General features: G+C 42.8%; 2 protein-coding genes across 5 annotated transcripts in view; both read right to left on the bottom strand.

The window, feature by feature from the left end:
- Positions 1-12,470: 12,470 nt before the first annotated feature.
- On the bottom strand, positions 12,471-168,511 carry zbtb16a (zinc finger and BTB domain containing 16a; the record flags this gene model as incomplete). The annotated part of the gene is made up of 7 exons (XM_080436606.1): positions 168,424-168,511; positions 162,839-164,149; positions 113,553-113,650; positions 77,276-77,362; positions 33,200-33,370; positions 16,646-16,816; positions 12,471-12,700 (listed from the first exon to the last, which is right to left on the bottom strand). Exons 2-7 carry the CDS (start codon positions 164,056-164,058, stop codon positions 12,471-12,473), a joined length of 1,977 nt encoding a protein of 658 aa, XP_080292732.1. The 5' UTR covers positions 164,059-164,149; positions 168,424-168,511.
- A 40,340-nt stretch (positions 168,512-208,851) lies between these two features.
- ncam1a (neural cell adhesion molecule 1a) overlaps positions 208,852-243,793 on the bottom strand; it is a 510,009-nt gene continuing 475,067 nt past the window's right edge. For 2 of the 4 annotated variants that reach the window (XM_080436535.1, XM_080436536.1), the window contains 5 exons: positions 235,220-235,344; positions 234,197-234,377; positions 220,208-220,415; positions 218,704-218,823; positions 208,852-209,035 (listed from right to left, as the gene is read on the bottom strand). In XM_080436535.1, the coding sequence (XP_080292661.1) occupies positions 208,894-209,035; positions 218,704-218,823; positions 220,208-220,415; positions 234,197-234,377; positions 235,220-235,344 (776 nt within the window). In that variant the 3' untranslated portion in view covers positions 208,852-208,893. The remainder of the gene's footprint in view (positions 209,036-218,703; positions 218,824-220,207; positions 220,416-234,196; positions 234,378-235,219; positions 235,345-243,793) is intronic. The other 2 variants (XM_080436537.1, XM_080436540.1) reach the window with 1 other exon arrangement.

The raw sequence follows: 243,793 nt of genomic DNA, 5'->3' as shown, positions 1-243,793 counted from the left end.
ATATCTGGGTCAAAGAGCAACTGAAGATGGGACCCCCTGCTCCCACACAATGCTCATTCACCCCCCACCCATTCACTGGCCCCTGCCCTGCCTTGTCCAAAATATCCCACGGACACAGTCCATATGGGGGCCCAAAGTGGAGAACAAAACAATCCAAACTTTAAAAAGGAGCTTCTCTAATTTCTTCCAGTCTTTGAACCACACTCTGGTGTCCCTATTTTGTACCATTATATATATAATTACATATATATTTCCAAGGTTTTCCCACAGAAATTAAAAACCTTTTCAAAAAATGTGAACGTTTTCAAAATGTAAGAAAAAATGCAAGCTCGCAATGCACCACATGGTACTATGGAGTATCTTTTTTTACCAAAGTCATCAGCGCTTTAAAATCCAACGGCCTGCTCCGAGGAATTTGTTTTGTTGCATGAGATGAATGAAATTGGAGAGAGCCGCATCAGATTCCAGTCCAAAATCTTTCTGTTTTTATCATTATTTTCTTGTAGATCTGCTATTTTCCATAGTTCTACTTACACTCTTGAAGTAGGGCATTACTTTACACAAATAAATCATACAAAGTTGAAATGTGGAGATCATTATGAGCGTTCGGACTGACAGCAACGATATGTTGAACACATGGGAGAAGGGCCTTTTGGTGTCGTTTGTAGGAGGAGCGTAGCTTGTCTGTGTTTAAGGTCAGACATGGTGGGTTTGACTCAACCAGTGATACCGGATCACCACTGCCGTTTCTTCAGAACTTTCACTGTAACGCTACGACACTCTACTATCACGATCTGAACGGGAATTTTAATCCTCTTGGGTCTGCTGCAATTCTAGTGTAAATATTTAAGTAGGTTGGGTCAGCGGACGGGAAGGGAAGGTCTTGGGGGGGGGGGGCTCTGGGTGGTGGACTTGGATGTGTCGTCTGTCCTCTAACCCTAACCTCTGATTGCAACATGAATGTAATCACAGCAAGGGGAGAGGAGGAGAGAGAGAGATAGAGAGAGAGAGAGAGAGAGAGAGAGAGAGAGAGAGAGAGAGAGAGAGAGAGAGAGAGAGAGGGGAAGGGGTTGGCAGTAGGGAGATGGTGAGAAGTTTTTTGTAAAGAAGACGAAAAGTGGGACAAGCAAAGAGGGGAGAAGGAAAACAAAAGCGAGAGAGAGAGAAAGAGAGAGAGAGAGAGAGAGACAGACAGACTGTGTTTTGATGATCTTTTTTTTATATAAAAAATAATATTGAACTTAAAACCAATGATGAAACCTCGGAGTGAAAACAGCAACAAAGCGCGTTATTGCAGCTGAACCGGCCTTCTGCTTTTAGTCCGTCTTGTCCATCCTCCTCCTCCTCCTCCTCCTCCCGAGCGTGGAAACACAAAGCAGAAGCCTTTGTGTCTCGGCTCACTTCCCCTCTAATGACAATAAGGGACGAGGGCGATAGAGGCACGCACCCTGCATATCTAATGACGAGCCTTTACGACCTCCAGAACAAGAGAGGAACTGGCCTCGTTTATTGCTCCGCTGCACGGCGGTGTGTGTTGCGGGTTTCCGGAAAAACAGCAGATCTATGAGCTCACAACGCGTCGCGTCCGCGACGCGTTGTGAGCTCGTAGATCTGCTGCGTTTCCGGTGCGTGACACCGTCGTACGGCAAAGTATAAATTGGCCCTGATCCCAGTTGAGGCTTGAGTGAGTGTGCCAGCCATTAGCAACTGCCATCTTTGTGTGGTGCTAGAGAAGGCGTGGAAATAGCCCTGTACATTTTGTGAGGTCGAGGAGGCTGAACTTGTGCTCAAAATGTGTTTCTATATACAGCGCTGGCTCTCAAACATTGTCATGTTAAAGGGATAGTTCACCCCCAAAATGACTTTTTTTCCTATCGATTACTCACCCCATGGAGCCTTGAATTCACAGAGATTTCTTAGTTTTTGTCGCATTCCTAAGCCAATAATTAGATATCTGGCAGAGTTTCCGGTAGGAGACTCAAAGAGTCTCCTCCTCAAGACTCAAAGAGTCTTACCAACTCCTAAAATTCTCCTACAATTGCATTGAATTCAAGGCTTCATGGGGTGTTTAATTGATTGAAAATAAGTAATTTTTTGGGTGAACTATCCCTTTAAGAACCCCTAAATTGATATGCATTAGGCCACAGAGACCCATCTGAAGACATTTTGTGCCAGGGACCCTCATAAGATCAGATTTGTGTTCCAATTCTGCAACATTCTTCCAAAATGATCTACAAGGTCATAATGTAGATTGGCTATTTTCAAATAGACAAAGCATGCAATAGGGTAAGCGTGGTTAAACTCATTGTCATGCTGTATTAACTCATTGAGCTGGAACCCCCTCAAGGACCCCTGAGGGGGTCCCCGGCCGGACCCCACTTTGAGTACCACCGCTATATAGGTAACAAGGGAACGGGGAGGGTTGGGTGGCATTTGGTGGGTGGCTGGCAGGAGTTTTCTGCTTTGATAATGTTCCCTCTCTAATCAAAACGTGTTGAAACATGGGGTGCTGGAAGTGAAACACTGGTACACCGCTTGTACCCTCGGTGCAACGCTTTGACCTTCAAAATGAGCCCCCTCCTCGCTGCCGGGGGGATTGGCTGTAGCAGCAGTCTGCTCTGCCGCATGGCATCCAGCTCACATCACCTCCACATCAGGCTAAATGGGGCTTGTTTCCACACTCTCTGCTCACTGTTAGTCTGTCTGGTTAATGGCTGGAAGCATCCAGCGTGGAGAAAAACCAACCCCATTGTCCCCGGTCGTTCTGCTCTGGGCCCAGCAGGGGGTGCTGTACTACTCACCAACACATCTAAACAAGCCTTCTATTCCAGGACCCAAAGTGGATCCAAGATGATGGGCTTCAACATCAGGCCTGCTGCCTGGCCGTGCCTGCAGCGGTGGAAGGTTACGACATACAAGGACTGTACTGTAAGCTCAACTTTTATGTACTTTTTGCTTTACTTGAGTATTTCTGTTTCTCAATGCTTAAATAGGCTAAACTTCTACACTAAATCTCAGAGGCAAATATTTTACTTTTTAATGCCACTACACATATTGTTTGAAAACTTTAGTTTACTAGTTATTTTGCAGATTTGCATTAGTAAAAAAAAACTACTCTATACTTCAGCTATTTGAAAACAGCTGAAATACAAGCTCACAATGCGGCGCAATGCAATGCTTTGTGAACTTGTAGAACTGTTATACTCGAAAAGATTTGACAGATGTTGAAACATCTCCCCCAAAACAATTGTGTATGAGTTCTTTTACTTGTGACACTTAAAGTACATTTTGATGACAGTAGTTTTGTAGCTAGTAACATTTAGAATATAGCCTTTTGACTTGTAACAGAGTATTTTCATAATGTGGTGTTTTTACATTGACTTTAACCTCTTAAACCCCATATGGGTAACCAGAGTCCCTCAGGGCTCAATACTAGTGTCTTTTCTGTTTTCTGTTATTGTGGGGAAAGCTTTCGCTGAAAATAGCAGATCGACAAGCTCACAATGCGACCCAACGCGTTCCCCACAATACCGATGCTGGGGTTTAAGTGGTTAAATAAATAAAAATCTGAGTACTTCTTCCACCACTGCTTGGCTGTCACTTGACATCCCACTCACGCATCGTCCAACAGAGCTCCTCCGTATTAAACACTCAACACTCCCACAGGCTCTGGTGGAACTCAAAGGACAGTCATACAGCGAGAGAGAGTATTACTTCATATTGAACTTGATTTAATACCTAACTGCCTGGCAAGGCTTTAGTGGAATTATATGGCAACTTAAGTGACTAAAGACATTTAATATAGATGTAGCCTACTGAGTACAATATGGTTTTATAGCCCTCCACCACCCCCCATAGACCAATCCATTCACTTCACTCCTAGCATCAGCTAATGCTAGAACACACTGTCTGTCTGTCTGTCTGTCTGTGTCTGTCTCTCTATCCAGTATATCACTGTATGCACACACACACACAGACAGGGTTAAAAAGGCATGAGGACTCAGAAGTGTAGTGTTGTTTGCCAGGAAAAGTGGGACACAGAGAAAATCAAGTCGAGACACAGAGTTTGGGTGTGTGAGAGCGAGAGAGGAAGACAGAATAAAAAAGAGAACTAGGATAGAGAGAGAGAGAGAGAGAGAGAGAGAGAGAGAGAGAGAGAGAGAGAGAGAGAGACACTCGTGCTTGTTTACTTGTGTTCCTTACCTCTCACTTCTATCTGTAGCTGGAATGAAAAACGGTAGGAGGGAGCTGTGATCTCACACACACACACACACACACACACACACACACACACACACACACACACACACACACACACACACACACACACACACACACACACACACACACACACACACACACACACACACACACACACACAGAGGAAGGGGGGATGGCTGGATGGGCATTGTGTCTCATTCTCCAACCTTGTTGTGCCACCAAACCAGACAACCTGGCGTCTCAACTTCATCCATCACTTTAACTTTAATGGTGGTGTGTGTGTGTGTGTGTGTGTGTGATGTCTTAGAATACAAGTTTTTGTGTATTAAAGCAGCTACCTGTACGTGAAGAATGTTTAGGTTTTAGGTAGGAAATAAAAAGTTGTTGCTGTCAGGCAGAAACCATATATTTTATTTTTATATTTATTTTTGTGTTTTGTTGTAAATTAACGCCTTACTTTGTCTTACAAGAGTGTTGCACAAAAGTAGTGAAAAAATAGCAGATCTACAAGCTTGTACAGTAGCTTGTAGATAGGCTATTTTCACAAACCTTCCTTCCTTTTTATTTTAAATTTAAATTATGTTTAGCTACAATTAATTCATTCTCCAATGTTTAACTTATTTGTGTGATAATATGGTTGACTATTTTGACTGTCTTTCTTTTTTGTCTAGCTTTGTTGCTGTTATGTTACAGTTTGTGTTGTTTTGGTTTCAAAATATTTTATAACTAATGCAATGTCGCTATTGTTAATGTATGTGATGCTATATGATACTGCAACACATCAGAGTTTTTAAAAAAAAATTGTGAAAGAAATAAAGTAACGGTAATGGACATAATATGAGGTTTTCACCTGACATCGACTTATAGTTGTGTTGAATGTGTGTGCCAACTGTACTGTAACAGCAGTATGTGCCGATGAGTCACAGACGCAGTGCCAGCCATGCAGGTCAGGGACCAATATGAACAGCAGTGTAAACAACACATCCTGTGGACAGGCCGTCATGCCTGATTTGCACACTTGGCAAATAGCAGATCTGCAAGCTCACAACGCGTCACAGCAGTGAGCTTGTAGATCAGCTATTTGTATTTGGTGCACGACGCTCAGTATAAACCACCCCGTATAGCCTCACTTGAAGCTGAACAGTGACACTCCTTTAAGCCACAGTGGTTTTACACACTTATCCTTTTAGGTCGTCTTGCTTTGTCATTTGTAAGCAATGTGGATTTTGTGGTGTACATGTTGTTCCCAGAGGTGGATGCTCTGCCTCAATGAAGATGCATGCCAGTAACATCCACCTTTTTGTCTTGAAAAGGTTTTGCATTAACATTAGATAATATATAAATTATATGACAATATTTTCTGTGTGTGTGTGTGTGTGTGTGTGTGTGTGTGTGTGTACTGTATATATATATATATACATATAAACTGTATTTATTTGTGTCCCCTTTCTTACTAATTTCACAGCTTTCACTATATTATTTATACGTCATTTTGTATTTCCCTTTGTACTATAAAGTACAAACGTACATGAAATAGATAATTAACATCTTGTTTAATTTTATTTTTCATAAAATGAAATTGTTAATCTCAACAGTTTGTCATGTGGAAATTAAGCGAAGTGTGGCTGTATTCATTTATCTTACGGTACAGTTTTAACGTGCTTAACGGTGACAACCTTGTGAATTATGTTGTGAATAGGCGAGCTCTGGTGAATAAAATCAAATCAAAGAAAAACAACCCATCAGCGTTCTTCATTAATTCAAATATTTGTCATTTAAAACACTAGAGTCTTCCATAATTCTCTAGTCCGGTCTAAATTGCACAAAGGCTAATAAAATACTTAATATTTCACACACTAAAATTGTTCTTCTAATTACTGCTCCAGCAGTGTTTTTTGACAGTGCCATCTGCCATTCCATCACAACTTTCACACAGAGAATAACCCAGATCACAAACTAGGTCTGCTCTAGACGGATTTATGCTATACATATTTATTAGGGAGGTCCACAAGTTGATGTGATCCGCGGAACAAATCTTAAGCCTGATTTATACTTGTGCGCTTGTGTGTCGCACACCGAAAAGATCAGATCTACAAGCTCACAGCGGGTTTCCGGGGCGCAACACCAGTGTATAAGTATAGTATAAGTATAACTCAGGCTTTAGCTGTTCACAGGTATCACATCAATAATCTGGAAACCTGCAATTGTACTTTTCTGAATAGACAAATTGTGGTCAAACTTGCACATTTTCCGCCTAAAGGGCATGCACTGTTAACCGCCAAAATGTGTATATAATCCTACACATACGTATATACACGCGATGGAAGGACGCACTCTATACAGCAGGGCCTTGGTATATAAGTAGACAATTTTTCACCTTATAACTCGGCTAACATCTTCATCTGTATTTTATTTTTTGGAAGTTATATTAAAACAATTTGGAGAACAAATTGTGAGCAAGAAAGATGGGTTAAGACAGATGCACTGAAGTCCATTTTTATTTTTATTTGTTTTTCTAACTGCAGATTGAAAAGTATACAACTGAACATCATGACTTTCTTTTTTATTATGAGACTCATAAATAAAAATACAAAAAAAGTCCACTACAAAAACAATCTACTGTTAGTAGGATGTAAAAAAAAAAAGAAAAAACCTTTCTTTTCACTATCAAAGGCACAACATTGACTTTAGTGACAACATGGAGAGAGAACCTGCAGCATTTAAATCTTTTATTTTTACTTTTTATTTTTTTCACACTCCATCAGAGAACACTGAAATGTTACAAAGAGATGTGTCTGATTTCTACATGGAAAGAAAAAAAAAGAAAACAAAAGAAACAACCTCTATATCAACAGACAGTGGCTATAGATTGGTGGCACAGCTCAACAAGTAAAGGTACTGCCACGGAAATAGCACGTTGTCGCTGGAAAAGACGAAGGACCTTTGCAAAGCTCTAATGCAAAAAAAAATGTTTTATACAAATGACAACAAAAAGGTAAAGAAAATAAAAATAATAATAATAATAATAATTGGGCACCTTCTAAGATTAGGCTAAGATTAGGTGCTGAGGTAGACGAAAACTATAACAATTCAAATCATAATAAAAAACCCAAAAGAAAAACACTATTTTCTTAATACAGAGCAACTTGACTGGCACTTGTGCTGTCACAATGGAGGAGAGAAATATAGCACAGACAAGCCAGAGAGAGAGAGAGAAGGGGGGGAGAGAGAGACAGAGATAGAGAGAAAGAGGGAGAGAGGGGGGTAGAGGGAGAGGGAGAGACAGACAGACAGAGAAGACAGAGAATGAGACAGAAGAGAGAAAAGCTTCGTTACATAAAAAGCTTCGTTATGCTTGGTCCGACAGGGCAATTGGTCCTCAGTGCTAATATAAAAAATACAATGTCTTGGTGCTTTGTTACTCAAAACAGTTTTTAGTCTAGACCTCAATGGCACATGCATGGCACACTGCATGAAATGGCTACTTGTTCTAGAAACACCACATCAAAACACAGAGTGCCCACCCCAGGGATGTCATGAGTCCTCTGTCAAGACAACGTTTCAATGTCCCGTTGGAAATCTTTTTTTTTCTTTTTTCTTTTTTTTTGGGAAGTACTTTGAAGAATTAAAAAAATGAAATAAAATAAAGCATAAGGGGATAACTCTTAACCACTTTAAACCCTGGTGTCCCTATTTTGGGCACATTTAAAAAGAAATTCACAACCAAATGTCCCCCCAAAAAGCTAAAATATCCAATTTACAAGCTCACATCGTGACACAATGATGAATGTTTTGACCTTGTAAATCGGCTATTTTCCCTATTCGTCATACAAAGTATATAGAGGGCTTAAGTGGTTATCCCTTGTGCCAACCTTCCAAAAGTGGAGGTTTGAAGAGCAAAATGTTCTCATCAGCAAACCTGTTGCCGACAGAAAAAAAACGCTTAGCCTTTAATGAGCAGGTGAAGACAGATGCTCGGACAATTATATATATTTTTTCTTGAAAAACGCAGAGAGTTTGATGGCGGCTAGTTGATTTCATCAAGTCTTTCCATCTGTCAACAGTTATAGGCCGTTAACTCAATAATTTTTTTTGCCCCCGTTCTCGGTTTTGTACCGATAAATAAAAATGACACTGCTTCTCTGTGGCAATTTATAAGAGCACTCTGAATGTGGAATCACTATTGCCACTTCAGCAGCATTTAGGAGGCATTGAATTCTTCCAGAAAAGAAAGCCCCCCGTCCCCTGTCTCCAAAAACCAGGTAATCTTTAAGAGCATCATGACATCCCCAGAGAGTGGGATACACCATTTTTATTTTCTTCTGAAAATACAGAAACTAAGCAGATATAGATGGACATTTTTGTTGAACAATTTCCATTTTAGGCACAAAGATAGTACAGAAACATCCGAGGAACACTGAAGGGAAGAACTATATCGATGCCAATGTATTATATATATTCTTTTTTCCAACATAGAGAAAAAAAAGTGGCATAGAACATCGTTTTATTTTGTATCTGATCTGATTAGTGCATTTTTTCCACTAATACACACACACACACAGGTACAAGTCTTTCATACACACTCACGCACAGCCGCACAAAATAGTAGAAAACATTCAGAGAACAATGATAGGAATAACATGACTGCTCAGCGTTTTTGGGATGTGGTGGGTTTTTGACTCTGGTTCGTCTCGGCCTGTCAAGAGCCGCGACGACTTATTAAGCCGAATCTATGCTCCGCTGGTATGCGACATGCATCGCTTGCCAAAAAACAAAAGTCAGCTGTACAAGCCAACAAGCGTGTCGTGTTAACTTGTAGATCTGCTCTTTTCTGGCAAGGGCTGGAGCATAAATTGTGCTTCATAGTGGGTGGATATTATGTGAGGATCATGTAAAAAAGCCCCTCAGCTCACAGTGTTGGAGAATAAAATGGCAAGACACCACGGGACGTGCCATCCCTTCTTCTTTTTTTCAAGTACAAAAACAAATGTTTGACAATCAAAGTTTGATTGAAAAATTGTGAATGACAAGTACTAATTGGTCGGTTTGGCAGCGACCCCCCGTCCACCCCTACCCCCATCGTTTTTTTTTCTTCCTCCCGCCCACCCCCCAACCCAACCCACCCATCCACATACACAATGTACGCACAAATTGGTGGCAGATAAGATTTTGTCCTTCACCTACAATGCAATTGACATCCAGAAAGCAACACTTATAACTACAATATGTTCACACACGAGTTATGTTCAACAATATCAAAGAGGAGCAAGGCAAAAAACGATTCACACCCAGAGAGGAAAAACTAAAAACAAAACAAAATAAAGGTTAAAAAAAGAAATACAAATATTTGTGCCCTGCTGAAACCCTCGACAAATGGAAAAAGGACCGACACTGAATACAAAAATATCACAATTTTTATATATCAAATTGCCTTTGTTGGCTCTTGTTCAGGAATACACACATTTTTCAAAGGAACTCGTCGACCAAGAGAATCTCTCATTTTTAACCTTCCACTTTTTTTTCTTCTTTTGATTACCACTTGCAGTTCCAATTGTCCAACGCACTCTTGCATCACTGCAAATATGACCTGTCCTCGGAGGTTCAGCACTTGATGAACCTTCCTTTTTTTCACATTACAAAACTACAATTCTATTCACATATTTTCAAGTTTAATTCTTGTTTTTAACCCTCCTGAAAAGTACTAGTACATCTTATCCACACGTCCCTCTCTCGCTCCACACTTAAGGCTTCGAAATTGCTTCTCTGCTCTTTCCGCGGTCGGGGGGGGGCAGGGGGAGACTATAAGAGAAGAATAATAAACGCCCATTTGAATGACTTTTTTTTTTCTTGCTATCGGCCTCTCCTACTTTCTGTTACCCTTTATATATATATATTTATTTTTTTTGCTGACAAACACGAACAGGACAATCATAAATCAACATTTGAAAGCAATGAGATGAAGTTGCAATGATGAAATAATGCAAAACACAAACACACGAGACAAAATAATAATGTGCTTTTGCAAAACAAATGAAAACATACACAACTTAGAGGTAGCTTTTAAACCAAAATGACCAAACCCCCTGGCTCTTCAACAAGCAGGGTCAAAAATACCAAATTTGGTAAACAAAATAATGCACAAAGAAATACACAATAGAAAAAAAAATCTCTTCACCGTGGCACTTAGAATTTTTCCGCATATACATTGCTTTATCACGTCTTGCAATGCGCCTCTCCCTCTCTCTCTCTCACACACACACACTCTCACACTCACAAAATGTACAAATGAAACAAGGGAAGAATTAACCAAAAAAACACAAGCAACATGAGGTCACAAAAAAAAGAAAACGAGGTAATTCAAGTACAATATGCTGAGATCAAACTCAATAATAGGAGACGAGAGACAAAGCGCAGGGATAAAACCATATAAAGAGTTGATTTATGCTGTCATCTTACTAGTTGTCCCCTCAGCTGGGGGGTGGGCGGGGGGCGAGAGGCATGTCTCATCCAATCACTTAAGTCCCCCCCCCCCCCGTTCTGCCAGTCATTCAAGATATGGGATTATCCCCAGAAACCCTGTGACTTGCGATGATGCTTGTAATGCGTTTGGAAAAACTCCAACCTGTCATAAGCAGGCCTGAACCGCAACATGGATTTGTGCTGCGGCTGATCCTTAAACACAGCTTTCATATATTTCACTTGCAGGGTGTCAAATGTCTGTCTCTGCGACTTGCTATAACATCCGCTGGGGTCACCTTTTAACTAGCATCCAGGCTAAGGCATTACCAAGCACGCGTTCGGGGTGTTTCGCCACAGGTTGTCGTAGTCGCGGCGCACCCCACTCCGAAAGCAGCCATTTTAATTTATTTTTGTCCCTCCATCACAAAAAAAGAAAAGACATACGAGTCATGAGAGTTATTGTAAGAAGTGTTAATGTTTTATGTGTGAGTCATTCAGCGTATAGCTCATCTTTAGTGTGAAATGATTGATAGTCATCTGGTTAAATGTACATGAATAATACCGGTCCGGTCATCGATTGCAGAGAGAAAAGTGGATACGCTGGAGTTAATATGGTATAATAGAGACTTATGGTTTAAGAGATAACAGAGTCGCAATATGTTTTATTTTATTTTTTTCCTGCTGATCCTGCTGTGATCCTGCTGCTCTACAAAATATATAATCTGATAGCAACATCAAACAGAGACTGTTGTCGTAATATGTTTCACCTGTGCAATCAAGCTATGATAAACTAGGATGCGGAGCCAAAAGATAACGACATGGGGAAAAAAAGTGACATAAGTTAGGCTTCTATTCTCTGGGGAGAACCGCGGGTGTCCAACCTCGTCCAGCCCTTATCTGGCAGAGATATGAAACCACGGACAACTGCTGGGGAGATAGGAGAGATCTCCGACGGAAGCAGCACTAGTACCTTTTCTCCCTATCCCCCAATGAGTGTCTCGATTGGTGTCTATCAGTGTCCCCTAGCCAGCCCACCCACCCACCCATAAACACACACACACACACACACACACACACACACACACACCTTCCATCTACTTGCATCAGGTTCTTCAGCCGATTCTCAGGGGCTAACGCCACTGACACAACACCACCTGGGGGTCGATGTCGACAATGCATGCAGGTTTCATCTCGCTCTGTGAGAACCCCCCCTCTACACACACACACACACACACACACACACACACACACACACAGCGATGGCAGACATCACGCGACAACTAACAATGAAGTCGCATCCAACAACAACAACAACAACTCAACTCGTCTGGTGCTACAGAAAATGTGATGAGACATGATGTCATTATTGACCCCGGCGATTCCGAAAGGGATTGGCGATTATCTCTCTCTGTGTCCGGACTTCCTCTTCGACCTAGCACTTCCTTGCGCCCCCCCCACCCCCACCCCCACCCCCCCACCACCACTCTTATTTATTTATTTTAAACCCCAGCCGTTATCAGGTGAAAATAACAAAAAAAAAGTAAATAAAAAAACACCTCCATCGATGCCTTCAGGTCTCCGTTGTGACATTCGACATGTCCTTCCCATTCCTCAACATCTTCCCTCCCTCTGATCTCACCTCACCTCACCTCAACCCTCCCCCCCCCCATAAGGTCCCACCTTCTCCCTCTTGTTATCAACTCCCATCTCCCAGCTAACCCCCCTCCTCCATCCCCCACCCACCACCACCTTCATTTGCTGGCCTCTGGCCCGCCCGCTCTGACCTGGTCTCAGACATAGCAGAGATACAGGTAGGTCTTCTCTATGCGCCAGTCCGGGGGGACGTCCTCAGGCTTGTGACCCTTCATGTGCTTCTGCATGGACGACAGGCTGGGGCAGTACTCCAGGCAGATGGTGCACTGGTAGGGCGAGGCGCCGTTGTGGGTGCGCAGGTGCTTGATCATGGCAGAGTAGTCCCTGGATCGCTGGTGACACAGCTTGCACTCAAATGGCTTCTCACCTGCAGGGGATTGCGGGGGGAGAGAGAGGGAGGTGAGTGACTGCGTTAAGTTTGGAGTGGGCAACAACAACAACGACGCACTGATTCGTATACAGCAGGGGTCTTCCAAGGGTTTTCAGGCCAAGGACCCCCTTCGCTGAGAGAGAGATGAAGCAGGGACCCCCCCCCCCCCCCCACCACTACATATTGTATAAAATTGTGTTCCAGATTCAACTTTTTCATACATTTCATAGATGGCTTCATAGACTTGTTTGACAGCACTATCATCAGTGTTGTTTAAATTCTCAATACTTAGTAATAATGTGACCTTTGGCTCTGTACCTGGTCTGCTTTTTTCCCCCCTTTACAACAAACCTCTCTGCCGAAAATAGCCGAGCTTGTAGATCGGCTATTTTCGGCGAATGCTCCCCCCCAGAATAGGGATGCTTAGTGGTTGAAGTGGTTAATGTCACACAAAAATTTGGCGGCCGCCCTGCAGTAAATCTGAGGACCCCTAAGGGGTCCCGGACCCCCTGTTGAAGACCCATGGATTACAGTATTCAATACAGTATTGCTTAACCCTTTAAGACCTGAGGCGATTCTTTTAAAAAAATCTAAATCCTAACAGTTTTTGGAAAAAAATCTAAACATTTTTTTTTCATGATTTTTCAAAAATAGCAGATCTACAAGCTCATAGTGCCGCGCTATGAGCTTGTATATCTGCTATTTTTGAATAGCCAAAGACATCTAAAGTGACACAGATGCGTTCCAGGTATTAATGGGTTAACACACTTGCGGTGTGGTGTGCCTGGTTATCTGGGAATACAATCTAAAGAGTTAGATGCTTGAAGGACGGGCCTGATCTAACTGAATGCCCCTAATTACTCTCATGGTTAAAGGCATAGAAATCCTTTGTGTTCAGCCATTATCAATTCTCATTACTGTCTTTATTAAGAAGCCACCCACAGTAGGGGACTTTAGAACTGTGAATGTGACACGGTTATTGTTTCAGCTCATGTTGTGCAGGAGAACAAAAGGAGAAACAGATTCCTTTGCCATGCACCTGTCAAGACACTGATGTAGCATGGCTCAAGATTAAACATACTGTTACATATTGTTATTTAAATCTACTATAAAAATACATAATCAAATAAATAAACAGATGGATAATTCTTAGAAACACAACGATGGATTATAAAAAAAGAAAGTATTAGTATGTAGTTTTAGACTCAAATTACTCAATTAAGGAATTGGCAATATTTCAAGATATTTTGTGTTGTATTTGAGCAACGCCTACTGAAACACAGTTGTCCACTTTTCCATAATGACTTATTTGTTTATTTGACTTTACGCATTGTCTGGGCTGCCAATACATGGACTAATAGCTACATTGAAGATGTAAACATATGGTGCATGTATTTGAAATCTTTTCCAAGACTGAAAATATACTGATAATATTTCTCATGCTCAATGATAGCTCCAGCATGTTTTATACCCGCTCTGTTTTAACCAACCTACAAAAACGATGGCACGGTTTACTCTAGTGCAATGCCATTTCAATAAGAATCATGCAGGTCCCATAAATCAGACCATAACACTGGGGTGTTTGCTGTGGGGCCGTTCTATTCAAAAGGCACGCTTCCATTCAGCAGCAGCACACGTCCTAAATGCGCTCGTGATTAAAGCGATGGCAGGGAATAATCTGCCCGCGCTCAAACCGACAGACGCAAATTAGACATGTAAATGCCGACCTTTACCAATGGCATTTGAAACGAGCTGTCGGAAGTGATCTGGCTCAATGCACACTGTCACCTTCCCAGACTTGGATACCGATGGATGTGTGCCGAACCAAATGGGCCGCTGCATTCCCAGGCCCGTTTGTGATTTTTCTTTCCTTTTTTGTAAAAAAAAGAAGCTTAGAGGGAGCCTGACCTTGACCTGACTATACTGGGGTCGCGGTGGCATTTACCCAGCCTGCACAAACATAACATATGCAATGTGGCTCATTATGGCCCCGTGTTAACGCCACAAGCCTTCCACAGCAGTGTAAACAATAACCACACTGTAAACAGGGTCGCCTCAAATAACCGTTCTGATAATGAATTGCAAATGGGCCGGGGGTTATTGATCTGACGTAGGGATGTGCGAGGCTGGGTGGGGGGGGGGGGGTATTGATCAGAAGTATAGGGATGTGTGAGTCTGGAGGGGGGGGGGGGGGGGTGGTATTGATCCTACGTAGGGATGTGTGAGCCAGTGGGGGGAGGGTCAGTGTTGCCAACGTCGATGATTCATCAAGCAGCTCCCTTTTGTGCACGGTGGCCTTTGACTATGAGCTTGTCACTTGCTCTTGTTATCTGCTCGTGCTCCCAAGCTTACCGCAAAGCCCCCCAGCCCCCACAAAAGGGGAAAGGGTGGACGGGGGGGAGGCAATTATTTGACAGACTGCCTTGATAGTGTGGCTTAACAGCTGGCTTATTGAATGGGACATGGGAGGGAGTGTGGCGTGTGCGTGTGTGTGTGTGTGTGTGTGTGTGTGAGGCAGAGAAGTAGTTTGTGTGAGAGAGCTTAAAGCCATGGCTACCGTCCTAGATGCCCACTTATCCCTCACTCTCAGTAACTAGCGTTCATTCCAGAGGATATTTATTTCCTCATCAAAACACAGTCAAGCGCATAAAGATCAGCCATGTCACCATGTCAAGATCTTAATGGAGCTGGAAATGCATGTGGATCAATACGGATCCTTCTGAGCCCTTCATTTTGGGGGAATCATTTTCACATCTCTGCAGTTTGGTTTGTTACTATCTACAAGTGTTGGGGTCGTTCGCGAGTGATTCGTTCGAAGGAACTGGTGCTTTTTGGTGAACGGAATTAACTAGTTGACTTCCTCAAAAGTTACCGTTCCTCAGTTTCTTCCGTGTGGAAAGCCAGGTGAGGCGAGGTTCAGTCAGTCAGTTGCAAAATGCACCATTTTGATTGGCTGAAGAGAGACGTTCCCCTTTCTTTCATTGGACTGAACTACGCAAGGAGGGCGGAACGGGAAGTACTGAATGATGAACGAATTATTGGAACTCGTCTTTTCAGTGAACTGAACGAAATGACTCGAGTCACTGAAATGAACGGCAGCTCCCATCACTACTTCCTGCAGCAGAGATCTTCAACATCAATATTTTACACCAGGGTCACATCTTGACCGCTGTATTGTAAGTGGCTGAGGGCCATGGTGACAAAGAAGGGTTAGGAGGGCGACTTTGATTACCTGCTAACGATCAGCTAAGTGATCCACTGGAATGCCTACATTCAGTGACCTGATGTGATTACATTTACTTTTAGATGGGCTGGCAATTTATGCACAAATTATGCCTGCAAAAAATGTATCTCTCCCTCTCTCTTCAAAGCCTTAATGCCAACAAATGACAGACCACAATAATGCTGTATGCGAGCACAAACTCATACAATGGGACAAAACAAATAAAAAGATATGTGTAATAAAGTATAAATAAGCAACAATTAGTGAAGTTGAGAAATAATAATCAGCTATTTTGCGCAAAGATATTTGGTGTAGAGGGAAAATAGGAGCAAACCTAATATAGAGCCCCGAGTGGTTAATATGATTACAGTAATCCTGGTATGATGTTCCGCCCCTTGACTTGCACATCGTCTCTGTCGGGTGGAAACCTCATATGTCCAGAACTGTTACTTGTCAGGATTTAAATACAAAAATAGCAGATCTACAAGCTCAAAACGCGTCGCACCGTGCCGTGTTTTGAGCCGCCTTTCCAGCTTGCGGATCTGCTATTTTGGATACTTTTGAGTGACGCTCTAGCATGATCAAGTAAGGCGTTAGTTTACAGAAAGAAAATAATGGAGATAAGAGGTTTCTGCCTGACCGTCATCTTACTGCTTGTTATGGGGTTGACACAAAATACACAGGCGTGACAGAGGTGACGACGGCGGCGTGTGTCTTACCCGTGTGCACACGGTAGTGGGTCTCCAGCTGGTGCTTGAGGCTGAACTTCTTCCCACAGCCGTTACATTCATAGGGCTTCTCGCCAGTGTGGATGCGCTTGTGGCCCTTCAGCGTGCTCTCGTCACGGAAGCAGCTCCCGCAGAACTCGCACTCATACGGGTGGTCACCTGCTGAAATGCACGGGAGGAAGCACAGGTCATTTTGTGTGTCTTAACTGTACTTTGTTTTTGCCTTTATTAAACAGGGATATTGGAGAGATACAGGAAATGTGGAGAGAGAGTAGACGGATGAAATACAGCAAATGATCCGACCGGCTGGGAATTGAACCGGGGAGTCGCTGATCAGAGCATTGGGCCCATTATGCTCCCCGACCATTCAGCCATCTGCCCCCTGCCATGTACTTTTTGACCATATTCATAACCTTATTTGATCTTCTTTAGCTTTTCTCATTACAATCCAGTACTGCTGCAGGTATGAGTCGGTGATAAATAAAGCCCTCTTGATTCTCTTGATCTGTGTGTCTTATTACCTTAGATATCGTATTGCAGTTTGTTAGCACAGTCTTGTGGAACATTTATTTAACCATATGTTTATTTGGGAGGGACAGCACATATTAATGAACACCACACATACAATGCAAATACGCCGGATTTATCAAGAATGCAAATTTCCATCCGTAGTCCCCATACAGAAAACAAGCAAAATTACAGAAAGAGCACACATAAACATACTAAAAGGGTACAAACAGAAGAGAAAAAAGCAACAGTAAAAAAGGTCTAGTTTTAGATTTATCTAAAATACCAGAAAAAAAAAAAAACTACATTTAAGCCCATTTAAAAATGATCACATGTTTGATTGTCGATGATCCATCCTTTTAGTTGGACCTTAAAAGATGTAAAGGATGGACTCTCTCTTATGTTAGTGGGTAGATTGTTCCAAATTGCACTTCCTTGAACTGAAAATTAATTTTGCTGTGCGTCTAGACTGCACCTCACAATCCCCTCTGGTGACGGCCCTTGTACTGATGCCCATTTATAAATTCCTCCACAGGAGGCGGGTATGAACCATGTAAAGTTTTATACACGGCACATGCCTGTTTAAAGAGCTTCCAGTTACCAAAGGTAAAAAAACTATTATTTTAGGACGCTGCAGTGATGTTTTTTTTTTATATCAAATACCTTTATGGCTCTTTTATATAGCTGTTCTAGGGGCTTGAGTGTCGTCACACCTGTGCAAGACCAATTTGGGAAACAGTATTCGATGTGAGATAAGATCATACAGTGAAAGTACGTCCTGGTAGCTCCAACTGTTAGAAAAGGCCTGATTTGTTTGAAATTTTGCAAGTTTAAGTTGACAGTGTTGGAGACCTTCTTGATGTGACTTTTAAAGGCTAGGGTTGAGTCCAGGATGACTCCGAGGTACTTGAACTGTGTTACCAATTCAAGTACCCCCCCCCCCCCCCCCCCAACAAAAAACGCATTTGAAGAGAGTACTGTTCCAACTGTGAACATCATGCACACAGTCTTTTTGGTGTTCAAAAGAAGGCATGAATCAAGGAGCCAGTCTTGAACACTGGTCAGCACAGATGTCAGGACTAAGGAAGTCTCTGTCAAGTCCCTACCATATGACATGACTACATCATCTGCATACATCTGGGCATGGACATTTTGACACACATCTGTTAGATCAGTGTATATCAACCCTGGCAAACGTCCCAATTTTGGGCCGGGGCTACTGCTGAGGTGTGCCGCGCCGTTTGAAGGAGGTTTGAAAAAAAATCATTTTGAAAAAAAAAAAAAAAAGGTTTTTTTTTTTTTTTTAAACAATAATAATAATCAGGCATGCAAACAGCCCCGAGGTGAAAAGGGTGACAACATGCTGTTTTTTTTCGGGTCAGGTGTCACACTATTGCCCTATTTGGATTCAAAACGGCTAGTGGAAGCTGAAAAGCTACAAGTTTGCATGTCTGAATAATGCAAAAACAGAAATATTTGTTTGCATTTGCTTTTTTTCTCCCCCATATATTTTCATGATAAAAAAGTGCGTATCGTATCGAAATCGTATCGAAGTTGTGTGCCCAATATCGTATCGTATCGTTTCGTGAAATGTGAAAATCGGCACACCCCTAGTGTGTGTATATAGATATACCGTATATATATATACAATTATATATACCGTATATCTAGGTGTGCCCTGGGATTTTTTGGCTATCCCAGGTGTGCCTTGGCACAAAAAAGGTTGATAGACACTGTGTTAGATCATTGATGTACAAAGAAAACAAAATGGGACCCAGTATTGAACCCTGTGGGACCCTAACAGGGCAGGTGAGGTAGGGATATTTAACACCATCAATACGGACACATTGTCTCATTGTCACAGCAACATTTTGCTGCAGGTACGAGTCAGTGATAAATAAAGCCCTCCTGATTCTCTTGATTTGTGTGTCTGGATTCTGACAGCTGTCTGAAGCCCGTTCATTTCTTTCATGACATATTGTGATCGTTTCATGACATATTGTGATCGTACAATTAACCATGTGAACACTAGCATCCCTATCCTGGGTATGTCTTTATAGGCATAATAATAAACGTCTGCAAAAACAGGCGGACCTTCGGTGAAAACATTGAGTAAAGTAGCAGACCCACAAAAACACGATGCAAGCTTCTTGTATAACAGCCATTTACGTTATTTGATGTACAACGAAGTATAGGGTTTAAGTTGTCATGGAGGACACTTTTAGGTTATTCGGGAAGAAAGCAGTTTTTCTGCACATTCCAACCTTTGTGAACTTCCTGTTTGTAACTGTTTCCCTGGGAAACGACACACTATCAGCGAAACAGCTGTTAGTTAGCCAACCAGCTACAAAAAAAACATTGATGGCGGTGTAACCGCTATGGAATGAGCATTTCCATTCATGGCTACGACATGCTTCCCTTTCAAACACAAAAAAAGGAAGTAATCAATCTAGGGGTGCAACAGCAAACTAATTGATTTGATCAATTATAAAAGATAATCGATTATCGATCATGTAATAAAATAATCGATTAATAACCGATGCCTACTTTGGGCAAATCATTATAGTCGAAAAGTTTAAAACATTTTAAATTAAATAAATAGTGAAAATAGACGATCTACACATGTGACGCGTTGTGTGAAGTATCAAATAACACCAAGATTCATTGACAAATACTGTACACACACACGTATATATATATATGTATATATATATATATATATATGTTACAGTATGATTGGAGAACCAGTACGATTGAAGAAGGCTCGCTCGTTTTTACCACCCACCCAGCAATTCTGTAGAAGCAACACTAGAGGGAGCCACAAGCCAGGCTTGTGCACAAGCATATATTGCCGCGACCACACACACACGTGCGCGCGTGTGTGACCGGCTTCGAGTGCTATCAATGCATTGAATGGGGAAATAGGCGAGTTTATTAGACCTTTCAATGGGCGAAATAGGCTACTACCTACCCGCGATTTATCAGACCATTCATTCAGGAGCTACTGACCTACTTGGAGGCGGAGCAGTCCGCACAACAATATTTACGATTCTGTGCCTATCGGTACATAACTCAAACGGCGCTGAGTAGGCACAGGCGAACGTCACACCGTTCAGGACGGCAACTCGGTCGCCTTAGCTCCCTCTGTGGTCCTTCACGGGGTGACAGTTCGCCTGTGACTGCGCGCCTCCGTCAGGGTCCAAAACCAAAAGCGAAACCTAAACTGAACTATTAAGTCATGTCAGTTGGTAGGTTAGTATGTCTTGATAACACCCAATGAATGGTCTGATAAAACGTGGGTAGGTAAGTAGGTCGCCTATTTCGCCCATTCAAAGGTCTAATAAACTCGCCTATTTCCCCATTCAATGCAGATAGCATTCGAATCAGGTGGACTGTTAAGATACTTTTATTGTGTTCTGCTGGCTTTTGTTTTAGTTTCTCCCTGACACACACACACACACACACACACACACACACACACACACACACACACACACACACACACACACACACACACACACACACACACACACACACACACACACACACACACACACACACACACACACACACACACACACACACACACACACACACACACACACACACACACACACACACACACACGGAGGAGGAGAAGGAGAAGGAGGAGGAGCTCCTCCTCCTCGCGAGCCTCGCTAATAAACCCTGTCTCGAAAAGCCCCGCATCGCCCCGAAGCCCCGTGCCTAAAAACGAGCGCTCTGTCTTCAATCGTACTGGTTCTCCAAACGTACTGTGACATATATATACATATATACATACACACACACACACACACACACACACACACATATTCTTAAGCATGCTTCTCGATTACAGTATGCGATTAATCGAAAAAGTTATCAATAGAATAAACGGTCAGAAGATGATCGATAGATGGCCTAAATCAATCTGACGACTAATCTACTCTTGGCGCATTAGTTTGATATGGAGTACTGCAGGCCGTGCGGATCCCTGTATCCATAGCAATAACCATAATGGGTCCCCCAGCAACCTAGGTAGCTGTGAACATGGAAGTATAGGGCTATCTATGAATGTAAGCAGCTGACATGATGTAGACAAGGGATTTCACATCACCTAGAATCAATATGTTGGAAACCGTCGTGTAATGTAAGGGTTCCCAAACTTTTCAAGGCCCCCCCCCCCCCCCCAAAAAAAAAAGCACTTGGAATTGTAGGCATGACATTTAGTTTGATACATATTGTGAAAATAGTCAAACTACAAGCTCACAATGCCAGGCGATGTGAGCTTGTAGATCAGCTATTTTCACAATGTTTTCCTCTTTCTTACGTAATAGTTGACAATTTGGTATTAAACAGTCTTAAAAGTCATTACATTTTAACCTTAAAAAATTGCCGATACCCTGTATACACTTATACTGTATGTTGGTTTGTTTCCGGTTTGTTTCCAGAAAACAATGTTGCACATTAGGCTAATCATCTGGGGAACACCCAGTTTGGGAACCACTGGTGTAATGAAGGTATTTGTGTTGTATGATACTGTATCATGTGTCATCTTGTCCTTTGTGTCAACTTGCACAGTTTCATTATACTAAATGTGATTTTACTTAAATGGAAATCTCCCACCTCCCCCATCTGTGGCCCGCTGGCTACAAGACGTTGTCTTTTCTTAAACTAGTAAAAATAAAATTTACATCTAGAGGATCAATCAAAACAGTGGCAACCTTTTGTGACATACTTTTGGGGGTATTGCCTGATGGGTGAGGTTTGAGTTTTGCTTTTGTCATTTCATTTGTCTGGTTTTGTTTTATGTGACTATTTGGACAGCTGTTTAACCATGACGAGAACTGATAAGATAACCTGATGTCTGTGTGTTGGCACATGTATATGTGTTCTAATGTGTAAATCCTATTGTTTGGAGAAGTTAATATGATGGATCTGTTTTTTTATGTAGGGGTTAGGTAAGTGGGTGGGTGGGTGGATTGATGGATGGGTGGGTGGGAGTAATGTTAAGTGTTTTTCTTTGCGTTATTGTTTACTGTCATTTAATTTTTAGCTTGTAATAGTTTTATTTTGTTGTCAATGTCTTGTTTTTAAAAAAAAAATCTATGGAGAGCTGTATTCTTTAATGGCTGGATGTTAGAATTGTTATTCTCCAATAAAAAGATTTATAAAAAAAAGGGGAAAAAATTAAATAAATTATTTCACAGCTACTGTGATAAAACACATCTAAAGGTAACCTGCGGTATATCGTTGCCACTAATATCCCATCAATTATTCTACAAATGGTCACACCTGGCCACAGATCTTGATACTACTTAATCTCTTTAAGGAGGTTGTGTATAAATTTGACTATTTTATTTGAGCTCATTTTTCTCCATGGTTTTCACCCAAAACCAACATTTGCAGATACAGAACTGATTGCATAAAAATAATACCTTTACCCAAACCTAGAAGGATCCAAAGTATAATAGGGCATGAAAAATAACACTTTTCATGCCCTATTGAGAAACTTGATGTACAAATGTATGTGTCGACTGAATGAGTCTCAGAATTCTATTATTATGCTGCTGTCTAACCCCAGCCTCACTGTTACAAGATTTCAGTCTACTTTCTGGAAACACTGGAATGATTGTCTCTTGTAATAGCTGATGTTTTATGGTATAGGGGTATTCTTTATGTATGTATAGTGATTTTTTATGTTGTTTGTTTTTAATGGACCCCTGAGTCTACAACACAAATAAAGTTGATTGATTGATTGATATAATGTAAGGAGAGTTCTCATGGATCTGTTAGGTAGCGATGGGCACTTTCTTATGGTTTCTCAAAACTGCCTTAAAAAAAGAAATCCTCTTTAGAGATTCTGATATAATAAACAGCCACTGATACAGTATGAGGAACGCATCTAAAGATCGAGTAGAGATTTTGCAGCAGACAATTGTTGAGTCTATGCCAAAGCAGACTGAATCCTCCTCTCAGTTTAATATTTAAATCGGTATTTGTACTTGCTCGTTAACAGCAATTATTAGTAGTTTCTACTTTACAGCGTAATTACTCAGCCATACTACTACAGAGGCTTTAGGAAAATAGGAAATTAGGAGTAACTGTTATTCGCCGAGTCTTGAAGATAGACATGTCAAACCGGTTCAATACACTTGTAAGGCAGCTATTTTCCCCATTGTGCTCCATGACATATTACCTGCATGCTGGCTACTGTATGTTGTACATTCATTGTTGTGAAATTGGAGTAGCACATAGCTGGAGTAAGAGGGTTTAACCTTTTACTGTATGCCCTATTCTAGACTATTCTAGAAGGTGTTGTGCGAAAATAGCCCATCTGCAAGCTCAAATTTGTGTTTATTTATGTATTAATGTTTATTTTATGTAGGTTGCAAGGACAATGACTTTCATCTCAATAAATTGTGCTGTGTTAAGTATACTATACCCGCCGTTAGATTTGAGTAGTGGAAGATTTATTTAGCTCAGATCAAAGATAGCAAGTCTTTGCATATAAACCAGCAACATTAATTTACTTGATCATCCTGTGCTGACTGTAGCTTATCAGTCCATCATGAAGTATAGGCCATTTGGTGGACCTGAGAGGCAATACCGAGTCAATATTGAGTCAAGGGATGTACAATAACATTATTTAGTATGGATTTTATTTCTCCTTAGTTAACCCATTAATACCTGGAACGCGTCTGTGTCACTTTCGATTTCTTTGGCTATTCAAAAATAGCAGATATACAAGCTCATAGCGCGGCACCGAGTGCCGCGCTATGAGCTTGTAGATCTGCTATTTTTGAAAAATCGTGAAAATTATTTTCTTATATTTTTTTCCGAAAAACTATTAGGATTTAGATTTTTTTAGAAGCGGCCTCAGGTCTTAATGGGTTAAGCCGAGGCTCGGTGGTCCATCGGGTTCTAGTCTCGTTACGCGCTCTAAACAGATACATGCCTGCATACAGTGCCCATTGCATGTGATTTGGTACCAACTGTCTGGTGATATGTCAAGTAAATAGGCCACCAGATAAAGACTGTCAGCGGTAGTCATGGACAACCCTGACTGTGGCCGCTTCTTCAAATCATGTGGAGGCAAAAAAAGGAAATGGGCCTACTTCCAATGTCTTTATAGGAAAAACATTTCAAAACGTTTCAAAGATAGCGAAAAAGGTCCACAATCTCACAACGCAACGGAAAATAGGGTTTAAAGGGTCACGAAACCCCTGATTTTGTAGTTTGTTTTTTAGTTAAGGGTAATGGCAGGCTAATAAGCAACGCAGCTGCAGCTAATAAAATGAATAATGGGTGTGCTAGATTTAGGTGTGCCCCTGGTCAATGCTTGCACAAGTCACACAATTCAAACTAACACACCCGTTATGAATTCGATTAGCTGCAGGTTGTGTTGCTTACATCACAGTGTACAATAAGGTCCGCATTATGCAGCCAGTCATTCATGTTTTTAATCTTCTGCAGTAGGTTTTTTTTTTTTAACCACATAACGGAAAAGAACAAACTTCGAAATCAGCCAAGGGTTTCAATGCCCCTTTAAGTGGTTAAAAGAAAGAAATAAAAGAAAAAGAAAAATGTTCCAAAGTGAAATAAAGAGTCCAGAGGCATTCCATTCCATTCCATTCTTACACTCTCTGCTCCACAGCATCACAGATCTGAACCCCGGAGGGGGGGCAGAGTAATGGTATTCAGATGTCAATGATCAGGGCTATTATGATTTGCAGGGGTGCTCTCACCAGCAGCCCAATGACTAATTGTGTCCCTGCGTCTGAAGAGGCCCCACATCATTTACCCCCCCCCCCACACACACACACACACACACACACACACACACACACCCCCACACACACACACACACACACACACACACACACACACACACACACACACACACACACACACACACACACACACACACACACACACACACACACACACACACACACACACACACACACACACACACACACACGCACACACACTCCCTTACAGCTGTGCCAGCTATGTAATGTTCTGGATATTTAATGTATTTCACTCCACTGCTGAAGGTTTAAGTCACCGCTGATGACCTACGCGTTTCATTATCTGCCTGTCCAAGTGGCAACGTGCCGGGGAATAAATTGCATTTCTCGTTATGTGGTTGCCACCGCCAGGCCCCGGTTAAGAGACAATGTCAATTTCATCCTGCATGTTTTAGTGTTTTTTTTATTTATGTCCTTATGTATTTAAGCGCTTATTTATTCATTTCTTTATGTATTTAAGCTCTTATTCGTTCATTCATTTATGTTAAGAGAGGTGAGAATGAAGACGCCTTTATGCCAGACGTGTTGCGTTTTTTGTTTGTTTTTCCTTTTAGGAAGGCTTTTCCACGCCTTGTGATGTTTGAAGCTCCCCGATTAAGGGGACGCTTTGATGGGGGAGACGGGGATAAAACCGAGAGAGAGAGAGAGAGAGAGAGAGAGAGAGAGAGAGAGAGAGAAAGAGAGAGGGATGAGCAGGGAATGTGTGTGCGCGAGGGGGAGGGTTGTGGGGGTGAAAATCAATAAAAGTGACAGTCTTTATTTGTCTGCATGAAGTTATCAGTGGCTCCCGCTGTAAGACATTGTGCTCTTTCTAGCGTTTCAGCCACAGCAGAGATCACAATCCATCACCGAGCGCGGCTGGCTTGCACAACGCCGCAGGAATAATAATTGAGCTCAGATTCACCTGCCTTTAATTAGGGGGCCCCAATCAGACAGGCGAGCGGGATGCTAATGCTCACTGGGAGCCACACGGAGGGCTATTTACGCTAATGTCCTGTTGCTCTACCGACGCCTCCGTTAGCCAACACCTTAACCCATTAAAACCTGAGGCGATTCTTTAAAAAATCTAAATCTCAACAGTTTTTTGAAAAAAATCTGGAAAATATTTTTTCAATATTTTTCAAAAATAGCAGATCTACAAGCTCGTAGCGCGGCACTCGGTGCCGCGCTATGAGCTTGTATATCTGCTATTTTTGAATAGCCCAAAGAAATCTTAAAATGAGACGCAGATGCGTCCCCGGTCTTAATGGGTTAAAATGTTGCGTCAAATTAAGCGAGCCTGGGTAAACTAGTTCCCTTACGACGCGCACAGGGGTCTGCGTTTCGACGTCAAACAAATCCGAGACGATTCCATGATCACGTTTAGCAGTGGGTACAAAAGGCCAGGCAGGACCTAATTTAGTCAGGAATACATTACGCTCGGCAGCATCGCAAATACATCGTCCGTGACTCCTGCCACTTCTGTGTGCCCCCCCCCGCCCACCCCCCACCGCTCCCCCCGCCTCGCTCATTCTTTTCCTTTCACCTCCCTCCCTTCTTCTTGCACACCTCTTACATCTTTCTACTCCTTTCTTTCCTCCAGGCTGACTCCCTCTCTCCTTTCTCTCTCTCTCTCTCTCCCTCTCCTCTCACTAAAGCCCAGACCTTGTGTACAATGCGTTGTCCTAATGGCAGGCAGGGGCGCAGATGAGGATCCAGCACAGTGAGGCGGAACCATGGCATGGTGAGTGGACCCTTGGGTACCCCCCCCCCCCCACCCAGCCCCCTCTCCGTCCCCCCCCCCAGCACCACCACCTGCGTCTCCAGCAAACAGCCGACCTCACCTCCATTGAAACCCCCCCCCTGCCGCCTTAGCACCCCATAGCCCCAAGCCATGGTGGGAACGCGTGTCTGTGGGCACTGGGGGGCGTGTTCATTAAACGATAAGAGGCCGTAAATCAGTAGCCTCTGTCACTGCCAGGCCCATCATTCTGTCTCTCTCTCCGTCTCTCTCTCTCTCCCTCATTGCTTTTTTCCTAGCCCTAGCACAATCACATACAGCTGCAAAACACAAAACACTCCATCGCAATCGGGGCTCACAGCAATTGGGCTCCAAGTAAAAAAACAAGAAACAAAACACACAAAAAAACACACTGGCGCACAACAACAGAATATTAACGAGGGCTGGGGCCGTCTTCTACTTTAACCGCCAGAGCGGGGAACGGGTGTAGCGAGGGGTGTGGGTTCTGCCATGACTGCCGTCATTATGTGCCCATATTGTTTGTGTGTGAGTGTGTGTGTGTGTGTGTGTGTGTGTGTGTGTGTGTGTGTGTGTGTGTGTGTGTGTGTGTGTGTGTGTGTGTGTGTGTGTGTTGTTCGTGTGCGACCGAGGCTTTTGAGAGACAGACAGTGAGAGATGCGGAGAGACAGGAAAAGAGAGAAAGGGACAGATAGACCAAAAGCGTGATATTGAAAATTAAAGGACAAATGCTGAAGGAAGGTGGGAGTGAAGGAGAGATAGAGGGTGTGGGGGTGGGGGGTGGCTGAGGGACAGTCTAAAAAGAAAGAGAAAGCAAGATTAAGACACTGAAAAAAACACCATTAAATGTTTTCTTTTTTCCTCCTAAACAGTGATTCAATGTCAGAGCCATCAGCGAGGCTGCATGCAAAGATAAAGCCTGAGTTACACTCGGCTGCGCGTCGCATCTCGTCCCTGAAAACAGCCGATCTACAAGCTCGCAACGCGTCGCAGCGCGACGCGTTGCGAGCTTGTAGATCGGCTGTTTTCGGGTGCGAGACACCGCCTTGCAAACAAGCATAAATCAGGTGTTAAGCCAGCAATTCAGGTGTAGTGAAATAAAGAGTTATCTCGGAACGTGCTTGTGCATAGAGAGCTCTCTTCATTGTGCCGGCATCTGTACGGAGCTTACAGCCTTATGTTTTCAGGGGTGGGGGGGGGGGGGGGGGGAGTAAAGTTACAGGGCCAGGACTCATTTTTGATTAGTGGGGGAGATTGTTGCGTGAAAAGGGAGTAACACTAGTTTCCCACAAGGACACCAGCCCCCCCCCCCCCCAAAAAAAAAAAAAAAAAAAACAGCCCAGGTCCAGTTTTGGTGCCTCCCTTGAGGTAGAGATAAGCTGCATGCTGCTCCTGTCTGGGGCGCACACGGCACACACAAGTATGAATGATATTATTAACATCAAAGGAAAAAAAAAAATGCTAAGACGCGCCATTTACGCCATTAGTTTCTGTTTTGGTAGAGAAAATTAGGACTTATTTTCGGGGGGGGGGGGGGGAGGGGGGGCTTGGCTGTGCGACTTTATAATCCCCCCCCCCCCCCCCCCCCCGCAACAAAAGCCCTTCGCGTCATATTTAAGCGATTGCTTTTTCACGCCCGGCTCATTGTGATTTAACACACGCCTACCGACGGATTGAGTTCAAAGTGGCACAAGGCTGCACGTCTCGTCTGGAAGCTGCAGCATGCGAGAGAGAGAGAGGGAGAGGGAGAGAGAGAGAGAGAGAGAGGAGATGGGCATGGGGGGGGGGAGGAGGAGGAGGAGGAGGGGGGGGGGGCAGGTGCACGGGAGACGGTACGTGTGTCCTCGCCGATGTCTGCTGCCAAAGCAGATGCATTCATGTGTACAGTACACAGAGCAGCCTTTAGTCTCAGCAGCCCCCCCCCCCCTCCCCCATGCCTCCCCCCCCACTACCACACACTAATGGTGTGTGCGCCCGACTTGTAAATAGGGCTGGCTGCTCTCATCTCGCCGCCTTTCGTTTCAAATATTTATCCGTGAGCCGGTGAACTAAATCGGCTCTGACAGTGAGACTGTTATTTAAGGTCGCAGACAGCCGGCTGGGAGGGAGAGAAGAAAAAAAGAGAGAGCGAGCGAGCGAGCGTGTGAGAGAGGAAGAGAAGGGAAGGGAGGGAGGGGGGGGGGGGGGGGGGGGTCCGTCCCTTGTGAACGAAATGGGATTCATTTCCATGTGTTCATATTCTGTCATGGTTATAGAGGGGTTGCTTTTTTTTGCCCCGAATTGCAGCGTGCCAGGCTATCATTTATCATTTATTAGCATCACGGCCTCGTCTCGGCACGAAGCCAGAGCCCTGAGCAAAGTGGCTACTGGACTGAACAAGAGATCGGGCAACAAAAAAAAAAAAGAAGGGAAAAAAACGGTCAAATGTAAATGGCTTTTGTTTGATTGCAGAACAATGTATTCCACGAACAATCTGAGATCAGGCGGTCTACTCAGCCATGCTCTAAGGATGACTGTGATTGAGCAGGGATAACAAAAAAAAAAACTAAACAAGGCTTGGTTATCCAGTATTACAAGATGCAGTATGCATCCATGATGCAGGCTGATGTGCATGGTTGCCCGCGGGAGCGTCTGTGAACGTCCTCGTATCCATGTCTACTGAATACTTGAAGCAAAGCGACCAGTGGCTCTGGGTGGCAAATTGCTTTGTCACATACCATTCCTATTAGCAACTGGCATGTTGACCTGACAACCTGCAGTGAGCAATGTCTGTTTTATCTGGAATCAGTATCAGAGCACTTTCTGGATGTAGCTTTTGTTAACCCATTAAGGCCTGAGTCCGATTCTTAAAATGTTTTCTAAATCCTAACAGTTTTTTGAAAAAAATATAAAAAATATTTTTTTCACGATTTTTCAAAAATAGCAGATCTACAAGCTCATAGCGCGGCACTCGGTGCCGCGCTATGAGCTTGTATATCTGCTATTTTTGAATAGCCAATGAAGTCTAAAGTGACACAGATGCGTTCCAGGTATCAGTGGGTTAAGAAATCATAATTACATGTGTGGTATCGATTTCTATGGAACTATTTCCATTTCTATTCTATATTGCAATAGCTAGAGCTGAGCTACATTTTGGGAGATCCCAAGGATCTGTCACCATTGTAATCACAACAAGATTGTAGATTATTGTAGATTACGCTGGTGATTAATCTCCTTCTACAATTTGCTTGCAGATAGCTGCACAGATATCTATATTGTCACAATATGGCATATACAGTAGCTTCGACGATTTATCTTTATGCAATACCACAAGTAAACGCAAATTTGTATTTTAGCATGCCATTACATTAATGCTCAATTAGCAGTGAACACTGTGCTGGCATGGGACTATATTTAGAATGAGTAAGGCTAAAGGTCCATGCTCATACCTTTCTTATATCTCCAGATAATTTTAATCACTTAAACCCTATTTGATTGTTAGCAAGAATAGCTGCTATAAGCTCCCAATGCGTCTTGTTGCGACACTTGAGCATCGTAGGCTATTTTTGCTGAATGTTTGCCTATTGTCACACTCCCAGAATGAGGACACTAGGGTTCTTGTGGTTATTATGAAGGAATACATATTTCTTTTATGTAAAAATCCAGGACAGCAAATGAAGCAAAACATTTAGCATCTGACAAAAGGTGACTGACTATTGAAAAGCTGTTTTCTGTGTTTAATGTTCTACCCTGTGAGCGATACCATGAACATGAGTTAAGTTTATCTTTTCTCGTTTGAGAGACCAGAGGCTCTATATAGTATGGTATCTAATATTATAGACAGAAGATTCAAGCCATTTCTGCTGCTGGGGCCGGGTAAAAGTAACAAGTAGCCGTGGTCCAAGTGAAAAAGCAACTAGATTTAGCAAACAGTTTAACTACCACACTCTACTGAATTGTAGTTAAGCTAGTTGTTCGGCTACTCTACTAAGAAATCTGAAATAGTCATACAAATTTCATATATTGTCTCTGTTCGGTGGAGATGTCCAAAACTGTTACTTTTCAGGATTCAAATTTAAAAATAGCAAAAGCAGCAGATCTACAAGCTCAAAACGCGTAGCTTTGCAGCACGTTTTGAGCTTGCAGATCTGCTACTTTTGATGCTTTTGTGACGTTGTAGTATGATCAAGTAGGGCGTTGATTTACGAATAAACCCCAAAAGTTAGAATATGGAGATAAGAGGTTTCTGCCCGCCAGCAATGATATGTATATACTGTATGTATAGTATATGGCTGTCAAAATAACGCATGTGATTAATTTGTACAGCGGGGGGTGCTATTTGTTTTTGCTGTGTAATGCCAGATGCCAGCCGCGTGTTCTCCTATGACTCTTCTTGTTTCCTCGCTTCGACACACACACACACACACACACATAGGGGCGGCCATAGCTGAGTGGTTAGTGAGCCCGCCTAGGGAACCAGCTGGCCCTGGTTGCCCCAGGTTCGATTCCAGGCTATCCCAGCATATGTGCCGATGATATGAAATTTGTCCCTGAGCAAGACTCTTAACCCCAATTGCTCACAGGTTCTCATTGGAAACAAGACCGCAAGGACTTTCATGAACGACCTGTTAAAAGGAATTATCCTTATCCTTACACACACACACACAAGCACGCACACACACGCACACACACACGCCTCTTGACTCATCTAGTCTGCTCCACTTGAAAATAGTTTGCAGTTCTTGTCACTTCCTGAAGATAACAAGTGTGCTGAGCCTCGTTGTTGATGGACAAAGTGTTCTGGACAAAAGTAAATTAATAATACGCTTTTCCTCTTTCAATTTCTCCCTAGCACGATTTGGATAGACCTTTTTTGTTCACGGCCAGAAAAAAAAACAGCACAAGTGTTGTTTGTAAATATGTAGCGTTTGAGACAAATTAATGATAATCACATGAGCAGTGGCTGAGCTCCATTCTGCTTGGTTGCTCATTCAGAACAATATATTTCTTCAGTCCAAACAACTCCCATTGTCCCTTCAGTGTGGGAATTATGAAGCAAACATTAGCTGCAGCAGGAATCAAGTGAGTTTGCAAACAGTACTGGCCAACAAAATACTTCTAAGAAACCTGTTGATTATTTGTTTTTGTAAACTAAGTTGTTCTGCCAACATGAGCGACAACCTTGACATTTTGGTGTAAAATTAAGAGTGTGCCCACTTCTGCAGACACCACTACACCACTGGATATACCCCCTTTTGTGTGGATATCTCATACATTTGGCTGTAGTTTGGTTCCAAATTTGTATATCCCTTACTTAAATTGTGATGTGAAAACTTTTGAAAGTTTTGAAATTCATGTGATAATTAACTCTTACCCTGCCAGAGTTTTTTCAAAAAGTCTGTAGCCTCTGCCAGGGTTTTGACCGATTTTGGTACCTTTTCGCATAGCCACAGAATATTTTTCTCCAGTATGATTGATCCCAGATAATTTCTAATCACAGATGAGATTCAGGTGTGGTTTCACAAATGTCAACGAGGTCAATTTGACCTTGTTGTCATGTGTTGTTTGATGTTTGAAAATAGCTCAAAACCAGTAGTTTCAAACCAAAAAACATTGTGAATTGTTTGTCCGTTTCAATTTTAACATTGAAGTGGATGGAGCAGCAAATCTTTGGGAATTGTTATCTCCTTATTCGTTTGGAATATCGAAAAGGTGTCAATCTTAAATAATTAGAGAATCTTTTTAGAAAAACATTTTTTTTTTTTTTTTTAAAGACGTTTTTAAACGTCTTTGGCAGGCAATAGCTGAAGGCCCAAAGACGTTTATAAACGTCTTTGGCAGTTATAGAGTTAAGAAATAAGTAAAAAAATTAATAATCTAATCCTCATTTGTCCATGACCATGTAAACACCATATCGTCTCTGTCAGATAGAAACCTCATATGTCCAAAACTGTTACTTTTCAGGATTTAAATAAAAAATATTGCAAAAGTAGCAGATCTACAAGCTCAAAACACGTCGCTTCGCACCACGTTTCGAGCTTCTGGATCTGCTACTTTTGATGCTTTTGTGTGACGCTGTAGTATGATCAAGTAGGGCATTACTTTACGAAAAAACACACAAAAAGTTAGAATATGGAAATAGGAGGTTTCTGCCCGACAGCGACGATACACTACATTAACCCATTGATACCTGGAACGCTTCTGTGTCACTTTAGATGCCTTTGGCTATTCAAAAATAGCAGATATACAAGCTCATAGCGCGGCACCGAGTGCCGCGCTACGAGCTTGTAGATCTGCTATTTTTGAAAAATCGTGAAAAAATATTTTTTATATTTTTTTCAAAAAACTGTTAGGATTTAGATTTTTTTAAAGAATCACCTCAGGTCTTAATGGGTTAATACCCTGTCGGATCAAAATAGTGTTCATGGTTTAGCCATGATTTTTCAGGCTTAACCTCGCTTGGCTGACAGTAACTTCCAACAGGTGCACAAAAGGGCTGCAACTTACCAGTGTGCGAGCGCAGATGGCGTTTGAGCGCCGTGTGGCTGGGGAAGGTGCGGTTGCACTCGCTGCAGATGTAACTGCGCACGCCGGCGTGGACCTCCATGTGCTGCTGCAGCATCGGCTGGGTCTGGAAGCGCTTCCCGCACAGCAGGCAGAAGATGGCCATGTCCGAACCTGCAGGAAGGAGGACAAACAAGACATGTCTTCATTTCAACGTGACGTTCTTTATATAGCAGAGACTTTCAACCTTTTCACCCGTTAAAACCCGGGAAAGCAGCCGTGTCATTTTAGATTTTAGCTATATATATACGTGGGCAAGCTTTTCGGCACACTCTTAACCCATTAAGACCTGAGGCCGCTTCTAAACATTTTCAAAATCCAAAAAAAAAAAATCGGAAAAAAATATTTTTAAAATAATGTTCACGATTTTTCAAAAATAGCAGATCTACAAGCTCGTAGCGCGGCACTCGGTGCCGCGCTATGAGCTTGTATATCTGCTATTTTTGAATAGCCTAAAGAAATCTAAAAGTGACACAGATGCGTCCCAGGTATCAATGGGTTAAAATTTAGAACAGTGTTTCTCAAAAATAGCAGATGTACAAGCTCAAATACATATCATTTTGGGGGTCGTTGGCACGATAAAATTTGAGAACTACTGATTCAGGAGGTATTTTGTAGAATCGGCCTCAGGTCTTAATGGGTTAAATGTCAAGGACCCCCAGTTTGATATGCATTAGTCCGAGGACCCCCATTTTATACATTTGTTTTTAATCTCTGGGACCCCGATCTACACTGTAAAATCCTCAGTGTTAATTTAACTCTGAGAGTGTACAAATGGAACCAAGTGGACCCATGATATTGGTTATAAGCCTCTCATGTCCTTGTATCACGCAGGGCAAATAATGTCTACTAATCAATTATACAATAAAACATTTGATTTAAACATACAAACAATAGTGCCATCAGCATCTACAATTTTGTGACGGTTGCCAACATTTGTATTTGTAAATCTTAATGCAGTGCTTCTTCTATTTCTGGTGATTTTTTTGCTGAATGTCCCCCCCCCCCCAAATAAATTGGGATGCTGAGGTTCAAGTGGTTAATTGTTTCCATCCAGTTCTAAGTCTGTAGTTGAGCGGAGCGTTTTAGAGACTTGTGAGTCAGAACAGATTGCCAACATGAGGACGGTTACAGTATCAACTCGCAACAGTGATCGCTTCCCAACTTTGTCACAAAGAGCACAATACCATTCTCAGGTGAAATCTTGGCACTCGCGCTAACTGCGAAGGCTAGCCTAAACCCTCTGAAGGTCAGTGTCAAGGCACCATTGTACCACCAGCTTTGTTCCGACATCGAGCACACTGAAGATTGTGCGAAGAACGTGAGAGTGATTGAGATGTGCATCGCCGCGTGGGAGACGCGACAATGGCAGGATTTGTGCAGGGGGGGTCAAAGGCACTTTTCTCGCCTGCCTTTTTTCCCCAGCTCCATAGGCTTCCGTGGAAAGTGCTTTATTTGTGGGATTAAAGGTGCGCACAGAGCTCGTGTTTCACGGAGCGGAGTGGAACGATAAAGATCTCCTGTTCTGTACTTCAATTGAATCTCCAGTCCAGAACGCGCTGTGCATTTTTCTCCGGCAAAGATAAAGAGCCACACGCGGGGGTTTGCTCAGACAAATACACACACGGGTGCGTACGCGCACGCACGCCACGCGCGGCTTGTACACACTCTCTCCCATTGCACTTTTTCAATTACCAGGCTGGGGAAAACTCTGGGGAAGGACTGAGTGTTTGGTGCTCAGTTTCTATTTCATCAGTCAATAACACATCTTTGGGGCAAAGCTGACACTAATTTAAAAATCTATGAAGAGCGGCCCTGCCTCATGTTCATAACCACCAGAGGAGGAGGAGGGTCCACTGACAGCCCCCGAGCCTGATCAATCACTGTCTCTGCCGCACCACCACACCCCGTGCCCGGAGGAGGAGGAGAGAGACGGAGCGGCGAAAGCGCAACGCTTGATTGATACTTGGTTGAGCGCCGGGTGTCGCCGGACGAAAATAGTCAATCGACAAGTTCACAGTGCGATGTGTCGTGAGCTTGCAGATCAGCTATGTTCACACCGTGCAACACGGGCGCACAACAAAGTATCAATCAGGGGCGTAAGAGAAATTACAAGAGGCGGAATGCAACGAGAGAGTGAGGGGGCATGAGGGAACGGAGAAAACAAGATCAAGCGATCGTTTGTGAGCGCATTGGAGAAGACAGAGCGATAGGCAGACAGACAGAGAGACAGACAGAGAACATTTTGGAGACGCAACAACGCTTCTGTGCAAATAAATACTGACAAGCCTCCCTTCAGACTCCCTCTTGCTCTTATTTTTCAGTTCATGTTTTTTGGTTCAGCCGGCCGCCTCTTCCTCTCCTTTCTCCTTTTATCAATGAGACGGTGGCTGGGGTGGGGGGGGGGGCATTGATTGGGGTCGATAGTCGTTGGAATCCCTTCAGGTCTTGAGGCACTTAAGTGGCCTTGATTGACAAGCCCGCCTCTCGGTTCTCTCTCTTTCTCTCCGTCTCTTCACAGCTACTCTCCCCTCCATCTCTCTCTTTCACACATACACAAATATTTCAAGTATCTCAGTGAGGGTACCAGCGTGAGAAGCCCGCCCGTAGCCTGCTCAAGGCTTCAGAAGGGGGTGAGACAGTCATGACTGGCGTAAAAGAGGCGAAGCACTGTGCCAATTTATGGTCTTGAAAGTTTGTGCCAATTTATGGTCTTGAAAGTTTGGAGAAGATGTGAAATGAGCATGGCCTAAGTAGTCTCATGGAAGAGAGGTAGAGAGAGAGAGAGAGAGGTGTAGAGAGAGACGGGTGCAGAGAGATAGAGAGAGAGGTAGAGAGAGAGAGAGAGAGACTGGGGGTTAGGGAACTGGGGAGTGAGACCTGGAGTTGCAGTATTATAAAGAAGGGAAATGTAAAAGACTAGTAGCAGGCCTTTCACACACACCCACACGCTACATTACAATACACTGCATTGACATGTCTCTGCACTGGCCTTCGCCTCCCTATGGCGTCTGTATATATATTCTAATAGCAGAGAATGCTAGCCTGTCCGCTGTATTGGATAATGCACCGGCCTGAAAGCAAGCTTCGGCTTTAGTCACTTGTTGGCTGCATTCTCAACAACAATTTAACACACACACACACACACACACACACACACACACACACACACACACACACACACACACACACACACACACACACACACACACACACACACACACACACACACACACACACACACACACACACACACACACACACACACACACACACACACACACACACACACACACACACACACACACACACGTCATATTCAATTTTCTCTCTCAAGAGCAGAAGAAAGTAATCCTTTGTGGCGGTGGGGGGAAAAAAATCAATGTAGGATGCATATTGTTATTGGTCTGTAAGGCCTATAGAAGATGGCAAAAGGTACCTCAGTGTACTGCTAAATGTAATAATACTGTATACTATACAGACAGGAACAAATATCTTGTAAGAAAGTTCCACTACTGGCAATGTTTTCACTACCACACAATGGTACATTGGAGAACTCAAATACAGTGTCTTTACTTTCTGCCGAGTTTCTGTGCCTCCATTGATAGTATACAGTAGAGCGAGACAGGAAACAAGCAGCAAAGGTCACCAGGCCTGGGAATCGAATCTCGCTGTCAGGCTGCATTAGAGCCTACATGTGGCATGCGCCCGCCTCAACCGCTAGGCCAGCGGCACCCCGTATCTCTGACATCATACTGATGATGTAATGTTGATGATGTCAGTCTTCCAAATATGGAATGATGACGTGACGGTGAGATTATGAATTCACTAAATATGGAAAATATATATATACACACACAAAAGTATTCAGGGATTGAGTAAGCTATCTTGGCCTAAAGGCAGCTTGCACAAGAGATTTGCCGCTGATCGATCCCATGAAATTAGCCACGGAGAGACACACAGACAGACCCTCTTCTAGAGGGCTCTCCTCCTAGGACAACGTAAAAAACAACAACAACAGAATAAACCCAGCGGCCCACTGTGTTCTGTTCACAGCCTGTAGTGCCCAGTGCGCCAGCGCCCCCTGATTACTGTTGGACAGAATTAGGCGCTGCAAAGTGCCGGCCATTCACCGGGGTGTGAGTGTTTTTAACATCTCTGTGCTGTGCTGGGCTGCAGGAAGGTGAGCGAGGCTGGCAGCGGTGATGGCGATGGGGGTGGTGGTGGTGGGGGGGGGGGGGGGGGTGTTGTTGGGTCGGTGGGTGGGAGGCTGATAGATGAAGAGAGTAGCAGAGAGATAAAAAAAAAAGAAAGAAAAGGAGTTGACCTGGGAGGTCCATTACAGTGTAAAATTGAGTCGGGCTAAAGTGACACCTGGAACTAGTGGGCAGACGAGGGGAATGAGAGGGAGACGCAAGGAGGGAGGCGGTGAGAAGGAGGGAGCCAGTGCTTAGTCTCAATCCTGTTTGGATGTTTTGGAATAATTTACCTCCTCTAACCAACCCTCCCTCTCTTCTCTCTCTCTCAATCTCCCCCCCATCTATTTATAATGGCCAGGGCACAGTAAGTGTGTGTGTGTGTGTCTGTGTGTGTGTGTGTGTGTGTGTGTGTGTGTGTGTGTGTGTGTGTGTGTGTGTGTGTGTGTGTCCGGGCAACGTGGCGGCAGTGTCTTAACCCATTCAATCCGGGAACGCATCTGTGTCATTTTAGATTTTAGCTATAGCCATTATTTTACACTTTGGCTATTAAAAAATAGCAGATGTACAAGCTCATAGCGCGGCACAGAGTGCCGTGCTATGAGCATGTAGATCTGCAATTTTTTGAAAAATCTGTGCAAATCTTTGAATATAAATATTTTTAAAGCGAACATTTTTAACTTAAATATTTGCTTCTGGAGGGGGGGGGGGGGGTCCTTGGAACAAAATATTTTCAGATGGTGGTCCGCGGCCAAAGACATATCATTTTGGGTGTCCTTGATATGAAAACGTTTGAGAACCACTGATATTATAGCAACATACGGTGTTCAGAAGACTTTTAGGATTTAGAAGACCTTTGCAGATGCGTTCCCCGGATCGAATGGGTTAATGGCCCTGGAGTGGCAGGGGCTGCTGTTATTTAAGTGGGGGACGGATGGAGCACAGTAATGGAGAGGAATACTCCCCAATGGGAGGTGACAGTGGCCGGATGGGTAGAGAGGGGAGACAGGGAAAAGGAGAGAAATGGCCTTGGTGGAAGGGGAGACACATTGAGCCTCCTCTCTCCTGCCTAGGTGGAGCACATGGAAGGCAGGTCTCAACACAAAGGCGCCTCCCTTCGTTTGGCTAACCGCTGGTTCAATGCTTCTGCATTTTGCGTGTCAAAAAAGACGCACAAAACTTTTTTTCATCGTGCAACAAGCAGGAGTGGTGGTCTTATGCAAAGTTCTCAAATATGTGCATATCAAGGACCCCAATATTGATGTGTTTGGCCACAGACCCCATAGAAGAATATTTGTGTTAAAAAAAAACATCTAAATGATTCAAAAGGTGTCACAATCGTTCAAGATTTTTCCAAACGTTTTGAAAATAGCAGACCTACAAAGCTGACAACGCGCCAAATCGCAATGCGTCGTGACCTTGTAGATCGGCTATTAGCGAATAGTGGAAGAATTAAATAGGGTTAGGGTTAAACGGTTCTCTGCCTCCTCGGCCCTCCACTGGGTTTCTTGCACCTTTTGCTATTTTACAATCACTTTAGGTCTCCCAGATGACAGAGAAATGATGTTTCTAAATGGCCGGCAATAAAACACATCCTAAGTATACATAATGTTCACGTAACATTAAATCGTAACTAGCCTGCATTTGTAGAGCATCTTTATCCAAAGTGCTTTATAATGGTGGAAGAAACCATGCAAGGCCCCCAACCTGCTCACGCTTGCTCTTGCTTAAGGACACTTCCAGGAGGAACCGGGGAGCGAAGCAAGAATGTTTAGGTGACACCTACCTCCCGAGTCACTCACGCCACGTGTGTGAGCAAACTGTTGCAGCCAAGTAGCTAGTTTCAGGGGTGAGGGGGATATTATGGCGTGTGTCAGGGGCAAAGAGTTCGGTTTAGGGGTGTTATTCTTCTGCCTAGTATGTCCTAGTATGAGCGAATAAGGGACCCGGCAAAAACTCGTCTCAAAGAATATGTAGGATGTAATATGAAAAAGCAAACAGATCCGTCTTGATCACATGACTATAGAGATCATGTGTGCGCATAGGTAAAAACACGAATGGGCCTGTTATAGCGCCACCATGAGGCTGATTTGAAATTTCGGCCACCTCGGCCTAGTGGGAATGTGCGTGCAACATTTCACGGAAATCGCACGCCGTGTTCATGATTTGAGGCATTTTGTTCAAAACGGAGCACTCCTGCAAACTTTGGAAGCCAATCTTAGCCAATCAGGATGGAATATGAAAAATCTGATAGAAGGGTTTCGTTTAATGACTATAGAGATACTGTGTACCAATTTGCGTGATGTTTGGACAAAATCTGTAGGAGTACTGTCAAAAATGTGTTTTGCAAAAATCTACCTCCAGGAGGCGCTATAACGGCGCCCAAGTGAAAAATGTGGGACAGAGGTTCTGCTCTTGCCGGAGATTAGCAGACCACAGAGGACACACACACACACACACACACACACACACACACACACACACACACACACACACACACACGGAGGCAACAAGACCACACAATACATGAAAACATATATCGTATCACTGCACCGGAACAAAGAGACAAATACTAGCCTGATATACCAAGAGGAGATGCATGATCATTTTGTAATCTGCTGTATTACTGATCCAGTCAAAACTCAGTGATGCAAAAACTGCCAATTTATGGTTAGAGCATCATGATAATCACAGTAGCACTGCTTATGACTGTTGATGTTCCTTTGGGCCATTGGTTAAGCATCGCTGCACTAATCCTTATGCACACAAGCTACTGTAGCTTGAAGAGGCACTAAAACACAGTCTAATCTGCGGCGCACATCTACACTCACACACAGATGTACACACGCACACAATGACACATGCACAAGCTCATGTATACACTAATCCACACATTAATGTGTGCCGCCCCCCCACCCACACACGCACACAAAACCTTAGCAATAAAAAATCTTTATGATCAGAAATGTGCTTCAAATTAAACACATTTTCCCCAAATGTAAAAAAAAAATGCAAAACTAGAAAATCTACAAACTCATGTGTCACGTTGTGATGCGCTGTGAGCTTGAAGATCAGCTATTTTCCCATGACACGGTATTAAAAAAAAGGCTTCATTAGGAACATTTGACCATTGGCATGCAGTCCGTACTCTCAACCTTTGCACAAGACATAAAAACGAATTAGCATAAAGGTTTAGTGCACTCGGCTGTAACATTTGCTTTATTTAAGTTACACAATTCTATGCCACAAGTCTAACATCTACGCTTTATCAAAAGCCCTCCTTTGACACGAGTGTGGAAGATTAGCTTGCATGTAACAAATTGTCCATTCGCGACAAGAAACCAAACAAAAACCATTCAAACTGTTAAAGGGTGTGGCACCTGAATCCGTCCTGGACACTCAGGGGTCTTCATGTGCAGCTTGAAAGCTAGATGCTGCTCTGCGTGTGTCTGTGTCTGTGTGTCTGTGTGTGTGTGTGTGTGTGTGTGTGTGTGTGTGTGTGTACGTGTGTGTGAGAGTGTGTGCGCGCGCATGTGTGTTGAGCCAAGCACCTGCCAGAGTTAATGAGGCATAGAGAACGGGGACCTGAGCACAAGGTGTTCAATCACAGTCCATTACTGGGGCCCTCAACCCTTGTTACAGCGCGCTCTTGTCAATAGCAGGCTAGCGGTATGGGCGCTGCAGAGTTTGTCTATGGGAGGACACACTAGTGACCAATTACACCAATTACATAGGCATCTCTAATTATAATGGAAAGTGGAGGCCGTATTAATGCGAGGCCTTCATTCCTGATAGCTCGGCGAGTCAGAAACATTGTGACACACGGTGGTATGTGCATTGTAGAAATGTCCTCAAGAGTCAGGGTTTAATGATACACTTAATTATATATTTTTTAAGTAAAAAAAGAAAGTTCGAAACTTTCACGAGTTGTGAGCTCGTGGATCGGCTATTTTAGCTATTCTGCGTATGACGAATTGTGTAGGGCTTTAAGTGGTTAATAGTGTACTAGTCTCGCGTAGCCAGACAACTATTCCACAATCTCTGAATGCTATATAGAGTCTGGAACTACAACTCCCAAAATCCGAGAGAGGAAACTGGCACTTCCGATCACGAAAATATCTTTTAAAATATCTTTACACTTTACTTTTTAATTTCAATTTCTGCTAAGCAGCAAGCTATGTATACTTAGATGATGTGTATTTATATTAGGATACATTTGCGCGACTGTAAAGACGAAACGGAAATGGAGAGGAGGCTCCACATCCGGTTTGTATTCTAATCATGATCAGAGCTTCCGAGTCCCAGACTGCATGCCGGAAACATTTGAAAATTGTGGGAGGCAACAGTCTGGTAACGCGAGACTAATAGTGTACTGTACGTTGAGAAAGAGACATATGTATATGGACAGACTGTGTGGGTGCATGTAGGCTATAGGAAGAAAACCCGATATTTGATTGAAAAGCACTCAAATGCATGTCAGTGTGCATTCATACTGTGGGGGGGGGGGGCAAACTGCAGGTGGGGTAGGCTGGGACTGGGGGGGGGGTCAGAAAGGGCAGCATCACAAGGACCACTAGTTGTGTGTGTGTGTGTGTGTGTGTGTGTGTGTGTGTGTCTTGTCTGTGTGTGTGGGTAGAGGGGAGAAAGAGCGTAAGGGCGAGAGAGTGTGGACCCGCAGATCTCTGGGGGTTCCGGGCATCCCCGCTGTGCCAGGAGACACAATAGCTGCCCACGGGGGGTCCAACTGAGGGGGACAATACCAGCCAGTGATCCGCCTGAAACGGTGACCGGGCACAACTGTGTGGTGTGAGATCCTGAGAGCAGTGGGTGGGTGGGGGGGGGGGGGGGGGGGTGAACCATAACATTTCTCTTGTTTTCACACACTGGGGACCTTTTCCAATACAGACAAGTCCGAATGGGTGGAGAAATGTGTACCTTACAAAAGACGTTTTGTGTTTATTTAGTTATTTTGGCTTTAAAAAAAATATATACAACCATGATTTATTTTCCCAGTGACAACTGGGAGCTGGAAGATCTGATATTTGAGCTATTTCTGAAATATTTTGGAAGTATACGTTCGTTAGCGCCTCCTGAGCAGGCCCCACATTAGGTTCTGAGAACCTCATCTGAAAGAGAGCCGCAGCGTATGGAAACAAACCTGCATTGTATTGGAAATGAGCTACAGTATCAGACAACCCAGGAGAGCCTGTTGTGGCTGCCCAAGGAGCCAGTTGTCTAGAACAGTGTTCGTCTCTTTGTGTCTCTGTCTCCACAAAAGTACAGCTGACGCTGCCACGCCAATAACTGCTTAAGTAGAACCAATCACAACGCAGCTCACGCAGCCACATGCATACAGCGAACCACAAGGCCAAGCTCCATAGCATGTTATCGACATTAGCATGTCAGTACATCACTGGTGCTTTGCTCACAGCCTGCACCTAAGTAACTTTTCCTCAGGGTTATTAAACTGCGAGTCTTGTTTTTGTGATGGCAGCTAGTGACGTCGTGACTCCCTCAGTTCCGTCTCCATGTTAAACGGATGGCGGCGTTCCGTTTCCAGTTCCCACCCTTTGCACCGTGTCAGCCAGCTCACGGGCGTGAAGCTGTCTTTTACGCTTTTGGTTTGGCGTCTTTTGTGCTTTGGTCTATTTCATTGCTACATTCACTGCGTAACCTTCTATGGGAACATTGTTTTGCCCTGCAGTGCATGAAGCCATTGTGATCTTTTCCCAGCTCAAACTTCTAACTCAGTTCTGCCTTTGTGCAGTATCATCTCCTTCCTCTAGTGGCATTTCAAATGCTGCAGATATAGTGCTGAACAACATCGTTCTTTCATGGTTTGGCTGTATACTAACAACCAGACTAATAATGGGGTGGCTTCTCTGTGCAACTGAAAAGTATTTTAAACAGTTAGTTAAATTAATCATCGGTTATCTGGTTAACTGGCTTGAATCCCTCTATAGCACACATCTTGAAATGTAAATCAAAAACAATTCTTCCAGTGTTACTGTAGTGGGATAATCTATTTCCTTCATTCTTTAACATTGGGCTACTATGATATGCACATACTGTACTGTATGTTGAACAATGGCTACACATCACTGGGGACAGAGGTAGATCCACTCCTCCCTCCTTGTATCCGTTCAAGGTGATGGATCGATTTGATAGATCCTAGCTTTACAATGCAGATAGATCTTGGCCACTTGTTCTCATGTTTTTTTGTTATTAGACTCGTTCTTTCTTGAGACAAATGTTTAACCCATTAAGACCTGGAACGCATCTGTGTCACTTTAGATTTCTTTGGCTATTCAAAAATAGCAGATATACAAGCTCATAGTGTAGAGCTGCTATTTTTGAAAAATGTTTATTTTATTTTTATTATTTTTTTTTTCTAAAACTGTTAGGATTTACATTTTTTTAAAGATTCGCCTCAGGTCTTAACCCATTAAGACCTGAGGCCGCTTCTAAACATTTTCAAAATCCTAAAAAAAAAATCGGAAAAACATATTTAAAAAATAATTTTCACTATTTTTCAAAAATAGCAGATCTACAAGCTCGTAGCGCGGCACTCGGTGCCGCGCTATGAGCTTGTAGATCTGCTATTTTTGAATAGCCTAAAGAAATCTAAAAGTGACACAGATGCGTCCCAGGTATTAATGGGTTAATGGGTTAAGAATGTTATCTTCTACCTCATTCAGTTCTCAAACTTTTAAATTTCAAGGACCGCCAAGAGTACAAATGGACCCGTAACCTGGTACCTGGTAACATGGTTTCTTTGAGGCACTGCATTCTTCTCTCAGCACTCTATGACTATTTACCTTTAGAGTTCATGTTTACTCTGCTTATTCTGATCTCGCACTTGTACGTCGCTCTGGATAAGAGTGTTTGCCAAATGCCTAAATTGTTAAATTAAAAGTAAATTGAACAGAGATACATGCAGAGATGCAGACAAATATAAGGGCAAACAATGTTCTAGACGTCTGGCCCCTTCGGGCGCCACACACTGTGAAAACAGATGGGGATTCACACACACACACACACACACACAGGCAAGCACAGGTGTGAATACGAGGATTTCAGAAGAGTTGCGTACTGCTAATTCATTCATCAACACGTACACTAAAGCTGTGCTTGATCAAAACTGTGTAAATGGAGGCAACAGAACAGAGAGACCATGAAAGAGAAAACTCTTCTATGTGCCATTAACCCTTTAAGACCTGAGAAGATTCTAGAAATGTCTTCTAAATCCCCAAAAAAAATTGGGAAAAAAAACAAATTTTTTTCCCTCGGTTTTTCAAAAATAGCAGATCTACAAGTTCATAGCGCGGCACTCGGTGCCGCGCTATGAGCTTGTATATCTGCTATTTTTGAATAGCCTAAAGAAATCTAAAGTGACACAGATGCGTTCCAGGTATCAATGGGTTAATAAACCACTGTTGTTCTGTATCAAAGACCAATAAAAACACACACACACAAACACAGTGTATATAAATATATAAATATAACATGTTTCATGTTACTATAACAATAATCTATAGGCACAGGTCATAGGTGTCAAATCTGACTCCGTAAATCAACAAGGTGACAATATGTTTGGTATATGAAAACTGAAAACCGCTATTATTTAAAACTTCCCCAGTTTGCATGATAAAAATCACATTATCAAGCAGAACAACAAACACTAACCTAATTGAACATTGCTGTGCTTTAATATTAACTGAAATTGGATGGCGTCGAATATAGAACATTTAGAAATCAGATAATACAAAAACAGACCAAAAAAACAACAACTAGCAATCACGGCAGTGTCTGCTAACCCATTGAGACCTGAAGCCGATTCTACGTGTCTCCTAAATCTCAACAGTTTTCTGAAAAACGTATGTTTCTATATCAGTGGTGCTCAAACTTTTTCATGTCAAGGACCCCCAAAATTATATGTATTTGGCCGCCGACCCCCATCAAAATATTTTGTTCCAGGGACCCCCCAGAAGCAAAGATTTGAGTTAAAAATGTTCGCTTTAAATATATATATATTCAAAGATTTGCGCACATTTTCAAGATTTTTCAAAAATAGCAGATCTACAAGCTCGTAGCGCGGCACTCGGTGCCGCGCTATGAGCTTGTATATCTGCTATTTTTGAATAGCCCAAAGTGTAAAATAATGCTTTTTTAGCTCAAATCTAAAAATGACACAGTTCCAGGTCTTAATGGGCTAATAGACAAAAAACAACAACAACAGCAGCAGCAGACAATTGACTGGCGTGCGTCCTGGTTCCAGCGGGCAGTGATCATTCACGTCGGGGCCTGCAGCAGTGCCCACATTGGGAGATGAAGTGCTCCCAGCTAGATTAATGCCACCAGATGCCAGGCGAGATGCCATATTAATTACCCAGAGATAATGTCAGCGCAACCATATGGCCGCTCAACTGGCCATTTAGTTGACAGGGAGAGGTCTTTATACTGGTGCAAATTTCCTTCCCGTCTGCAGAGCGTCACTCGGATCGCCCATATTGTTAAGGTCTAACAGTCGCTCAGTGTTATGTACAAATCATTATTGTATTATCCTTTCATCGATGTGTAGTGTCGGTCTGTGACACTACACATCCTGGGTGTTAACAATCTCAGAGTTAAATTAACACCCAGGATTGTTTACCGCATATAATCTGTAGTATTTACACATCGTCGTCGTCGGGCAGAAACCTCCCATCTCCATATTTTAACTTTTTGTGTTTTTTCGTAAATGAATGCCCTAACTTGATCATACTACAGCGTCACACAAAAGTATAAAAAATAGCATGATCCGCAAGCTCGAAACCCGGCGCGAGGCGACCTGAGCTTGTAGATCTGCTTTTTTATTTGAATCCTGAAAAGTAACACTTTTGGACATATGAGGTTTTCCGCCCGACGGCATGCTGTTCCCATCTTCCCAATTGAAGAAATCTGGGCGCTTACCCCCTTTTTTACAGCTTGACTGCATCAGATATCTACTGTATACAGTATAGACATGGCAGTAAACTGTCATTACAATTTATTTTTCCTGGAGTGCATTTGGAGGGGGGGGGGGTGGGTTGCACCATTCCGTGATTGGTTGTTAAGGCTGGGTTCCTCTCACACTCGATACAAATTTCGGAGAGCTCAATTTTCATTCATCCGCGCCACGCTGACGGCGGAGATCATAAATGCCTCAAAGTCGGGAATTTATACAGCCAGTTTGCTACTACGGAGCCAACAGCGCGAGAGAAAAGAAAAAAAAGTGGCGAGGCCCTTTAACCCATTCAGACCGGGAACACATCTGTGTCATTTTAGATTTCCTTGGCTATTCAAAAATAGCAGATATACAAGCTGATAGCTCATGCGCTTGTATATCTGCTATTTTTTTTTAAGAAATCGTGAAAATTTGTGCAAATCTTTGAATATATATATCCATTTTTAACTCAAATCTTTGCTTCTGGGGGTCCCTGGAACAATATATTTTGAGATGGGGGGGGGTGTCTGCAGACAAATACATTTTGAGAACCACCGATTATTATATTATGATATTCGTTTTTTCCCCAAAAAGTGTTAGGATTCAGAAGACATTTGTAGAAGCAAAGATTTTAGTTAAAAATCTTTGCTTTAAAAAAATACACACATTTTGCAGATCAAATTGCAGATCTACAAGCTCGTAGCGTGGCACTCAGTGCCGCGCTACGAGCTTGTAGATCTGCAATTTTTTAATAGCCCAAAGTATACAATAATGGTTAAAAAGCTAAAAATCTAAAATGACACAGTATGCATTACCGGATTGAATGGGTTAAGGGGAATGCAATTTACAGTCGCACAGCTGGCCCTCTCGTCTCGGCCTTGTGGATCATTTACAAAGGAGGACCGTGCTCGCCATCCAATCGTCCACCACTTGCCCCCCCCCCAGACCCCCCCCCCCCTCCCCAGCAGCACACCCCCCCCCCCCGATCCCACAAATCCGATTTAATCAGACAACTTGTGCAGTGTGGCTCGGAGTAAGAAAAAGGATAATTAGTAAACAGAGGAGCTACTCGCCAGGCTTCATTGGCATTCGCGCCGGGTTACTGTGTCGCATTTAAAATGCGGTCTGATGAAGTCTACAGAATCAAACCATTTGTTACTCCTATTGAGGAGGCTTCGGGCTACTGGCAATTAAATTGGAATTAGCGCTGGGGAATGAGATACGGCAAATTCATACCAAGGAGGGGAGAGGGAGAGAGAGAGGTAGAGCGAGACATAGACAAAGAGAGAGAGGCAGAGAGGAAGAGAGAGATGGAGAGACCGAGAGAGAGAGAGAGAGATGTCTGGAAGGGGGCTCTGTTTTACAGTGGGTCAAGTCATTTGGTTTCCCTTTTGTTTGTTTCCAGTGTGACTTCTTGGCTACAACCGTGGCAGATTCTCCCCGTCTTCACATACATATTGCGTACAGTCGAATGCACTTTAGAATAATGAACTCACTCTTGTGTTGCGCTTTTCTAAAAATCTAGTTTTCCCAAAACACATAATTACAAAACCCCAGCACTCCAACAGAGAATCAAAGACTTACGGTAGATATCTGTGACCTATTAACCACATCTAACACTCGCGTCCCTATTCTGGGCATGTTATAACAGATTAACATTACCTGAAAACAGACAGACATTTGGCAAAATACAGTATAGCCGATCTACAAGCTGATGTTGCGATGTGCTGTGGGCTTGTTGATCGGCTATTTTAGCTATTTATCGTACAATAAAGAATATGGGATTTAAGTGGTTAAGAATATAATACATGTGGTCTCAGACACAGTAAACACCATTCCAATCGGCATGCTTCGGCGGCGACAGCTTTCAGTTGAAAACGCGTCATACAACGCAGCCATTTCATAATGAATATTTTAGAGTTCAGAGTGCATCTGAGGAACGTTGCCTCGTGGATGAGAAAGAAACGAGAGAGAGAGAGAGAGAGAAGGTGTATGAGAGAGGAGAAGATCACTGCAGCTGATGGGGCACAGTGTGGCGAGACATTGGGCATTGGTGCGGCGGGCACCCTGGCAGAGGGCTGGGGGGTAAATGAGGTGCAAATGAGAGGGAACGACTCCTGTGCCACAGCTGGTGTCCCTATAGCGCTTGGCTAGCCAGGCCGTGGCAACAGGCTCGCTCTCCCTCCATTGGCCAGGCAGGGGCCTGAGGAGGTGCAGAGCCAGGGGACAGCCAGTAGGGGCCACTGTTAGTGGATGAGCACTTTCTGACTGTGCACAGCAGTATGTTGACTTTCTTTCATGCTCTAAAGTAGGACAGTGGTTCTCAAAGTGGGGTCCTGGGACCCCCAGGGATCCTTGAAGGGGGTTCCAGGGTGTCCCCAAGCAAAATTAGGAACACTTCAAACGCTTAAGCCATAATAAAAATTAAAAAAATAGCTGATCTAGAATTAAAAAAATACAAAAAATGGCTATTCAAAAACAAGCTCCCAATATATTTTTTTTGCTATTCAAAAATAGCTGATCTACAAGTTGTGAGCTTGTAGCTATTTTCAACCAAAAAAAAACGTTTACACATCTGACAAATCTTCTCTTATGGGGGTTACTAGCTGGTTTAAAATCTCTGCAGTCAAATGCATATCAATTCGGGGGTCTCTGACATATAAATCTTTGTGAACCTCTGCTCTAGGATGTCTGGAGTGTTGTCCATAGACACACTCACACACTGATGTGTACTCATACTGATATACTATATTTTAGCTTATCTTTATATTTGGAGTAAGCAGTTATAAATAATTTATGTTGTAGTTTTTGTATTTTCACATACCTAGAATTCTAGCTCTGCATTTACCCATCCTAACCAACTGTTGGTGTAATCCACCAACCTCACCGAGACAGATTCCTCGTCTGTGCAAACATGCCTGGCAATAAAAAAAGATAATTGTAATTCTGATGCAACAGCCTGTCAGAGTGTCATTGACTGTTATCTGCCAACCAGCATGCAGACAAGGTGACTGTAATACTGCCTCGAAATAAGAAAGGAAGAGATAATCGGATGTATTTAACAGGTAACAGATTTTGCACCACATAACAGTTCCAGTTGTTGTTTCCTGAATAAAACAGAAGGTGTTTTTCTGTCTGTATGTGTGATCATACACACACACACACACACACACACACACACACACACACGCTTCACTCTCCAAGGTTAAATATAAAGATGCTCTCTAAGCAAGAAAGCAATGAAAATAAATGATGACACTCAGTGGAATGACAAAATAGGGAGAGATTTGCACAGCGAGGAGACATAATTTATATGCCCATTTTCCCCATAAAATGCTCAATAGTTTTGTTTACTGATAAACCGACACATTTGATCGCCATCCTATTTTTCTCCTTAAGAGAAACAAAAACACATACATTCATTCATTTTTCCACCACTAATAAATCACAGAATCTATTTGGTTGAAGTCAACCAGTGCCACTAAGAAAAACGATCTTGAACATGAGAGCCCTGTCCCCCATATTTTGACATCACATAAAACTGATGGAGTGATATCGGCTACTCCCCTATACGTTTAGTCAAAGCCACAAGGGCTGTATACGTAACGTGACAAATGACAAACCAGTGCATACATGAAAACAGACCAGTTAAAACATTGGTGGAAAAAGGAAGAGAAAATTCATTCTCTTTTGGTTCATAAATACCACTTGAGGCATTATGATACTATAATAATTCCTTCATCGTCGTGATAAACATCCATAGTGTACAGACCAACTGGAATAGTGAGAAAAGATGAAACAAAGCCGACAGTGGAGGAAGAAGGCCGAGAACAATATAACAGGTGGCAGAACTGTCACCTCCAACTCTGGGATCCAGTTTGTCTGGCTATGTGCGAAAATGGTTTGTGGGGGGTGTGTGTGTGTGTGTATGTGTGTGTGTGTGTGTGTGTGTGTGTGTGTGTGTGTATATGTGTGTATGTGTGTGTGTGTGTGTGTGTGTGTGTGTGTGTGTGTGTGTGTGTGTGTGTGTGTGTGTGTGTACATACACATTCTCTCTGTACAGGGCCAATTACTGTCTGGCATTAAAGTGCACTTTTTTATGTGATGTTACTGATGTGCCGATTGCGGAACTCCCACTATTTTAATGCGGGCCATTTCCTCCCGCTCCTTAAAACGGTGTCTACTCCTTCCTGTACGACCTCGCACACAAGTTAATTTAAGTCTGAGAGTGTACAGATGTAACCAAATGGACCCGTAAGGGGATTTTGTCACTCTCAGGGTAACAAAATCTAAAATGAACGCAAGCTTTACCACTTCAGACTGGGAAACACCTAGCCAGAAGGCCTTTGGTCACTGCTGTGTTTCAGCGGCCAAAAACGCATACCGTACACTAGAGGCTTTCAGGGTTACTAGCTTAGGAATCATTCAGCTGTAAACAAAATCTAACTAAACAAGATACCGGTGTTTCACCAACAAAGAGGGATTTTAAAATCACGACTTGGAGATCTTCAAAAATGGCTTCAAAAGTCCCCCCCGCCCCCCCACAGAGCCATGGGAAATAACGGTATGATTTTTAGCATATCCAGTGGGATATAAAAAAATATGAGTTAGCAAACAGTAGTTAATAGTTCAAATAGTTAGTAGCGGGACAGAGAGCGACTTTAAGCATGTCACCACCCGCCCCACCCCACCCCCGGCCTTTACCCCCTTCCTGTGTTGGAATCCCAACTCTCTCCCAGTGTTCCCAGTGTTTTATTCTTCTTCTTCTCACTGGCCATCTGGACAGTGGGGGCAGACAATGTAAGGAGGGAGAGAGAGAGAGAGGGAGGGGGGTTTCAGAAGGATGAAGGGGTGTGTAGAGAGGTGAGGAGCAGAGGAGGGGGGCAGGGGGGGTTGCAATGGTGAATGACCGAGCCCACATTAGTCACAGGCTCTTAGGTTGGCCCTTATCACACACACACACACACACACACACACACACACACAGGCTGGGGGCCAAATGACCAGGCCCTCCGTCCTAACCTAACCTCCCTCCCCCCTTCTCTCACTGTGGTTGCTGACATGGTCTTTCCCTCCAGACAAAAGGCTTTTAGCACCTCGCTCTACTGTCCCCCCCCACACCCCCACCCAACACACACACACACACCCCAAATACACACAAACACCTCCGTTCCTTGAAACGCACATCGGACGGACGGACACACACACACACGCCCGTGCGTGCGCATGCACACGCACGTGCGACTGGAGAGAATGGCTTGTTTGTTTTGTTTTCTGAAGACACTGCAGAGGAAAGGAAGGGGTGGGGGGTCAGATGGACAGCAGAAAGAGAGACCAAAGCTGTGCAACTGGATGAACAGGGGATGAAGAGCAGTTGATGGCTGTAGGAGAGAGAGAGAGGGGGGGGGTGGGGGGGTGTTATAAAGATAAAGGGAGACTTGGGGAGCGGCCGAGTTAAAGTAGAAGGAAAAAGAAAGTAGAGGAAATCATATGTGAATGCGCGAGGGGAAACCATAGCCAAATTGCTTATGAGTGATAAAGGTATTAAGTACAATGGGGATGGCATGCTTTTCTGACTGGCTTAATGTAAGGTCCTTTGTTGGGCCTATCAGAGGATGAGTGCAGGCACTGGGGTTCGACAGAGAGAGAGAGAGACAGAGAGAGAGAGAGAGGGGAGAAGTAAGAGACTCTATAAAGTTCTTCTTTGTCTGGAGTGTTTGCGCTTAATGCCGACGCCAGTGTTTTGCACTTAACCACTGTCACCCTGGCGTCCCCAATTTGGGGATGTCATTATATATCATAGTCGAACTTTTTTTTTTAATAGTGAAAATAGCCAATCTACAAGCTCACATTAGATTGACTAACCCCAAAGCGGCAACATTTGTACCGCGTAGCTACAACGGAGAGCACTTCTGCGAAGGCGCGTCGTTTCCATTTGAGGTTTCATGCAGTACCTCCTGTCAACCAGTAGTGGTCCTACGACTACACAGCATCTAATGTCTCAGTTGTGTTAGTTGTTGTATTAACAACCCTACAAAAGAGACCGGCTACAATGACGTTCTATTCATTAAAAAAGTTATGGAGTGCAGTTGTAAGTGGTTAACCCATTAAAACCGGTAATCATTTTATATATATATATATATATATATATATGCGTGTGTGTGTGTGTGTGTGTGTCACGATTCTTAAAAAATAGCACGTCACTTAGTGCCGCACAATAAGCTTGCAGATCTGCTATTTAAATATATATATATACGATATAAAACCGTGAAAAATGTGTCCACATCTTTTATATGTTTGGGGTTTTTCTGCCTTTATTAGATAGTATACAGTAATCTGACAGGAAATGGGGAGAGAGAGATGGGGAGTGACGCGCAGCAACGGTCGTCGGGATCGGGATCCGCGACTAGGTGCCCAGACCGCTACGCCAGCCGGGCCTAATGAGAATCATTTTTACTCAAATCTTAGCTTCTGGGGGTCCCTGGAACTAAATCTTTTGAGATAGGGGTCAGTGGCCAAATGCATATAATTTTGGGGGTCCTTGACATGAAAAGGTATTGAGCACCACTGATATTGCGACATACGTTTTTCAGGAAACTTTCAGGATTTAGTAGAATCATCCTCAGTTCTTAATGGGTTAAACTGAGATTGCCGGGTGAATATGGTGTGTGAAACAACACGGCGAGCCAGTGAAGGCTGTATACTCGATATGAACAGCCATCAGCATACCAACACCATCGACACAAGCCTTGACACCGTGCCGCACAATCCACTCTCAGTCTTTGCCGGTGTTTCCTGAATAGAATGACAACAACAGAATAGGGGGAAGAGAATGCGATGACTGCATTTCGTTTCGATCACGCTCACCTCAGGATTCCAGTTCAACTGCCAATAGGCTTCTTTGTGTGGCGGAGGCGGTCAGGAGAAATATTTACAATAAGCACTGTGAATCTCCCCTCGGTCCGCCGCGCAAATAACTGTTGCCATGCGATAGCTAAACGAAAAAAACGACACGCAATTTACACAAGAAGAAGCTATGACAGCTTAATGTGGAGCTTGTTTGGAACCAATACATTTCAACCTTCTCGCTTTTGTGGCAGCTTCAGGCAAAGACAAATAGTCGGCCTAAGCTTAAGAAGTGAGGTAAGTGAGATTGTCAATCAGGAAAAGTAATGAGCACAATGGAAGGTAAACAAAAGCAACAATGGTGGATAATAGAGATGTGTGTATGTTTGTATGTAACAGAAGTAGCCAGTCGGGTGATTGTTTCCTGGTCAGTCCAGATGGCCTCCTCTTGTTTCCTTGTTTTTACCAACATTTCTTTCTTTCAATAGTCATGTATCATATCCCTTATGTTTATTAATAAAAAGGTTATGCACAGTGCACGCCACTCCCTGCCAAACCGCTGCTAAGATGAACACAGTTTGACCTCAACCACCGGCAGATTAATGCTTGTTCATTTGGTTCAAATGGAACCAAATGGACCCATACACTGTACGGATCCATAACACAAACATTTAAGGATTCATTTGTGCATTCACACAGTTTAAACACTCAAGAGTTTTACTGTGTATACCTGAAATCCAACCTGCTCGTGTGTCATGAACTCTTGTTTGTTAATGAATTTTTGTTTCCATGGCTGGAATATGACTAGTATTTTCTTCCTGACTTGCATTGCCAGCGTTACATCAAAATTGGTAACCTGTCGAATACTGTGACTCCTGTAGCATAGGACATGACGACATGACAGTGATAAAATAGATGAAAATGTACATGACATGACACTACCACAAACCGTCCACCTAGGAACTGTGAGTGAGAGTTCACAATCTAACTGTCTGCAACACTGTTGGAAAAGCTAGTTGTGAACATTTAAATAGATAGCGGCGCTTGTGGAAAACAATTGGCTAGATATCTTTCACGTACAAGGAACTTAACTTTTATCAGTATGTCACCTGTCTTATAGCAGCCCTACCAATGCCATTAACCCATTCAAACCGGGAAAGCATCAGTGTGTAACCACTTTAACCATTATTTTATACTTTGGCAATTCACAAAAATAGCTCATACAGATATACTTGTATGAGCTTGTATATCTGATATTTTTTGATTAGCCAAAGAAATCCAAAAATAACAGATACTTTTCCGGTCTTAATGGATTAAGATACATTTCTGTGGAATCTGAATTTTTTTTTTATTGCCAGGCATGTTTAGACATAAAAGGAATTTGTTTCGGTGAGCCTGGTGCATTAGACTGAAGTAACAGTACAGAAACGTTTCAATTATTTACTACCATTTACTCAAAAAATAAAGATAAGCAAAAGCTATAAAAGCAGCAAGAAACTATACTGTACACAATACGCAATATACTCTACAATGTACACTATATAATGAAGAGACTTGTATAGCAGTGTATATAGGTTGTATTTGGTGACTGAACTAAGCTCCGATTTTGGACACAATTCATTCTCAGACTTGAAGGGACAGTATAGGGTTGTTGTCAGTGGCAGTCGATGAATGGCAACAGGCTGAGAAAGACGTACAGATATTATATTTATTAATTTGATTCAGAATAGCGTCTTATTTTGTTTATTTTCCTTGCAGAAACACTTAATATCATCTGGGTCTAGGACATGTAGCTGATGTGCAGGGCAGGTGAACTTGTGTTTCACAACACCAATAGCCGTGACCTTGGAGTAGAACTACGAGGGGCTGAGACGACTTTGAAGGTTGGAAGAAAAGCCTTTATTTATAGATCAGCTGAGTGTCGATCAAACTCCACTGGGGGAAAACACAGAATGGTGTGTGTGTGTGTGTGTGTGTGTGTGTGTGTGTGTGTGTGTGTGTGTGTGTGTGTGTGTGTGTGTGTGTGTGTGTGTGTGGAATAGAATTGCTGAGCGGGGAGGGCTTTTGAAGAACTAATACAGTGGTGTGCCTCAATCTCGCTTAATTCCATTAGAAAGGAAATTGATTTGGAGGAGAGGGGGTGCTGCGGACCACTTGTGTGCTCTGTCTCACTCACACACGCACGTGCATGCGCGCACACACACACACGCACGTGCATGCATGCGCGCACACACACACACCTTGATGTAGCCTTGTATTCTTTGTACGTGGCAGGCTGCACCACTAAAGGCACACAATGCAGTGCACAGAGCTTTTGCTGGTTGCAATGACAAGTCTACAGCATTCTGAACACTTAAAGGCATGTCAAATGGAGGGAATGGAACACTGAAAAAAGCTAGCGTTTAGGACATAATGGTGCAAAAAGATCAGTAATAGACACATTGTCCTTTTTGGGTCTCCAACCCTTGATTCCAACCGATTTTATGTGCGAACATTCAATAAGACTAGCAGATATACAAGATCAAATTGCATCACAATGCCAATGCATTGTGAGCTTGTAGATTATTATTTTCTGCAATGATATTTGGTGTAGAGGGAAACAGGAGGGGGCCTAGTATAGACCCTTGGGGATCCCTGGTTAACATAGTACATATGTTTTAAGTGGTTAATATACTGTACAACAACATGTGGCCAATTAAATCACACACTTCAAACATTAATGTGCATCTCCAATATTATGTGCATATTCAAGATCATTGAAATGAATCTTACCTTTTCCAGTATCTGAGCTTTTTCTGTTACAGTAGATCAACGATGATCACTTGCTTATGCCAGCATGTGATACATGTATACTGTATAGTACCATGCCAACAAGTGATAACTGATTGTTGACACTGCAGTTTACAGGGTAATGTGCCTAAATTTTTTTTATCTAGCACATCTTCTGAGATATATAAAATATCTGACATTAAATCATATGCGTAAGAATTATTTGCATATTAAATAATGGCATTCCAGAGACTATAAGAAACTAAACTAAATCTAAATGCACATGGTCAATGTCTGTTCACTCCTTATGGTAAGTAAACGTAAAAATGTAATCATTTTCACTTCACAATAACTAGAATCCCATGAACATCTGCTCATGAATTAGTGCACACGCACACCTAGCTCTCACAGGTGCACACTGACAGACACACGCCTTTTTCTCACACCTTAAACCGCATCTTTGATTAAATTCGTCATTTTATTTTATTTGTACCGGGAGCTCCACTTAAACTTATGAAATTAAAGGTAGCCAAGCACTGGGAGGCTCAAAAGTATCTCAGACAGACAGAGAGAGAAAGGGGGGGTGAGAGGGGGAGAGAGAGAGACAAACATTTGTATCTCTGGCGCGACAGCTTGCACAGACAACCACCTGTGCATGCAGCAAATTCTAAATGTAGAGTCCAAAAACAATGCATTAGACGAGACGAAATGCAGAGCTGAACATTGTTCAAGTAAAAATAAATGTGTTGTGGACATGCATGCAGAATTTAACAGTATCCTGTGAGAAATATGTGAGACGTTTCTGTTATCCCACTACAAAAAGTAGCCAAAAAGCTTTTGTTGGGTATATTCAAAACGGCGCTCACTGAAAGGCAGGAAAATGAAATCATTTACTAAAACAGCATCATCTTAAGCCTTCATCTCTGGAGGGAACGAAGCAGCCTGGTGCCCCAGATTGTCTAAAAAGGCAGATAAGGAACGATCCTGCTCTATAAATTGGTCCTTCAGGACTATTACGTTGGAAAGATTAGCGTAAGATAATCATATAATGGTGATGATTGTACCATTCTCAACAAAACGGCCCCATAAAGTCATCTCTGAATAAAGAATCGGCCATGCAGACGACTGGGAATAGGGGGATCCTCTCTGGATATCTTTGCTAGACTGCACATGTTAGAGAGAGAGAGTGCCATGCGGTTCTTACTGCCACCGTCCAGGAGGGGGAGATATTCTATTTTGACACCCTCATATGTTCCCTTCAGAGAGCGCAACCAGGCTGGGGGAAGACCTCACATGACCTTTCAGCTCTGTAACAGGAGTTGCCTCCAGGAAAAAAAAGAAAAAAGCCTCTTATATGGTATATGGTGAGACTTTACAGCCACAATGTCCACTGGCTAAGCTAGATAATGACTGGGAATGGAGATTAGAAAGTAGTTTAGAGGGTCAGGAGTTTGTGACGGTGAAGTGGGGTCATTTCACCAGAGAAGGCAATAAATAACATTGTTTTACTTTAGTGGAGGCTGTGATTTCTCTGACGAATACAATGCGAGCAGAACGCGATAGGAATCATAAACTCAGACGTCATGCTAAATAAATACATATTTTGGCATTGTCAAATGGCCTATTATTACTTAACTGTTGTTGTCCCAACTTGTTTCTGGGACTCCCAGAGTGCCAAGCCGTTGCGGTCTTAACAGGATGCTTTATTCAGAGAGACCCCTGTGTTTTTGGAGATGTTCTCAAACTGTGGCACTTCCTCGCTGGCTCTCTCCTTCTCTTTCTCCAGGCCATATATCTCTTTGGACAGACCTCAGGAAATTACAGCATGGTGTGAGAGGAAAGGAGGGCAGGCAGGCGGCCTACTATCTCACTGACCTAGTGTGGCTTTTATATACAGTATAGTGTGTGTGTGACTGTGTGTGCGCGCGAGCGTATGTATGTATATATATATATATATATATATATATATATATATATATATATATATATATATATATATATATATATATATATATATATATATATATATATATATATATATATATATATATATATATATATATATATATATATATATATATATATATGTATATATGTATGTATGTATATATATATATATATATATATATATATATATCGTCTCTGTCGGGTGGAAACCTCATATGTCAAACTTTTCAGGATTCAAATTCAAAAATAGCAATAGTAGCAGATCGACAAGCTCGAAACGCGTCTCTTCGTGACACGTTTCGAGCTTGCAGATCTGCTACTATTGATGCTTTTGAGTGACGCTGTAGTATGATCAAGTAGGGCGTTCATTTACGAAAAAACACAAACAGTAATAATAGGGCGATAAGAGGTTTCTGCTCGACAGTGACAATATATACATACACACACTTTCCACCCTCCTCCCTTGTACCGGTGGGTCTGTGGAGAGGCCGGTTGTCACACACAACATAGACCAGACACTAACACAGTCTCCATACAAATTCCTGAACAGCAGCCGTGATCATACTGAAAATGCAAAAAGAAAAATAACGTTTTCAAACACCATCCATGAAAACTGATGAACAATTAAGCCACATTCTACACATTCTCAGGCTCGGGATCTAAATGGAATGCATGGAAACACATCGCGGGAGGACTCTCTTTCTTTCTCTGCCTCGCTCTGTCCTTCTATCCCTGTTTAAGATTCCTGGCCTTTCACCTGACCCTAGGCCCTAACCGGGGGAGGCAGGGAGGGGGTTAAAGTGTAATCCCGGTCCTGTGACCACAAAGGCTTGGCCCCTAGGGGCCAAGGACCAGCTACATTTTCTGAATTGCACGGTTATCCCTAAGCTAGCCCCTTGGACGTACTGCATATCAAAGGATTACATATAGGGCTCCTCTCCACGCTGGTATTTAAGGATGGTTCCCTCCATTTGACATGCCTTTAAGAACAAGTCAGACGTGAAGTCTCACTGCATTTCGGCTTGACAGGACAGACATGAACTGAACTTTGGATATAGTGTAGCTCTCAAAGTTTGTTGTGCAAAAAGTTGAATGTGTCTCTTTAATGGCTGCCTGTGTAGAACCGATGATTAAATATGCTTTTGCCAAATGAATTATGCTACTAGCATTAGAATGCACCCTCAAAACCAATTCCACCTCAATCTACTAACAAAAACTCAACATAGCTTAATTCAAATTGATACTTAAAAAGCCATCGTCACGTTGAAGTGTGGCTGGAAGTGTAATGTAGTTCTAATTGCTTTCTTAAGTAATCCATTAAGGGGGTATTTCTATTAACTGTTTGTATGAGCCATTACTGTTCGCTTTATTCCGAAGAAATCTTAAAACCACTTGTCCATGGAGCGCCTGGGATTCTTTTGATCAAAGTATTCTGCAATTCTGCCCGAGCAACTTAAAAGGCAAAGAGAGAGAAATGATCAAATTCAGGGCAACAAGAATGAAGGAAAAAACCTTGCTTTAATTGATGTCGTCTGCCCTCCTCCATTTCTCCCAGGGTGAGGAAGAGGAGGAGGAGGCGGCGGGTGCAGAAAGAGACAGAAAAAGAGAAAGAGTGGGGTGTTGTGACACGCCTCTCCTCGCCGCTGAAACTGTACAAAGGGAAGCAGATTTGCAGGAGAGGTGACCCCCGACCTCTAAAGCTGCGGAAAGGTCCTCAATGGGCCCAGCACCACCTAATCAATCACATTTCAGGGCCTGTTGGTCAACCGGCTGCACAGTCCCACTGTAAGGGGACACCGGACTCAAAGGAGGGGTGGGTGTGTGTGTGTGTGTGTGTGTGTGTGTGTGTGTGTGTGTGTGTGTGTGTGTGTGTGTGTGTGTGTGTGTGTGTACACCCCAACCCATGGAGATGGGAGGGGTGTGCACTTCAAACCTTGACTCTCTCCTAAATCCGCCCTCCATTCGACATTCCAGGGCGGGGGAGGGGGCATGTGTTTTCTCTTTTGAGCTGGAGTTGGGGGTCACTGGACACTAACAGCACTGAGTTTGCCCACATGTGAAACTCGCTGGCCTGGTTTACTTTTCAAATCGTCCATACAATGCATAATAGTTTTTTGTCTGTAGGAGATTTGTGACACAAACGATGAGCAGGCTGGATCACCTTCCCTTTACAGCCTTTACAGATCAAACGTCATGACTCTCTCTCTCTCTCTCACACACAAACAGTCAACACACACACACACACACACACACACACACACACACACACACACACACACACACACACACACACACACACACACACACACACACACACACACACACACACACACACACACACACACACACACACACACACACACACACACACACACACACACACACACACACACACACAAAGTACTCGTATAGCCTAATTAAAAATGTTTTTGTATACCGGTAGTTTATTACAGCAATAATAATGTGGTCGTCAAAATATCCAAAGGCACACCTGGACTTGTTGCACGGCACACCCTTGTCCTTAGATGGCCAATGCATGTGCACATGAACTCCACCAATAGCTTACACAATTAACCACAAAAAGGCTTATTTTCTAACAGTGTCCCATGGCGAAAATAGCCGATACACTAACTCAGAGCTGAGCTTGGAATTTCCACCTGTAAACTACATGCCCAAAATAGGGAGGCCAGGTTGAAAGTGTTAAGCCAGCCGGGGCAGTGATTTTTCTTTGCCCTGTGAGACAATTCATGACTCACACACACACTGTGGAAACAATTATGTTAGCTTAGCCCCTCGCTGGCGTGGCATCAAGCGATGACTGAGCACTGCAACTTCATAGCTTAATCCACTGTTTAGATCCGACGTGAACCGGTGCAGGGACTCTAAAAACAGTCAATGTCATAGGATAGGGGATCACTGGCCGTGTGACCGGACCTTACTTCTCGTGTCCCCCTCTCTCTCATTGTGGACATAATCATTTTCACCGTGGATTGGGACATCTCAAGTAACCCTTGGGTTATTTGCAGTTTGCACTCGACAAAGAATAAAGACAAGAAAAGAAAAAAACAATAATGTAGAATTCTTGTACCAGTAATTCATCCATACATTTTTTTTCGTCCTAATTCAATTATATACAGCCAGGCCTGGCTTTTCCCACAAATGTATAGGTTGTCGCTTAATGTGTGTGTCCTATTTAAGTGTACTGATCTATGATGCAAGTGACATTGTATGTGATTGCTTGTGTGATACACTTTCCTCCATTCTCTGCTCTTTCTTAAATTACCCCAAAGTGCTTTGATGTGCACATACATTTATGTAAGTAATTTTCTGTGCATTATATTCAATCAATGCATTCCAGTTGTATTGTGTATCGTCTCTGTCAGGTGGAAACCTCATATGTCCAAAACTGCCTTTGTGGGATTCAAATTAAAGAACAGCAAAAATGCACAGTGCAGTATTATGATATTAAAGGGGCACTAATCCACAGGTCGCTTTTCTAAGTTTGCTGCCATCTAAAGGTTACAAATGATCTAAAGGTCGCGGCTGACCTTGGTACAGTCTGATGTAAGCAAGGCAGCAGCAACTAATACAATTTAGGAATGGTGTTAGATTTAGGTGTGCCGTGCCAAGTTGTGATTGTAATCACATGATCACACGACCTACCCAGTGCCATCTATTAGAGAGTTACACCAACTCCGTTCACTTCTTCGGGCCAGGTCTTCTACATACACATACATTGGCGAATAGTGACAAATCCATGAACCGGAAGTACATCGGAATGCATTGAAGTGGACGGCTCCTTGTCACTATTTCCAGCTACATGAACCACGTGACCGACGCTGTTTCTGACCCCTCATTGGCGCAACTCTCTAATAGAAGGCTCTGGACCTACCACACCCATTATTAATTATATTAGCTGCAGCTGTGTTGCTACTAGCATCCCAGTGTACCAAAGTCAGCCTAGCCGTTTAGAGGACCTTTTTTTTAAAGATGTATTTTTGGGCTTTTAATGCCTTTATTGATAGTACAGTACTGTAGGTAGACAGGAAATGGGGGGAGAGAGATGGGGTGTGACATGCAGCAAAGGCCGTCGGGATTGGGACTCGAACCCACCTAGGCTACATTAGAGCCTAGGTGCCCGGACCACCGTTTAGAGGACTTTTAACCTTAACATGACATCTCACATAATTAACCTAGGTTTTTTGTTCCTCTTTAAATGAAAATATTCAACTTTTCTTGCATCTAATAAAAGGTTTCTGCAAAATATATTTGACCAGTCCAGTACACAGACACAATAGACTCAGGACTCAGGGCATACAAGGCTCATTTTGTTCACTTTCTTTTGGTTTGTTTGGTTGATTGTTAAAAGGCCCACATAGAATCGGATTGGAGACTTCATTTTTCCACTGTCAGTTGATTGACCTATTCAGAATCATAACATATTTATTTGACCAGACATGTTCACATACTACCGATACAATGACTGATAATGACTGCACTCGGAAGCAGTAAATCATTTATATATAGCTTTGTGCTAGTTGTAAACAGTTACAGAGTCTATTATTTGGTTAGTTAGTCATTTCACAACTGTTGGCAGTGGTCAGATAATAGTGTTACACTGCAACCTTATACTAACCACACTACCATTCTACTTCTGTGTTTTATGATGGTTGTAGGTAGTACCAACATAGATTGCACAGGTAGCCAAGTTTGCTCACTTGATAAGGTGTTGCGCTATAGGGAAACAAAAGACCGAAAATAGAAACAAGACAGACTTGGAAACTGCCAAGAAACGACGAAGAAGAAAAGAAAAACCCCACACACAAACACTAAATTAATCAGCAACCTAGATCAAAGCGCCGCTACGCGGGAGCCTCTGAAAATAGAGCATATGAAATTGAAAATTTCAAGAAGGAATGCTGCCTAATCAGTTGAACTGATGACACTCCCAAAAGCCACACCTGTGCAAATACGCAAATACCTTATCCAGTCTTTGGGGGTTACTAGAGGAGCAGACACCCACAAACAGCACGCAAGGACATTTGAAAAAGTGTGCGTCCATGTGTATAACGTATACGCAGTACATATATACACTGTATGTGTGTGTGTGTGTGTGTGTGTGTGTGTGTGTGTGTGTGTGTGTGTGTGTGTGTGTGTGTGTGTGTGTGTGTGTGTGTGTGTGTGTGTGTGTATATATATATATATATATATATACTTATATTTCAACTCTGTACCCATTCAGAAATTATTACTCACAGGACACAGTTTTTTTAAGAGCTTATCTGGGACGCGCTGGTGGTTTTCTTGTGGCTGGTTGCAAAGGCCTGACCAGGTGCCATCTATCAAAACAATCTGCTCTCGGAGGGAAACCTGCTATTAACTGATAAGAGTCTGCCCTCGGTGGGGTGTAATGACTCCCACTTGAGTTCCCACTCTGAGCACTGTCCTAGCGTGGCCACCTCCGAGAGGACATATACCTCCACCAATGTTCTCCATTTCAACTCGTTGGCCTCAAACGACGGCCACTAGCTGCTGCATCTTCGCTTGGAGAGGATTTTCCTGATAATTCACTTATGCCGTGTGTGTGTGTGTGTGTCTGAAAAGTAGTGTCCCTCACCTGGGGTGAACATAACGCGTCACGCGTTTGGTGTAGAGGGAAGATTTACAAAAAAACACAAAAAGTAAAAATATGGAGATAAAGAGGTTTATGCCCGACAGCAACGATATAGTGTTTTAAAGTGGTTAAAGTAGCTGTTTGAGGATATGACTTTTGCCGATCACAAATTGTATGGTCATGCCGGCCTTCCTCCCTGTCTGTTAAGGCGATGCCATGCGTCGCAGACATCTACGGGCGGGCTGCCAACAGAGCCCATCGACGATTGACGGGGGTTAAGCTCCTATAATCAATATGACACTGCTAAGTGCCCTTTGATTGAGCAGCGCGCCGCGTAAAAGGACATTTTCTGTGTGCCCGGCTGCTCTCGTCCCGCCGAGCCATCCAGCACTCTTCTGAAGCTAAACGGTCTTCTGAATGTCATTGTCACGGGTACATTAACTTTTATATGAGTGCAAGAGACAAGACTTGGGGGTGAGGTTGAACGGCCATTTTCATTAGCGTGGCAGCGTTGTGTCATTAGCGGTGCCATCAAAAATGACGGGCAGAGAAAAAAATGGCGGTTTGCACAAACTCAAAATGTAAAGCCCAGTGCTTCCCAACCTGTTGTCCTTGGACCCCCCCCCCCCCTTCTTACATCTGACAGAAGCTGAGACCCCCCCCGCCATATGCACACACACTTGTGTTTTTCACACATTTTAACTGCTTAACCCATTAAGAACTGAGGCCGATTCTACAAAATGTCTTCTAAATCTTAACAGTTTGTTTGTTGCTATATCAGTGGTTCTCAAACCTTTTCATGTTAACGACCCCCAAAATAATATGTATTTGGCCACCAATCACCCCATCAGAAAAATATGTTGTTCCAGGGACCCCCCAGAAGCAAAGATTTGAGTAAACAATATTTGCTAAAAAAATCATTTAAAAAAAACAACAGATCAACAAGCTCATAGAGCAGCACGAAGTGACGCGCTATGAGCTTGTATATTTGCTATTTTGAATACCCAACTAATGTGTTTTAATAGGTTAAGCCCTAAACACTTCATTGTAACCATTTGAACCCCATGCTTAGTTGACCGTTATATTTCAACGAAAAGCACAAACAGTATAAATATTACTGTGCATATGTTACATGTGGGAGTTAGCTGTGTTAAAGTTACACAACAGATTCTGTATGACAAGTTGGACCAACATGACACCGAGAACATACAGGCAGACAACGGATGAAAGCAAGTTATGATTTTAGAACGTTAGACTATCTCCCAAACAGTAGAGGCCACACTGTCCCGCTGTGATCTCTGGCGCCCCCCCAAGGGGGCCCGAAACCCCAGACAGGGAAACACTGGCCTAACCTATACGCTTTAATGAAAATAACACATTGAAAAAAAAGAAAAGAAAGAAACAGATTTAATAAATTGGCCATGAAGCCCAGCACCTAGAGGTGTCTTTTTTTCTCTCTTTCTTTTGCCTTTTTTCAGCTACCTGCGGTCCTGCTGGATGTGGCCAGAGTGGCGCGGTCTGCTGGATGTGGCCAGAGTGGCGCGGGGCAGCGGGTGTGAAACCCTGTGTCACTAGGCAACGGGATCTGATGGTTCCTTTCTTTGAGGTGAAAGGTTGGAAGCACTCTTACTAATCTCCTTGCTTCACAATTAAGGAACACAGGAGAGCCGCTCAGAGCTCTTCCCGCTTTCAAACAACAACAACAAAACGGAGAGAAAAGAAAAGACGCCTCTATTGTCCCTCCTCCTCCTCCTCAATGAATGCCTACCCCCCCATCCCCGCTCCAGTCCCCCCTCCCTCCTTCCCCCCGCTCCAATCGAAAGGTATTTGCACTGTAAATTAAAATGGCCCTCGCGTGTTGCTGTTTTAACAGCGACGCGCTCGCCTAAGAAGATGCCCGCAAACGGCGGCAATCTAATTACAGAGGGAGATTTACTTCTAATAACTCAACAGACAAAAGAGCCTTTGCTGTTGTTGACCCCACATCTCTCACTCTCTCTCTCTCTCTCTCTCTCTCTCTCTCTCCCTATCTCTCTCTCTCTTGGTTTTCTCTCTCGGGCGATTCCTTTTATATTCAAAATCGTCGCTGCACCAAGGTTAAAATACAACAGGGATTTCTGAAGGTAGGGAAAACCACCGACAATGGGGAGGTGTGGGGTGGTGGGTGGAGGGGTGGAGGGGTGGCGTATTCCCTTGATGGGCGAAGGCCATCGCTGTGTTCCACCGCTTTCAGCCCGTCTTTCCTTATCTGCCATTTTTTTTTCTTTTCTTTTTCTTTTTTTTTTTAACACCAAGTAAGCATCCAACAAAGACCCAGTGGCGCTCATGCAAATGCGATGGGATAGAGTAGTGGGAACCGGGAGGGAGGAGGGAGGAGGAGGAGGGGGGAGCTTTAAAATTGTCCGACAACGGGACATGGGCTCACCAGGGTTTGCATTGTGACGTAGTACCGAGGACACATCCTCAGGGGCGAACCAGAAAAAAGGGGTTGAGGGGGGGGGGGGGGGTGTATATATTGGCTGGGCCAGATTTGCAGAGTGTCCTGCTGACTTCTATTTTATGGCCCGTGAATCTGCGAGCCCTCCGGGAGTCTATAATCCCCCCCCCCTCCCCCAACACATACACACACACACACACACACACACTCCCCGGCCTTGTGCACAGAACATTTTTATTGGCCTCTGTGGATGTGCGGTTTGCTGTATCTAGCTCACAATGATCCACAAAGCTCACACCGGTGCACGCAGGGGGAATCTCCCAAGCCCAACCCGCCTGAGCAGTACCAACATCCCAATTTGCTACTACATCCTGTACCCCCCCCCCCCTCCTCCCCCCACACACACACACACCCAACACACTTTCAGGAGTACCGCCGCCCCTCCTCAAATACCGTGTCGTCCCCCCGTTTCCCGTGGTGATGCCACAAAAGCCGCTGTGCCCACCATGACACTAAGCCATGGCCCAGAGGCTTCGGGAACGCTGGGGCCCAGTTGGGTACTTCTCAATGAATTGGAAGCGGGGGTGGCGGGGGGGTGGCGATGCCAACGTTTTCATTCACACTTTATCTCATTTACACATAAACACACATATCCCCTGTTCACACACACACACACACACACACACACACACACAGGCCGCAGATTCCTTGCCACGGCGGATGATTACTACTGGGTCTCTCGGTGGCCGGCCGCGCTGCCCGGCCCCCGCATGGTATCCATCAGCCACTGACTGAAAGTGTGTCTTCCTCCGCCTGGAAAACTCATTTAGATCCTATCTGTGGGGAAAAATTGTTTTGGATGGCGAGAAAGGGAGGGGGCCGGTGGGGGGGGGGGGGGGGGTGAAGTAGTGGTAGCACTAGTAGTAGAAGAAAAAGAAGAAGAAGAAGAAGTGACTGTAGTCTGGCTGGAGCTTCATTTAATTGAGCCACTGATAGAGCCTCAGACCACTCGTACCGCTCTGACTTTGGAAGGGGAGTGGAAGTGAACGGGCGAGCAAGCCAGGAGGAGGGAGAGGACAAAGACTTATTTGTTTGGAACAGTAGTTCTCAAAGTTTTTCGTGCCAAGAACCCCCAGATTGATATACATTTGGCCGCAGACCCCCCAATCTGAAACTCTTTTTGTGCCAGAGAAGATTTGTGTTAAAAAAAAAACATTTATGCAAAATGTTCTAATACTTTCAAGATTAAAACAAATATATATTCAAAAATAGCAGATGTGCAAGCTTGCAGTGAGCTTGTATATCTGCTATTTTGTATTTTTGTATGAGAGAGAGAGAAGGAGAAAGAGAGAGAGAGAGAGATACAGACAGCACCATCACCTGGGAGGACAGCGGCAACCATCCTGTCCACCAATCACTGTCAAGCTGTGCTGACAGGCTGATCAGTCATCCAATCACTAAGGCAATAATATGTCACCGCTGATGCGATAGCGACTCGACACGTTAAGCCATCACAAAAAGACACAATTATGTCCATCTAAACACTCCGCCGCTGAAATTACCCAAGAGTACCAACAGTTTAAGATTGGCTAAAGCTCATTCTGTAGACCTTCAGATTAAAACACATGAACCCTAGTATTCCCATTCTGGGGGGCAAACATTCGTCTGCGACGCATGGTGAGCTTGTAGATCGGCTATTTTCTGCAAGGAGGGTTGGTGTAGAGCAGTGGTTCTCAAACCTTATCATGTCAAGGACCCCCACATTGATGTGTATTTGGCTGCGGACCCCTAATCTCAAAAATATGCTTGGGACCTCCAGAAGCAAAGATTTGAGATAAACATTTTCGCATAAAAAAAATATATATATTCCATAATTTGCACACATTTTCAAGATTTTTTCGAAAATAGCAGATCTACAAGCACATATAGTGCGTCACGATAAGGCCCCCTGGGGGCCCCAGGACCCACTTTGGCAACCACTGGTGTAGAGGGAAATACTAGCGGACCTAGTATAGAACCCTGGGGAACCCGATCAACTAATAAACGGTTTAAAGAGGTTACGTGAACAGTGTCTCTACCTGCCTGGTCTGATGTCAATGCCTGGATGTTATAACACTGAGTAGACAACAGAAATATCTAACAGTCTACGATCTAACTAAGGCTTTCTGTCACTGTAATTGCAGGTTAAGCAAGAGTGAAAACATCTTGCATTTCACCGAGGACTGTGGGATAGAAAAAGACGTAAAAGACATGATGTCCCTGACAAGCACTTAAGGAGGTCAGTACAGACGGTGGCAAATTAAAGGGAAAAAAAAAAGTAAATGAGCGGAGAAACATAATGAATGCGTTTGCTTCCATACAAAGTGTGCTGCATGACACAATTAAGCTATTAACCACTTTTAACCTCCGTATTTTGCATGTATTATAGGGGGAAAAAAACGTTTAAAAAGATGTCATAAATGTAATGAATTTCAAAGAATAGCTCACCAGAGTGAGACACCTCACTCATATTATCAGAGAACTGGACTCACCGTTGAGCTCCCTGGTTACGACTATTAGGTCACATAGATTCTACTACAGAAAACCAACGGCCAACATAAATACTGTACATGGCCCCACCGTCGATATTTTGCCGCCGTGGCTCAGAGTGAAATAGAATCCAGTTAAAACCAGCCCTTCAATTTCACACAGCCTGAGGCTACCACCAACTGTCAACTACATTATGCTCTAATGGAACACGCGTGCGCGCATTGTATGGTGCAGCAGTAAAATTGTATAATGCATATAATTGTCTGATGAAGTACTGTAGCGACTGCCTTTCGCCACGTTAGATCAAAGCCTTAACCACTTTCAACCTGGTGTCCCCATTTTGCCCGTGTCATTATATTTGTCCTTAAAATAAATAAAATAAAATACAAAAGAAAAGCACACACAAAAATGGCACGAAAATAGCCAATTGCTATGCTCCAGTTTGCTGATCTACATTGACAACTATCATACAATGAACTTAAGAGGTAAAGATGATGATGATGAAGGAGGCATGAGCTCGGCTCTAGGCTCTCCCTAGGCTGGCAGAGGGAGTGTAGCGCCCAGGACTACATAGGCAATTGGCACTGGGTGAAAAAAATGGGTTACAAAATCGTGGGATAAAAATGCAGAGAAAAAAAGAGGTAAAGATGCCTAATAAAGACCAAAACGTTGTCAACGTTTATACGTTGGCTATTCACAAGCTCACAGCGTGCCACGCTACGAGCTTGTTCTATTGTTCTATTTTTTTTTTATCTTTGGAAAATATCGGAAAGGTTAATAATAATAATAATACAAATTATAATTTGGAATTCTTTAAACATAAATCTTTTTTTAGGGGGTCCCTGGCACAAACAAAAATCAGATGGGGGGGGTCCTTGGCACGAAAACCTTAGCGCTTCCCCAGACAGTACAGTTACAGTTCAACGGGTGCATAGCAGGGCTTGTACAGCACTCCATACCTGCACTGACCCTGGATGCCCTCTGTGGGGGCAACCGGCTAGCCAAACGCAAACAGATGGAGAGTCTGCCGGGTTGACGGTGAACAGCTTGTGCTATTATTAATGAGTCGGAGGAAAAAAAAAAGAATATTATAAATATAATTTTATGTAATTACTGAAAGCAGAGCAGCGATGAGAAGAAGAACTCCAGGGGTTGAGATGCTCTGGTGTCTAGTGCGCGTTTGTGTGTCTATACTTGTGTTTCTTTGCTTATGAGGGGCCAAATGTCACAAGTATGGTAGAATTAGAAAAATGTACATTATGAGGACAATCTTCCTGGTCCTCACAAGAGAAATGGCTGTTTTATGGTTGATTTTTAGTTGCGTTGTGACCTTCTAAGCTATTTTCGGTGCATCACCTAGCCACGTTTCCAGCTTGTGGATCTTTTTCTTTTGATGCTTTTGATCATACTGTAGTATGAACACAAGTAGGACATTCATTTACGACAAACCACAAAAAGTTAGAATATGGAAATAAGAGGTTTCTGGTCGACAGCAACGATACGTCTGTGTGTGTGCGTGTGCGTGTGTGTGCGCGTGTGTGCGTGTGTGTGTGGGGGGGTGGGGGGGGGCGTGACGGGTAGAGGAGAAATGGCACGTGCATGTACTTATGTGACCGTGATTTCATATAAACAGCGAAGCTGAGATTGATCAGTGAGTCAAAGGGAATCGCTTCCATGGTGTGTGTGTGTGTGTGTGTGTGTGTGTGTGTGCGGGCTTGTGTGTCTGTCTGCGTGTGTAATTGCACACGCATGTGTGCATGCCCATGTGTGTGCTGTCGCTCGGGCCAGGAGAATATTTGCATTGCTTATCGCCAGCCTAATGCTCACTGACAAGTTAATAACATCACAATTAGGTAAATGCTAAACAGATGCCAGCGCTGGCCTAATGTGATTGAGACAATCGACACTTTTGACGTGACCCTTGTGTAGCTCTGCTATTGGCCTCATTTGCCTGAGTGACATGAGGACTGTGTGTGTGTGTGTGTGTGTGTGTGTGTGCGTGCGTGCGCAGGCATGTGTGACAGTGTGTGTGTGTGTGTGTGTGTGTGTAAAGTAACTGATTGGATGGCCACCAGTGAGAACATTCTCAGATGTGGGAGGAAGGGAAAGAAAGATGGCAAAAAGGAGAGAAAGAAAGACAGAGAAACGAAAAATCACGAAACAAAAGAACAAAAGAACGAACGTCAGGAAGCTTCATTTTCTGTTATAAGTGTGCTCTCCTGCGTCTACTCTTTTCCCTCACATTCTCCCTCTCCCTCCCTTCTCATTTCTTTCTGTAGCCAAACTATTTCTGGCTTGAGAAAAGAAAGTGTTTACTCTGTGGCCAGGGCTCTGCTGGAGTCACGCTGCGTTCCCACTGGCTAAAACCCACCATCGCAACTCCATGGTTTGCATATTTTCCCCGTATTACAAGACTTTAAAAAAAGACACGCAGAGTGTAGCCCCCACCTATTGTACTTTCTCTGGGACCACTGCTGGTGTTGAGAGAGACAGAGAGAAAAGGGAGAGAGAGAGATCATGCAAAACAACAACATCGGTGGTTGAATGACAAATGCTCGCGAGGCCCACATACTCAAATGTTGTTCTACAACAAGCAATGCAATACATCACATGGCAATCCTTCTGCTACCCGTCATCCAAACCAAGCGTTCTGGTGGAATCCTGCGGCACTCAAGCATGGCAGAGACCACCAAAGAGACCAAGAGAGAGAGAGAGAAGGGAAAGAAGTAACACACATGTGTCCTCCTGATCACCCTTCTCCTTTCTTTTTTTTATCAACAAAGAAAACTAAATACTAGGTGGTGTTCCTTCCCGACGACAATTCCAATAAAAAAAATATCGGAATCGGTCCAGGGACTCTCAGGGTTCTATGAGGGGGTTCCAAATGTAACTCTGAAGAGTGTACAAATGGAACCAAATGGGTCCATTTGGTTCCATTTGTACACTCTCAGAGTTATGGGGATCCTTGAAATTTAAAGGTTTGAGAACCACTGATCTAGGAATAAATACAAATTATACAAATATATAAAACAGTAGTGCAGCATCAACTGAAACATTCAAAATAACTGATTGCTGTAAATGACATATCGTGTGATAAATTATGTGGTATGGGGAATCGACTGGCATATACTCACCGATACCGGCATTTTAGGCAGAATCGGCAGCTTTTCCCGATACTGGTATCGGTATCGGATCATCTCTACTAAATACTTTGCCAGGAGTTACAGTACACCCACAGAATCAATTCTCAGGGCCGATTGTTAAGTTGGCCCGCATGGTGTGGAGATTAGCGCGGAGGAAGTCACATTAGGACACTGGAGTCCCGTGGAAGACGCACACACAGACAGTGTTCTTTGTTGCTTAACTTGCTAAAAACCTTAAGGCATGTCGTGATATTTTGATACTCCCCGTCTGCGACGTGGCAAAAATTAGACACACGTCGGGAGCCTTAATGCGACTCACAAGAGCTGTTGGCTCGGGAAGGCGAGGAGATGACTGCATGCAGGCGGGTAGTGTACCAATGTGTGTCTGTGTGCCTGGGTGTCAGGTTGTGCCACACTTTCTTCGCACTGCGTAGTGCGCGTGTGTGTGCGTGTGGTGGGGAGGGGGGTGCATGCCGACGTACACGTGGGTGGACAGTGGGTAAACACAGCCGCATGATCTTGTTTTGCTCATGGAGAGCTTGGGATCCTGACTCCCCTGTGTGTCAGAGACCTTATCAGTTAACCACTTAAGCCCTATATACTTTGTCGTACGACAATTAGACAAGCTCACAACGCATTGTTATGAGCCGATTTTGTGTGTGTGTATATATATATATATATAAAACAATATAATGACAGAATAGAGACGCCTTGATTGAAGGGGGTTAAATGTCTTGACAATTATAAATTATGACAGCTTCAAGCCTGATGTTGGATTACCTTTTTTTCATGTATTGTTTCATCTGTGGATTATTATTATTATTACAGAAAAACAAGGTAATGAAGTAAGTTTGAGTAAAAGGGTCATCACAAGTTATTTGAACCCAACCATTCGAAATCGCTTTTTGGATGTTTGCCCAGCAGTCAAAATCATAACTTTTAATTATATGATGTGGAAACAAGGACAAGCACTGTAAATAGCGCCTACATATTTACACGATACATCACTAAACCAATTATTCAACTGCCAAAGTTGTTTTCAATTCACGCATATTCACGTGTTCGATCAATCATTTCACCCCCTATAAATTAATATAGAAATCAGTTTCAAATGGAGAGAGGGAGAGAGAGAGAGAGAGAGAGAGAGAGAGAGAGAGAGCGGTTAAGTCAGACAGCAGCTGACTTGCATGTAGCTGACCCAAGGAGGTGCCACAATAGTGTCCATTCATGGGAACAAGGAGCATCACCACCCAGAAATGAGCGAAGCCTTTCGAGGCCAAATAGTGTCATCAGAGAACATGAGCGCTCACTGCCAAGAGTTCTGGTTTACATAACATGTGGCTTCGATTGGTCAACAATGTAGACCCCACAAAACGTCTGACATAAATTTGTTTGGCGTTTGGGGGTCTTTGGTTGATGTACCTTAATGCCTGCTGGCTGGGAAGATGAGAGCTGGATGTTTACATCGCGAGGCTGACAAACCACCCCCCCCCCCCCCCCCGCCTGACTTCCTGCCCGCAACTGTGACCAGGGGTCATTACCTATTTATAAAAGAGGACGCAACATCCAAGACATACATAAGCGTCAGTGGGACCCAGGATAAGGGTCCCTGCTGCTGTTAACCCATTAAGACCAGGAACGCATCTGTGTCATTTTAGATTGTGGTCGTATTTTATACTTTGGCTATTCCAAAATAGCAGATATATAAAAATGTTGTTTAAAAATATATATTCAAAGATTTGAACACATTTTCACGATATCTTTCTCGGTGCCACACTATCAGCTTGTATATCCACTATTTTTGAATGGCCAAAGTATTAAATAATGGTTATAGGCTGTAGCTAAAAATCTAAAATTACACAGATGCGTTCCCGGTTTGAATGGTTTAAGTAACATGTTTCTGTTTTGGTTGGATGGGCATGTGACTTGTAGACAGGCCTTCAAGACTAACGAATAGGAATAGGAGGAATAGGAGGTTAACATTGCACCCTCTGCAAAATGTTGCTGGAAGAGAAAGAACGAGGGAGAGAGAGAGAGAAGGGGATCGAGAGAAAGAGAGAAAAAAAAGAAAAGTACCAACTCTCACAAATCTCAGCCTAAATCGTACACCAGTCACTGGCTGTGGGAAAGCGAGCTGGTGGTTAAAGCGCCGTCAACCCTCTGGTTACTGTTGAGCTAAGATAAATAATACTTTACCTGCCACAATACAGCACTGCAAACACACACACACACGCACCCACACGTACACCAACTCAACACGCATGTGTGCACACAAAGCAAACGAGGGGAGGGAACTTCTTTTTAGACCACTTGAACCAAGGACACCGTATCTCGGTGTGTATATTGTATATATGGGTCGAAATCAAACTGAGAGCGAGTCAGACAGAAGATTGGCCGAGCCGCACGTTTTCGGAGCCCATTTTTCAAACCCTATAAGCCTTAGGTGGGGAGTGGGGTGTGGGGTGGGGGGCCTTCAGAGGCAGCCGGGCGTAGGGACATGGCCGCTACCGCTGCTGCTGTTGCTGCTGCTGCTGTTTCAGTTGCCTGGCAGGAAGGCTTGTCTGTCTGTGGCTAAGACTGGGGCTGCCCCCCCTCCCCCCCACTCCCCCCGCCCCCATCATCCCCTCTCGTTTTTTGCTCCAGACTGGAATGCTATATTTAGAGTGTGCCTTTCCGCTGTTATGGCTGTCAGATCATTAGCCTCGTTTAACCCTTCTTTACCTCGGGCAAGCCGACTGGCGGAGGGGACGGGGGCCCCACAGGACTACCCCCCCCCCCCCCCCCCCCCCATCGCCTGGTCAAACACCAGGTTGGTGGGTGGGTGGGGGCTTGTCAAGTGGGGGTAGCCCTGAGACATGCATGGAAGAAAATGGGGGAGGGGGGGGCGACACCCAGTGGTAGGTGCTACTGGGAGCCTTTGAGGTCAGAGGCTGATGAACACAATGATGATGATGATGATGATGATGATAATGATGATGATGATGATTTGTCAAGGAACTCTGGCTAATTTTAGGGAAACAGTTTCCTGTGTAGAATAATGTGTTGGCAGCAAGTCTGTTCTGCTCATTCTGAAAATAAAAGTCAAGCAATTAACCAGAACGAAGAACCCGGTCGCTACATTATGCTGTGTAGAAGGAAACTTGGATGAGGAATTATAACATTTCTCTTTTGTTTTTGTCTTTTGGACCGATTTGCAACAGAGATACGAGGAAATAGAAGAGAAGATTTGTTTGGCTTTTTCTTTTTTGTTGTGGATAATTGAGCCAATCTCAGACCTGGCGCAGCAGTAAACTGTAGGTCACGCACACAGATGGTCCCTCTGCTTTGATTTTCTGAAGTACAAATGAAAACAAATTATACTTAAAACCTTGGATGCACGCCGTGTGTTGTGTATACCAAAGCGCTGCGAGCTTGCGTAGATCTGCTATTTTCGGTGCACAACACCAGCGCGCGACTAAGAATAAATCAGGCTTCAGGAATACCCCCCAACCCCTCGCTCTCTCTCTCTTCATGTGAACACTGTCTCTAAAAGGGGGAGAAACCCGAGACAACCTTTCCATCTAAACTGAAGGGCTTCATCAACAACATAAGACCATGGTGCATCTGCTGTGGGAGGATTTACTTCCCTCTATTTACATCCTGGCACCTAGGTCTGCCATCCTCCTCTTCCTCATCTTCATGGCGAGCGCTGATAAACAACCGTGGACCTGCCAAGTTCCCCAGCTTGTTGATTACAGTCTGGGCCGTGTCATCCATCTCTGGAGTGCATGGCGGCGGTGACTCAGGAGGTATAGAGAGAGACCGCAGCAGTCTGGGATACATGAGCGGAAGGTCCCCGGTTCGATGCCCGGCGGGCTCCTTGGTTGTCCTTGAGCAAAGTTGCTGGACCCCCCTGACTGCTATTTAACCGATGAGGTGCGGACGCAGCGTCCGCCGTCGATATGTGAATGGGTTAATGTGAGGCATACATTCTCATTAACCCATTCAATCCGGGAACGCATCCGTGTCATTTTAGATTTGAGCTATAACCATTATTATCTTTGGCTATTCAAGAGGAGCAGATATAGAAGCACATAGCGCGACTTTGTTACAGCTTGTAGATTTTTGAAAAATCGTGAAAATGTGTGCAAATCTTTCAATATATATATTTTTTTAAAGCGAACATTTGTAACTCAAATCTTTGCTTCTGGAGATCCCTGGAACAAAAATATTTTGCAAATATATATTCACAGATTTGCACACATTTTCAAAATTTTTCAAAAATAGCAGATGTACAAGCTTATATATGCTTGTATATCTTTGAATAGCCAAAGACGTCTAAAATGACAGAGATGCTTTGCCGGATTGAATGGGTTAAGATTGAATGGGTTAAGATTGAATGGGTTAAGACCTGAGGGCCGAGTCTACAAATGCCTTCTAAATCAGTTAGTTCTCACACTTTCAAGATTATCATTTTTTTTATCCAAAAATAGCAGATGTAGAAGCTGGCCGCTGTGAGCTTGTATATCTGCTATTTTTGAATAGCCAATGCAAAAATCTAAAATGACTGAAATGTTTGGTTTTTAATGGGTTAAAGAGCTTAGCATGGCTGGATGATTAGAAGCGCTGTACTGTACATAGGGGCGCTGCATGTGTAGGGGCTTAGTGGGTAGAAAGGCCATGTGTTAATCAGAAGGTCACCGGTTCGTCCCCCGTCCCTGTCCAGAATACGTGTCAAAGTGTCCCTGAGCAAACCACTTGACCCCTACCGCTTGAATAAACACTATAGCGTCCCTATGCGGGCCACGTCATACTCATAACGGGCAAACATTCTGTGAATATAGCAGATCTACAAGCTCTGTGGGCTATTTTCAGGCACAGGGATTTGGTGCAGTAGACGGGAAAAAAGCAGGGGCCCAAGGGACAGACCCCTGAAGTAGACAGACATAAGTATATATATATATAGGGTTTAAGTTGATAAGGGCGCGGCTCAGGGCTCTCATTGGATTCATTCACATTGCTATTCAATTACAAGAACAAACACAGCTGATGCATTGTGATTGTGATCCAGTCCAATTCGATATGTGGCGCTACTTTTATGCTTGATGTAGCTCATCATTAGCAAGTGGTCCTGCTAAAACATTACACCGCTGCTTATTACCCATGAAACAGCGTTTTAGCGAGGTAATCATTTCAAACCGGACAGGGAGCATAAAGCTAGATTTATACTTCATTGTGCAACGGCGTCATGCACACACCAAAATGAGGCGATCTGTAAGCTCACAAAGTCTTATTTTGGTTTGAGACGCAGTTGTAAAAAAAACACAAATTAGGCATCGACACGGACCGAATGAAGCCAAGATGGAGATTTCACTGCCTTTATGAATAATTTGTTCTCTCATGGTGTGTGTAGGTGGTAAGTGTATGTATATAAATGTTCCACAACCTTGGCACAGTAGTCAGTCTGTATGTCTGACTTGTGCTTTCTAAATCCATTTGGCTGTGTGTGTGTGTGTGTGTGTGTGTGTGTGTGTGTGTGTGTGTGTGTGTGTGTGTGTGTGTGTGTGTGTGTGTGTGTGTGTGTGTGTTCTTACCAGTGTGAATCTGTCGGTGGGCCTCCAAGGATTCCTCTGTCTGGAACTGAGCACCGCACTGGTCACACACTATGGCCTTCTCGCCAGCTAGAAAATAAGAGACATGGGGATTAATATATTGCTGTTGTCCGGCAGAAACCTCCTATCTCTATATTCTAACTAATGCCCTACTTGATCATACTACAGTGTCACACATAAAAACGATGAAAAAAAACAAACAACTTTTGCTGTTTTTGAATTTGAATCCTGAAAACTCACAGTTTTGGACGTATGAGGTTTCCATAGAAGGTTTCCAGGCGATATGCAAACAGAGATACATTTACAGGAGCACATATACTCTGCTGTGATGGAAAAACATGACAATGGTTTGTCAGACACAATTCCACACCTTTCACATATCACGTGTTTTATGCGGTTTGCCTTCAATTGTGGTGGAATTATGGACGCAATACACCTGCAATGTTCAAACTATTTAGGGTGGTTTGTACAGAGCAAACATAGAATATATCACTACATAATCAATATGCATGTGATTTGGCAGTGTGAATTGAACATTGTAAATGGAAAGTTGGCACAAGAACACAGTAACCTGAATTGGATTTATACAATAAAATCATCATCAGTGTTCAATTAGAGTGTAAAAAAGGATCCTTAAAAAAAAGGGACAGTAAATTAACACTGAGGGCTTTATGGTGTACAGAGTTATAGAGTTTGAATATAACGACAGTTCAGTATTTGATTGAATAATGTGTGAGTTGAAACCAATGATGCACACAGTATGTCACCAGTCAAATCTATGCCAATCCCACATTTGGTTCCCAACCTGTGAGAACACATGATTTTGGGGGGTCCCCAGATGACAGTGAAGTGACAATTTAAGGACTTTTAAGACCTTTTTAATACCTAGAAAAGAATTACTGCATCAAAAGTAATCAACAAACTATACAAACTGGTCAAACTTTGCCAAAATTGTCAGATATTATAAGAGGCAAAAACTGTGACAATAGCCGATCTACAAGCTCACAACGTTGTTTTCACAATATTTATCTGTGGAACTGAGTCAAACTAAATTGAATGTCTCAACTCCTACAATTCCAAGTGCTTGTCAGGATGGGGGGTCCTCAGTTCAAATATTATTACTTTGGAGGGTCACAGCCTGAAAAGGTTGAGATCTGCTTGAGAACTGCTCTAAAGCACAGATGCAAACTATAATGAAGTCATGTAAATAATATGTTAATATGTGTGATCAGGAAATAACTAAAAACAGTTGCACATGCTCAATGCATGCTGACATTACATACTGTAGTCAACATGCATTGACCATGTATTATATGCATGTGTTATTCAAAGACACAACCATATTAATTTCAAAATATCTTTTTTGGTGTGTGACATCCGCTGTTTAAAGCTCTGGCATTCGTATTCACAGTGTTCCAGACAGTATTCGCAGATGTTTCAATATCCAGTGAAACATTCAGCAGTGGACAGGAATTTTATGGGTGATGGGAATCTTGCACATTACATCTGGTCTAGAAGTAAGAATGGTTGTGAAATTATTTAGAGAGTGGGACCAAACATATGAAGTCGGGCTGGACAATATAGACTACATCAAATACCACAATATTTCTGACCAAATTCCTTGATATAGATAACATATTGTGACAATATACAGTATACAGATTTTCCAAATATTCAAAATTAGCTAAAAAGGACGATCTACAAGCTCACAACAACGTGTCACATCGCAATGTGATGTACGTTTTTTTTTTTACATTTGTTAAAGCTTAAAATAGACTCTTAAAATAGATTCCTCTTTTACCCTTACTATCTTGCTACAAGTTTTCCGGTTTAGCAAAGTCCTCATGTGTCGAGACTTCCATATAACTTATATAACTTTGTTTTACAGCCAGCAATGTACTGTAACCTGTGCTGTTTATACAGGCGTGTCAAGTAGAAGGGCAGAGATTTCAGTTGCACCGGCATGTTTAATGCTACGCTGGGCTTCTATGCCTGTGTAAAACCTTGCAGTGGTGGAAAGTAACCAAGTACAAGTACACCTTTGAGGTATTTTTAACTTTTTACTGGAGTATTTTCAATTTTCAATACTTTATACTTCTACTCCCGCTACAACTCAGAGGCAAATATTGTAGTTACTCGACTAAAATGATTTGAAAACTTTAGTTACTAGTTACTTTGCAGATTTTGATTATTATTACAAAACAAGCTTGTAGATCTGCTATTTTCAAAAGATTTTAATACATTTTGAATGCTTGTGAAATGGGACATTCTGCATAATGAGTACTTTTGCTTTTGGTACTTTTAAGTATATTTTGTTGGCAATACTTTTACTCAAGTAAATTTAGAATTCCGGACTTTTACTTGTAACAGAGTATTTCTACATTATGGTATTGATACTTTTACTTAAGTAACACAAATATAAGTACTTCTTCCACCACTGCAGCCTTGTAGCGCTGAGGAGGGAGCGATTGGCATGCACAAATAGAGGGTTGCTGGTGGAGGCCAGATCGGTTCAGATCAGGCCCAGGCACTGAGCTTTTATGGCTTGGCAACGAGCACTGTACATGCCATACGCATCACACACGCACACGTGAGTACTCGCGCACATGCGGAGTCCAGATGTTAAGCAGGTGCGTGTGTGTATGTGCGTGTGTGTGTGTGTGTGTGTGTGAGAGAGAGTGTGCGCGCATGAGTACGCCTGTCTCTTGCATTGTAGGCACAGAGTGATCTCTCTAAATCAGTCCTTGGTTTGTTCTTGGCACCATCTCCTGGGTTACAACACCTCCAGAGAGAGAGAGGGGGGGAAAGAGAGAGAGAAGAGAGAGAGACAGAGAGAGAGAGAGAGAGAGCGAGCGAGCAGGCAAGCGCCACACAGTGAAAACAGGAAGTCAATTCTTAGATGACAAAAAAAAAAAAAAGTTTAGGAGATGGCTTGTGGGTTTTGCAACCACAGTGACATTAGGGAACAGCCTGTACTGTAATAAAGTCCTTCCAAAAGCAGAAATGACACACGCACACACATACATGACACAGTGTGCCTGCCAGTTGAGGGCTTATGCAACTGTGTTTGTGCTTTTCCAAAAAAAAATTTGGCTCCCAAGTTGGTCGTTGCCAAGTCCCTGCTGTGGTCCCGGTCGCTCACCCACACACCCAAACCGATTCAAGGCCGACTAGATCAGTGGTTCTCAAGCGTTTTAATTTCAGAATGTACAAATGTAACCTGTAAGGGTTACATTTGGACCCCCTCAAGGAACCCTGATGGTCCCTGGACCCCACTTTGAGAACCACTGGACTAGATCATAAGTGTGTGTGTGTGTGTGTGTGTGTGTGTGTGTGTGTGTGTGTGTGTGTGTGTGTGTGTGTGTGTGTGTGTGTGTGTGTGTGTGTGTGTGTGTGTGTGTGTAAGCATCCCTATACTAGACATGTCATTATAGGCAAACAGTCGGTGTAAATAGAAAAACTACAAGCGTCACAATGCAACGCGTTGTGAGCTTGTGTGTCATTTTCGTGGAGTATATTTGGTGTGCAGAGGGACCAAATATCCTAGGGGATCCTGATCAAGGAAGTATATAGGGTTTAAGTGGTCCAAAGTGGTAAAAGTGTCCAAAATGTGTAAAATCACGTGGGTTTGATTCAGGTTTGATTCAAGTTCAGAGATCGACAGAGGCGGTAAACCCTGCCATTTTGTTTGGGGCTGCACTTTCAAGAGAAACTATTTGCCATATGAGCATATGGCGGTGGATATGTCAAACCAAGAGACAAGCATATGGCTGAATTAGCTAGCAAAAAGAGCCACTTAACCTTTGGAGAACGAGTCATGTAGAGGAGATGTAGACAGGTTCTTAATAACTGCCGCCCACCATCCCTCTGATGTCACATTTGCATTAATCACATGGTTCCCTTTCACTGTAGTCTCCGATTTATTATTATCAGACCGACTATAATTACTGCTTTACAAGGTTGACTCCAGGCCAATCTACACTGCATTCCATGTAGGACCAGAGACCTTTTCGTAAATTGATTGAGTTGACATACACAGTGCCTGGCAGATAACTTAGGCTATGTTGTCAGACAAAACTCGTTTTATTTTTTCCAGATTGGATTGAGATTGGTTTGATCAAGTCTGAACAGCAAAAGAAAAAAAATCTGATTTGAACCACATTCCTAGGTGGTTTGAAAAGCGATTCAAATCTAATTCTAAAGATGTGTCTCAGTGTGGCATTGTGAGCTTGTAGTACAGCAGAGTCTAAATTAAGCATTACTCGCGCCTATATGTCGTTATGACGGCGACCGATGTTGAATGGTCGACGGTGTCTGAATAAACAAATCCCATCTGATCACTTGCAAATACAAGGATGGACAGTCAGTACTAAAGATCAGATTTGGGAAACAAATAGATTTGCTTACAGTGTGAATAAAGCCTAAGAAGAATACTTTGTCAATGCATACAACGAACTTTTTGACCCCCCTGCACGCGCGCACACACGCACGCACGCACACACACACGCACACACACACCCCTTTCATAGAGCTTAGACCACTGGTTCTCAAAGTGGGGTCCGGGATCCCCCAGTGGTCTTTGGGAGGGTTCCGAGCAAAATGAGGAACAGTTATGTTTTTCAGCTATTCAAAAATATAATAAAAAAATAATATAATAATTGTGAGCTCATAGATCTGGTGGTTTAGAATTCTTTTTTGACAAAATACAGATTCATTTCTGTTATGAGGGTCCCTGGCACTAAATCTTTTCCAATGGGGGTCTGCGGCCAAATACATTTGGCGGTCCGGCGGTCCTCAACATGAAAATGTTTGAGAACCATAGGCCGACTAAAGTAAATGCACATTTTCCCCATTACATTATTAGGGCTGTCAAAAGCAATCTCTTCTTCCCTACCGAGACAAAAAGCACACAGTGACACCAGCGTCTCTAGGCAGTGGTACAACGCCATTACCAGTGCTTTGGGAGGCCAGTAGCCGTGTGCTAAATGATCCCAGGGTGGGAGTTTAGTGCGGGGCCATGCCCCAACTTGTGGCAAAAAGACATAAATCGTCGGGGAGCTGCCAGCATGGTGCCTTGCTTCAAGGAGGATGTCGCGGGTACGTGGTGTGCCCTGTTGATCTAGGTCATTGAGGGGCACGGAGGGAGGAAAAACGCAGGGGCCACGGGAACCCAGAGCGCACCAGCCCCGGCAGCCACCCAGTGCGATGCCCCTAACCAGCGCTAAGTGGGGGCCCTCTGCTCGGTAGCAGCCGACACCCCTCAACCCCTTGCCAAATTAAAGCGATAAATCTCTGGCCCCGCTTTGATTGCAAGCTAAGGGGACTTGCTAGAGGAGAAAGAATGAGGGTGTATTTTGTGGGGTGTGGGAGGGGGGCGGGGGGGGGGGGGGGGGGGGCACCCCCTTGACATGAACTGTTACTCTCCTAGTCCTTACAAATGTGTTTAACAACCCCTCCTCCTCGGCCATCATCTGCCCGGCGTCAATTAAAAACCCATTCGAAATACGATGTAGGATCTATGACGATACGCTTTTCCTCCTTGATCCTAGAAATTGTGAATTTATTGCACCCGTTAAGGTCTCGACTTAACCACTTTGAACCCGGCATCCCTATTTTGGGCGTGTCGTTTATAGGCAAATAGTATGAAACATTTTCAATAATAGTAAAAACTAGCCAATCTACAATATCACAATACGTCATGAAGTGATGCGCTGGGAGTTTGTAGATCGGAAATTCTTACAGCTCGACACCATAATACAAGTGAATTGAGGTTATAAGTATGCAAGTAACTTGTATGTCCCTCTTAAATTGCACTAAACCATATGGAAATCCTGGTACTGCAAAAAAAATAGCGTCATTGACCCAAGTATAAATTTGGGTTTAAAGGGTCAAATAACTCCAGTCATTGTAAAATATGTGCAGCTCTCCGCAGACAGTCAGAGAGAGAGAGAAGTTAATAAAATAAATTAAAAAGGGGTCAGTAAAAGAAGTGTTCTGGTAACAGCTGGACACTTCCTCCACTCATCTGTAAGTGGGCTGGGGAGTCCTGTATCGCATTGCCACAGAGCACATAATGAGCCTTGCACAACGGTCGCTCCTAATAACACAGTGTGTGTGTGTGTGTGTGTGTGGATGGGTGAGTGTGTGGGTGGGGGGTGGGGGGGGGGGGAAGTCAGGTGCCACATGCCGCTACAGCCGCATCCTGTTTCACTTCCCCTCGCAAGAAATGTTGCACAACTTTTGTCGGGGCTCCGGTGCGTCAACAGGACATTAAGAGCGATTAGAGAGACAGAGAGATGGTACCGTCACCCCCAAGACCCTGATAAACATATCAGTCACCCCCAAGACCCTGATAAACATATCAGTCACCCCCAAGACCCTGATAAACATATCAGTCACCCCCAAGACCCAAATGAACACTGAGTCATTCCCAGCCCCGATGTACACCTGAGTCACCCCCAAGACCTGGGTGAACACCTTAGTCACCCCCCCGAGACCCCGATGAACACCTCACCATCATCCCCCAAGACCCCGACAAACACCTCACTGCCATAACCCAAGACCTCGATGAACAGACCCCGGGAGGCTCCACAGCAGCAGATGACATTTTTGTCATTATAATTTCCCTGGGTCTTGTGCAATTTAGCTCGCATGAAGATCCTTTGAATGCTGGAATCATTTGACAGAAGTGGGCTCAGTCTCTGCTAACGCTATGTACCTCGGGGAGTCCGCCAGACCAGTTCAGCGTTAGGCGCGCCACCGAGACCGAATTGCTCAGCACCGAGACTAAACGTCGCTGTGATACGCAGTTTTTTTTAAGAATGTTTAGTTTTCACTGTTGCTAGACTTAAAATACTATAAAATAAGTGTGAACCCATAGTCATATTGTATTGCTATTGAGATATTTTGGCATACAAATTTTGGTATGAACTTTTGACCATAATAATGCAGTCCCAGCGTACGTAGGCGCGTGCACCCTACCTCCAGTAGCACCTACTGTAGACTACGCATGTTTTCCTGCTTTTATCCCCGTTTTATCCCTGCAACATTGTTAGGGGAGCTTGGAAGGGGTATTATACTGTACTGTATGTGAATCCCACTGACTCTCCGCACTGCCTGTGGTCTGACTCTGCCTGGCACACACTACAAAGGGGTGGCTGATCCATATTCGTGCTTCCCGTTGCTCAGCTGCTGTGGGATTTGGGTGCTGTGCTATACAGAGGTTGACCCTTGCTTTTATTTATTTATGTTCTGCTTCTTGCAGCTGTTTACAATACTGCGAGTCTACAGCTCTTGTCTTGTTGCATTGCCTTCATAATCTGCAGTTTTCTTTGTTTCCTAACCTGAATTAGAATTTTAGCCCCCTACCGGCTCTGCCTCAAGAGGCCTTGCCTTTTGCCAGGCTGCCATTGTAACAAAGAATCTGCTCTTAAAGTCAAAGATATTTTTGATATAATCATTCACTGGTACTGTTAATACTGTATATATATATATATATATATAATGTTTTTTTCCTTTTTTGTTTTTTTCTTTTCAATATATATTCACACATACATGCAATTTGTGTCCTCTGCAATTACCCATTAACCATATTACACAGTGAGACAGTAATAAAACCAAAATAAAACCAAAATAAAAAGCAAAGACTTGCAATGGCATTAAGAGTGGTTGGCAGACATTGTGGAGTAATTGGACCCATCAGCTTCACACTCTAAACCTAATATGATTTAGGGGGAAAAAACAAAAAAACAACAACAAAAACAGAGCGAGGCATATGGTGTTGTGAAAAGGCGGACCCAAGCAATGAGTCACATCTGTGTTTGCACAACGATGTTGAACCTGCCATGAACTTGTGTGATGAGCGGAGGTTGATTTGAGTTTCCGATTGGACTCTTTTGTAGTGAGATGTCAAAGACACAAAGGCCTCCATCCCTCCACCACGGTGAGGGGTCACTCAGTGCCTTGAGGTGGGGTCACTCAGTGCCTTGAGGTAACCTGACCACCAGTCACAAACCAGCCAGCCAGCCGGCCGGAGGGGCCTACTTCCTTCCCCTTCCTCTCCAAACCACTATTTCTGTTTTTTTTTTCTTTTCTGTGAGACGACTAGTTCCTGGAGAAAACCAAGTGGTCAGTTCAATGCTGATCAGTGTCAGTTCCTATCTCTAAGTAGGATGGAAATCCATGAGCTTACCTTCTATGCACCAAACGGTTTCAACAACCTGGCCAGGAAAGCCTGAGTTATACGTATAGTTGGACGCAGGTGTCTAAGTATTTAATCAAATCAAAGACAATCTGGTGTCTGGAAAAGAAAACAGGCAGTCCAGCTAACGGTCTAGTTTTCTCTAGGGGGTGAAACAATCAGGTTCAATTCTAGTAACCAAATAATCAGTGTAGTGATGATGTTAACATTTCTAATGCCATTCACAATTAATGGGATATTTCACTTTCAAATAAAATAAATATATATTACAAATAAATGAAAAAAGTAATGGAAAAATCACGGCCCCTCACGTATTGGAAGGACATTCTAATATATTTTTTAGATGTTTATTTTATTTGAAAGTGAAATATCCCTTTAACGCTACTTTCAAAGAATAGGAATTACATACTGTACAATAACTTCCCGTTTTATACTATGATTGCAAAACAGGAACTGTGGTCACCCTCTGAGAATAATGGTAAAACAAAACATGCACCATTTGTTCTAATTTTTCCACAAGAGCTGATTACAAACCTATTTTTTTAGTGTTGGCGCATGCATGGGCTTGATGCATTGCAGGTAGCAGGCTTGCTAGGTTTGAGACAGATGTCTCCCCTTGGGGTGAAGCACTCAAAACAGAATCCTTCATCAAAGGAATTTATCAGAATTAAACATTATAAGACTTAGCAAACCTGTCTCCTCTCACAATGAAGACAAAAGAGGACACTCTGTTGGTAGTAGAGTTCAAAACATCTGAACTTTAAAGCCATGCTCAGGCTGTCTGTTGAGTATTCATGAATGCTGATATTTCTATGCATAATTCAGATCCACCATAATGATAGTGACTGGAAGGAAGGCCTCTATGTTAAGGTCAACTTCAGCTTCTAATATAAGTAGCTGCTGAAACGACATTGTTCAAAATACAGCTCTGGTAAATATATTATCATGCTATAACTAATGGTCTCTCACAATTTCATCACAATAGTCTAAATAATCTATAGCACTGCTGCACTTTGTCCCTAACAGTGCATGTGTGGACGTCACCGGTGCCTGTGGCTGTAATGTAATGTATCACTTAGACATAAAAAAATACAAATCAGTAGTCAAAAGGCAACACTGCACTGAACAAAAACCGAACGAAAAAAAACATTTCCCTGAAAACCAAGTCTCTTGATACATTCAATGAAATGAAGTGTAAACAACATGTTCAATTTGAATCAGCATATGAACTAGTGTTTTGTGCTCGTTGGGGGGGGGGGGGGGGCTTATTCCGTAGCAAGGCATAATATTAACACAAAATTCATAATACAGATGTATTATGAATTTTGTGAACTCGATGGGTCACAGGAAGGAGGTGGTGATTGTTCACAGGAAAAAGCGTGAATGGGAAATAAGGACTCCTACTGAAATGTGTCTGTCTGTTGATGAGAGGACCAATATCACACTCGCTTCATTCGCCTCACCTCCCCCCCTGCCCTCTTCTCATAAAGTGTCAACAGGCCGAGAGATGGAAAGAGTTGGAAAAAACGCAGACGACAGACTGAGGCGGATGGACAGATTAGGGTGGGATGGAGAGCTGTAGGGAGGGAAGGAGGGAGGGAGGGAGGGAGGGAGGGAGAGAGGGAGGCTACTCAGTCAGACAAACACAGTCACCAACAAAAACACAGCCTGGCTGTTCACTGAGCCTGCATAAATGGCTTACGTAAGACAGTACACTCAGTACCAAAAAACCAGCAAAAATCCATAAACACACACAGACAACCCCCCCCCCCCCGCCCCTCCCTCCCTCCCTCTCTCTTCCCACACACACACACACACATGCTGTCAGAACAATAAGTACAGACACCGTGCTCCCTTTCTCTCTCTCTCTGGCTTTCTCTACCTTCAGTGCTATAACGAGCCGTGCTGTACAGTTTTATTTACACCAAGCCCTCTTATCAGTAGTAGAACAGTACGGAGGCTGCCAGTTGGAAAAGGACAGACCCCGGTACTGCATGTACCCTGTGTGCTCGAGTAGGTGTGTACCGGCTGAGCTCTCACAGCACTTTTTTTTTTTTTCCCATCAAAAAAAAAAAGAAGAAAAACATCTGGGCCTGTGCCAGGGTTCATGTCATTAAATCACCGACACACAGGCGCAGGAATGACAATTGAACATGCTGCATGCATAGCTGCATACAGAACCGATTGTTAGCGATTTCATCACACATGTACTGTGTACATTCTCTCTCTCGCTCTCTCTCTCGCGCTCTCTCTACCCCCCCCCCCCCCCCCCCTCTCTCTCTTTCTCTCTCACACACAAACACTCTCCAAGAATGAATAAACAGAACACAGAATGGCATACAGGCCTAGACGGATCAAATCACCTGCGTTTCGGCACATATGCACATACAGATGTCACCGGGGGTGCCTGCCTGCCTGCCTGCCTGCCTGCCTGCCTGCCTGCCTGCCTGCCTGCCTGCCTGCCTGCCTGCCTGCCTGCCTGCGTTGCGAGGAGAGGGAGGCACGTGTTGAGTGCGGGTCCTCTCTAGACTGTAAGGGCAGACAGCCAGACAGACAGCCAGAAAGACATTCACACACAGACAGAATTGCCTTTATCGTGTGAGCAAACACAGCGCAGCAGATACGAGGAGATAATCTCGCTTTCCTGTGAGAGGAAGGGGGGGGGTAAAAAAAAAGAGGGGAAAAAAGACAAGCGATCGAGGGCGTACAAGCGTTATTCACTCCCGATGATATTGTTATTGACGTGGGAAGGAGAAGGAAAAAAAGAGAAATCAGAGAGGAAGCGCTTTGTAAAGCGTGTGCGCGAGGGAGAAGCGAGAGAGAGGGAAACAGATGAAGACAGAGAATATTCAGGTCGCATTTGACAGCTTTACGGTCTGCTGCCCCGAATGGGATGTCTGGGGACGCGGCAAAGCAGACAAATATTGACTTGCAGAGCGTGCACAGACACACACACACACACAAAATAAAGTCTCTAAATTCAACCGCCATCAAAATGGATGTGTTCGCTATGCAATATGAAGGCTGATTTGTACTTGGTTGCACGCGGGTGTCGCGCACCGAACATAACCGATCTACAAGTGCACAGCGTGTCGCCCGCGAGCCGCGCTGTGAGCTTGTAGATCGGCTATTTTCGGTGCACGGCACCCGTGCGCATCCAAGTATAACTTAGACTTGAGCCACCCTTGTGCCATGTTTTTTTTTTCTTTTTCTTTAATCCATTTTGCCTGTGAGCCAATCCGTTTGTCCAGTAGGTCATGGACTGGGGTTTCTTTTATATATTTTCTTTTCTACCCACCTTTTCTTGCCTCTCTCTTCTTCTCTCATGCTATTTCCCCCCCCTAAGCTTCCCTGGCTTTACTTTCTGTGTACAATGACCCCATTTCCACAGCTTCTGCCCCAAGGGGACCGGGGGCATCTCAGTCCACAGACTTCCCTACAACCCACCGGCTCCTTCCCACCTTCCTCTCTCTCTCTCCCTCTCTCCCTTTGTCCCCCCGCTCTCCATCTCTCCCCCCCACCTCCCTCTCCCCATCTCTCCGCTGCGCCCCATCCCCCCTCTCTCATCTCTCTCTCTCTCTCTCTCTCTCTCTCTCTCTCTCGCTCTCTCTGTTCAAACTGTCTTTTGACGTCAGAGAAGCCAGTCATTTCAGTTCAATCCATGGCCTCATCTGAAGTTCGCCCCTGACTGCTCAAGCAGAAACGGACACATTATGTACAACCGAGACGCGCACATGTGTACGCACGCACGCCAACCTGCAACCACTGACTATACGGACGACAATTACCCTGTCGCCGGCCAGACACTTACCAAATGTTTCTAAAAACACCCAGACTCCCCCGTACCCCCCGCGCACCCCGCCCCCCCAGCCCCCGGCTGCCCCTAGAGGTGAAAGGTGCCATGTGTTTCCAGCTTCTCTTCCACCCCCCTCTGTTTTCAGAAAGAGAATAAAATGAGGCTTTGACATGCACCCGTATACTCCTGCAGGCCATGGCGGCTGCCGGACACAAAGGCCTCTTAAGGGTGTGTATGTGTGTGTGTGTGTGTGTGTGTGTGTGTGTGTGTGTGTGTGTGTGTGTGTGTGTGTGTGTGTGTGTGTGTGTGTGTGTAGGAAACAAGAGCTGGGCGCAAAGACGAACCACCCAGGGCTGTCCTGGTGTGAAGGGACAGGAAGTAAGTTAGGCCTTCCTAAAATGTCAAGAGTGAACAATTTCTCACAGGCTGTTGGACATGGTATTAATAGACTCTGGTTGAAGGGAAGCGAAGGGGGGGTCGGAGACACGTTTTGTCTTAATTGTTAAAATGAGACACCCAGTCTCATGAGCGGGGCTACTAGTTGGTCTATTTTTAGATAATAAAAAAGGGAACCACTGAGATAAGGCAGAGCTAACAATTTCAATTTGGAATCCTAATCGTAACCGTTTGAGGGCCCGCATTCAAACCAAATTGTTAACCAAGGAAAAGGATGACCTCTGGACCAGTTAAGCCAGGAGCTGGTTTTGGCATTGACCCACAAGCAGACACTCTCCTGGTGATGAAGTCGGTCAATGGTTAACCTGCTCTCATACCTGCTCTCAACGGAGCGTTACCCATGGCACCCTCAAACCATTCTTTAATACAGTACGGTACAGTACATGCCTCCAGGGCTGCGACCCCATTGGTGCTATTGCCATGGGTTGCACCATTTGGTGTGCAATCTCTGCCTTCGCGACACTGGAGAATGTCTGTGCTGAAAAATTCTATTTTCTGTCCAAGGACACAAAGGTGAACACTCATTTCATTAGTATTTTAACCTAATGCATACGGTATATCGTCTCTGTCGGGTGGAAACGTCATGTCCAAGGATTCCAGGATTCAAATAAAAAAATAGCAAAAGTAGCAGATCGACTTGCAGATCTACAACTTTTGATACTTTTGTGTGACGCTGTAGCATGATCAAGTAGGGCGTTAATTTATTTAAAAAAAAACATAGAATATGGAGATAAGAGGTTTCTGCCCGACAGCAACGATATTTGACGTGTACTATATTATTGCTTTTTGACATTGTGTCTTTTTGAAACAAAATGTTGGGAGCTTGCAAGAGAAATTATTCCACTCTCTCTTTCTACACCTGTAGACTTGTGATGTGACAGTAAAGCCGAATCTGAAAACACCTTCAACATCATCTCTGTTCACTGGCACACTGGGACATTTTTCCCCTCTCACGCTTCTACGCGGGATCGTTTCCAGCTGAATCTCCGCCTTTTTTAGGGCTCCCCACTCGTCAGTGACTTTGACAAATCAATTGTATCCTCCGGCGGGGAAGCCCGCTCCTCCCAATAAGAAACCGAAACTGCACAGTACAGATCTGACGGTACAGATAGACGCACCGTGACCGTTTCATAGGACAGATCGCAGGGAACCGCAAAAACACGCGAATGCAGCTCGCATCTTTTCAACGACCGCCTCCGTAACACACGTCAGAATGCGGTCGATACCTGTGCAGACGATCGAACGTATAGGAAAAAACCCACAAGAGACGCCCGTGGAGAGAAAGAAGCCCGTGACCAGGAGTTGAACCCTCACCTCTGCGACCACCACAGACTGCCACCACCAAAACCAGCTGCTGGGAATCCAGCAATCAACGTCCCCTTTACAGAGCAGTAAACGCATTTATAGTTGAAAGAGAAAAGGGATAGGAGGACGGCTGGTGGTGTGAGGCCAGAAAGGTTGTTGGGCCTGTCATTTGCCTCCTGGGGGGAAGGGCAGGGGGGTATGTGTGTGCTGGTGGTGTCGGGGGGGCTGTACACCAAAGCTTTTTTTTTTCTTTTTACAGTAGCAGTTAAAAGTAACAGCTCAAGAGTCCTGCACACTAAAAAAGCACAACGCACTACAAGGCCTGGGTCCAGAGCCGTATGTGAATGTAACACGAGACAACAAGCTCACTCACTGGTCATTAAGGAGGCATGTGTGTGTGTGTGTGTGTGTGTGTGTGTGTGTGGGGGGGGGGGGGGGGGGGTGGACCCCGAAACTGTCCAAAGTTCCCGCCGACGCTGAGCGCTGTGGTCAAGATGCTAGAAGGAAGCGCAGCACAGCAACGACTGCATGACAAAGCTTTTTTTATTCCCCGTCACTTTCTCTCCGGTTCTCTCCCTCCCTCGCTCGCTCACCGCCGTCTCGCTCCCTAATGCTCAGTGGAAAACCGCACAAGATGAGGAATATGGTAGAATGTGAAGCGCGCAGTCTGCTCTGAATCCAAACTCTTGTCTCTCTCTCTCTCTCTCTCTCTCTCTCCCTCTCGCACTCTCTCTCTACAGGTCAATAACCTGTAAAGATTTAGTGTTTAGGGCCCATTATTTCCTGCTTTCAAGTCACACGTTGTCAAAGGCAAATGCTGAGTTTATTAAGGCAGGAGTCACAGGGCCTGAGGGGGAGGTGAGGGCTAGAAAACAGGGGATACAATGATCTTTTAAACTGGTAAAAAGTGACAAAGGAAATGAAGGAGAGAAGAGAAGGGAAATCCTTCTGAGTTTTTCCTCTTAAATATTCAGACGACTCAGTTCTGGTGCTGTAAATCTTCTTCTCTGTCTCGTTAAGTTTGTTAAGAAGCAAACTAAAATCTCCAAATGTTTTCCCCCTAAAGTTTACCCATTGTTTTAAAACCACTTAAGCCCTATATCTTAACTTTTTCGTACGGCGGTGTCACGCAGCGAAAATAGCCGGTCTACAAGCTTTTTTTTTGCTTTTAGCCTTTTAGATTTTGGAAGATGACATGCCTGATATAGGGATGCCAGGTTGAAAGCAGTTAAATCGGTGGCATAAATCAAGGAACCATTTCATTTCTGATTGCAAAATTGCATAAGTAGAAACATTTTTTGAAGCAGAGCTGCCTGGCGTGTTTGTGAGAAGGCCGCTCAGAAGGATGGGGGGACATGCTCCGCCAAAAGCAACAACTGGAGACCTGGCCAGCGCTGCAGATGATGGGACATCCAAATGGCAAAAACAACAGGAAATACTCCAAACAAGCAGGCCTTTTTTTTACTGCACTCAGGTGCATTGATTTACATCGTTGTTTATTTCCCCGCGATTCCAGAGCGCGTTTTTCCTTCATCCCACCCCGTTAAAACCTTCCATATAAAAGTTAATAAGTAACGACTTCACACGGCAAACTGTTGAATCAATTAGGCAAAATATCCCAAAGCTGGGCTAATTAGAGAAATATTGTGAAGTATAGAATACACTCACACAAAAAAAACTGTAGTCATCAAGATAGTGTTATCTGCCAAATGACACATGCTGATGTTACAAGATACTTTCCATTAAGTCATTTGTTTTTCCCCAAATGGGCCGTCAGAATCCCCCCCCCCCTTTCCCCTAAGAAAAGTAAAAGCAAGGGCAATGAAAAGACAGCAGCAAATGATAGAATTGGACCTCTGCAAAGAAGAGAGAAGGCCATAAACTTTCCCCTTACTGTCAAAAGTAAAGTAAAGCAAAACTGAATGGGGAAGCCATCGGTAAAAGCAACCCCCTCCCACCATAACACACCCCAACCTCACCCCCCCCCCCCCCCCCCCCACCCCCGGATGTCCCGAAATGCGTTCCTACAGTCCTGCACACCCCCACGCATGGCCCTCTACACGGCCTTTTTAGATATAGACATGACACAACTGATGCCGCGGCGGCAATGACAGCTCCTGGCAGACAGCCAAGAATAAAGACACGTGTGTATGGTATGGTGTGTGTGTGTCTGTGTGTGTGTGGGGAGTGGAGGGGAGGGGAGGGGAGGGTGGGGGGATTTACAATCAGCTGAGGCAGAAATAGGCCAAACGGTGACTGTACGGTTCAAAGGGTTCATCTGTCCCCTCTAGTTCCTGTCTGAGGGTTGGAGGTTCTCTCTCTCTCTCTGTCTGTCTGTCTGTCTCTCCCTCTCTCTCTCTTTCTCTCTCTCACTCTCCTCAGACACTCATACCTGGAAGGCAGAGGGGGGCCTCAGGGTTTGTGTACAACAATCATATGCTCGCTTAACTCAACAATTTGTCATATTAATATTCTATAGGCTAATTTAAGCTGGTGTTGCTTGCCAAAAACAACTGATCTACAAGCTACCAAAAGCGTCACATTTTGCGACACTGTTGGTAGCTTGTAGATCAGTTCTTTTCAGCAAGCGACATTACAGGCTGTTGACAAGACAGGTAATCTTGCAATCGGCACCCAGTGGACCCAATTCGACTGTTAACCCATTAAGACCTGAGGCCGATTCTACAAAATGTCTTCTAAATCCTAACAGTTTTCTGAAAAAACGTATGTTGCTATAGCAATGGTTCTTCATGTCAAGGAACCCCCAAATTATGTATTTGGCCGTGGACCCAAATCTCAAAATATGTTGTTCCAGGGACCCCCAGAAGCAAAGATTTGAGTAAAAAATGTTCACTTTAAAAATATAAATGTTCACAGATTTACACACATTTTCACGATTTTTCAAAAATAGCAGATCTACAAGCTCATACACTTGGTGCCACGCTATGAGCTTGTATATCTGCTATTTTTGAATAGCCAAAGAAATCTAAAATGACACTGACGCATCCCTGGTCTTAAAGGGTTAAACACACACTCTGGATTTTGTTTTGTGAATACGCCCCATGTCTCATTCCCAACGAAAGATGAACCGCTAAGGGAGCCGCTAAGGTCATATGCAAGCAACCATGCTAGGTAGGACCTGTGGCATTTTTTTTGACAAGTACTTGAACAGTTTGTCTGTACAAGTACAGACAAACTCTGAACATTGTGTGTTAGTGTGCTAGTTTGAAATTAGACATTGGTTACATAACCATGTCATTTTGTTTGACATTTACACAGGCTCTGGAGTGGAGTGCTTATACAGAGGTTGACGGGTGTGCGCCATAGAGTTATAAAATATCTAGAGGGCGGACTGCCCCGCCCCCCAGCTATTAATTTCAATGAAAGTTGCTCACTTTAAAAATATATATATATTCAAAGATTTTCACGATTTTTCTAAAATGGCAGATCTACAAGCTCATAGCGTGGCAGCCGCGCTATAAGCTTGTATATCTGCTATTTCTGAATAGCCCAAAGTGTAAATTAATGCTTTTTAGCTCAAATCTAAAAATGACACAGATGCGTTCCAGGTCTTAATGGCTTAAATGCGGAAGTATTGCAATCCCAGATTTGACCACCAGGCCAGAGGGCCGCTTCACTGTTCTACCGTGGCTCTGGGGGGCGTGGACTATCCAACACCAACTCCTGGATGGCAGGGTCCGGAGCTCTACAGTGCTGCTAAGTCCGCTGTCACACCGCAGTGTGTCTACATAGGTGGTGCACCTCTTTGCCCTCCTAGCTGTGCCTAGAGTTGGGATGTAGTCACTTAGTGTGCCTCCGGACCAGCGTGAACCCCACGTTGTCTCCTCCCTGCCACTGATTGCGAGTCCATCGCCACAATAAACAGGAAGGGGGCCAGTGTTTGTTCAGCGTTTGTTATGCTTTATAAACTACAGTATAAATTCCCTTTCCCACTTGCATGAAATGGCTGTAATTTACAGGTATATTTAGTAAATCACCAGCTTAATGCAGCAATATATACAATTATATTGTCGCTGTCGGGTGGACTGGAAACCTCACATCTCCAAAAATGTTACTTTTCAGGATTCAAATTCAAAAATATAAACAGTAGGAGATCTACAAGCTAGAAATGCGTCGCTTTGCGCAATGTTTTGAGCTCGCAGATCTGCTACTTTTGATGCTTGTGTGACGCATTAATTTACCAAAAAACTGTAAAAATATGGATAAGAGGTTTCTGCCCGACAGCAAAGATACACAATTATATATGTATGTATTGGTAGCAATCTAAAATGACACAAAATGACAAAACAAATATATTAGCAACACAATAACTTGTGTCCTATAATGTAGAGAAATTCAAGATAATGGGAGCCGACAGGAAAAGTAGAGAAAGCCTTTTTCAAATGTTGAAAAATACTGTGTACGTTTGTCTATTTCTTCAGAGAGAACCTAAAGATAGCTGGCCATGGGTTGCCTATCAATACTTTTTCGTCTACCCCCTGGAAGTCTTGCGAGGGGGGGGGGGGGGGGGTCGGGGGGGAGTCCAAAAAAGCATGTTTACCCCCAGATTGAAATGGTTTTCCTTCTGACTGCCCAAATTAGTATTCTGGGCCCTCTCGCTTGTTTTCTACAGTTATAACACAATATCTATGCTTGGCTTTTATGCTGCACCTCCCAGTGGAGTTAGTAGCATAAAAGCAATCCTTGTGTGCCCCGGCAACTTCCAGATGGCTTTGGGACTGCGCTCTCTCCCTCTCTCTCTCTCTCCCCCTCTCTCTCTCCCTCTCTCTCTCCCTCTCTCTCCCTTTTCACTTTCTTCATATAAAAGAGCCGTCGGCAGATCTTTGCTTAGCCGGGTTCATTCTCTCCTCATCCGAAAATATAAAAAAAAAACTTTCAAAGAGCATTTCGTGAGAGAGCTCTTCCATAAATGGGATTCATAGCTTTCTAATCTGTGCTGCGAAATTGATCTGAAAGTTTCCCAGAGCTATTGGGCCAACTTACATTAACGCAATAAAAAAGTCCTGCCGGAGAGAATATTTACTTTTATTACCATTTATGTCACAAACTAATCATGTTTTCTGCCTCTCCCTCAACATTTCCTAACAGAATTTATATCGCTTGTGAAATAATGGGACGTCTCATTGCATTAAGTCGACTCTTTCACAAAACTCATTTCATTCAAACTGTTATTTACAATAACAAATGTCACTGCTGGCGCAATTTGTGACAATTTGTCAGACTGAAGCATATCTACCCCTACACAGTACATAAAATAAGTATTCATCACATAAACTGTTTTGTAAGTCTCCATAAAACACAACCAAACCAACAAACAAAGTGATAACTGATAAGCGTGCAAAAAAATAATAATGAAAAAAAACATTCAGAAATGTCAGAATCATTTGTCATTCATTCCCCCCCCTCATCTGATAGTCACATGCTGCACTTAAGCTATAAAGACAAACTCAATTTGTCTGGAACGGTGAACAGTGATTTAAAACAATGCAATGCCATTGACATACCAACAGTGTAAAAAAACTAAAATGCTGCCTGTGATTTCTTTTTACCAGTGTTCACAGAAGAACAGCAGAGTGATTGTACAGGAGATATGAGAGACATGACACTCACCCAAAAACCTGCTTCCTAACCGAGACAGTCACAATAAAGAAATAAGCATGGCCAAATTTGATTTAGCCGAGAGCTGTTTCTGCCTATGCCAACACATACCGAATGGTGAAAATCTAATAGCCACTGCAATGTATTAGACATTGTTATGTCCTTAGCGGAACAATAATGCCTTCTTGTGCTGAATGGCGAAGAATTTCGAGGCACTTTATTTTTTTTCCCGAACAGTGCTTCGCTTCAGACTGAGTCGGTCACAGACTGTCTGTCTCATTGAATGACTATCTGTTCAATGAAGAACCTGCAAGCTGGTAAAAGTACAATGCGGTGAGCTCCATTGTGGCATGCACACATTTATTTATGATTTGAAGAGTTGTCGTTTTTTGATGCAACGCTGAATGGAATCAATGACATTGTTCAGTGGCCCTTCTTCGGCTATTGAGGGGTTTTTCATGTGTCTGGTGCAGATCACAATGTCATCTGTCCTTGGTCAGGTAACGGATGAATGCTCGTCATTAATGGAAATAAATTCACGTGTAGCGCTTAAAACCTGTATCAATGTCCCACAGAGAAATCAGAAAAATCACTCTAAACATTCTCAAGCAGGGTTAAAACATTGTATTACTGTACATTTCTCAGTGCTAAAGTGAATTAATCTTAAGATTAAGATTGAACTCTTAATCTTTCTCTCAAGAAGGGCCCCGTTTTCATACAATTGACAAAACAAAGGGTCAATTACACAAGTATTATATTTCACCTCCATCTTGGACGTAATACTGCTGAATACTGTTGAATACACGTCAAAAGAAGACATTTACAATGCACAGGTCTGTTTGGCGAATGGTAAATGACAAATGGACGTTTAACAAAAACGTTTGGTTGAAATGATAATTAGTATTTGAGGATTACACCAATCAACATAATAAAATGCAAAGAACACTTGTCCAACGATCACACTGTTCTGTGACATGTGTGCAGGAATTTTATAGCCTACAATTTCCATTTGGTTAAAGCACAATTTAGTTTTTTTTTAAGTCAACAGAACCATCTCCTTACCAGTAATCCCACAAAGAGGATGTAACTTCACTACACAAACAATGTGTGTATTTCAGTGAGCTTGTAGCTCTGCTATTTTCAAATTGTATAAAACAGGGCTTAATGTGCTGTATGTTTTGTAATAATCTAAAAATGAAAAGTAACTCAAACTAAATGTGTCAAATAATTGTAGTCGAGTAAAAGTACAATATTTGCCTCTCTGAGATGTAGTGGAGTAGAAGTTGAAAGTATTGAAAAATAAAAAGTATCAAGTGAAGTAAAAGTGCCTGAAGATTGTACTTAAGTACAGTATACTTTTCACCACTGGTTTTTAAAATATGTGTACGAGTCCACAGCTAATAGCTAGACTACACCCCATTTGCTTTTGAATCAAAAACATTACTGTGAAGTGTGAACATACAACAGACAACCTTTTCCCAATTAAAGTTAACCACATTAATGATGTCCCTATTTTCATCAACATTATTATTTTTCTTTGACATTATTTTCCGAATTTGTCAAGTTTTGTCAAGAATGAAAAAAAATACCAGATCTACAAGCTCACGACGTGTCAATGTTGTGAGCTTGTAGATCGGCCATTTTCAAACAGCCCAAGTATAAAAAACAGGGCTTAAGTGGTTAAATCCTAACAAAACGTGTTAGCAGCACTTACTGTATGTCATCTGAGAAAGAAATTAACCAGAGTAAATCACAGTCATTAATATTTTGGGGGGAAAGCTGGGTTTTTACTGAGCTATTGAAACTGCCCCCCCGCCTCCCCCTACAATACTAGCTGTGTGAAATACATTCTCTCTTGGATGGATGTCCCACCAATGTGTCTCTGTCCCACACACACACACACACACACACACACACACACACACACACAGGAACACAAATCCATACTAGCCACAGGCTCCTCTCCAATCTATTTTCTGCTCAGCTGGTTTTAAATGAAGTTATTATGACTCATTAAAATGCCCGCGAGCTTGTGGAAGTCGGCCAATTACGATTTAAATTTAGCCTCATGCTCGCACAAGCCATATGCCCCCCCCCCCTCCTTTACCCCTCCCCTATCCCTCCCAACCGCAGACCCACAACCCACCTCTCACTATGGGGGGGGGGGGGGGGGGGAGTGCGAATGTATGGGGGGGCTTCTCCTTTTTATCCATTTAGTTCAGTGGTTCCCAAACTTTTTAGCTCAACACCCGAAAGAGAAATTTTATGTCTCCTCGGAACACAAACTAGTGAAAATAGCTGATCTACACTACTTCTTAAACGTTTTTAGTTTTTTTTCTAGTTTTTTGTTATGTGTGAAGTTGTTAGATGTATGTGAAGTCATTAGATTTATTCTTTTATTCTGAAAATGTTTTTTTTTTTTTTATAATCAACAAAATGTGGGAAACTGAAAAAAGGGATATTTCATCGAGACCCATACAAACGTGTCCGCGGCCCACGAATGGGTCCCGGCCCAGTGTTTGGGAAACTAATTTAGATAACCATAAGCTCACCGCGCACCCACGCTCATGCATGACACTCAGAAGGACATGCACGAGTTCAAAACTCACAGACAGTCACTCTTCCATGTATGTTAGTGTGAATGTTGAGATGTTATCAGTGACGGTGTGTCATAAAAACAATTACATGGTCCTGTCATTGGGACTGTGGAAACATAACTTCCAGTCAGCTTAAAAAGATTTGCGGTATCCATGGACCAAAGTAGCGTTCATAACCTACAACAATAAATAAAAAAACAACTTGACCGTGATCAAGTGCCACCACGGTGTCACATGTCAGGTCCACATGGGGCTTCCGTGATGACGATGGTGATTTGTGACTGTAGCTCGGAAATAATAAATCGGCTTTTGACGTCTAGATAAGTGCCAAGACCCTGCCCTTCTGTGTTCCTGTGTGCCCTGAGATTGTGTCAAGGACCTTGTTCCCAAAAAAATAAATAAAAAAAAGAACCGTGGCTCCAAGGATCCCTCCTTTTGCACCTGATCCCAGCCCCTTGGAGCAGTAAGCATTCAGGTCAAAGTCCCAACCAGGATTGGAAAAAAAAAAAAAACGAGAACACACAGACCGCACACAATTTGTTAACATTTGTTGGAGCCACCGACTGTTATGTATACTGTAAAAATCCATCCATTTATAACTCTGGGTGTGCACGAATGGTTCCATTTGTGCACTCTCAGAGTTAAAGCCTCACTATGTAACTTCTTTTTAATGAATAACATGTAATTTTGTCCAATCTGTATGGTAGAGTATGTTAATATAACTTATACAATTGGGGTGGTTGTATTTTGTCTCCCTGCTCTTCTATTGAGACATTTGGATCGTGTCAAAGGTCATGTCTCACCTCTAGACACAGGATCTGACACTGACATTTCAAAAAGCAGGTTCAAATCCGGGGTAGAAGAGGAAAGTTCCATAGTGCTGCTTTAAAATAACACTTAGGATCTGACTTACAGTGCACACACATACACACACACACACACACACACACACACACACACACACACACACAGGCTAACCCACAGCTGACAGAGTTGCTAAGGAGGAAGGGGGGGAATGATGAAGAAGGGATTCCAAAATTCAATGGGCTGTGTTCTTGTTTTTGAGGCAGACGGCACACTGTGTACTGTACAGTGAGAGCCCGTAAAACTCTCTCTCTCTCTCTCTCTCTCGCTCGCCTCTCCTTGCCAGAAAACAAAAAAACAAAACAAAACAAGAAGAAAAAAAAAACACAGCCTTCAGTAGATGCAGCCTTTTCAGCGATCAACCTTCCATCAAAACACTTTGTGCGCCGTTACAAAAATAAAACCTGGCATCATGGTGGAATACCAAATTACACCCATTAGAGGAGCATGGGGGCCATTCGCTACTTGGCAACCGAAAGAGAACTTAAAAGCTGCAATAACGTGGTGGTAATAAAATAAATAAGATCAAGTTCTCGTTCGTTTGCGTCGGGTCTGAAAATAGAGCAGGAGGGTTGGGGGGGGGGGGGGGGGGGGGGGGCGAACGGGCGATTTCCAGCTTTCGCTGTCACCACCTTTGCGGGGTTATGCCGCCACGGCGAGGGATGTGATGGGGGGCAATGGGGGAATTATTATGAGTGATGGGATTACAGCATATTAATCGGATTACAACACTGGTAATTGTTATCAGTTGCAGTTGTTTTAAAACGGAAAGTTAGATTAGAAATACAAATAAAAACGGTTCCAGGTTCTATTGGACACTCAGTGACGTTGAATGGAATTGTAGTTTACAGTAAGCAGAGACATGCATTTCCTTTTCCAGGAGAGAAGCTTACAGTACTACAGTATACACATGCTACAGTAAAGGGTGAGAGTGTAAAACTGGACTGAACGTCTGCTCTCAGAGCTAAACTGATACTAGGGCTGGACTATGTGGGCAAAATGAAACGCCACTATATTTCTGAGCAAATACCTCAATAGTCATATTGTGACAATATAGTGCAGGGATGACTAGTACTGGTGCTTTCACAAAATATTGACACAATGACATGTCAGATCGTAATAACCAGCCATGCCTAATTCTAATAACTGAGTGGGCAAAGCAAATAATAGAGCAGCAAGGACTGTCTGGTAAGTTCAGAAAATTACACGACTTTACTGTAAATGCTGCCTTTAAAAGCAGTGAAAAGACAACACTTATGCCATAAAACAATATCCAACATCCCAGACTAGTCTATAGTCTCATATCGCAATAACAATATACTATTCATATATTGCCAACCCTAATTGACACTCCTGATTTTACAGTGTACTGGTGTCAGGAATATAGAGAACATTTTGATCTTTAAAACTATTCATAATTGGGCCCCTGAATCCAAACACAAAGCTACACAGTAAAATCCTGCATTGTTTCAAATTTGTTAATGTATCTATTTGTAACTCCGAAGAGTATACAAATGTAACCAAATGGACCATTTTGGTTACATTTTGAGTTAACCACTTTATTAAACCCTTTATACTTAGTTAACCGGAGTCCCCCAGGGCTCTGTAATAGGTCCAATTTATTTCTTTTCCCCTCTACACCAAATCTCTTCGGTGAAAATAGCTGATCTAAAAGCTCGCAATGTGTCACGTTGCGACACGTTGCGAGCTTGTAGATCGGCTATTTTCGCAGAATGTTCGCCTCCCCAGAACAGGGATTATGCTAGTGTTTCATGTGGTTACATTAACACTCAGGGTTATATAGGGAAGCCATTCCGTGCATAGCGTGCAGTGTGGCTTTTCCAAGAAGCAGGGCTGCACAGGTACATTGAGTTCCCCCGTTAAAGAGCTCTGCCTGCCGCTGAGAAGGAACAGCGTTTCCAGTGAAGTCACGTTCGCTGTACCTGCAGACGGCCAGGCAGGGTAACAAGTTCTCCGTCGTCGGGTGGAAACCTTGCATGTCGTTGCTGCCGGGGGCATGAAACCTCTTATCTCCATATTTTAACTCCCCCCCCCCCGTAAATTAACGCCCTACTTGATCATACTACAGCGTCACATACCACCGTTTCAAGCTTGTAGATCTGCTACTTTTGCCATTTTTGCATTTGAATCCTGAAAAGTAACAGTTTGGGACATATGAGGTTTACAACCGACAGAGACGATGTCCAAAACCGGTCCTGTTTTTATTATGTCAAAAAACATGTTAAAGGGCATTAATAAAAAAATTAAATAAAGTTGAAATAATGGAGATACGAGGTTTCTGCCCGACAGCAACGCTATACTTCTCACTCAACACTGGAAGAAGTGCTCTGATCTTTTACTTGAATCAAAGTAGAAATACCACAATGCAGAGATACTCTGTTACAAGTAAAAGTCCTGTATTCAAAAGTATTGCCATCCAAATGTACTTAAAGTGTCAAAAGTAAAAGTCTACTCATTATGGAGAATGCGTCATTTCACAAATTCTTTCAAAACGTTTAAAAATCTGAAAAAATCTTTCAAAAACAGGAGTCTATTGTGAGCTTGTATATCAGCTATTTTTGAGCAGCCAAAGTATAAAATAGAGCTTAACTGGTTAATGTATGTTTTATATGTGCAAAGTAACAAGTAACTAAAGCTTTCAAATAATAGTGGTGGAGTAAAAAGTACAATATTTGCCTCTGAGATGTAGTGGAGTAGAAGTGTAAAGTGTTGAAAAACGGAAAAATACTCAAGTGAAGTCAAAGTACCTTGAAATTGTACTTAAGTATATAGTACTTGAGTAAATATACTTTCCACCACTGCTCTCACTCTCCTTCTGGAGACATAAAATAGAATAGGCGTTCAGCCTGACAAGGAGTGGAATATTACCGCAGCATTACGCCTTGAACCTTACATCATATCGTCTCTCGTCTGTCTGCCCCCCCCCCCCCCCTCCCCTACTCCCCCACCACACACACACACACTCTTTACAATGCATCTGGCAGCGTGCGATTCCCCTGTTGTTTTAAACAGTACATCAACAGGTCAAGGGAAGTATTACAGAAAGGGGTTTTGTGTGTGTGTGTGTGTGTGCGTGCGTGCGTGGTGTGTACTGTACTGTATGACTATACTTGTGAGGACCAAATTGTCCCCACAAGTATGGTACAATTTGTGAAATAAGACATTGTGAGGAACCATTTATCCTGGTCCTCACGTGAGAAATGGTCGTTTTATAGTTAAAGCAGATTTTTCTTTTAGGGTTTTTTTTTTTTTTAGGTTTACAATTATGAAAAGATTCATGTTGGGGTTAGGATTAAGATTAGACATTTAGAGGTTCGGTTTAGGCGTGGGCTTAAGACTATTTTTCCTTATGTTATACTTGTCACACAGCTGATCTACAAGCGCACATATTTATTGTCTATTTCTTGGCTTATTTTCAGCTATTTTCAATGCCTTCCTACAATATGTATGTCCTCACAAGTATAGTAATAAAAATGTGTGTGTGTGTGGGGGGGGGTGGGGGGGTAAGGGGTTATAGTACTGTTACTGTATGCTACCAAAAACCAGAAGCAACAATACCACGACTTATCCAGCCTGTCTGTCATCCCTAATGTACTCACAGAGAGAGCAGTGTGTGTGTGTGCGTGTGTGTGTGTGTGTGTGTGTGTGTGTGTGTGTGTGTGTGTGTGTGTGTGTGTGTCGCGCGCACACACACATGCGCACACACACACACACACACACACACACACACACACACACACGCGTGCGTGTCACAGCAGTGTCAGATGTGGTGAAAAATGTAAATGTTAAACCATAAAAAAAAACATTGGTTGATAATTTTTTTCTCATGTCCCCCCCACCTTCTTTATTCAGGAATCTGCTTTTAATAGCCCCCCCATTCCCTCTGTATCAGTCACCCCAGCCGAACCCCTTCCCATGAGCCTCCTCTCACTCTCCCTCTCTCTGTCACACACACACACACACACACACACACCCCCACACACATGTACACAGGCACACAGACACACACGCGCGCACACACACACACGCACTTTGGAATTTGTGGTTTTGGAAGGCAGTCAAGTTTCATTAATTTCTGGGTTTGGGTACAGTACAGTGTGTTCCTGGACACACATCTGCGAGCAATCATAAATGCTCTGGAATGCTGGCAGAACATCCAGACCTGCCGGCACAGCTATGATGTCATCACACTGAGGGAAGAGCTGGCACGCTGCCCAAAAAACAGCCCCGGCACAGAGCACACACACACAGACAGAGCACAATACACGCACACACACACACACACACACACACACACACACACACACACACACACACACACACACACACACACACACACACACACACACACACACACACACACACACACACACACACACACACACACACACACACACACACACACACACACACACACACACACACACACACAGAGAGAGATAGAGGGGCCTGGTTTATACTTCATCGTATGACGTTGTCACTCACCGAAAATAGCTGATTTACAAGCTCAAATCTTAACACGGTGCACTTAGAGGAGCTTGTAGATCGGCTATTTTTGGCACGCGACAACGTTGTACAATGGAGTATAAATTCAATGAGAGAGTGAGAGAGAGAGAAAGAAACAGAGGAATGGTTAAAGAACATTTTGTGGGGCTGTCCTCCCCCCACCCACCCCCTTGTCTGTTTCCAAATGCCTTGCATTTTTCTCTGTCTTAATGATTTGTCCATTTATATTGCTCTCGCAAACACACACACAGAGACCAGGATTAGATGTCAAGTCCGGTGAACGGAGAATTAATAGAAAGATTATATCAGGGGATCAGATACTCGCACGGCTGCAAGTTAGGGGAAAAAAAAGAAACCGGCAACTTTGGAGAGTGGGGAAAAAAAGGAAAAGTTCTCAGTTACTTTATACACAGCTCATTAGAGCTTGTGGCTTTTTATAGGGTCACTGTAAACTTAATGAAATTTACAAAGATGGCAATTGGCCATTAACTAGTTAACTAGTCCATTAAGGCTAGCTAGCAAATATCCTGGCTTCTCTGGGTTAGTGTGTAAACAGAGCTTGCCAGCTAAGGAAAAGGATGCTCCGCTAACAATGGGAGTGCAGTGCTAAAAGAGTTACCCTCCGCGTGTCAACACAACACTGTAAAGTAACAAGTTAGGGCTTAAAGAAAATGGCTGCCGAAATTCATCAAACTTTGTCTCTATGCCACATAGAGACAAAGGCACTCTGACCACTCAGGTGCGTTGTCCGAATAAACTGTTCAATAAATCGAAAAACATGGAGTTAATTAACTCAATTAAAAGTCTATTTTTTGGTTTTATTTTTCCATAACACTTCAAAACAGTGTTTGTGCCTAAAAGCATCATCACACATCGACATTGCTTGCCAAAGAGAACGGATGTGTTATTTTCAGCAAGTGACACCATTCTACTACGATGTTTAAATTAGGCTTTCATATCTCATGAATGAACTGAAAGCACATCAACCTGCTTTGGTCAATTTGCTGAAAGGTAGGCCTATTTAGGACAGTTTAAGCGCAATTTTCGGAAATAGCAGACCAACAAGCTCACATCCGCGCCGCCTTGTGAGCTTGTAGGTCGGCTATTTCCAACACGCGACACCGTCGTGCGACGACGTATGTATCGGGCTTCACGGCTACACTTTTCCATGAAAAAAAAAAGACTTGCTGAAACACTACTGTCATTGACAACCGTAAATCTAAAGGGGTTTGTGTATGTAGCCAGTACAGTACAGTATGTTAGTGCACGTATACAGTATCTCTGTGTGTGTGTACAGCACATGTGCCAGACAGTATTCATATACTGTGTATGGAACAGTTTTTGCATGTCAGAAGGTATGACTAATGTGTCAGTGGGGTCATATTTTGATAAGAGTTTAGAAATAAGTGCTGCAGTTTAAGCAGTTGGGTGTGTACACAGTGTGGGTTAATGTTACTAGGGTAATATAGCATAGCAGCACTGTGTGTGTGTGTGTGTGTGTGTGTGTGTGTGTGTGTGTGTGTGTGTGTGTGTGTGTGTGTGTGTGTGTGGGGGGGTGTGTGTGTGTGTGTGGGGGTGTGTGTGTGTGTGTGTGTGTGTGTGTGTGGGTTCGATTCCCGATCCCGACGACCTTTCCTGCCACCCCCCCCCATCTCTCTCTCCCCATTTCCTGTCAGACTGCTGTATACTATCTAATAAAGACAGAACAAGCCAAAACAAATTATATATATATCTTTAAAAGTAGCAGATCTGCAAAGTCGAAACGTGGCACAAAGCGACGTGTTTTGAGCTTGTCGATCTGCTACTTTTGCTATTTTTTTTGCTATATTTGAATCCTGAAAAGTAACAGTTTCGGACATATGAGGTTTCCACCCGACAAACGATTACATTAAACATTGCGCCACGTGAGGATAAATTTGATTAAAATCTATTTTTTATAATCAGTTAAATCGATTATACTAGTCTGGGGCCACTCTGGAGCAGGAAGTGCATTGGCATCATACTAGAGTTGCAATTCCTTTGGTTTCTGCCCTTGTGAGGTAGATTTTTCCAAAAGAGCAGGTTTTTTGTCCCCAAAAAAAAACCAAGATCTGTGGATTTTAAAGAACACTTTACTATGTACAGGAACAGCACAACCTTGTCTGGTACAGCATAAAGCTCCCGCCTCCATCAACAACTAGCAATCAACTGCTTAAATTCAGTTCCTCGTTACTCTTAAAATACTATATTGATTGTGTATGTACAGTATGCATTCTGACCTCTGGGACCTTGTACTGCCAGTCGTTCGCTGTCCTAAAGGAATGATTCTTTGCCAATTTTTTTTTTTTTTTAAAGAGTAAAACGTATTTTTTTCCATCTCATATGAGTCTCGAATTCATAAACAAACAGAGCCGCGTGAATACACACCCACACACACACACACACACACTGTACGCGCACAACTGTGGTTAAGCTTTTGATTCTTTAGCATGTATGTAGTGTAAACAGAGGATTAACGCTCTTAAGCTACTGTATAAAAAGGCGCCGAGATGAAATCTTGATGGAAAACATTCATCGGTTTGCTCTGGAAACACAGTATGGATCAAATGAGTTTTTGATGTCGGGGGCTTCTGGGGTCATTGCATTCCACATCCCCTTACCCCATAACGGCAGTAAAAAATCTAATGGGAAGACAAGTATTTTGTCCCCTATTTGACATGCTGTCCCTGGTTATTGTCCAGTATGTGTCCCAACTTACAGTGTGTCAGGAGACACACACACACACACACACACACGTCTCCACAGCAGCCAACAGCCATGTTATCCGATTCCCTCATAACGGTCCGATTTCTTAACGGTTCCCTTTGACGATTCCTATAGGGAGTTTCAAATGGACCCTTACAGGTCTATAACTCTGAGAGTGTACAAATGGAACCAAATTTGGTTCCATTTGTACACTCTCAGAGTTATGATGGTCCTTGAAATTAAGTTGGAGAACCACCGTTATTGTGACGTGAAGTCCCCATACTAGCTTGGACAGTGTGATAAAAACCGGTTCCGGAAACGGGTTTCCAAAATGTGATTGAACCCATTCCCGGTTCCTCAATGTCGGATCCCAACCCTATACTCTCCAGAGAGCCAAAAGGGGCTCGTTTCCCTGATGGCTGTGGGGGCTGAGTCACGAGTCCCCCCCCCAACACTCGCACTGGACCACTGTCTGCACCACCGCCTCTAAAGCCCCGCCTCTAAAGCCCTCCACGCCGCGATGTGCTTTCCTTTCAGCCCAGCCGCCATCCCCGAGCAACACTGCATGTCAGGCAATCATAAACACACACACACACACACACACACACGAGCGTGCGTGCACAGACGCGAGCGAGCGTGCACACACCACACATACCACTCATAACAAACAACAATGTGGTAAGATGGAGGGGAAGAGCAAGAGAGAGAGAGAGAGGAAAAAAAAAAAAGCTGGCACAAGATAGACTGTACATACTGTACCCTCGGCGGTGGCAGGCAGCCCAGACTGGCGAGCCGCCAAGTCCTCGATAAAACAAGCACAGAGGGAGGGGCGGGAGAGGGAGAGAGAGAGAGACAGACACAGGGAGAGACGGCACGCTCTATAAGCCCAGGAAGAGAGGGGAGAGAGGGGATGGGGGGGGGGGGGGTTGGGGGCGGCGAGAGGGGAGGGGAGGCAGCCGCGTCTGGAGTGGTACACATCCACGGCACGCCGCGCATACCAAAAAGGCTGCCGCGCTCGCGCCGTTGCACCGTCCCTCTCGCCCCCCCCCTTTCCCCTGCCAGCCGGCTCGCTCTGCCTCCCGACTATTTTGTCTTTTCGTACGCTATAGGTGAAGAGGTGGCAGTGATGAGGTTATGAGTGGGGGTGGGGGGGTGGGGGTGTATGCGGGTGGGGGTTCAGGTGTAGGTGATGTTGCCGTTAGAAAGGCGGAGGTGTGATAAAAAAAGAATGAAATAAAAAATATATGAAGAGAAAAAATTAATATAATAAAATAAATAAATATCAAGGCATATTGTCACACGTGGTGGAGGGAGGAAGAAAAAAGGTTTAAAAGGGTGGAGGGAAAAAAAGGAAAACCTGTCGCTGTCTCGACTGAAGCGCTTGTCTGCCTTTTAAGCCAGACCAAAGTCTCTATGAGTCAACACTGATGCGAGTACAGGTTGTGTGCGTCAAGGCTGCTCTGCATGGAGAGAAAAAAATAAAAAAGTTTGTGCACTTGCTGCCACTGTTGCTAAAAATATATTGCCCACATCTTCCACGCAATTGCATCCGTCGAGGAGAGAGTTTGTGGTTCTTCCTAGAGTTTAGATTCACGAAAAGGCAGAGTTCTGCAGTTTTTTAAGTTTTTTTCCTCCATTTGATCTCATGACAACATATTTCTCAGTTTCCTTTACATTTCCAGGAACGCAATTCAGACGATGATTGTAAGAGTAGAGTATCAGACCTGAATGAAGACGCAACGGGCAGAACTAAATAAGCTGATCTAATGTCCCGTCATTCATCCAAGTTATCTCCTGCTCATACTGTGTTCTGTTCTGCCTCATTCTACTGTATAAGCTGGCACTTTATTACATACCGTATGAAACATTCTGGTCTAACCCATTAAGACCTGAGGTTCCGATTCTACAAAATATTTAGATTTTCTTTTATCAAAAAAGAAAGAAATATTTGCACAAATTTTCCAAAAATAGCAGATCTACAAGCTCATAGCGCGGCACTCGGTGCTGCGCTATGAGCTTGTATATCTGCTATTTTTGAATAGCCAAAGAAATCTAAAATGACAGATGCGTTCCAGGTCTAAATGGGTTAAAATAGAACATTTACTGACAACTCTCTCCTATGCCTTCTTCCGCTTGTAAAAAAGCAGCATACCCCTTTATTTACCCACATGAACCCTAGCGTCCCTATTCTAGGGGCAAACATTTGCCGAACATAGCCGATCCAAAAGTTGCAAAGGGATGAGCTGTGAGCTTGTAGATAGGCAGTTTTCGGCAAAGATATTTGGTGTACAGGGGGAAAAGGTACGGCCTATTATAGAGCCATGCGGGATGCCAGTAAACTACTGTAAGAATATAAAGTTTAAGTGGTTAACTGCAGGAAGAAAACATTAAATTGATTCCATTTTGTTGTATACCGATATTGAAGGCTATCAGCTAACTGTCATACTCACTTAGGTCAGCCTGCACATGGGCAGAGAGGTACTTAGAAACATGGCTAAAATAGCCCTCTGGAGCGCAATACCGATAATAAAATGTCTACACAACAGCTCCATGACATTTACAATTTCTCAAGTGCATGTTTATAAATTGCCTGATGAGATATTTCTTCCTGATACATGAACACATTCTGCCACACTGTCACGCACATGGCGACGCGTTCAGCAACACACGGCGAGCTCAACAATTAATCATGAACACCAACGTGTTTGGCTTGACAAAGCCAGGGGTTCATCAGGGTTAGCTGATGAAATCTGAAGAAAGCTTTGTCACACAAAAAAAAGAATTGGCAGCTTTTTCTTTTTGCAGCAAATACGTGTTTTTTTCCCCCTCTCTCTTAAAAATGCCTGTGATCCTTTAAAAAAAAATTTGAGCAATGTTCTTAATTACACTTTTGTTATTAATGGAAATTACTCATTTTCATTTGAGTTAAAAAAAAAACATGCTTTAATAATGACAGAGACATATTGGAGCCATAGCTATTGAAGGAGAGGAATGCTCCCAAATGACTGTTAATAACATACTGTAAACTAAAGTATGCAGCTGTACTTAACCACTTAAACCCTATACACTTCCTTGATCGGAGAGTCCCCCCAGGGCACTGTACTACCCCCCCCCCACCCCCTCTACCAAATATCTCTGTAGAAAAATGCCGATCTACAAGCTCACAATGCAACATTTTTCACAGAATGTTCCACCCAGAATAGGAACGCTAGGGTTCATCAATGAATTTAATTCAGCCATACATTCTGTTTCCTTATTCTCAGTGGCAGATCGCTGCTCCATTCTCCAGGCCAGTGGTTCTCAAACGTTTTTTTTAATTTTTATTTCAAGGACCCATAATAACTCTGAGGGTGAGCAAATGGAACCAAATGGACCCGTTAAGGGTCCATTTGGTTCCATTTGCACATCGTCAGAGTTACAGACCTGCTAAGAGTCCATTTGGAGCCTTGAGGTTCCCTGGACCGCAGTTTGAGAACCACTGCTCCAGGCGACAAAGGGACAGTGCAGTTGCGAGGTGATGTGGAATGAAGTGACTAGAACAGATGTTTCCTGTATTATTTGTATCAAAAGCTCACTAAGTATCTATCCGCCTGTCTAGAATCCTGTCCCCTTTTGCGGTGAATAAAAAGCAGATATAGATATAACAAAAATATCACAGAACACTGCACTGCAAAGATCACCGTGCTTTAATTGTTCTGTTTTCTTTTGCAGCGCAGTACTGTTGACACAAGTTTTATTATCATGGATTATTATTGGTTAAATAATCACAGCGACGGGACCTCACTTGGCACGCACACGCAGCACACACATCAGAGTACACTCACTGACTTCTTTATTTAGCTAGTTCTCACAGCAAACCAAGGTTCATTGATTGCCCTGTATTAAGATCAACTCTGTGAGAAAGAAAAACATTTCATTAAACTTTTCATTATTCTTCATCTGTTACACGTGTTTCTCGTATGAATAGTCACTTTATTTACTTAATCATGTATTCATCTCAGTTATATATTATTCACGTAATGGCCCATTTATGGATAAGACACAATTGAATCATTATCACGGCGATATCCTAAGACCACATTTGAACCTGAAACCTAGGCCGGCCAATTTGGATTAATGTCAGGAATTGGAGCATTACAGTTTGAGGATAATCTCTCTCTCTCTCTAAAAAAAAAAAGGAGCTTGGTGCTAAAAAAGCTATTTCTGAAGTTTCTTTCCATAACAGGCAACAATTATGTATGGCCAGCATTGCCTTGACTCACCCCCCAAAACTCTCTCCCATTGTGTCATAACTCCTGCCCGTAAGAATGGTTTTGTTTACTTGCTCAGTCTTGCCACTGCAGCGGGCGCTGGCCTGCCTTGCACAGCGTGCCGTAACAGAAAACAACACCGCCTCTGAAATACGGCCTTATGGAGTCCAACATTATGGCTGTGAGCGGGACAACTGCCTGGGCTGTCTGACCCTGCCATGTCTTTATAACACCCATCACATACATAAATGTCACAGCCTGTCCAATGCTCCCGTTATGAATGTGACGGGGAGCTCGTGTGCTGTGTGCTTTACAGAGACTGTAGGGGAGCGCATACAGTACTTTGCGTGAGGGATTTGGGAAAACGAGGGGCGGGGGGAGAGTTTATTTTAAAAGAAATATTCCATTGAAGCAGCTTTTTTGACACGCTGTGCTTGTGTGCGGAGCCAATTCACTGGCACAGCGTGAGTTTGTCATTCATCTCCGGTTGCCGCTTGCACAGCGAAGAGCGTCACCATCCATCTCAGTCATGCTTTAAAAAAGTTTTTCCGTATTATGAACGGACAAATGAACCGCGCAATTAACCGTTCGGTGGGGTTTCTCGAGCAGGAGGCGGGCTTGTGGGGGGGGGGGGGGGGGGGAGGGGTGGGAGGCGATTTGTTGACGCCGACGCTCCTGCCATGTCGCGACGGAAACAACAAACAGCGAGACGGCGGCTGTGTACATTGACGAAGCGCTCGGCACGCGGCACCTCCCCGCGGAGATGGAACTGGTCCCCTTTTGTTGATATACTGTATGGCTGACGGGAGCGGGACATGCCAGTCGTTGGGACATGGCGTCGGGGTATGTGGATGGCGTTTGGTGGTGGCGTGCACGGGGGTGGGTGGGGGTCCCCTCAGAGGGACCCCAGCAGTCCTATGTCTTTTTTACAGAGCTTCCATAAACCCTCTGCACTTACGGCCTTGGGAGCGAGAAGCTCCTGTTGCCTATAAAAGAAAGGCCGGCCCATAAAACCAGGCCTGTGCTAAGTAGACCCATAGCATGCTGGGTGAGGGTGGGGGGGCTTGTGGTGATGGTGGGGGGGGGGGGGGCAACCGCTAGGAGCGAGAGTGTCAGGCTGGGTCGATCAATACAGTCTGTGTGTTGAATTACACGGCTCTCAGACTGCCAATGTCGCAGACAGAGCCACTCAGCCAGGGTGCAGGACAAATGCACGCCGATGTTTGGGTGCCATCTTGCATAGACTTCCAGTGACGTTCAGCAGGTTTGACCACTTCAACCCTATATAGTTACGTTGACTAGGGTCCCCCCAGGGGTCTATACTTGGTCCCCTCATTTTTCCCCCCTCTACACCAAATCTCTCGCCAGAAATAACCGATCTACAGCTCACTTGTGAGCTTATAGATCCTAAATTGTACAACACATTTCGGCGTCAAATTTAACATTTAATGTTCGCCACTTCGCCAGTTCTCAACAAATGTTTGCCTATTATGACATGCCCAGAATAGGGACGCTAGGGTTCATGTGGTTAAAAGACAACAACTGCTTTTTGTTTGTTTTTTTAAGTACAGCCCACTAGGATCCTTCCATATTAATGTAGTAACAATAATGGATCTGTGTCCGTGTCACGATCCCACAACTGTCCGCCCACACTGCTAGCCTTACTGCCTTCTGCTGAGTGTTATTTTATAAAGCGTTGTGATGCGCCAAAGCTTTCAGCATCTTCACTGAGACACTGGGCGTCCCTATTGAGTCACGTCTATAAAACCATAAGTGTAAGAGTTGCTGTTAGACCAACGCTGGAAAACGGGCCCTTTCAAGTCCTTGGCCGTTTTATGGGTGAGTAAAAAAAAAGAAAAGAAAAGAACAAGAAAATAAAAATGAGACGAGAGTCTGTTTGATTTGTTGTTGTTTTTCTTACCTTGATGAGAGAGCAAGTGCATCCGTAGACGAAGACTGTCCAGGAACCTCTTCCCACACAGCTCACAGCCGTAGGTCTTCATTCCGCTGTGCATCTTCCTGTTGGTGGAGAGAGAGAAAACAAACAAACACACCTCAGTGTCACAGGGACTTACTTCAACAGGAACGTCTCCTTCTAAGCTAGGGGAGAATCGCAAAACGTGCACGACCGAGGCTCGATCGCGCTACTCAAAAGTTTGTTTATGGTTATGAGTTTGGCTGCTCACACAACCAGTGATATCGCCCGTAGAGCGGAGATAGTTCTACTCCGTTGCCTCTGGGTGTAATTTGCTGTTTGCCGTTACAAAAGAGAGGAGGGGGTGGGTGGGTGCAGGGGAACAGAAGAACATAAAAAATAAACATGAATGCAAAAGCCTTCTCTCTCTCCGTTTTCCTGAAGGGAGCACCGGGCCGTGACGTTATTTGCTACTGTAAATCACTTGACACCGTTTCAGGCTGAAGCGCTATCGCCGGGCTGAGATCTAAAGAGTTGCAGATTGATAAGGGCCTTTAAAGTAAAATGCAATGCTTTATTCAGTGTAACACAGAACGTTTTTATGTCAAGGACCCCCAAATCAATATGTATTTGGCCATGGACCCCCAGTGTGCCAGGGACCCTATATAACTATATCATTATATATGATATGCTATATTAACTCATTTTGCTGCTGAACGAATGAATGAATGAGTTTGGTGATAAAAAGGAAACAGCACATCAGCACCTCCCTGCGGACCCCCTGGAACCCCCTCAAGGACCCCTTGGGTGTCACCGCACCCAACTTTGAGAACCACTGACATGCCAGACAGCTGCTTAGCATTATGACCCATTTATAAACAATGTGTTGAGGACTATGAGACTCTGTCTCCCTTTGTTATCACTGGATGGTAGTTAGTATATAACATAGCTTAAGCTCTGAAGGTCAGTCCAAACTAAGGGGGTCAGTGTTTGACTGCACGGGCTCAAAAGGCTCAAAGCTTACATGTATCTAACTAGCTAACAACAGACGTCATTAAAAAAAAAAGGAAGATGAGCCTCAAAACTTTGTCTCCGTTACAAAATCCTCAAAGACCCAGAGGTTCGGGCCGAAGTGTGGGCTATTATTCCTGGGAGATATCTGAAAGTGCTCTAAAGCAATTATGGTGACATGAATTGCCAAACAACCCACCATAGTGCCTTAAGCCTCCTGAGAACTTCAAATACCACCAGGCTCTGAGAGACGAAGAAGAAACATCAGGACGCGTAACCGCACGCACGCACACGCTCAGGAAGGTGCCTATAGCACTGCTTCAGCTTTGGTAGACATCCACAGGCACTTACTGGTTCACTCTGAGTTTTTTTTTTTCTCAAATGGGATGATTAAAAAGTTTAACTCAGTAATGCACTGGTTCTCAACGTGGGATCCGGGGACCCCCAGGGCGTCCCCCACCTAAATTGGGTAAAATTGATATTTGGGAACCAAATGGGGAGCCTTACGGGTCTGTAACACTCGAATAAATGGTTTCATTATACACTCTCAAGAGTTAAATCACTGAGGATTTTACAGTGTAGATCAGGGTACCAGAGATGAAATTCGTAGCAAATGGGGGTCCGTGATTTCATGCACAAACAACTGGGGGGGGGGGGACTTTGAGGACACACTCAACCCACCCCTGTTAAAGCTCGTCTGTTGTTTGACTGATAAACCTAGTGTAGAGGGAGGGGACAGGACTCCAAAACATCACCTTCAATTCGTTAGGCAAATGGGGAGCCAAATTAGCTTTTATTAGCATGCTTACAGCATTGGGTAATTGTTCTCAGAGACGTCATTGCCTCATTGTTTGCACCTCCTTGCAAACACATGTCTCAGGAGAAACAAATGGACATATGTTAGCGTTCTCAACCCCTTTTTATCTACCCCCCCCCCCCCCCCCACAACCCCAGCACAAATACAACAAACATGTCACTCTTTGGAGGTTCAAGTTATTGAAAAAAACAACGTTCCAAGGGCACCTTGGTCAGACTCTGGACGGGTGTCTGCAATTTCCAAGGCCAGGTCCAGGCTGAATGCCCTCCCTTATCCATCCCTAACCACACCGAAACCATGCCCAAACTTAACCGTACTAACCTTGACGACAATTCATTCATTACCTAAATGTATCCAGAAGTACGTTTCCCCCTTTGTTGGGAATCAAACAAAGAACCCATTGATTACAAGCCACTGACGCTACCCAGTACACCCTGAGGTGTCTAAACTGAACCCACTGTGAGTCAGTGTTTTCATTGATCAGAACTAGGGACGCAACAGTTAATCAAATCAAACTATTTAATCAAAAACAATCAACTTCCCAAAATAGTAAAAATGGTAGATCAAAATACATCACGATGCGACACGTTGTGAGCTTGCATATCAGCTATTATTGTCTGACACCGTTCTATGACAAAAATAGGGTTTACAGTAAGTGGTTAATCAGATTAATTCATTTATTATTAAAATAAAAAGAGATGACACACACACACACACACACACACACACACACACATCGATAGAATAATTGACAGAAAGGAGGAGTTATTTCAATAACGAAGATCCTTATGGTAAACCTGGGAATAGAAGTGATTTAAAATGTGCCGGGGGAGAAGGGGGCAGCATTGTCAAACTATAATAATTGTACATTCACATGAATGCGGTCTAATGGCTGACAAAGCAACGGAGCGACAAACAGGAACAAACGTCACGCAGTCGCCGTTTTTTTCTAATCCAGCCTCAGAAAAGGATCCATGGAGCGCGTTCTTGGGGAAACAATGCCCTTGATAAGGAGATCCGCTCAACTCCAGGGAGATGACAGCCATCCATCTTAAGTGTCTCACAAGAAAGCAGAGAAGGAGGATGTGCCAAGCTCCGAAAACATGACTGATTGATGTCAGATGTTGAATGCAAATTGATTTACAGCTCTCTTTTGTGCCTCGAGAGGGGAGGGAAGGAGCAGCGGCAAGGATGAGAGAGAGAGAGAAAGAGAGGGAGAGGGAGAGAGAGAGAGAGACAGAGACAGACAGAAACAGAGAGAGAGAGAAGGTGGAAGACAGGAGAGAGAGAGACAGTGAGAGAGAGACAGACAGAAACAGAGAGAGACAGACAGAGAAAGAAGAGCATGTCTTATGACAATGGCAGCTAGAGTTATTAAGCGAGGAAGTGTAGTGTGTGACTTCAATGAAGATTAATTGACGGAAAACCTCTTTGTGGACCAGACACTAAGAGTAGTGGACGACGAAGATAGATGGAGGGGAAAATAAACAACAACAATAACAAACAAGCAAAAGGAAAGAGGCAGACTGAAGAAAAAGGCGAAAAAGGAAAAGACTACTGATAGCCGACGTAGCAAGGAGGATTTGTGGAAAAGACCCACAAACTAGAAGAGAGAGCCCTTTGGCAAGCTGTAAGTAATTAAGCCCTGTAAAACGCCTTTAGGGCAGAAAGGGGGGACACTTTAAAAGCTACACACACACACGCACAAATACACACATACACACACACACAGACAGAGAGATTGAAAGATGGACAAGGCCACAAATGGAGACGTGGGGAAATAAAACCACCCCAACGTACAGTAGTGGCACTTTAAGGAACCTGACAGGATCCAGCACGCGTGTGTCGGGGCCCGGGAGCGCACACAACACACACACACACACACACACACACAGAACACAAAGCTTTCAGGTGGGCTTTTGTGTGTGCCCTCAATCTGAGCACTGTGGCCCCCGGACAGAGCACTGATAAGGAATAGATGGACTTATTACAGGAGCCCGAGGGGGGGGGCATGTCATGCATCTCCACCATAAACGCTTTGTGTGTGTGTGTGTGTGTGTGTGTGTGTGTGTGTGTGTGTGTGTGTGTGTGCGTGCGTGTGCGTGTGGCAAAATCAGGACTATTAATTCAACACTGACGGTGTTTCCATCAGGGAAAGAGTACTAGTATCTAACAGAGGTGCACTGTTGCCATGGTATCTAGTCTCACATCACTTTATCCGATAACATCTGGACTGCACTATATGAACAGGGTCATTATTTTAACCAGAGATGGACCGATACCCATTCCGATACCCATAACTTGTGTATCGGTCGATACCGAGTAACTATCCGATACCAGTGTGTAATAAAAAAGACAAATCTAGGATAGTGGTCCTTAAAGTGGGGTCCAGGGACTCTCGGGGTTCCTTGAGGGGGTTCCAAATGTAACTCTGAGAGTGTACTATTTGTACACTCTCAGAGTTATGCGGGTCCTTTAAAAGGTTTTAGAACCACTGATCTAGGGATACATTTAAAACATATATATAATTGCTAAAATGCAGCTACAAGTTAGTAAAATAATAATGTAAATAGTGCAGTAAGAGTATAAAACAGTAGTGCAACATCAACAACTGAAGCATTCAAAATACAAAATAATTGATTACTGTAAATGACATATCATCATGTGATGAATTATGTGGTATCGGATTGACAGAGACTGGCATACTCTCCAATACCGATACCAGCATTTTAGGCAGTATCGGCAGCTTTTCCGATACTGGTATCGGTACAACAAAAATTTCAACACAGTTTATCGGCCCTTTCCATCAGGGAAATACCTCTACGTCAATATTGTGACGATAAGCTGGTATTGTAATGTAAAAACTTGTTTTAAAAAATGTTTTAAAACAGTAAAGGTTTAATATACATAAAAGGTCCATGGTTACAAGAAATTGCCCCACAACATTACACACACACACACACACACACACACACACACACACACACACGGAACACTCCTGAGGATTCGGAACAGACCGTCTGTGTACCCATTAAGGAAGTTCACGTGAAACTCTCTCAGGCCATTTACTCAGTTAATAATCGACTTTGTCCAACAGTCACTTTTGACAACGGCAATAAATTTAAAATTCATGTCAACAAAACATATGCTGAACACCTCATGTGGTGTGCTTCCTCGTAAAGCAGCCCCACCAAGGACTGTGCACACACGCACGCTCGTGTGTGTGTGTGTGTGTGTGTGTGTGTGTGTGTGTGTTTGAAACGCGAGTAGATTACAGGCCTGTGTTATTGAGCCGTAACAGCTTGCCTCATATAATTCTGAACTTTTCCTTTTTTTTTCTTGCTTTTTTTTTGCCGGTAGACTTGGTCGGCCATACATCATAGCTAGCACAGCAGCTGTCGAGACACAGCCTCTAATCGCAAGACGCACCCCCCCACCACCACCCACCCTTCAAGCCCCTTCACTCACAATGTGGCACCTTTAAAAAAGCTGAAACAAGATATTTGGTGAAAACTAACTGGCTGCCGATCTACCAAAAAAAAAAACTAAAACTAAACGTTTCAAAAAGACCACAAGTGGTCTTTTCACATTGAGTCATCGCGACTTTATTCTGAGTCGCCTTTGAAGGACTCGACAGAGACGGTGCCAAACGTCATTAATTCCAAAGCGACTCGTGTTGACTCTCCGCACCAGAGCAGCCTCTGGAACACTAGTTGAGATCAACATCTTACATTCGCCACGTCCAAACAAAATGACAAAATATAAAGAAACTGCAGACACTCCACATCCCACACTTAACATCTCGTTGCTCTCCCTTCAAATCCATTCCCCCCCCCCCAGAAAGCCTTGAGCGCTGTCCTCTTTCTTCAACTCTCCTTTCATCTTTGTTGTTTTTATTTTATTATTTTCCATACGCCCGCTTTCTTGAAGAGAGACTTTAAACGACTTGAAATGATGTTCTTAAATAAAGCATGGGGCATGGAGTGAAGGCTGGGGCTAAGAGGGGAAAAAGAGGAACATTACTTAAAAATAATGGGAACCCATTTGGGAGGTGTGTCGGTTCTATAGGAGGGGGGGTCAGAAGAAAATAATTGATAAGTGGGGCCACAGTTGCTCTGCTTAGCCATTAAATTAACACACTGCCGTTTGCTGTGTGGGCAGGTGGACCCCTCCTCTGTGTCAGATCAAGACATTAAATCAAATAAAAAGCGCTCTAATGTTGTAAAGTGTGGGAGACCGTTATCTGCGGTACCTAAATGAGTTGGTAAGCAGTCTCTTTTTCTTTTTTTCTGACTCGCTGATAAAACCGTCTCAAACAGCCACGTCCAAAATGAAAACTTAAGGACTGCTGCTGACTTGCTTACTTGATGAATGTTTCAAGAGCAGCCGTGGGGTCCACGGAATCACTGAATAACTGTCGAGTTATTCATCTCGTCTTGACATTTAACATGCTGCAAAAAATAGTTGAAAAACCATTCAGTCCCGAGGCTAGAATGTTAGGTAAAGGGATGTTGAACTTTGGTAGAACCTTGGGTTTTACAGCTACTTGTAACTGGGCATGAGTCCAAATATTGTCCATCATCTTTATCTGCTGCTTCTGTGCGCTGAGAGCATGGAAATGGAAGCAGTAATTCCATTCACTCTCATTGTATGGCAAAACCATGACAAAATAAGAATTTCAGTGCATAAATAAAGCAGATTATGCAAAGTTATATATAAAAAAAAGTCACAGATACTGGTGACCTATTGATTTGAGTGGTGCTTGAGAACTTCAAAGGTAGTATAACATGAATACATGATTATTGCAGAAACTCTCCAAATCGTAATAGTGCAGTTGTTCTCAAAGTGGGGTCCGGGGACCCCAGGGGTCCTTTAGGGTGTTCCAGGGGGTCCCCAGCTAGGTTGATTAATATAGCATCAAAATCCCTATTTTATACATCAGCTATTTTAAAATAGCCGATCTACAAGCTCACAACGTGCCGCAAAGCGACACGCTGGCACAAAATTGTTTTCAGATGGAGGTCCGCGGCCAAATACAGTACAATTTGGGGGTCCTTGACATGAAAAAGTTTGAGAACCAATGTAATGGAGAACAATCGTGAAATCAGGCCCAAACTGTGTTAGGCCTGTGTTAAACGAAACTGAATAAAAAACGATGATTGAGTAAAGTGGAAAAAGGTGTGGAACGTAAGTTGGATGATGCACTCGAAAACGGTTCAGAGCCTAAAGCGTTAGATCCCAGTCAGATATGTTTCAGGACGGGTAGCAGGGATCACCGCGGCACTTACAGCAGACATGCACTCGCTGTCATAGCGAACAAAGCCAAAATGATGTGCCAGTCGACTCACTGACACTTTAGTGGTTGATCCTAATGCAGCCATAAGTGGCGCAGTGTGCTGCCTGCCGCCACCTCTCATTTTGGTATTCTCCTCTCGGCTCTCAAGCAAGACAGGGAGAGAGAGGCGAGAGAGAGAGAGAGAGAGAGAGAGAGAGACAGACAGAGAGACAGAAAGGGAGAGAGGGAGAGAGACAGACAGACAGACAGAGAGAGCGAGAGAGAGAGATGAGGGTCTTTTTTCACAGAAATTTCCAGTCCATTAGGGGCCGACCAAGTCACACAGACAACCATGGGGTTGGGAGGGGGGGGGGGGGCATCGATAAAACAAAGGGATGGTGAAGGAGGGAAGAGGAAGAAAATAAATAAAAAAACAGGACACAGACAAAGAAAGCCAAACCCAGAATACAAAACACACATCGTTTATAGAGCGAGGCGGGGGAAAAAACAACCCAAAGATGTTCAATTCAGTTTTTACCAAGCACAGATTTCATATGCTCAGTGACACACACACACACACACACACACACACACACACGCACGCACATGGACGACGTATACATGCGCCAAACGATTATATCTACAGTACATGTCTGGTCTGGCAGCTGTGCACGCACGGTGCCCAACGTTTACACGGGTATTCAATTTGTGGGGCTGGGGTATAGGCAGGTGAAAGAAAAGAGAAAAAAAAGAACCACCCCCCTCCCCCTCCCCAATCGCCCACTTCCCCATTTCATCCCTTTTTAAGCCTCCCCAATTTGATTTGCACCCCCTTCTCTCTCCTCCTCCCCCCTCTCCTCCTCTCTGTCTGTGCTCAATCAAAATGTATCAAGCGCGAGGCGGCGTAACGCCGTTCGGCGTAGGCTGTTTATCCCAGGTCCTCCCGCACATATCAATGACTCGGCCCCCCCTCTCGTCTCCCCCTGCGAGGGAGACGTTCATATAAATTCCAGCCACACTCGCGCACGCCGCACCGCTCGTGCTGAGCATAGATGAGTAGTCAGGGGCGAGGACGAGAGGAGAGGAATGGAGAGAATGAGCCCAAAGGGGAGAGGGAGAAAGAGAGAGAGAGAGACCTACTGTCCGTTATTTATAATGCCACCAAGATTACCACCACCAATTCTTCCCGGGGGGGTGGGGGGGGGGGGGGTGATCTGGAGAGATGCCAGGCAGGGTTGCATTTAATCAAAAGGGGAGAAAGAAAAAAAAAAAACCCTAGATGGAACGAGTAGAGCGGTTTTAAAGAAGTTAAAATGGAGTCGGTGAACGGCAAATTAAGAAAGATGTTCCTTTTACAGTAGTACTCAGGCTCTTCATCTACGCTGAAGACATATTACACACAATTTGATCATCGAGGCTCTATACCAGAACTGTTGCAACATCTGTTTAAAAGGCCAGACTTACACAAATAAATGAATCGCTTTATACTCGTTAGCATCCAAAGCATGGTTATCAGCAAACCACCATAAATGAGTGTGTGTGTGTGTGTGTGTGTGTGAGTGTGTGTCTCAGGCCAATAGCACTCTAATGTGCACAGTGCAATATAGGCTTCTAATTACAATACTAGAATCCATATTCGACACCTGCATCTCTGCAAAGCTTAGAAGGTACGATTCAGAACGTAACCACTTAAGACCTATATACTTTGTCATATGACAAATAGCTAAAATCGCCGATCTATAAGCTCACAACAGGTCACAACGCGATGAGCTGTGATTTTAGCTAATGAAACATTGGCAATTTTATAGGAAGATGTAATATGCTTCCGAGCAACAAAGTTAAGGGAAAATGAACCGGAGCAGGAAAATAGTATGCCACCTTCTGGAAATCCAGGACAACAGTTACGCACAGAGCATGTTCTCTCGGACACTACATCGCTTTCTCCCTTCGGCCCCTCTCTTCCATCTCGCAAAACCACATGATGACCCCGTGCCCAGAAGGTCGCCGGTTCATACCACACTGGCGGCGGGGTGAAACTTTGCCCGGGGAATTAAATGAGATGCATGATCCACTTCTCCCCCCCCCCCAAAAAAAAACTAGCGTCAAGGTGCCCTTGGGCAAAAACACAGACCACTGGCTTCACCCATTCCAGTGGCACTGGCCAGTAGTTACCAGTTCATGACTGTGGTTGTAATTAATATGTTGTGCACAGTCCCCAATTCCCCCCCTCCGCTGTAACTACTTACTCTTAGTCACCCGGTTGGTTAAAGTTAAAAGGTTGAAAATATATATTTGCAAGGGAAAAAGGACAAAACGTCTGAGGGCGGCAAATGGGTTTTGCAAAGCAAAGTAGGCAGCTAAAAGCAGAGGATTAGTTTGAGGCTGTCTCATTGTAATCCCCCGTTTAATGACGGCCTTGTCTCGTCTGAGTGTTGTGCCCGATTTATACTTTGCTGTGCATCATTTCGCGCACCGAAAATAGCCGCATTGTGAGCTTGTAGATCGGCTATTTTCGGTGCACAGCACCGGTGTGCAACCAAGTATAATGCAGCCATTAAGAAACTTCCACTCACAACACAACACGACAAATAAACTTGAACAAAAAGATGAAGGGCTGCATGTAACCATCACACAGATGGAGACATTCTGATAAACTCCATTTGAGAGACAAACACAAGCACCGTTTGCTCTCTCCACCCTGCGTCTGTCTCTGATACATCTCTCTTTTGCGCGCTCTCTCTCTCTCTCCATCTCTCACCCACTCTTTTTGGGGTTTTCACATCAAAAGCGCCAGACTCTTTCTGGGTGTCTGAAAATAGCACGTCAACATTTCTGTTTTGCGGTGCCGTTGTTGTTTTTTTTATTATTATTCTTGACAAAGCTGCCAGTTCGCCTTGTTCCTGTTTTTCTTCAGCTCCCGTTTTCTTGATCTGTAAGAGAGGTTAGAGCGCATGCTGGAGTGGGATGGTTTTGGCTCAGGCGTGTGTGTGTGTGTGTGTGTGTGTGTGTGTGTGTGTGTGTGTGTGTGTGTGTGTGGGGGTGTGTGTGTGTGTGTGTGAGCAGAGCTTCAGCAGGTCTATAAAAAGCAGCCAGACATAGTCTTCCCTCACACCTCATGCATTATGCATCGGCATCACCTTCCATCGAGCGACAGAAAAACCACAAAAAGGTGTCTAACTTTAGCTTCCATTTTGAAAGCAAAGCAAGGAAGTGATATGTTCTTTTTGACGCGGCAGTCATAACAAGCCAGAACACCTGTTGCATCAATAAAAGCCGCCTTTCGCAACTTGAAGCGTCAACAACCTGTGTGATGGAGCGAGCGCACGCACGCACAAAAGTCTAAAACGCGCACAGCAGACAGGGAGAGATGAGAGTAGTTCCCTAAATCCGTGGAGTGATCGCTGCATATTTCTGACTACTATATTCCACAGATGTTGCTTATCTCATGGAATATTGGCGTGCTGTCAAAGCCAGCTAGCGGTGTCACAATCCAAAGTAGCGCTGCTCAAAGTAAACAGGCTTGTTTGTCTGTGTGGAAAAAGCGAGAGGAACCTTTTTTTTTTCTTTTCTAACCAGTATGAGCTAGCACAGACCAGTTGACGAGGTGACTATTTCAGCATTTGGACGCAGCAGCACTCAAAGTGTTATGCAACGCCACAGGAACTGAATTACTGTACTGAGCATCAGCAACATCCTATTCTGAGAAAAGAAAGCCCAAGTGTTTGTGTCTGCATAATGTGCGCGTCTGCCGATTGTTATACATATGTCCATCTGTGAAAATAACACAAAGTGATGAATATTAACGCCACTCTCCGTCCCCTTCTCTCTCTCTCTCTCTCTTTCTGTCTCTGGGGGGACTTCTTGGAAAAACACGGTTTAAAAAGGTAATTTTGCAGGCCTAGTTTTGACAGTGTAGATGGCCACAGGCAGGTTGTTTTGATGCGTCTGACCTCGGCAACTGTGTGTCTGTACGTGTGAGCGTGTGTGCGCGCGTGTGTTTGTGTGTGTTTGTATTACCATACTTGTGAGGACCAAAATGTCCACACAGGTATAGTAGAACGTGAGATATTGACATTGTGAGGACCATTTTCCTGGTCCTCACAAGAAGAAAGAAATTTGTTTTATGGTTAAAAAAAAGATTTTTAGACTTTTAGGTTTTTATTAGAAAAAAAGATTCAGGTTGGGGTTAGTGTTAAGATTAGACATTTAGAGGTCAGGTTTAGGGGTTGGGGGTTAAGAGTTTTGCCTATTTAATGCTTAGTTGTGTGGCAATGTCACACACCGGAAAATAGCTGATCTATTTTCTATGCTGTCCTAATTGTTTTTGAAGTCCTCACAAGTATAGTAATACAAACCTGTGTTTGTGTGCGTGTGTGTGTGTGTGTGTGTGGTCACTCGGGGAGGTTCAGGTGGCAGCGGTGGCACAAGGCCATGTGCACTGTCATTCAGCGCACGTCCACCTTCCAAGAGTGCATGGAGAGCCCGCGGCCGTCCCAAATAGCCCCAGCCGGAGCACGACGGGGCTGCAGTAAACAAGTCGCTCTCATCTGGGGAGAGTGTGTGTGTGTGTGTGTGTGTGTGTGTGTGTGTGGGTGAGAGTGAGAGTGAGATTGTGGTCGTGTGTGGATGTGTGTGCGGTAGTTCAAAGTAGGGGCACAACTCAAAACAACAGATTGTTCTGAAAGGATCGTGTTACCGTATATCAACGCTGTCGGGGCAGAAACCTTGTATCTCCATTTCATCGGGGGGGGGGGGGGGGGGGGTTGTGTTTGTTGCGCACCCGTGTCGAGCACAGAACATAGGCATCTACAGTACAAGCTCACTTCGTCCGTTTTCGGTGCATGACACTTTAGACAAAATGGTAAAAATGTGTGTGTGTGTGTACACGTCTGTGGCCATGCATAAAGCACACATCCAGCTTTATGTGCAACACCCCATTACCGGGGGAAAAACTTTAGCAAGTTGAGATGACAGTTCAACAACAGCCAGTGAACAGAGTGGGTGTTCAGTGCCAAGAATCCCTGTCGGCTTGAATCAGGGCTTTTTCCCGCACGGCAGCGGGTCATAAGTGTGTGTGTGTGTGTGTGGGGGACGGGGGGGGACGGGTACGTGCGTCTGTGTGTGTGTGTATGTGTGCGAGAGAAAGAGAAATATATTTAATGACAGAGTGTTCTGTGGCGCGTTTCATGTCACCATGCCACAGAGCTGGTGTGCCGGATAATGCCAGCCGGCGGTCCGATCAACTGCACGGGGCTTTAATACGGCGTGAGGAGAGGAGGCGAGGTGCTCCGCAGTCTGGGTGAAATGAAGTTAAGTAGGTCTTAGGAGGAGGGAGAGAGAGAGAGAGAGACAGAGAGAGACCGAGAGAGAGAACGAGAAGGGAGGGGGTAAGAAAATACATGGAGGGAGGGGAAAGAAAAAAAATATGTGCTGCTGACAGCTTTTTGGCCGGAGGGGCGGAATACTGAAATAGTAGTGTCTGTGTGTCAGACAGGGGTCGTTCGCTTAGTCAGAAGAGAGCAGACTTTCTCTGACCTCAGCCGAGGTTGGTGGGTGTCGCGTGGAAATGTCATGGAGGACTTACTGTCGCTCAGCTGATCACAGCCAGATAACAGGGATATAGGTGGTGGAGAAAGGGGATGGGGAGGGCTGGGATCACCTCCAGGCGTTTGTGCGCTCGTGTGTGTGTGTGTGTGTGTGTGTGTGTGTGTGTGTGTGTGTGTGTGTGTGTCTGTGTGTGTCTGTGAATGTCGGGGTTCTCTCTCTCTCCTCGCAGCCGGTGAGAAGGCGTGAAGTAATCGATACGACCGCTTGCTTGCCGTGACTCACCCGACAATGGTGTTGCGTTCGCGTGGGAAGAAAAAGGGAAGGGTGGCTATCTAAACTGAACATCACCTTTACAAAACTCTCTCTCTAGTCCTGCAGGACTCACTGTCTGCTGCTGCGCTGTGGGGACTCTAGCCTATATGCTAGCGCCCACAAGACAATGGAGAGGAAAAAAACACGGCTTAGATATAGCCCTGGTCCTCCGAACAAACAAAAGCATGACATGGGAACAGTATGCCGTTAGCTACCGAGAGGAAACAATGATCCACACCCATGCAATGACACACACACACACACACACACACACACACACACACACGCGGTAAAAGTAGAATGTACACTTACAAATTGTCAGCTCAATGCGTATCCCTTTCTCCCCCGATACATTATTACAGAGTACAATGAGTTAATTTGACTCCGAGACTGTTCAAATGGAACCAAATGGACCCCATGATAGGGTCCATTTGGTTTCATCATGTAAGAGTCAAATGAACACCCACGATTTTACAGTGTGTGCAATGTATAGAAACAGTAATGTAGGTAAGAAGGTGCTGTGATTATCACATTTCAATACTTGGTTCGCGTAAACAACAAACAAAAAAAAAATCAGCCACCGTCTTTTGTGAGAGAACAATTGCTTTTCTTCTGCAATGACAAGGAAAACAGCCCCTGAATAAAGGCTTATATTTCCATATCCACTTGAATGAAGTTGGCATCTGTGAATGTCTCATGGTTGGTTAAATATTTGCCAGCTGGGGTACTTTGCCGTGGTTTTTGTGTGCGCATGTGTGTGTGTGTGTGCGTGCGTGCGTGCGTGTGTGTGCGGTCGTGAAAAGACCAGTTCAGGTGCCGAATCAATCATATATGTACAATGAATCCAATAAGCACGGCCCCAGGGTGCACCTGGGGTCCGACTGTGGGAAGAGAGAGAGGTAGAGAGAGAGACAGAGACAGAGAGAGAGAGAGGGAGATGGTATAGACATCCATACTGGTAGTGCCCGCTCTATAACCCCCCTCTCTCTCTCTCTCTCTTGTATTTTAGCAGATGCCATGTTGCAGACAGTCAATTAATAGCCCAGTGGGTCCGGGTGTAAATCGCCACGGCCTCCTTCCCCTCCTGACACACACACACACACACACACACACACACACACACACACACACACACACTACAATATGTCTCCATTTGCAACCCCGGAGCAGCAGCAGCGTACTGCCAACCAGCCTTCACCTCATTATGCCAATCAAATCACAGAGACGGGGCGGGGGCCAATCAAATCACAAGAGAGGGGCGGGCCGACGGGAGGGAACAGCTGTCCCGGCTCATTCACAAAGCCCTCTCTCAGCTTCCAGCATCACGACAGGACCTCGTCTTAATTGTGACGTTTTGCGGACGACGGCAACGTGTCTGTCATGCGGAAACAATCGGAAATGGCCGGTTTTCTTTTTTTTGCCCCGTAGCGTGATGTTGTTGTTACATTGGCTCGGTTTGCGGCGGCCGGGGCCGGGGCCACAAGCATGCTCACCAAGCTGGAGCTAAATATGCCCGCGTTCTCCACTGCTGGTCCCACAAAACCAGTTTTTCAGCTGCATGGGCCTGTCACAGTCCACTTTCCCTTTCCTCATAAACTCTCTACAGTAAATATCTCTCTGAGGGAGACTATTTTAAGTCTGGGTTAAGCTATAAACCCCCATTTAAACATCCTCACACGAGAACTGCTATTTTTAACCAAACAAAAAACATCATACACCCAGTTTTAAAAAAAAATGTGACAAGTCACATTTTCTATCCAGAAAAAATGTGTTACCAACATGAAAAAAACGTTAACACAACAGCAGCACCATGTTTAATTCAGATTCATGCTTCTTAGTGGTGTGCCAGCGTCGCACGTCGGGGGGAAAAAAAAGCAGATCTACAAAGCTCCCAAGGCGCCACGATGTGATGCGTTGTGACTTGTGAGCTTGTAGATCTGCTATTTTCTACGTGCAGCACGGCACGCAAACAGAGTCTAAATGGGGCATTAGTGTGCTTGCAGGCAGCAGCAGCAGCAGCAGCAGCAGTAGTGATGTAAACAGCTGCACCTCTAGTGCCAGCCAGGGTCAGCACCGTGCTTAGGATGCTCTGCTGAGACCAGCAGACGCCCCTTATCCCCCCGACTGCACCACCTCATTGAAATCAGCCTCTTAACAAACACATCTCCATCCGGCTGACTTTTTCTCTTTTTTCTTTTCTCTCTGTCACCGACCCCCCCGCCCCCCCCCCCCCCCTCCACCGCCAAACCCCCCCCCCCCACTTCCGTCTCACACCCGCTGCAAATTCTCACCGCGTGTTACCTGAGACAAGCAATTTACCTTTTTCTGTTGTTTGCCTGACCTAGAGAAAACAATTTCAGAGGGGTCTTCCTACCACTCTTAACAGCCCCTTCTCTTGAACAGGTAAAAGGCGACCACAATGGCTTTTTTTTCTCTCCTCCCCCCCCCCCGCCCCAGAAGATGAATTGGTGAGCTGTCAGCTTTCGACAGGCCGAGTAGCTGTGTTTCTGTAATGGGACACTGGAAGTGTCTTTGATTAATGGAAGAGCCATACTGAGCTGTTGGGGAACCCAGCCACGGCCCCAGCGAGAGCGATTGAGAGGCGGATACATGCCGACAGATGTGTGCGAGCGCCGGGCGCCCTGCACACTGGAGGTGTGGAGGCAGAGGAGAAGATGAAGGGGCGGAAGAGGAGAGGAAGAGAAGGAGGAAAGGGAGAGAGAGAGAGCGTGCTCAGTGGGGCTCAATGTGACGTTCTGGGGAGTGGGAGCAAGTGGAATAGCTGTCAGGACGCGTGTCAGATGCATTCCTCCAGTATCCAGTCTCTTTCAAGGCCGTAAATTAGGCTCACCTTCATTGGTAATGGCAGGAGAACATAGACCGGAAGAATCCACAAAGGAAACCCAGTGGCAGAGAGATTCTCAAACTTGGACGGAAACCCTACAAAAGCCAGACAATCTCAAGAGCTAGAATGGCAGAAGGGGTTACAGCAACAAGTATGCCGTTTTAAATGACTGTGCTGTTGTTTTGCTCCCTCTGTCTGTTCTGGCTAAGTTGATCTAAGCCAAGAACAAGATGTTCCACTGCCTTTTTTTATACATTTTGGTTCTGTCTTTCATTTGGACTTTCTGCCCCTGTGGCATAATAAAAACCTCAAAAAATGAAGAGTAAAACAATCGAACGGAACACGCCTCCTTTAGTGGAATACACACACACACACACACAAATATAAAAATAAATAAGGTTTGGTTATTTTTTATGAAACCCAATGCTACGGGTAACAGACATGCAAGGAGCAAAACATTTTTTGTAAACAAGCCAAGCTCTAATTTTGTCTTTCACAAATTATGTTGGAACAGCTATAGGAACAGCTGACCAGTCCAACTCACAGGGAATATTTACTTTCTGCAAACAACAGCACATAAATATCCGCATTTTAAATATTCACAGATGGAAATGGAACAAGATCGTCCACAAAGACCACATTTTACAAGATGGCTGTTTGTATAAGAGTTCTGGGCCAAGGCTTTAGTTGGTATTTTAGTTTGGGGGTAATACACATTTTATAGGACTCATGGTTTTGCTATTTAAATTAAGCTGATTACCTAGAACGGTGGTTCTCAAAGTGCGGTCCGGGGACCCCCAGGTGGTCCTTGGGGGGGTTCCAGGGGGTCCCCAGCAAAAGTAGTTAATACAGCATCACAATCATTTTAAAGCACTTAATCCATTCATGTGTTGGATATTCAAAAACAGCAGATCTACAAGCTTGTACAATCTTATTTTTTAACACAAATCTTTTATTCTGGGGGTCCCTGACACAAACATCTCTCTCTCTCTCTCTCTCGCTCTCTCGCTCTCTCTCTCTCCCCCCCCCCCCCCCCCGCATTGTAACCTGATCTAATGACAAGTCACTTTTGAGCGCACACTCCTTCTCACACTGTGTCGAGCGCAAAGTTCAAGCCATGGAGACCACTTATTAATGGCTTACTCATTTACAGTAAATGTCAATAAATAGACACTTTAACAGCATCTGAATGCGATTATAATTGTGTCATGTCCCTTCCCCCTCTTCACATCCTTATTCCGGCTTCCAGCAAGAGGGATTAGATTAGATTTTTTTTTTTCTTTTTCTTTTCGAAGGGGAAGAAGGGGCAGCAGGGTGGGGGGTTGGTGGGGCGGCGAGACGCTGATGGGTGTTTATGTTGCTCGTTGTTTCCAGGGTCAGAAAACATCCCAAGGGAGCGCATTCCTCACCCAGAGCATGACTAAAGGTATGCGAGCCATCTGGACAAAGCTACTGGCCACAATGGCCCTACACACGCCTGTCCATGTGGCCCCGAGTCCGGACTGGCGCTCCCACACTGGCCCTTACAGGCATGTATACCTAGATATCCATCAGCTCCACACGAGGGCCACAGCCATCGCTTCCACCGTTATCCACACCATCGCTCTCTCTCTCTCTGTGTGTGTGTGTGTGTGTGTGTGTGTGTGTGTGTGTGTGTGTGTGTGTGTGTGTGTGTGTGTGTGTGTGTGTGTGTGTGTGTGTGGGGGTGTGTGTGTGTGTGTGTGTGTGGGGGTGTGTGTGTGTGTGTGTGTGTGTGTGTGTTTGTGTTTCATGGTATGATTGTCTTTGCCAGGATGAAAAGTGTCATTTTAACAACTTTCTCCCTTGCCCCTTTGCAAATTTTGAACACTTATAGATCAGTGCTTCTCAAACTTTTTCGTGCCAAGGGCCGTATTTGTATTTGGCCGCGAACCCCCATCTGAAATGGTTTTGTGTCAGGGACCCTCAGAAGACAAGATTTATATTTAAAAAAAATATCAAAATTCTTTACAAATTTCAAAACTATTTTGAACCAACAGATAAATGAATAAAGTGGCTAAAATGATTGTTATGCTATATCAACTACTTTTGCTGGGGACCCCCTATAACCCCCCCACACACACTTTGAGAACCATCGTTACAGATCAGCTATTTTTACGCGACACCGCCACATGACAAAGCGGTTAAGGCCAGTGTTGCACTGAGCTGTGTGTGTGTGGGGATGTGAGGATTTGTGGCTCAGCAGCATCGGCATATGATTAACCGATGGGTCAACAATGCTGAGGATTGTTGCAGAATCCCCTTGTTTGATTGTCATTTAAGATAAGAGCCTCCAGCTAGCAACACATCACACATGGTAAGAACAGCACGCATGCACGCAAGTGACAAATTAAAAGTCCCACACAGACACACACCATCCTCTCCGATTTTAGCCATTTCGTGTCGGACAATATTTCACAAGTCAACAGCCAACGAAATGCCAAGAAGATCTGCCAGCGACTACTTCCCACAACACTACTCGCCTGTAATAGCTATACACATTTGGAACGGAGGGAGTAAAATGACACTTATCATAACAGACACAAGTCAGCCCCACAGTACCACATGACCCCGTGGCCATGGGATTGCGCAGGGAAGTTGTTTTCCATATTCACAAGAGCTAGATGAGTGTCGTTGCGGAGCGGAGTGGTCCTGGGCACCGTGCCTGGTAAGATAATGCCCCGACGAAAAAGACAAGACCGCCGGTGAAGTGGCACGGCAGCTGCATCTAATAAAGAAACTGAATTTGATAATCAGCTGAGACAGTCAATTTGCTAATAAGGGATTCTAATTAATTAATCAATGTGCATTTCAGGGAGCGAGCGGTATTGTCAAGAGCGGTCAAGTGCAGTTTGCTCTCGCTCCCTCTGTTGCTCATTGCCTCACACATAAGTTCATATCAATTTCATTCAGAGCTTAGCCAATTTTCTCTGACGGCAAAGGGAGGGCAATTAAGTTCAGGAGTGTGCGCGAAATGCTCATTGGGCTTAATTGGCAACAGTTGATTTGCAGATGTGATGTTTTTCATCGCTGACCAGTAAATTGAAAGAAAGAGTGGCACAACAAGGCTAGGGGATTCTAGTCCACATCAAACATTTTTTCCAACTGATCTAAACCAACAGAACATAAAAAAGGGTTTGCCAGAGAGGCTAACTGTTATTGAGAAATTGCATTTGCATATGGCAAAGTAAAATTTCCCATACTGTAAAATACCCATCACGGGATAAAGCTTTGGTGAAAAAGATCTACTGACACTTTGTTCATGTATTTATACATGACTTTAACGTGACCTGGGTATTATGACAATATCGACAATTCCATTGGTAGGAGATTAAAATACTTTAACAGTGAACTGCAATGATATTGTCTGCCCTTTATTCTGGAGGTCTTGGATTTCTGGCTGAAAGTTGATTAGAGCCAATGTTGTATATAAAAAAAACTCCCCCGTAAAACTAAAATAAAACTCAATACTTCCAAGATGCACTTTTTCTGCTTACAACAACTGAAAAGACACGGTCCATCATGGTTAGCTATCAAAATGTAAATTGTAGGAATATGACGTATGCACCAAATAAAACAACCAACCCCTCCTTAAAAGGTGGTGCAAGTCACATGTTTTTTTATAAAGTTAAAAGTTCTATATTCCGATAGTAATCATTGTTATATATAGTCTGATAGTAATCATTGCTAGAGAGTGTTTGCTCAGTAACATGGGTCTCCCGGTCTGAAAATACATGTTAAGGTTGGGATTCCAATTTTATCCATTCAGGAGAGAGAACGACAGAGAGATCATTTATCAGCTTAAATGTAATAGTGTTTCAGTTCCAATTTTGTCTGATAATTTTTTATCTTTCATCAACTCCAATTTCAAGTGTCTAGTGGAATATAGAGTTATTTGACACTTATTTTAACAAAAGAAACAATGCTTTAACTAAGGTATGATGAGATCTGCTACCAAATATGGTACAACCTCAGCCCAGAGCACCAGCTACCACACACATGATGAACCTCCTGAGTCATACTCGGTGGTAGAAAGTAACCAATGAGGCCTACATTTACTCAAGTACTGTACTTGAGTACAGTTGAGGTACTTTTACTTTTCCACTACATCTCAGAGGCAAATATTGTACTTTTTACTCAGCAACAATAATTTAGATTTTTCGGCTATTTGGCTATTTTCTAAAATCTTTTTCAAGTCCTTTTACATTGTGGTATTGCTATTCTTTTTTTTACTAAACAAAAAACTCACTCACTCTTCCACCACTTGTCATACTGTACAACAGGTTTATTACAAACGGTGTGTATTCAAGGTGATGTTGCTGAAGCTCAGGACTCAACAGTAGACGGTTGTTATGCCGAAGGCAGGAGTGCCCCCTAGGCAAAAACCCTGACCCCCACCCCCGCCTCTGCAAAAAGCAAACTTGGTGAGAGAGAAGAAAATGAGAAGAAAGGGGTGGGTGGGTGGGGGGGGGGAGCAGCACAGCCTAGACCAAATAACAAACCCCTTATAGTTCTGTAATGTCTTAGATATTTTTACAAAATATACAAAAAAATGTATGTAAGAAATGTTTCAATATTTTTTTTTACAAACTTGCAAAAATAGCATATATACTGTACAAATGATGCGTTGCGAGCTTATAGATCAGCTATTTCCGTACAATCAAGTATGTAGGACTAAAGTGGTTTTAAGACTCACTATTGCTCACTCCTACACATGACACTGTAAAAGAAAAGTATACGCGAGTAATAAAATAAATAGAAAACAACTCTGGACTCTGGTTTAGTAAGACATCTGAAATAGCCACATTATGTACAGTATTTAAGCACCTTCCGGAATGCGCATAATCCTGAATCAAGCCCATTAACCGAGTTTTAGACGCGTCCTCCAGCGTCATTTTGGATAAACAGACAAACAACATTTCCACTGGTGCAGAGGTGGAGGAGGAAGGAATTTATGGAGGCTGGCTGGTTGGTTGGGGGTTGTACCGCTGGTTGGGGAAGGAGCCTAGCGGTGCCAAGGGTCAGGGGTCAGCTGCCTGCACTCAACAGCTGTCCTAAATGCACCAGAGATAAGACCTTAAAGCATCCTGTGTGTGCGTGTGCGTGCGTGCGTGAGTGAGTGTGTGTACAAGCATGTATGACTAATACTAGCCACTGGGCAAATAGATACAGTAAAGCTTGACCAGCTGGAATCTTTTTGGCTCCACCTCTCCGACTGACTCTCTATACTTTGGAAACTGTAGGGTTATAGTCTTAAAGAAAAAGAAGGAAAAAAAAACCAAAAGACTGGATTATGGGCTATGGGAAGGAGGGGGGCTGGGGGGGGGGGGTTAGGTCAAGGCTTGACCGGTAGGCCAGGTCATTCATCAACCGCTAATGGGCAGAGCTTTATGCTGTCACAAGCAATGACCTTCGTTTGAGAGGGGAAAGCCAAACCGCAAGACAATGGCATCGGTGAAGGCATCCATTCCACACATGTCAACTGAAAGTCTGAAGGAAGCGGGGTGTGGGGGGGATGCAGGGATCACCCGGACACTCACCACCACTCCCTGCTCTTAAAAGTGGGACTGTTTGTGTATCAGCTCTGGGCGATTGCTTATCTCCGGTTTTAACGTGACAACCCAGAGACAAGGAAGGCAGGGGGGAAGATTCTTAGTGGGAGTACTGGTTTGGGACAGGTGGTGACAAGGTCTTGTTTAGGCCTGTTTATTTGGCCAGTTGAGTGTGACCCCCTCTCCCCTTACACATTATACAGTACACACACACACGCACGCGCGCGCACACACACACACACACACACACACACACACACACACACACGCTTCAACCCTCCCCAAATGCACACGGTCTACTAGGCTCTAAATATGCTAAAACCAATCTCACGTGAACTTCTGTAAGAGAGACGTGTCGTTAAAGACTTTACGATGATGGCCTTTTGTTAAGCTGAAAATAGCTTGTAGCCATGTACAAACTGGACAAGTTGGTCGGAATGGTTTTTCCAGTAACTGACAATTACTAACTGTAAGTCCAACACAGAGAGAGAGAGAGAGAGAGGGGGGGGGGTTCTTATCTCCACTGAATCTAAGACTTGTAAAATAGCGTACACAGTGCTTACTTTTACAGTTTGGAAAAGTGACAAGTTTGAAAGTTTGATCAAATGAACCACTTATCACTATAACACTATGTACTATAACACTATGTACTGGCATGGAATGGTAATGTGTCGTGAGGTTGTAGATCTTGTGTGTGTCAACATTTTTGCCTATGATCACATGCCCAAGGGACACCAGGGACAGGTTAAAGTGGTTAACGGTAGGGTCAAAACAAACAAGTAGCCGCAAGAGAATTGAGAAGGGAACACGTCATCAGTACAGTACCAAACCCTGCCCGTGTTACGTGAGCTTGCCACATCTACATGGCGTGGTTGTGACCAGTGACCTAAGGACAGCATCCATCTGCACGACGAACAGACGAAATGTTTTTGCATTAAAACTATTCACATGGTTGATGCCTCCTTCATGCAGGTTGATGCCTTTGTTCTCAGTGAAATATCGTCCTTGTTCTGAATATAGATTGCACAACAACAGATAGAAAAGAAAATGTATATTAATTATTATTATTATTTGTCAGTCTGTTTGTTGCGTTTTGTCCTGTGCTGTCCATGGAAATTGCCTTGGTCAGTGCATACTTGTAAAAGAGAATCTTTTTTTAGCAGAATGTTCATCTATTATGACATACCAAGAAAAGGGACAAGTAGTGTCAAACAATCATCCAGTCTTTTTATAAGACACCTCTCGTGCGATGCAGTAAAACCCAGACCCCCTGATCCGCCGACTGCCTGAGCTAAGAATATGAAACGCATACGTGAGCAATCCTAAGAAGTATATGAAACAGTGTGAGGAGCCTGTGTTCTTCCTTTTGTGTCACTATCACTTCCTCAATTTCATGCCCATTTCAGCAGCTGCTAAGTGACTCCAGCCTGGTTGTAGCAGGAAGTGGTTGCTTACACACATACTGTAGGCACGCACACAGATATCCGTATGCACATGACCTCCACGTGTGCCCGTCCACGTCCACAATGCACCTGCACACTTCCATTTCGTGGAAATCACGAGGACGCGCGCGCAAACGCCGCGCACGTGCACACACCAGGAACATTATATTAACAAAAAAAAAACATTTGTGTTAACTGAGACTGAAATAAAACATGTTTTAAGAAAAAAGAACAAAATCAAAACTAAAATGAACAATGCAAAACTAACTCGAAATAAATAGAATTGCACGTAAAATGACTCTTGTTTTAGTTTTTCCACCATCATATCCGATGTCATTCATTCTTTCGTTCTAACTTTTTCAGCTTCTATAAATCAAGGCTTTCCTCATAACAGCTGAAAAACTAAGATTAAAACAAAATAAAAAATTAAAATAAACTAAAACTATTCAATTCCTAAAACTGAAATGACTTCTGCACTCCTAAAATATAATATTTCAAAACTATAATACGCATAACAGCCTGCAATGGTTACTGGCCACAGCCATGTATTTGAACTGTGCTGCTCTCTCTGGGCCTAGTCTGGTCCATTATCGAGAACAAAATAAAGAATTGATTAGAAACGAGGAATTATTACCACGCATTCACCAAAAGGCAGTAAAAAACTAAATTGTCCTAACCATGTGGAGCCAGTTGTTTTATTGTTGTATTAAAATGACGCCGGGCGGACACAATCATTCTTGCGACTGGGATTGCAAGGGGCAGGTGCTGTTTTGGGCCGAGCTGGGATTTGGCGGGGAGTCCATCTATCTGATGGCTTTCAATAAACACAACCTTGATTGTTCCCGGGGGTTATTTTCGCGGCGTGGAAATGAGCCTTCTTTCAATACTCTCAGCTGGCCCAATTCCTGTTGGCAGCGGCCCGGTCCTCCCAATAAATTCACCTCTCCGACCAGCCACATCAGAGGAAAAAAACACACTTTAAAAAAAAGAACGTATATACTTCATTGACCAGGGTCCCACCAAATCTAGTTTGGCAAAAATAGACAATCTACAAACTCATTTATCGTCTTGATAGTAGAATCCTCCTTCTCCTTTCTTTGTAAGTATACCTTATGATTCTATGAGCTTTATTCCAATGTCTTTTGTATTGTATGCATTACTGATGAATTGAGTACAATGGGCCACAATGGAAACAAGCCCCTGGGGCTTTTTGTGTTATCCTTTTAGCATAACCTTCGACTGTACTACCTGTCCGGTTAATGATCGCGTTTTAAAAGTATTTTGTTTTGTTGCCGAATGTTCACCCATTATGACATGCCCAGAATAGGGATGCTACGGTTCGCGTGGTTAAGTGACTCCGTTACAAAATGGGGGACAAAAGGAATAGGCAGTGTGAATGGGAGAGTGCGCTCCATTATGTGAATCGTTTTGCAGTGAACCTGACCCTTCTTGACAGGTTGAATACGCATTTAACAGAATGTAATTATACCCTCTCTCGTTTTATCTTTCATCAAGAGCCTAGGTGCATGAAAAGCCGGACACGGGTAAATATTAGTAGGAACAGTGTCTCCCTATTGAGGTACGGTCAAGCTCTTACACCTAAGCCACTAACAGGTGTTAATAAATGCCATTGATACAAAGGAGGGTCTAAAAAAGGCAGCACATTGCTGTCCAAACCCATCGCTCAGCTGACTGATCATTACCCCGTCAGTGTCTGTTGTTAGAGACAGACCGATCTATCGGCCAGTATTTGACTTTTCTGGCGATGTCGGTGTTGGCAAAACATGCAGCCGATGTTTACCGATTTCTAACCACTCTCACCCATGGCATCCTTATTTTGGGCAGGATATATAGGCTAAAGCTTCAAAAATAGCAGATGTACAAGCTTGCAACACGTTGCAGCGTGTAGAATCTACACGCTGCAACGTGTTGCAAGCGAGTTGCAAGCTTGTAGATCTACATGGTAGATCGAATGTTGAAATTTGTGAATAGGGGGATAAGTGGATAAAAGTCGTCTATCAAATGTTATGTGCTTATTTGTATTCATTTGAGTTAAATGTTCTCAAACAGAAACTCAATTGTAAGTTTTTGAAATTGGTTAGAAAACACTTTGTTTTTTAAATATATTCATTTTATTTACAAAATATTGGTCAAAACATCGGTAGAGTAGTCTACGACTCTCCAAAATCGGGCTCGGATACCAAAACGTGCCCTCAGTTGGGCTCTAATCATTACATCCTAGTTAGAAAAGGTACATGTCTGAGGGTTTCTGTTCAAATGTGGATGCCATGACATGCCTGGGGTTTTCTAATAAGATTAGGAGGTGACAGTGACACAGGTCTGCGCTCATGAAAACAATCTTCCACACTGCAGGCAGCAAGTCATAACGGTATGTTTTCTCAGCCATCCAGAGGAGTGTTGACTTGTTTCACCCAAATAGAAATCAACAAGGTTGAGTTCCAACATTCCTATTTGAGGACTCAAACAGAGGAAGAGTCGTGTAAGAACCGATTTATTAAAAAGAGAGAACAGTCTGCCAAATATGTCTGTGGTACAAATTTGAAGTTGGAAGCTACAGCATTTGAACTTACAATACCACTGCTCTACAAGGCTGCTGTTCTCACTGACACTCAAGAACACTATAGTGTTTAAATAAGCACCTGACACCTGCGCCTGACATGTTCATACATACAATGACAGTTGAAGGATACTTGTCTTGTCTAAAGTCGTTAAAGTGGACAATCTAACCCAAAGCTCATCCGTGTAAATTAATGTGTGGGTCAATCTGATCAAGACAGCCTACGCAAAGCAACTTCTGTGCCATTTTTTGTGTGCAATTCAGTGCCTTTTTTGTGTGACAAAAATGGTGGAATGCACGGAGGAAGGTTCAAATAATACCAGAAGAAAGATTTTGTTTCAAACCTTTCTAGACAGAAGCAAGAAAAATAAATCTAACAAAAAGAAAACAGTGTTAATTTTTTTCCCGCCTACACTAGGTGAAGAGTTCCGCAGTAAAACTTGAGAAGAGGTGGGTGCTGTGCGAGTTAGTTATTATGTTAGCACGTTGTCACAACACGAATAGCATGAAACGAGAGGTTAATTCGCTATTCTCGTGGACCGCCTCACTGAGCCAAGAATACCAAGTGTACTCCCGACAACAATGCTCACTCGCTTTGGCAATTCGGGGACGTTCTAAATAAAGTTATGGTCAACTAAACTTCATAATGTTATCAGGAATTAGTTAATGGCAGTGGTGGACAAAGTAGGCTACTCAATCCCAGTACTTGAGTTAAAGTATATAGATACTCCTGGTTAAATATAATAGTAGTACTGCCTGAAGCTCATAAGCACAATATCACCCCTGGCTATATAGTGGCCATTCCGTCTTGGAAGAAAGGGTTGGTCTCCCATACCCAGGAGACTGGCGTTCAAATGCCGGGTAGGACTTGAAACTTACGCGTCGTAGCTTTCAAAAGGTGTACCGAGCGGAGCCTGCAACCACCTCAAGAATTGAAAACAAAAATCTAAATTCAGTGATGCTGAAATTGATTAAGTAAGTAACGGAACACCAAAACATTTCTGAGGGACGCAATGCAACGCAGATGGAGAGAGAAATAAGAGATAATTTATGAAAACACCAAAAAAAAGGGGATATTTACTCCCGACCCATAAAAATGGGTCCGCGACCCAACAATGGTGGCGGACCCAGTGTTTGGGAAACAGTGTGTCGGTTCACCTGGGGTAGCAGACGTGACAACGTGGGCTGTGATGTTCCCGGTGCATGCAGTGCCATCTTTACATTCTGTTCATCCACATGCCAAGTAGTGTACACAGTAAAACCCTGAGTGTTTATTTGACTCCCAGAGTGTACAAACTGGAACCCAAGCCAACTGTGAAGGTCCATTTGTAAAACAAATAATAAAGTTTATCCGGAATGAGGTGCAAAAGGACCCCCTCAAGAGTTAAATGAATACTTTGGGTTTTACTGTGTAGAGCTGTACCATAGATCTGTCGAGCACCCTTCTCACTGATATTTCATTCCGTTGCTGTCGGCTGGAAACCTTGCATGTCCAAAACCGTTTATTATCATTTTAAAAACATTTTAACAGCGAAAATAGCCGATCTACAAGCTCACAAACGCGCCGCATCACGCCGTGTTGTGAGCTTGTATATCGGCAATTTTTGTGTGACACTCTGAAGTAGGAAATTAATCTACGGGGGGAAAAAAACATAAAAAGTTGATATATGGAGATACAAGGTTTCTGCCCGACAACAAGCAACGATTTATGAAACGACCAAGTAATCTTCCAATCTCATGGATCATTATGCATAACGAGTATAGTTTTACATTTGGTACTGTGTACTGTCAAGTATATTTTAATGCCAATACTTTTACTCTAGTAAAAAAATAATTATAATACAGGCATTTTACTTACTAGTAATTCAACATTGTGGTATTTCTACTTTTACTTAGGTAAAAAATAAATAACTTCCACCACTACAAGCATGTAACACAATGCAGGTAGCAGAATCATTATACACAATGCAACGTCCCCACTTGAGCAGCATATTAGAGAACTAGTACATCCTGTACAATGTGTGTACCATATAATAACAGGTGTGGGCTAACAAAACCATCAGAAAGGTAGGCTATACCATTGTGTTGTCGTCACCCTGAGGGAATAAAAGATTATTTTCTTTCTTTTTTTTTTTAAGGGCCCGTCTTTCTCTTCGCTGTCATTCTGGAGCGCTGCCCACATCTTGTCAGCGAGTACATTTCTATGCAGAATTATTTGGGCAGCGATGCTGCAAAGTGGCCTGTTGCATATTGGACTGCAGCCAGAATACTTCTGCGGTCACGCAGAGGAATTCATGTACAAGACAGGAGTACAGTGATCCTCCGCCATGGGACCGACTGTTCGGTCGACACGCAAAAGGTAGTCAATGAATTGAACGTAGGACCTGGGTTTGATTTGCTGTGGTGGGGGGGGGGGGGGGGGGGGGGGAGATGAGGTGGGGAGAAAATCCATGCCTGTTTTAACCCATTAAGACCTGAGGCCGCTTCTAAACATTTTCAAAATCCTAAAAAAAAAAATCGGAAAAAAATATTTTAAAAATATTTTTCACGATTTTTCAAAAATAGCAGATCTACAAGCTCGTAGCGCGGCACTCGGTGCCGCGCTATGAGCTTGTATATCTGCTATTTTTGAATAGCCTAAAGAAATCTAAAAGTGACACAGATGCGTCCCAGGTATTAATGGGTTAATGGGTTTTTCATATTACACAAATGTAAATGTTGAAGAATCCACTCCAATATAACAAACAAACAGTTTTAGGATCACAAAATACATATAATTTGACTTTAATTTTGTAACTGCTGTGGGATTGATTTAACCACAAGTTTGTACTTGTGGTTAAACTTGTGTGGGGGGGGGGTACTATTTTTGGCATCAGCCAAAAATAGCAGATCTACAAGCTCACAACGTGTAACGACATGTTGAGAGCTTGTACATTTGCAATTTTTGGCAAAGAGTCTTTTGGTGTGCATGAAAAAAAGCAAGTACAGAGCCAACTCAGGTCCAGTTTACTAAGTCTGCTCATGTATGGAGTCCAGGCCAGTCACGATGCGACGAGTTGTGAGAGATTATTAAATGCACGGCCTGTTTAAGTTATTTTCCATATCTACCCTGTGCAAGTTGTGATTGTGATTTTTTATTTATATGTTCAAATGGGCAATGCCAAATACACAATTCAATCTTTAATTGCAATTATTTGTATGACAATTAATCGTTAACAAAAACTTGACAGCCTGGTCAGTGTTACGCTGTCAGTATTTAGTTCCTTTCAGCGTGTTTCTATTCTACTTAGCTGACATCTTTAAAAGCTCAACGAATTAATTACAAGACATTAAAACGAGGTATTTTTGGACAAGCATTCCCCCGTAAAAGTCTTCACCACTCTTTCCGTGGCTGTTAATGGGTTTTTATTAAGAATGCATGTGTGATAGGTTTTCGGCTTCACAAGCGTTTCCCATTAAAAAAATACCGCAATCCCCAATATCTGACGCTCGGCACCGGACCAGGAAAAGTTCATGTTGAAATTGTGAAACAACACGAAAGGTTGTTGTTTTTTTTCCTGCATAACAGTCAAAAGAGAGAAGGAGGAATTGTTTACAGCAGCAGTTCTCAAACCTTTTCATGTCAAGGACCCTAAATTGATGTATTTGGCCGCAGACCTCCATCTGAAAATAACTACTTTTGCTGGGGACCCCCTGGAACCCCCCCCCCCCCCCCCAAGGACCCTCCAGACCCAACTTTGAGAACCAATAGTTTACAGTGTATGCTGCCCACTTTAAAGCTAAAATACCAAACTTATTTGATCAATCCGTATGATAAGAGTATGTTAGTATGTTAGTTGTTAATACAATACAACTCAACTAGTACATCTGCTCCCTACTCTTCCATTGAGATATTAAGACCTGGTGTTCACTTAAGGATGAACACTGATTGACAAGAGGTATTGCCTGAAGCTCAAAAGCGCAATATCTCATCTTGCAATAATCTCACCCCTGGCCAACTCGGCCACTCAGTCTCTCACTCAGGGAGACCTGGGTTCGAATCCCAGAAGGACAACATATCAGGGATTGCAGCTTCGAGCAAAAGCTGAAGTAAAAGAGTGGATAAGTTGACAAATGAGACGAAACGAATGAATGAACAAATAATGGGGCAAAGCTGGATTTGGACAATGGGGAATCTAGTTTTGTGATGTTTGTGACAATGGGAACACACTCTGCTGATCAAAACCACATTTATTTAACCCATTCAATCAAGGAACGCATCTGTGTCAGTTTAGATTTTAACTATAGCCATTATTGTATACTTTGGCTACTCAGAAATAGCAGATGTACAAGCTCATAGCGCGGCACCGAGTGCCCCGCTATGAGCTTGTAGCTCTGCTATTTTTGAAAAATCTTGAACATTTGTGCAAATCTTTGAATATATATATTTTTAAAGGAAACATTTGTAACTCAAATCTTTGCTTCTGGGGGGTCCCTGGAACAACATATTTTGAGATGGGGGTCCGCAGCCAAATACATGTAATTTTGGGGGTCCTTGACATGAAAAGGTTTGAGAACCACTGATACGATTAGCAACATACAGTTTTCAGAAAACTGTTAAGATTTAGAAGACATTTTGTTGATCCGTTCCCGGATTGAATGGGTTAAAAGAAGTACACTTAAGAAATCCTACAAAGCCACAACAATGTGAAATGCACTTTTTCTGGAGCTAAGGAGAAGCCTGAGGAAATCATTTTGAACATATAAAACAGCTGTTGTTTTTTTGTCCACGATGCTGCATAGCAGATTGTTGTGCGCGTTGCCTGTATTGTACAATCACTACTGACACTAATGGTGAGCAGGCTGAGCAGCATACATAGCTGTTTATTCTGATGGGTTCGGATGCAACATTAAACAGCTGGCTTAAATCTAGTCCATCCTTTAAATGTTCTTATTTTTTAAATATGTATTCCTTTCTTTTTTGTTATGCTTTTTGGTGGGGCATGAAGATATTGGAAGTGGGCCCCCCCCCGAATAATTGGCAAAACACTAAGATTGTAATGATAATGTTATAGTGAAGGGTATGGTTTAACTGTTGGTCAATACTAAACACAGTATTTAGATGACAGTATTGGCAGACACAAGGCACACTTAGTAAGAACTTCTAACATTTTCATGTCAAGGACCGACCCCCAAACTGTATTTGGCCACAGACCCCCATCTGAAAACATGTTGTGCCAGGGACCCCCGTAAGAGAAGATTTGTGGTTAAGTGATGGAGATTGATTCCCATCAACTGGAGACGCTGTGGTAGCATGTGTACTCAAGATTTAACCCATTAAGATCTGAGGCCGATTTTTTTTTATTTTTTTCTGAAAACAGTTTTTTGAAAAAAATATAAAATAAAAAATCTCAAAATATTTCGTTCCGGGGACCCCCCAGAAAAACCCCCTTAAAAACGCTGACATGCCCCCTTAAAAACGCTGACATGCTCTGCAGACTGTGGCAACAATAACAAGTTATAATACTGGATGTGTTGATGTCTATTTTATTATTTGGTTTTATTTTTTGTCTTTTTTTTAGTTTAGTTAATTTTTTAGTTTTATCGTGTAAATTGTACAGATTGTGGAGGGAGAATAATTTAGCAACCGGATATATAGATTATGCAGTAAAAAGGATGGTATATAATATGTCCAAAGTACAATTATGTGCAGGGGATTTTACTGTGCCTATACTCAGACAAAATAACCTGGATTCACTCGGATGAACTCAGAGGATAGCTGGCATACAGTACACTGTAAAACATTGAGTAAATGTAACTCTGAAAAGGTACAAATGGAAGCAATAGGACCTGTCCACAGAGGAATCCGATCTACTGTATAACTTCAAATAAAATGTGCTAATGAATTATACAAATACTGTACACACACACACACACACACACACACACACACACACACAATGCAGTTCACCGTTAACGACAACTTCTCATTAGGTGAAAAAATACAGTGCGTACAAGTACAAAGTAAAATCCTCAGTTACTTATTTTCTTTGTATTGTAAAGCGTCCTTGGGTTTTTGAAAGGCGCTATATAAATTCAAGTTATCATTATTAATATTAGAGTTAAAATGAAAGTTCTTCCGTGTGCACGCTCAAGTGCACAGAGACTCAAATGAAACTCTGAGAGACGAATGACCCATTTGGAGGACTTTTCTAAATTGTTACCATCAACCACTTTAACCCTGGCTTTAACCCCTATTTCGGGCATGTCATTATTAGGTGAAAATTCTCAAAAAAATCAAAACATGGATATAAGAGGTTTCTGCCTGACAGCAACGATATACTATTAATACAGGTTGTTAATATAATATACAACTGTACATATACAGTATACTGCACAGTGAGATTTTATGGGCGTCCCTTATTTTTCTTAGAAATAAGGAACGCCCGGCCGTGTGTCCCTTATTTGAATTTCAGGTAGTTGGTAAGACCTCTGTGTCAAGCGTCGGTTTACACTCATCACATCAACCGTAAAAACACTGACGCAAACCTGATGTAAACCAGCGTTTTTTTTTAGGTGTTACGGACAAAATGGCAGCAGTGGACATGCGTTGGGGAAGAGTCCTTGCCAAGGTGTCTGTTAAAGCATCGAAAGAGCGAAACTGACGGCGCCATGAATAGCGAGCCCAGATAGATTGCGAGCCTTGTCGGAGGGAGGGAGGGTGACGTAAAAAAACCCAGACCCAAAATAGGAATAAATGCTTATTTACCGTGAATTGTTGGTTCACAAATGAACCCTGGATCAAGGGAGCCTCATTTTACCCTAGCCTGAGGGAGGAGGAGGGGATACAGTGGATGGGGCAGAGAACTACTGATTTTCAATTTGTCTTTTGAGATGTTTTTTTTTCCCCCTTCTATTTTGGGGTTGGGGTGTTGGTGCGGGGGTGGTGGTGGTGGCGCACTGGCAGCTGAGGCGATTTGAGTCTATAGCACATCTAACGTTGGACAATTAGTTCCAGTGCCACTATTAATGTGCTGAAGGGGCGCGCTCCGCAGGGGGGCGAGGGCCCGGCTCAAAGGGCCTTGGTCCTCGCTGGGGGGAGAGCCAACATGGTCAATAAAGGTGGGGGTCAGGACCTTGGGGCCATGTGAAAGCTGTACCATCTCTACTGACCTCTAAGTGCTTCTACAAGGCAAGGCCAGCGGCAGAACCGGCCAACACAACGGAGGCAAAGGAAGAAAAGAGAGGGCCCGAGTAGGGCGGTAGTGGGCCTTAGTTTTTTTCTAAGTCTTTCTGTTGGTTTGTTGTTTTTTAAAAACACACACAAAAGCAAATGTTTCCCCCCCAAAAACGGGCGCCCTGCTTGGGAAGGACATCAAAAAACCGTAACAAATTCAAACTAAATCAACATTCTGGATGTTCAATTTTGCAAGGCATTCCGCGGTTTACTACTAATGGTATGTCAACGGTCGATGACAGAAGATAGATAAGCAGAGAAACTTTAAATTGCGTACGCACTTTGTTTCGCGTTGAAGCTCCATTACATTTCCCCCTCCTGGTTTTTTCCTTCTTTCTCTCTCATCGTTTTTTTGGGGGGGTTGAGAAATGTCACAATGACATTTTTGGGATTTCTGATGTAAGAGCCCTGGCTAGTTCTCACGGGTCATCATAGCAGACGGTTAGCCGTTGACAAAATAGCTGATGCGGAGATGTATTGTGTTTCTGGAGCTCGAGCATGGTAGACACACAAGCCTTTTTGTTTGTTGGGGGAGGGCTGATCAGGGCATTAATTAGCGATTAATTGGTTTTCAAGGGGCGCTAACATCTTACGTTGAACGGCAAATGATTGAAGGCGGGGAAAATAAAACAAATCGTTATTAAAACAAAAATGCGCACAACTGTTTGGTGAGTGTATACTTCAAGATCTTTCACAAGTTCAGGTTGTAGTTTTTGAATGTCGATTATTTTATATTCTTCGCCGAATAATCAATATATTTTCATTACCTAATCCCCATTGCGAACGCTACCACATCTGTGACACAGTGTGTGTGTGTGTGTGTGTGTGTGTGTGTGTGTGTGTGTGTGTGTGTGTGTGTGGGGGGGGGGGGGGGGGGGGTCTTAATAAACTACTACGTAAAACTGTCCAAGCCAGTTTTTTTGTCATGTGGGTAAATACAATAACTATTCTACAACAGTGTCCTGCTGACAGCTAGAGAATGAGTTAAAGCACTACATCGTCACAATGGAGAGAGAGAGAAAGAGAGAGAGAGTGAGAGAATAGTGACAAATGCACGAGGGAGGGACAGCGAGAAACACGTTTTATTTCTAAACTTAAGCTTAGGAAGTGCCGTTAGAAAGTGTTGCTCGCTTTAGATACTTTTTTTGTGTGAAACTTTTTTCTAAAAAGATGCGAGAAACATTTGGTACAGCCTCTGACGCACGCACGGATTTCACAGGATGAATCCTATCGTCATTCACAAGATGCTTCTTCTCGCAGGTTGAAATATTTACACGTTGTTTTAACCCATTAAAAACGGAAAAGCATCTGTGTCGTTTTAGATTTTAGCTATATATATATATACATACTGTAGCACATTGGTTGGCTATTCAAAAATAGCAGATCTACAAGCTCATAGCGCGTCACTTCGTGCTTCGTCACTATGAGCTTGTAGATCTGCTATTTTTTTTTATCGTGGAAATGTGTGCAAATCTTTGAATATATATATATTTCTGAACATTTTGAACTCAAATCTTTGATTCTGGGGTCCCTGGAACAACATATTTTGAGATGGAGGGTCGGCGACCAAAGACGTATCATTTTGGGGGTCCTTGACGTGAAAAAGTTTGACAACCACTGATATAGAAACATTGTTTTTTTTTTCAGAAAACAGTTTAGGATTTAGAAGGCATTTGTAGAGTCTAACAGCCTCGGGTCTTGACGGGTTAATGAGAGCACACTGCAAAAATTACTTCCTTTCAAATTTTAACGTGTGCATGCTGTTGCACGGCAACACAACAACTCCTGTTGGCTGCTGTGTTTGCTGTGGTTGTGGGAACAAAACGCTGCTTTTCTTTCCAAGCCTTTGGATCGGTTCAGAGGCAAGGGGTCTCTCTCGCTCTCTCTCTCCGTGGGCTAGGTCAGGGGTTCTCAAAGTGGGGTCCGTCCAGGAACACCCCAGGGGTCCTTGAGGAGGTGCCAAGGAGTCCCCAGCTGAATTAGTCAATATAGCATCACAATCACTTTAACCCACACAGACAGACACATCGGCTATTTTAAAGCAAATCTTGAAAAATCTTTGGATACATTTTTAGCAATACAAATCTTATGGGGGGGGGGGGTCCCTGGCACAACATATTTTCAGATGGGGGTCCACATACATATTAATTTGGGGGAGGGGGGGTTGAGAACCACTGCGCTAGGTTTTGGTGAAGAACTGACCAGTAGTGTTTGACAGCACCCTTTGTGTTCTCTCAGGACAATAGGGATGGGGGGGGCTAAAACCCCCCCCCCCCCACACCCAACCCACCCATTCCCCTGTCTGTTAAGTCCACGCCTGGTGACCCTTAACCCCCGCTGTCATTGTCCACCTAAAAATAATAAAATCTGTTCCGGCAAAACGACTGGCTGAGAGACTTCTGTCCTTATTGTTCTTATAGCCATGTGTGCCCTTTCTTCCTCTCTGCCCACTGTTCCAATCGGTGGTGGAAAGCAACCAAGTACATTGACTCAACCAGTGTACCATTTTGAGATACTCGAGTATTCCCAATCCTTGAGACTTCACTACTATACTACTCCGCTACATCTCAGTGGCAGATATTGTACTTTTTACTCCACTACAATTATTTGACGGCTTTAGTTACTTTGTAAATTCAGAGTATTTAGTACAACACATAGGTTAATCTAACCACTGCACATAAAGTAATTCAAATCAGCCTAATAGACTAAATGGGCCATTCTGCATAATGAGTATTTTTTCATTTGTATAGTATATTTTGATCCATATATGTCTATATTGTAGCATTGCTACTAGTTTTACTTAAGTAAAAAAAAAAGAAATCTGATTACTTCTTCCACCACTTGTCCTAATATGGAACGTTGGCACTAAAGCATGATTTATACTTAGTCGTACAGCGGTGTCTCACACAAAAGAATTGCAGACCTACAAGCTCACAACACGTCTCATTGCAACGCATTTTGAACTTGTAGATCGGCAATTTTCATCGCGGGACACCGCTCTACCACAGAGTATAAATTACGCATAAGATTATGCCAAGATTATGCTGGATTCTTCTGGCAGATGGTGCCTGTTCGCCTCCCGTGCCACTCGCCCTGGCGACTTTCCACTTCTTAATGAAAGAAAACAAATAAGAATTGGGTTGGTAATGGATCCAGTAGGATTAAGCACTATAATTGTACTAAACACATGCTTAAATTCCAACTGCTCTGGTTTGGGTGCAGAGGTGGAGGTTGAGATTATTTCAGAGTCCTTTCGGGTTTTTGGGGGGGTTTCGCGGAGCATGGGGGATTACTGCCGAGTATTGGATGTCACGTGAGAACAAAGATGACTGAATACAAAGCATTGGGTTACAACGCAGTTGCACGGTTTTGGTACAGTTTCTTTCTTTTTGTGTGTGTGTGTATGTGTCTGCGTGTTTTTAGACTGCACAGCAGGTCAAGTTATCTGTCACACGTATGTAGGTCACCGAGTCACTTTGGGACATGTGAAGCTATGCCCGCAGTCATTTATGAAGGTGTAGGGTTTTTCACTTGTCCAAAGCAATACCCCAGCAACAACAGGAAAAACAAAAGAAAGCAGCATTCATCCATTCTTTCGTCGTTTACTCCCCCTCTGGGTTGCGTTGAAAGAAAGACACTTTCCAAAAAAGAAAAGTTCTCTCGCCTGTCATTGCTTTGCTCGCGCTGCGTCTGAGAGCGAGCGATCATTCCCTGCCTGATCAATAATAAAGAGTCCGACATTTCTCTGTGAAGCGAGCGACCCCCATCGCCTTGCTTTTGTACCCTGTGAAACAGCAGACATCCCCACACACACACACACACAAGTCAGGTCTGTAACCCCTCCGGCCCCACCCCCGATGCTCTTTGACCTATGTGGAGGGCCTGGCTGAGCAAAAACAGTGGTCCTCTCCCGAAGCCCCCACCCGGCACCCCCACCCCACCCGGCAGCTCCTGTTTCACTCGGCCAATGAAAGAGCCTACTGTAAATAATGGAGGCCTGGCTGACCCTGGCCTTTGTGCGGGCCTGAGACCCCTGCATCTATCCTACTGTAACAGAGCCCACCACTCACAATAGCCTCTCTCATGGGTCTTAGGCGGCTGGGGTCTCTCCCCAACGCCCACTCAGAGTAGGATTAGACAAAAAAAGGAAAAAAAGGGCCCCTGTCAGGTTTGTCTGAGGGGGTCAAACCCCACCAACCAGCAGCGACACCACCACCCCACCCCATCACAGAGACACTTTAGCCTTTGTCCCCCGATGTGAGACTTGGGAGCCGAGCCGAGCAGGAGGGCACGAAGGGGTGCGGGGTGGAAGAGGGGTGTGTGTGTGTGTGTGTGTGTGTGTGTGTGTGTGTGTGTGTGAGGGGGCTGGTCTAAATCCTGGTAAAAACCCTGGCACAGATGCAATATCGAACCGATGGCTACGAAAAATCAAGGCGAAGGCCACCGTTTCTTTTGAAAGATGCATTCGCTTTTGTCAAACTTTTTTTCTTCTTCTTCTTCTAAGTGGATGATCAAAGTGTTTTCGTTTCTTTTTTTTACTGAATGTATTGCACAGATGAAAAAGTTAAGTGGTGAAACAAATAATATTACGTTCATCCAGTCGAGGAGAGCGAGTACATGCCTGCCCAGAGCAGTCCTACAAGTGCGATGTAGGAAAAAGGGGAAAAAAAAGAAAGTGAGGCGTCTACTCTAGCACACTAGGGCAGATACTAGATGTTGTTGATGATGATGATGCAACACATCACACACAACAGACCCCATCTCTTGGCCAACCCACATGTGTTTGTGCATGTGGACACAGAAAGAGAGCGAGAGAGAGATAGAGAGAAAGAAAGATAGAAAGGAAGGTTTTGGGTCAGGGGGCTAAGTGAAATATATCCCCACACTGAGGCATGCAAGGGAGAGGATGCAGGAAGCTGAGGGCCAGAGATAAGGGGCAGAGACGTGGGGCGATAAGGACCCAAACACCTGTTAGGGAAGCTCCAGCTTCGCCGGACCCCGGCTCCCCCGCCGCAAGACCAAACACTCACAGGAGGCCGGCAATAAAACACAGCAACAACTACAAAGTCAAGAAGAACGAAGAAGATGCCGGTACAAACCCCCACCGACATACAATCAATGGCTCTGTTCTCCCTGTCAGAATGTGAAGGCAGGATGGGGTGGTGAAGGAGTGAAGATTGCCCAGACGAAGAAAAAAAAAAGAGGACTGAGGAGGGGAAGTGTTTTCTTGTCTCTTGAGGAGAGGAAATTGCTTTTACGGCTTTGCCCAGCTGATGGATGCGCAGATGGCTTTGATGAGCGTACAGGACGGGGGGGGGGGGGGGGGGGGGGACAGTTAGGGGTTAAGTGTCTTGCTCAGCGACAGTTCCGACGTGTAGATGGGCGAGGCGGCGGTCGAACCGCTAACCTTGCGATGCCCAGGGCGGCCTGTCTCCACCCACTCAGCTACAGTGTGTTCATTTAGTGTTCATGTAATTCTGTGTGTTTACAAATGTAACCAAATGGACCCGTAAGGGTCCATTTGGTTACATTTGTACACTCACAGAGTTGCAAATGGATGAATTTACGGATTAGTTTATGTGTATTGAGGGGTTTCGGGTGGGTTGGGTAAAAAAGAAAAAAAAACAAGAAAACAAAAGAACAATCCAGTCCTATTTTACACGATGCTTAATGGCGTACGGCGGGAGCCTGCGGCATCATCTGTAAGGTCAGCGGCGAGACGGGATGCAGCCAAAGAAATGATGCTGTTTGAGTCATGACATGTCAGAGCCGCCCGCTTCGGTGATCAGTCCAGGAAATGGAATGCACCCCACCACCCCCACCCCCACTCCACTCCCACCCCTCACCTCCCTGCTATCCCGCTTCTCGCCCGCTTCTCGCCGCAGTTCCAGGGACACAGACAGACACACAAACACACAAAAACCATCATCTGCCACGCGGGGTCCGGAGAGACCTTGCAGGGAAGCTTGACAGCCGGATTGGTAAACAAGAGGCGAAGGATTAATATCTGTGTCGACGGGAAGTCGTGAAGTAAGGCCTGTTATCAAAATCATTAACAACGTGTCGCTAATCAGCTGGAGAGAGCTGAAGGTACTGTAGTAAAGTAAGAAATGAAGAAAACTGCCAGACATACGGTGCAGTGAATTGCTCGACGCTAGGCGTGCAACAGTTGATCAAACTAATCAATTTAAATTGATTAAAAAAACTCATTTTAATTGGTAATTTAGTAAAATAATGTATAATTTATCCCTATTTCGGCCATGTCGTTATAGGCAAAACGTGTACAAATAAAACTGTGAAAATTGCAGATCTACAAGCTTAAGACGTGTCGCAATGCAACGAGTTGCTTGCAGATCTGCTATTTTTGCACGACACTGCCGTGTGTGAAGTTTAAAATAAGCCAAATGGTTAATCCATTTGTTGATATATAAAAAGCTAAAAATGTATATATATATATAAATATATTTAACCAAATCTGCTTCTTGATTATTTGATTAATCAAAACGGTTAACAGAATAATCGTTAAGATAATCGACAGCTGCAGCCCTAAACGCTGCACGAAGACATACTTTGCTCTATGCAGCATGCACTCACTCTTAAGTATGTACAACATGCACACTGCAACTTCTAACCAGAATCCCCATTCAGTACAAAGGCCGTACATTCCAGTGCTACAGGCAGACAAATCTCTCTTCAATTGAATTCAACCCCCACCTCACTCACATGTGGCCTCTAGGAGGGGGCAGGCCTATCCATCATCAGCTCTCTGCCTCGGGTAATCTCTCTGGGCGTCTTCGGTCAGCAAATACATAAATCAATTATGGTTTTAAGCTTTATGCCACGATTTACCCAACTGATCCCTCCTGGATTACAGCAAGGCTTAAAACGCATTGGTCGGCACTAAAGCTCTGTGCCGCCTTGACATTCAACGCGGTGCCCGTGCCACCGAGACTCGACCAGGAGAAAGTCATGACGAGAGAGAGAGAGAGAGGAACGCATGGCTTAGGAAGCAGATTCAAAATGGGGGGGGGGGGCGATGTTGTTTGTGTTATGGCACTAAGGAGGCAGCACTGTAACCTTCACAGTAGAGAAATTAATCCTTACCCATCATTTTTTTATGCACTGTGGTTTAAATGACACATTTTGACTGGCACTGTCACTGTATTCAAGGACTTGTCATTACATCGACATTTTTCAGGAAATGTGAAACCCAACACATTTATTTATGTAAAATAAGACTCATACAATACAAATATAAAAAAGCAATGCATTAACTGATTAAGAGCAAGGCCATTTTGTATATCAATTAAACCGTTAAAAAGCTCTATATTTCACACCATTACTGGCTTTGCCCCATAGGAAATCGTTGGCTTGCTAACATACAAAGGAGATTAATTGATTTGGGACTATTACTTTGTACATGCAGCTGATTTCTATCCACAGAGGTTTGGGAACCTTTAAATAATGTTAAAACAATCCACTCTATTGTAATGACTCATTAACTGGACATTTTAAATTCATGCAGGCAGGGAGCTGAAATGTTTGGCAGGTTTACTTTCCAGTAAGGAGAAGAAAAAAAACACTTTTCAAACTTTTGTTGGTGTTAATTTGGGACACGGTGCATGGCTTTATAAATAATACATAAATAGACTTCACAAGCCAGCAGCAGGTGATTGTGTAATAAAGTTAAGTCAGTCAGGTTCTTGTGAGTGAAAGGGAAAACATCTAGACAAAAAGCATGCCGATAGCCGGGAGTACAACTCATAGTCGAGATTTTATCTAACCTGATGGAATTAATCAATCAGGCCATGCAGTAAATACATATTTTTTCAATAATGCATGCAGTATACCACTCTACATAATACTTATATCATAAAGAGACCCAACATTGTACCGAGCTCAAGTCAAGCCCTACTTCACGAGTGTGTTAACCACTTAAACCCTATACATTTCATTGTCCGTGGTCCCCCAGGGATCTACTGTATACTTGGCCCAACTCCTTCTTTTCACTCTATGTATTTTTCGCAGAAAATAGCTGGTCTACATGCTAGCAACGTGACGCATTGTGAGCTTGTATTTTCTGCTTTTTGCCAAATGCTCCACCATGATGACATGCCCAGAATAGGGACGCCGGGGTTCGGGTTAAGCACTCAGGAGTTTCTTACCTGAGTGCTCCTTTGTGACAGGTGAAGCTACTGGTGGTGGTGGGGGGGGGGGATTTTTATGACTCTCTTCTTAGCGTACTATCACTCCATTGGGGCCCCTTGCCAATCTCTGGCCCCCCATTCACCAGGCAACAAAGAGGCTAATTAGAAGCTCTCTCAGTGGAAGCCCGCGGAGGGCTCTGATTTGATACTTCCCAGGGAGGCTAGGGGGCCTCTGGCGGCAGCTTTCACATACATACACATACACACACACACACACACACACACACACACACACACACACACACACACAAACATGCAGGGGTGCATACACACACACACACACACACACAAACGTGTGAATACACTTGGGTTGGCCCTTTGGCTCGAGCGCGTTGGCTCATTATGGTGGTCTTCCTCGCCTCTCTCCCCGCGGTCTGCTGGCGCGTTACAATCAGAGCGGGCCAACCGACACATCTTCTTTCATGTGGCAGGGACCCCGGTGAGGGGATGCTAATGGGATATCGATGGGATTAGAACCCACAGCGTTCAGGTCCAGGAGAGCGGGAGGCTGGGCTCTATGAACTAGAACTAAAACGCTGTTGGCTTTTAAAGCCCAGATCAGTCTTTTATTTCAATCGACTTTATTTGTATTTATTTTTTTATAAAAAGTTGATAAATGCGTGTAAGCAATACCAAATGCTGTACATACAAAGTCTAGCCGAGTAAAAAGTCATCAAATCTATTGAGTCAAGCTGCTATTTATCGGCCTCGTCCAACTGCAATTTTTAACTACGCACCTTATGTACAGGTATACATCATCGTTATGTATTTCACATTGTTCCTAATGATATCTGACCTTTTTTTCTCTCTTTCCGCCTTTCTTGAAACTGCAATGAAGGAGCCTGTACGATTAGAAGAATTTCACCCACTTTTTTCTCACACCTGTAGACCTGTGATGTACCCACAAAGTTGAGCTGAAACGGTGATCCAACCAAATAAAAAGTGAAATCCCAGAAAAACCTAAAGAGAACTCTCTCCCTGCTGAATTCCACTCGATAAAGAATACAGTGCTGCTCGACACCTCTGATCCTGCCAACAGCTCCTGGGAGCGCAGAGATGTATATCAGGGGAAGTTAGGGCCGATAACGCATTTGCATGTCACCTGATAACTGACTGTAATTACCACTACACCCCATCAGCGCGCACGCACACACGAACACACACACACACACACAGTGACACGTGGCCAACTTACAGTACGTGTTGCCCCCAGTCCCTCCCGCCTACTCCCTCATGACCACAGAGCCCCCACAGGGACCAGAGATATGGTGGTGTGAGCGTGTGCGTTTCATAGCAGCCCCCTGCCAGACGGCATAAGCTCAGGCTCTGTCTGAAGAGCGCTTAACTGTGCCCCTGGTAAGCCACACAGGGGCAGGTGAGGGAGAGGGGCAGCTGTTCTTGCCAAGTGAAGCCTGGTGAACTATTGTCAAACAACCGTCTCTGTTCTGCTCGTCTCAAATCAGGCACTAGCACCAGATATTGGCATGGCCATGATTTTACTTTTTTATTGACTGTATCGGCAATAATGTGGCAGATGAGTCCCGATTTTTAACCGCTTTTCACCTTGCATCCCCATTTTGGGCATGCAATTACGTAATTATAAACAAAAAAGAAATCTGAAGAAAAAAGTGCTAATATGTTAACATGGGTTTTATTTTATATTTACTCGTTTGCTTGTTCAGTGTAAAATTAAAGTTACAAGTTCTTTTCATATATTGAAGACATGTCAAAAATGTATTTGTTCTTATTTATTTGTTTGATTTAGCAATTTCTTACAAAATATCGGTCAAAATATCTGTAATCAGTGGACCCTCCAAAATCAGGATTGGACCCAAAAATGTGGCATCGGTTGGGCTCCAGTACTATCACACAAATGCTCTTATCTCAATCAGCACTCTGATTAGATCACCTATACTGCCATCGACACGACCAGTGCATGGCTATTAGGGTGTTTTTTTAAACCCTGTGTCATCATCATTGCTCCCTGCTGAAAAATAAAACATCCCATAATTTATCTAAACCGATACTTGGAAACAATAACTGACTTAATCTTGCTCATGTAGGTTTCTCAAAGAATCAATACAAAAATCTACAAGCTGACAGACACAACATGTTACATCTGCTATATTTGGTGTAGAGGGGTAAAAGAACGAGGGGGCTAAGTACAAACCCTTGGATCCCAGTCAAAGAAGTATAGGGTTTAAATAGTTAAAAACATGCTGCGGGTGGGTCGCGTGCCACCTGCCAATGTAGAGAACACCCAATAAAAACTGCCTGGCTCTGTACCCAGGTATGTATGCGTGTGTGTATGTGTGTGCGCGCGCATGTGCTTGTGTAGTCCGGTTGCACATGATGTAGCCCCCCATGTTAAGTCTTTAATCGATACATCTCCCCATCCTGACAGGGAGGACAGAGCCCAGATCTGAGATCAGAGCGATGGGGCTGTAAATCTTTACGGTTCAACCAGGGCCTTTTAGAGCCTGTCTATAATTGGGCCACAGCCAGCCGCCTTCAGCTCGTGGCCATCGCTATGGAGCCTGTCCAACGGCCAATTTCTCAGTGGCATGCACAAGCAACAACACTGCACCACCCGGTAAAAGGTAAAGGAGTGTGGATGTAAGCGAACAGGCTTTGAGTGAGGCCGTCCTCTGCTGTAGTCTGCGATGGTTGAGGGATTTCTTGGCAGCAGGTGCCCTTTTTTATTTGGGGGGGAGCGAGGCTTTCCGAGGAGCTGTTGGTTTATTACACACCTACGTGTACAGTACCTGCGAGTGCTCTCTGGGGACACGTTTCTCACTGAGTGATTTCAAATGAAGGATAATCCAGTGCCCCCGGAATGGATGTCTTTCTACTAGGTCGTTTTCGCGAAGAAAAATCGTCTGGACAGCTTTAACTGTCTGGGCCCACATGAACCAGCCTGCTATTTCAATATTTTGGAGCAGAAATAATATGTTCTATATAAAAACTAAGTCACCGGGCCAGACAACTGATGCAACCAAATAAAAGGGAGTGAAATGAGGACACAAGTGTGCACGCCACCCGTGTGCACGCGCGCAGTTTGTCCGCCATCAACTGGAGCTCGACACAATATGGGTTTCCGATACTTATCAAAATGAATCCTATGGTTGGAGCGGTACTTACAGTATGAAATGAAACCTGTTAACAGCTAATTGCTGATAAATGAGGTGGCGATTAAGCTCATGCAGAAATTACTTCTCTGGGTCTTCAACTTAGGCCTGCAACTATCAATTATTCTATAATTTTTGATTAATCGAGAGGACTTTTTTTTGGGGGGGGGGGGGGTTAAATGTATATATATCAAATCACATAAGCCCTATTTTATATTTTATCGCACAACGGTGTAAGGCAAGGATAGTGAAAATAGCAGATCTGCCATTTTCAATATTTGTGAACTTTGTAGGAAACTTTCATAATCAATCGGTTCGATTAACCACTGCACCCTTACTTCACCTGGCCTCACCTCAGTATGAGGGTTTGCATCTATGCACGAGTGTCTGAGTGTGTCGCGTGTGCGTGCACACCGTTATCACCTGAGAGGAAAAAAAAAAAAAAGAAAGGGGGAAAAAAAAAGAAGCTTTGGGCTTGTTGTATCCGGGGCCCAATCTGCTCTTGGTTTACAGAGGGGGAGTGTGAAGGGGTTATCTGTCCCACTCTGATATGCACAGATAAGGGCCCTTGCCCGCTGTTTAAACACCAGGGGCCCATGGTATTAGAGCAGTGTGGCGACCGACCCCCCTCCTCTCCTTTCACCACAATGGAAGAGCAGGCTGTGGCTGTTACTGCTGCTGAGGGCAGCGTGTGAGCATGTGTCTGGGGGCGTGAGCATCCGCGCGCGTGTGTGTGTGTGTGTGTGTGTGTGTGTGTGTGTGTGTGTGTGTGTGTGTGTGTGTGTGTGTGTGTGTGTGTGTGTGTGTGTGTGTGTGTGTGTGTGTGTGTGTGTGTGTGTGTGTGTGTGTGTGTGTGTGTGTTACTATATTTCTGTACTGTATATAATATATATAATAGATTGAGGACAATTTTCCTGGTCCTCACAAGAGAAATTTATGTTTTTATGGTTTAAAAAAAGATGTTTAGAGTTCATACGATTAGGAATATATTCAGGTTAGTATTAGGCATTTGGAGGTTATGTTTAGGGGTTGGAGTTAAGAGTTATGCCGGATTTATACTTTGTTGCATGCAGTTGTCGCTCACTGAAAATAGCTCACAATGTGTTGCGCTGCTGCGATACGTTGTGAACTTGTTGGTCAGCTATTTTCAGTGCGCGACACCGGCTCGCAAATAAGTATAACTCCGGCTTTAGGGTTGAAAAAAAATAATTGCCATTCATAAAAGTGTCGTCTTAACATTTTATATATGCACAAGTATAGTTAATACTGTGTGTGTGTGTGTGTGTGTGTGTGTGTGTGTGTGTGTGTGTGTGTGTGTGTGTGTGTGTGTGTGTGTGTGTGTGTGTGTGTGTGTGTGTGTGTGTGTGTAAAGGGGGGGGGCACATTTCCTCCACTACCACAAAAAAAAATCAGATGTCAGGGCAGAGAGCGGAGGTTGCCATTCATTTACTACTCTCATTCATCTACCCCTCACACGCGAGTACATCTGCACACAAGCGCACACACGCATGCACGCCGGCAGCAATATGAAAAGACAAGGTTAAAGCGTTGATGGTTATCAGTAATCTTTAACGGCTATACGCTGCAAAGCCTTTCTGAAAATAGTTTTTTTTTTCTCTCTTTCACTTATGTGATGTACATTACAGCGAGGGTCAGTCATTTGCATGAGAATGGACGTTTAAGTGAAAGAGATAAACCCAAGGCTAGTTCCCTTGAATTGGATGCTGTGTTTGGAATACCAAACAGCGAGACCCCCCCCCCACCCGCCACCCACCCCACATACAACCACCCTCCACCGGAGTTAGCCCGGCTCGCATGACGCATTTACTTTCCTAATAATCACTCAGAGCCGTCCTGCGTTGATTGTTTTTCGTAGTGCGAGGGTTACTAAAATATTGCTGTAATCCCGTCCCCCTGAAGCGGCGCGGGGACAACACTCAACCCTGGGCTTCCTTTAAGAAATAAATCTAGGGCTTGTCAAACGTGTCCCCGCATGGGGGGAAAGTGAGTGACAGAGGGAAAGTGAAGGAGCTGAGAGAAAGAGGAGGAAAAATACAAGAAAAAGGGAAAAACAAACTTGTCGTGGTGAGATGGGGCTTTGCTTTGATTCAGTCAATTGAACTTGTGGCGGCTGCGAAAACAAGGGCGGCCCTTCATTTAACTTTTTTTTTTCACTTATAAATCTAGCAGATATCTATACTTGTCTCTGGAGGGCAACTCCAAGGTAGCGCTGCCTGCCACCAAAACACATCTAGCTGCTCTCCTTCTGTGAACCCCCACACACACACACACACCCCTAACCCCTCCTTCCACACCACTTGTGGAGCCGATATACAATTCATTCAGTCTGTGTTTTTTTTTTGTTTTTATGATATAATCCAGGGCACAGAGGAATGAATGGGAGCAGCGTCTAAATTTATACAGGAAGTGAGTACTTTCTGGTGCATTCATTTTATCACGCGCGCGAACGCACACACGCGCGGACGCACACACACACCTAACACCAAGGACCTGTGCCACATCTGGAAACAATTAGGCTCATGTTTGACTTGACCTGCTTGCACCAAATGAACTCCGTACCTTTTTTTTCTTTTTTTTTTTTTTACGTGTTTGCATTGAGAGACAGCGGCGACCGTGACATGGGGGGCGGTTGGGAGAACGACGTGTAATTAGTGACGAGAAACAAAGCCCCGTGCGCCATGGGCAGCAGTCTGCTCAAATGAAAACAACTGTAATCACATCAAAAGTGTTAGCAGCTTGGCTGCGTCTATGGCAGGGGAAAGGTACGAAATTGATATATTACAAATCAGTTGACCCACATTGGGACTTGTTGAGGACACGGGCATCTGTGTGGATGGTACTATGAAACGTAGTCGGAGGGGGGGGGGGGGGGCGGAGGGGGGCAGCGCACCAGCCTCTTTCATGTGCGGGAGGACAGAGCAGACAGCGCATGATGCAACATTTGATTTTCCACACTTCAGACGTCTGAAAGCTGTCAAGACATTTGAAGTACGATATCAAACAGCCAACATCTCGCAGTATCTACTCATCTAAATTAACCCATTAGTATTCTAAGGGGGGCCAGGCAGGCAGATCAATGCATGAAACGGTTTGGAAATCTCCTTTGATACGAGATTTCCCAGCCCGGGTAAATTGATGAAATTCCGCATGAAATGCAAGCAACCCATCTCACACGAGCACTGTTCTCAAGCAGACGCTGCCATAACCTGCTATGACCTTAAAGACATCCATGCCATGTTAACGGCATGCCGTAAGCTACATAAATAACAAAACGTCCATCTGAATATGCCTGAACTGTCAGTATGAAACCCTTCAAGACATTGTACTACTGAGCACTAAACGTGAACGCCGCTAACCACTTTCAACCTGATGTCTCTATTTTGGGCATGCCATAATTCTTTAATACAGCAAAAATAGCAGATGTACAAGGCAAGCTCACAATGCGTCACGACAGTGAATGAACGTATAAAAGAGGGCTTAAGTGGTTGAGCTGTATGATTTCAGATATCTACACAAATACCACACCAATAAACAACTCATTTCACACACACACACCAGTTCAAGCTACTGTAAATATTATTTGCATTCTGAATACCGCCGTGAGGGGGAGAAAAACACATCTGAATAACTTGTTCTATATGAGGAATCACCCAAGGACACTTGTCTTTGGAAAGCATGTCATCGTTCTGTAGTTTTATGTATTTTCTAAAGACAAACATCAGGTGACGCCCACGGACTTGTCGGCTAAGGACCTAGGTCTTAAAAATGGGAGTCAGTGGAGTGGTGGGTGTTCAGATCCTCGGGTGAACTTTAACCGTTGCACACTCCCATTGATTTAAGCAAACATTTCAGGCTGCACAGGTGGCCTTCAAGGTGAGGAATGCCAGTGGTCACGAAGCAAAACCAAAAAAAAATAAAGGAAACCTGACAGAATCAATGGTAAGTTCCACGAACATATTTTGACCATTTTGAAAGATGCTACTGTATGTCCTTTCATTTATTATATCAGTTACTGTATCTGCTGCTATTTTAACAGCCTCATGGCATGGCCATTTGTTTCTTTGTACCATGTACCATATGTATATATTTACTCATATTGGGAATATTTGACATTTCTGACCCATTTCCTTTCTATCTCTATTCTTTTCCGCTTTTCTTGAAAACTGCAAATGACGAAAGCTTGTATTACTTTTCTTTTCTTTTTTTACACCTGTAAACCTGTGATGTGACATTTAACATTAAAATCCTAGTAGTTCTTGTTCTTCTTCCATAGTTGTATAAAAGGCTGTGAAACAATAAATGCTGTACTCTACCCCACCCCCCACCTACCCTCACTTGTCTTAGAGCCCAGGTTCGGCACTCATTTCCTGGGCTGGACAGTCTGGTCTGACCATAAAGCTAATATGGGCTGTCCTAGTGACCCCCTGGGAAGGGGGGCAGGGGGGTGGTCAAAATGTGTGCGTGTGTGCGTGTGTGTGTGTGTGTGTGTGTGGGTGTGTGTGTGTGTGTGTGTCTCTCTCTCTACACTGAGGGTGGCTACTTCTCATTAGCCGTCCCCCCTCCCCTCACAAGGTGTTACTATAGACTTCCAGTCACAAGGGCAAGCCTGGAAGTCATCAGAGGAGTGGACTTCATGATAAATCTACTTGGGTAGGCCTCATTTTTTGAGAGGGAGTATGGTGTGTGCGTGCGTGTGCATGAGTGTGCACAATCGCCCTTCAGCAGCAGGACGAATCGCCACACAAAATTAAAACAAACTCAAAAATCAAGGTTCTGAAATGCCATATTTCCAAATATTTCCAAGGTTCTAACCCCGAGTCAGAATAAGGCAACCCAACACTGCATGTCCTCTTAACCACATGAACCTTCTGGGCATGTAATAATAGACGAACATTCAGCGAAAGTAGGCAAACATTCGGAAAAAATAACACATGTACAAGCACACAATTAAATGTTTTGTGAGCTTGTAGATCGGCTATTTGCAAGATTCGTAGATCGCAATTTGACGTGTAACAAATTAGATAAGAGTTTAAGTTGTGAAATCGTGATAAGATATACCGGTATATATATATATATATATATATATATATATATATCAGGTGCTACTTTCTAGCAGTGCGATAGTTTCTCCAGTATTATCCCACGTCCACACCGTCAGACCAATGATTTACAAATATCAAAGGCACATCACAAACACTTTCTAAATGTTTAAATAAATTAATACTAAATTGAATCACGGGGAGAAAATTCTAATCATTTAATAAAAAGCCTCTGGAATGCCGACAGGCAAGTGGAAAAGGAAGGGGAATTCTGTTCAGCTTACCTATGCTGCTCCACGGATTCGTTGTCTGGCAGTTCGGCGCCGCAAACATTGCAGCGTTCGTGCTGGTTCCTGCCGTCTGGCTTCATGCCCACAGCCAGCTCCCCGAGCTTGCTGAAGAATTCCCTCTGGATGAAGCTCTGTGGCAGGAGTCCCCCGTACGCGCTGAAGTCCATGGACATGGCCAGGGCCGGGGACATGGGCAGAGAGGCCGCCATGGACGGCGGCATGGACATCAGGACGTCTTTGTGATTGTGCGGCAGGCCGTACAGAGAGGCCAGGTGTTTCTCCGTCATCCCCGCCATGGCTTCGAGCCCCATCTGACTGAGGTCCGCCTGCGGGTCGCCCATGCCTTCGTCGCGGACGTAGTGCAGCTCACGGGCGCTGGTTATCACGCTGCTCCTCGTCGGAGTGCCGGGGCCGTCCCGGTTCCTGTCCTCGCCCCCGTTGCTGGAGGCACTGGACTCCATGTTCTGTGGGTTGTCATGTCCGTTTCCGCCCACGTCCACTTGCATCATCTCCGTCTTGATCACCGGCATCATGTGGTGGTGGGCGTTGGCGTGCATTAGGTGCTCGGCCGCGAAGCCCTGCTGGAGCAGGGATTGGCCGATGCTCATCAGGCTGTCTACGGCAGCCTTGGTGGGACTCATGGTGGAGAGGCCGAAAGAGGTGGAGACCGAGGGACTCTGGTCGACCATGCCGGCGATGCCCGACCCGTGCAGACCGCCGGGCGGGTAGGCGCTCTCCATGGAATGCTTCTTGGAGTTCTTGCGGCCCTTGCGCTCGTCGTCGTCCTCCGTGCTTCCGTCGTTGGCGTTGCCCTCCGTGTCGTTCTCGTCCGAGGACTGAATGGTCTCCAGGATCTTGAGGCATTGCTCCTCCATGTACTCGATCTCCAGGATCTCCGCCGCATACAGCAGGTCATCCAAGTCCTCCACCTTGGCCTGGAGCGTGGCCGTGTAGGCGTACTCCAAGATCTGCTGGAAGGTCTTTGGTGAAAGAAAGTCCAGGGTATAGTGCTGGCTGCTACGGTGGAAGAGGATTTCGAACATTTTGCTGGTGCACGCCAGGACTGTCCGGTGGGCGTGGAACTCCTGGCTGTCCACCATGATGACCACGTCACAGAGGGTCCCAGCCAGACGCATCTGGTTGGCCTTCTGCAAGAGGGCCGTGGGATGGTTGGGGTTCTGGAGCTGGATCATACCCATCTTAGTTAAATCCATAATGCCGCTGCGATCCGCGAGGCCAACTCATGAGGCTTGCTTTCCCCGTTCAGCGGTTTAGTCCGTTATCTTTGTAAACAGGAAGTCTATCCTGGAAGAACAGAGAGGGAAAAAAGTCAATGCAAGAAAATTCTGACAAGTGCTGAAAATGTTGAGTAAGCCTAATAATCTTTACATTTTCAAATGACAACATCATTAGCAACTGTTCGAGGAAAAGCTGTGTAAACACAAAATATATCCACAAAAATCTAGAAGCCTGTAAGTTATGTTGATTTAATTTATTTGATTAAGCTATAACAATGTATCAAATAATCAGATCCAATGTCACATAGAGATCAACAGTTCTAAATCTCAGATGGTGGAGATAATGAATTCCATACAAAGCAATTCACATTTGAAATGAAGCAGACAGACTCTAGATTCCAGGGAGAAAATGAACAAAAGAGAGACCAGCTCTTAAAGAGACCAATAGACTGCATATATAAAAAAAACTAAATAGCCATCCTTCTACATTACTTAAATAACAGCCATATTCTTAATCTGTTCAGTTGATGGGCGGTTAAGTGAACGAGTGGGGTATCTCACTGCACGCCTCACAAAGACATTGTGAAATGAAATGGCATCTCACTCAGTATTCCCATCACAGAGAAGAGCAGAGAGCCGAGGAGGGCTAGAGAAGTGAGTGGCTGCCAGAAATGGTTTGAAAAGAGGACGAGGCAAAAGCAGACACCAACAACACTACATTAAATACAGTACAGCACCAATCAATGTACAGTATAATAATCCGTCTGCACAGCAACGACTCGATTACCCAGCTGAATAGGTCGACATGTTGCCCCTATAAGCTCTAATTTAGGTGAACTATTTCTATACAATGAAGTTCCTGCAACTTATCTCTTTAAAAAGGTTAAAGAGAAAGGGAAGAGAAAAGGAGATTATATTACAGGCTGAAGTGGCTTCCCTTTCATGTTGATAAACTAAATTGCCATCCTGGTAAAGTTGACATTAATGCAATTAACCACAAATCTCATAGATAAACGCGCCAATTTAACAACGGGAAATGTCAACAATACAACAGAGTCTGTTCAATTGCATTTGCAGTGTAAATGCATCAATATATCTCCCTCATGAGAAACAAGTTTTTCAGCTCTCGTTTGCTTTCCGCCACATGAGAGCACTATAGAAGGGATTTAGAAACCCCCCTCCCCTATACACACACACACACACACACACACACACACAAACACTGAAAGAAAATGTTAAAAGTTAAATGTAAAAGTTGTTGTATGTGTTTATTCTTAATGCACCACAAAGAGCCCGAAGCAGGTGAGGCTAAGACAAAACAAAATAACGAAATAAGACCAAATTAGGCTAAACTGAAAAGTGGCAAAGCTATTACCGGTATTTGCCCTGAGGAGAGCATGCAATAGAAAATAAATAGACTATGTTGTCTAGGACATTGGACAGTTGTTTATCTGAGGTAAGCTATATTGATAAAGTAGAGAATGATAAAACGACATGTTATCTTACAACCTGCCTGAGTGTGGATTTAGCCACACTGTCAGCAAAGGTCATGCATAAAAGCCCAGCATTATCTTTATAACAGGAATGCCAATTTAGCTGCGATTTATGACCCCGGGAATTATCAATGCCTGTTGCACTATAGCAAAGGCAATTACCTTTCACTCAATGGTGTGGCTTAACTTCAGTAATACTGTGTATAAGTATAAATCGAAAGTTGTTGGTTTAGGATATACTTTAGCCTACGGATCACCAGTGGTGTAAAGTAACAGAGGACATGTACTCAAGTAGCCTACTGTACTTAAGTACAATTTTCAGGCATTTTTACTTTACTGGAGTATTTCCAGTTTTCAGTACTTTTACTTCTACTTCACAACATCAGAGACAAATATTGTGCTTTAACCCCACTACAATTATTTGAAAACTTGAGTTATTAGTTACTTTGTAGATTTTGATAATTATTACAAAACATACATTAACCACTTCAACCCTATATACATTTCGGCCATTTGAAAATAGCCGATCTACAAGCTCACAATGCGTCACGATGCAATGCATTGTGAGCTTATAGATCTGCTTTTTTTCAAAGATTCGTATACATTTTATACAATTGAAAACTTGTGAAATGGGACATTCTGCATAATGAGTAGCCTACTTTCGGTACTTTTAAGTACATTTTGATACCAATACTTTTGTACTTTTACTGAAGTAAATTTTGAATTCCGGAATTTTACATCTACCAGAGTATTTCTACATTGCAGTATTGATACTTTTACTTAAGTAAAAGTACTTTTTCCACCACTGCGGATCACAGGTTAGCTTTCAAGGCTGATATTGAGGGGCATCGGTGCGTCTAGACGGCGCGCTAATATTGGAGAACCGAACTACAGACAAACGCTGTCAAATGTTGCATTATTCTAGGATGCAGGGCGATTTCTGTCAAACGCAGGCAATTGAAAATAGCGTAATCGGCCACAACGTTGCCTAATCGAACGGCAGCCCCTTTATCAGTCGGATCACGATTAGTCTTAACAACTGTAGCTGCATGCCCCCCGATCGTCGCGCACCGCTGTCTGCAACCCCAATGACAATAAAGAAATAAACAGACCCGCATGCATCATCTTCTACATAGGCTTTGTCCAAATGATGTCCTAAACATGCAGTTCACCAAGAAGAATAAACGCTCGACTCACTTGCCTCAAGCTGGGACACGAATTGGATGCAAAAAAAAAAAGTATTACACGATCAGACCCGGGGATCCTCAGAGCTTATGATTCACAGTTCCGTCCATTTGTTATAACACACAGGTGGTGGTACTGATATAAGGGCACGCTTACATTCTTAGTTATCATGTTACATTATTCTAATCAAACGGGACAACTAATTATATATAGAGATTGAGATATCTTCAGCTTGAAACACACAGGCAGGAGACAGAAGAGACAGACAGTCAGACAGACAGAGATCAGTCTCGATAACAAATCAATTTGCATTTCATCCGTTGATACAATTTACCAGCCCATAATAAACAGAGCGAGTGTCATTAATTATAATAGGGATATACATTATCATGTCTGGGAATCGTATTTTTTGCCTTTTCTGGTCAAATCAATCCCAGACTATTACGCCTATAGGCTACTGTACAAAATAAATGATAATGACTCAATGGACCTGTCCATCTATAATGTACTCTGTACATAGTGTTTTATATGTGTGATGATATTGATAGATTTTTGTTGTGTCATTTCTTATGCTAAGTTGATGAATTGAACACATAGGACCCCAATGGAAACAACACCGCAAATACTTTTTTTTGGTGTCATCCCTTTAGTGTTTGACTTGTACTCGTGCTGTTTTGCATCTCTGTCTAATAAAATATCCAATCAATCAATCAATGGATACAGTTGAGACGATACACTGTCATAGGCTACTGATGTCACCAATGGATAAATGAGCGACACAAGTGCGTACACAGACAGGCAGACAGTGACGGTATATTATTTTTAAAAAAAGGGTCAGACAAGAGCGACATATTTCCACCTAAAACGGTCAAAGCCAGGCTATAATTTGTCAAATAATAAAGTCACATGGGGGAAGAGACTGAGCGTCATCATCATCATAATAATGCCCGTCTGTCTGTCTGTCTGTCTGTCTGGGTTCTTCTCAGTGTTATTATTACAGCCCCAGACCATCACGTCCGCTTCCAGCCGATCTGATCCCCCGAATACTAAAACAGACGCTTGACGTCAACTCAACCTCCGGCGCATCTATTCCAATAAAGCCCGTGCATGTACTGTAGTGCGTTAATAGAAACTTCAACACCTTACACACTACAGCAGCAGCACGCCGCTTTATTACTATGGCAGAATGGCACATGCGATGATCGCCAATAAATGATTCCACTCCTCCAGCGCGCATATGATGATGTAAAAAAAAAAAAAACTTACGCGATACTTTTCACACAACTCCGTGCACGCACGCACACAGTCATACACACACTGTATAAGTTGACATGAGGTTGAAGTGGGGACAGCAAGCAGCAGCAGCAGCAGCGGCGGCGCACATTTGTTGTTTTTTTTGGTACAGCAAAATAAATAAGGGAGAAAAAAAATAACAATAACGCGTGCACAAAAATGTGAACGAAACAGCCTTGGATCGAGACTATCATAGATGTATTTGATCCGAGTCGAGACTTTTTACTTTCTATGAAAAAAAAAATGTCAAAATCGATTAAATACATCCATGATCAGTCTTGATCCAAGGCTATGAATGAAAGTACACCGAGGAAACACTGACAGACTTGCTGCCGATCGCAGTTGAGCTCCATATCGGGTCGTTACTCACCTTAAAGTTGCACGTTTTTTAGATTCCGTATGTGTGGTGGATGTGGGGGCCGTACAGCATAGTAGCAGCAGTTCGCAGTACCCGCTCCTCTCACACACACGCTCTCACACACGCACTAAACTCCCTTTCTTCTCCCAGGCTTAGCAAATCAACACATTGGTGACGTCAGTCAGCCGAGCCAGAGTGCTCTCTCTCCTGCCTGAATCCTAAAGCTAAACGCTGAGAAAGTGAGACACCTAGGGGTGCTGTCTAGTGTCTAATGTATAATGTCTGCTACACTACAGGACGGCAATTACACAGCCTTTATTTCCTACCACTGGTGGAAAAAGCGCTCACATGGTTCAGTCCAGAATTCAAAATGTACTTGACTAAAAGTAAAAAAGTATTGGTATCAAAATGTACTTAAAGTAGGCCTACCATTGATTGATTGAATACTTTATTTAAAAGTTTGCAGAATGTGTGCACACAATGTGTGGCATCGCGAGCTTGTAGATCGGCTATTTTCAAATGGCCAAAATGTATATATAGGGCTGAAGTGGTTAATGTATGTTTTGTAATAATAATCAAACTCTACAAAGTAAGTAGTAACTACATTTTTCAAATGATTGTAGTGGAGTGAAAGTATAATATTTGCCTCTAAGATGTAGTGGAGTAGAAGTAAAAGTACTGAAAATTGGAAATACTCCAGTAAAGTAAAAAATACTTCAAAATGATACTGCATTTAAGTAAATGTACTTAGTTACTTTCCACCACTGTACTCAATGCATATCATACTGCTAGTACTTTCATCAGGACCACTCCTACCACGGCCACCACACATTATTTTAAATTATTATAAACAACTTATATTAATTATGCTATTAATATTGACCAACATACACATTATAGGCTACACGTGCTCCTTTGAATGGGTTTGAGGGGGAAAAAACCTATCTTTTAAAAAAAAACACACAATCCCTTTCTAACTTCTGACATACAGTCAGTTGTTGTCTAAAATCATTACTTGACCCCCCCCCCCCATTCGTAACTTGATACCCTATTGCGTTTGAGTCTTTGGGCTGCTTGCGACATACTGTAGTTATGGAGCTGCAGGAGGCTCTTGTGTTTAGTTTAGGACAGCTTCTTCAGTATGCACAGCTTTTACAGGAATGTCCTGTACAGTAGCCTACAAACAGTAAGACAGGTTAGGTTAATTTTGCATTCCGGTTATACCTAATACACTGACTGGACACTCGCGAAACATTCTTACTTGTGCAGGGAAACTTCTCCCCACATTAAAAGAGTAAAGCCAGGGAGAAATTCAGCAATGGTCACCTGGCTGGCATACAGTAGGCTACAATCAACAGCAGTGGTGGGGAAGTAACTCAGCGCAATTACTCAAGTACTGCTGCAAGTACAAATTTAGGTGCTTTTCCTTTACTAGAGTAGCCTACTTCTATTTGTCAATACTTTATACTTTTTCTACACTACATCTCAGGGGCAAATATTGTACTTTTTACTCCACAACAATTATTTGAAAACTTTAGTTTCAAGTTACTTTGCAGAATTTGGATTAATCCAAAACATACATTAACCATTAAGCCCTATTTTATACTTGTCGACTATGTATGTCTATTAAAAAATTGCTGATCCTGTGAATAGTTTTATTTTTGTTTAATTTCTTTTATTTCGTTCTGCTATTTTTGAAAGCTTTTGACAATTTTTTGTAGTGTTGCTACTTTTCTTTACACATTTGAGTACTTCTTCCACCACTGATCAACAGCAACTGGTTGGACAAGTCCAGTGAGCCAGAGAGCTCTATTTGGGTGGATTTATTTGGGCACATTCAACATGTTTTTAGGTGGGACACAAGAAATGTACAAATAGTCCCCACATTGTAAATTTAAATAAGTTAAAATCTGTTGTGTGTCACAGCGGTGCAAACAAGACTTATCCTACTGAAAAGTACTCTACCGTCACCACCCTGTTTTGACACCTTTCAGAACATAGCTATTGGAGTCAGAATGGATGTGTGTATCAGACCGCATAATAAATACAGATGTCCTGGTCTATACTTAAGATTGCCAAGAAACCCAGTTTGTTATGTCTGAAGCACTACCTGTGTTATTTGCACACAAACACAGAACACTCCCCGAATATGCAACAGAGCATCATCAGAAATTACATGACATTTTAAAAGAAAATGACCATATTAACAGTAAACTGACCTGAAACCACTTAGTGGGAAAAGTGTAGATACTCCTGGTCAAATATTATTCAACTACTCAAGTGAAAGTTGCTCTGTCATAATTTGTACTTGAGTGAACGTACTGGAGTACTTGGTTTTAAAAATACTTATAAGTATATGCTTTTAAAAATATCTAAGTATTCAAAAGTACAAATTACACAAGTACAGTTGTTTTTGATATTAGTGCATTGCTACGGAGCCCTGGTGTGACCGTGTGTGTGTGTGTGTGTGTGTGTGTGTGTGTGTGTGTGTGTGTGTGTGTGTGTGTGTGTGTGTGTGTGTGTGTGTGTGTGTGTGTGTGTGTGTGTGTAATGCAAAGTAAAGTACAGATACTGACATTTACAGACATTTACTTGAGTACAGTAAATGTACTTAGTTACTGTCCACCAGTTCCTGAAACCTCCCAACACCATTTTCTTCTCTTTTTCATCTCAACTTTCACCAAACATCATCAGTATGCTGCCAAACCAGGCCTTCGGTAGGCGAACAGGTATGGAATATCACATCAAGAGGAATGCAGTCACACAATTAAAAGCTATATCAAAATGGAGAGCATGGGATTGAAAGGGGGCTTTTCGGGGGGGATCTGGTGTCCCCTGATGTACAGAGGAGGGTTGGAGAACTTTTAGATTGATCCGAGCGAGGATCACACAGGGTGCCTCGTCACCTTTGAGCTGCATGCGGTACAGGCTGAGCATAGGTTTAGCCATGGATGAAGCGAAAGGCACTGCCTTAATCTTGACTCTAATCCCCCGTTTTACCGAAGGAAAGGAAAGGAAGACGGGGGCTAAATTATGAAACCACACCCTAGAACAATGGCAAAAGGTTAACCGCTTTAACCTCAAAGATTTCCAGAAATTTTCAGTAATAGCCACGGTGCGATTTTTGGTGTTTGTCATACAATGAAGCATAGGGCTTAAGTGGTAAAAAAAAAAATCCAATGTGGATATCGTTTCTGTCGGGGGGGAAACCTCATATGTCCAAAACTGTAACTTTTCAGGATTCAAATAAAAAAATATATACAAGCTCAAAACGCGTCGCACCGCATTTCAAGCTTTCAGATCTGCTATTTTGGTACTTTTAGTGTGATGCTGTAGTACGATCAAGTAAAAAAACACAAAAAGTTGAAATATGGAGATAAGAGGTTTCTGCCCGACAGCAATGATATTCCACATGGGAACGGGGTGGCTCCAATCTGGAGTTCAGACTTGGGAGCCGTATCCACCGAGGCTTTTTTTTCCCTGGCTGAAAAACGCCGGGGCGGTCGCCAAGGAGCGCTTCCAGCCCAGGCGCCCGAGAGGAAAGCGATGCGAGTGCAAGGTAAATGTCCAGCACCACGCCAAGCTGCTGGAGATTCCAAAAACGTGGCGCTCCCATTATAACCAATTAAAAACATGCACTGCACTCAGGAAAAAAAAAACACCTTGGTGGACATAGGCCCTTAGTGTGAGCAGCCTGTGACGTTCGTCATCTATAACAGTAGTTCTCAAAGTAGGGTCCGAGGACCCCCAGGGGTCCTTGAGTGGGTTCCCGGGGGTCCCAAGCAAAATCATTGATAGTTAACCAAATGGACCCTTGTGAGTCTGTAACTCTGAGTGCACAAATGGAACCAAATGGACCCGTATTCTCAGAGTTAAAGTAACACTGAGAATTTTGGGGTCTCGGACAATGGTATCAAATGGGGTTCCGTGGTGTAATGCATTTCAAACTGAGGGTCCTTGAAATAAAAAAAAGAGAATCACTGCTATAGAACTACATCATCTTCTCTTATATGGGGGTCCCTGGCATATCATTTCAAATGGGGGTCCGTGGGCTAACATCAATGAAAAAGTTTGAGAACCAGTGATCTATGTCTGATGTCATAGAACTACAGTATCTATGACGACATAATGACTCCAAATGTGGACATGGTTTCAGTCCGATCCCCTTTGCCTTCCATTATAAAGTAAAGTAAATATGAAAACACATTTTAAATATTATGTGAAAAAAATTGGACACAGATCGGTTGTGAGATTATTTGCGAACACATAGACAGACCCTCCTCTAGACGGCTCACCTCTTCTATGGCCATGCCGTAAAAGGCTGATGCAAGAGTTGGTTTGAGGACACACACACACACACCACACACACACACACACACACACCACACACCCCACACACACACACACACACACACACACACACACACGTGACTGAACATAGTTTGAACACAAATCTCTAGTGATCAACTATCAGCAATGGAGCCTGAGAGTGACTTGCCATTGGTAGACTCAAATAAATACCTTGCATTAGCATTCAACGGCAACGATTGGTAAAGTTATCAGTTTGGCGGTGGGGTGATATGGAATTACCCAACCATTGATATCTCGCGCTAATTGCAAGTTTTCCAATTCAAACCGTCAGACTAATTACTGTGATAAGGCCCTAACCTCCATTTAAAGGAGAGAGATAATTGGCACAATCAGAATTATCAACCACAACTTATGTAGCAGATTTGTCCGGAGGATCGTGATACTGGCTGGTGAAATAATTACCAATGTCTAAACGTGCGTGTTAATTTGCTTCTAGAAAACTGGTACTTTGTAGCAGTGTTCAGCTATGTGCTGTGCTGGCTAACATCATACATTTCAATAGGTAATTAAGGCTTTCCCTGACTTTTTAACCCAGTGGTTCTCAATCCTTTTCGTGTCAAGGACCCCCAAATTGATATATATTTGGCCGCGGACGCCCATCTGAAAATGTTTTGTGCCAGGGACCCCCAGAAGAGAATATCTGTGTTCATTTATTTTTAAACAATTCAAACACTTTCAGGATTTGAAGCGCTGTGCGCTTGTATATCTGCTATTTTTGAATAGCCAACGTATAAATGGATAAAGTGGTTAAAATGATTGTGATGCTGTATTAACACATTTTACTGGGGACCCCCTGGAACACCTCCCCAAGGACCCCTGGGGGTCCCTGGAACCCACTTTGAGAACCAACGTTTTAACCACTTGAACCCCAGCATCCCTAGTCTGGGGGAAACATTCGCCAAAAAATTGCCGATCTACTTAACTTAGGTTAGTTTTAATAAGTATAGAGGGGTCTACAGTATATGGTTAATAGGCTTTACGCATCAAAATGTACTCAAAGTTTACTCACAAAGCCCACGAACATATGTCAGGCTATAAAATATGCCAAAAGAAAACTCTCTCAGAGTGAAACCACATTGCTGGGGTTCTTTGGTGAAAGCCACGAACACGGTTCGCAATATATAAGGGATTTTCATTATAGGTACACTAAAAACACTTAGGCGGTCAAGTTAAACCGACAAGGGAAACCTGGATGATATTTGTGCTTTTAATGGGGGTTAACATCAACATGGCCATGGCTGACCAGAAACCCTAGCATTGTGTGGGCCGCTGTGTGCAGGCATGGTCCACAGTGGAGATGGAGTGGGGGTAGGTATGCGCCCCGCACAGTGGATCTTTGTGAAACTCTGTCCATACAGCCCCACTGAATGGATTCTTTTTACACTTGTGTAAACCTGGGGGGCGTCTCCGGCACCAAGGCCACGCCTCTCTGACCCCTGACCCCCACCTTTGACCTTTGGTTGGATTTGGTTGTGAGCGACTCTTTGCTCGCCATGTGCTCAAGGCTAAGCCAAAAAAAAAAAAGAGGAAAAAAAAATGTCTTTGGTGAGATTTTGGTTTTCCTGCACCTATAAAATATGTATTTGAACGCAAGTAAAGTATTAACAAATATTACTATACCAAGTGATACAGCATGCATAATCACTTCCAAATGCTATCTAACTTCTCTTATTAATATGAAGATAGTTTGATGAATGCTTTGGAAGCAATGAGCAGTCAGAATCTGTTTTGGAACCCATTGGTTCTGAAAGTGGGGTCCGGGGACCCCCAGGGGTCCTTGGGGGTGTTCCAGGGGTTCCACACTCCCCAGCAAAAGTAGTTAATGTACTGTAGCATCACAATCATTTCAACCTCTTTATCGATCTATCCATTGGCTATTCAAAATTAGCAGCTGCGTGCTTGCACATCTGCAATTTTGAATGTTTTCCAAGTATTGGAAAATAATTAAGATTTTCTCTTCTGGGGGTCCCCTGGCACAAAACCTTTTCAGGTCCGTGGCCAAATACATATCAATTCGGGGGTCCTTGACGCATGAAAACGTTTGAGAACCACTGTTGTAACCCGTATGGGTCTTTTTTATGGTGTGACTCTGCAGGAGGCAAGCCGCCTATAAGAGGTCTGTGCGTCTGTCAGTGGGTGAGTCTGTCCCTGTGTCCGGAGTTAATCTCGCAAACCGCTGGACCGATCAGCGCCACATTTCTTGTGCACACTACCAGTAAGCTAAATTAGTACCTCCACTAATAGATTTCCACATATATTCATACTTATTGAAATATCCCGACTTGGATTGTTTTGCATTAGCATACAATGCAATCTACATGCTGTCGTTCAGTGTAACACTTAGCAAACAGTGGATTCTCGCTGAACCCTAAATGACCATGCTTTGTCATGTTTGCCCAGTTGCAGGTTCCCCCGATTGCCTTCAGTCACTGTCTAATCTCAAAGAATGGCCTAAGCTAGTTCAGGTTAATGGGTGAAATGGCCATGTTGACCTAGGTGTTTTATTTACCAAGTGCTTATTTACTTCTCCATTCCTGAGCCTTCACCTGCACGCTTAGAGGACAAACTACAGCGGTGGAGAGGAGCGCCTGGATCAATACTCCTCTTGTCTCGTCTGACCAGCAGAATGGCAGCCCGACAAACTGGGTTTGTGTGGTCAGTTTCAGGTGAAGAGTGCCTTGACCTCATAGCTCTGTGGCAATCACTTCTCAGCGAGGCACTTATAAGCGTAGAGACGATGAATAAGCGATTATCTGAGGGTTATGGTGTCACGTCAACTGTGAATGGCCCACATACCTGAATAAGACACCTGGGTGCAGTATCTTACTCACCCAGGTAAGAAATATTCAGTGAGCAGTAGAAAGGCTTAATTTCTAATCAAATGCATGATGGGAAAGCTTTTATATTAAAATGCAATCCGGAATGTTAAGCCATATTTTGGACTTTATCGTACAACGGTGTTGAATGGTGAAAATAGCCGATTTGCCAGCTCAGCGCCTCGCGGTGTGAGGCATTGTGAGTCGCATCGGGAGGCGTTGTGAGATTGTACAGTAGATTCAATATTTTAGAAACATTTTGAACATAAATGTATCCTATAAAGAAGGAAACCAGGTTGGAAGTGGTTAATTCAACTCAAGAGAGTGTGAAAATGGGATTTGACTGTGTACTTATAACTATCTAAGAGTTTCCTATTACTTTGAAATATATGCATGGACCGGATCCAAATAATGAAAGTGCTCTTGCGATTTATAGACCAGTCCTGTAGGAACCACGGGAGAGTGCACACGGCTTCTGCACTGGAGACATTTTTCTTTGTGCGCGCTTCGAGTGGACTCTCAACCTTTCCCATTAGTTACTGTGATGTGCCACAAATATGTACAGACAGATCCTCGATAATACGGCCTTGCATGGCAACCATGCCTTTGGTTTATAGTCCGTGGAGCCACAAACCTGGTGCTCTGTGTGTGTGTGTGTGTGTGTGTGTGTGTGTGTGTGTGTGTGTGTGTGTGTGTGTGTGTGTGTGTGTGTGTGTGTGTGTGTGTGTGTGTGTGTGTGTGTGTTTTCCCATGACACTTGAGGTATCACAACAGTGAGTTGATGATTTCATCCCAGCTATCGGCGTGTGTGTATTCTCTTTCCTCAGTCAAGTATACAGAAAGAAAGTTGTAAAAGAAAAAACAACCTCAAGATGAAAGATGTTAGCCCAGATGAGATGGGGCAGAGGAAGCACAGACGCAATGTTTGTTTTCAAGTGTCTTGACTCCGTTCAGTTCAGTCGTCTATCTGCGATCACACAGCAGATTACCTCCGCCTGATGCCTCATTTATGCGCCGCCGTACCACAGTGTCATGACACGAAAAGAGCTGATCTACAAGCTCACAACGCACCATGCTTACTGATCGGCAGTGGTGGACAGTAACGAAGTACATTTACTTGAGTACTGTACTTTAAGTAGATTGAGTATCCGTACTTTATCTGCATATTTGTATTTTTGAGTACTGTACTTGTGACTTCCACTCCAATACATTTGAAAGATAAATATTGTACTTTTAACTAATTTCTAGGACAGGAAAATGTACATTAACTTAGTTAACCACTTAAGCTCCATTTCAAATATAGTGAGAATAGCAGATCTACTGGCTGACAATGTGTTGTATTGCAACATGTGAGCTTGTAGATCTGCTATTTTCACTATTATTGTTGAAATATTATTTTGGGGAAAATGTCTAAAATTCAGTAAAGCAATGCATTGATGTAAAAAGAAAAACTACTTTGTAATTAGCACTTTTGCATACTTGAGTATTTTGTAAGTCTTTTAAAAGCAAGTACTCCAGTACTTTAACTCAAGTACAAATTTGACAGAACAACTTTCACTTGTAGTCGAGTAATATTTGACCAGGAGTATACTTATACGTATCTATACTGACTTAAGAACTGGGCTTGAGTACTTTGTCCACCACTGCTGATCGGCTATTTTTGGCTCGCAACAGCGTCGTACGGCGAAGTATAAACGGGCTCGACTTCCTCTTTATCTCGTTCAGATCAAAGCTGCAAGGGAAAAGGGAGAAGCCAGGCACTTTCAGCAACACATTTCAATTAGCTGCCGTTTTGCCATTGCTTTTATATCAACCCATATGCAGTATGACAATTTATTAATCAATTCCCTGCTGCGTTCCAAACAATCAAAAGGTTCTGGATTCTGTTTGTTGTCTAAACAGGTGACAGGACTCTCGACACAAAGCAGTGCAGACAGACACGAAAACCCCCCCAAGCATTGTGGCGGGATGATTTTCTCATCAATAATGAATATATTTCAACCCATTTAAACACTTAACCAGCGTTAGCTGAGCTCCTCGCCTGTCTGGAGGGAGAGCGAAGGCGCTCGGAGGGAGAGAACCTAAAGTTCGCTTCTGAGAAAGGGGATCAGTTCTCTCCCATGCCCTATAGAGTCCTCTGTGATGTACAGTCTTAGGCACGTTATCGACCGGGTATGAGACAGATTTTTTACTGTACATGCCTCGGGGTCTTTCCTGAGGGAACCTATTCACAGCCTGTGTGCTACAACACCAGGCCTGTCTGGGAAGTACGGGGGTTGGACTGCTCTACAAAGACAGGGGTTTGACCGGTGTACCGAGTCAAAAACTGCTAAATATGTTGGGCAGAGAGTCAGACACAACCATAAAGCAGCTCTGAAGAAGTCCTTGAAATAAAAACACAAATATTTGTTAAGTTTAACTACTGTATGTTAATGAATCCATTCAAAGAAAGGGCTGAGAATGTGGATATAGTGTTTCAACAGGTTTTGCTGCAACTGCAAATAAGGATCATAAAACATTAGGCGTATGTAGCCGTTGGTAAATCCTAAAATTATATGTGTACAACGTGGTATGACATGCCTCAGGTTATATGGAGTAGTATATGGAGTAGTTTCACCATGCACATAGCCTCTGGCAACAAACTGTAACCTGTAGTGTTTACAGTTTACAATGCTGTTTAACATAGAAGATGGCTTTCCGAGGTCATAAAGCAAGCGCAAATATTAACTGATCGACTATTGTGTTTCCGCCTAGTTTTTGAGACCGGTTCTTATGTCACAGCCCTAATAAGAGCCAAGTGAAGGAATTATGTTTTATTAAATTGTTAAGAATCTATGGCTACTGCATCTGTTGCAATTTCTTGCTTTATAGTTTAGTTTCTTGCTTTAAAGTTTGTCATTATTTCTAATGACATTACATATCATCTCTGTCAGGTGGAAAACTCATATGTCCAAAACCGTTAGGTTTCTACCCGACAGCGTCGACATACTGCAATATTATATATTACGTCCTAAGCCCTGGCCATGACCATGTTGTCTACATCTCAGTGACTCAGTGGCAATTGAATAGACTGAAGCTGAAAGATAAAAGATCCTTCATTATTTCCTCCAGATCATTGGCCGTGTGAGCGGTAACCAGATACTTGTGTTTAAGGCTATGTGGTATTTAAATGAAGAAAACATCAGATAAGAGATATTTGGAGTGCTAGCATAGCTAAGAATGTTAAGAGGAAGTAGACAAAATAGCACAAACACAAACAACACACACACCTCAATTCCTTCCCAGTGTGACAATTCGCAGTCTCTTTGAATGTGTCTACCCGAGTACAATTTCCCGTGGTTTGATTCCTACCAACCTCTCTCTGCATTCTCCCTAATAGCCTCTTTCTTTTTTTAGACAAAATTGCATGGACATCTAGGAGAGAGAGAGAGAAAGCCCAGAGTTGGTCAGGTTAAGTAACAGCCCTGTGTCCTTCAATTAATCTGGAGAAGCAAGGGTAGTGGTTTCTGGCACAACTTCACCTACTTCCGAGGTGCACAGAGAAGGGAAACGAGTCTAAAAGAAGTCAAAACTCCAGCAATACTTGTAGTATATGGAACAAATGTTCTACTACAATTGCAGCAATCATTGGATCCTGTAGGTTTGCAGTGTACGACATCCGGAGAATCAAGCCCTTCCTCGCCACCCAGGAGTCATGCCCAGCTCCTTATGCAGGCCTCTGTCATCTCCAGGATTGACTATCGCAACTCCCTCTTGCTTTGTCCGCCGGCATCATGCTCACTCCAACCCCTTCAACTGATCCAGAATGCTGCCGCATGTATGCCTGGTCCTCAGCATGCCTGGTCCACAGCATGCCTGGTCCTCAGCATGCCTGGTCCACAGCATGCCTGGTGCTCAGCCTGCCTGGTCCTCAGCCTGTTTTCACGTGTCCCTTCTTTTCGTTGCCGAGACTGTATGTCCAAAACAGTTAACTTTCAGGAGATGGAACATGAACCTGCGTTCCAATGGATCCAATGTAGCCATTATTTAGTCACACGCTCTTGTTAATACTTTTTATTGGTTGAATATTTATAAAACCCACAGCCACAATTAACCACTTTCCGTTTCATTTTCAAAAATCTTTCAAAAAAATAGCAAAACTAACAGATAACAAGCTCACAACGCCTCGTGAAGTGAAGTGTTGTGAGCATGTAGATCGGCTATATTTCCTACTTTATCTTGACTGGTTTTGTAGGACAAAGTAGGCCATTCATTTATGAGAAAAAAAAAACATGAAAAGTTGAAATATGGAGATATGCGGTTTCTGCCCGACACCAACGTTTTGCATTCCCTTTACTGGCTTCCGGTTGCTGGCCTGAATCCAATTCAAAACAGTGGTCAAAACCTACAAGGAAATCAGGGGCATCACACACCCCTTTACCTCCAGGACATGATCCACCCCTACACCCCTTCCCACACACTAATACAGGACATCTGTCCCTCCCACCCTTCCCTAAAAACACCCTGGCCAGCGCTCCAAGCGTCCTAGACTCTTCTCCCTCCTGGCTCCCAAGCTGTGGAATGACCTCCCCCCTCAGTCGGGACTGTAGACTCACTCCCCATTTTTCACCGCAGTCTGAAAACCCACTTCGTCAGGCTCACCCCCTATAGCACTTCTCTTTCCATGTATCACTTTGTGCTGCTTATTTGTTTGATGGATGCTAGTAATACTATGCATCTACTGTATCTTAATCCTCCGGATTTATTAGTTCCTATGCTGCTACCAACACATCTATGCATTCCATCGCTCTTTCTGCATTGGATTGATGCCATTAAGATCATTTAGTACACTTGTGTTCAATGACAAACAGTATGTTGGTTACTTGTTCACACATGTATGCCATGTATGTTATTTCAATAAACATATTGTTTGCGTGTCCACAAATGCTAAGTGTGTTATTTATCGTATTTTTCAAGCCGTTATTGACAAAACCCATGATCAAACTTCAACTGATTAAGAATTCATTTGGAGAACAAGGACAATACAACTTAATAGTCCCAACTGTTACCATCATGGTAACAATAATACTACAACTTTTTCACACACTTTTCTGGGTAACTAAAGATGCTTACAAACCTAATAACTAACAAATAAATTAAAGAAACCATTAAAAAGAGTACAGATTAAACAGTTAAAAATAGTAATAGTAACCCTCCCGCTCCATTTTTACACATGGTCCACATCATAGGGATGAATCTCTGGCTAATTAGGTTTGCGGGTCGGCCTGCCTTTCTTCACGGATGTCTGAACCTCTTTTCACAGCAGCCTTGGACACCCTGCCTGGTGAGGTAAGGGACTAATGCTAAACCCCCCTTTAAAACGCTGGTCTCTCGCTGTTTCCATTCAGGCCAGAACTTATAAAAAAAACGTCTTTCATCTTTCTAACTTGGGACTGCCTCATTCAAACACCAAATGAACAGGACTCAAGCCATCGTAAATATCAACAATTGCGTCATTAACCACTTAAGCCCTATATACTTCTGTAGTATGACAAACAGCGGGAATAGTCAATATCCAAGATTACTCCGTTTACAGATCTGCTTTTTTTGCTATCTGGGAAGAAGAAAATATATATAAAAAAATACGTTTGAATGGTCTTGGAAATCTTTGGACGTTTTTGAAAAATGTTTGCCCACTCTCAACCTATAATGACATCCCAAAAATAGGTAGGCCAGGTTGAAAGTGGTACAATAAACAATGGTGTGTGTGTGTGTGTGTGTGTGTGTGTGTGTGTGTGTGTGTGTGTGTGTGTGTGTGTGTGTGTGTGTGTGTGTGTGTGTGTGTTCCCATGAATGTCCCTGGTCTCTAAAAATAACATTTTACCCCCCTTCCTAGAGGGACAATGGGGAGTCAGTGGGAGGTTTGAATTGTGTGCACTGCTTTTGTACGTGTGGATCAATGTTTGCTGATCATGTGATGACACATTGTGACGTAGTCCTGACTTGTGCCTATAGTGCTACAGAATGAATTAGAGAACAAATCCTGATCTAATGTAGGGGGGTGTATCGCATCCCAATCAACAAATACATACATTTTATTAGGGTCTATGATCAGTTCAAAGAAAATGTGATTTGATTGATTGAATTTGGTTTCATGTACTCAAGATTTAAGGATTATTATTTTTTTATTTTTTTAATCTTTACTCCATGTCCTTATTTACTAAACATTAAGATCCTTGGACAAAATTGGTATCCTGACCTGAAACTGTATTTTCGGATGTTGCTTTTTACTGAATAAACAAGCTAAAGCACTTATTACTATCAGAATGAATATATATATATATATATATATATATATATATATATATATATATATTTTTTTTTAACAAAGAACTTTGTAACCTATAAAATATCACAGACGCCCTTTATTCACATGAACCCTAGCATCCCTATTCTGGGCATGCCATTCACCCCAAAATATATGTTAACATTCGCCAAAAATAGCGCCATTTGTTAACAAGAGTTAACATCTTTCAAATGGTCAAGTTATTCCAATTAAATTATTCAAACAAAGAAAATGAAACCATTTGGTCCTGTTGGATTTTATAGTGTCCTTAACACCTGCATGGGGGGAGATGATGTTGTGTTCTCTTGGACACATGTTGCACAAAGACACATGGAGCACATCTGTAACACAAACAGACACATGGCACAGAGGCGGACATGTTGGAATGGGGGATCTATAGATTGAGCTCATTTATTTTTCACAGTTCATAAAAACAGAAGAAAAAAAACTACAAAAATAATGATGCCTTTCATTCACACAAAAGAGGAGAAACGCTTCTCTCCTTCACCACCTCCTCCTCCTCTTCTACTACCCATCCCCTCAACCCCCTACCCCCCTTCATGTACGCAACAATCATATGCACTGCATGCACTATACACACAATCAGGGCATAGGAACCCAACTGTTCCAAGCACAGCAGAATTCCCCTCAACACTGCACCATCCCTTCTCTCTCTCTCTATAACTTTTAATTTGGTTTTAAGTTTGCACCGGGCAGACTGTTTCATCTGATCTAACACACAAGTGGTACACATTACTTTGCTGGTGGATCGTTAACAAAATAAAAAGCTTTGTCGGACTCGGAACTCAAACCCACTTGGTAAAATACTACTGATGTTAATTCATCAACTGTGACTCCCGAAACTCTGAGTTAAACGTGATTGTGCATGTTTCCCTTTTTGTGTTTTTGTTGTTGTTGATCATTTACAAAATACACGCTTTGGCAGAACTCAAACTTACGTTTCCCTTTCTTTCTTTCTTTTTTGTGGTGAGCGAAGGCCGTCCCCTCCATAGTACTTAACCACTGGACCGATGGCAAACGACAAAGTAATCATATTACAGTGAGCCTGAGAAAAAGAGAGACTTCCAACCGCAGGGGACAAAGAGCTAATCCTTAAACCCCACCACTCACCCCCACTCTGACCCCCTCCGTTTCCTCAATAATGTCCGTCCACTGGTCTTTCAAGGATTTTTCCAAGAAGTTCTCAAATGTTGGAAAATTTGAAAAATTGCGAAAACGGGACGAACTGATAGCCGAGTGGTCAGTGGGTGTTCCGTGTGTACTCTTAAAGCCCGACAGCAAGTCCCTGGTTCGATTCCCGGCCATCTCTCTCTCTCTCTCTCTCTCTCTCTCTCTCTCTCTCTAAAGGCCCAGAAAAGCCCCAAAACAGTGAAAATATCGGATCTACAAGCTGACAGCGCGTTGTAGATCGGCTACTTTCGATACCTTTGCATGATACTGATACAACAGTATAAAATAGGGACCCATTTTAGCATGATAAGAGTGTAAATCAGATGTGTGGGTCAGCTCTCTGAATCTAGCAGGTTATTTTGGAAGCTTGCTTGTGTGCGTGTGTGCGTGCGTGCGTGCGTGCGTGCGTGCGTGCGTGCGTGCGTGCGTGCGTGCGTGCGTGCGTGCGTGCGTGCGTGCGTCAATACTCAACCATTTGACACAGGATTCGAGTGTCAGTGGCATATTTTGTCGGCTGTCTACACAAGTCTCAAAGCATGTCCTCGTCATTAATGCCCCTCATTTGCATGAAAATAGAGTTATACTTACAATAGGGAACTAATGACTAATGACTCATCCTCCCAGAACAGATAAGACTGTAATTATGTAATCTCATACGATGTACGGCATTGATTTTCCTCCACTAATGAATGGGAGAGTGGCTGTCAGGTCATGGAGTATTCTGAATATCGTTGCTGTCTGGTGGTAACGTATTATAATAATAATAATACTGCATTTTATTTATAAAGGAATTTACATTCTTGTGTATCTTAGAGTGCTACAGGGTTTAAAAGCATGGCATAACTAGAAAAAGTGCTCCTCGGAGCACAGGTCTCCGCCAGGTCAGGTAGGTAGGTTATTGTGGGCCAGCAATGTTGGGAATTTGCCAATAAGGATGGAATATGAAAAATAGGAAGGATCCGTCTTGATCACTTAGATAATGCATACCGATTTGCGTGATGTTTGGACAACATTTTTATGAGTAATAAAAAAACAATTGTTTTGCAAAAATCTGCCTCCTGGTGGCACTATAACAGGGCAATGTTAATAGGGTGGCATTTGTTCCTCAACGTAGTGCGAATGTGCGAAGCAAAGTTTCTCCGCAATCGGACGCTGTGTTCATGATTTGCGGCACTTTGTTCCAAACGGGCCACTCCTGCAAACTTTAGATGTCAATCTTTGCCAATCAGGATGGAATATGAAAAATCTAACATATCAGTCTTGATCACATGACTATAGAGATCATGTGTACCGAATTGTGTGAAATTTGGATAAAATCTGAAGGAGTATTACAACAAAATGTGGCCTCCTGGTGCTGCTATAAAAGGCAGATATGAAAAATGCAGGACAAAGGTGTTTCCTTGCCCTCTAGGGAGTGAGCATACAAAGTTTTACATAGATCGGTGCAGTTATAGGTAAAAACACGAATCGGCCTGTTATAACGCCACCATGAGGCTGATTTGAAAATGTTCAAGTGGCATTTCGTTCTCGGCCTAGTGGGAATATGCGTGCAAAATTTCACGGAAATCGCACGCTGTGTTCATGATTTGAGGCATTTTTGGACAAACAGGGTGTAGGGTCTGGGCCATGCCTTCAGCCTGGCGGAGACAAAAACAGCATAGGCAACCAAACAATTACATGGGACCCAACTACGCTAAACTTGTCAGCTGCCTACACAAGTCTTAAAACATGTCCTCGCAAATAATGAAACTACCTCCCCTATTATGTGCAAAAACAACTGTTACAATTTGTCTCAACATATTGAGACAAAGTCTCTTTTTCAAGTGTGAACTGGCAAATAATGAAACTACCTCCCCAAGGCATATAACATTTCAATGATGGTAGTGTACAACTCTTTTGAGCTTTAAGATAAACATTAGTCAAAGTCTGCAAAATGCAAATCGTTATGATGACTCCAGTATGACACAGGCATAACTGTCATGCTGCTTCTCTCAGGTTACAATAGACAAATGACCCTTGAAAATCTTCATATTGACATAATAATGATATGCCATTGGTATATCATGCACATAATCTGCACATAATTGATACATTAGAGACTGCAGTTGAATAGCAGAGGACATAATCCTCTGAGAATAGTCACAATCAGTATGACTGCATTGCTTGGCAGAAGTGGTGGACAGTACCCAAGTACTCAATACCAGTACTTGAGTCAAAGTGTAGATACTTCTGGTCAAATATAAAAAATTGCCAACTGTCAAATTTGAACCAGAGTTAAAGAATTAAAGTACTTGCATTTTATTAATCAAAAGTACATTCTTTAAAAAATATATACTTTACCACAATTATTTTAGATTTTTTTTTTTTATATAGAAAACGTTTTTTGTGAGTATGTGGAACATAAGTCTAACCCCATAGCTACATACTGTATGACAATTGAGCACTCCAAGTCAGTGGTTCTCAGTCAGTGGCGTACAGGGACCGCTAGGGGTCTTTGAGGAGGTTCCCGGGGGTCCCAGGGCCAAATGAACACTTTAAACACTTGAAGCTGCACTTTCCTGTTCTGCCCTGGATTTGAACCCGAATCCAGGTCTCCTGCGCTAAAGCTGACATTTTTACCCCTGAGTTAATAGTCTGTCTGCTTGCTCAGGGGAGAAATTGAATTAATTTGTGTCAAACCAGAAACAGCATATAGTATCAAAAGGTTGAGTCTAACATAGACACAGGATCTAAATGTCTCAATAGAAGAGCAGGGAGATCAAACACAACCACCTCAATTGTATAAATTATATTGTATTAACCTACAGATTGGACAAAATCAAATTGTATTCCCTAAAAAGTTACATAAAACATAATACCGCATTAAGCCCCATTTCAAAAATAGCCAAAATTGCCAATCTACAAGCTCACTATTTTTGCTATTTTTGAAATGTTTTGCTTAAGACATGCCCAAAATAGGGACACCAGGTTGAAACTGGTGAATCTCACTGCAATTTCACCAGCTAGAAGGTAGTTCAATGAGAGACTCTACTGTATAAGAATGACCATTCATCAGGTCATAGGTTTCCCTCTCCCACTACAGTATTGACAGTTGTAGAGTCCGTTCAATTTGGGGGTCCTTGACATGAAAATGTTTGAGAATGCATGTGTATATATATAAAATAAGCTTTTAGATTGGCTATTTTCACAATATTTACCTGTGGAACCAAGTTAAACTAAATGTAATGACTCGACTCTTACAATTCCAAGTGCTTGTTAGGTTGAGAACCACTGACAAAGGCTACTGTACTGCTCTAAGTGAAACAACAAGTGAATCAATCCCGTGGAGACCCAGTCAATGCCATCAAAATCAATCAATCGGCCAGGCTGAGGAAAACACAGCACTCACCCAGGGCAGTGGTGTAAAGTAACTAAGTACATTTACTCAAGTTACTGTAGCCTACTGTACTTAAGTACAATTGAGGTATTTTTTCTTTACTTGAGTATTTACAATTTTCAATACTTTTACTTCTATTCCACTACATCTCAGAGGCAAATATTATACTTTTACTCCAATACAATTATTTGAAAACGTTATTAGTTACTTTTAGATTTACTAGTAGATTTTGATTATTATTACAAAACATACATTACCCACTTCAGCCCTATATACATTTCAGCCATTTGAAAATAGCTGATCTACAAACTCACAATGCGTTGTGACACATTGTGAGCTTGTAGCTTGTATTTGAAGACTTATGAAATGGGACATTCTGCATAATGAGTACTTTCTACTTTTGGTACTTTAAGTACATTTTGATACCAATACTTCAGTACTTTTACTCAAATACATTTGGAATTCCAGACTTTTACTTGTAAAGTAACGTGAGTATTTCTACATTGCAGAATTGATACTTTTACTTAAGTAAAACATGCCAGTACTTTTTCCACCACTCACCCAGGGAGACTCCACGCCCAGCTTACATTGGATCCTCTGAACAGCAGCACACTGTAGCCACAGAGCTCAGCTCAACCTCAAACAGGCCTTATTGGAAGGCGCTGCAAAAATAAAAGGGATAATACAAAAATAATGCTCAAATATTGATTATCCTGCTTCGTCAGACATAATAATTATAATAATAAAATGTATTTATAACGCACTTTATATTTTTTGGAAATCACAAAGTGCAACAGGGTTTAAAAACAACAGGCACAAAAATAACAATAGCAGGGCAAAAAAAAGCATTCAGCAACAAGAAGACCCTTTCTAGGGAGAAGAGAGTTGATTAAAAACGAATTAAAAGACCTAAGAAAAGGCTTAAGGCCACTTACCAGCAAGTCAAATATGATATATACTATAATATAGTGTGAATTTTATGTTCATCAAACGTAAGTCAAATATGATATATACTATAATAATATAGTGTGAATTTTATGTTCATCAAACGTGGAGTAAACTTGGCTACTCTGATGCCCTGTACAGCAGACATTCTGACAGGAAAACACAGGCAGCTGAAAGTAATAACATTACATTAGGCTAATTATAGTGGGTGTGTTTCGTTTCCACTGTAAGAGAATGACAATTCCAGTGCTGTTAACTTCATGTTGACACACACGCACGCACACACGCGCACACCCACAATTAATTACATTATTACCTTCAGCTGTTATGTTTGAAACGGGCAGGGTCGGTGCCGCCATGTTGGTGAGGGCAACTTGAGCAGGAGAGGTCTACTCTCTCCACTATCAACAGTGGTGGAAAAGGTGCTCACTGCTCACATTATTTACTTAAGTAAAAGTATCAATACTGCAGTGTGGAAATACCCTGTTACAGGTAAAGGTCCAGAATTAAAAATGTACTTGAGCAAAAGTATTGGTATCCAAATGTACTTAAAGTACCAAAAGTAGAAAGTACTATTATGCAGAATGTCCCGTTTCAGGTATCATAGAGTAAAATGTATTTTAAAAAAATAGAAAAGAAAATAGCAGATCTACAAGATCACAACACCTCACATCGCCACACGTCGTGAGCTTGTACAGTAGATCAGCTGTTTTTTAATAGCCTATACACATAGGGCCGAAGTGGTTAATGTATGTTTTATAATAATAATAAAAATCGACAAAGTAACTAACTAAAGTTTTAAAATAATTATAGTGGAGTAAAAGCACAATATTTATCTTTGAGATGTAGTGGGAGTAGAAGTAAAAGTACTGAAAATTGAAAATACTCCAGTAAAGTAAAAAATACTTAGAACACCACTGCAATTCAAATCATAACTCCTCGAAACTTAAAATTTCAAGCGGTTTGCTTTCTTACAAATCTGTAATTTATGTTTTGATACCGGATACTTGTTTAAATGCAAAATGTTGGTTTTCATATCAAAATAAATTATGTTACATAGATAGTTAAGAGTAATAAAATAGAAAATGTTTTACTCTCCAGTACTTACATTCAGGCATATTTCTTGTTTTATAGCCACTGTGGTTGCAACGCTAGCAGTGGTGGCCATTTTGTGGTTCCACCGATCCAGAGCCCATTAATTTTTCCCATAGAGATTTCCAAAAATATTTATATCAATTATTTTAAGCCTAGAATTAAGCCATCTAGGCTCCTGCTGAATCATGACCATAACACATTTGATTCTGTGAATGAAAAATATATATATATTTAATGATACTATATTGAATAAATAAATACCCTTTGTTTTGCGGTTTTCAAAAAAGAATTCTCCATAGAATCAAATGTTTTATGGTCATGATTCACCAGGAACCTGGATGGCTTGATTCGAGGCTTACAATAATTGAATTTTTGGAAATCTCTATGGGAAAAATTAATGGGCTCTGGATTGGTGGAACCCCAAAATGGCCGCCACTGCTATGCTCTATATGGGGAGAAGCCATATATGCCTAGTAGAAATACCAGCTGAGCAGTCAGCTGACAGTAGGCTATTCTTTTACACACACAAACCATATATCAACACATGCACCTATATGTTCCCCCAAAAGGTTGAAAGCCATATTGTTGTTAAGGATGGTTAGTAGCTAAATGTTTATTTTTTATATTAATTTACCACAGTGATGAGGCCACTCCCTCAAAGGAATGTATGGAAAATACCCTCCAGCCAATCAGAATTGAGTAGGTTATCCTCTGTGTTTCTCCACATCATTTCTGCTGGTTCTTGGAAAGTGTACCTGACACACAGCCGCTAGCGCTAAACCGGCTATTCTCAACCTGTGGCTGTGGGCCTGGTGGGCCAATTAATTGACGAAACACTAAGATTTTAATTATAATATAATATTAAAATAATTCATGTAAAAAGAAATTCAAGGTATTAAAATCTTGAAAAAAAGTGAGTTTTCTTTGTGATACCAATAAATATGAACTTAAGGTATACTACGTTAGTTCCATTGCTCTAAGCCAGGACACAATCAATTGATTGATCATTAAAATAAACATGCACTGAAAATGCACGCTGCCCACCCTTTTGGCTGCCGTGTTAAGTGGTCAGATGGGTCAGATGGGTCAGATGGGCGAGTGCTTTTGAGACTCTCAAGTGGGCCCTGATCCACAAAAGGTTGAGAACCACTGTGCAAACCGTATACGTTGGAACTTGGAATACATACCATATACTGAGGATCAGCTCAGCCATTGGTCATAACGCTTCAGGCTGCCTAACAAGTTGGTTTAAGTTACAGGGGGGTTAGACTCACTGACAAGGTGCACATGATCTACACAAATTTTACCATCTGTTTGTTGTGCTTAAATTTAGGCAGCGGCTATTTACACATAGCTATTCATAGTGTTGCATGCTGTCCAGTGCACTGCACACATAGGCACTTCAACTATTTACATGTGTTGTGTTGTGTAGTGTAGTATGTAGGGTTAGGATGTAGTAACATCCTAACCCTTAAATGCCTTAAATGTCTCCATTTACTATTACAGCAGATAGCTGTACTTATTTACCTACATTTACCTAAATTTACTTAAATAAATTCACACACGCACGCACGCACGCACGCACGCACGCACACGCACACACACACACACACACACACACACACACACACACACACACACACACACACACACACACACACACACACACACACACACACACACACACACACACACACACACACCACCAACAACACAAAGTTCTTCCTCTCCTCAAAGAGCATTAAAATACATACAGTATCTGTCAAATGTTCTTGGGGTGGGGGGTGTTTCTAAAGTCCCAGCACGGCATGGTGGACAGTGCCATCTTTTACACACGTCAACAGATAGACACATGTGATTTAGAGTTGTAAAAATGTTTCAAAATACATTATTTTGTAATGTTTTTTCAAGATGTTTTAAAAAAAATAGCAGATCTACAAGCTCACAACAAGTCTAGATGCCATTGCTTTTAATGCTAAATCAACTAATTTAGCTGGGAACCCCCCTGGAACCCCTTCCAGGGAGCACTGGGGGTCCCCGGACCTCACTTTGAGAACCACTGTAGAGTGCTCTTCTGGTGGTTTCTGGTGTTTATCAAAGCATTCAAGCCTTTTTTTTATTGTGAGGTGGGAAACTCTTATTAGGGATCTTAACACCACCACAACAGCAAACACCTCTTTAAAAGAAGCCAGTGAGTGGAGCAATGTGTTGAAAAGCAGAGGACCATTTAATGTTTGTACCTGCGTGTCAACCTTGTCTATCTGCCATGTTTCTGTCTGTCTCTGTTCGCTGGCCAGAGGACGAAATTGGGCCACAATGCTGCCAGCTGCATGCGGCCACAAGCTGTGAGCAAAAGCTATTCATTTAAGAGGAGTTTTTGTTCAGTCTAAGAAGTGAAGTGGGAAGTTATTTCTTTGAAGAAGCCCCCTTCTGAAGATTTGCTGATAAAAAAAAAGGAAAAGAAAAAGTGAAAGTTCTGTAATTTGCCTCGGCTCTGCCTGCATTTTTGTGAATGGTTTAGTGCAGTATAGGCCCAGCCTATTACAAAGTACAAGTTTTAGAGTTAAGAGCTGCATTAACCCCCCCCTCTCCAACTAACAACAACATAACATATTTTGAATACTTCTACTAAAGGGATTAGTAAAGACCCTATACAATTATATATATATATATATATATATATATATATATATATATATATATATATATATATATATATATATATATATATAATTTATCTTTTATTTCTCTCTTGCATGCATTTGCTCAATTTGAAATTATTGAAACTTGAATCTTTGCATCATCACTTAGCTCATTATAAATGGATGAAATAAGGACCTCATGAAATATGATTTAAATTTGCCACATGGTGGCACTATAATTAATACATAAACTGTATATGTATATTTTTTTAAGTCCGTAACCCCATACACCATTTGCATGATTGATTGATTGATTGATTGATTGATTGAATACTTTATTAACAGTTTGCAAAAAGTACAGAAATACAGTTATACAATAATGCCAAAAGGGTAACACAACAAGTCCTGGGGGCTTGTGTCCATTGTGGTCCTATGTATTAAATTCATCAAGACATATAAAGAAGACATACAATATTATACAAGAGATCATCAATACTAGGAGCAAGCTAGAAGACTTGCAAATTGCATGGCGTGAGGTTTGCCTGAAAACATCTGTACATGTACATGCACGCAGCTTGCGATTTCCGTGAATTTTCACACGCACATTCCCACTAGGCCAAGGAAGAAATGCCACCCTTTTCACATTGGCCTGTTATAGCGCCACCAGCAGGTCTAATTTAGCGAAACACATTTTTGGAACAAAATGCCTCAAATCATGAATGCAGTGTCTGATTGCCGTGAAAGACCTAAGAATAAATGGCACCCTTTTCACATTGGCCTATTATAGCGCCACCAGGAGGCCACAATAACGTACCTGACCTGGCGGAGACCTGTGCTCCGAGGAGCACTTTTTCTAGTTATTATGGTTTTCCACATACTGGCAGGTTCAGTCTTCAGAAAGGTGAAAGATGCATTGCATATCCAGGCTGGAGATCACAAACACTAATGTTCTCTCAAACCAAGAATAAAAATCTTTCACAACCACAAAACGACAGTAGCTACGTGTGGGAATTGAGGAAACCTTTCTTTTGGCTTAACTACTATGGCAGGAAATATGACTGTGTGCGTGTTGTGATGTAACACTTTATTATGATTAAAAGGTTGGGAAGCAGAGATGAGGCAGAGTGTTCTGGATAGGAATGCATGGCTGACTGGTTGGCTCTGTACTGAAGGAACAAGCCTGCCTGAGGACGACAACAGAGAAAGGAGGGGAGATGGGGGAGCTTGGAGGCTAAACTGCTGAAACGTGGCGCTGCTCGCAAAACAAAATGTGCAAGAGCAAACCTTGAAAAGGTAAAAAAAATAAAAGAAACCAGTAAAGAAAAGAAAGAAGCAATTGAATATAGTTTGAATCAAAATCTCAATGTGCTTTATGGGTTTTAAATAGTGCTGTCATGTTGTCCTAAATTGTGCTGTGAATGAATTGGACAAGCTCATCATATATTTGTATACTGTAATAAAGTAACACCTGTGTGAGACAAGTTTAGTGTACATTTTCAAAATGTAAAATTTTAACGAAAGAACTGTGCCGTTTTGTTTCATCAGACCACTTGGGTATCAGCAGTGGTGGAAAGTAACTAAGTACATTTACTTAAGTACTTGTACTTAAGTAAAATGTTGAGGTACATTTACTTTACTGGAGTATTTCCAATTTTTTATACTTTTACTTTTTTTTATACTTATCTCAGAGTCAAATATTGTACATTTTACTCCACTGCAATTGTTTGAAAATTGTAGTTACTAGTTACTTTTAAAAAATACATTAACCACTTAAGCCCTATATTTGGCTATTTGAAAATAGCCGATCTACAAGCTCACAATGCGTCACTTTTCTTTGCGCTGCGTTGTGAGCTTCTAGATCTGCTATTTTCAAAGGATTTTACACATTTTATACATTTGACTTTCGTTATATGGGACCTTCTGCATACTGAGCACTTTCACATTTGGTACTTAAAGTACATTTTGATACCAATACTTTTGTACTTTCACTTAAGTACATTTTTAATTTTTGACTTTCACTTAACAGAATATTTCTACATTGCAGTATTGATACTTTTAATTAAAGGGATATTTCACTTTCAAAAAAACTTTGGGTCATTTTATCTTCTACTCAGGCTTTTGTGAGCCCTCCAGATCGTTTTTAAGTTGCTTGATTCATTATTTAGATATTTGATATTCATTTTATCAGACACGCCCCCTTCCTATACAAACCCATTATAACCTAAAACTAAATTTTTAACATGTTATATTCATCAAAAACACCCGTCCTTGGTTCTGGTGACTCACCCTGCCCTCCTAATACGCGAGGGGGCCGTGTTTTTTCACCAGAACCAAGGACGGGTGTTTTTGATGAATCTAAGATGTTAAAAATTGGATAGGAAGGGGGCGTGTCTGATATTATTACATGATTAAATATCTAAATAATGAATCAAGTAACTTAAAAACGGTCTGGGGGGCTCACAAAAGCCTGGGTAGACGATAAAATTACCCAAAGTTTTTTTGAAAGTGAAATATCCCTTTAAGTAAAGAAATAGTGTTTAGAGTACTTTTTCCACCACTGGGTATCAGTGCATAATGATAAACTTCTTCTGTTACTTATCCCATTAGGAACTGTAACCTTAGGTCAGAACAAGGTATATTTCAATTAAATCCAATGTTCCTCAAACTGAGATGTACTGAATTGTATGATTTATCTAATACAGGGGTCTTCAACGTTTTCAGGCCAGGGACCCCCAAACTGATGGGAAGATGGAGCAGGGACCCCCTACCTCAGGGATATTCAACTAGATTAGGCAGGGGGCCACAATTGTAAAATGACTTGAAGTTAGGGGCCACAAGACTGCTATAGGTCCGATAGGACACAATAATGGACACATTATGTCCATTATGGTAACTTATTAGGGCCTGCTTCATGCTGCATTCATGCATCTTGATCTTTGATAGGAACATTTCTGTGTCAGTTCTTGGTGCAGGCTAAGATTTTGATATGAAGAAAATAGGAAGTAGATATTTCAGTGTGTTCTGTGCACGGGTCCCTGGCATAGAAGGGTCTCGTATTAATGAAAGTTTTGTTTTGAGCACCCAGGTGATAAGAGCACAAGCTCTTATGATGTGTTTGAAGTGGATGAAGATGGAGAAGATGGAAGCTGGACAAAATCCACACACAACTAATCAACATAAAGGAGCACAACAGGGGTTTTGAGTGCAGTTCATCCATCACGGACCATTCATTTGTAACTATTTTTGAGTTTAGAGTGGATGTTGTTAATTACACCAAAGAAATCACAAGCTCATCATATGAGCTTGTGCTCTTATTGCCCGGGTGCTCAAAACGAATGAAAAAACCTTTCATTCATTTGAGACGCTTCCATGACAACCAAAATTCAAAATGTTCATCCTGTACAACCAACATGCATTTAATTTTACATTGGAACATGGAATATGTTCCAGGGACCACAAGAAAGCTCCGCAGGGGCCGGATTTGGCCCGCGGGTCACCAGTTGAATAACACTGCCCTACCTCATAGGGTGGGGGGGCTACAACATATATTGTATAATTATGTATAAAATTGTGTTTCATATGTATAAACATACCATGTTATTGTGCATTCAATACTAAGCTATTAAAATAATACAGATTAATATATTCATGCTTTAATTTTAAACATACATGTACAATTACAGTGAGTAGGGTGTCCGTACCAATGGCATTTATAACATATAACCCTATTAACTGAGAACCAATGTCAATACTATCAACAATCTGTCAATTGCACAATAATCATGTATAGAAGCTATTCAAAATGAACAGAATCATGATTTATTTTAAACATAAATATTTAAAGACAAATGGACATTTTTGAAAAAAATAAAAATATATAAAAAATGTTTTATAATTATAATTGTTTAATCTAATCTAACAACAATTTCGCGGACCCCCTGCAGTACCTCACGAACCCCCTAGGGGTCGCGGACCCCCTGTTGAAGACCTCTGATCTAATATATACACATGAAAGTGTATTAGCGTGTAGGTTTTCATAAATATACAGCTACTTGTTGTTACAGAAATAAATACATCTGGACCTAATAATGCATTAGCTCTCTCTCTCTCTCTCTCTCTCTCTCTCTCTCTCTCTCTCTCTCTCTCTCTCTCTCTCTCTCTCTCTCTCTCTCTCTCTCTCTCTCTCTCTCTCTCTCTCTCTCATCAGGGTTGAGAAGTAAGTAATTACAGGTTATCTTGCTACTGTAATATTTATTCTCTTCATGTACAGTACGTGTACTTTTTTGAGTACATTCTAAAGCCAGTAATTCTACTTTCCCTTTGTACTTTCCTATGAAGCATCCAGACTTGTCAGGTCGTCTGGGACAGGTCTGCTTTATGTCCCCAGAGTCAAAACTAAATGTGGAGAAGCACAGGCAGCGTTCAGTTTTTATGCACCACGTATCTGGAACAAACTCCCAGAAAACTGCAGGTCTGCTACTCTCAGTTCTTGTAAATCAAAGCTCAAGACTTTTCTGTTTGCCACTGCCTTTTACTTTTAGTAGTATATTTTTATCATTTCTTGTGCTGCACTGTATTGTGGTAGGCAATTTTGTAACTGTTTTATTTGAGCTTATTGTTATTTTCTATTATCTCAACTATATAATAACTATTTTAATTGTATTCAAATGTCATTTGTAAAGTGTTTCATTACTACTTTTGAAATGGTAATAATTGCATAGCAGCCTACAGTTCTGCTATTATGTCCTAGTCAGAAGGATTTTCAACTTTTGATTATATGTATTATAGTCTGCTTATAACACTGTTTACTTATAGTTATAAGCACTCACATGTACTCATAATGGTTCATGATAATAATCATAACACATTCTGAAGAATTTTTAAATGACTTATAAGGTCAAGTATCATCACTCACAGACTTTTCCTTTTGACCAGGATCATCGTGTACTATAATGTGACTATGTAACTAAACAACTGTTACTCAGTCTTCAAAAGAGCTACTTTTGCACTTTTAAGTACAAATAATCTTACATTTACTCATATTTAAGTCAAGTAACAGTAGGCTACTTCTCCTAATTTGGATATTCTATACTCTTTCCACCACTGATATTCATAGTATTTTACTCCTCACAACTGTCCTGAGTCTGTGGAGTTGCAATGACCAAACCAAAGCATTATGTTTAGACAGGTAGTGGGCATGAGGCTCATGCCTTTTGCTATCTCTGTGTGAGATCAATCCTAAGCCATAGGGCCGACACTGGACCTTTGTTACAGCGTGGGGGGAGGGATGGCTGTACTGAAAAGGACCCTAATCTTGTGCTCTGTGCAAAGTTAGGGTTTAGTAGTGGGATAGTTCCGAGAATGGCAATAAGATGTGTTGAGGACATGGGGAAATAGCCTCTGCCAAAAAGAAGAAATGATTTGAAACACTTATTTTTTTTAAAATGATTTAGGTCCTAACATTTTCAGTGGATTTTATGGAAGAATACTTTGAAACCATCTTCCAAGTAGGGACCAAATCAATTAGAGACTAGCTTTGTTCACCCTTACATTGAGAATAGACATTACATTTGTGGCCAGAAATCAATATGTCGTATCACAATAAGCCTCAATAATGTGGCCACTTAACCATAACATTAGAGTTAATGGAAAAGGTAGGCCTTTATCCATTTCCCCATCTCTGCCCACTTGTCAGTCTGTTGTGTCGCGAATATAGACACTACAATTCATAATGCAAGTTCAATATTTGGCCTATTAACTGCCATTGGACTAATGACAGCCATTTGAGAAATGTATTGACTTCTTCCTCTAAGTCAGCCTTTCAGAGAGAGAGGCAGGTACGTAGGCATGACAACTGCTTCTATTGTATTTCTGTTTACTGAAATGACTAATTCCCCCTCTTGGATTTGTCCTTTCTCTATCACAAGGCTAGAAACCACGTCTGCCAGTGTCTAGTGACATGTGACAGTGGGTATCCATGCCAGAGAATTGAGTTTGACAGTGGATTAAAAGGAAAGCCATTCATTAAGTCTCCATATAAGACCACGTTGTGGTGTTGTATGAAACTTAAGGCCCTTTGATCTCTTGAGCTGTAAAAAGATTGTCCTGCAAGCTGAATTGTAAAGCTATTTTTATTTATCTATTTATTTGTTTGTTTGTTTGTCTGTTTGTTTGTTTGTTTGTTGAATGTAGAAAAAACTACTTGTTGTCTGGGAGGGGTCATTTAAATTTCTTTCTGTTAATTGTAATATCTTACATTGACAGTGTTGATGAATGACATGTTTCATTAAATAGCAACACAAAAGTTGGAAAAAATAATAAAATATAAGGAATATATTTCAACCAACATCTGCCAGGTTACAGGTGATTTTCCACCAGTGTTCTTGTCACGGTTTCATTAAATGGAGTCAGACTGCCACCCATTGAAAAGGGTGAAGAATTACAACAGCATGGTCATATTATACAGCATGTGAATCACTAGACTAGACTATCTCTTGTAAATAGTTGCATGATGTGTAATGTGTCAGTTGAGTTGGGACTAGTAAACAAAAGCCTGAAAGCCAGATTAATTAGATTACAACCACAAACAGAAAATACTGTTCATTGTCTCAAGCACAGTCTGTCTCAAAACTGTGCACAGGGCACACTCTAGTGGTGAAAATCCAGAATAGCATGATACATACTGTCGACTTCTATGGGCAAAACTAATGTTGTTATTGTCCTTATTCAGAATAATGCAACATATTTCAGTGAAATTCATACAGTCCCTCCTGGGCAAAGCAGTGATTGTGATACCAACTTTTGGTGTGCGTTCCCTAGATGTAACCTTCATGGTTTGGTATGAGATAATGCAAATAAAAGACAAGATCTTGGACAGAAGGTTTGTATATATCTTAAGAGGTACTTATAATTTATTGTCCTCCCCAGAGGATCAATGGAGGACTGAAGAGACATTACTTGCCTATTCCATTACTAAACTCACGTACGTAGCTACATGCAATGGAGTCTGATTAATGATCAAAGATGTGAAAGGCCTGGTCTTCCAGCTTTATGTCCCTACAGCGTTGTAATTCAATTGTGGGTTCAATAAAACATGGCAAATTCTCACGATGGGAACACTTGTATTTGTTGCAAATAGCACGCAAAACTGCTAACCAACTCCACTCCACCAACAGAAAAGTGTCTATGGGTGCCCCACACAACTAATGGTTTTACCCAAAACACACACATAAAATAAACGATTACATGAACATAAACCAACAACATTAATCACAATAGACACACAAGTCCCCAAAACGCATTCCCCATGGCAAATCATAACACAGTAACACAATAACAGAACAATAGAACACATAGGCATTCCGGAAAGTCCCTCACCCAGTTCCACTTTGGATTTTACTGACAAAAACAATAATTATTCAATATGGTCACTAACAATTTAGGTTTAAGATTCTAAGGAAGTGCGATGACAATGAATTTTTTTCGGGCAGGCGGAGGCATGCCTTATGTCAGCATAAATGGTGAAGTGACATACGATAAACCACTGGTTCTCAACGTCGGGTCCGGAGACAACCGTACAGGCCTCTAACTCTGAGAGTGTACAAAGGTCCATTTGGTTCCATTTGTACACTGTCAGAGTTAAATTATCGCAGACGATTTTACAGTGTAAATTTCCAAAGATAATGATACTGACCATAATACTGTCATCATGATACTGACATGATACTAATCTCTCAAGAACAGATTCTGCTCTGCGTTTAGTACAAACAGCAGAGGGCGCTGTTTTTCCTTCTCATTTGGCTCGGGGTTCCCAGATTGACATGATACTGACATGATACTGACATGATTTCATTTAGACACTTCAGCTCAGGAATAACCAATACCATTTATTAACCATTTACCATAACCATTTACAGCAATATTAACCATATACTGCAATGATGTTGCATTCAGATTTGGCGGTGTGCTCATGTGATATTACAGATTACCTGCGCAAGCAGGACAACAGATCTGAAATCACAAACCCCCCAGAGTAGAGCATAAAATACAGTTTCCATAAACATAACATTGAACCTCAATGCATAATTCATTTAGCACATCATAGTACAATCCATAGAACCACAGTAAAATCCACAGAATCAACCTGTACAATCCATAGAACCACAGTACAATCCACAGAATCAACCTATTAACAATATGAAGTACAGGGAGGCTGGGGAAGTGGAGGGAATTTGAAAACCACAGCTGTACAACCAGCTGAAAGAGCTAAGCACATAGAATGAACAGTGAACAAGGCTGGTTAAATGAACCGCCTGAGATGCACTATGGGTATGAGGGCGTGTGTGAGTTAGTTGTAGCGAATGAGAATGACGTGAGGTTGAACATAGTGATTGTGGGAGTAGGTATGAATTAGCTTGTTAACGAATGAATGGGGGGGGTCCGGGGAGAGTGAATGTAGCATAACCTCCTGCCTTCCGTGTCTACATGAACTATCGCTACGCTGAATACTGTCATGATACTGCCATGATATTGACATGATACTGACCATGATACTGACCATGATGATACTGTCATGATACTGACATGATACTTACCATTATACTGTCATGATACTGACATGATTCTGACCATGATACTGACCATGATACTGTCATGATACTGACATGATACTTACCATTATACTGTCATGATACTGACATGATTCTGACCATGATACTGACCATGATACTGACCATGATACCGACCATGATACTGACATGATACTGACCATGATACTGACATGATACTGACCATGATACTGACCATGATACTGACATGATACTGACCATGATACTGACCAACCATGATACTGACATGATACTGAAATTAAACTGGCCATGATACTCACATGATACTCACATGATACTGACCATGATACTGACATGAGAACCACTAAGAGAACAAATCCACAGATGAAAGGAATCTGCCAACATGGTAACCGTAATGGGCAAGCTGCTGACACCACTAGCAGTGTCTGCTCCATTGCCAATAAAAGCTCAGACTGAGCAGCAGTGGCGGCTGGTGGGAATTTTGGGTGGGAGGGCTAAGCGTATAATTAATAATCTGTATAATCTGTATAGTTTACATATCCAGATTTAGGAAAATATACTTTTATTTGACAAAAGTATAGACAAAAGTATACAAATCAGTCAGTCACACATCAACAACTAGTGATGGCACATATGGCATCCTGCCTGAGAGCATTTGAGCATCATCAATGCATTTGCATTGATATCAATGACATCAAAAAAATAAAATCATACTGTGGCAGTCAGTCAGACAGACAGACACACAGACAGACAGACAGACACACAGTCTGTCTGTATGTGTCTCTCTCTCTCTCTCTCTCTCTCTCTCTCTCTCTCTCTCTCTCTCTCTCTCTCTCTCTCTCTCTCTAAAAGAGTTCTCCACAGGCCTGAAAATTAAGGCCTGGCCCTAACTGGGCCCTACTGGGCCGGTCCGAACAATTACCATACTTTTAGGCCCAAAAACCCCGTAAATACATTTCTGATCATAACAATCCAGCTTTCTCCGCTCATAAGCTTGCCATGGCTTCAAGCTCTGCAATTTGTCTCTGCATATAGTTTCCACCACAAAAGGCTTTTGAACCTATGTAATTTTCTTTTAGTACTTTGAATAGTTTACCTGGCAGGTGTCTCGCCTCCACTGCCCGCAAAGTGTTTACACAAATTGTATGGCCTTTTAATTGAGCAATTTGACCTGCTGTGGTACACGTCACAGGCAAAAGACTGACAAAAGACACTGATTAAGTAGAATAAGCCATTCAATGATGACCCATATAATGGGCAGGAAATCATAAGGTCTTGACGAAAAACACAATAATTATGATTCAGGAAAGTTATAAACTTGCTGAAGTTAGTCAGTCTCTCTTTCTCTCTCTCATGTCAGCTGTCAATCACTCAACTCAATGAAAGCCAATAGATGGGTTTCCTGTTTGTAAACATGAGAGGATGATGCGCGCGCAGTGGCGGGATGAGCCTGTAGAGGGCGCTATTACCCGCAGCAGCTCTGGCCATTGTACATTCAGAAAATAAATGGTCTTCACCAGGTTTAATGAAAGTAGATTAAATTATGCAGTTTGTAATATCTTCTTTACTCAATAAAAATGATTTGTCGGAAGTTGGATCTGTTTGTATATAATAGCAGCATTATGCCTATTATGCCTATAATAGCAGCATTATGCCTATCTAAATCCCGAAAATAACAATAGAGTGAATGGCGCTTCCGGTTCGTTCTCCCCCGCGCATGCGCAGATTGCACACTCTGCTCTGTGATGACGTCGCGCGGAAACCCATCTATGGAAGGCTGATTTGGGCTAAAATAAATCAGCCCGTTTTGACATATTTTGTGTTTTTCTTGTAACTATTTGATGCTGTTGCTGCTCTAGGTTCCACCAGCTTGTACAATAATCTATTCGAAAACATTTTAATAACATTTAATAACATTTTAATAATTAAAATAAATATATATATATATATATTTTTTTTAATTATAAAAATAAATATATATATATAATAATAATTTCTCATTTTTATTCAATAACATAGGGGGGGCTTAGCCCCACTAGCCCATTGATACCAGCCGCCCCTGCTGAGCAGTATAGTGCTGTACAATCCCCGTTAACATTTCACCTAAGTTAACCTACTGAACTTCTTATACTCTCAACCTCCAGACTGAGGATAGGGCTGGGTCTTTCTCTCTCTCTCTCTCTCTCTCTCTCTCTCTCTGTGTGTGTGTGTGTGTGTGTGTGTGTGTGTGTGTGTGTGTGTGTGTGTGTGTGTGTGTGTGTGTGTGTGTGTGTGTGTGTGTGTGTGTGTGTGTGTGTGTGTGTGTGTGTGTGTGTGTGTGTGTGTGTGTGTGTGTGTGTGTGTGTGTGTGTGTGTGTGTGTGTGTGTGTGTGCATGAATGAATGAAGTTTTATTTGTGTGTGTGTGTGTGTGTGTGTGTGTGTGTGTGTGTGTGTGTGTGTGTGTGTGTGTGTGTGTGTGTGTGTGTGTGTGTGTGTGTGTGTGTGTGTGTGTGTGTGTGTGTGCGCGCGTGCGTGTGTGCGTGTGCGTGTGCGTGTGTGTGTTAGATTAGATTTTTGTCTGCATCTTGACCTGGAGCTATCAAACTGATTTAAATGTTTTGCTAACTATAACCCGGATAGCTTCTGTGTTAGAACCTGCGCACTGCCATACTGTAAGATTCGCACAGCTCTCCTTTACAAACATTAAAGGAGCTTTTAACCCATTTTCAACCTTGTGTTCATATAATGGTCCTCACTAATGCTCATTTAGGAAGATTTCACCATTCTGTCGACTCCATCCGTGTCTAGAGAGTGGACAGTTCAGAAACTTGCCTGCCAGTGACATCTTCGGTAGGAAGTTTTGTTAATTTAAAACATTATTTCAAACTTTTATTTTATTTGTATTGATATAAGAACAATGTCTTCTATTTCAGTGTACCATCTGTCCAGTTAGAGAAAGGCTGTTGTTTATATTAGCTGCCTTGGACTTCCCATCGATGATGTCATTGACAGGTTTCGGAACTCTCCATAGCCCACCTTTGAGATACAGAGAGTAGACAGAAATGGAATGAACACAATTATGAAAGTGTATTTATTTATTTATGTGTTTTCTCCTTCCCAATGACCTGTTCCATTATTATTAATGTAACCTTCATTTCTGTCTAATTTCTATAATAGAGGCGAAAATAGCGAATCCATATTTTGTGTTGATAAAGTGCCATTGTTCACAACAGTCCAGGGTTGTCTCTCAGTCCAGTGGATTCCTCTTTCCGCTCGTATTAAAAAAGGGAGTTTAATTAGGAGTTAATGGTGGACAGCAGGTGCAACGATCTGTCCCATACCACACTTAACCTTACACCTTTTTGACAGTCGGGTTACATACTGTTATAGTCCATTTATTAGTGTTGGAACCTTTCCATTTCTTCCTCTTAAATGTTAGCTGACCCTGCCCTTCCATGGCAACTGATTCACTGCCCAATAATACCTTTTGGATATTTTTTGAACACTTGAGCAAAAATGGCGCAATCTTTTTTCAAGCTGCTATTTCCCATTTCCCTGTATGCGTAGTGCTTCACTTGATTTATTGCATGTTTATACAGTATGGCATGATTTATTATTTTATGAAACTCACTCACACAAGAAATTGTATAATTTGTACCAATTTGGACTCTAGTCTATAGTATTCATATTTTTGCAAGTATGCTAGGAGGCAATTAGAAGCTAATGGAAGCTGTATTTATCATTACTGCTGTTATACAGTACCTTTCCAAAGTTTATTCCCATTCATATTGTAACATTTATTGAAAAGGTTCATGAACATGCAAGGAGGTTCAATTCAATTTTAAATGAAACCGTTATAAAACAAGCTAATGCTATTGAATGTAGAAGATAATGTATTGCATCGCCTGCTTATACAAAGCCCTCAGACATACTTAATTATAAATTTCTTATTGGCTTTACAGTGCAACTCGAAGTGAAAATACTCTGTTTTCTCTCCCATGGTAAAGATAACAATGAGGAATCCTATGTTGTAAAACAAGCTATACTGTATTTCTCAAATGTTTTGTACAACACAAGTGCTGCACAAGGAATTTTCTCTCAAAGAAAACAATGTCAAAAAGTTGTTGTTTTTTCTTCTTTTTTTACTTTATTGAACACAAGAATTCTGGCAGAATGCAAAGTCAAAATGTTTTTTTTTTCCCTTTCATTTCTTTCTTTAATCAGTTAGTACTCCATATTTACACCTGTGACAGTGGAGAGAGAGAGAGAGAGAAAGAGAGAAGTGGTACCAATATTTCAGTCTAGCTACAGTCTGTATACAGAGAGGAGGCCCCAGAGTAGGGAGTGTTGAATAATAGTTCACAATAAACAACCGTGGGTGAAAATGTTAAAATGCTGCATTTTACAGACTTTCAAGTGGCTATTCAGAGTGTGAGATAGAGAACATTTGCAGGCATAACCACATCAACCATGTATAGTTCATTGTACGTCAAGCTCACAACACATCGCAAAGCATCATGAGCTTGTTGATCTGCTATTGTTCCTGAATGTTCTACAATTGTATACCCAGAATAAGGACGCTAGGGTTCATGTCGTTAATTTATCTCTTTCACAAAACAATCACTGCTCTCTACCTTGAAAAGGTCTGACAGTCTGAAAGACATCGGTAGATTCATGCAAGTAACTTTGATTGAACAAGGCAAGGCCAAGAAAGAGCTATTGGAGGAATTCTCAGCTTCAAAGAGGACTTAATTGGAGCCATAATTTCCTTCAATAACCGTCTTGGCACATGCCACCGGACTCTCACATAAACTCACATAGATATTGGTCCCATTTTCAACATGGTAGTTGAATCATTTCAAAACCCAGAGTTTTTTTTTCTCCAGCATGTGTATAATATTTATATAATTCCATGATTATTATGATGATGAAACATACGTTGATATTTTGTTGCTCCTTACCACTCGTACAGTAAAATCAGGAGTGTTAGCTCTGAGAGGGAGTTGAACGTGGGAAAAACAACAACATTTTCACAGAGGTTAATTAAAGGGTGTGCATGTGGGCCCAGGAGCCCTCTTCATTTGTGCACGACACTTTTAAAAAGTAAGGTAAGGTTTGAGCGAAAATGCAGACTTTTGGAAGTACTGAGAATACGAATGGATACATGCCAGATTTGTTATAATAGTTTAGCTGTTGTTGATCCCGGATTGTTTTCTTAAATCGGTTCTGTAGTGCCAGTTTTCAGAAGGTGACACACAGTGTTTCCAGTTCCAGTTCATTCTCCCGTATAGCTTCATTTGGCTCGGCAGCAGATTTGAACTGGATGCACACGTGAAGGTGTCTTGTGTGTGTTTCCAGTGCAAACCTGCTGCTGAGCCAGTCAAACGAAGCTGTGGGGAAAATGAACTGCAACTTGGAAACAGGTGTGTCACCTTCCGAATTAATGCACAGAGCCGATTCATTAAGTCTTTTCTAAATGTTTGGATTCTTCATTCACCATGAAGGAATGCGATAAATACAAAACTTCTCCATGAATTCAAGGCTTCACGGGGGTGTGTAATTGATCATTTCTGGGATGAAGAATTCCGTTAACACTTCAGACTTTGCTGTGCGGTCTGCAGAAGCAACAGATGGAATGTGAGTTAAGCGTCGAGGTGTCAAACATTTAATTTAACTGGCGATGATTTGCACATGATGCGACGTTCATGCGGCGCCATTTATCTACCGTCTGAAGAGGTACACTGCATACATCCAAGTCATGTTTTTACTGTACAGTACGTCGTCTTTAAAGCAGTGGTTCTCAAAGTGAGGTCCGGGGACCCCCCAGGGGTACTTGAGGGGGTTCTTGGTTAATTTGTTGCTATAGCTTCAAAATCCCTGGCACAACATCGTTTCAGGTGGCGGTCCACGGCCAAACACACATTAATCTGGGAGTCCTCGACATGAAAATGTTTTGAGAACCACTGTTTTTAAAGTACATGAAGGACTTGTTTATGTTCTCTGGTTGAGGAGCTCACACGAGATCATATGAACGCCACATGACGTGAACACACTAAGCATTCCCATCCCCAAAACACAGGAAGTAGAACAATGATACAGCCATTTGAATATAGTTTATCTTTTTTTTTCCCTTTCTTTGACAAACCAACACCAGTGTTTTCCAAGGTACAATTGTGCAACGTAGTAGAAAAATAAGAAGTGAGATGGTGTGGTCTTGTGACTATGGAGGTGTAATGGACTGATACTGAGTCAAATGGAATGTATGCCACAATCTTCATATTCAAAGGCACTGTCTCTTATGGACTTGTTTTGCAGTTGTTGTTTTTTTCCCCAACGTTGGTACTTTGCGATTCGTCGCTGTCGGGTGGAAACCATGTATCTCCCTATTCCATCTTTTTATGTTTTTTTTTCTCTTTTTCCCCCCATAAATGAATGTCCTATATTTACTTAATTTTATGACAATGTCGAGCAAAAGTAGCAAATATAGCCAGTCTAAAAGCTCAAAACAAAATGTTTTTTTTATATATTTTGAAGAGTTTCGCCTGTACTGACTAAGATGGGGACGCCAATTTGAAAGTTGTTAAGTCTGTCTGTGGGTTTTTATAAATATTGAACCAAGGAAAAGTATTAACAAGAGCTTGTGACTAAATCAAAACTACAGTGGATCCATTGGAAAACTGTGTCTCTTTCCTATTTCCTGAACAGTAACGGTTTTGGACATACAAGGTTCCTACCTGACAGCGATGAACTTTTCTCATGGAACGTTTTGTCACCGGTACTACCAGCTATATCTTTCACAATCAAACTATGCATTTTTCAACTCTATGACTAAAACACAATGTATTCACACTAGGATATTCACGCATTCACAGTGCACTAGCTTGCAGTCTAAAGTATTGAGGAACACTGTACAAAAACAAATTTCATTTCTTTCCAAATCCACAGGAGCGTACTGTACTATGGCTTAAATAAGAAAATTCATAAATCGTGTCATCGGATTTGTTTATATGCATAAAAAAGGATGCCTCGATTACACAACAGACCTATTTCCTCCCTGACAATCTTTAAAAAAAAAGGGGCCATGCTGTTGGTAGGAGCCAAGTTATTGTAATCTGCGTCAATGGTTCTCAACCTCTTGAGGCTGTGACGCCCCAACATAATCATATTTGAACTGGGGACCCCCCCCCCCTGCCCCCGACCCTGATAAGCACTTGTAGGAGTGGATGTAGGAGGAATGTAGGAGTTGAGGCATTACATTTTGTTTGACTCGGTTCCACAGATAAATATTGTGAAAATAGGAGATCTTAATTTTTTGCCACTTTCTTATATTATTTGACAATTTGGCCAATGGTTGACCAGTTCTTATAGTAAAGATTGTTGATTACTTTTGATGCAGTAATGGTCTTTTTTCCTTTTCTTTTTTGAGTTATTAAAAAGGTCTTAAAAGTCCTTAAATTGTCACTTCACTGTCATCTGGGGACCCCCCCCCCAAAAAAAATATCACACAGGGTCCCGACCCACAGGTTGAGAACCACTGATCTACGTGAGCTGAAACAAAGCTTTTACAGTATGCGGGGGAATAAATAGGACTGTTGAAAGGCTATTATTAAGAGCTTTTGTTTGTACATTCATTTGTACAGACGTTGCTGCTATACCGCTCACATCCCCCCATAGGTTCTCCAGCTAAGCCTAGCTTTTGTTCTGTGCAAATCCACAAGCTTGTCTATCCACAAGAATCACTGGAACCCATTTTGTTGTTTGGGCTTTTTTTTATGATCACCCATGAGCTCAATGTAATGGATCTGCACAAAGGAGAACATTTGGAAAGGACACAAGTGGTGTGTGTGTGTGTGTGTGTGTGTGTGTGTGTGTGTGTGTGTGTGTGTGTGTGTGTGTGTGTGTGTGTGTGTGTGTGTGTGTGTGTGTGTGTGTGTGTGTGTGTGTGTGTGTGCGTGCGCACGCGTGTAGTTCTGTCAGCTAGAAAGAGATGGAAAGTGTCTACTTACATTTGCCATAACAAATCAAAACATACGATTAAAAGAACATTAACAAAAAATAGACTCTTGGAGTGATCATTTCCTTAACCCTAACGGCCCGGTCCCTGCCCTGCGAGACGAGACGTCTTTCCACGGTGTCTTCTTTGTGTTTGTGTTTGTGGCCTGGCTACACGCAAAGTTCCAGTACAACACGGAATGGAGGAGACATCAAAGCAAAACGGAGGAGAAAAAAAAAGATGAAAACCATAAAAGACATCACACAGAAAAAAATTAAGAAATAGGCATGCTATTGATCCTAATCTCTAGCCCTGGTAATAACATAAACAAGCAGAAGTAAAAGGCAGTGATTTCTGCAACATTATTTCAACGCAAAAATATCGACAACAAAAAAGACCCATAAATCATGACCGTGGCCATACTGTGTAATGAGGAGATAATGAGGAGACGACAACAAACTAGGGAATAGTGTTGGTAGAGCATCAGACTTAAAGGTGTGCACAACGTTGAAGGCATTTTCCTGTAAAGTAACGATACAGTCCAGCCATGGCGACCTAAAGCGTCAACGCATGTTGCCTTCTGTTCCGAAAAAAAAATTCGACGTTTGACGAAACATTCACAAATAAAAAAGGAAAGTGAGCTACAAGCATGTTTTGTTTTCTGTGAGAATGGACAACCAAAAAAAAAACTAAGAAAAGGAAAAAAGAAAAGAAACGGGTACCTAAATTAAAAGAAAAAGAAAAGTAACTAAGGCATGTGCACGAGGTTCGTTACATTTTTCCTGTGTCTCTAAAGCCTGATTCATACTTCAGCGGACGGCCACGTCGAGCGACAAAACAAGCATTTGCGGTCGAAAATGTTGTCGATGGTGTCGACGAAGTATAACTTTCACTCTTGTTTTGTTTTTAGAAGACACTGTAGAAAGAAGCCTATGTTTTGCTTTCAGCTTCCCTGTCATTGTTGCCATTTGATTGGGATGGTGTGTGACGCTGCTTTACGTTTTTTTTATGTTACTGTGACACCTCCCTTACCCGCCTAACCCCCCACCCCACCCCAACCCACCCCACATACACACACACACACTCCCATCCCATTCCACCCACCCCATTCCCCAGATAAAATCCTCCCCGTCCCTCCGGGCACGCAGGAGAGAGGGGATTACGCTTTGCTCTCGTTGCCGTTTGTTTGAGGAGCCTCGTTGGGGACCGTCTTCACCTCCGCGTTGGCGTTGTTCACCTCGGTGGTGGCATTGTTCACCTCCGTCTCCGCTTTGGCTTTATCGTCGTTCACAATCTTACCACTAGAGGGACGAGCAGAGAGAGAGAGAGAGAGAGAGAGAGGAGAGAGAGAGAGAGAGAGAGGGAGAGAGAGAGAGAGAGAGAGAGAGAGAGAGAGATAGAGGGAGAGAGAGTCAAAAGAGGGAAAAGGAGGGCAATTCTGTTAATGACGGATCACAAGTCTCTCTCACAGCAAAACTGTCTGTTCTAAGCTGCCTTTTGTCTGTTTTCAAAAAAGGGGACGAAAGAGGGAATGAATGAAAAGGGGGACAAAAAACATGCGAGAGGTTTTTCGAGGGAATTTTGTCTTTCCCTCCTGGAACGGAATGCATTTCACACATAATAGGATCTAGCTCACTATCCTAGCCACACATCACATAAGAGCACACGGATGTCACACCTACTTTCCAGGGAACAATGAGCGATGGTGTGGAATGAGACAGGGCCGGTACAGTAGAGCACAATACATGACGGAATGAAAGCCTCAGACATAACCTAACATACACGAAGCAAACTAGCACACAAGAGGATTACACGCTGTCTGTCTGGGGCACAGAGCACAGCATTCAATGGGAAAGCCACTTCAGCGCCAAGAATATTCCCCTGTTTTCACCGTGCGAATCGCCATATAAAATGCATTTAGATGATGTTTTATGTTGTATGTGTGCGCTTGCCTACTTTTGAAAAGACACGCTCCAAGAAGGCACGCTTAAAGGGATACTTCACTTTCACATAAAATAAACATTTAAAAAATATATTAAAAATAAATGAAAAAAGTAATGGAAAAATCACGGCCCCCTCACGCATTAGAGTGTCCTACTAATGTGTGAGGGGGCCTTTATTTTGCCATAACTTCTTTCATTTTTTTTAAATATATTTTTTTAAATGTTTATTTTATGTGAAAGTGAAGTATCCCTTTAATATTGTGCCAAAAAAAAAAGAAAACATACTGATGTGATTAAAATGGAATGTTTCTTCTGTAATCTGTGATCCTGCAGTGGTCTGAATGTTGCAAAAGACAATACTGCATCCTGCTGGTCCCTCTAAGACATTGATTCTCAACCGTTTTCATAAATAAAAAAAACACACCATTTCTATACCCCAATCTACACTGTAAAATCCTCAGTGTTAATTTAACTTTGAGAGTATAACATTTAGTTCCTAACTATCAAACATGTAACTGGGAACCCCCTGGAACCCCCTCAAGGACCCCTGGTGGGCCAATTTGAGAACCACTACTCAAAACAGACAAAACCTAATAAATACTATATGATTTATTTTTAATGTAGGGGTAAAGTCTCTGCCCACCACCACGGAGGTTGTGGGTTCGAATCCACCGCGGTGCAACCGGCTTTGTCGGGCGTCTACGCGAACACAAGGGGCCCGTGTTCGGGGGAGGGAAGCAGGGCGGGGAGGGGGATATCGGTCATTGCACGTAGTCCTACGGGCTGGGGGGCGGCACCTGTCAGCGGGGAGTGTTGGGCGGGAGGAGTAGGACAAAGGCCCTTCGTCCTCCTGGTGGGGGCTCCTCACTGGCAGGTGAGTCAGTAGGATACGACAGCAGTGACATCACAGAGATGTGTGTGGGGAGGAATCAATTGGCATAACGACTACATTGGGGAGAAAAAGGGGGTAAAAATAATTGGCTACTAAATTTAGGGGAAAAAAGTTTTAAAAAAATACAGTAGCCTACAACTGCTACAGATCTCTAGAGAGATAAACCAACCTGAATTGCATTCAAACATACATACTGTACAGTAAACAGATTATTCGAGTACAGCGTCATATCATACTTATTTGATGGACCATAGAGGTTGCAGAAAGATTGGCCTATTTTTTGCATTTTTTACTTTCTTTGCCTGTGGTATAATGTATTTGTTTGATCCCACTTTTGTAAACTGAAAAGAAAGGCACGTTCAGACAAGACCTGTGGATATATAAGGTCAAAAGAAAAGGCGGTAGACTAAAAATACTTCAAGAAAAATAGTCTTGTCAAATGTGGCGTGCGTGCATATGTGCACAATGTGAAAGTGAATACATTTGCGTGAGCACACGGAGAAGTGTGCTCACGCAAATTGAAGTTATTTCAGGTAGGCCGTGTCCTTTTGTTTATTTCTGCTCCCTCAGGAGCGGAACGGCACTACAGAACAACACAGGGCCACCGTTGAAGGGCAGAGTGGCACCGTTTTCATCCCAATGACAGAGCGCTTCACGAGGTGGACACGGCACGTACTCCCACAGCGCCAGGTGCTCGGAACAGACAACAAGCTGCCCGCGCCGCCAAGGCGAGGGGAAGGAAGATATGAAGAAGAAGGGGGAAAAAAAGTGCTGAGCAAACAAAATAGAGAGGAGAGAGGAAGAAACAAAAAGTGCCCTGTAAATATTTAAACAGGGCCCACACTGCAGCTCATCTCCTGTGGAAATCTTTGTTTGCAGCCGCGTTTGGCAGGAGGCAGTGTTGTCAGAGAGGAGGCGGCGCTCCCTAAGAAGTGGGATGTGACAGCGGGTTCAGCAGAGCCAGCATGCAAATGAGCCTGGATGACTGATATGTTTTTGTTTTCTGTGGGAAAAGTCTCAGCCCCCCCGACAGGCACCGTTTGACCCTATAGAAACGCCAAGGACATGCTTGCTCAGAAACAGCATGGATTTATTTTGTGAAAAACAAGGTGTCGGGGGCTGCAGCCTAAAACAATATTACAGAGACTGGAAAGGTTGCAGGCTTAAATCTCCCAGAGCAACTGCAGCGTCAGCCTAGGTCGGGCCATCATCAGCAAAAGTGCTCTTGAGCAAGGTAATTAACACATGCACAGATGCGATGCGATGCGATGCGATCCGATGCGAGAGTGCGGTCTAGCCAACACCAACTCGGGACTCCTGAATCCCTGCCCTCCACACTCTCCTATCTAGCATCAGGGTCTCGAGCTCTACAGTGTTGTTAGCTAAGATGTCGCCGTCGTAGTGCATCTACGTAGGTGGTGAGCTTCTTGCCTTTCCTGGCTTTGCCCTGGGTTGGCTCCCATAGAGTCAGTTTGCTTGCCTCTAGTTCCGGGTGCCTGACGCAGTGCCCTGCCAGCCTCACCCTTCTCTCTCTGACCCGTGGTAGGTCCCCCGTAGAGGACCACATTTCTGACGTTAATTAACACCTAAATGTCAAAGGAGTGGGGGGTGAGGCAGTGTCGGAAAGTAGAAGCATTTCAACTATATCGTCTCTGTCGGGTGGAAACCTGACCAAAACTGTTACTTTTCAGGATTTTTAAAAATAGCAAAAGTAGCAGATCTACAAGCTTGAAACGTTGGCTGCTTCACTCAACGTCCATCTTTCCACTGGTTCCAGAAAGAGACAATTGGACCCAATTGGAATCAGTATCAAAATACTTCTCTCCAATTTAAATCACCTGGTTGCCACCTTCATTTTAGACCATGAGCTGACATCCAGCTATATCCAGTAGAGTTGTATTCTGCAGCGCAGCCCCATTTCTCCAGGCAGTGGTGGGTGCTTCTGCAAGCCTAGTCTTATAGCTCCACTTCACACCTGTGGCACCATGACCGCTAACGGACAGGTTCGACTGTTTAACACACAGCAGCCTCTAGCACCAGCTTATTTTAGTACGGTCAGAATGATGGGTGACATCTCATTACGAAACATAATGTCCGTCGATTTCATGTCCCCTAATAACTACAGTATCTGGCCGTCCTGTGTTAAAAGGTATCACCGGGAGAAAAAAACGGTCTGTGTCCCATTAACAGTGGTTCTCTAAAGTTGGGTCTGGGGACCCCCAGGGGTCCTTGAGGGGGTTACAGAGGGTCCCACAGCTGAATTATTGATAGATGGAACGATATGGACCATTACAGATCTGTAACTCAGAGTGTACAAATGGAACCAAATGGACCCGTAAAACACTCACGAGTTATGGGGTCGGTGGTCTAATGCATGCCAAACTGAGGGTCCTTGAAATTTAAAAAGAAAGTTTGAGAACCATTGCCCTATAGAGTGGACAACCGCCCACGCAAGTGAACAGTTCCCTGCCTACACACTGCTGCACCCTTGGGATGGGTCCAGCAGCAGCAAACCCTCCGCCCCCGCAACGGATCCGAGATCTCAGCAGCAGCAGTGAGAGGACAGATCCAGCTCCTAGCTCCCCATCTTCCTCAGGGTTCCTTTCAAAACACGAGCAGTCCTCTCCTCGAGCCAGTGGCCAAAGTTTCAGCACGATGACTGAGCTAAAAAAGAAAACTGTGCTATTTCCAACTCGGCTCCGAGGGGCACAGCTGTCCCCCCCCCCCCCCCCCCCCCCCGCCGCTGACATGTGTCAACTCGATGTAGCACTGTGACGTGAAGCTTGACATATCCTCACCCCCCCTGATTCATACGCATTGTGTCGTGCGCCCTAAAAATAGCCGATCTACAAGCTCACTATGCGTCGCGCCGCGGATGCATCGTGACCTTGTAGATCGGCTATTTTCGGTGCACGGCACCGGCGGGCAACCAAGTATAACCCCCGGTGTCACTATGCACAGGCAATATTGTTCCATATCTCTAGCATGGACTTCATTGGATGGCCTTGTTTGCAGGGTTTTAAAAAAGAAAATCCAGGAAGTATATAAGTATCACTATAAGTATCACCGTTGACAAAAATCGAAAGTCGGTGAAAAGTGAGCGATTGTTGTGAAACATCAGTTATGAAACGATGTCGCAAATAGCCACTTTCAGACAAACATCAATAACTTAGAACGGTGTCGATACCCCACTGTGTCATTGGTCATGTACTATGATGATGTGCGGGTGTCAATATTCAGTGGCACAGCAGCAATTGGCCCGGGATACTGTTCCATCCTTGTTTCCCCCGAGAGGAGAAGGTTGCTCAGAAATCTAATAAACCTGCGGGATGGCTGACAAGAGATTGCAGTCTGGGGCCACTGAAGAAAAATCACTGCGGCGATCAGGAGGAAGGCTCGATACTGTCAGCCACATGAAGACAAATGTCCCTGTGTGACAAGCCTGGTTTCATCAAGGTGATGACTGTCTGACACCGGCTCCGACTTAAGACCCCATTGATACTTCGCCGCAACGGCGGTGTCGCACGTCTACTGTAGCAGACCTCACAGCGCGTCGCATCTGTGACGCGCTGTGGGCTTGTAGGTCTGCTTGTCTGACGCCATCCATTTAAGGATGTGAAACACTGTTTTTTTCCTCAAGACTGGCCTGAAAAAACACAGGCGACCACAAGGGGAGGTAAATGTAATTCCCCATCTCCTTCGTACATAATAGTGTTTGTATTTGTTGATGACATGTGTTATTGTGTTAATTTGTATTGCTATGTTGAGGAACTGAATACATAGGACCATGATGGAAACAAGTCCCGAGGACTTTTTTGTGTTATCATTTTAGCCTTAATGTCTGACTGTATCACGTGCTGTTTACATTTCTGAGTAAGTATTCAATCAATCAAAAAAACAAAACACTATAGTGTGTGTGACAGAGCATAAATTAAGCTTTAGCCTCAACGCCCTATAATTAATCACTGACTTCTTCTTCTTCTTCTTCTGTTCCTCAGAGATTAAAGATATAAGCAGTGGTGGAAGAAGTAGCAATACCACAACATAAAAATACTACAAATAACAGGCCTGAATTAAAAATATTACTTGAGTAAAAGTATAACAGTATTTTTGCAAAAATGGCTAGATTGGTAACTGTATGTTTTGTAATAATAATAATCTAAATCTACAAAGTAACTAGTAACTAAAGTTTTCCAATAATTGTAGTGGAGTAAAAAAATATATAATACAATAATTGCCTCTGAGGTGTAGTGGAGTAGAAGTAGGAGAGGTAAAGTAAAAGTATCTCAAAATGGTAAAATGAGTAAATGACAGTACTTGAGTGAATGTACTGTTACTTTCAACCACTGCAGATAAGAGATGAGGCAAAGAGTTTTCTTTACATCATGATCATCAGGCAACCTGCAATGCACCTGGGTTTGCGTGCTTAGAGCAAGTGGAGACAAGGCGCACATTTGGAATGGTTCTCAGGAAAGAAATCCAAACAATAACTTTACGTACTTCACAGCCTGACTGTAATTGCTTCCCTACTGTTGACATGAAAGAGCCCCTTGGAATCTGGAGGAAGCCACCAGCGTTTGCAAGATTTCTAATTAACTACGGACCCGATAATTATCTTTTATAGTATTTTGTGCCAAAACCTTAATCACATAATACCATGCTTAAAGTGCTGTCAACTGAATTTTTCAAGGCCCCCTTAAATTGTGATATTAAAATCGAGTATTCATGTTATTTTTTTTTAAATAAGTGAAAAAAATAATATTTGTAATGTTAGATCTCTAAATGAGAGGACGGTAGCACATCCCAAAATAAATGCAAAAAATTCAGAGTACTTACAACTAACAATGCACTTTTTAATATTCGGAAGGCATATACTTATACCACACATATTTACAAAACGCCAACGCAAAAATGTTATTTGTTAGCATTTTGTGAATAATATGCATGCCAAATATTTAAATCTATTGTGATTTTTTCATTTATTTGTGGGATGTGCTATCATCCTCTCGTTAAGCATATTACATAGTACTTGCTTTTTGGGCTAAGCAGCTCTCAATTACTAGAGTTAGTTGGTACGCATTCTTCACCTACTCTTCAATAATAATATAATATAAAATGTATCGTCTCTGTCGGGTGGAAACCTCATATTTCAAAAACTGTTACTTAAAAAAGAGCAAAAATAACAGATCAACAAGCTCAAAACACGTTGCTTCGCGCCGCGTTTCGAGCTTGTGGATCTGCTACTTTTGGATACTTTTGTGGAACACTGTCTGTAGTATGATCAAGTAGGGCGTTAATTTACAAAAAAATACAAAAAGAATATGGAGATACGAGGCTCCTGCCCGACAGCAACAACATGTAATATAGTATTGTTGCTCTTGGGCAGAAACCTTGAATCTCCATTATGTACATTTTTTAATGTTTTTTCTTAAATTAATGCCCTACTTCATCGTACAAGAGTGCCGCACAAAAGAATTAAAATAGCCGGTCTCCAAGCTCCCAACACGTAGCTTTGTGATGAGTTGTGAGCTTGTTATTTTTTAAACGTTTTGGAAGTGATAGTGAAATTGGTTCTGTCTGTGTGTTTTTTTTATATATTTAACCAAAGTTGTGACTAAATCATAACTACATTGGATCCACTGGAGCACAGCGTTCCATTTCCTGACAAGTAACACTTGGACCTGGACATAGCATTCCATCCGACAGCGACGATATAACATAATAATGAAATACTTTCATCCAAAAAGCCCTTTTATCAGCCATGACGATGCATCTCCATTATGTGACTTAAGCAGCGGTGAAAGAGATTCCATGCTGAAAGTGGTTGACATTAGTGAAATAGAAAGAGAGTGGTATATGGAAAGATGGAGACCAGGTTTAGGAGGAGGATGTCCTCCCCCGACTTACGTGGCCTAAAAGGGAAAAGACTGCAGTGGGTGGTGAAGTGGAGGTGGAGGTTCGAAAGACAAACACACAAACCAGTAACATCCCAATGTTCACGCTCGCATAATCACTTAGCATGCCCCGAATAGGCTCTATGCACAGCAGCAGCCTTATTGGAAAGAAATTGGGCCCCCTCCTTACTTCCTTGGTGTTACCAATGATACTAACGAAGGCTCTGTTCCGTTTCGTGTAGCACAGTGGTTCTCAAACCTTTTAATTTCAAGGACCCCCATAACTCTCAGAGTTACACATCCTTAAGGGGACATTTAGAACCCCCCTCAAGGAACCATGAGGGTCCTTGGACCACACTTTGAGACCCACTGGTGTAGCAGAGTGTTTCCAGTGAGCCAACATGCACAATACCAGCACCCTGACTCTGTTAAAACAGAATGAAACAGAGCCTTCATTAGTATCATTGGTAACACCTGTGAAGGAAGTAAAGAGGCCCAATTTCTCTCCAAAATGGCGGCTCTGGATAGAGCCTATTCATGGCATCCTTCCAAAGCGGTGCATGCAATAGCGGGGCGATTGGAATGCCACCAGAGTGGAACATACAGGTTTTGAGTGGCGGGCGATAGAGTGTTCATACTCGTCTTGAGCTGCTGTGGCGGCGTCTTTGCCCGGGGGAACAACAGCGTCCTGGGCGGGGTCGTCTATTTGTAAGTCCTTACTCTGGCTGCTGCCGGGGCTTGTGATTGGCTCGGGCTGGCTCTGCGGCCCGTCCACTTTGGTGGAGGGCGGTGGAATGGCGGCGGGGTCTGAGGTGGGGGGTGCGGTATCGGACAAGGGGGCGGCTCTAGGGGTCTCGCTCAGGTCAACCAGGGGCCCCACCGCGGGTTGGGCGGCGGCGGGAGGTAGGGATGCGGCGTTAGCTTTGGGCGCACTGGGGGCGGGGCAAGTTTGGGGGGAGGTCTCGGGGCCGGCCGCCGTCTCGGCCTGAGGAGCGTGGGTGGGCGAGGCCGCGCTGGCGGTCAGGGCCGTGCTCTCGCTAGCAGGGCTGCTCTGCGCCGTGCTAAAGCTCTCAGAGACCGAGTTAGTGGCCGTGGAGGGGAGCAGGTTCAACACCGGGGAGGTGGTGTCTGGACCCGCTGGCCTGTTAGGTGAGGGAGGTGAGGGAGGGGGGGTAAAAGAAAACGGAGAGAGAGAGAGACAGGAGACACAGAGGAGAAAGGCCAGGGAAAGCATAAGGAAAGTGAGGGAGAAGAAGGAAAGGGACGGACAGAGAGAAATAGAGGGGCAGAGGGGGGAGTGAAGCCCAAGGCATAAACACAGAGTGAGTGCTGTGTGCAGTCAGTGACAAAATAAAAACCTACAGAACCGAGAAAAAAATGTTAAGAAGAACCAAAGTCTTTGTTGGAGTGAAGTGTACATGCAAAAATGATTTAAAAAAGGAAAAACAAAACATTAAGTTATAGGTAGGTGTTAGAGGTTTTTAGGCATTAGGAACTTGATTAACATAATTATGTCACTGTAGTAGTGACTTTAAAAGACACGTTTAAGCCAGTTTGTGGAAGTTAAGTGGTACGCACGCGGCTGGCACGTCACACTGTATGACAACGAATCAACCTGGGTGCTAAAAGAGAGGCCTTTAGTTCATTTAAAGGATTACGGCTGTGTCCCAAACGCCAGAGTTTGTGTCCTTTTACTAGAACGCTAGAGTTCTTGCGGCTGCAATCTCAGTGGTCTTGGGATTCCCATGCCCACTAGTCAGTCAGTTTAAAAGGGTAGAGAGAACAGCAAGCTGGTTTATAAATCAAATAATTGTTCAATGATAAAAAAAAAGAACACTGTAACAGCTCTCTATAGTTATTAGTCAACAATAAAGTAAAAGTAATAATTATGAGGAGAATCGCGTAAGTGGCGTATCTTTATTATCTTACGAGGCGAGGCTTCAGTATGGTCTTGACCACGGTCACGTGCTCTTTTCAATATCTTTGGAAGACTGCCCCAAAACGACACATTCTGTTCTGTTTTCCTGACCATGCTTGTTTAGAATTCTATTTCAAAATCGTCACTCTTAACACCAGCATTTGGGACGCAGCACTAAAAGATTGACAGGACTATTTGCACCCTATGTCGCACACTTTACATACCAATACTGCACATCATGCATTGCAGAGATGGGGTCCAGAGTAATAGCTCTAGTTTGGGAGAGGTGGTCCGCTGCTGGTGCAGTGTGGGGTTTACTTACTCTGGCTCTGTCAAAGGAGTCGTCTCATTGGGCTCAGTGGGTGCGCCTCCCTCCTGGCTGGGGGTGTGTTCCTCCTCTGTCCTGACCTCCACGATAGGCTCCTTGGACTCATCCTTACTGCTGGGAGAACCCAACACGAGATAAGCAGGTTAGGGCTAGGAGTAGCCTGAGCAGAGTCATAATAAACCCGCTTTATGTACCCGCCTGCCTTCTAAATCAGTAGTCTTTCTTTCAAGATTTTTCAAAAATGATCAAAAATAGCAGATGTGCAAGCTCACAGCGCGGCACGAAGTGACGCGCTGTGAGCTTGTACATCTGCTATTTTTGAATAGCCAACGCAAAAATCTGAAATGACACGGATGCTTTCCCGGTTTTACTGGGTTTAAAAGGATCATAAGGATGGTCTGGCATGTTTAGACAACCGACTCACGGTACACTTGACATGTGACCATTGCAAATCATACCGTGGTCCATGGTACTAGTTTATTTATTATTATGGCCAAAGCTGTGGACAAGCTTGTAGAGCTTGTAGATCTGCTATTTTTGAAAAATCGTGAAAATGTGTGCAAATCTTTGAATATATATATATTCTTTTAAAGCAAACATTAACTCAAATCTTTGCTTCTGGGGGTCCCTGGAACAAAATATTTTGAGATGGGGGTCCGCGGCCAAATTCATATCATTTTGGGGGTCCTTGACATGAAAAAGTTTGAGAACCACTGATATAGAAACATATGTTTTTCAGAAAACCGTTAGGATTTAGAAGACATTTTGCAGAATCGGAACCTCAGGCCTCAATGGGTTAACACATTGGGTGCCAGAGGTTTATTAAAATATTATACGTTGAGTGCCTGCATTTCTTCCATCCACTTGCGTTATACGTTTCGTGCTGTAGAAGCCCCGACGCGGAAGTGCATGTAAACTAAGCGTGCGTGCGAGACGGCGGAGGTTCCCGACTAACGCCTGGAACAATAATATTTCTAACACGATCCTCCATTGCAGCGTGATCGCCGAACGAAAACGGCTTGTTTTCACCACATTAAAAAGAAATGGAGATATTAAGCTTTTAGTCAAGGAGATAACATTGAAAACGCCGACCGGAAGGATTTTTTACATGGAGCCAGATCCAGCCTCTTCTTCTCAGAAACTCCTTGGGTGATGTCAAAGTTTCGTTTTAGCGCCCCACGTGGCCCACATGTATAAAAATAGAATTGGGTCAAAAACGGTCCGGACCGTTTTTGGCATTCAATGTGTTAAATGTTCCTTTAAGGAGAGACTTATTCAGTTTCAGCAAAACTGAGCTGCACAATATTATAGAAATAACGTAATGTTCCCTTAGATCCCTTAGATCCATCTATAGATTCTGTTTTCAGAATAGCAAAAAAACATTCTTATTAATAATGTATTTGCTGTTTATTTAGTGCTGTAACTTTACATACAGAAAAAATGAGGACAACTACAGGGCCACACCAAAGCCTTCCTACGCTAACTAATGCTAACTCACGTGAAAGCCGCTTTGCCCTCCTCCACGTCCTTGCCCTTGGCCCCCGGGCCGGCTTTGCCGCAGAAGTTGACGGCGATGCACATGAGGAGGCCGCACTTGTTGAGGAAGTAGCAGGTGACGTCCACGCCCACCAGCAGCAGGAGGAAGACCACGATGAGGATGCCCACGATGGCGCCGGTGCTCAGGCCTGAGCCGCCGCTCGCCGCGTCTGCGCGCCAGGACAGAGAAGAAGCGAGAAAAAGAGGCGACGAGGCAAAGAACAAGGGAGGGGGGGGGGGGGGGGAGTAGAGATGCAAAGCAAACAGGAGAAAGGAGAGGATCGGACATGGAAGACGGAGAGGGAAAAATAGACAGATGATGAGAAAAAAAGAAAGAAAGATGTCAAAGAGGAAGTTAGGAAGAGGGCGAGACACGGACGGATGCTGATTCAAGCTGTTATTATGCTACTTCGGTTTTCGACCCTCACAGGCTCAAGTGTGTTGCGGCGTTCAAAGGGAATTTCAAATGAATTCATGGCATACAATGCTATGAACAGGAATCACCAAGGATGATGCTTATTTCAGCCGTTACTTATTTCAACGGTGGCTTAACGTTTAGTCTTGACGTCTCCATTTCACACACTTGAGGCCTTCTACTGCACCTTGCACACAAATGCATTAGTTGCACGAATGAACTGAATAGACACAACATCTAAATCAATATATGCAGTCAAATTGCATGAATCAGTCATCTTGGGAACTATATTAGGCACAATAACGAGGTGTAGGATCATGCACAACAATCAACTGTAGGAAAACATAATGGTAACACTTTCTTTGTAAGGGGGGGGATACATATAGCATATATACAGGGCAGGCTCATGGCATGTCTTGACTGAAAACACTTAACCACGTTCACCCTGGCTTCCCTATTGAGCATGGTGTTATACAGGAAAAAATGATAAAAACTGTCACCGTTCAAAAATTGTGAAAATAGCAGATCAGTGCTTATTTATTAGTTATTTTCACTGTGTGACACCATCGATCGTACAATGAAGTACAACAGGGTTTAAGTGGTTAACTGTTAACAGAGAAAGCAATCGCTGTCAATAACTTTACGTTCCTAAATTGCCAAATGTTTCTGAAGTGTATTTAAATGACTTTCGAAGAAAACATTATGCAGCAACATGCAACAAACAAACACATTTTGTATTCAGGTAACACAGGAATCTAACTCAGTAGGTTGCACTGCTGTTTGCACAATATTATTATTTGCAACAAATCATGTCATGAGCCTTTCATGAAATCACAGCTGGTAGAAATCTTGCAGACTCCCATCCTCATTTATGATCCTAAAGTGCATCTTTAACTTTGAAATGACCCGCGTCCTTCTGCTGTTGTTGAAGCAGAGGCTCGTGGTTTAGAATTTTGATAATTGACCATAGTTTACCGTTGAGTACCGTAGTTATAATGTTCATAACAAAGACTAGAATCTGGGGAATCTGCACTACCACGGCTAAAGCTAAAACTTAAAGCTAATAATAAAAACAGCCCTTTTCCCTTGTGAACGTCTCACAAAAAGTGTTACCAGTGTTAGCCTTCGTCCATCTTTAGGACTTTTCTCTTCAGACGGCTTTTTCTCTTCAGATGTTTTACGGTTAAAATGTGTTATTAAAAAGCTGTCAAGCTGTCAAGAATTGAACGGTCAGTTAGTCATCGCATTTGTCTATAAACTATCATGAGTCATGTAGCCATCAAATGTATCATTTCATCTCACGGACAGAATGCAAATGCATGTTATTATCTGTCAAACATTTCACACAAATCAATGCACATTCAGAATGCAGACAAGACGGAGCCTAAGTATTTTGGTCAAAAAACCAAAGCCTGCAATTTAAGTAAGGACTACATTAGGCCCCATTGTAACTGTGGCTTGTACTGTGAGGACAATACGTTTGCGTAAGACCTGGATGAAAAATACTAGCCATGGGCTTGCGACATCATTGCCATCATTTCCATCGATGCACGCGACATGTAGGGGCATTTCAGCAGCAAATCATATCAGCTGCAAATGCAGTACTGTGGCGTTTTATGGGGGAAAATCCACTCCGAAACAAGAATTCACACGTTCTGACGTCGTTGAGCAGCTCAGTCTATTTTTGTGTACGAGAACAATTTGCTGTCAACGTTGTTAACAGATCCGATTTATACTTAGTTGGCGTGCGGCGAAAATAGCAGAGCCTAAGTGTGCTCAAAAGCTTGTAGATCTGCTATTTTCGACGCGCAACCAAGTATAAATCAGGCTTAAGGCTTCCTTGATGATGTCAGCGTCATCGTTATCAAGTGCCAAGACATATCAGTGTCAACACTGAAAGTGTACGAGAGGCCAATCTTCTAGACACACATTGTTTTAACAGGGATATGACTGTGCATAATCAGCTTTGCAACTGTCAGCACGTCGTTGAAATAACAAATCGTCTCTGTCGGGTGGAAACCTCATATGTCCAAAACTGCTTTTCAGGATTCAAATTCAAAAAACGGCAAAAGTAGCAGATCTACAAGCTCAAACCGAGTCGCCTCGCAACGCGTCTCGAGCTTGCGGATCTGCTACTTTTGATGCTTTTGTGCGACACCGCAGTGTGATCAAGTAGGGCGCTAATTTACGAAAAAACACAAAAAGTTAAAATACGGAGATGAGAGGTTTCTGCCCGACAGCGATGAAACATTGAATTAATTACGTGTCGAGTCTAGAGGGTGTGAGTCTCCAATTCCTTGTCAGCGGAAAAGCACCTTGTCTCATTGGTGACAATCCCAGAATATGGAATTGGAAATTCAAGCAGTTTCTCATTCATATAACTGTGGCATTATTGAACGGTCTAGACGTTAATAATATACACAAATTCTGTTTCAGACTGGATTTTCACTTTGAAGTTGACAAAAACACAAGCTACTTACCAGGAACCATAATTTATGTTCTGCAATGAATCAAGCACAAATAAGTACAATGCTTGCAGCTTACTGATCCACCACAGTGGCTGAGCATGGGCCCAGACAATGTTAATACAAAGCAAACACACAGCATTAGAGGACAGAATCACACTGACCACACAATTAATAAACACACATTGGCATTGAATCAAAGCACACAATTAATGATCACACGTCGCATCAAATAACACAATTAATAACCACTCATTGCAAAAACACACACAATTAATAACCACACATTGCAAAAAACACACAATTAATAACCGCACATTGCAAAAAGCATCTAACAATTAATAACCACACATTGCATCAAGTCACACGATTAATAACCACTCATCAGGCATTGCAACAAATCACACAATTAATAACCATGCGTTGCATCAATATTGCACAACAGACAATGTTTGAGTTCCTGTTATTATTGGATCAGAGTTGTTATTATGAGATATTGTTAGTTATTTTCAGACAAACACAACATGTACATAATTTTAGCGTTTGACGTGATATTTACATATACTTTGTTAAATGTATAAAAAAACATGTTTAAATACATACATTAAAAACAGTTTTGAACTAATAGGTGGGGATGTGGGGGGGAAAAAGCTTGAAATTAAATCATTACTTTTAAGGGCTTGATATATTTTGTTGCGTGCAGTGTCACAACAAAAATAGCAGATTTTCAAGCTCAAAACACGCCACGCTGCAACACGCTCTGAGCTCGTAGATCAGATATTTACAGGCAATATACACAGGCGAGCAGCTAAGTATAAATCCGGCTTTAAGATCATTAATGTCAAATATTAATAAGATAACTAAAATAAAATAGAAATGACTTGTGTTATGCCTTCTTATATACTAAATGGTTTAGCGAGGCGCATGGGGTGGTCCTTGAGGATAGTGCAAGTGGTCCAGAGCTCAAAAAAACGTTCAGAACCACTGATCTGTTTCTCAAACCAAAGCTTTCTTTTCAACTTGCTGACTAAGATGCCACGCCTGAGGGGCCATGATTGCTCACATTCTGTGTAATAGCGCTGATATTATTTCCCTGGCAGGAGAGAACAGAAAACCATGCAGTGGATTTGTCATTTTTTGGAAAATATATTTTTGCCGTGCCTCCGGTTCATTAAATGAGATTAAACCAATTTTCTGGATCGTTCTCTACTCCAATTCAACATCATGATACTGGTACTTTCTCCATAATGTCGCTCTATTCAGTAAGAAAAGGCAGAGCCACTGGGGCTACGCCTTTTGTTACTGAACATGCCAGCATTGGCAATCCAGGTTTGAAATTGCTGATAAATTTGTTGCCGTCAGGCAGAATCTCCATATTTTAACTTATTGTGTTTTTTCCTGTAAATTAACGCCCTACTTGACCATACTACAGCGTCGCACAAAAGCAGATCTGCAAGCTCGACACGCGGCGCAAAGCGACACATTTTGAGCTTGTAGATCTGTTACTTTTGCAGTTTATTTTTATTTGAATCCTGAAAAGTAACAGTTTTGGACATACAGTAATGAGGTTTCTACCCGACAGAGATGATATAGCGTAAATAAATTCCTCTTTTATATAGATTGTAAAATGATTTCATTGTTAAATTGTGACTATATCAAAACATATCAGACAGTCTAAATTTCCCAAAAAGGAAATGCAGAGGAATGCAGCCAGTTATGAACATCTTTCAACATTGCCTTCACATTTCTAGCAACGCTGAGTTTACCAGTTCCGGGCAACTCTCAATCAAACTAAGGGCCCCATGTCTAAAAATAGCACGAGCATGCCACAACTGTATATATATACCTGTTGGAGAAAGTAGAGAGGTGTAGCAGGCAACACTTGTTTTTTCCCCCCCTCGCCTATCGCTTAATTTGCATTTTAACAGGTGCGATAAATCATTTGCTACGTTTTTTAATGCTGAAGGGCCTGTCGCACTGAGCACTCTCAGGAAAACGCAGGGGGGGAACACAGACCCGTGTGTCAGCACAGAGTATTGAATAGTTCTTTTACTGGCTTGTCAGGTATTTGCTGCAAATTTCCCAACAGCCGCCTGATAACAAACAGCATACATTAAGCGGCACAGGCACCCTGTCAATGAATCCCCAACCGACACACGGCTGAGATAGAACTTATCTGTAAAGCCTTTTGATACATTCAATTTGAATCTAATTGATTAAATTGTCAGACTCACCGCAGTGACAGAATGGAATTGGAACATGATTCATGTATTGCCAGCGCATGATATGCTAGCACAATAGTATTGGCATATACTGTAATGGCAGCTTTTGGACTGGTGCCATGATCATAATGTTGATGCTTTCCTCACTCAGATCTACAGTGGCACTCAAATAACCTGAAGCCTGTGTCACTTAGTAGAGGCCCTAGGAGGGGTCCACGCGCACCCACCCCCCTGGTGCCGTGGTGTGGTTCTGAACTGACGCCAGGTAGATCAGGGGGTTCTCAAAGTGGGGTCGGGGGACCCCCAGGGGTCCTTGGGGGTGTTCCAGGGAGTCCCCAGAAAAAAATTGTTAATATAGCATACCAGATATATGCATCGGCTATTTGAAAATAGCCAATCTACAAGCTCACAACGCATCGCGATGCCACACACTGTGAACTTGTTGATCTGCTACATATCAAAATCTCCAACATTTTGGAAATTTTTGAAACATTTTAACAACACAAATCTTGCAATGAGGTCCGCGGCCAAACACATATTATCCTGGGGGGTCCTTTACATGAAAACGTTTGAGAACGACTGAGATAGATTATGCATTATTGAAATTTTGTGTAAAGTCATTGTGATGCAATGTGTAAACTGGCTGTGTCTTAATTGATCCATCCTCGCGGCCCCTATCCTGCATCGATTAAGGTCTTTGCAAACTCATCATGCAGGTACATGTGTTGCAACTGAAAACATTCTGTAAGCATTAAATGCCTGCCTGGCCTTTAAGAGGAGAGAGGATGTTAGTTTGTAAGGGAGGCAACAGATAAGGTCTGCAGTCAGCAGCCAAATGAGCCTTTAGCCCCCAAAAATGCTAAGTTGTTCTCTATATACAATGGGTATCGAGGTTCGTTAGAAATCACAAAATGTTTAGCAATAACTCAGTGATGCCTGACCTATACTATTATCTAAATTATGTGAGAAAACTAGGTTGACTTAAAGCAGGAGAATTAAATTGATGTGAAATTAATGAAGTTGTCCTCAGTCCAATGATGACTAAGGTCCAGTTTCTCTGGCCAGAAAGAGCTGGTCAAGGTTTAGCACCGTTTGACATGACTCGAGCCAGGCCAGGCGGTGTCTCTCGCCGATGGTGTCTCGCACCGAGAATAGCCGACCTACAGTACGAGCTCACATGATGTCGCATTCCAGTGTTGCCAGATTCTGTGAGAGAAACAAGCAACCAGGTCTAGGAAAACCAGCCCAAAAGAAGTGACTATGGGCCACATGAGCGCTTTAACATATACATCAGATATTTGAAAACAGCAGATCTACAAGCTCACAACGCGTCGCGATGCGACGCGTTGTGAGCTTGTGGATCAGCTATTTTCAAATAAAATCTTGCGGGGAAATTATAATATGCAGATCTGGCAACCCTGGTCGCATCCGTGATGCTTTGAGTGAGCTTGAAGGTCTGCTATTCTCGTCCGTTCTGCAGCACACGACACCATCGAGCGACAGATCATAAATTAGGCTATATCAGTAGGCTGCAGTGTTTTTATTTGGTACAGTACGTCACCTTTTGGTGACGTACTGTATCACCTCAGCTCACTTGTAACCTCGACAAAGGTGATAGAAGAAAAGTACCAGATGTACCAGATGTACTTTTTCCCAAAGGAAAGTCATATTATACCAGGTGCTGTGTGTGTGTGTGTGTGTGTGTGTGTGTGTGTGTGTGTGTGTGTGTGTGTGTGTGTGTGTGTGTGTGTGTGTGTGTGTGTGTGTGTGTGTGTGTGTGTGGTGTGTGTGTGTGTGATTGTTTTCATAGACCTGATTGCTTGTTTTTCGGATTGCTTGTTTCTCGCCAAACCTGGCAACATTGAATATGCGACGCTAAACGCTAATAATGTTTTTTATATAAGTGGTGGCAACATTTTTAGACACCACACGGGTCTTCCCAACAATAGCTAAGATTAAAGTCAGGGTGAACATGGCCAAATAATAACGTAATAGCCAAACTAGGTCTAATGAAGCACGCTAGCATTTAGGCTAACTCTGTTGCCTGAGGCCAAGTTGCAACTGTTGCAGTGTTGAAGGAGGGGAGCGGAGGGCGGTTACTGTGGAGGACGGGCCGTCTCCCCATTGGCTTAAAGGACAGGCAAAACGGGGAAGTGTCCCCATTGGCTTTAAAGGAGTGAAGGACAGCCAGGATAGCCAATGATTGAAAACATGTCAACCATGATGCAAATATTTAGGATGGCGATTGGGTCTGACTGTTCATAGACTCAGACGCTCTTCGAGCACCTGATAAAAAATAAGGTGAGTAGAGTCACGTTGAGGTGAGCTGGTAACATGCAGTGGAAAACGCCGAATCCCTATACAAAAGGAAGGAAGCAAACAATGGGATTGGCACATGCGGACCCAGGAGCCAAACTCCAGGCGCACTCACTTTATTACCATCCAAGTCAATTTAAAAATGGGGGCAGCAAAAAAAAATCTCATCACAGAAATGCTATTCTGAAATTTAAACGAATGGCATTTACATCTCTTTTCCGTTTTACTTTTTTTTAATCAGTGTAGCCAGGCTTCCAAATTGTCCACACCTGGGTTTTACAGTTCCATGTGTGGGCGAATGCATTAAAAAAACAAAACATTTTTGTTAAAGCTCCAGACAAAATAACGGGCTAAAACCAACTCAACATTTTCAGCCACGGGGAGTCAATAGAATAGCACGGTCACACACATTCTAGAATGTTAAGTTGCTAAAGCTTTCAAAGCAATTTTTTCATCAAGAAAAAACAAAAAAAACAACAAAAAAAAAAACACTATTTGTTTATACTGTAGACTACAATGGTTACATCATGGAAATACACAGATATGTACTTACAAAAATGTGTCAAGGAATAAAATAATTTCACATTAATGAAAATGAGCGCCTCTTTTTTTTTAGTGTTTAACAACAGTAGCATTAACTCTTAGCAACATTCTGCTATCAGGTAAAAAGAGATCATAAACCATTGAAATAACTGCTTATATCTAGAATCTTCGGAATAAAGTCTTGAAAAGATTATGTACACTTTCTCACAAAACATGATTTGTTTTATTATTATAACGTTTGTTTTTTTCTTTTTAACAATCGTCTCCCTTATCGCCTAATTTGTACTTCGTCACACAATGGTGTCCTGTGCCAAAAATAGTAGATCTACAAGCTCAATACTGTGTTTATAATAATGTGTATTTGTGGCATGTGACACCGACGCGTAACAAAGTATAAATCCGGCTTTTAAACGGACAAAGGCAGTCACAGATAACTATACTTCCTTTGATAATTAGCTTTATGACAGCGAGGGGGAGGAAGTATGGAAAGAATTGAGATGTTTTGAAAAAGTAATACTCTCATCTGGTCTCTCACGAAATCAAATGGACTCACAGAACAGATACAGTGATGCCTTTCATGGTGTTGTACAGCAGAACTACCGAATTCAAGCTTGTATCCAAAAAACTGAGCATACAGTAGGCACTCTCGTCTCTCTACTACCACTTTACTTCAAACCCGCACAGTTAAATCCAGAGTGTTATTAGGTGCAGTAAACAGCATTCAGCCACTAAATGTCACACTTACAGCACCTCTGTTGCAGAAGGTTAGCTATTTCCCCCTTTTCACATCTCTAAGACAGCAGCCATGTAGTTTGTAACACTGTAACACGACGGCTGCCTCCAAAGCCTCTCTTTTGAACCAACAAAGTACCTTATCCAGCCACATGGATAATGGTGGCCGTCAGCTGACAGGGGTAAAAACAAAACAATACTTTTGGACCCGAAAATATTATTGAAATTGAAATTTCACAATCATCTTTTTAGTGGAAAAAAGCAATACTTTTAATCCACACCTTTTTAAAAGCTCTGTGGATGTGTGTTATTTTCTTTAAAAAAAAATGTTTTAATCAATATGACCTTTAATTGAAACCTGGGTTTCAATTTCTTTTACCCTTTCAGCATTAAATTAACACTCCGGATTTTACTGGGTGGTTAATAACTCATTCAAAATGCCTGACGAGTTTCATAACAACTGTCATGGCTTATTCACCCATATATCGGTTGCCATGCCATGTTCAGGCTGATAGCATGTTATGCGTTATTATTTCATAATTGGTATTCCTAATTGAAACAAAAGTTGAAATTAGCCATTGCAGACAATACATCAGACATCTGATGGTTTTCACGAACCCCCGTCTGTACCTCATATTAGAGCATTGCAAATGTGTTACATTATCTCAAATGAAATGCCTTTCTCCACAATATCCACACATAGCGTTCAAATTCGTTGTGTAACATTGACAAAACATTGCCTTCTTTGAATCCGTTCATATTAAAACATGAATACAGATGAAAACAAAATAGGGGGGGAAAAGTACTGAGCACCCTGTTATAAGCCTAATTCATACTCCATAGTACGGCCATGTCGCTCGCCGAGAAGAACCGACCTGCAAGGTAACGACGTGTAGCGACGTGACGCGTTGTTACCTTGCAGACCGGTTCTTTACGGTGAGCGGCACTGCCGTGCGATGGTGTAAAAATTACGCTTTTAGAATGAAACTGATGTCTTGGCTTTTTTTTTTTTTTTTACTTATTTGTATTTCTTTTCTTGTGTGTGGCTGCACAAGAGTCAGAAGGCATTAGAAAAGAAAGGGGGTTCTGGCCCATGGATTTCAAAGGGTCAGGCAGCTACTGTAATCCAGGCACCCTCTTCTTGAGCAAGACCCAGGTTATGAGAGCCAGAACACAGTCAGCAGGGACAACATAAGAGACACCACACTGTACATGAGGGACGAGCAGCCCAGGGTGGCTGCAGTTAGAGGAACATACAAAAGTCCATATGGAAACAAATATACGCACCAAAGGTTGTTTTTTTATGTGTGTGTTGACAAAATAAACAACAAAACAAACAATTCAACAAAAAATTATAAAGAAAATAAACAAAGTGACAATAGTGAAAATTTGTGCGTATGAAAATGGTCATGGTCCACAAGTGCCCAAGATCACACATGAACACGGTAAAGTGGAAACAAGAGGAGAGAGAGAGGGGAAGTGGGAGAGAAATAGGGGAAAAGAGAGAGAGATAGAAAAATAGGTCATAAATACTGAAACACAAGTCTAATACGTTAATAAAGACTGAATTTAGGAATAAAAGGGAAATTAGAGGGTTGAAGTATAAAAAACAAACAAACTCATAGCATGTTAGTAGCACAGCAGATGACACCATGCAGGGTTCGATTTGTTTGAACAAAAACAGAGGGGGTGCCATTTGTTTTCCCTATATACTTCTTTGTACGACAAATACTGAAAATAGATCAGCTGTTTTAGCTATTTAATAATTATGTATTTATTTTTTAACCAATTTTGACACAATTTCCCAAAACAGGGACACCAGTTAATGGGGTTAACATACTGCACATTTTGTATTAAATTGTTAAATTGTGATATTATCAAACATGAATATCAGACCCAAAGGAAATTTGGGTCTGGGTATTTAATTCAGTCTGACCAGAAGCCGAAGGTCAGCCGAGGGTCAGCCGAGGACCCCCCCCCCAGCAAATCGAACCCTGACACCACAACACACAACAAGCAAAGGATGATCACAGAGATGGGGAAGACATGGTGTGTGGGTAAATTAGGAGCGACAGACACATTTTAGGCCGAAGACGGGCCGACCTCTCATGTATTATTTCAACAACACAGTTTCCTTGTCAGTTGCACAGCTCATGTAAAAAAAAAACATCAACCTGGATATGAAACCACATCCATGAGAATGAGCGTGTTTCCTCTCATTCAGTACAGCAGCGGGATTTGCCCATGCAAAAAAAACACACATCCAAAAGCAGAAGCTGGTTACAAAGGCCAAGTCAATGACACTGTATGAATGAATGGATGATCACAGATTATCATACACTGCAGGTGTTAATAGCTTTCTTATTTGTTTTGCCTTGGTACTCCAATGACAACCTTAGCTGGGGAGATTTGGATTGGTCAATTTTAGGGCTGTCAAAGTTAACGCAATAATAACGTGTTGATGCAGCATTGTTTTAACCACACAAATTATTGTTTTGGACACATTAACGCAGGTTCTGGACAATTTTTTACCAGAAACGTTATAAGCGTAAAGTTGGACAGACTACTCATATTAATAATAACAATCTTTTGCAGGTCAATCTGCCCATCTTTTGTTGTCTGTTAGGCTCGAGTTTGCCACGTCATTATAATTGAACATATTTTGTTGTTTGCCAACTGCAGAGCATTTCTGGACAATATTTTTCATTGTTTTGGGTTGTTGATTCATTTCCAATGATAAATAAATATTTAGTTTAGTATTTGTCCACTTCCATAATGATAAGAGTATTAAACACTTTATAAATATCACTTTGAAAGGTACAAAACATTGTGTGAATCAAGATTAGCTATGGATAATCATGTTATTAATTGCAAATAAATGTCTTAATCGACTGACAGCCCTAGAGACTCCTGAGACGCTGGTCTCCTGACTAATGGTGGGTCGCCTGTGAACAATTTGTTTCAAATTGTTTCAATTTGCTTTCTTGTTATTGTAGGGACACATGCAGCTGAACCTCATTAGACTATGCACTGGACTCTTTGAGTTTGTGCCTTTCAAATGCTGCCTCACCAGTCTTCTGGAATACTAAATCAACCACACTGAATGATTTGTCCTTTTCAGGACAGAATCCAATTTCGCATCACTTGCTCAGACTCAGAGCACACTGACAACTACAAAACACATACATATCACATATATGTTATATGATATGGACCAATAGGTCCTCTTTTTTGGTTTTAACATGACTGTCATTAAGGAAGATTGACAGAAGGTTTAAACTCAAACAAACGAAAGATCCGTATCAGCACCTGCTATATTCAACAAATCGTATTTCATTGCCAATTCAGTCTGGATTTACAAAAGAGCAGCTGTTCTCGGCCATCTTGACCAAAGCCAGCTGTGGGACCAAACGATAATTTACCGCAGATGGTGCAACTAAAAATACAACTCTGCATTTTCCACATGCCTCTTAAAAAACACAGCTTCACCATAGGCAGCGCAACTTGGAAGCGTAGCCAAGCAATCCCCCAAAAGAGAGTGAAAATAAAAAGCGGGGGGTTCTAGGGGTGAATTCCACGTAGGTCTTGCACTCGTGGAATTATGTGATCCAAACCTCCCACTGCTATATGGCTGCTTCACAGCAAGCGCATGAGGAAATAACAGGGTTCCCTGTATATGCTCCATGCACTGGCAGTTAGCTTTTTAGGGTCTCCATTAAAGTGTTAAGAAAATGAAGTCCTGTTTTTATTTTTTTTAAGTGCCACCATGCGAGGGCTGCGGGGCTGCACCCCCACCAAGCCGAAAGCCACATGCTCAGGGGAGCATGTACAGCCATGAGCCCCGAACACTAAACCTGACTTTGGAAGGAAAAAGAGAACGAGAGAGCGAGAGGAGAAGAATAAGATGAAGAAGAAGAAAGAAGAAGAAGAAAAATAAGAAGAAGGACACAAGGAATGGAGACTTTGAGGTGAAGTAAAGAGAGAGAGAGGATGAGATGGAAGGTAGATGTTTGATGTTGTTCACTAAAACATCAAAAGGCCCTGAGGCCACGAGTGAGAAAGAGACACAGACAGACAGACAGACAGACAGACAGACAGACAGAGAAAGAGATAGAGAAACAGAGAGCGAGAGACAGAGAGAGAGAGAGAGAGAGAGAGAGAGAGAGAGAGAGAGAGAGAGAGAGAGAGAGAGAGAGAGAGAGAGAGAGAGAGAGAGAGAGAGAGAGAGAGAGAGAGAGAGAGAACTGAGACAGCCTGAAACAGGTTTAGTACTGGGGGAAGCAGCCCAAAGTAAAGTTCAAACCTTGCGTTAACACACCACCTCGCTGTCAACAGAGCAGGAGCAAGCCGTGACCACTGGGGCGTGTGTGTGTGTGTGTGTGTGTGTGTGTGTGTGTGTGTGTGTGTGTGTGTGTGGGAGGATGTTGGCGTGTGGACCGGACAGAACACGCTAGTTCTGACAGGAATCATCTGCCCCGACATAGCTGCTCGCTGAACCTGAGCATTGCTATACGGCCGGGGGGGAAACGATGACCTCGCACTTCCAGACAGCGGGTCACGACCCCTGGAGCTACGGTTATGTCACAAAAATGACAAGACCGTTTTTTTTTTTCTTTCTTTTTTTAGAGCCAGGTCTTTTGAGGTTAACAACACGAATCTCAATTTACCTTTGGAAACAGCTGTCGGACGCAACAAACGGCACCAAACGGAGACTATTCATTATTATCACATTCCAATCAAGTATGAATTTGTTAAATTCATAAACATGGTGCAAACATTTTTATAAAACATGAAGGATTAAAAAATGAGCTAAAACAGATGGTGAATAATAAAAAAATGTACAAAGTATTTGTCACAAACTATCGGTCCTCGGTCCACACAACGTTTCGAATAAGCCGGCCAATTAGGAAAGAGGGAGGTCAATGTGAACGAGGGTCTGGGGGGTCACGGCGGCAGCTCTGTCAGCCCTGTTAGCACCGCGGGGGGATGTGTATCCATCAGTGGTTCTCAAACGGGTTTCTTTTCAAGAACCCCCCCATAACTCTGAGAGCGTACATTTTGGAACCATGGTTCCATTTGTACGCTCTCAAGAGTTACAGACCCTGTTAAGGGTCCATTGGGAACCCCCCTCAAAGGAACCCATGAAGACCCCCACACTTTGAGAACCACTGGTATAGATGCCGGGGGGGGGGGGGGGGAGGAGGAGGAGGAGGAGGAGGAGGAGGAGGGACGGGGGGGGTCATCATAGGGAACAGTACCTGGGACAGTGGTGGGTTCTGTGGCTGTTCTGAAGGAGATCTTCCCAGGCCGGGACTTCCCCTGGCTGTTCTCTGCCACCACGTAGACCTCGTACTCCGTGTTCCAGTCCAGACCGTGCAGCATCACGTGCTCGCTGCTCTGTGGGATGCGAATCTCTGGCTTCCAGTCGGACACGCTCTTCTGAAAAAATGGAACGACGACCACAAAACACAAACACACAAAACGACTTCAAAAACTGGGGCTAAGCGTGGCCATCGGCCTGGTTATAAACGTTCTTTAAAGTAGTGCTTTCTTTAAAGAGGTGGTGCCATGGTTTTGCACTTTTTCTGTTTTTCATGTGTCTATGAGGTTGATAGAACTTCATTAAGCCCCCTGGTGGTGTTTTTATGGTGTTTTATGTCTTCTCTGACTATTTTGAGTTTCTTCACCTCCGTGCGATGTATACTAAGTCAGATTATCCATGTCTCCTATTGCATGCGTCTTTCAGCACTCTGAGATCTCTCTCTCCACCTCTTTGTGTGGGCTCTGACACAGCTGGACTGTGCAGTGCGTTTGGTGCCACTGTTTACAGAGCACTATCGTACGTGGTACATCAGCGTGGATGCTCACATAATTATCATTATAGTTATAGCTCAGTGTGAATACCACTACTCCGCTGTCACTGCTTTTGCCCAAGATCGCTGCTCACCCTCCACCACCCCAGCTACCACCTGTCGTTTTGGATATGCTTTTATGTACTGGCGGGATTCATAGGAGTCCCTATTGGTAGGTGAGATGTCATGTGCTTTCTCGGAGTACCTAAAAGCAGATCCAACTCATCGCCAAACCAAAATAAATATATTGCTAATTTTATATGAAATAAAAAAATGATTTGATCAATTCATGAGTTGTCCTGACTGAACTCACAGTCTTGTATCTGATCAGGTAATTAATTAGTTTTACTCACAGCCTTGTATCTGATCAGGTAATTAGTTATACTCACAGTCTTGTTTCTGATCAGGTAATTAATTCGTTATACTCACAGCCTTGTATCTGATCAGGTAATGTTTAATGGGTGAACCCCCATCATCCTGCTTGATCCAGTTGATTTTCAGGGAGTTGCCTCCAGTCTGTATCTTGGCCTCCAGCTTAGGGGCATTAGGCTCCCCTGCAGGGGGACATACCAGAGAAACAGCGATTAGTTACCGTAGCAACGGATCAATAGATCAATCTCTCAGCCTCCTTTCATCTTCTAGAGACAATGGTCTTAGTTCAGGATGCGTATCACGGCACCATCCTCAATGTTAATTTTAAATATCTCATAGCTAAACACTTTCAAGCTGACGTCCCTATTTTTGGGCATGTCGTTATAGGTGAAAGTTTTCAAAACATTTTGCACAATTTGGATTGGATAAATATCCGATCCACAAGCTCACAAAATGTCACTTTGTGAACTTGTAGATCAGCTACTTTCTCTATTTGTTGTACGAAGTACACAGGATTTACCGTAAACGTTTGAAATAACTCAGGGTTTTGCAGTGTACATGTAAAATATATGGGTGTATGTGTGTGTGTGTGTGTGTGTGTGTGTGTGTGTGTGTGTGTGTGTGTGTGTGTGTGTGTGTGTGTGTGTGTGTGTGTGCGTGAGTGAGCGCGTGTGCGTGCGTGCGGCCGTGTGTGCTTGCACGTGTGCGTGCAATTGCATCAGGTATTCTGATGGTCAGGTAATTAAGTAAATGACAGACCCAAAGTCAAATCTCTGCGGTGGTATTTAGCGGTCCCACTGGCCGTTGTTTCTACAGTGTGTCTTTCATCAAAAGGACAGCTATCTCATTAGAGAGGAGGACGCGGAGGACGTTCTCTAGCGCCAACAAGATTATGTTTTTTTTCCTCTGTCCATTGTTGTCTCAAGGGTGGCGGTTTGATTGAGAGGACAGCGGCGGGCCGGCCGGGCGCCCTTTGAAGCAGTGGGTGTGTACCTGTTGAGGTGTTATGCTGCTTGTTAGCTGTCCGGTCCTCCAGAGTAATGAGAGGGACATCGGATAATGAGGCCGCAAGCCTTGATTGGCCGTTGTTACTCTATTACATTTAATAACATTAACATAGTCCAAGGGGAGGCCGGGTCGCCGCGTTGCAGCCTCCCACACTGGGTTTTAATGAATGTGTGTCTGTATCTGAAAGAGTGCGTGTGCAGTACGTGTATGTGCAAGTGTGTGTGTGTGCGTGCGTGTGCGTGTGTGTGTGTAATGCTGTTTTTCCTGACTATACTATCATACCATCACAAGCACAAAAGGCTAGAGAGAAGATGATTAATCACCAAATGCTCATTAATCATATACATATTGGTTACACCCAGTTAGCGTTATAAATGCCATTAAAACAAACTAAAGTGGCATATTAAAGCCCAAGGCTTTTATTAGTAATGTGATACTAACAGTACAAAAGCAAGGTCAGGTCTTCAACGACTGCATGATCGTTTGAAATGCTTATTGGTTTGAGATCAAAGTACTGTACTGTACATTGTTCATTGTTCAATGATCGATACATTCCAGTTGGACTATTTCTTTGACCTCTTGTAAACTCTCTTTTATTGCACTATTTGGTGATTATAATTTTAATTTGGCAAAAGTGAATTAGGTGAACAGTTTTGAATCCTGGCTTGCCGTTGTCTATATTCAGATATATGACATATCGTTGCTGTCCGGAAGAAACCCTGTATCTCCATATTTCAGCTTTTTATGTATTTTTTTCTCTTTCATAAATGAAAGTCGTATTTGTCATAATGACAGTGTCACTCAAAAGTAGCTAAAATAGCCTAAAATATCTAAAAGCTCTTTGAGAGCATTAAAAAAAGAAAAATTCCTATAATAACAGGCTCGAAACAGGGACCACAGGTTGAAAATGTCTGTCTGTGGATTTCATAAATATTTAACCAATGGAAAATGATTAAGAGCTTGTTACTAAATAATGACTACATTCGATCCATTGGAATAGAGATACATTTTCGTCGATTTTGGACATACAAGGTTTGTACCTGACAACGACGATATACTGTGTATTGTTTTTTCCTGATCATGGCAATGCCATCGTGTCAGTGTCATGAGCGATGTGACACATGCTACCTACTGCATGCTGTACAACTTAGCCCATTCTTATTCAATTCAAAATGTTATCTTTAGAGCACGCCACGCAAGGCACTAAATAAGCTTGTCAATCGAAATCAACAGATGTAATCTACCGTACACTCTGTCTGAGATTATACACGAATCCACGGAGCGCTGCCCTGCGTGCAACCATTGCTGCGGTGTCAGACTAAGTCAGCTGCTGCTGCGGTGTCAGTCAGCTGCAGTCACTGACTGCTCACGTTACTCTTTTACCTGCTTTTTACTAACTTTTATTAACACTAACTTTACAAAAATGTACAGAAAATCGCGACGAGCCATCTACGTCAGGTGCCAGTAGGCTAGTTTATGGCTGCTCTGCTAACGTCAACAGCAGCTGACTGACACCGCAGCAATGATTGTGCCACCTACAGTGCAGCGCTCCGTGGATTCGTGTACACTATTTCCACTGTGGGATAATAATAATTATATAAACATGACATTTGAGACATTAAATAGCTTGCTGCATTCTTCAGGCAGACTATTTATTGTCCATAATATATTTTTATGGCTCATATCTAACTGTTACAGGACAATTGTGTGAGTGCCATCCTGGTAACATTTACTCTCGAAGAACATAATTGTTTGTTTCTGTCTATTCCTGGATAAAAGCAACATGAAATAAATATAGTTATATCTTAATCACATGGACATGACCAGTTCAGGTATTCTATAAACAGTTAAATTCATACTAGAATCTATGATTCATTTATCTTTTTTGAGTGTTTGAACATTGTTTTGATCAGGAATTGTGGCATGACAAGTCTCTGTCACTATACACTGTAGGACAAAGTGAGATACATGTGGCATTGAAAGAAAGGTCATAATTAGTGTAAAAATCCCAAATCATGTGTATGTTAAAGTCATGTATTCTGTTGGAAGCAGGAAAATATACTTGTGTCACATTCTAAAAGCACAATTTCTTTTGCATGCATTTAAAAAAGAAGTGAAAGGCTCAGACACGTTCATTCCCCCTTAATCAGTAACAATTCATACACCACTTTCATTGATTGCAGTTAATTAATTTAACATGCTTGAAGGCACTTTCTCTTGATGCAGAGTGTAGATTAATTTTTTAACATTCTCCTGCAAAAGTGCATTCATTCCACAACTAGATAGTCTCGGAGTGAGCATGGATGACGCTAGAAGCGAATAGAACAGAGTTAGTGTGAAGAACTTTGCAGTACAATGTTGTCACGTACAGAGTTAAAATGCAATAGAGATTATACATGACAATCAATCACAGTTAGGTTAGGTGTTCTTGATGCTAAGAAGGAGAGAGAGGTTGTTAGGTTCACCCAGTAGTGATTTTCAACATGCTCTTTTACACACACACACACACACACACACACACACACACACACACACACACACACACACACACACACACACACACACACACACACACACACACACACACACACACACACACACACACACACACACACACACACACACACAGCTGTTATTCAGAATGTAGTGATGCTAATACTTTTTTGCAACTTAACCACTTAAACCCTATACTATACTTAGTTGACCGGAGTGCCCCAGGGGTCTATATTAGGCCCCAGACGTTTCTTTCCCCTCTACACTAAATATCATTGCAGGAAATAGCCCATCTATAAGTTCACGACACATCGCAGAGCTTGTAGATCTGCTATGTTTGGGACACAAGGGACACAAGGGTTCAAGTGGTTAATTTGGATCTTAAATTCCATCTGATGCGACAATAACTGTTAAAAATCTGTTAACAATAATCATATGGTGCATTCATTTGCTTGTAGAAGACATAATGTTGGCTATTATAAAACTATTGTCGCAGCAGATGAATTAACATCTGAAAGTATGAGTTTGTTTCAAGACGATGCATAATGAGTAGCACAAGGCGGCACCCAGAAGACAAGACGTCGACACGGACAGACATGCACGTAGTAAAGAGGTAGGAAGTGACAAGGACAGCGGATCGTGCATGCGTACATTAACTTGAGGTGAATCGCCCAATTAGTGCATTCACTAAGTCATTCTCTGGGATGGACATTTGTTCGAAGGAAAAAAAGAAAATTGCTCGGCCGATTCGAGCAATTGAGGACGATGATGATGTGCGTGCGATGCAGTTTGCAAACAGTGGCCGTTCAATGCTGCTAAGGTGATGTTTAGCTACTGTAACAGGTGAAATAATTAAATCAAATAGATAAATAAGTAAAATAAACTTAAAATGAAATAAAAAATGTGTGTAAAATTAGGCTTGACCTTTCTGCATAATAATATAACTTTGAAGTGCTAATGGTGCCTCCTGCCATAAGACTTACTTGAGGTATTAGACACTTGAAGGGGCAGATTCAGGGGTCAACCATTTGCATTTCTCCAACTTATATCTAATATTTTATATAGACTTATATAGACTAATAATAATTATTATTATATACATATACGTATACGTATATTCATAGATTTGAGAAAAATCTATGAAGAAGCACTAAGAGATGATATGCATACTGATAATATGATAATATCCATACTGTAGCATTATTCTTTTATAGGTGAAATGGAATATCAGAATTACGGCTGATTTTTGATCTAGTGAAAATAAAATAAAAATGAAATAGACTTGTCTTAACGGTAATGGTTGGAGATGATGTATATAAATGCAGGCTGACCAAAAAAATTATAATACAATAATCTAATCTAGATGAAAAATAAGAGAACAAAAAAAGACTCGCTGAAGGTTGTAACATAACTGTCAGATGTATAAATCTAATCTTGCCATGTTTCAAAATGATCAATGTTGCTCTAAGAGGCCAAACTAAGTAAAAAAACGAAAAACAAAGATTACCTTCTGTTCACCAGCGAAGACGACATCATCAGCACCATGCAAGAGCCACATGACAAAGTCATATACGCACGCACATGATTGGTTGAAAGGAAAGTGGCGTAAGGAGGGGTAGGTTCACATGGAAAAATATGAAGCATTTTTTTAAAACAAATAAACATGGGTAATACACAAAACAAGGATGGACATAATGGTAGAACACAGGAACAAACAGCAAAAAGAACATACAGTACATGAATTGATACAACAGATATCTGAATCCACATAGAAAATTATGTGCATTGAATACATGAAGCATTTACATAACTAAAATAGACATTTAGTTTTTTACTGTTAGGCAGTTTTCAAATTCTACTCTGGCAAATATGTTACAGTGACATCTACTGCATTGCTTCATGCATCCATGTAATTAAAAGTTTTCCTCTAACCACAAACATAATGACACAAAATGACATAATTATAATTAAATTAAAAGTATAAAAATGTGCACACTGGCCCCATCCAGAATTAAACTACATGTCTTCAAAATTGCATCCAGATTGGCAGCTTTCTTTTATGGCTTAGAACCATATTCTTAAGACAGAAGACGTTTTTATTCTCTCTCAAATTAGTTTTCTACGCCCTTGAAGTGTCAATATGTTTTTAATTATTTCTGAATTTGGTACTTATTTACCCAACACTATAAAATTTGGAGCGCCATCTATTTTTAAAGCCCTTTAAAAATCATGTACTGTATCTAAATGTATTTTAAAAAATCCGGGATTGGGGCTTTTATCTTGGAACTGCGGGGCCAACAAAAGCAACAACATGAAACAAACAAGAACAAAACACAGAGGGAACTGAGCTGTACTGAAAATACAAACATGCTCAATAAACATGATATACACAACAACATCATGTACACATGAAGCGTTAGGGAAAAGCAAGTCAGGTCTGCAAGAGATGACAACTTTGGGATAAAAGTATTTGTGACACTGGATCCAAATGACACACTTGCAGAAATGCACAAAACCGATACCATACCCCATTATGTTGGACTGTGAGCGGAGTCTAATGTAAACACAGGCCCATGTAAAAGAGTTGCTACTGAAAGGGGGTCTCAAAGTATCAATTAGCAACACTATTGTGAATACAAAACCTTGTCACGTATATAACGTTCATACTTACTCCAAAGACCTCGCACCAAGCCCATTACGTTCAAGGGTTTGTGTGTATTACCACACATTAAAAACACTCAGAATTGAATGACTAGTGTTTGTTCGTGTCAGTGAGACGGAGTGCTCGGTTCTATATCATCCATTCCATATCTAGACCCTCCAGAAAAATGCGATTTTGCGATCGCATAATTTACAGCATAATCTTAAAATGTTCAAAAAGGGCGCATCGCATCACATCGCATCGCATAATATGCGCATCGCATAATATGCGCATCGCATCGCATAATATGCGCATCGCATAATATGCGCATCGCATAGCATCGCATTATATGCGTGCCGCATCGCATAGCATCGCATAATATTTATATATATTTATTATTTCGCAACATTTCGCATATTTTGCAACTTTCGGCATATTTTGCAACTTCACGCAGTTTCACTCAAGGATTTTAGCCCGCATCAATCAAGGATTTTTGCCCGCGTTTTTCTGGAGGGTCTACATATCAGTGAAAAGCAGGTTAGCATCTTAGGGGCTGTGTCCACAGAAACCGCTTTTTTTTTCATGGTGGGAGCACTTTGGATATCGACGCTGTCGGATAGAATTTTTCTCGCAGCAGTCGGTCAAAAAAAAAGAAGCAACATTGAAGAGTGGCACATCCCTCCAAATTTACTATTTTCTACTCAAGGCCCCCTGAGTGCAAAAAAAACTCCTCCTAGTGCGTCTTTACCATAGCAATTCATGGCAGAAAGGCACTGGCAGTGGCAGCTACACAGCCCCTAATATGTCCACTGGACAAGTGTAAGATTAAATTGCCTATTTGGACATTGCAACAACAGAGAAAATCAAAGCATATAAATATGCATGGTCAGGCACGCTCATGCACACATCTACAAATCCACTTGGAAGCGCTCAGGGAGAATAATTGTCACAACAACACTGTCGTTACACAAAAATGTTCGAACAGAGAGAGAGAGAAAGGACTTTGTTGTTAATTACACTTGTAATGAATTATCATGATGTTGTTGTTGCCATCTCAGAGCTGGAAGTCATTCAGACGTACCCTTCCAGGACAATAGGTCACGTAAAACGTTTCGCAATGGCCTTTGTTCTGCTAAGTCTGTGCGTATAAAGCTATAATCTGTAAGACTAAGAAAACGGTGCACTTTCTTCGAGTCAGAATCGAATCGAGTCATTAGACTTTAAAAACATAGCAACGATGTTCAACTTACACAATAAACAACGTTGAAATAAATTATAAGAATCAAACTAAATATTCTTAGGCTAAGAAGATATTAAGCCATCAACGTGACAATACACATTTTGCTGTGAATATGTCATCTCTCTATGGCAACAGTAGCGGTGACAGCTGCCATAACGAATTGTTACTGTACACTGTAGCTACAGTAACAACAATTACACATAATTTGTACTGATGTTAGCTTTTGTTAACCACAGTTTGTGTGTCATGTCATGATCAGGAATCTGCCCAGAGCTGACAAGAAGCGCGGTGCACCACCCTGTACAATAACGCCCCAAAATCAGACGCCGTTCTTTCATTTGATGCTTTTCTGTCATTATAATCCCACTAACCAGACACACATCTCTGCCGCATGCTGGCTTTCAGCAGCAACAGACTCGGTTCTCGGCTCTCACAGGTGCACAGATGCTTTGATATGTGATCAAATGTCGACTTTGATATCTCCTGCGCTGTAAACTCCGGAAGCGTACCCACTAGGTGAGAGACATTGTTAATCCATTAGGACCGGGAAAAAATATTTTCAGACGGGGGTCCGCGGCCAAATACATATCATTTTGGGAGGTCCTTCACATGAAAAAGTTTGAGCACCGCTGATATATAGCAACATACGTTTTTTTCAAAAAACTGTTAGGATTTCGAAGACATTTTGTAGAATCCCCAGAAGCAATAAGATTTGAGTTACAAATGTTCGCTTTAAAAAAATATATATTCAAAGATTTTCACGAATGTTCTAAAATAGCAGATCTACAAGCTCGTAGCGCTATGAGCTTGTATATGTGCTATTTTTTTAATAGCCTAAGAAATCTAAAAAATCACACAGACGCTTTCCCCAGTCTTAATGGGTTAAGGTGAGGGCGGTATAACTAACCGACGAATATCAAAGGGACTTCTGAGCACTAACTACAGTAATACGTGTTGGATGGCGGAGAGAGAGAGAGGCTGAGATGGACAGGAATGGATGTGGAGACTAAATTAAAGCTCGTCCTCCTATCGGTGAGGCGGGGGCGCCGAGACAACACAACAGACACACTCTTAATAAGATCCCCTTCTTGTTTTGTTTGTACAGTACATAGAGCACATGCATCAGACTGACCCTGCATGCTCTGCGTTATGCACTCATCAAAATTAATAAGCGGCTTCAAAAAACCATTCCAAAAATTAAGCACACCACAAACAGGGGGCTCTTTTAACACTGGCACCGTGGTCCTGG

The sequence above is a fragment of the Gymnoscopelus braueri genome, assembly GCF_963280865.1.
Source record: "Gymnoscopelus braueri genome assembly, chromosome: 8".
NCBI classification, from domain to species: domain Eukaryota; kingdom Metazoa; phylum Chordata; class Actinopteri; order Myctophiformes; family Myctophidae; genus Gymnoscopelus; species Gymnoscopelus braueri.
This window is presented reverse-complemented; position numbering and strand designations above follow the sequence as displayed.